This window comes from Coturnix japonica, chromosome Z (assembly GCF_054131305.1).
Source record: "Coturnix japonica strain WE chromosome Z, WE-NBRP24, whole genome shotgun sequence".
In the NCBI taxonomy this organism is placed as follows: Eukaryota; Metazoa; Chordata; class Aves; order Galliformes; family Phasianidae; genus Coturnix; species Coturnix japonica.
The window spans coordinates 61,930,557-62,181,384 of NC_140702.1; the positions used below are offsets into that span (position 1 = coordinate 61,930,557).

Here is a 250,828-nt window from a genome sequence, read left to right on the forward strand (position 1 = left end):
AGTCATAAACAAACAAGTCATTTTTACACACACTAATGCTAGATTTCCTGCTACAAAACTGGAATTGTATTCAACCACCTTATGTTTTTGTTCATTCTTGATACAAAAGAATAAAGTTGCTGCATTAAGTTTACACATACTGTTGTTTTTTTATGTGCTTTGATTGGATGCACAGAGGCTTTTTTCTGATCCCCTAATAATATATATATTCTGAAAACAGCCTTCTGTTCTTATTACAGATTTGGGGTACAGTAAGTGATTGTAGATACTGCAGAAAATTATAATTGTAGTAACAAAGAAGAATATGCTTTTTCCTCCTTGCTCATATGAATGATTGATTTGTATGAAAAAGAAAAGAAAAGAAAATGCTTGTGCTGTAGAAAGGCTTGATAACAACAGCTGGTTAAAGGAAAATCATCTATTTTTTTTTTTTATTTTATTTGCCAGAACATTATTGTGATTAGCAACATGAAAATGTGTTGCCTGGTTTGTCAGATAGCAGGGAAGCAGAATTCTTCAATGCTATTCTCCTTTCTGTTTTCTATTTCCTGCAGATCAAGCTGATAATACTCAAATGTCACACGATTGATGTGTTTGCCACTGGAGACCATCCGTAGCACAGTATTGTCACAACCAATCTTCATTTGGGCTAATTAGGGAAAAAAAGACAGAGAGAAGACATTAAGATAAAATTATATGAGAGAGAGAGGGAAAAATGGTCTGTTGCGTTGTGAATTACAAGGCAATAATAGGGTTTTGGAAACAAAGAACATTTGAGCATAGTAACAACAGGCTAGTGTTGGTATTGCTGTCTAAATACCTTATTTTATATTTGTTTTACTCTATAACAGTCTGACAATTCCATCAGGAGCTGCAGCCTTCACTCTGGCAGATGCTGCTCACTGTCCCACCCTCCCACCCCCAGTTTCATGCATATATGTGACACAGAGGATGGTGTGTGCTTGCACTTGCTGCAGTCGGATACTAGAGGTCAAAGATGAGGGGTAATGACATCCCACCCTGGAGATTTCCAGAACTAACAACATCATGATGCTGGAAACACCCAGACTATTGAAGTGTGATTTCCCTTCCTTTATACTGCCAGGAAAGCAGTTTAAATGCCGTAGCTGAATATGTAGCAGCTCTGCCTGCATTTATTATGAATCTCCAGGCTTGTCTGTTGACACTAATAATCACATGTGTCATAAGTATTTTAAAAATATGTGTAACTTAATCTTGTTATCATAATTACTGCAGGGGTGAGTAGAGGTGTTTATGAGTGTGCTGCGTCACACCCCTGGATGCTGGTTCTCATGTTTTCTACACATCAGGTCCACCTGTCTGAAGGGAACCTGGGCTTAGGAGAGCTTTGCACGGCCCCTCTGGGTACGTGTTTATTTGTAGAGAGGGATGAGGAAGGAGGAGCTCTCACCAGACCCACGAAAGGAGTGACAGAGGTCAGCCAGTGGAAACATCTTGGAGGGGTCTAAGCCAGTTCCTCCCAACAGCTCCACAAAGTCCCCCACTCCCGCACAGCCCACTGATGGATTCTGAGAAGACAGAAAATAGAAGTTACTTGCCATGTTTTGATGAAAACAACAGTTCTCTAGACAGGACGGCAGTCAACACAGGATTCATAAGTACTGTAAAATTAGGCTGTTCAAGCAATAGTACTTCAATCTGATATTTATAAATTAATTTCTTGAAGAAACTCCAAATAAAGACCTAAGTAGGCTCTGAAAAATCATCGCCATGTAGTTAAGATGTTGATCCAATTGCTCCCAGCATAGGTTAGCAATCTGATCCTGGGTGCTTGGACACTTAATCAAATGAACAGAGTCAACACACCCAGCTGGTATGCAGTGAATTAGCTCCTCTCTAGCTAAACTGTCCTTGTGAAAGCAGCATGTAAGGCAAGGAGATAACAATTGGTGGCTGAAGCCAACTAGTTGTGGCTGGTTTTGTCCACGGGCACCATGCTGCAAACCAAATTCTCACTGTCTAGCCAGGAGCCTGTCTCCAGCACTGCAAGGCTGACCTTGTTTCTGAGCTCTTTCCATCTACTCTGCCATTTCATTGATCGCTCCTTCACTCTTCTTGTTCCCCTTCACTGCAAGTCAGATTTAGACATCTCTTTAAAGCATTTTGCTTCTTCCCAGAGAGCTCCTCATTTTCCTCTGTGTCTGCTCCATGGTCTGTCCCTCCAAAGCCGTTCCAGACCCCTCCAGCCTCTACCTGGGTTATTATTTTTTCTTTCTGAGTCTTGCTATCAAACTTTTGAGATGCTCCTGGTAGCTCTTCTTCCTCCATCAGCTTTGGTACAAGTTACTCTTTTCACTCAAGTTTTGAAGCCTGGCCCTTCTTAATACATTATTTTTCCATTTTTTTTGTTTTCTTTTCCCACAGCATCAGCAGATCAGCTCTTGATACCAACCAGCACATACGGCTAACATTTATCACACATTCCTTACCTTAATAAAAATAGATACTCTCAGCACTTTCATTCATGCTGTCCTTCATTCTGGAGTACCACACACAAAACCAAATAGCCGTGTTTTCATTTTGCTCAAAACTCTTTAAAACTTTCCTTTAAGGCAAAACTCTCAAAACCAAAAATGAATGAGTCCATGTTTTCCACTGACAGGGGCATTGCCACTAACTTTTGTTTGCCTGTTCACCAACCTGCTTCCTGTATGTCTGCCTTTTCATGCCCTGCCTCCTGTTAGCACTTTGCTCAGCACACTGAGCAGAGCCAAATGCAGCTGGATTTCCACTGTGGTAATACCTTACTGCATAATCTATGTCTCCTCTCTGTTCAGAGTGCTTGCTATGAGAACCGTTCCAAAAGTAACGTGTTCTACTTTATGATGTTGGCCCACAATGGCAGAGGCAGATGTTGGTGAAATGGCAGTAGAGCCTAAACCTTCCCACCAATATCTCATTACATTTTGTTGCTGTGTGACAGATGGCAGCAGAGGGGCAGTCTGATGAAATGATGTCTCACATGGAGATGAACATGAAGTAAAGGTGGGGCATTGAGTTCCTCCATGCAGAAAAATGGCACTCACTGATGTTCACTGATGCTTGCTGAATGTTTCTGGAGGCTGAACACTGAGGTGGTGTGCTGCAGCAGAGGTGACAGTAACATGAAAGGTAAACCACATTACAGATGGCCATACACCACTGTCACACCATGAAATGAAGAGCATATCAATTAACTCTGAGATCATCCCTGAGATCTGGCTAACAGAGGTCACTGCTCTGGGTGTTTTGTAGCTGAGAGTTTTCTCTATTGAATAGCGTTATTGTGTGTTTTGTATCTGTTGTAGTTTCCATGGAAATAAATGAGAGATATTACTTTTGGAGCAACTTATATACTTTGGTAAGCTTAAATGCAGGCAGACAACTCTGGCAGAGCACTCCTTTATTTCTAATGTAATTCTTGCCCTTTGTTACAGTACAAAATATTTACACGTCTTAATGGCACTTTGCATTGTTCATTTGTCTCTGCAATATTTCTGAGGCAACATACAGCTCTGGTCTCTGGGGCCTAGCTCTCAGGCTGAGCACACACTACTCTGCAGCGCACACACCCTCACAGCCAGAGATGTGGCCACCCCTGTTCCAGCCCACCAGGAAAACTGCACATGGCAGTTATTTGCCAGGTAACAAACAACTCACCTTTAAAAAGAGGCCGTTTAAGTGTCCCAGGATGAGATCGGAGATTTTTATCACCACTGGGTAAATTATAGAAAAACTGCAGTTTCTGTGTTGATGAGGAATGACCATGGTAAACCTTCCTGAGGGAGTCTGAGAGATGACATTGCAAGCTGGGGCACAGGAGAAAGCAGAGGAGTTAGTTGTGTCGTCATGACTGCCCACATGTAGTAAAACCATATACTTCTAGGAATTACAAAGAACAGTTTAACAGCTGAGAGATGAAGACAGATGCTGAAAAATACATATGTGATGTTTTTAGGTTTTCTTGAAGAGCATTTGTTCCGTAGAAATACCCCATCTGTTAGTTATGGCATAGTATGAGGTCTGGCAGAGTTTTGGGATGAGCTGTCAGTGGGAGGGCACAATCCCCAAACACACATCAGGTACTTTTTGCCACTTTGAGGAATGGTAAACATGGCTTTCATTTGTTTTCACTCATTTTCACCCAATACTGCCAGCATACCCACAGGTCCTGTCTTGCTCCTCATAGCTGGGCTTCCTTATCCTGTGACATATCCCATTGAAACACCCTGTCCCTGGAGATACCCAAGATCAGGCTACATGGGTCTCTGAGCAACTTGATCTACCTGTAGTTGTCCCTGTTTACTGCAGGGGAACTGGATTAGATGGCCTTTAAGGATCCCTTCCAACTCAAACTCTTCTGTGAAACCAGAGCAGCACAGACTGATTTTGTCTTAAAGTTTAACATTAAGAGCTTGGGCTTTTCATCTGCATCACTACCATGTTTGGAAAAATGATCCAAGTGACCATTATCTGTGCCTTGGCATCTCATAGGCTTAGGGAAATATCTACAACTAGACCCTTGGAGTCACGCAACACTCTTCATATCACCATTCTGTATACTAAATGTACTGTTAAATTTTTTCATGAACATCATGAGATGTTATGTCATCATAATGACATAACAAGGTCAAACACACAGGCAAAATGCACCAGAACCGTGTCAATGCAGGCATTATCAGAGAATTCAGTGCCAACAAACAATTTTGTTCTGCTTCCTACCAAAACTGCAAGCCACCTGGTAACATGGAGTCTGACTTACGGAAGAGGTTGGCACTCTTCTTGACTGTGATGGTAAATCCATTGCCTGGCTGGTGAATCCTGAAGAAGATCATTGCCACATTCTGTGATGACCTGATGCTCCTCTGGACAGCACCACTCTCGCAGAAGTCCGTGTACCTTTGGGAAGTGGGGAGGGGGTGGTCCAAGGAACTAGGAAACTTCTCTCCTTTGAGTATCCAGCCATCGAATACCTGCAGGGGTTCAACAATTGTAATCAGGGCTTTTGTGTATCATCCTACCAGCAGAGAAAAGAAGCATGAAGTATTACAGGAAGTGCTTTGACATTCAGTGGCCAATTCAGAGCCTCCAAATAAAAACAAAGATTCTTCCTGTTTGTCTACATCCTAGCATTTATCTAAGTATGCAAGCATCGATCGATACTTAGGAACAGAACAAGTATAAATCCTAATTTTGGTTTTATTTCCTTCAAGCTACTATTTTAATGAGGTACCTTTGATGGAAACAGTTCTTTCTGCTTCAGCACCACCAAATTCAGACCAGTCTCTGGATTCATTAGTATAGCAATTCCATTGCTACTAAAACAAGCTTCTGGCCAACTTGATGTTGGAAACAGCACCAAAAAAAAGTTGCCATCTTGTGCCCTGACCATTGGGTCCACTGACGTGGCCTGTAGTTTTCCACCACCTGTGTCTTCAGCTTATCTTTAATGAGCCCAGGGGCCTCCCAGAGCACCAGTGTTTCAGCCCAGAAGCAGAGCACAATGAAGCTCTGGGGAGGAATTTTTGGCACTATCCCGTGTCTTTTCTTTTTGTAGACTCTAACCAGTGGAATGCAGCACAGACTCTGTCTACTTGGCTAGAAATTAATCAGCACTGTCTTCAAATCTTTCCTTTACAACAAAAATAGAAGAAAATAAAATAGAAAGGAAGAAAGGAAGAAAGGAAGAAAGGAAGAAAGGAAGAAAGGAAGAAAGGAAGAAAGGAAGAAAGGAAGAAAGGAAGAAAGGAAGAAAGGAAGAAAGGAAGAAAGGAAGAAAGGAAGAAAGGAAGAAAGGAAGAAAGGAAGAAAGGAAGAAAGGAAGAAAGGAAGAAAGGAAGAAAGGAAGAAAGGAAGAAAGGAAGAAAGGAAGAAAGGAAGAAAGCCCTCTCCATGTATAGAGAAACATATCGGAATAGAAAGCTATTAACTCCAGCACAGCCATGAAATAACCTTCCTCTCACTTCCCTCTCCCACCCAGCTACTTCTGTGCTCCTTCCTAGCACTTTGAGCATCTGATCAGTGGCCAGATCAGGCCACTGCTTTGGTGAGTAATCCTGTGAATGTATATGGGATGCTTTGATGGCAGAGCTGCAGGACTGGTCTCCAGATTTGCTGGAACTGAACATTTTTGGAAGTCATGTGAAGCAGCTGCTCAGATTACACAGGAGGAAAGCTGCCTGTAGAAATACAGCAGCATAATGAATGAACTGGGGACATGGTGATCAAAGGAAGGAAGCTGTTACAAAGCCCTGGAGATCACATGGTGTTTTGTCCAGCTTTCGAAAGCAACTGTGAGTTTGAGGTACTCGGGCACAGAGAAGGCTGAGACAGCCTACAGAGTCATCTGGGGAGACCCCAGCAAGGGGCAGAAAGAAGGTGCTCCCCAGCAGCTCATCCTGCTGCCACAAACAGGGCTCAGTGCTGTGCTCACAGAGTGGTGACAGAGGAGCAAACAGATGCCTGCCCTCACTTCCAGAACTGACTTCAGATCTCAGCCACCTTTCCTGTCTGCCAGCAAAATGCTCCAGCAAAGCTTCCCTGCTCTCGAGAACGAACTGCTCTGTGTCACAAACCTCCCACTGAGACAGAACAAGTGTTCTGAAAATCTCTGGCAGGGGCATCTGGAAATCCTTCCTGCACATATCCATGTCTTAACCAGCCAGTGCCCTGCGCATGGAGGTCCTGGCTCAGTAACAGCAGAGAGCACATCATCAGTGCTTACATGGCTTGTGAAATAACAGAAGCAATAAGAAAACCCTTCTAGCGGGTCAAGAGCCTTAGCTTGTGCAAATTAAACTTCTCAGTGAGTCACAAATGCTTTGTAAAAGCTCTGTGCACACAGGCACTCGTGCATGTCTTCCCCTTCCCCTTCCACACACAGCCAACACCCAGAGCAGGGACGGGGACAAACAGCAGCTCCCTACCTTCAGGAAGTCACCTCCTTGGCAGTCGATATTCACAAAGTCATATTCAATGGTGAGGAGCTCCTCAGGTTCACCGATGAAGAATGTGGCGCAGTGCAACTGGGGCTGATCAGCAGTAAAGGTGAACTGCCCCTCAATGCTCAGCATGTCAATGCAGCCTGCAGAGACAGGGCCAGGCTCTGCTCTGCCTGCAGGCAGCACACAGCCAGTGCCCGCTGCCGGGCATGGGGACAGCGGGGATAGACCCAGCACCGAGACCCAGCAATGGGGAGGAGGGAGTCACAGGTGAACCAAAAGGCTGCTGAGCTCCAGGGGATGCTCACAGGTGCGACAAGTCAGCACACACTGGGGTGCAAAACTGTTGCTGTGCATGCACACAGGTGTACAGACCCTGAGTTCCTTCAGATTCCTCACTCATCACAGCTTCACCCACCCAATCCACTGGAGCTGGGCTCTGCCCAGGGCTCCGGGTGTAAGACCCTGTCCTCCTCCCGTTGATGGGACCCCAGCCCCAGCCCCAGCTCTGCTCAGTGCCCTGCTCTGAGCTCCCTGCCTCAGCTTTACGAAGCTTTAACACTCTACCCCTCTCCCCACGGCCCCATCACTCTCGAAGAGCCCCGAGCTCCCCCAGCACCCTCCCACCCTCCGAGATCACTCACGCAGCGACCGCCGGTAGATGTGCCCTGCAGACAGCTCCCGCTTCAGGTCTTCGCTGAGGAGCAGGAAGGGCTCATCTTCGCCAGCGTCCCTCACCTGCGGGGGGACGGTGGGAAAAGGATGGGACAACGCGAAACGCAGCCCCTCCCTGCAGCTCTCTAGAGATACCTCCCTGCTCCTGAAGGGATACAGCTGCATAACAGCTCGGTCGGGGCTGCTGCAGCGAGGAGCAACCCGGCCCCTGCGAGGGGAGCCCAGCACAGTGAGCCTCGGCCCCTTAGCCAAAAGCACAAGGTCGAGAAAAGGACAGGGAAACGAATGAAAATGAAGGGGGTGTGTGTTAATGTCAGTCCTATGTCCAGGGGCAGTGGGAGTAGGAACAGAGGAAAGCAAAGCACAGCGGCTGGAGATAAAGTTAGAAGAGAGCAGAGAAGTGCAGCGAGGTGCGCTCGCCCCGTTGCTCACCTCGATGTACCGGGTGTCCCCTTTGGAGGCTGCCAGCAGGATGAGGACGAGGTGGCACTGCAGCTGGAAGGCAGACGACATAGTGGCAGCCCCTCCGTGCGCGCTGAGCACCTGCTGCTCGGAGCCGGCAGGCAGAAGCCGCCGGGGCATCTTCAGAGAGTCTTTTTATAGAGCAGTTGGGAGGGGAGGCACTTGGTCCCCGTACTGATAGGTTAAACCATGGTAACTGAATTCCTCTCGCAGTGACACAGTACGTGGGCATGACGAGGGTCCAAATGAGAGCCACGAATTCCCCACCCGTTTCGCTCCCCGTGCTGGCAGTGCCAGTGCTACCGCTCTGTCTGGCGGAGCTGCAGAGCTCCCGGGGGAGAGCCCGGCCCCGCTCGGCACGGAGATCTCCAGGTAGTAAGCGCAAAGGGAGAGGCGAGGAACATCCCTCCCTCCTATCGCCCGCTGCTGCTCCGGCGGCACTCCGGACCCGGGGCTCCTCCTGCTGCCCCAGACCTGTCTTCCTGCTCCCGCAGAACGGGTTTGCTGCAAGGACGAGGGAAAACCGAGCAGCCCTCCTTGCAGACACAGATTTCGCTGGAGTTAGGAAACCTGAGAGCTCCAGAGAGGGGACTTCCCACTTAACAGCCCATACAGCTATTTCTCATTCCTGATCTCAAGGGAAACCAAGGAAGTCCCTTCAAAAAATGATCCTGGGGTGAAGATCCATACCTCGCAGAGTGCTGAAAATTGCAAACTCAGCACAGGTTGGCTTTGTGGCATGTTCTTTTTACCACTGACCTCGGGTGATCCATCCATGCCCTGCACACAGTAGCCATCCTTCCCCAATCTCAGCATCACACTAACATCTCCTGCAATAAGCCTTTTTGTTAGAAGATTTAAAATGTCCCTTATGGCATTTTGGAAGAGAAAATCAGTTTAAATGGAATACAAACCCTCGGGCAAATGAGGAAGGTGCAATTTTTCTTTCATTGTGTTGAGTCACATTAACATGTCACAGCACAATTTCATGTTGTTAACATCAAATTAGACAACACAGCATTCCTGGTCTGTCCCTGCTATCTCACTGCGATACCACCACACCAGCCAGCCCCATGGCTGGGATTCGGTGTTGGGACTCTGTGTAGGACATCACCTGCCCTGTGCTGCAGTGCCTCAGAGTTGCTCTGGAGTCTCAAGAAAGGCTGTGGGAGTGCTTGGGGGAACCCCAGGCCTTGCCATGCATCATGCTAGGAGCCTGTGGGTGTCTTGTCAGCTGCAGCTCCAGAGGAGAGATTTGCTGTGGTGAGAGATGCAGAAAATAAAGCTGAATAAAGTGTAGTGAAACAATCACTGTTTAGCCTCCCCCATGGAGATGAAGTGATGCTCTGTGCTGTAGTGCAGGTGCTCAGTGTGTTTACCTCTCCTCACCACTGCACAGTGAAGCCATGGATAATGGCATTGGCATCAAGCTTTGCAGTGGGTGGTGGTGCTAAAGCTGTGGATGCCCCTTGGGTCTGCCTCTCCTGAGCAAAGGGAGATGGGGTGTTGTGAATCAGACTTCTTCACAAAGACACCATAGGGAGCATCCCTGTGGCAGACCATTGCATGCCCCACGGGCTGGTCTGTACCAGGCAGTTCCTTGGCCCAGTTGGAGCAGCAGCAATCCCAAGGTGCTTCACCACCAGCAGCACTAGTAAAGTCTTTGTGGGATGGCAGAATGCTGCATGCCATTTGCATTTCATTATATTCATTATGTATGGCATACAGCTGGCTGCAATTCCTTCCCCATATTATTCCCGGTAAGTGGGATTAGCTAGCCTGGATAAAGGGGGCAAAGAGATCTACTGGGCCTGAAATGTCAAAAATGTTACTGCTGGGGCTGAATTTTCAGTTCAGTTCTTGCTAAATTTTATCAATTACAGATTTGAAAAAAAATATCGTACAAAAAGAAGCGAAGGTAGGGCTGTATGTCAAATTACAGGTGCAGAGATCACTAGGAAATTGTGTTGTTAATATTGTCTTACTAAAATCTTTGGTTCAAAACCTGAGGGACCGTGGATCAAGAGTGGAACGGAATGAAACAGAATGGAAAATAAGAGAGCAGCACAGGACAGAAAGTTCAGGTGAAAGGGATCTTCAGAGATCATCTAATCTAACTGCCCAAGGGAGCTCCTGCTTCTGGTCCATTTCCCTCATTCCATAAGTCACCATAGGTGACACTGAGGTCACTCCGTACTCACAAACCATTACTGAATATTTCACATCAATTCTGAGGGCTAGCAGAAGAAATTTTCATATTTCTGGGTCTCCACAGCCCCTGGGTCCTCAGTGTATGACTACCTGCAGGTGCTGGGGAGAAGGAGTAGGAAAAGGAGGAGAAAGAAGGAGACTTTGCAACCACATCCCGTCGCTAATCACTAGCCCTCCTCTTTACTAACAGATTATACCACATTGTGTGATATCATGGCAGGTAAGGGTCAGTTAATTGTCAGGACCTGCAGCCTGGCCATTCTGTGCATCCATCACACATACACACCACATCACCCCACTGCAATGGATTCCAGTCAGGGCAAGCCACCAAGCATACCCAGAAAACAATCCCTGTAGTAACATCTCAAGTCCCCGTGTTGTTTGGGTGACCTTGGAACTGTCACCGTGGCTGTGGTCATGACTATGTTTGGGGAATGCTTGTAGCATGTGAGATAGAGTTTGATCGTTGCCACAGTGGTTATCAGTGGACCAGTACCATTTTACAGAACAAAGCAGCATAGCTACTGGAAACACTGTTTAAGCAGTGAGGCTGTGGATCTACACTGGAAAAGCGACTAAAGTAATTAATTTGCCCCTATTAATGTTCTGATATGATTCTCCTACTCAAATCCACTTACAGTTTCAATGACAACTGAAGGAAAACATTCCCAGTACCAAAAGCACACAGTCCAAGATCATGTGTTGTGCTTTATTCCTTCAGTCCGCCTTTGGTTTAGGGTCAGCAGGTCTCCCACAGCACCTGATACAGGCTGAACCTAGTGCTCATCAGCTCTCAGAGGGCAGCACTCTGTCTGTCACTGACCTCTGTCCCTACCTGCAGCCCCAGCTCTGTATACCCATAGAGCAAAATCCACCCCCTCTTCTGAGCTTTGCTGTACTTCTCTCTGTAATGACATTTCTATTAGTTGTGTGTGTATCTATAAATTGGCTTTAAATAGAGCCGAACTTTCTGTCAGGTGAAGTAAGCATAGCTTGTTAACTCTGGGCAGTCTGACACAAGAGATGTGTGATTTGTCATGTTGAGTGGCTTAGAGAAATGACAAATGCAAGTGATTGATGAACTGAAAGACTATCAGCATTGTGCAGGCTTGATGATAAGTGTTGCATTAACACTATTTATGACATTTAATAAAAGCAAGGACTGTGAAGCTCGCAGTTTAGCGGGTTACAAATAATCAAGCAAACATTATATTCAGACACTGAGACTGCCCTGAGGGTGATGATCACTACCAGCTCTGCCAGTGACTCAACCTAGCATCTACACAAAGCCATCAGGGCTAACAAGTGGAAGAAGAGAAAACTTTTTTTAACCCAGAAAGGAGAAAAGCGTTGTGGGAGGGGGTGGCATTAGGGGAGGTGTTGTGGGCCATCATAAGGGGTCTGTCTGATGCTCCAAGGCTGCATCCCAACAGATCAGTGCTGGGCTGAGTCAGCTTTCACCTCTCACAGCCTGGATCAGACCCAGTGCCCTCACAGAAGGACATCTCCTTCCCATGATATGACACAGCTACCCAGACGTGACTTGAAGGCAATGTCATGTGTGGGACCTTCAGAGCAGGCAGCGCTGCAGAATCTTCTGCTGCTACCTCTCCACCCCAACCCACGGTTCTGCTCTGCATTACCAGAACATTTGTCATTTTGTTTTCAATGCTGAGATCACTGCAGTATACAAAATGTATTTGTCAGATGTATTGAAATATTTTAGTACTTTACACGCCACGTTCCAAAATTTGTTAGCAGGGAATCAGTGTGAAGAACCAACTTCCTGTCTGACAAAGCCCCCTTCAGAATGTGATATGGTAAGATATTTTTCCCATTCAAGGACAAATACTTCTCAGCTGAAGTAGCTGTCTCCTTGGCTGAGTCTGTCTTGCCCAGAGAAGGAGGCATGATTCAACATGATAGGCTCTGGCAGTTGTAAGAATTAAGGTGAACCTCAGCAAAATGGAGGAATGTCACACAGTTCAACTACTGAACATGAGCCAGGTAAGAGATGCCAGTGTGCCCAGCGCAGTGATGTGTTTATCCTCACAACTGCTCCTACTGCTTATCCCTTTGTGGCAAGTATCAGATTCCTTCACCTAGTAGAAAGTACTGGAATGTTTTCTGTCAGTGTAGAAAAACAAACACTGAAGGGCTGGGCTGCATAAAAGAGGGGTGGCCATTAGGGAGAGGGAGGTGATTGTCCCCCTCTATTCTGCCCTCGTGAAGCCCCATTTGCAGTACCGCATACAGTCCTGGGGCTCCCAGCACAGGAAGGGCACAGAGGAGGGACGCTAAGATGATCAGAGAGCTGGAGCACCTCTCCTATGAGGAAAGGCTGAGGGAACTGGGTTTGTGTAGCTTGAAGAAAAGAAGGCTCCAGGGAGACCTCATTGTGGCCTTCCAGTGCTTGAAGGAGGGGATAAGCAGAATGGGAGCTGACTTTGCAGTTTCATTGAGGTAAGAGAAGGAGGCAGTGAGGTGCTGGCACAGCTGCCTAGAGAAGCTGTGGGTACCTCATCCCTGGAGGTGTTCAAAGACATGTTGGATGGGGCCATGGGCAGCCTGAGCAGATGGATGGCAGCCCTGCCCATGGCAGGAGCTTGATAATCTTACTAAGGTCCCTTCCAACCTGAGTCATTCTATAATTCTACATGACTTTTAGATGTCCAACCACACTTTGCTCAACTTAAGGATGTATTTTTTGCTGCCACTCCATGTCCACAGTCAGAGATGGCGAAAATACATTTTTCTGCAGCATTCTCAATTTATTATTATTATTATTGTCATTTTTCAGTACCCAAAACACAACCTGGTGGTTCAGCTGCTCTTCAGCTCCTTGCAGCTTGTTCTATACGTAGGTTCTTCCCATCATAGCTGTAATCCACATTCCTGCATTGTGTCTTTCATGCAGCAGATGTGAGTGTAACATCATCCTAACACAAGGACGTTTAAGGCAGACTCCACAGGTAAGTGGAGGGCTACACTGTGACAATTCACTCTGCAGCCCACCAAGGCAACCAGGACCTGCAGGGGCAGCCTGGAATTTAAAGCAGGCATACTACAGGAACATTTTCTACCTACTTGCCCTCTAAGTACCTGCAATCTGAGCAACAGCCACTCCTATTTTCCCTCAGCTGCTTTACTGCAACATTTGCAGTTTTATGGACGTGTCCTTATATAGCCAACCAGCAAACAGAAGCACAACTTTCCACTGAAGGCTAATTTGAAGTCATAAGCGCATGTCCTCAGCTGTTGCAAAATTATGCCAGTGAGCGCAGTTGGCTTTGTTGTTTTACATCAGCTGAGAATCTACTTGCTAGGGCGAAACAAGTGGATGCAGCTGCAGCTCTCTTCCTTGGGAGCTGCCCCTCTTTCACGACTGATTGCAGGTGGCTGGAATTTGGTACTTAAAAAGACTTCTTTCTCCGCTAACGTATCTGCAGAAGTTAGTTCATCTGCTCTGTCTGATGGCTTCCCAAGGACATGTAACCCAGCTCAGAGGAAAGGATGTAGATGGAGATATTCTAGCTTTGAAAAACAGATTACCCTATCATAAGCAGAATATTCTCTCTCATGCGGTATCATGTGGCAAAAGAAAGATAAGATTGAAAATGTGACCCCTTTCTTTCTTCAAGTAGCGCAGTGTCACTCAAGAGACTTAATTATCCCTGAAGACACATGTATTAATTGTTGGTCTGTCAATCAAGCTACTTATTAGACATGCACATGACATCACATTACAGCCTAACAAATCTTCCTGCCAGTCAAAAACCTTTATATAGATCAATCTGATTTCAGAGGCAAGTCTTGTGTGTGACCTTTTCCCCATGTTTTCTGGGTGGGAATCTGAGGGGAGCTGAACAATTTCTGCATAGTGACAGGCTGGGGCTATGGCCAAGAAGTCTGCTCCTGTCCATGCTCTTCTGTAGGCTGACCTGCACTGCAGCTCTTGTGGTGGGAAGGGGCTCTGATGTGGGAGGGAAGTGACCTGCTGTGGACCAAGCTCTGGCCTACCCACACCAGAGCATGAATCTCCATCTGCTTGGGAAGCTACTGAAGTATGTGCAGTGGGTTTTGAGACAGTGCAGTCTGTCCTGCGTGGCCTGTGCAGACTCCCAGCTGCTACCATGGCTGTGGCACTGGGGGAGATCTGGGAGCCCATGCCACGGGAGGAAATCATTGCTTTCCCAAGGGGGAAAAGCAGAAGCCCTTACACATCTATAAGGAACAGATAAGACACTGACAGACCAGGGAGTTTGATAGCCTATGTGTAGAGCTGCCAAGAGTGAGAAGTTACACACCAGAATACGAAGAGCAGCCCCATCCAGATTTCCCATGCTGTGCATGCCATCCTCCCTTCTCATAATCCCAGGCTGCTTCTTTTTTTTTTTTCTTCCTTACTTTTATGAGCAGAAATGGCTGTTTACAAGGGTGGATTGTGATAAGACAAGAGGGAATGGTTTTAAACTCAGACAGGGGAGGTTTAGGTTAGATATTAGGAGGAAGTTTTTCACACAGAGGGTGGTGATGCACTTGAACAGCTTGCCCAGAAAGGTTGTGGATGCCCCATGCCTGCAGGCATCCAAGTCCAGGCTGGATGAAACAGAGAAGACCTCAGGTTTGTCCCAGAGGTTTTTGCAAGGGCTCCTCCCTAGAAGGTAACGCAATGGAAGCCCAGATAAAGTGCCTCTATACCAATGCACACAATGTGGGAAATAAGCTGGAGGAACTGGAAACCGTGGTGCAATTGGAAAATTACAGCCTTACTGCTATCACAGAAACACGGTGGCATGACTCTCATAATTGGAATACCACCACTGAGGTCTGTAGTCTTTATAGATGGGGCAGATAAGGTAGGAGGGGCAGGGGAGTTGACCTTTGTGTTAAGAAGTAGGGCAGACTGTGAGGAAATGCTTCTGAGAAACAGTGACAGCCTATGGATTAAGATTAGGAACTGGACCAATAAAGGGCATCTGGTGGTTGAGGTCTATGACAGGCCACCAGATCAAAGGGGCACTGTAGATGAGGTCTTCTTGCTGCAAAAGGCATTGCACTTGCAGGCTCTCATCTTGTTGAGGGATTTCAACCACTCAGATATGTGCTGGTGAGACAACATGAGGGGCTGAAAGTGATCCAGACAGTGGACAGTGTGACCAAAGGTGAAGCACTACGGGACTTGGTGGTCTCAAACGTAGAGCCTGTAAAAGAGATTAAGGCTGGAGGCTCTCTCGACTGTAGCAACCATGTCCTGGATGAGTTCATCATCCCAAGGAATATGAGAAGACTCGTATTCCTCATATGAGAACTTCTAAGCAGAGGTTGGGGGCACAAAATCCCTCCCAGTGTAAGAGTGGAGAAAGCACCCCAGGGCTCTGAAGGAACTGGCTGATGGTTTCCAAGACACTCTCCATCATATTTGAAAAATCAGATCTGTCATGGAATGTCCCCCGTGAGTGGAAAATGAGAAATATCACTCCCATATTCAAGAAAGAGAGAAAGGACAACTCAGGGAACTACATGCTGGTGAGCCTCATGTCTGTGCTTGGGAACATCATGGAGCAGATCCTCCTGGAAGAAATGCTAAGGCACAAGCAGGAGGGGGACTGACTTTCTACTGGTCTGCTAGTGACAGGACAATGGAGAATGTTTTTAAACTAAAAGAGAGATTTAGCTTACATGTTAGGAAGAAACTTTTTACTCAGAGGGCAGTAAGGCACTGGCACAGGCTTCCCAGAGAAGCTGTGGATGCCCCAACTCTGGAGGCATTCAAGGCCAGGTTGGGTGGGCCCTGAGCTGGTGGGTAGCCACCTTATCCATGGTGGGGGTGTAAACTAGGTGATCTTAGAGGTCCCCTCTAACCCAATCCATTCTATGATTTGGTATGATTAGCCCATTGGGCTGGACACTTTCTGGACTGCTAAAAAGTGAAGGTGTTGCCTTCCAGTTGACCTGGCTGATAAGTCAGAGCCTGAATGGACCACTCCTCATCACAGCGATGTCACCAGCAGTGCTCCAAGATCAGCAACAGGATACAGCATTCAAAGATAATTATACACACTTACTTACCAATACTTCCTCAAACTTTGTGAACCAAGTTTCAGCGCCACTTCAGGTATCCTTTCAACTTAAATAAAAGCAAATGGCAATGGCTGAGGCTTTCAAGGTAATGCAGTTTATCTTCTCAAAATCAGCTTTTTGGGTGTCAGGCAAAACAATTTCTCAATAGCTTGAAAAGATCATGTCTGGCATTGCTGAATTTTTATTGGTCTTTAATGTTACTTGAAAAGACCAGGCCATACTGCACTGTTCATTTTTCTATTGATTTTTCAGACAGCTTGATAACACAAATGAAAAAATGCCCAGAATAAGACATCTTTCCTAAAGCTGAGGAACTTTGGAGAAAGGCACACAGCAAGCCTCCACTTCAAGTAGTGCTTTAGGGGGGCTCCTGGATGCAAGCTGGAAGTCAGCAAGAAAAGTAAACAACAAGAAAAAAATAATGGCTTCATATTTATAGAATATAGCTCTCCTTTTAAGAGCAGTTAAAAGCACATCTGCAGGGTAAAGCAGCTGTGACAATGCAAACACCATACTGCATGTCCAGTGTGGGTGGCTGCAATGCAGTTCTTCATCCTGTGGCTTCCTTGCAGGAAAGTGAAATGCTCATCACCTTGTCTCTGGTTCTAAGGCAGTTCAAAACTTCCTGGTGATCTTTCCCAGAAGAGAAAGATTTCATGTGTATATACATGTATGTATATAGTGCTGTTTGCAAGTGCACCAGTGATTGGTGTGGATGGGGGAGGAGTGGCAGAAGAGCTAGGGCCTTGTAGCCTTGGGCTGAAGATTTGGTCTGCTGTCCCTTCTCTACGCACAGAAGAAGAGGAAACTGTGGGAGATCAGGAACAGCCTGCAGGACCCACTGAAGACCATAAAGGCCAATACTTCTGCCTCCCTGATCCAAGAACTTGCTGAGATATTAAAGTGAGTGACATCAGAGGGGGCAAAAAGTTGCGTGACTAGTATATTTTTCAGCATTTCTGTATAAGATCTCTGGTGAATCCTAAACAACTTCCATTGCTGGTGAGTTAAAGAGGCAGTGCGCTCTGGCTCTGCCAAACCTTTCTTTTCCAGGATAACACCATCTGCTGGTGGCCTATTTCTGGGGATTATGTCCACCCCTTTATGTATTTGCTACACATAACAGAATCCTTTTCTCACAACAAGCTGCATCAACATTACAATAAGTAATTTTATACAACTATTACAGTCTTTACTGAGTGATGTCCAGAGGCCTGGGGATGTTGCCTAGCAGGGCACATCTTTGTTGAGAGTTGTTCTTATTTCACCACTTACACAAACAGAACATCCTGACTTAATTCAAACACCTTTTATTACAGTTTGAGCTACTAACAAAACAAGAACAAAGAGAGCTCTCCATGCAAAGCAAAAGCATGACAACCTGCCACTGAGAACTGCAGACATTTGGAAGCATGTTTAAGCAGGAGTTTAGATATAGATGTATTTCAGTCCATGGACAGATTAGCACCGAAATGGATCATCCTTCTCCCTTCGTGCCTGGCCGTGGGGTCCTACTACCTCCTTCTGTGCCACATTCATGCAGGGATTTGGAACTGCATGAGATGAAATCATTGTTCCATCAGATGACTCACATGATGAAGCTGTACACTGGGATCTCATCATGACATCCTCCACAAGTGGTCCTCTAAAACCCTTCTCTTAATGGGTGCCAGAATAGTGAAGGCAGCAGGCATTTACCTTTCCCCTGAAGACCTGGTTCTTCCATCAGCATTCAGAGCAGCTCGCTGACTAAATCCCCTGCACATATGAATAATTTATCATATGAACAAATTAATTTGTGCTTGAATGAAGAGCTGGACTTCTGAGATGTAGTAATGCCCACACAACAAAATGGAAGCTGGGGGGGTGGGTGGGAAAAACAAACCCATAACCATGGTGGTACACATCTGCTTGGGTGGATGAAAGCAGCTGTGGCTGTGTCTGAAATACAGGAGTGCAGGGAGTACAGAGCAGCATTCAACAACTGAGTTAGAATGAATAGAACTGGTTAAGTAACAAATGAATTTTGTGACCTGTAGAAAGATGTCTATTACAGAATGACTGAAAACTCAATTGCAAGTTTTACAACTCATTCCAGATTTTCCAGTTCAGAAGCTATTAAGTAACATTAATGTTCCTTTTATATACCACCAACAGTTCTGAAATAGAAATCTTCTAAAATAGAAGCTGTGCAAAGGCTGAAAATACTAACAGACAGACCTCAGGTAGTGTAAGCTGCCTTTGGTCCAGCTTACACCAGCTGCTGATCTGGTCCACAAGAGTCTTACAGCAGTAGGAATTGGAGTGATTATGGTTTTTGTTCACCAAATGCTGATGAGCACTACCTAACAAGTCATGGTTCATTGCGTTTGTGACCAGAAGACAGATTGTATCCAGCATCATTAAAATCCTTGTTCTACCTGTTCTTCAAAGAAATCATTACAAGCCACAGTCAGAGTTGCAACCAGAGTCATAAATTCATTAAAATCCACTTCATTGTCTTTATTGGAATCCAGATCATTCATAATCTTATCAACAAGATGAGGATCGTTTTGGCCCTGAAAAGAAAGAAAAACAACACAAAACGTGACTTAGCTGTGTAGAACTTGAGCACGTAATTACAGCACACCAGATGGTATGTCACAGCCCAGGTGCTATGAAATAAGAGAGTGAGGGGAATTATGCACCTGGACGCTAACATACCATGGGGTGTAAGATTAAAAATACAGATCTGGAGTCCCAGAGATGCACCGTAACAGAAACTGGAGACTGTGCATCTCTTAGAAGAAATACAGGTACTAAATGGGTACAGAAATGGATCAGATAGATTTGAGGAGCTGCTGAGCACTGATTCATTTTGACAAGTCTGATCTGTAATGTGCATTTCTGTATATCATTCCTAAAAAAACATGTTCATTAGTGGTCGTATTATATCTCTGCTCATCACATTCAGAAGGTCTCTACTTAACAAAGAGCACATCCTACTCAGCGAAACTGAGGGCAGCCAAACTCATAATAGTAAATCAGTAGCTAAGATTAAAAGAAAAGCCCCCATCAAGGAAATGGATACAAGGTATCAAAAAATCCTGCTGATGGTAATGGGTTTCACAATACTGACAATTCAGAGGATTCAGAGAAAAAAAAAAAAAATTATGAATCAAATTATCATTCCATAAAGCATCAGTGCTGCATAATGAAGAATATAACAAATGTGTAAAGAAATACATGTGAAAAGCTGATCACTGGCAGGTTTTCTTAGTAGCTCTCTGCAGGGCAGACAAGCAGCTGTGTTGTTTGCAGTTTCCCACAAACCTGTGTAACAGTTGTCTATGATGCAGTTATAAGCCTCTAGGAATATGACAGATCTTGGATCCCATACTACATGGCCATGGTATGCAAACTGCTTCCTTGTCTGCTGAGAGCTAGTTGCTGGAATTGATTCTTTGAAGGACATATTCTGCCTTTTCAACTTCCCACTTTTTAAATGGGACATTTGATCTCATCTCCCTCTCTCCACCTCTGCAAAGACAACTGTCATCTGAGAGGCTGTGGCAGGATGTGTGCAGTGTAAGGAGATGCTGTTCCTGAACACTCTGATAGCTGCTTATCCCACCTGAGAAACAGAAACTCAGAGACTCAGGAGCTGCATCTTACAGAAAGGAAGTCAGTCAGCTCCCTGGTGAGGAGTTCCTTGAGTTCTCTTTTGCTCAGCTTGTATTTGTCACCTTCTTTGCCAGAGTAGTGATGAAAAATCCTGATGAAGGTGTTCATGGCATCCTCCAGTGGAGTGGACATGGCAGTGAGTGGGAGAACTGTGGGGCAAAAACCCAGAGTCAGCAATGTGGCAGAGGAGACAAAGTTTGACCTATAGAAGGGATGAAAGCTAGTTGGGGATGGGCATTGTTACAAGCACAAGCAAATGATTCTTCAGCTGATCCACCCTGCCATGTACATGTGAACAAGGCAATGTTATTAAAAAATAACAATAAAATTGGTGACTTGAACTAGATCACAGAATCACAGAACTGGAGGGGTTGGCCGGGACACCTAGAGATCATCGAGTCCTGTCCCCCTGCAAAGCAGGCCCCCTACAGCAGGCAAAGGAAGATAAAATCAAAGTCACTTCCAACCCAAGCCATTATCTGATTCTATGGAAATATAATATTGTCCTGAATTCATTAGCATTTACCTCTAAATGGGACAGAGAAAGGAAAGCACTTATTTAAGACAGTGTTCTACTGCACATCCGCTTGCTTCATAAAGAAACCGCTTGCACCTATAGCTGAAAATACAAACATGATGAAGGCGCCACACTGCTCATTCAGAAGCTTCCACAAGAAATTAGAATCAACAGAAAACAGTGGCTGAAGGAGACATGCATTTATGCAGGATGCCCCTGACATTTCTATGGTGGCTGGGGGAAAATCACTAATGATAAAGATGTGCAAGGGTAGGAGCATCAGCTTTTGCTTTATTTGGTACAGGTTTGGGATGCTTCTTTCTTTCATCTCTGTAAATTACTTGAAATAAGCAAACATAAACTAGAGGGTTTGTTTCATCAAGCATGAAGTAAGAAAAAAGAAAGGGAAGCAACACTAAAACTGAGAAAAAACAGAAATGCAATTCATTAGTGAGTAACTGACTTTAAAAAACAACAACAACAACAAACCTGAAAAATAGAAGCAAGGTAAAGGGAAAAGGGAAAAATTATTCTGATTAAGCCCCAGGAGAAAGCTTAAAAAGGCAGAATGAAACTCAAAGTAAGACTGGAGTCATGAACAATATTACTGTACAAAGACCAAGGCTTACCTGCTCTACAGGCGAAGTGAAGTGTTTGAAGAGAAGCAGCTCAGCAACTCAGCTCAGAAGGTGATGGCCACCTTCTGTTCAAAACCCACACACAGGCTCTTGTTTATCAGGCTGAGAGGGTGGATTACACATATTGGGACAGACGTATAATTGTCACATGGACAGGTCTTCTGTTTCCCTCTGCATTTGCCTACTGCGTGCAGTAGAACTGCTTGGTCTAGATAGGTCTCTTAAATATTCACCAGGCAACACACAGGGCTGTGTGTGGACACTCAAGATTATTTTTTATCATTTTGCCTCATGCAAAAATGCATATCCAGAGGCCTGAAGGTAAAAATTAGGAAATGCAAACAATAAATGTAAGTATAGAATAACGTATTCCATTTCTAAAAACCCCTTCCTAATCTCTCCACACTTTTACACAGCAGAGAGCCTAAGTGCCTGGGCACTGGCAGCCCATCCTCAAGGGTACCTCAGGGCCAAGTGCAGGCTTGTAGTTGAGTTTGTGCCAAACCCTTTGAGATGTTTATCTTTACTCTCAGGCATCTCAACAGGCCTAAAATGCTGGCTCTTGTCAGACAAAGCTCTTGCCGTAGCACTCAAGTCCTCTGGAGAAAATGAGGAAACCAGTTTCAGATAAAGATGTGGCTGAAACTGAAGTGTGCTCAGATCAGTGGACCTGAGCTAATTTTTGCCAGCTCAGATGAACTGAATTCCAGAGGCTCTAAGGAGGCACCCTGGGTTTAGCACACAGCTACTTCATGCACATATCTCACACCAGGCAGGAGATGCTTTTGCTCCTCTCTGCCCTCTGAGCAGATGACACAAAATGCCCATCACTTGGCTTAACTTGTCACCACACAGACATCCGCTCTGCACTTCCATTTCTGACCTGGATCCCTGTGGTAATGCGATGCACTTCAACCTCTTCTAAAAAGCAGTCTTCCCAAAGTGTTCTTACTCTTTTCCTACCCTGGAGGCATTCTGGCCTCACTGCAGATGGCTGGGGAATGCAAGAAGGAGCAGCTTTATCACAGCAGGTCTACTTATCACCAGAAATCCAAAAAGGCCACAGTTTTCATGACAGTCACATGGAACAGAAAGCTTCTTGCTTTGAGTTCAGTTTCTCTCCAAAAATTCTTCCACCTGTTGCATATGCATATTCAGCAAACCAAAATGCACAGAAAAACGGCAACAGGAAACACAGCTGCGGCTGCTTCTCTCTTTTATCCCAGCCTGGAGGACAGAGAAGGAGATGGGCTATGCTGTTTCTGAAAGCTTCCAGCCGCTCACAATTTTAAGTGGCACAGCCAATCTCAGCCCACACCTCTGTCTGCCTCCTCCGCCCCCAGACATGATGCCTCCCTCACCTGCACTGCTGCAAGAAGCTTCCACAGTTGGAGGGGTCTTGGGTAAGGGCTTGTCAGATGGCAAGGATGTGCTCTGGGAGAAGGGATGCCACACGCAGTGCTGAATGCTGCAGTATGGGAGGTGACTGCATGTAAAGTGTTGCTTCTGAAGCAGTAGGCAGGCTCATTTTGCTAGAGGTTTCTGTGGACACACAGTAATGCTTCACCTCCCATCACTGTGATTGTGGTTCTCCCCAGGGCTGGAGGAGGAAACACACAACCCAGTTTGAGGACAGGTCCTGACGGAAGCTAGCCTGAATGTTGACCTATGACAAGAAGAACTTACCGCCCCCTGAAACCAGGTGAGTGCTGGGGAAGAGTGCCCTCCATTCCCCTTTTGTATGTGGTGAGGGACACTTGTGGTATCAGCTGCACTGCAGCTCTCCTACTCACATCCTGGGTATTCACTGTCCTATTGCAGATGCTAAGAAAAACATATATCAAGGGAGACTGTTCTTTATGCATCTACAGACATGAAGGGCTGTGATTCACTAATGACAACAACTACTGTTCAGAAATATTATTCAAATAAACAGTAAAACACCTTTTTGTTGTTGTTATTTATTCAACAACATCTTCACCCACAGCCAGAAAGAAACACAGCTGAGTCAACTCACATCTTCCTGTTTTTCTATGTATTAAACATATCTTCTGGCTTATGAATATTGCAAATTAATTATTTAAGCAGAGTCTACAGGAGGTGCAACTTTCAAGCAGCCCGTATAGTCTTTCACAGTCACCATCCTCAGGACAGAAGAAAGAAGGGCTTTCTCTGTTGTCTCCAGAACATCAGCTCAATAATTTACACAGTGATACAATCTGTGTTGTCTCTTTCAATAGCTACTTTCACTAAAGCTAATTGTGTAAGGAACTCTCTATCCCATGCTGGAGAATTATATCTACACAAGGAGCAGCTGCACTGACCTTGTTTATTAAGATGTACTTTTATTTTCTCTGTCCACCCCCCTCCCTTCCCAGCTATTGAAATCCTGCTGGTGGCTCCAGTGACAGCAGGGATCTCCCAGCTCCTCTGAGAGCAAATCCCAGAAGATACTCAGAGTTCATGGTTGTCAATCTACTGTTTTGAACTCTTCATCCAAAACTCTGACAGTCATTTTTTGGTATGCTATTTGATAGGCACTGAAGATAACTAAAGGCATTGTGACCTGAGAGAAGAGCTTTTCTGCATCAGGGCAAGAACCAAGTGTTAGTATCCACCCCTTTTCCACTGATCCTTCCCTGCTCTCTGGTTTGCAGCAGGGTGAACACAGGAGCAGTACCAGAGTAAACACATGGCTCAAAAAATAAACTAGAAAGCAGCCTGTTCCTTGACTTACCCAATCTAGTTCCATGTTTTTGTGTCTCCCTTATGTCACATGCTGGCCCCTTGCAGATTGCTCCAGCTGTGCCCTTCTCCTAATGAATAAAGTGATATTAATGTGCACACTGCAATATTAAAGACTACACTACAAAATTAATGGCTGTCAGAATCAGAAGGGCAGATTTTTGACATGGCATGTTGAAAATACTATATAGGACTGAATTCTGTCATCGTTGTTTAAGCATTAATAGATGCGAGCCTTATGGAATGAGTAATCCATCTGATTTCACTGGTGGCTGCTGAGAGGGGTGAAGGCTGTTTCTTGGGTAAATCTGAGAAAAGACCAAACCAGCTATGAGTGATTCCTTCACTTCTAGTTGCAGTAAGCTAGAGGTACACATCGTCTCTATGGGGCTGCAACTTCCCACCTCCATGGGGATGAAGCATTCACACCTCAGGCAGAGAATCTTAATGCTGTTCTCTGCTCCTTAAGAATGACTGATACAAGTCAACAGCCCTTCCCTTCCACAGACAGGAAGAAAAGGTTTTGGCTTCTTGGATCACAGTGATTTTCCCTTTGGTCTCTTCTTGAAGCACCATAATAGAGGATACTATTAAGTCAGAGCAACCTATAAAGTGACAGACTAAGCCACAGTAAAATACTGCTCAGTTTCAGTGGGAGAATCTCATACTTAGGGCATCTGTTTTTCAACATTTGCCAGAACACATGTGAGGAATAGTTTCTCACAAGTATTTATTGTGCTGGGAAAGACAAGTCAGCCTCCCACCCACATCCCGTCATTATTTATTTTTCCCAGGCTCCCACCATTTTTGGGATGTATGTGTTCTGCATCAATGCAGTACCCCCAAAGTGGCAAAAGGTGAGACTGGAAACAAGAGGCAACACTGCAAGACTCAGAGTGACAGATAAACTGTACAGTAAAAAGCTTATACTAGATTAACTAGCCTAGATTAGAATAAAGAGCTTATTTATATATACTAAAGAGTTTATGAGAGACTTAACGTTTGAGCCAGCATTTCATGTTGTATTATATTGAGCATTTTTACATTTTTAGCATTGTTAGCATTTTCATTTGTGTTCTGTTTCTGTATCTGGCTGGTTGACTAATTTATCTCATTACATCAGGCATAAGTCTCTTTCCAACAAGTCTGGTTCACATCTCCAAGACTTTAAACTGCTGTAACTGCACAGATAGCAGAATACCAAAGAGCTGGAGATGGGTGGACACCCTGGAGATATTAAAGGCCAGGCTGGACCAGGCTCTGGGCAACCTGATTTAGCTGTGGATGTTCCTGTTCACTTCAGGGGAGTTGGTCTACATGACCTTGAGGGGTCTACTCCAACTCTGAGTCTTCTGTGATTCCATGATCTTGCTAATAGCTTTTGTCAACTAAATTTGGTGGTGTATTCTGTACAGATCTTTTTCAGAGAGGTTGCACTTCAAGGGCTGCCCTACTCAAGTTTAACCTGATCTCATTATTTTCTGAGTCCTGTGCTGAACAAGACTGCATGTATCTTTTCCAAATGCACTGATGACTTTTCATTTGAAATATCTAGTCTGCTGAACTCTGCTTGTTTCGATAGTGGTCATGTCTCTTATGCTTCTCATTTGGGACAGGAACTGAAGTGTTGAACATGAGATGCATAGTTGTGTCACCACCCACCACTCCCTTCTCCTCCTCATAAAAAATGAACTACCTTTTTCTCTGTGAGTGATCACACATTACTACATTGTGGAAGCAATGTTTGATTGCACAGGAATGTATTGTTACCTGGAAAATTGCCTAGAAAGCCTTAACTAACCCTAAATGAAATTAGGAAGTCGTATTCTGGTCACACAATACTTTCTTCCTCTCAGGCCTCTGAAGCAGATGTATCTACTATGATATTTATCAGTCAAGCCATTTATTACTTTAATGCCACCTGTCTACACTGAGGAAAGATATCAAAATAGTGTAGAATGCCACACAGTCAGACCCAGCTCTGCCTCATACAGCAGCAGGGCACCCAGTTAGAAAGCCAGAGCACACCTCTCCCTGCTGTAACCAGAGAACATGCACATTGCTCCAGCTGTTTGTGCTAGCTCACGTTACCATATGTCACCTTCCGAGCAAAGCTAAGATAGCAATACTCCTTGTGATAAATCCACTGATGGATAAGAGGAACCCACCCACCTCAGACATGCTGTTTCTGACCAACTGAATCATACTTGTATCAACATCCAGCAGCTTTTGCCCTAATTCATTTCAATGTCCAGTTCTTTCCACAAGGTTTTTGCAGATAGGTACAGCTTGTGCTGCAGGGTGTGGTGTAGGTGCATACTGGCTGTGTCACAGGACTGAGGCCATGTCACCCAGCAGGTTGTAGTAGATGACTAGGAAAATTCCTGACCCCCTTCACACTCTCCAGCGTGTGTGGTTCTCCTAAACTGCCACTACCTGTAAGGTGCTTCAGGTCTGACACATGCATGGGCACATGGGAACAAGAAGAGTTTGCTAACTGCTGCTAATGTGAAACAGGAAAGCTGATGGAGATGTATCAGTTAATGAAGATGCTTTGAAAAGGCCCCAGGTGCAATAATACATTTTCTGCTTCATGATGATTTCAACAGCACAGCTGATACCCTCCCCTGTTGAGCGCTCAGAAACATGTTGGATACATACAGAACCTTGAGCAACTCCCTCTGTATGTCTTCATTGCTTTGTTATCACAGGAAATCACAGAATCACAGAATTGCAGGGGTTGGAAGGGACCTCGAGGGTCCCTTTGCACACTAGTCTCAGGCTAAACATTCAGCAGCTATTAAATTTGGGAACAATCTACTAGAGGCAGTGAGCTCTTCCAAGCAGTGAAGGACCCAGCCCATGTTACTGCACACTTGCACATATGCTTGGCCATGTCATGATGCGTGGGTGGCCACAGAAGTGGAGCTTCCACGGCTCTTCCATACTCACTGTTGTCTGTAAGCTGTGAGATCAAACAGGCCAGTTTTGAGACAAAAGACAAATCAACTCTCCTTCCTTATCTGCAGTGCATTGAGACCAGACTGGGTCTAGTATTTCTGGGTTTAGTTGATATGAATTCAACATATATGTATTTAAAAAAAAAAAAAAAAGAAAAGAAAAGAAAAAGAGAAGAAAAAAGAGGTAAATAAAGTTTTCTTACAGTTTGTGTTCAAACCAATGAGAAAAACTTATTTTGGTCTGGGACTGCCCCCTCGTGTTTTGCAGAAGAACTGCTACTTTCAGATCTCTAGCAATGATTCTAACCTCTGGGCCCTGAGCTGCTCCAGAGCACCTAGAAGTGATTCACTGCTGTACTCCTACAGCAAGCTCCGCATAAGGGTCTGCATTATAAACCACAATCTAAATAAGAAGGGGCTCCTGCAGGATGGAGAAGGGGACATGCTAAAGGATATGCAATACCCAGAGACATGCTGACAGTAAATATACTGTCAGAATAGATAAAGAGGAGCCCAGTCTCAAAAGCAGAATGCTGGAAACATTAATATAAGTAATGTACTGGGGAAAAGTAAAGGGAAGTCATAGCTCACATCTGCTGATGTTCCCTTGAAGAAACTATGAATGGCTGACCTCTCCCCTTACTTGTTCACAGAAAGAAAGAAGCCACGGTATAAAAGGAAAAGTCCCATACAGATACGTGACTAACTGAAATATAGGATATCAGGAATAAATTATTGATCTCTATGGGTAAACTGAAATTGCCAGTGGAATTCTACAGGAATCTGCGCTAATCAAAACATTTATCAGTGATCTGTGAAAAGGCATGAATAATGAAAAGATAAAGGTTTTTTACTGACATAAAAATGTACACACAGAGCAAGTGAAAATGTTGACCCAGTAATAGACTGAAAATAAACAGGTTTGGGAAAGAAAAAGAAAACAGAACAAGTAAACTGAATAAGTGCAAAAGGGCTGACTTCATCGATACAGTGGTGGTCCCAGCATCCTCATCTTTCAAACAGCACAGCAAGGTTGGAAGAGGTAAGGAGAAGAGAAGATCAGAAGCAGTTTTTATGTTAGAAACAGATAATTACAGAAGGCATCTGTGGAAGGACATAACTGAGCGAGTATATTCATGTAGATGAGAGTAGCATGGGAAAGATGAGCAAGAAGTAATTGGTCATGGTGTTTTCCAATATAAAAACAAGGAGAAAAAAAAATGAAAAGAAACTAGCTCAAAACAACTAAATAATACTTACAATCTGCGAAACCGCTTGATTTGACAAATGCATGGAAAATATTTACTGTTAACTTATAAAAGCTTGTGTCATCAAAACATCTTCAAAATGCAAATCACTGGACATGTGATGAGTGTTCTGGGCAAGTATTACCCTTGTCACATGCTAATCTGTTTCCCTGGGTAGCAGCATCTGACACCACTTCTAGCAGGTTACAGGGCTAGTAATAGCTTTTGTCTAATGCTAAAGGCCAGTTAAAATTAGGTTAAAACATCTGTCCAAAGAATAATGTGGAACAAGCACTTATTCTGATAGTGTCTGCTTTCCTGGAGGACTGTATCATTTTGATGGCTGTCTCTGTAGTTTTGCAGCAGGGAGAACATTCATTAAAAAGTTCAGAGCAGACACAACAGCCATTTCCAGGCTCTGTCGGCAGGAAGCACATGTGGTCCTTCCTGAATGGCCTCATTTCTCATATAGCTACAGGTGCTTTGAGGGGTCTGGTCCAGAAGAGTAGATTTTGGATGGCACTAAGAATGAAACTGGACTCGCAATACAGGAGCAATGCAAGTACTAACAGAAGCCAGGCAGACTGTTAAAAAACAACAACTGATGTAGAGTAAGAGCCAGAGGCAGGTGTTTGGGAGGAACAATTGGTTAGATTTTCTTTAAAAGACAAGGAAATTAGGTGGTTGTTCCATGTTTAATGAACACCATAAATAATGGCCCAGAGATATGTTGCATAGAATCATAGAATACAAGGTTGGAGAGGACCTACAAGATCATCTAGTCCAACCATCTTCCCTTTACCATACCTACATAAAAACCACTAAATCATATCTCTTAGCTCCCTATCCATTATTAGTGCATGCATGTGTGAACCACAAACAACAGAAATGCCAGTAGGAACTGAGGAAGCCAAGGGGCATCACTATCTCTTCACATCTTAGAGTGTACCTAGGATTTAGGGCTGTGCGTTTCACTTCCATTTGGACAAAAATAAGCACCACTGTGATATGATTTAGCAGAGGGTTGTTAGAGTAAGCGTACTGTGGTTAGGTTGTGGTTGGACCTGATGATCTTTAAGATCTTTTTCAACCTGTATGATTCTATGATTCTAAGCAACAGCCAGCTCACGCTGTCCTGCTGTTGTGCCTCCATCTCTCATCTGGCAGAGCATAGCAGAAACCCCCAGCCTCGCCAGCTCTGCCAGTGCCTCCTCTGAGCCCCAGGCCAGCAGCTGGATTCCTCTATTGAGTCACACAACACCATAACCCTGCGGGCTGCATGTCGGCTTCCTGACCCACACCCCCACCGTGCTTCAGCTGCCTCATCAGGGCTCACTCTACAGATTATGAGTCATACATACCCCATGATCTTGCTCTAGACTTTCCAGTCCACTATATTAATTGCACATGAGCAGTCTGAATGGACTAACTTTCAGCAAACACTTTTAATGCATAAAACCAACGATTAAACAAACACTGGAGGAGAAGAGGTAGACACAAGTGACTGTGGAACTACTACTCAACCGAACAAATCACAACCAAAAAAACATCATTAAAATCTGGAAATAAACTGGAATGAAATCACTGAAATGGATTACAACTGGTGAGTTAAAGTTAGGACAGAGAGAAGTCCCACAGAACAATTAACTGCTTTGTCTTAGTGCCACTAAAAGTAGTTATTGTATCTGCTGTGGAAAACAGCAGTTGTGCATAAATCCACTTTGAAATTTACTGCTCTGCTGACTTCTGAAAGGATGAGTAATGTTTTATTGCTCTTACGCTGTACTTTCCAAGTACCCCTGTGACAAAGCCTTGAAAGAGATGGTGTCACATTCACAGAACTTCCTTCCCATCTCCTCCCTGCCGCACTGAATAACATTCCATCTTTGATTGGTGGGTCCTCTTTTTACTTCAAAGGGACACGCATCACAGTTTAAGTTCTTATGAGACACAGAACACTGCGGAAGTTACATTCAAAGTCTCTTATTTGTGTGAGCTTTCTATATTCATTACCCAGAAGAGTTTAATAACAGATCATACCTTGTGAGAAGCACATATCTCAGTGACATGGATTTATTCATAATCAGAACGATATGAATATCTGTTATTTGCTTTTCCAAATATTTGGGCAAATACCTTAAGATATGAAAAGGAGAATGTCACTGGCATGCATACTCTGTAGCATTTTTTTAATTTAAGCTTTTATTTTCTTTGCAAATATTTTTTCTACATTTTCCCCAGTGATTACATTCAAAATCAGGCTTTATATTTATTTAAAGTCTTTTCCATCAGAATTCCTTTGGCATTGCTTAAGAGTTCTTTAAATATTCATCATCCCTCTGGTATTTCCAGAGGTTGGAGGACAATCTGACACAAAGGTCAAGACTGCTATTAAATTAGATTTCATGTGTACTTTTGTCGATACAAAGTGATAATAGGTAATAGGTAATAGTCTCATGTGGGTTGGAAGGGACCTTAGAGATCATCGAGTCCAACCCCCAGGATTTGAGCCTGTGTAGCGGAGCGGCACTTCTACCACTTGCACCACAGGGGGGATTCGAACACCCTGCCATCCATAGACTAAAAACTGGTAGCAAAATGACCATCCTTCCTTGCTCTCATCCGGATCTCAGCAGATCTAAATGACTGGCAGGCTCCTGGGGCAAAAGCACATCCTAACGCATTCTTCCATTGTGCTGAACTAGGTGTTCAAGTATGTTCCCTTTTAATGCAAATATTCTCATTTCCAGATAGCAAGAAGCAATATTGAACACATGGGTTTCCTACTTAGTGGAGTCACAATACTGTGCACTGAGTATGATGCAGAAGTGTGGCAGAAAGCTGTATTGTATTAGCAGTGATTACAGCTGTAGGTGAATAGTGCTCTAATTGAGGTACCTTTATCGATTTCATGCATATGTTCCATCTTCCAGTGGTCACTGAAACAGGAAGTATAACAGATATTGATGTGTTTTATTCTAGTAGCCATCAAAGGAAAATTTTGCATTCATACAGCAAATGAACAAGGACTTCCAATAACCAGAATTACAGATGTTTCTGGCCCACTGAAATCTCCTAAATAATAGCATGGCATAGCATCTAGATTTTCTTATCAGAGTCTGAGTCCAGGCATTCCTCATTCTTGTTTGCTATCAAGAGAAATTTGAATTAAAATAAAAAGCTGATACTGTCATCATCTCATTTGATGATGCAGGGCCCCCCTTACTGAACAGGTCCAGCACTCCCAGCAGTTCCTGACTCACCTGACAAGATGAGTTGCAGCTCTAAAGCTGCATCCCGGCCTGAGCGCTGTCCTTGAGACCAAACAGTAACAAACTTGTAGTACCTTACAGGAATATTACAATTCTGTACTGAGAAAAATAGAAGACTGTAAAAAATACACAAAAGGGACCCTGAAATTGTTCAGAGAGGGGAAAAGATTTCATTTTTTTTCTTAATACATTATTTCTTGTTTAACTCCATTCTCATCTTGTGAAGAAACCTGAGTTACTGCCCTCATAGAATTGTATAATCACATTATCAGAGAGCCACAGAATCATAGGATCATAGCACACCTTAGGCTGGAAGTGAACTTAAGGTTCACACATTTCCAGTCACTGCCATTGGCAGTATTGCCACCCACCAGATCACTGAAGTACTTAGTATCATCTGAAGTACTTAGGCCAGAACAGTGGGCTTTGAACCAGAGATGACCTCTAGATGGATCTCACAACACTGTATTATATATCATCAGTAGTGAATCATTAGTGAAAAATGTATGATCACTAGCAAAATACATATCTTGGACAAAACATCTCTTTAACAAGAGATGTAGCTTAGATAAAAGGATATGAGAATGTAATAATCTTTCCTTGCTTAGAAGCATAGTGTCAAGACCTACTAGTACACAAACTTTATTGGTTCCTCCTTTAACCCTGGCCAGGCTTGAGGGAGAATGAAACCAGATGTTCCTGCCTAATTGTCACATAAACTTGTTTATTCAACAATATAAAAGCTGGCCTCTCTTTTAGCGAAAGCTGGAGACTTCACATAAGAGTGGATGCACTGTGTAGGACCTCCCAGCTGTTGGGAAGGGCTCTCCAAATCCTCATTGTAGTCAGGGATCCCCAGCAACTGCAGATCTGGATGACTGCAAAGTATTAGGGCAATTGATGATACATCTTTCTTAATCACTGACTCTATCCTCATGTGGTAACGGTTAGGTGCATTGTCTTGTTCCATTTCATTCTTGCTGCATCATTTCACTTATATTTTCTCATTGTTTAAATTTAAGTAAAGATAAGCACACTTCTTTAACTTGGTGTCTGTGATGTTTGTGCTGACCCCATCCATGGCAATACACCATCCAAACTGGCCTTGAATGCTTCCAGGATTGGGGCATCCATTGTGTCTCTGGGGAACCTGTTCCAATGCCTCATTACCATGTGTGTATCCTAGCATCTAATCTGAATTTCCCTCTATTAGTTTAAGACTGTTATCCCTATCACTATCTATCTATGTAAGAAGTCAGTCACCCTCCAGTTTATAAGCTTCCTTTTAGCAATGAAAGGCCACAATGAGGTCCCCCTGGAACCTTCACTTCTCGAGGCTGAAAAATGTAACCAATTCCTTATCCACTAAATAGTCCAGTCTTCAGATCCTATCTTTCCAATTTAGGGATTGCAGTTATTTGTAGCTACAGTGCCCATGGTAAACATGCATTAAGTTTTCAGACAGGCATTTGAAGGTAAAGCAACATTTCCATGCTAGCAGTCTTCACATGGGCACAGAAACTGTGCAAATAAAGAAAAAATCATCTATCGCACATAATAAACTTCTGCATATTGTACTAGTTCAGAAAGCTGAGGATTACAGCTGGTAAACAACAATATTTTTTACTCAGATAAGATTACACTAGAACAATTCAGCTTAACAGTGTTTTAGATCAAAGAATGGGGAGAATGGAAAATGCTATGAGAATATCCTACTTCAAAAAGTACCCTTCAGGAGCCCTGTATCTCTTCTTAGCAGTCTGCTTTCCCAGTTTCAAGCTTAGTGGGGGTATTTAATAACAGCTGATAATTCCTTCTCTAGCATCTGATTGGTGTATTTTGAAGTGGTGACTGCAAAACTATCTGCACATCAGAGGGAAAGCTGGGTTAAATCTTTCATAGTTGTTCATATTAAAGAAAATATGCAGTATCAGCTAGACACGGAAGAGGGAGCATTTAATCATGGTATTGTTTATTTTGTTTTGTTTTGTTTTTGCTGTTTTTGGTCAAACATGTTTCTATATTTAAAGTTCTTTTCTCTTGAGATTCATCTGACGAACAGCATCCTCAGCCAGCTCCTAAATATCACCAGTGTCATCTTGGGCATACAGCTTGACTAATACAGTGGATGTATCTCTGACTGCTGTCTGAGAAGCCATGATCCCACATCATTTTCGCCCTTCTTCTGCAGATATTTTGGTGAGTATGATTTCCATATCATAAGTCTTCCACTGATAGGAATTTAATATGCAAAAGTGAGGGTGCATGTTTTAACCCCAAAAGTCCACATTTGAATGTGATATAAAATCACTTGCATCCAACATGCTATGAACTTGTGTCTTGTCCATAATATTTTAGACTGAAGCACATTATTCAGTTCATCAGCTCACAGAAAAAAAGATGGATTTGCCTGACTGGGGATTCAAGACAAAATGTCAGGAGGTCAGGCATGTCAAGCTGTAAGTGTACGCTGGTCCTAAGCCACTGCCAGCCACATGCCAGAGGGCATTAGAGCATGATGTTCTCTTCCCAGCCCACACTCTTCTGAGTCATCTATTGCTTCTTTTGTTTTCTTCCTATTCCTCTCATTTCTGCCTTTTGTAAATGTGTGACATAAGGAGACTCCTCTGGAAAACTCCCTTTACACATTGTATCTTTTATTTATTTTTGTTTTAGTTATATAAGCTAATGATTTCCTCCTTTTTTCTTCTCTTTTTTTTTTTTTTTTAAGCATGCCAGCCACTTCAAAGAGAACATACCCTTTGCTTTCTTATGTTAGTTTTTTAGGTGCTCCAAAATGCACACCCAGGCCTATTACATATTTTCTCTTCTTCCCTGCATCCCACAGTGCCATTAAGCGATAGGGCAGTCACCCTCACAGACCATCATCCAGAATCAGCACACGCCCTATTGCTAAAACACAGCACTAGAAGTACTTACTGCCCTAGATTCAGACCCAGCGTAGACAAAATCTGAATGCTGTTGCATTCAGCAATACTTCCATGCACTGCTTTCTTCTTCTGCGTGGTCAAAGACCTGACAAGCACCCTAACTTGGAGTAAATCAAATGACCTGTACAAAAGGTTTATCTCAGACATGCAGACCACACAATTCCCAGCATTTTGCTTCTTCCAGGTGAGGCAAAAAGCACAAGTGCAGTCATGGAAACAAAGGCAGCTGCTAACTGCAATAGGCAGTCATCCTTACATGTGCTAGCTCATGCTTGTTCTCAGTCAGAGCATTTGTTACTTGATGGATGCAATATTTGACCAAATGCCATCAGTCATGGACAGCAATTCCCATAGAGCTGTCTGGTTTCATGCATCTGTCTCAGGGCTGGAGGTAACCAGCTGCCAGAGCTGAAAGTAGTTACCCTACTACATCATTTCTCTTAACACCTTAATGCAGATCAGTTGCGTACAGACTTTTGTTCTCCTCCCACACTAGGTTCTCTTGCTTCATTATACAGGTGCTCACTAATGCTCATCACTGCATATTATTAATAACTTCAAACAAATGAATGAAGTTTAGTCCATATGAAAAGCATGTTACCAGCAAACTGCTGGTAAAGCACTCCAAACATTTAACATAACTTTTGCCGTGGACGTGTCCTTCACAACCAGAGTAAAAATCCCATGGAGACCAGATGGAATAAATTTTACCTGCAAAGGTGCTGCCTCTGGGTTACAGTCCCCTTAGGGTTCTTGCTATCATGGTTCATCAGGTTTTTTTCACATGGATTGTCTGCTGGAGTCTGCTGTGGCAAAACATAGTACCCAGGTGATGGTTAAACACCTTCACACTACATCCAACAGCTGGCAGCATACGTGACAGGAAAGCACCTTCCACAGAGAGGAACATTTCTAAATCCTTCTCCACAAACTGTCCTCAATTGACTCATTCCCCAGTCCTTATCTGTGCTTGGGACTGCCTTGCCGAGTTTTCTAAGTTTTGTATATGCCATCCTTTCAAATATTCCATGATCCCTCTGGATGGCATCCTTTCCGTCTAGTATGTCAATCACACCACACAGCTTGGTGTCCTCAGAAAACCTAAAGAGTGCACTCAATCCTACCGTCCACTTTACCAACAATGTCATTAAATAATATCAGTCCCAGTACTGACTGTCCTGTTTGCAGCTGGGATAGAGTTAATTTTCTTCCTGGTATGGAAGAAAAAGTTGGTATGGTGCTGAATCTTGGATTTAGAATGAGAATAATATTGGTTACACACCATTGTTTTAGTTGTTGCTGAGCAGTGCTTACACAAAGCCAAGGATATTTCAGCTTCTTGTGTATCCCTGTCAGAGAGGAGGCTGCGGTTGCACAGAGCTGGAAGGGGACACAGCCAGGATGAGTGAACAAAAGGAAGGGTGGATAACAGGAAATTCTATACCATTTGATTCCATGCTCAGCAGTAAACCTGGGGGGAGTTGGTTGGCAGTGGGAAGCTGCTGCTTAGGCATCAGTCAGTGGGTGTTGAGCAGCTGCATTGATTGCATCACAAGTTTTACATATTATTTTATCTTCATTATAATTATTATGATTCCCATTCTTTTCTACCTTATTAAACTTAATTATGTCAACCCAAATTTTAATTTCTTTTTCTAATTATCTCCACCAACTCACTGAGAGTGAGTGAGCAAACAGCTGTGTGGTGCTGAGCTGTCTTACGGTTAAACCACAACACCAAGCCCTGAGGGACATCATCCATCACTCGTCTCCACCATGACATTGAACCATTGACTGCAACTCTTTGAGCATGGTCATCCAAATAATTCCTTATCCACTGAATGCTCCATCCATCACATCCATGTCTCTTCAGTTTAGAAACAAAGATTTTGTGTGGGACAGTATCAAAGGACAGTTGCAGGTGGTTTGCAGGCTCTAGCACTGCTACAATCCTATCTACCTCCATGTACATACAGGACCAAGTACACCTTTCCTCCTTCACCCGGTCACCACAGAATGAGGCTAACAGGGAGGCTGTCTGTAGCCACACTTAAATGATTGTGAAGTTTGTGTTATACTGACTGGCACTGGAACGTTAGTCCTCATAGATCCAAGCATTTCTGCAGGGCACTCAGTGCACCCTTCACAATCGCTAGTATTTTTTCCATTATCCAATGTATCTCCACCTCCTTTGGCCTAGATAACAGTGAGCTGACTACATAGTCATCCTGTTATACCGGTCCTGCCAGAAAACAGTGCTTGGAAAATAATTGTCTCTAAGTCTACAGAGTTATCGATACTGAGAAAAATGACAGTGCTTGATTCCCAAGAGAGCTTCACATTTAGCAATGTATTGCATGTCTACGGTCAATATAAAATGAATGTTAAAATTGCTGGACCCAGATGGTATTCAACAAGGATTACTGTGAAAACTCAGGAATAAAATAACTGAAATCATAGCAGTAGCACATTACCTCCTGCAGAAATTGCACTTCTAGAAACCAATGTCTTAATCTATAATTAAAAGAAAGTTCTGTAGGGTCCAAGAGAGCATGGTCCTATAAGCCAGATATCTATACTTATGTCGATACTTAGCCAATTAGTGGAAGTTATAGCCAGAGCCATTACTGAGGAACATTTGCACCTTTTGAGGAAAAGCCACTATAGTTTTTGTAAAAAGAAGTCAGGGTTTAACAGCTTTTTGGAGTTCTTGGAAGAGGAAGGACACACATGAAGGCTAGAACACACACTACCTGGATTTCCAAGACAGGACACAAAGGTCAGCAGGAAAATGTTTGTTGTTCACAACAAAGGGAGCTTACCAGTGGAGTGCTGGACCAGTTCTGCACATTCATAACTGGTCTGAAAAGGTTTAAGCAGTGAGGAATAAAAGTTTGATGAAGATACAAAGTCAGTCAAGGCAATAAGGTCTTCTGCAGACCACAAAGGCTTACAGAAGAACTTTGCAACACTGAGCAATGAATTGACAGGTGAACTGAGTATAAATAACTGTAAAGTGAGCTGCAAAAAGAAAAAAAACAGCTTGCTTTATACAATTATGGGTGAAAAACTATGATCACTCTGGAGTGCCATACTGAATTACAAGCAGTTTCATGAAAATATAAACCCAGTGCAGATTAAAAAACATAACTATAATTGAAGAATTAAATGTTGGGAAGTATTGGGAAAATAACTGGGAGTAAAACAGCACTCATCACTCTACCATCTGTGGCTTGGATATTCTATGTTGCTGAGGGACAGAGTAGAGAAAGAAATGGAAGTATTACCTGTTGAATTGTGTCTGGAGTAACTGAGTGGGCCAGGAAGCCTCAGCCTGGAAAGTAGTTGAGAAGGGGAATGTGATACTGGCCTACAAAATTGCAGCAGGCATGGACAAGGTGATCACAGATTTGTTCACACACTCTTCTTCTTTAAGAACTGAGTGCCATTAAGGCACTGATTCGAAGCAAGCAAGAAGAGTTTGATTTTAGCCACAAAACAACTCACTGATGTTTCTAGCAGACCATCCATAACAGACTTTAGGGAACCCTCATCCTTTGGTAGCTGGATTTTGTGAGGGTGCTTGTCTCATTTTTTATTCTGAGGCCCATAGCACAACACCTTCATGATGCTGAAATGTGAGAAACTTCCCCAGCCCTGCTGTTCTGCTGTCTGCTGGCACAGTTAAATGTCTCCGGGCATAGTGAGCAGGTGGTGGGGCCTGGGTCTGTGCCACCAAAGCCATTCCTATCTTCTTACTGCAGCTCCTCTACTTCAACTTGCTTTGCAGACCCACAGTGTGAACTGGTGCTGACACTGAAAGACAGAAGCTGCTTCTCTTCCTCATGCTAAGCCAATCCCTCAGCAACCAGACAAATGCTGTTACATGACAAAATAAACCTTTGCCTCACTCTCTACTCCAGGTTTAACTTTAACTGATTACTTTTCACTGAACCAATCCATTGCAAGGTCACACATGCCGGTAACAGAATGAAAGAATGGTGTGATCCAGCAGCCAGGGCAGAGCAAACTCTTCGTTACAGCCTATTAGCAGCAACACATGCTTGAGCCGTTTGTGTAACCATGACAATGTGCACATAAATTACACTGATTTTGAGTTAGTTGACACTTGTTTTTGTGGCATCCAAGCCTTCTCTCAGCCATAGGCGGGGAGGGTTTTCTTCTACCTTTTGGTGTTCAAATTGCCAAGTTAGCACTGTAACTGCTCAAAAGTCATTTGCTGAAGGTGACTGCCTTCATTCCAACTGGTCCTGTTTGAGTGTACAGTTCCAGAAAGAGCTTAATAGCCAGTTTCACCCTCCTGGGCTAACAGTTTTTGCCCCATCTCTGTCTGGCTGCACAGGAACTCAGCTGTCAATTCAAGTGTCTTTAAGTCAGCTAAGCACTACATTTCAGTAGTGCTAGTTTTCTGCTGTATCCACCCTCTAACCTTTCCTATTCAGCTGCGTAATAGCAATGCCATAGAAAGGAGGGGAAGAGGAACAGGACTGTGGCAAGCCAACTTAAAATGCTCTTCCAGGATACCAGGTGGCATACAGCACTCTAACCATAGGCACATTTTCTTCAAACTTGCAGCCACTTTTATTATCCTTTGCACCACAGATAGCCTGGCCTACCTGCCAATTAATGGGAGCAAAATTAACCCTTCTTAAATTCAGGATGGGGGCTTCCATTGCAGCTATAGATGGGAAAATCTTTTTAAAAAACAATGCTACTACTTTACTAAAAGCTTGCCACTATTTGTCATTGTTTTAGCAGAAATAAAACAAGAGAACAAACTAATTCTTATAAAGGTTCCTCTTCTGTATCTGCAGATTAGTTTGCTCTTCTTCATACATGGGTCAAGGCACAGGAAGAAACAGACGGGATTATTTACCTTGAAGATAAAGATCTTAAAAACTGTTGGACATTTGATGAAGTTCTCAGAATCTGTTCTTTTCTTCTTCTCCTAACCCTGCAATAGTTTGATACTGAGGAAGATGACTCCCACCTGCATTAGAAAATAGAATGAATCCCAGCACCCCAAAACAAGCCCCCCAGATTATATCAGTAAAACAGCAAAGGCAAATAAAAAATGGAGATTAATAATCTATACTGAAAAAAGAAACATGACTGAAGATATCTTTTCAGTGCTCAGTGAGAGCAACAACTGAAACATCAAGGTGTCATCACCAAAAATCCTGAACACAGCAACATATGAGCCTCTATGAAAATAATTTACTATATTTCAGCCAAACCCTAAGCATCATGCCAGACATAATGAAGAAAATCAACACTGTCCCAGCAGAAACCAGGACACCATTTTCAGCGGTCCCTGAGAAGTGTACCTGCTTCAGTGTCGCCTCATCCTTGAATCACAGTCTATCATCCATGTTGTGTACCTACCCTGTCTACAATGTAGACAGTCACGGATGCTTTGAAGTCTACCTGTTCTAGTGTACACAACAATTACTAACAGGCCACAGCTTTCCCAGAAGTATACTTTCTGTGGTGTGGACTTGTCCATATTCACAGTTGTTTTGAGGTATAAGTACAAACAAACAAACAAATAAAAATATTAATTTTAAAAAACCTGCTCTGGTGCAGCTTTTTTCATTCACAAGAGATCCTTCAGAGGTCCTTTCAGACACTGATGTGTCACAGTCCTATCCATGACCACAGACACTTCAGGGTATACTAGCATGGCATAATCCAGAGACTTGGATGCTGCAAGATGTACCTGCTGAGACACAGACTTCACCATGGCCACAGACACTCTGATGAATACTCACTCTGGAGTGGCCTTATCTGTAGCCACAGATGCTTCAAGGTGTACGTGCTCCCATGTGGGCTCATCCACAGGTCAGTCTCATTGACTTGAGTTCAGCTTGGTCTCAACCTGACCAGTACATCAGCACGGGGATAGAACTGAGACCATGATTATCTGCCAGCCCAGGGACATGACTGTTATCACAACACCTCCAGGCAAAGCAAAGCAAGATGATAAGGATTAGAATAAGGAAGAAAAAAAAAAAAAAAAAAAAGCAGCCTCTAATAAGCACTAGACTCTAATATATCTAATATATTGTAAGGCAAGCAAGCCCAGTAACAACCACAGCCTACCAGTTAGCAGTGAAACAGCTTTAATATCTTTAAATTTGGTCTGGCACACTCCACAGTCTAATTGTATCTGTGAACATCTCTAACCCTTTGTTTCCCATGCTGGGCACCAAAAGGACTACTGTAGATTAACCTTGAAGGCATCTCCGCACCGCAAAGTTGCTTACTCACTCTTCCCAGTGGGATGGGGAAGGCAATCAGGAAATAAGAGTTTGCAGACTTGTGGGCTGAGAGAAAACAGTTCACTAGGTAAAGCAAAAGCTGTACACACTAGCAAAGCAAAACAAGGAACTCATTTGCTGCTTCCCATTGGCACAGTTGTTCAGCCACTTCCAGGAGAGCACAGCTCATTAGATATGAAGGTTGTTTGGTGGGAAGACAAACAGTATCATTCCAAACATTCTCCCTTTCTCCTCCTTTCTCTCTGCACTTGCTGCTGAGTATGGCACTCCAAGCTACAAGGGATGTTCATCCCTTTGGTCAGTTTGGGTCAGCTGTCCTGGCTGTGTCCCCTCCAGCAAGGCAGCATGAGAAAAATCTTTGGCTCTGTGTGAGCAGTGCTTACTGAGGACATCAGTGTGCCAACACTAAAAATCACAAACACACCATCATACGAGCCTCTAGAAAGAAAATTTAGTGTACCTTAGCCAAAATCATGACAAACATACAGCCTTTAACCCTTGGACTCCTGGCAGAACTCAGGTAGTGTTCAGAGCTCAGGCACCACTCCAATCATATGAACTGGATGCCCTTCGAGTTACTCATTACTGCACATAAAGCAGGAAGCACATTAGGCTATTCAGAAGCAGAAAAAAAAAAAAAACAGACATTCTCAAACTCCATTTATTGTGTGCAGAATAAGGGAAGAATTTAGATGTTAAATCTTTACAGTAAGGTATGTCCTTGAGCAGTTATCTTCTGTTAAGGATGCTACATTACATCTTCAGTTCAATAATAAAAAAGCAATTATTTCAATACTTGCTCTTCATGTTTCCTGGTAGAAACACAGCTTTCATGCCTAAAAAGCACTTGTGTTCTGTGCAACCTAAAGAGCTGTACTCTGCTCTTAAGACATCCATTAAAATGACTTGCTGCTTTATTTAGGACTACTGGGATACCATATAACCATAATTCCACTTTTGTATTAAGTATCTGGCTAGAATTAGTAGACAAGATTGCAGCAAACAAAAAGGAGGGCTTTTTAGTCCTTAAAAGGAGTGGTCAAACACATTAAACAAACTTCTTAGATTTTACTATGTGTGGAAGAAAACTACTGAATCTACAGCTGCTTAGGAGAGATGTTCATTGACTTCAGTAACAATTACAAGTTTATCACAACAGAGTGAAAGTTCTAACGAGCAAATCTTTATATAGGGTGAGGCATGAGCTCATCAGAAAAGCAGGTGGAGAATGTGGAAACCAGTGAATAAAACAAGGGACTGAACTGACGAGAACAAAAGCAGGTAATCACAAGAGAACAACAACAAAAGAGTTCATAACACAGTATTTATTACAGGAATACTTGCAGCCTTTAAACTGTACAAAACTGTTTCAATTCTTGCAACAGTTGAAGATCCCCAAAAGGCTGGCTATTTCCCATCTATTTATCAGTTGTTCCAGAGTGTTGTTCGGACTGACAGCTTCTCTGTTTGCTTATCTGTTTGTAGGGATCTGGCTCCATCTAAGTCTCAGATAGTTCACTTAGGCATCAGTGCAATGTACAGCCTGGTGAGACTTAGAAGGGCCAGAAGATGTGAGAAAATGTGTTTTAATCCTACCACCAGCTGTAATAACAGCAGCTTTTCAGATTGTTAAGTAAATTCATTTCCATATTCCTCAGTGGTAACAAATATTATGGATGGGGGAGAAGGATTTAAGGTATTTTAGAAATCCAATAATGTTGAAGTCCAGTATCTTTATTAACGTGTTTTATCTCTCATAGTTTTCCCTGAGTTCTAAACCCATCTGGTTTAGTTATCTGAAGGAAATGGAGGTATGTTCCAATGAAATGCATCAACAGGTAATCCTACTTGACAAATTCTTATGTTACAGCTGTAGCTGTCAGGTTCCTAATTCACTATTCAGAATAATCTCTCTGAAACCAGGCAAGTTGAACTGCTAAGCCATTTGAAGAGTACATAAAAGCATTAAAGAAAGCAGGCAATTCAAATTTGTTACACACAAAAATAATAAAAAAAGAAGTCTTATTTAGATATCTTAAAAAATACAAGGTGTTATATAAAAACATCAATGCTACTAATCAAAATTTTGTTAAATATACCCATTTAAGATCAGGTTTTGGCAAGCACTAAGTAACAGTTTATTATCTCAACTAACATTTTATTTATCCAGTGCTAGCTGATAACAGGTTCAGCTTGCCAGTTTAACACAATAATCTCACCAGGCTTCTACTATGTTAATATTTAAAACTTTTGGAAAACAATGTAAGATTGTATTATACAGCAAATAATAAGCTCTCATGTTTCTGGACGCACAACAATATAGTGAAATAGATTTTCCTTTCCTTCTGTTTAAACAGTATTCAGTGTAAGCATGTACACAGAGCAACACTGGACATAACGAGTTTAACTGTTCATTACAGTTAAAGCCAAACAAAACAGATTTATCTGTTAATTAAATGTACTAGTGGCTCTATAAAACATTTCAGTGACATTTTGCATTTAGAGAACTTCAATATTGAACAAAAATGTCTTCAACCTCAACACACTTTGAGGCCGGCAAAGCATCAGAAATGTCATGATTTTTTTTTTCTTTTTCAGCCTAGTTAGAAGATTTATCTATTTGCTAATTCTGTACAAGATCACCTGTCAGTTCTGACATCTACGCTTCAAATGTGAATAAAAAAACCACAAAGTTAATTCTTCAAACTCTTATACAAAATAACTTTCTCATCACAGTCTTTGTTCTAGGACTGAAGTCAATAGGTTGATTTAGTGGTTCCATTTGAGTTCGAAGAGTAAGAATTAGATTTCTTGGGGTATCTGCCTGATGAGAGAGAGACCTGCATCCTCCGTGTAGTTCGCACACTTTGGCAAAGAAGAGCATTTTTAAGATTGTCTCTGAAGTCTTTTGAAATATAATAGTAAATGAATGGATCAATACAACTGTTCAGAGTGGACAGACACAGCGCAGTTATGTATGACATGTACAGAGAGCTTTGGTTATAGTTTTTGAGTAGCAGATAGTGCACAACAAGTAGCACATTGCTTGGTGTAAAACATATGAGATACATGGACAGGACAGCAATTATGATCTTGATTGCTCTTTTTCGTTTCTTCCCAGTGCTTATATCTGAGATTGAAGCATTCAGAGTCTTAATCATTAGTATGTAAGCAACAGCAGTGATGAGAGCTGGAATTAGGAAGAGTCCAATTGCAAGTGAGAGAAAGTACTTGAACATGTCATGAGCCAAAATATTTTCAGGCAACACATCGTGGCAGGTAGTGATGTTAAGGTCTGAAATATACACTGTCTGATTAACAAGATACAGTGGAATGGTTCCCAACAAAATCAGTATCCAGATAGCAAGGGAGATGCCCAGGGCAATTTCAGACTTCCTTCTTGAGTGCACAATGGGATTCACTACAACCCAATACCTCTGCACACTGAGACATGTCATAAAAAGAATGGAGCAGTACATATTTCCGTAAAAAAATCCAACAAGTACTTTGCAGAGACCTTCCCCAAATAGCCAGTTATTGCCATTTATGTGGTACGCAATCTTCAGTGGGAACCAGACAACAAAAAGAAGGTCTGCCAATGCCAAGTTAACCATATAAATCACAGCAGGATGTTTCTTCTTTGTTCTGAAAAAAAAGACCCAGATGGCCAGAGCATTGCTTGGCAAACCAATGATAAAGACAATGATATAGACAATGGGAAGAAAAACTGTAGTCAGTTTTCCTGTAAGGACTTTTGCTGCAAAATCATCCACTTTGTATGACTCCTCAGAGGCGTTATTAGTATTCGGAACCTTCTGACCAGCAAAACTTCTTCCTTTTGAACTGCTGGTTCTACTTCTCTCTAGAAAAAAGAAATAAAAATTGAGAAATTGCTGTTATTTATTTTTCTCAATTTGTCTTGATGTTTTTTTGAAGTTCTTTAAGATACACTAGGTAGCATGATTTACACTATACAATTAAAGAGGGCCTTATCAATAGAAAAATTAAATGTTTTCTAATGCTTGACAATTTTTCTTCCTTTTAAGTTTATTATCCAAACACCTACATCCTTATTCAAGGATTGTATCAACTACTAGAAAACTTTCCCACATCATCATGTGCTCCTACTAGCTCAACAGTTGAAACAGAAACTGCTTTAAGGATCCCACAGCACTACTGTCCTTTTTCACGATGCTGCCAGATTGCTTAAGCACTGAGATTCACAAAACTCTGCAGCAGGCATCCAACATATATGCAGTACCAGTTTCTTAGATGAGATGGCCTCAAAATTAGGTAGGCAGAAAATAGAGCAAAAAATGATAGAATGGCTTGGGTTGGAAGGGACCCCAAAGATCATATAGTTCCAAACCCTGCTGCTGTGAGCAGGGTTTCTGACTAATAAGGCACTAGACCAAACTGCCCAGGGCCCCATCCAACCTCACCTTGAATGCCTCCAGGAAAGGGACACGCTGTCCTCAGACTAGCTAGAACTGGAACAACTGGAATGCAATTCAGGAAGCTATGTGTGTAGGAATCAAGGAATCAAGGTGTTTGAGTCACCACCCCTGGATCTGTTTAAAAACCATTTGGATCTGGTGCTCAGGGACATGATTTAGTGCAGAGTTGTTAGGGTAGTATGGTTAGGTTATGGTTGGACTTGATGATCTCTAATGTCTTTTCCAACCTGAGTGATTCTATGATTCTGTGTGTAAAATACTTCTGAAGAAAGGTATTATATCATATCCAAAGCTAGATATGAACAGACTAACTTTTTGCCCAACAAGATGCAGAAGGGCCAGACATCTGTAATCTCCTTCCGATTCGCAGATAAGGTAGTTAAGCAGTCTCTACAATTTCCACCCAAATCACTACACTGCTTTATAGAACAGAAAGTTATTACTTCAGGTTTTTCTCTGTATCTTTGTATGCCACATAAACCTGAAAACCATATAGGTAAACCAGACACTGACTGTCTTGTATGACAGCCTTCATATGGCTCAGTCCAGACACTCCCACTGCAACACCTTCCATACCCAATAGAGTCCACTTGCACAGTCTAGTCAAACTGCACTAACAGAAAATGTCAATGCAATAACTCTGTTCCAAAGAGTCAGACAAAAATCCACCATGGCAGACTGAGTGGATGTGAAACATGACTGCTTGTGGTAGAAGTAATTTACCCATATCACAGTTTCTATCAATATCTGTACTGGGGAATAAAAAACCACCACCATCAACAAAAACAGCCCCAACTCCCCCAACCCAAAACAACACAACATTAACAAAATAAATAACAGAAAAAAGCCTACAGGAGTATGAAGAGCTTTCTTAACCAAACTGGTTTGTGTGTAAGAAGCCAACAACAGTGTCTAAGTGTGACTCCTTTTCATTCAGTGATTACTGTTTCTGACATAATTTGAAAATAAAAAATGCTTAACAGCTTAAATTTTCAAGCATAACAATTATCAGATGAGAACCACATAATTACACAAGTATGCATGTTTTCCAGCACAGATTGTCAAAACAGGTGATCAGAAACAGACATATAATGTGTATCAATTCTCGGCTACATAGCTGGTACTTCTATGAGGGTTTTGGTTCTTAGGATGACGGGACTTTCAATGAAATAGGTAACCCACCAGGGAAGGATTGGATTCACCTGCCTAGAAAAGGCATAGCAACCTCTGACAGCAGGATGACCAGAACAGTAAGCCAGGCTTTAAACAGAAAGACTTGTGGGACAAGCTCCAAAATCACAGGATTGCAGGGGCTGGAAGTGACCTCAAGAGATCATAAAGGCCAACTCCTATGCTAAAGTGGGTTCTATGCAGTAGGTTGTACAAGTAGGTGTCCAGATGGGTCTTGAATATCTCAACAGGAGACTCTACAACTTCTCTAATGAACCTGTGCTGGTGCTCCATCACCCTTACCTTGAAGAAACAGGAGACTCTACAACTTCTCTAGGGAACCTGTGCTGGTTCTCCTTCACCCTTACCTTCAAGAAGTTCTTCCACGTGTTAGTACAGAACTTCCTATGTTCAAGATTCCAGGAAGATTCCTCATCTTATCACTGCACACCACTAAGCACAGCTGGGCCTCATCCATTTGCCTCCTACCTCCCTTTAGATGTTTATAAAATGTAAAAATATGTAAAAAATTGCAATGCTCATGCTTTTGCAACCAACTGGGGAATAAACCAGGCCAACTGGAACAGTGATAAATGTTCCTTAGTTGCCTCCCACAGTATGAGCCAAAAGGTCAGCCACCACAAAGGGGCACATAGCTACAGATGTTCCTCTTGTATTCTTTTAGGGAAACATGCATCCTCTACTCCCTCCTCCTCCCTGGAGTGTCTGTATACCAATGCACACAGCACGGGGAGTAAGCAGAAAGACTAGAAATATGTGTGCCTCAGGATCACAGTCCCCCTGTAATCACAAAGATATGGTGGGAGAGCTTGCATGACTGGAATGCTGTAATGAATGGATATGTCCTTTTTAGGAAACATGGGCCTGCAAGGCAAGGTGATGGAGTTGCTCTTTTTGTGAGACAGCAACTGGAATACATCAAGCTCTGCCTAGTGATGAATGAGTGGAGAGCTTATGGATCAGAGTTAAGGGGAAGGTTCACATGGGTACACCGTTGTAGGTGTTTACTACAGACTGTCTGATCAGGAGGGAGCTGATGAGGCCTTCTACAGACAGCCAAAAAGTAGCATCACAATCACAGGTGCTGGCTCCTAGGGGTATTTCAACCATCCTGGTATTTGCTGGAAAAACAACACAGCCAGGCAAACACAGCCTAGGAGGTTCCTGCAGTGAATTAAAAATAACTTTCTGACATAAATGGTGGAGGAGCCAAAGAGAAGCGTGCTGCTGGGCCTTGTTCTTACTGCTTGGGAACGGGAAGGCTGAGGGTAGCCTTGAATGCAGAGACCACAAGACAGTGGGGTTCAGGACTTTACGTGGAAGAAACAAGGCAGAAAGTAGGACTACAACCCTGAACTTCAGTAGAGTCAACATAGTTGAAGTTCAGGGTTGCAGTCCTACTTTCTGCCTTGTTTCTTCCATGTAAACTATGTTGACTCTTCTGAACTAGTCAACTAGTTCAAGGACCTACTTGGATCTCGTGGGTTATAGCACTGGAAGGTAAACAGGCCCAAGAGAGTTGGTAGACATTCAAACACCACTTCTTCCAAGCTTATGATTGCTGCATCCATAAGAGTAAGAAATCAGGCAAAGGTGGCAGGAGTCCTGCATGGATGAGCAAGGAGCTCAGCAAAAATCTCAAGTGGAAGAAGAAAGTCTATGCAATGTGGAAAAGGGGTCTGACCACTTGGGAGGAATATGGGAATGTTGTCAGGGCACAAAAGGATGCACTGAGAAAGGCTCAGGCCAACTTTGAATTAAACCTGGTTAGGGAGGTCAAGAACAACAAGAAAGGCAAATGGAAGATGAGGGAAAATGTGGGGCCACTGCCAGATGTGGTAGGTGCCCTGGTAATGAAGGACTCCAGAAAGGCAGAGTTACTGAGTGCCTTCTTGCTTCAGTCTTTACCACTAAAATTGCCTCTCAGAAATCCCAGAATCCTGAAGAGGCTGGAAAAACAAGGACTTCTCCTTGATTGAGGAGTATCTGGTTGGAGATCATATAGGCAAACCTGATGCACACAAACCCATGGTTCCCAATGGTATATACCCACAAGTGCTTAGGGAACTGGCAAGCCACTCTCTATCATCTATGAAAGGTCATGGAGAACAAGAGCGTGCATGTGAACTGGAGGAAAACCACTGTCCCTCCAGTCTTCAAAAAGGGCAAGAAAGAGGAGTTGAGAAACTACAAGTCAGCCAAGCTCACTTTCATCTCTGGGTCTTAATGGAACAACTTACTCCATATGTAACCTCCAAGCAAGTGGAAGAAAAGGTGATTGTCATGAGCAGTCAACATGGATTCACCAAGGGGGAACCATGCTTGTCCCATCTGGTAGCCATCTATAATGTCATCACAGCCTGGGTAGATGGGGGGAAGAGCAATGCATGTTTTCTACCTTGACTTCAACAAGGCTTTTTACACTGTCTTCTTTCATAACATCCCCATTGGTAAGCTGAGGAGGTGTGGGACAGATGAGTGGGTGGTGGGGTGGACTGAGAAGGATCCAGGCTTGTTTAGCCCAGTTCTCAGTTGGAGAAAAGAATACTCCAAGAAGACCTCATTGTGACCTTCCAGTACTTGAAGGGAGTGTATATACAGGAGGAGGAATGGCTGTGATAAGACAAGGAGGAACAGTTTTACACTAAGAAAGGGGAGATTTAGGTTAGATATCAGGAAGAAGCTTTTTACTCAGAAGGTGCTGACACACTGGAACAAGTTGCCCAGAGAGGTATTGGATGTCCCATCTGTGAAGGAATTCAAGGCTGGGCTGGATGTGGCTCTGGACAGCCTGGTGGTTGGTAACCCTGCTCACAGCAGGGGGGTTGAAACTAGATGATGTTTGAGGTCCTTTTCAAACCAGGCCATTCTATGATTCTATCAGTACAGTCTAGGGTCTGACCTGCTCGAAAGAAGCCCTGTGGAGAAGGACCTGGGAGTCCCAATTGACAACAAGTTGGCCATGAGCTTTGCCACTGATGTTCATAGGCTTGTTTGAAATGTATTATCAAAAATAATCTCCAAAAACCCTATAGCTTTAGTACAACACTGAAGAACAAAAGCAACACAAAGTAGATTGAAGAGCACACGATCCACAATTAGTATTGCAAGAATGATAGAACAAGGACAATAGTTTTATTGTTACTATTTTTTGTTCTGTCTTCAAAGACATGGTCAAATTAAACAGATTATTTCAGACACCAAATTTGACTTTCATGCTCACTTCTTTTGGTTTCGGCTTCAGAATTATACTGCTGTTACCAGGCAGCTTTTATTAGCCCAGCCTGCATGCATAGGGAGACAGTTCTGCATCCTGTTTCCGTTGCTGTTAACACTCCCTCCCAGGGTAACCAATCCTTTGTTAGGTATGTGCATTTTCTACAGTCCTTTCTTATTCCTTCAGTGCTCACTGTTTTCCATAACAATTGCTGTTTTTTTCCAAGCAGAGTTTCACCCAGCCTGACTCAAACACAGAGAATGCAGTTAACTTGCTTATCTGCCCACGGGAAAAGCTTAAGAGCCATCACGGGGACCAACAGATTCCTTCCACACCAAAAGACCATTTCAACACCTTTGCTTTTTGTCCAGAATCATAGAATTACAAAATTTCCCAACTTGGAAGAGACCCACAAGGATCAAAGTCCAGCTCCTGGCTTCACAAAGAACCACACAAAAATGTGACTGCATGCCTGAGAATGTTCGAATGCTTCTTCAGTTACAACCTGCAGCGCACAAAATGAACTACTACGCCTACCCTGCAGATACATAAGTGTTGGTAGCACAGGGTATCTCGTATTGCAGGTCGTGGTGGCAATATCTGCACAGGACTATGGTTATGACTATCCTAGTGCTTGGTTCAGCAGCACAGATTCACTCTAACTCTACAACGCATGAGCCTGCTGGACAACAGCCATGTCTCCTGATTTAGAATCACAGAGCCATTAAGTTTGGGTAAAGAAAACAAAGAACACAGACTACCTTGGGTTGGAAAGGGCCTCAAAGATCATCTAGTTCCAACCCCCCCTGCTTTAGGCAAACCACTAAATCAGGCACTAGATCATGCTGTCCCTGAACCATGTCCTCTGCAGCACATCTCGGCACAGAGGGAATCCTATCACTAGCTCTCTCCCATCTCAACATCAGAAAATCAAGCACCCGTCTGCAGTGCTGAAGCTCACCGCTTTCCCCTGCTAAGTCGCCTCCACAGTCACAGCTCAGATAACGGGGCTACCAGGAGGCAAACCCACGTCACCGACTCTGTGCTCAACCACGAAATTTGCACCTAACACCTCACTGATTTTCACCGCCCAAGGATTTCACGCTGTCTGCCTTCTGTCTGCCAAACTTACAACAGTTCCAGACAGCACAGACAAACACTGAGCCTAAACGTTACCTACACACAGCAAAGCCGAACACAGCATCTGCTGCTATCACGCCCCGGTTCAAACACGCAGCTGATAACCATGTAATAAAAACCTAGTGTCTGCGTGCTGAGAAAGCAGGACCTACCACAAGCCTGACTTCATTATTTACACAGCCCTTACGCATATACTTTTACTACATAAGAAGGCACGGTCGGAATGAATGTAGAACAGTACAGTGCAAAGTGCACACAGAGATACGGCAGTGGGGCAGCAAAATTAAAGCAGCAAAATGTCAACGTCTCTTCCCCCCCCTCCCACCCCCCCCCCCAAATAACACGAATATCCAAAAAAAAAAAAAAAAAAGCGATTTAATCTAACAAAAGTAGGGATTAAAATTAAGGGGGTAAAAGGAAAAAAAAAAAAAAGAAGAAAGAAAAAAACCAAAACGAAAAAAGAAAAACAGAAGCAAAAGTTCGCTGTTCTGTTCGTGTTTTTTTCCTGATACAGCCTCGGGCAAGTTGCTAGCCGCGGCTCAGGTCACCAACAGCTCCCACACCCGGTTATACGAAGCGCAGCACCACGCTGCTCCCAGCTCCCAGCCCCGAGGAAGGGCTGCCCGCAGAGCCCACCCGCTCGCCCCACATCCCGCGGACCCCGCTCCGTCTCACCGGTGGCAGCGGCAGCCGCTATCAGGGCGCTGAGCAGCAGCAGCAGCACGCACAGCCCGCGGCGCACTGCCATCCTCCCTCCGCTCCAGCCGCCGTCCTCTCCCGCACGCCCGACCAGTTTCGCCTGATACCTGAGCTAGGAGGGGTGGAGGGGGCGGAGGGCGCGGCCTGCCCGGCAGCGGGAGGAGCCGCACCTCCAGGGCTGAGCGGGGCAGCAGAGCTATACAATGTCCTGAGTTGAAGAGGTTCTCAAAGATCGTGTTGTTTCAACACCCCCCCCCCAGCCTCTGGTTTGTTCCTGTCTGTGCCTGGTGAAGTGGACGGCCGCGTGTGCGGTGTGGCATCGTCGGGGTATCGTGATGATGGTGCCTGAGCAGGTGCCCACACCTCCCATCACCTTTGTTTTTTCCCTGTGTTCTGCTGACGCTGGTTGCTGATCGGGTTTGTATTAGAAGAAGAGCAACGCCTGTACTGAAGTAACATTTGTATCAGAATAACCCAGCAGTGTGTTCTTTGATCTGCTCTGTACTGGGACATTGGCATGATTCACACTGACCCACGCCTCAGTTGGAACGGACCACAGTGTGTGAGCATGCAAGGGGCTGAGGGGCGTTTTTGGGGCCTTACTGCTCCTGTTGACTCATAAAGTGCTTGTTTGCATTTGCCAGGTTTCAAACTATTCTTCAATGTGTTGTCATATGAAAAACAGGCAGGAATATGTGTAATGGTTGCTTAACCCATTGCATTTACAGGTAACTCAGCACAAGAGGGATGTTTTTGCTGTCGGCCTCATTTAGGCTCAGGGAACACCAGGTTCCTTTCATTTTCACAAATACAGATTTCAGGAGTAATGCAACCAAGTGTAAAGTGATGCTAGCTGTGTTTTCAATTTATAGACACATATTTTTAAGTGTGTGTTTAGACTTGTAAAAATCAAGTGCAAGAGTTATCACATTCAGAAATTAAAACTCTTGCAGCCATAATTCACATCTCTGGATATGGAAGTAGCTTTCTGGTCCCATCAGCAGTGTTCCCTTCCCCTTGGTCAGTGTGCAGCATGCTTAGTGTTCAGCTGGTGATAAGCTTGTTGGTTTCTTCTATTTATTTATTTTTATTTTTACTTTTTAAATGAATGAATATATTATGAATGTGCTCTCATTCTATGCTGCTCTGAAGACAGAATTGTTCTTTTTGTGTACTGTTAATGCTTGTGAAGTCTCAGAGCAAGTGCATTCAGCCTGCATTGCTCACATCTTACGGGTGGAAAATGGAGTACAGAGGTAACAAGGTAAATATGCTTGGAAGTGTTGGGTGTCTAGATTGCACTCAAGGGCTTTTTCTTTCTTTCTTTTTTTTTTTTCTTCTTGGAGTTCTTTGTTATAAGTTAGTCATTCAAAGCATATATTTGTTTGTCATCACTTACAGCTCCTGTTGGTTCCTATTTGTCATCCACCCAGTGAATTCTGCTCATCTGAATATCAGCTCCCTCCTGAGCACTGGAAGAGTTATAGCCCATCTCTCTGGACTCCCCCATCTTCTTTCTTCCTTGCTGTGCTGTTCTGTTTTCTTTACTACTAGAGTGCTTCATGAGAGTACTTAGTCTCCAGCTCCTAATCACCTTGTTCAGTGAGTTGTAGTCTTCCCACCTGGGTTTTATCTAATCTCCCTTTCAAATTGACATGTATGTATGTGCTGGCTTTCAGTTTCTGTGGTGTTTTCCCTCTCTTTCTATGGTGTTTTCCCTGTCTTTCTAAGGTGGTTTCCCTCTCAGCCCTCATCTGGGTCTGCCAGTGCTCTTGTGCTGCCTGCCAGCACAGAATTTTCACTGCTCATTATTTCTTGATTTATTCTCACTGTCTGTTTGTTCCCTTCACATTCAAAGCAGATGGCTTGTCGCTTATTTGCCTGGAGCTAGCAACAGTGGAGGGAACTGAGAATGAGGTAAAAGGATTAATTGCTCTCACTAAACAAAATCTGCTGTAGACTGTCCCATAAGGGTTTGGTGTAGTGGCTGAGAAAGTTCTGCAGCTATGGGTTATTTAAAGAAGTCCATTAATGGTTATTGGGTATCTTCCTGTTTTTTCTGACCTTCTGTAAGCAGTGTCCTCTATTTGTTTCTGATTTTTGGCCTTTAACACTAACTGTATTTTCACTTCTCCAAAAATGAGGAGATAACAGGTTTCAGACTAGAAGCATCATAAAGAGAAGTGACAACGTTCTAGAACAAAATGGTAGGTATGTCTGGTGTCAGAAGCATACAAGTGTAGGTGGTCCAAACCTTGCTTCACCCTGACATGGAAGTAGAGCTGTGGCTCCTGTTTGCAGCGGCCTTGCCTTAAAAAAGGACATACAGAGTAAACAAAAAGGCTGGGGCTAACAGAGTACAGAGCAGTGCTTCTGCACTTACTTTGGCAGCTGCCTACCCTGCAGTACATGTACCTTCAAGTGTGCATATGGATACACTTAACAAAACAAAAAAAGAAACAAACAAAAAAAACAACAAAGTATGTTGTGCTCAAATGAAGTAATTGCAAATTAGGAAGTACTGTAAGTTGGGCTTCCTGCATATTCTCAATTCAGGCTGCTTGTGCATGTACATTTCGGACGGAGTTTAGTTATAACATTACATCCAGTCTTTTCTGTGCTGCACTGCATGGATCATGGGCTCCTGAATGAACAGATAATCTCAAGTACTTCCATTTACAAGTACAGATAGTATCAAGATACCAGGATTTTGCTGGTACTGACCTATTATACTACTGCTGTTGTAAACTGGGGAAGTATTCTCTCAGCATAGATAGGAATTCAGAGAAAGGGATACGCAGATAGCTTACAACTGATCAGTGAAAATGAGTGCTTGCATGTCTGCTACACATAATAGCATTCTGTCACCTGTGCTGAGTAAATGAAACAGTAGTTCATTATAAAGTTTAGGAAGAAAAATACCCACGTAATACCTCAACAAAAAGCAGTGCTGTTACTGTGCTGGCACGTTTGTTTGAATGGGTGCTACTGTGCCCTTTTGTAATAGCCAGCTACTCTCCACAGCATACCACCTGCAAAGAAACAATGCTGAATGAGGTTGCATTGATACCTGGACTTAAAAACAAGGTCAGCCTTACAAAAACAGAAAGATTATTAAAGAGCTGTATGCTTAGATATGCAACCTATTTGCAGCAGAAATAAAACAAGGAGGGCTGTGGCAGGAAATTATTCACTGTATTAATAATTCTACATACTAGATAAGGATATTCCACATCTTTCTCTTTCAGAATCCTATTGGTCAGTCTTGCATAGGAAGTTTATTTACATCTAGTTACAAGTGTAACTTGGTTTCTGTTGACACTGTGGGACTATCCAAACACCAAATTACTTTTAGGAAAATTCTTAATTATCTAATAATTAAGAGCAATAACTGAAAATATTGAAAGAACAGTGAAAAACTATAAAAGCCATTTCTGCTCACTATATTCCTTTTGGAAGTACAGCAAATCCACGTTGGTTCCAAGGGAGAGTTTAAGTTAAATATTATGGAAAAAACTTTTTTGAGCCAAGAATATGTTGCAAAGGGATAAGCACAGTGAAGCAGTAAGCCTGTCCAGTTGGAAGAGGTAAATGGCTTTTCCTTCTGGAGATAAATTAAATGAATCTACATTCATTAAATGTAGATTCATTTAATTTTGGAGATACAGTCACCAAACAGAGGAGGCTCTTCCTCCTGCTTTCCTCTTTATCTTCTTTTGTGCTATTGTCTGCACATAATGGTTTGTAAAACTGTTCTGAAAGGGATAGATGATAGATGATTTCAGTGTATCTGTTGCAGTTCTTGTCTACTCCATGTACATCTGCACTGAAAGGAATATAGTGTACATGGAGTGTATAAAAAAATTTCTCTTAAAATAGTCTGAATTATTGCAGTGAATCACAAACTTAATGAGTATGAACTGTATTGTCCTGTAGCAAACAGGATTCCTGTCTAATATGTATGAATAAGTTCTTCCTTTATTCAGCACCAGTAAGTTGTTTGCTGAAAGATATTTCCAGCTCTTTCAACATTTTCCTTAAAACTGGATATAGTCCAGAGAAGACATGAGCAATTGGGACAATCTGAAAAATGTTTGCAGCAGTTAATTTTTCTTGGTCTCAAGAAGGTCACAACGGAAATGATAACATACTTAAAGTATTCCACATCTGGAGCATGTCTTCAGTTTATGCTGAGTTGATTGGAAAAATAGACATTAGGAAAAAGTTTCTAACAATTATCATTAATTGTATTGAGCTCCTCCTAAGGAATCAGTGTCTCTCTAATCACTGGCAGCTTTAAATTAGTTTAGACAAGCAGGAGTGATATAGGAATGCATAGTCTACCCTGTCAGGAGAAGCAGGTGAAGTTTCACCTAATTCAAGGTGAAGTTAGTGAAATCACTAACCTCAGTGATTTGACTCCTGTTTGGGTTCTGAATTCAGTAAGGTTCTGCATGGTATTCTGTGTTGTGAGTCATACGGTGGTCTTGCACTCATGCATCTCTGTTTAAAAACAGATGCTACTAGAATGCTATCCAAGCCCTCTCTTATCTGATTCTATCTTGGGAAGTGTTCAGATCCTCAGGTCACACTTATCATTTCTGAGCAATCATGACTCAGATGATAGCAAGATCTCCTGCTGAGATCTTGGAAGTTTTTGACTCCAGAGAGATAAGCCAGTACAAACCCCTCTGCATTCTTGCTACTTTACCAGACAGAGACTACAGCAGTGCTCTGAATGAAGAACCAGGAGCCCAGAGGGAGAAATGCAAAGCATCCTGGTACAATACAGAATATCCTTGGGATATTCTGTAATTTTATGATGGTGCTGAGCCGGAATGTCAACTAGGTTTTGGAGCAGTAATAGACCTCTGGGAAATCAGTCTATACCCATTTTGAAGAGCTAGTCAGCAGTTGGAGAAAGGTGCTAATCCCAATCCACAGTGTTTGGTGGACATGAGGAAAGCTGTGTGTGGTAGATATGAGATAAAAATACATGGAGCGGCTGACACTAAACCACAGACCTAGTCACCTTCAAAAAAGCAGCATCAAGATGCAGTCTCAGATTTAAGAAACTGACTAGATCATATATTTCAGAAAGAGAGGAGACACAACCCTAAATCTGAATAGGGGATTACAGGAAGTGTGTTGCCAGATATTTTAATTGTCTTTTGACAAGGCATATATATCTATAAGAAACTAATCCGGTAGGCAAAACAAATGCCATTGTGGTTGTAAGTGTCAGCCTGCAGAATGACATCACCTGTCTGATGCATCTTCTTTCACTTGCTCTTCATGTTTTCCAGTTTGGTACAAACATGCAAATTTTTATAGTGGTGTTCTGCTAGAATGTGGTTATTACTTCTCAAGCTACACCCCCCAGAACACTTTCAAAAGAGGATTTTTTTTCTGTGCCTTTTAGGTCACCTCTACCTGAGGGATGCCTGTGGAAGGAGAAGGTAAAAGCAATGTTTTTTGAGTTATGTCCTGGAAATGCAGTTTTTTCTTTGTGATTCCTTCATCTCTTGAGAGCTCACCAAGCTTCCAACCTATTGTGCAATGCTTAAGTAGATCTGTGCTGAATCTTCAGAGCAAGAAAGTAGAAGTGGATACATAGGAACGAGTGGAACAAGAGTTGTGTGAGAGTGGTCAGACTTTAAGAAAGAAGAGGGAAGAGCAGAATGACTGAGATTTCAGAAACTGGGTGCTGTTTGTAGGTTAAAGGTCCACCAACCATCACAAGAGGGAGTGGTGCTCCCAACTCCAGAGTCCCACCAGTTCCCCTGTGCCAGCAATGACATTTTTTTGGCTCAAGAGATACAAAACAATCTCTAACCAAAAGGTAGGGAAAAAATAATCCCAAAGTGGTATAGTGGTAATTAATAGCAGTTCTTCCCAAGGGATCAGAGCTGGTATGAAGGAGGCAGAGTATTGTTCAGGTAGTTGAAACAAAATCTTGTGATACATATATCAAGCTGAAGGCATACACCAAATTAGACACTGTCAGTAAAAGGAAGGTTTTGCTTTCACACATGCCATAAAGTGGAAATTATCTGTCTTCAGAATTTGAGCTATGATTTGTCTAGAGGATCTTCCGCATTTCAGGTTCAAATGTTAATTTCAGTTACCTTAGCTTTACAGTCGTTATGTAAACACTTCAGTGTAGATAAGGCCTGTGACATTTGGAGGCCTGAACTCTCTAAGAATTGTTCATGGCTCCCTGGGAACTCAGGGCTTGTCCAAGCAGTAGTGTTGTTCTCAGTTATGATAGGGTGGTAGGGTTCAGAATCCAAGAAGTTAATGGCAACTATCAGGTCCTGTTCATACCAGCTCACTTATGCTGGGGTGTGTCCAGTCAGTGTCTTTTTAGACTCCAATTGGTATTAAAAAAACTAAGTAGAAATTTAGATCTTAACAGAAACTCTCAATGACAGGTTCATTTGAATAGATGGATGTCACACACTGCCTCAAAAAATCTTTGATGTCAAAATTATATGAATGGTTCCAATGCTGGAGTCATTCTCCAAAATTTCCGGATATGAAAATCTCTCAAACTAAATAATGTCTCTGAATCTATGATCATCTAATCAAATCTCTATGTTATGACCTGTCTCTGAGACTTCCTTAAAAACTGATATTTACAATGACCAGTGCAAATTATAGCTGTGTTTAGAGATTAGAGAGTGACTTGTTGAATCATAATATTACTTTCATCAATGAGAAAGTGAACTTAATCTACAGCATCAATCTACCCTTTTTTAAAAAATATTCTATAGTCTCTGGAAACTTGTTATTCTACTAGTCTGAATTGCTCTGCACATTGCAGATATGAAATACAGTAGGTTAGCCACATTTTTATTGCTAATTACATATGCCTTCCTTTTAACAAAATGATGCATTTCATAACCTCTGACTTCAAATTCCACTTCAAGTGTTTGACCTGACCAGTTAGATCATCTGTCACTGTGATGTCTTCTGAAGGCTCATCATGTTCTATTGATATATTCTTAATTTATTGGCAATCTAAATAACACATGAAAGGATGACCTGGAATTTATAACTTTTCTAGTAATCATGAGAGTGAAATGTTACAATAGTAATCTGGTTGGAGTAAGGGTGAAAAGCATACATACTTCTAAAGCCACAGCTTTTCCTTCTGTCAGTGTGTGCATGGGCTTGCACTATCCCACTCCTCCCCACTGTGCTGGGCTATAGGTTGATATAGCCACACACAGATCTTAGGAAACTAATCCAGAAAGGGGCCACATTTTACCAGGATCAGTTATCCAGTCCATTTTTTTTGCATGCTTTTGTCAGCATAAAACAGAGTGCTTCAGAGATATGCACAAACATCCACGGGCACTGGAAAGTTGGACAGTTTATGTAATTGCATACAACAATTTTAAATAGTACAAGAAATTAGCATTCAAGGGGCTGCATAGCTAGTAGAAAGAAAATGCTGGTTTTGGAGTGCCTGGTTTATCAGAGATTAGCTTTTACCTCTTGCTGTCTTATACTGATAAAGTAAATTGAAAGAAGATAAGCAACAGATACTTCTTAAATATTGTTCAATCTTGTTTTTTATTTCTACATCTGAGAGTAATGGATGATGTGGTGGTATAGTCACGTTAACAGTTTAGGCCCTGACAAAGTCCAGTGATATTTATGGTGTGTGTCTGAAAGAGTTGGGTAACTTCTCCATGAGACCTGACAGAGCATGCAAGAATGTTCCAGTCTGAAATGAAGACAGTGTCGCAGAGGTCAGTCTTTCATCCTCTGCCAGTGCAGTGCCAGCTACTGAAATACAGAGAATCAGATTCAAACATAAGAAACGCTGCACAGAGATCAACGAGCAAGTAGGAGATCTATGGAGCTCTTTGCTAAAGGGTGGTGGGGATAGGAGAGGTCTTCACAAGTTCCTGAGAAGATGCAGATGGTATCCTAGGCAGTGGGCCTTCCTTTGAATAGTAGTCATGTGCCTCAATTCTCAGACACTCTTACATGAAAGAGATGTGTCTGTCTGTCTGGTTTGGAACATGTTTGGTCTTTTCAAAGTTTATGTGACCTCTCCCTCTAGCTTTAGTAAATGCTGCTTTACCACAGCTCAAGAGGTTTACAAATCACCTTTTGTGAATTCTTCGTGTTTTTGTCATAGATGTGAAAGGGGATTACTTTTTTACTGCTTAGGACATTTATCTAAAAGCAGATAGGAAACTTTTATGTAACTACTTTATCAGCAGGTTTGTGGTCTGCCTAGAAACAAAGGGCAGTGTCCACAAATAAGTGAGTTTAATGCAAAAAGTATGCTGGCTAGCTGGGATACCAGAAAACCTTTTTAATACTCCTCTTCCTGAGAAAGGATATGAAGAGAAATACTGAGCCACTCTGAGTCACACACTTTCCACACAGCTATCCATTTGTTCTCACACTGTTTATTCAGTGGGGCAGGAACCAGTATCATCTCCTCCCAGCTTTTCAGCCCACCTCCTGCTGTCTGCACAGTGTGACAAAACTCACAAGCTCCTTATCAGATCTGATGCAGTCATTTGGCCTGAGTGTGAGGACCACCATGCTACACATCTACCCCAAAAATCTAGCATTAAAAACAAAGCCGTGGTTATTATTTAGCTTTAGACACATTAATTTTTGGTTTGTTTGAAATTTGTCAAACATCTAAACTAGAGATATGTAGTAGTCTCACAGAAAAAAATGTTGTAGTTAACATCTAGTCAACTTGTATTTAGAAATCAAATGAACAGAGCTGTGAGTGCCTGAAAGTGATTATCAGTGTGCACAGCCATGAGTGTTCTGTGAAAAACTATGAGAGGAGAGGAAGGATAGAAGATTCTCCCTTCAGCCTTGCTGTGTCCTCTGCATGTTGTTTTGTCCCTGCACCTATCCAGCCTTCCCTTGGAATGGCAGGGGAGAGTCACTGTACACAACGTTGAACCTGGCAGTCCTGCCCTGATCTCCTGAGCATTGCCTGTTGATAGAAGAGCCCACTGCAAACATGGGGCTACTGCTGAAAGGTACAGAATCAAGACTGACTTCAATTTTTCCTGCTACTGGGAACTCTTCTGTGTCCTGGGGGATACAGGATTTAGATTTTCTGATGAAGTTCCCAGTTCTGGCTCTTGCTGAGTGAGAAGCTACATATTTTCCCCTTTCTGTCTCTTCCTCAATCTCCCAACTCCCAAGCGAGCATCATGTTGGATGGATGAAGGCAGAGACCTCCTTGCATTCCACATTGCTCCTGATCAGGAGGTTGTTGTCCCACTCTGCAGCATTGCTGCTGTCAGGCCATGAGCTGCCTGCCCCTGTATGTGTTCTCTGATGCAGGAGTTTCAGCCAGTGCCCTTACTCACCTTATGCTAAAGCATGTACTATGTAGTAATCACCAGGGCATTAGTAAGCTCAGGGAAATATCAGGGTGGTCACTCATGCATACTGATCCAGGTACAAGGTGTGTTCAGGCTGGATCACCCTGTCTCCCCCAAGCCACAAAACTGCCCCAGAGCTCAGGACCCTGTGAGTACAAACACGTATATACAGATGTGACATACCTTCCAGATCTGCAGGATGTGAATTTGATGCTCCCTCCTCCCCTTCACCTTCTCGCTACAGTTAATAATTTAATCTATAGAAAGTGTAGTCTTATACAGTTCTCTAGCAGTTGATGAATGTCTTGAAAAACAGTATAAAAGGCTGGAGTGCAAGAGCACTTACATTTCAATTGCACAGAAATTCTGCAGTGTTACTACAAATAACCAGTGTTTTGGTTATCATCACTGATTTAATGGCAAATTAATTAAGAGTGAAAATGAAGAAAGTCTAAATATTCCACAAATATTTGATCAGTGAAAGCTGTAATTTTTAGAATTTTGAAGGTTGACTTCTCATATCTAATTCACTTCAGCACTCTGTCTTGTTCTGAGTCTGTTCATTTTCTGCAAAATGAGGCATAAGGCTTCTACCTAATTTTGTCTGCTGCAGTACTCAGGATTTGAACCAAGGAAAATTTTGGAGTTTTGCTCTCCTCTGTGCTCAGGTTTGTTTATGCTTTGGCAGAAAAGCTGGTTGAACTGGTTTTTCTAGGATAGAGTCATTCCTATATTATATTTCCTGAGTTGGTGAAAGACTTTTCTTTTTTTTTTTTTTTTTTTTTTTAATAGCATGCCTGCCATGGTCTATCCACAAAAATAATTGAAATAGGATTAAATTACTTATAGAGATAAATTACACTTGAAGTATTTAATTAAATAGTTGGTACTGGTTATAGGAAGCTACAATGAAGTATTGTGCGAAGTTTTGAAGGATTTATGAAAGATAATTAGGCGGTGGTTCATGGTGGAGGCCTGTTCCAAGGAGCTAAAAATCGTGGTAACTGACTTCAGACTTCTCAGAGGGAAGGAGCAGACAGCCTTAGCGAGCTGGGACATGATTTGTAAACTCTGAGTGAACCTCTGGCTCTGTTTATGCATTAAGTTTTCTTTTGGCCTAATTGGGATTTATTTGTAACCTTCAGTGGAATAGCTGAGGTCGAGGCGAGCTGCAGAAGTAGAGCCTGAGGACAACGTGTCCCTCTCTGCTCTATGAGAGCCCAGCTGCAGAGTAAACAGAAAAACAGCAAAACAAGACGGAAAACATCTCTGCCATGGGGTGAGATTTGTGCAGGTACCCAGCTAGTACAAGCAGGACTGAGGAGCTCTGGAGGGGGCTTGCCCTGTGTGAAGTTTGTCTATATCCAGCACAGAAAACACTGGTTCTGCTTTGTATCACTGGCTGTGGCAAAACTCAGCTCTTCCTCACTGACAGCATTCTTTGGTGCAGAAAGAGCAGGAACAGAAGCAGTCTTCTTTTTTACTCATGGCCTTAAGTGTTGGGAGAGCTGGGATTAATGTAAGGGGGCTTCAGTCTATGTACATCCTGGGTGACACCAGATGCTGTAGTGTCTGAGCATTTTAATTTTCTCCCAGGGAAACTATTCCAGTTTGCTTAACACTCTTAGGTGTTCAGTGGCACACTTGCACCCCTAATCCTACTTATTAGCAATGACGAGGCAGGATGTGACTGAATACTATAAGATCTTAAAAAAAAAAAAAAAAAGTGAAATAAAAGTGCTAAGGGAAGATCTGTGCATTGCCTTCAACCTCATGAGTGCCTTAAATAATGCAGTGAACAATTAAACAATTAAGCAGAACAAAATTTCCAGGTGCATCCCCCGAGAGGTACTTGTGAGCAATAAATACCCCTATTCTGTCACTGGCTGTAACATAATGGCTAATATCGCATCCCCTCAGCAGGACCTTTCTTAGAGTATTTGATTATTAGTATGTGCAATAACTCTTGGTTTTGATTTAAGGTTAATACTCCATGGCTTTTAACAAATGTACATTATCTGTTTGGGTTTTTTTAAGCCTCTCCTTTTAGTTTTCAAAAGACTACTGCATACCAGGCAATTGGAAAAAAATCAATCTGTTGAAAACTACACAGTGGTTAACAGTGTGTCTGCATTCAGGTGTTAAAAACAATCTGCTGACTGTCCCTTAATGCTTTACACGTAATAAGCATTACCTTTTCATTTATTGTCTGTAGCAGAGCATTAGAATAAATACAAACTGTGTTTTGAAATGACTTCTATTTTGTCTGGAAAAATAAGGGTGTTTTTATTTTAAATAAAAACAAGATTCTCATGTAACTAAGTCCAGCATTAAAACATTATGAAAAAAAATGAGTAATTAATATAATCCTCATAATATAAATCCTCTTGGCTGATAATTGCTAGTTCTTCAGGGCAAAGATTGCGTAGTGTTTTACTCATTAGGTGCTCTGTTTTTGCTTGGGTTTTATAGGCACTATCAAGGCACACACTATAAGGAAAGTGGTGAAACAAGGAAGCAGTCTGGGTTGATGCCAGCAGTGCATTGGTGCCATTCCTGAGCTGTTGACACAGAACTCATATTGCACAGAAGGCAACTGGGAAATGTGCTGCTGGGTGCAATTTTCCCTTTCCTGTTCCCCACCCACCTGCAAGTATTCCTGAGACAGTAAAGAGAGTGGGTCAGGTGATACTGTGCAGTATCTTCCCTTCTGCAGGATTTAAGATCCCTTCCCCACTGCATGATGGGGAAGCAAAGGAGAGGGCTTTGGATGACCCATGAATTGTGCTTAGGACACCATGAGGTCTTTTCTGTTGATTTTCAGAGGTCAGACACATTTAAACTATCAGTGATAGGCTGTTCTCTTATTCATATTTGCACATTCTCAGTTTTTACCCAGCTAACATTATCCTTCAGAACAATTTGTTATCTCACTTTTTGTTGTAATTAAAGCCAGGTTCCAGCTGATGGTAGTGCCTTCATCAAAATGAAGCTCTCAACCAATGATGACTGTGTTAGAAAAAGATATTGAGAACCTGGCTAATAGGAATTTTGCCATTAACTTTCATCACTCTCAATCGTCACCTGAAGAAGGACTTTAAAGGAACTGAGACTTATGGATTAGGTGACACATCTTGTAGCTATTAATTGCTTTCAAGAGGCTTGAAAAGGATGTATTTTTGTGCTTAAGTTATAAGACCGTCATCTCAGGGTGCTTTGCAAAATAGAAGTACTAGCTTTTCAAACATTCAGGAAAAAAATGTGCATTACTAAATCCTGATAGATTAGATGTTTAAACTGCAATCAGTTGTGGATTAAATGGATCTCATTTCACCATGTGCTTTACCAGAGTGAGGAGTTATGTCTGGAACTTTAAAAAATGAAATGACTTTTGATTTAGGCTGGGCACCATGAATGTGACACTCACCTCATGGAAAAAATGGAAAGGGAAAAGCAGGAATGCTGGCTCCAATTTATGCACACAGCCTTCTGAACAGTCTTGTCCCCCCAGTTCAAAACTTCTGTCTTCCAGTGAATCTATTTTTAATTCCGTTTCCATAATGCTTGTGAAATGTTAAAACCAAACCCAGAGATTTTGATGTTTTAGTTGGTCTGTTAAGATACAGCACAATTTTTCCCAACAATGTTTTTTAAGTCTGTAGTGTGTTCAGTCTAGATAGCCTAGTGGTCACTGGAAGTAGCTGGAATGTTAAAAGAAGGTTTAAGGGAAAAATGCCTTTGTCCCAGTAATACTGTTCATTCTTGCTACAGGTAGAATGGAAAGACAACTTGCATGATTGGTTTTTGCTAGTAGAAAAGTGTCAGGAGTGATAAGCACAAGTATTTCCTCTGTTTGATCACAGACAACACAGGAAAGGGTCGTTACAAAGTAGTTCCCATCAGGCTTCTTTTAAGGCTGATGAACTGAGGAAATCTGTGGAACTGACCATTAATTTGAGTCTACATTCCACTACAGCTGGATTTCCCATGCTGGCCTTGTTCACGATAAACTTCATTAAGCTACAGGGCTGCTTATCAAAAGGACAGGCTGCACTGAACCAGTTATTCTCTCACTTCTTAGACCCAAATAGCATTGTCTCCAGAATGAAATGTAAAAGGGCAAAAGCTAGTTAACAGTTAGCCCTGTCATACTTTTGCAAAAAGAAAAAAAAGAAAGAAAAAGAAATGAAAACGTCATGTTAGGTATAGCAAAAGAGCACAGGCTGCATAATAAGCCTTGTCAATGTATTCAGCACTTACAAAGCGTAACATGTAGCATGGTGTATGCACTGTATTTCAGAAAATGTAAAGAAGAAAACACAAAGGCTAGGGCAGGAGAATGAGATGTCAAGAGAACCTGTTAAGGAGAATTTGAAAGATTTTGGGTATTTTAATCTGGACGTGATCAGACTAACAGTAATCATTAAATACACAGAATGGGAAAGGGAAGGATAGGGGGGAGGCAAAGGAGAGAAGAGAGAAAGAGGAGGAGAAATAAAGAGTCTGGCATCAAATGTTGAGGCAAGGTTGGAAGTCTCCATCACTGAATGTTTCTGAAAGCAGGTTAGATGAGCATCAGCAAAGAATGACGTGGTGACTGCTATTTTCAGGCAAGTTGATATACATGCTTTCCTGAGCAGCCTTCCTTCTATCCAGTCTTTAGTGACTACCAGTTGAGCATTGCCATTCCTCTGTACCCCATAATCTGTGGTAGGGATATCTTGCCATGAGATGCCTGGCTACAATTTCTAACCACTGTCTGGCTTCTGATTAGGTTCTTTGCTTCTTGTTGCCATGTGGACCACACAAATATGACAGCTGAACCTATTCCTTGGCTATAGATGGAGAAGGGAACTTCTGACACTACTTAAAGCATAGATTCTAGCTCACCATGCATTCATTGTCTTGCCATTTCCACATCAGCTGGGCTGCAGAACCAGGAATCTATGTGGATAGAGCTGGGATGACTAACCATTTATTAGAAGGGAAGGTTTTATGGCCATTAACTTTGTTGTGTTACTATACTTGTGCATGATGGCATTTCTGACTCACTCTGACAGCTTACCGTTACACAATACTCTGACTAAGACACTTGCGTTGTGGATGTTCTGTGTACTATTAGAACAGATTGTTTATGGATATATGGCAACCTGATAAAATAAGGATAGAACTATGAATAGGACTTGTTAGAGGATCTTCCTCAGAAATAACATTCCTGTGTGTCTCCAGACAGCACAGTGAAAAAGAGAAGTCTCCTATGTGCACTGTCAGGGTAAGGGGGGTCCTCTTTCACAAACCTTTGGTGGAAATGGGATAAATAATGAAACACTGCCCATCTGCAGAGATCCATATGCTCTTCTTCCTTTCTCCCTGGCAATGAAGGGACTGGAAGATGTGTGCAAAGGGAGAGTCCTCCCAGTGGCTGTCTGCAGGGCAGAAACTAGCAAGAACTGCAGATAGAAGTAAAGTAGAACTTCATCAGTAAAAGGCTTTGCAATCCTGCCTAAGATGGGGTGAAGTCCTTCAAATACAGTAGTGAAAGTTAGTAAGGTGGCAATCTCACAGCTCAGGATTACCATATCCTCTAGGTAGACTGAAAGATAAATTTATTTCATTAACTGGTTGAGAATGTTTCTGTGCTGTCAGCTTTTCCCAGGCCTGCTTCTTAGTAGAGTCATGGTACTCAGATGTGAAATGCAGCAAGAATAGCACGTGAAGAGAAGTAATCTGAAAAACAGTACTTTGGGGGCTACATAGTCATGCTTTCTACCTGCCAGTGAATTTTACAGAATAACTATTGTAGAGTGAGTGTTCTGACACACCTGACAAAGCTGATGTGGGTTGTACCAAGTTTCTGAAATTGCAGGGTGTGACAACTTGCCTACAATTAAAGAAACAGTTATACTTCTTACAGAGCAGTCTGCTGCACCCTGCCCACATGCCCTTGATACCAAAATTAAGTTATGTGCAACACTTACAGGTGCTGACTCCAACAGAAACCTCGGCAGCAAGGCCTAGAATGGTTCTCTGGTCTGAGCACTGAGCAGGCAGAGAAACAGAGCCCTGCTGCTGTCTGGCTAATACCTTCAGCCTTTGTGCAGTTCACATTCTTAGTGCAATGACCAGAATTTCCACACCAAACAAATGACAACTGCCATTTGTACCTTTCCAGATGAACTACGTAATACACTTAAAAGTGTCTCAGAATAAACAGCAAAGAGGTGGATAGAAGATGGTGACAATGACCTGTCTTGGACACAGTGCAAATCACGCCGTCCTTGCTGTGCTCTGGTTAAAACATACATAATCATTATAGTAGTTTCTTGTCTAGTACAGTGAGAAAGAGTGAAAAATCTCTAACCACACTCTTGCTGCTTGTCCCTACTTTTGTTGCAAAACCTTTGGTGTGATGAATGAGCTAATAAGACCTCACACAAGATGCAGCTGTTTGATTATTAAAGTTAGCTTGGGATGTTTCCCCATGTGACATCTGTTTCTGGTGAACTATATCAGAAGTTCACCCTTAAAAATGTCGTTGCTTTTTGCATGCAGTCTCACTGTTGCAGAATGTAACTTGTGGTTTGCTGGAGAAGCCCTGGGTTTAGTCTCCGGGGCTGGATATCTTTATCAGCGTCATTAGGAAAATTGATCAACTATGTATATGGCTTGTAAAACATCTGGATGATGTATTCAAAAGAGAAATACAGGAAATGCCTGCTTAAGCACACTGCTGTTTTAATAACAGCAATGGTTTAAAATAAAACTGTTTGATAAGTGGTAGTACATACAGACACCTACACATAGGGAGTCATACATAGACCCACACATATGCATGCAGGCAGGCTGAATTCCCACCTCACACACTCCAGCTCAGCTGCAACATGGAAACAGCAGTGTTTGCTAAGATTGCCCCATTCTCTGTAGCTCCAGAGCTAGCCTGATCCCATTGCTCAGCCCAGAGGTCATGTGCTAGGAGAGAGGCAGGGCTTGCTGCTCACGAATGGAGTGGTGCCTCTTCCAGCACCACAGTCCCTCATCCCTCACCAGTTTCCTTCCTCCCCCTTCAGAAGATCTTAAGCAGGCTGTTCCTGTTAGCAGACATGTAAACGTAGCACGTTGCTCACTCTGGAACATGAGATGCTGAAGTGGAAATGAAGGTAGCCAGACTCTTTCCTATGGCACTTTGACTGAGGGAGGTTAGTCATCAGAGGAAGGTCCTAAATTAGTCTATCCAAGGTATGGGAAAAAACACACCATTTCAGGCAGTAAGCCTCTGCTTTATCACTTCAAGCCAAGTTCTGTTCCGTAACACGAGAATTGAATAAATCTTAATGTAAATCTTGTAGTTACAACTTATGGCAGAGGCTGAGCAAATTCCTCATTGGTCTGTCTTTAACAAGAATAATAAAAATTAGAGAAAAATGTAAAGTTTCAGTAAGATCTCCTTATCAGTGTCCAGCCACTACTGGCAGTTTGTGCCTCTCTCCCTTGGCACCTAAGCACTCACAAATCTCAAAGAATACATAGTTAATACCTTTGTGGAGTTTTCTATATATTCTTAAGAGAAAAATAAACCTCATTCATCCATGACCATTGCATTTACAGACTTCATTTTGCCCTCAGTCAGTCTCAACAACAATGCCCAGAGATGTGGCTTCTCCTCAATGCTGTTTGTTGCTCCATTTCATTTCAACTGATGCTTGATGCCAGTCCAGAAGGAGGAGGTGTGGAAAGAAGAAAGCGTCTTGTCTCATTATGAAACAAACAGGAAGTACAGTGTCAAAAGAGCTAAGGAAAGACAATGCATCTTTAGACAAGCCTGTATTATTATTATATAGTAACATAATTGTCTAACATTTTAAGCATAGTTTTGAAAGAATTCTACATAACAAAATTCTGTATTGCTGGTAAAGAGACACAAAAGGTTTAGAAATGCCTAAGCTTAACCATTTAATGCAAAACATGCATACAGTTCTCAGCAGATTTACAGATATGTGCTATGTACTAAGTAAAACATAGTTGTTCCCTCCTTTCAAAAGAGTTTTCTAAAGATAATTTTCAGTGTTAAAGCAAATTAGGAGATCTAAGTTGAATTTCAGAGATTCTATAAACATGTTTTTATTGTTGGCCACTAGTTTCTTGGTCACACCTAGGTATGGATGTATCCATTTTGGCTATATTTTGCCTTTCCACAGGCATTTAGTTTTGCAGGAAAAGCAGTTACAGCCAGCTGGGTTTATTATGTTCTTTGCCGTCTAGGACTACATGTACCTCTTAAAGTTAGCAAAGGGGGAGACAAAAGAAAATAAGAGGAAAAAAAGAATTTACACAATTGGCACAAATATAGTTGTTTATTCCTGCTATGACCTATGGTAAAAGCATACAATATATTTTTTTTCTTGGAAACACAGTTAAAATATTACTCTGGAGGAGAGAGATTTATTACCCATTAATTAAACAAAAGTCAAGACTGACTAATGGTGTTCTATTTCTCTGTCTTTGTTCTTCTACTCCAGAGCTGAGTTTGCAGTACGATGTGTTATATACAGCTGTGAAGTTTTATCCACACGCGTGTGGTGAAGTTATTCCAGTTTTGCCAGCTGATGGGATGTTTCAGCTTAACAAATTTATTGTGTTTTATGGTTCCTGGAAAAACCCATCAGATATGAACAGTACCATATTACAAACCCCACAAGGTTGCTGCAGACAAGGACACATCTTCTTTTATTCAGATTTGCAACAATATGGATCAGCAACAAATAACCTGGAGTAGGCAGTAATTATTTTTAGCTGTAAAAGAGAAAGTTGTAGGAGTGATCATATCAGGAAAGAAGTATTTAAATCAGGGAGTTAAATCGTACCAAGTAAAGCTGATAGTAAAACCCATCAACCCATTACAAAGCATATCCTCAGAGTACCTTGCTTGTAAATGGTGAGAAAGACTGTGTGGGAAATGTCTTGGACAATAAATGATCAGTTCTTAAGGTGGTATTAAGTGTGACTTTACAGCAGAGGTGGCCTTGACAAAACACATGCACTCCAGATCTGGTGCTCATTTCCAATGTCCATGCTGCCTGAAGAGAAGCAAACCCATGTGTGTGCTCAGCAGTGTCAACACCCCAGCTGATGTAGCACCCCATCCCTGTTCTGCAGGGCACAAGGGAGGCCCTCTGCCTGACAAGGCATAAGCTCAGGGAATTCACTTGGATGTCTTATAGAAGGTTTGATGTCAGGACCCAGTTCTGGTTTGTGTGTTGCTGATGGTGATTTGTTCTAGAATATTCTAAGGATCTAACAGTGCTTGTGGTTGCAGACAGTTTTGCTCTCAAAGTCTGTTCAGTTATTTTCCTTTTCTGTTTTCAGGCTCAGGAGGGAAGAAGCAGTGTACTGTCTGCCATCATCAGCTGAATTGGAGGGAGAAACAAGTGTGCTGCAAGCTCTTCTGGAGAATGAACTGGGATTACCTGTGTGCAGTCCCTGCAAGCCCATTCAGGAGGATGAAGAAATGTATGTAGAGTCCCCAGGAGCTGCTTCCTGTAGTGCAGCATGATACAGCACAAAGAAGCCAACCAAACAAGCAAGTAACGGACTGCAGATTCCTAATGGAAAGACCTAACATGATCAAAGAATGTCAAGGACAGTGATTTTAGACTTACGGTAGGACGGAGATTAATTGGACTAATGTAATTGTTATGGCCTTTTGTTTTGATGAAGGAGCACACCAGGCCAGATTATCACTGTTGACTTTATGTCTGTGTTAGGTTTTTCATCACTGAACTCAAGGGAGGAATGCTGCTGTCAGCAGTGTCTTGCAGACCCGTGTCATACAAGAAATGGCAGGGCTTGATTTTCAGGAATTAGTTGCGATTCTTCAGTGCAAGAGGGACCATGATTATAAGGATATATGTACAAAGGGATTGCTCGGAATCTTGCTGAAACTTTTACAGAATCTGTTTCAAATAAAGTTACCTTTTCTTTTCTTTTTTTCTTTTCTTTTCTTTTCTTTTCTTTTCTTTTCTTTTCTTTTCTTTTCTTTTCTTTTCTTTTCTTTTCTTTTCTTTTCTTTTCTTTTCTTTTCTTTTCTTTTCTTTTCTTTTCTTTTCCCTTCCCTTCCCTTCCCTTCCCTTCCCTTCCCTTCCCTTCCCTTCCCTTCCCTTCCCTTCCCTTCCCTTCCCTTCCCTTCCCTTCCCTTCCCTTCCCTTTCCTTCCCTTCCCTTCCTTTCCCTCTCCCTCCTTTCCTTCCACTTCCCATTCCTTTCCCTTTCCTTTTCCCTTCTCCTTTATCTTCCACTTCCCTGAATCCTTTCCCTCACGTTCCCTCTCCTTTTCCCTTTCTTTCACACTCCCCTTTTCTACACCCTCACTCTGACAATTCCAGAGACACGGATCACTCTCTGCTTTGCTCTGCAGCCAGGCTGACAGGCCGTCCAGCGATGCAGTCCTATGTGCAAGACACTGGAACAACGCGTGCTTCTGTGTTTTTATCTTTTATTGTTAAGCCGTGTAAGCCCCATTTAGAGGCGCCGATGGCGCCGCCTCTTGCAGGGCAGAGGAGCGCGCTGGGCGCTGCCGGCCCTCCTCTTCGTGGGGCGCCGGGATCCCCCAGCCGAGCGATTCCTGCCCCGGCCGCGAGAGGAGGAGCCGCGGCTGCGGCCCTGCTCAGAGGGACCGGCTGCCTCGGAACCCGGCTCGCCGGGACCTCTGCCGAGGGCCCCACTGGACGTGCCGGGGAGCTCCTCCGCGTCGGGACCCGCGGAGCTGCCGGAGGGAGAGGTGCTGGGGGCAGCAGTCCCCTGAAGAGATGTGAAAGGACCAGACGGGGCTGGGGGGCCATCCTCGTGCTCCTGGGCAGCACTGGGGTCTTCGGGCCCGTCCTCGTGCTCCTGGGCTGCGCTGGCATCTTCGATGCCCAGCAGCCTCCTGGCCTCCTGGCTGCACCGGCTCACGATGACTTCGATGAGCGCGTCGATGAATGCTGCCGTGACAGGTCCCAGGGTGGGCTGTGCGTGGTACACCAGGGCACCCCGGTTCAGTCCCACTCGGCACAGAAGAGCAAGGATGACACTCTCCAGCCCACAGATCTGCCACCAGGGCAGCTCCTGGATCTGGGAGAAGATGTCCTGTAACCAGGGCAGCACTGGGAAGAGGAGGTCACGTCTCTCCCTGAAGAGTGCTGCCCACTCCTCCGGCAGGAGGCCACCCACTCTTGCTGCTGAGCTTTTTACAAAGCTCATAATGAAAGCTTTGTAAAAATAATGTCAGTGGGACAGGATTTGGTACTTGTTGGAATACAGGTTAATCTAATACCTCGACCTTTGTGTCTCCAAAATTTCGACAAGTCCATTTATTGACCTAAAACAAATAGAAAAAAGCAAAATGAGGTGCAAACGCAACTGTAATATATCCATTGAACAATTTAACAATGTAGAGCAATACAAGAAACATAACGACATCTCTCACACTGTTACTCAATGTTTTACAGTCCAAGAGGCATCAAGAAAAAGTTTGCTTTTGTGACATTTTATAGCCGAACCAAGGTCAAAATTCACAACTTCTGACAATAAAATACTACTACTGAACAGAGCATTTTTCTTCTCCCAGTACAAACTGCAAGGTTAAGAATTCTCAAGAGTCTGAACCACAAATAACGTTGCAAAGTATTTCTCAATATTCCATTTTGTCTGCCAGGGTACTGAGAAAGATGGAACACACCTTTGAACACTGCTTTGATTCAGCCCGTTTGTTCTTTTACATCCATGACAATTATTCAGATATCTTCCATACCCCTTTATATTTGCTAATAAACATGTATGGACTACCAGACACTGCCCCCTGTAGTTAACTCAGACAAATGGCAACAGCTGCCCAATAGTATAAGAATGTGAGCACTTAAGACAAAGGTCTATTATAAGGCATTTTTTAGGCCTAATTTAGCCAAGGAAACAGTGTGGAGTTGCACCAGAAGAGGGTCAGGTTGGGTATTAGGAAAAGGTTCTTCACCAGAGGGCCGTAGACATGGAACAGCCCCAAGCAGCCAGAGTTCAAGGAACATTTGGAGAAAGCTCTCAGACATAGAATTGGAATTTTGGGTGGTCCTGAGTAGAGCCAGAGGTTGGAGTCAATGGTCCTTGAAGGTTCCTTCCAACTTAAGAGCATTCTTTGATTCTATTCTATAATTCTACACTTCTGAGCAGGTAACATCAAATCTTACTTAGGCAAGCTGATAAGACTGTGGAAGCACAGAAATGCACTGGAAACATCTCCAGAAAGGGGCAGACTCTTTTTCACTGCTTTCTCACTGCTCTTTTTCACTACATGATCTGTTGGAAAATTCAGGGCTTATTCCACGGAACTGGAGTATGAACCTTTCAATGATCCATACTGCACATGATGTTATGATGTGGAATATTGATAGCGGCATTACAAAACCATGACACAAGGGGCGCATTGCCAGGTGTTTTTTGGCAGGGCTGTGTGGAGAGTGTTTATGCAGATACGTGCTGCCGAAGCCTGGAGGGCTGCAACGGAACCGACGTGAGTAAATATGGACAGGCAAGCAGCATACGATTTATTTTCCGCTTTTCTTAGGCGGAGACAGTTTAAAGGTATAGACTTAGTAAAGGATCTCCCTGCTTTATTGAGCCGCGCGGTCTCATATGGCTTTTTTGCAAATCCCCACTCAGTGCACACCTTAGAGGAGTGGCGGCGGTATGGGGATAAACTGTGGGAGTTAGTTTTAGACGATGATAAGCCAGCAAAAAAGAGAAGTAAGTTGTGGAAAGCAGTGCATAACGAGTTGTTGATGAGTCAGGCGGAAAAAAGGGCAGCTCGGGAAGCTCAAGCTGCGCAAAAACAGAATCAAGATGATGGGCTGCCATGGGGCACTAGTGTCCCGAACCCCCCTGTTTTTTCCTCCGTTACCTTGCCGGCTGCAGCCTCAGCGCCCTCTGCACCCCCTCGCGAAATGCAGGCTGACCTAGGAACGGAGCCCACGGAGGTCTCCTCTAGCCCTCCCCCTCCGCCGTCCGGAGCTCCGCCGTCCGGAGCTGCCTCGGCGCCGCTCCATGTCTCGGCACCGCCTGTGCCGCAGCCGCAGCCGTCCGGCTGCTCTGAGCTCCCGGTGGCTCCGGAGCCGTCAATTCTGCGCGGGTCGGGTCCGATCTCTGGGGCTGGGTCTGATCTTGCGGGGACTGTCGCAAGGGAAAGACGCGAGTTGTGGTCTATGCTGGCAAGGCACGGGATGGAGGATGGCGATAATGAGTTAGTACAGACAGCAACTGAGAATCTTGCATTCCCTGTTGTTTACACTCCCTTGCCGCAGGGAGGAGTCCAGGCTGAGATTCAATCTCTGGACTGGAAGATGTTATCACAGTTGCGGGCTACAGTAGGGACATATGGGGTGACTAGGGAACCGGCCAGGCAAATGATAGATGATCTTTTTAGTGCGCATATCCTTCTCCCAGCAGATATTAGAAGCATAACGAAATTGATCTATACCCCTCATCAGTTAATACTGCTTAATGCTCATTGGCATCAGCAGGCTGTGGCGTCCGCAGCAGTACAGAGAGGACCAGGAGACCCCTTAGCAGGTGTAACAATGGAACAATTGTTGGGTCTTGGGGCATGGACTCGAATAGAGGCTCAGGCGATTTCTGATCCTGAAGTTTTGCGAGAAACTAGGAATATAGCCAGGAAAGCTATGGATAGTAGAAAAGCTGCGGGGGGAACGCCCATTTACATGGGAATAAGACAGGGGCGTGAGGAGCCGCTAGGTAATTTCATAGATAAGGTTGTGGATGCCATCAAGAAGGCTAGTGTTCCAGAATATATGCAAGGGGCATTGATTAAACAATGTGTGCTCCAAAATGGCAATTCCTCAACCCGATCTCTGGTTAATACATTGCCCGGAGATTGGTCAATCCCCGAGTTGCTAGAAAAGGCTGCTTCGGTTCCAACTGGAACCCAGGCATTCTTAGGAGTGCTTTACAGAAAATTAGTGACGGGTTGCAAGAGCAGGCAAAGGCATTTCAGGAGCAATCTAGATCCTCGCATACTCGGGTTTTAGCAGCCCTTGCACCCCTCCAAGCTGCAGTCGCTACAAGCCCACGCTCGCAGAACAGCTCCCGCATGAAATGTTTCCGTTGTGAAAAAACTGGCCACATCCGTCACGAGTGCCAAGCCACTGGGATTTGGTGCAGCAAGTGTCAATCCAACACCCACAACGCTGCTGTATGCTAGAGGGAGTCGGGAAACGTGAGAAGCAGCGCGAGAAAGAACAGCGGCCGCGCTCCGACACAAGCAGCCGTTCCCAGCCAGCGGCCGCCTGCCGCCCCCCCTCCCCCGTCGTGCGCGGCTGCGTCTGTGCAGCCCGCGTGTAACGTGGTTAAAGACACGGATGGACTGAAACCAGGGGATCGTTGTGAACCAGGTCCAGAAGATCCAGAAAGCGAATCGGATGCATTTCCTCCTGATGATACTTGGAAGGAAGCAGGAATCACAAATTTCCCTACAGCATACTGTGATGTCTTAGAGCCGTGCAGAAAAGAAACAATATGAAGGGGTGATGCTGACACGTTGCAAACCTTTCCTAATCAGGTCCCCCGTTGGGAATCCCTGCCTTACGAGGCAGTGAAGGAGCTAAGGGAGTCAGTGAGAACATTCGGAGTTCAGTCAGCCTTTCCATACAATCTTTTGGTTACAAACAGTGACAGTTACGCTATGACCCCTCACGATTGGAAAACTGTGTTAAGAATGATCCTCTCTCCTATGCAATACACCGTGTTGATGACTGAATATCAGCTACATAATTTGACTGATAGCTCTTTGCCTCAGACTCGGACAAATCCCTGTGACACAGCACCTCTTCAACTGTGTCAGACAAATGTCACTCACATTCCTGAATTTGGCCGTCTAAAATATGCACATGTAACAATAGATATTCATTCTTCTTACGTATTTGCCACAGCACATACAGGTGAACACAGTCATGACACCCGTAAACACTGGTTATCTGCTTATACTGCTATGGGAATCCCACATACTACAAAAACAGAGAATAGGCCTGCATATACCTCTAAGGCCACTCAAACTTTCCTCCAAGAAGGGTGTTTGAGACATACTACAGCCATTGCTCATTCTCCCACTGAACAAGCTATCACTGATCACATTTATCAAACATTGAAATCCATTCTTATTATTAAACAAAAAGGGGGAATATGGGAGACACACTACAAGAAATATTATGCAAGGTTTTGCTTGTTTAGTTTGTGCTGAATTTTTTGAATCGTGTTCATAGAGATACAGCTATGTGGATCGTCATTTTGAGGCTTCCCCAGTGCTAAAGGAACAGCCTATGGTTAATGTTTGGAATATGGCCACAGGACTTTGGGACTGTCCCCTACCATCGACAACTTGGGGTCGTGAATATGCTCTTATTTCCACAGGGACTGGCCCTACGTGGGTTCCAGCATGATACGTTTGGTCTCATCTGAAGGCAGAAAATAGCATCCAGCCTTTATAGTAATTGTAATTGTGTGTTTCTTACTTAGTGGTATTGCTTTGTAACTTGCTGTGTTATAGATAATATTACTAATAGTTTGACATAGTGTGTGATTTTCTGTTTTACCAATGCAGTCTCAAGATTTAGAGTTTAAGGCATTAGCTAGGATGTTGTGTGCTTCTTCTATTTTAGTAATAGATCAGATGTGTATTAAACAGGATTTGATCTAATCAATGCTAGAATCTACAGGAATAGCTCTTTTAATGTTTTAGTACTGTTTGGTTATGATATTATTAGCCTATTAATTAGCTTTTCTTAATTTGCAAAGACAAAACCTGGAAAGGAATCCCAGACAAAGAGATGACCCTGTATCATAGAACAGATATCTCTTTTACATCCAATTAATTGGGATCTGAAAATATAACCATGCATCATTTGACAAAAGTGCATGCTAATAGAACTGAATTTGATAGTTTATTTTGTTTTCCAAGCAGGTGTTCCACTTGGGCTCTATATCACGCACTGGCCATGCGGATGTGGTATACAACTGGAAGAAATCCTTCAGACCCTGAATGCAGGAGAGAATCTGTGATGGGTGAGAGAGGAAAGGTGCACCTTGAAGCAGGGGACGCCCTGCTGGCACTATCTGTCTCATCCACCACCAACACAGCTTGCTGTTTCTCAAGGGTCAATAAGTATTAATGCCCCTACTGATACTCTAGTCCATTTGTCCTCTAAAATTGGTTCTATTTGACATGCTACTTCATAAAATTGCACGATCATTAATCAATTATTAGCCCGGATAACTCAGTCGGTAGAGCATGGTTATGAGCATCTTAAAAGCATTTATTGCACAAATTTTAGTGGTCATTAAAATCAATATATCAGAATATATGAAAATTGAAGACTTTTCCTGATCAGTTACAGATTAACACAATGGGACCCTCACAGATTTATTTTCAGGTTGCAGAAACTTAGGTTGCAGAGCAAACACATTTGTCCTTTACAGCAGGTTTAACAGTAATGTTGTTAAGTTGTATTTGACTTGTCTCTTTTTTCACTTTTAGAGTATTGTTAATCGAGGTCTTGATTGAGTTATAATAGTTATGTTATTAATTTAAGTAGTGTTGTTACTCTATAGGCAGTATCTTGAAATTGTTGTAATACAAGAAGAATTCTACGGAGCAGCAGCCATGGATCGAGATGAGAAGTTCACAGAGCAGCAGCTATGGAGCAGGACAAAACTACATGAGAACTGATTGAACAAATGAACTGAACTGATTGTTAAATATGATTAATCGGTCAGTAAATCAAACCCCTTTTCAGTTTAAAAGAAAACGGGGGAAGTGTGGAGAGTGTTTATGCAGAATGGCTTTGTGAGAAAGGACATGAAGAGATTCCATTAGTGAAATTGTAAAAGAATGAACGTGACTGAAGACAAAGACGGTCTATCCTAGGGCCGATCACGGGCTAGGCAGCTGAGAAGAAATCAGGATGTGAAAAGACAGGGTATGTAGCTAAAGACAGGATATGTAGCTAGAGGCAAGGACGGCCTGAGGGAAAAACAAGATGTGTAGCAAGGTGAAGACATAGCTCTAAAGAAAAAGTATCCACAAGACTAACCACAAAGGTCAGATGAAGTAATGTGTAACCCACCAATCCTGAGCTTTACTTTTGCAATATACATGAACTTATTACTGATTGTATAACTGAGATGCTGTAACACCTAGTAAACGAGGCTTGTTGACCATGATAGCATGAGACTTGTCTCCCGCGGTTACTTCCAACAGGGCTGCACTGAATCCTTTCATCCCACAGGTGGTATTGGTATTGGGTTTGCCTCTGCTCAGGTGCAACATCTTGTACTTGGATTTATAGAATCTCATAATGTTACTTGTGCCCATTGCTCAGCACTGTCTAGGTCCCTCAGGATGGCATCCTGTCCCTCTGGAGTGTCAACTGCACCCCACAGCTTGGTGCCATCCACAAGCTTGCTAAGGGTGCACTCAACCCCACTGTCAGTATCATTAATGAACATATTAAAGGTAATCAGCCCCAGCATTGGTGTCCAGTTCTTACAGAGCACTGGAGAATTTACAGGTAATAGCCATGTACTCCTTGTAGCAGCTTTTTTTACCTCATGGAGATGGAGAAAGAGACATCTGCCGCTCAAACTGAGCTACGAGATCTCCCTCAGATCAGTGGGCAGAGCAGGGATGTACCCTTGTGAGAGTTGCCCATGTCTCATCTTCATTTTCCATAGAGTGAATACAGAAATAACAAGCCGCATTCCCAAAGGTTCTGTACATGTTTCTGTTCTGCTGAGACTCTAACGAAGCCTGGTCTCCAACGGCAGTTCTCCTAGAAGTATGTCTCCCTCTGCATTCCCAATCTTTCAACACATACGATGCTCTAAACTTACCATCTACAAGGTCTACTGCCCAGTACCTGCACAAAAGTTTGACCTTCCATGTGATGTCAGGACTCACACTGTGTGTCCACGTGTTTGTCACACAGCTGTGGTTACGGCCCTCTGGTACTGTGTTACTGTGGAGATCAATGTAATTAGTCTCTCTAAGGGAAATCTCAGCTGAGATTTCCAGTGTACACACAGCATCCTACCAGGAGCTGCTGAGTCATGCAGAAAGCTGCTGAGACACTGCATTATCAAAATGTGCTTGGGGAAGAAGGCTTGTTATCTGCCAGTGGCAGACGAGTGCAGGAACATTAAGATTCTGCATTAAGTTAGTTGGTTATAGGGAAGGGAGAAGAATGATGCTTGAGGGTTATATGCCCACTAGAATTGAAGTTTGGAAAGTGCGCATTCAGAAATAATTTTATTTCCCAGTAATGGCAATATGCAATATCAAGTAAGAAATGAAATTGAAGAATTAATCTTCTTCTTCAAATACAGGATGGCTTCAGTATTAAAATTAACATATACATTTAGCCTCAATCCTACTCGCCCACTCACGTCCACATAAGGAGTGAATGACTGAAACAGTATACTGGGAGAATCCAAATCGTTCTTCAAACGTGTCAGCACGAACGCGAGGCCAGCCTGTTCAGCCAGCGTTCGCAGAGTGGCCCTGGGGCCGCAAGGAGGGCACGTCGGGGCCGCGGGGAGCACGCAGCCAACTGCGGAGCCGCGGGGAGGGACGTGGGGCAGCGCAGCACAGCGCTGTGTTCTGATCGCAGCCGCCCCGCGGAGCGGCTGAGTGCGGAGCAGCCGGAAGAAGGGCTTCCTGCGGAGTTACCGTCTGTGTTGTGCGCACAGGCGGGTGGTGAGCCGTGAAATCACCGTCCTGACAGGAGGAGCACCACAGAAAATGCACCTGGGCTCAGCCGCTCCGCGCACCCAGAGCGAGAACTGCGCCGTGAAATGAGGGTAAGTCCTCTTGCTCCAAGTGACTCGTGGCTGCGGTATCGCCCCCTACAAAAATAACAAATCAAAATGAAATAGGACCACTTAATTGCAGGACTACAACAAAGGCTTCGCTGATCTTCTTGATGCTTAAGCTCGTTCTTTATGGTTTCCAGACACGCAGCCAGTTTCACTCCTTCCTCTTCACCCGCGCGTCTTCTCCCTTATTTTACCACGAGACGGAGCCAGAAAACAGAGGGCTGGGACCTGGTACCTGCAGGAACCAGGGCTGGGAAGTGCATGGCCTGAGACAAAACAGGTGTTCTCAAGAACGTCTGCTGATGCAAAGGAAAAGGTGCAATTGGGTAGTGCATGTGGGCCAGGTGCCAGGAGTGGGATGAGATGGAATGGGAAGGGACGGGATAGGATGCAATAGTACATTATGGTGCATAGGGAAGCAGAGGTTCTCTCATCTCCTATTTGCCCACACTGTAAAGGCAGGATGGAGTTAGGATTACCCACAGGTAAAGACATAAGGAGCAGACTCCAGCACCATGGGGCCCTGCCAATATGCCAAGGGCCCCAGATCCTTGCTGCATGTTGAGTGAAGTCTAGAAATGACATCCACATTTAGTGGCAGCCTGGAAACACAGCTGTATGAACAGTATCCTTTCCTAGACATATAACTGCTGGTCAGTCCAATTGGTTTGTTTGGGTCAGTTTGGTTGGTTGGTTAGTTTATTTTCCTGTTGGTTTGTTTGCTTTAATGGAACTTGTAAATAGCCAAAATACTGCAGAAGTTGTCTGCAGACAAACAAAATGTGTTTGGTTTTTGTTTTTAACATGCTTATGTTTACTTTATTTAAAAATAATAATAATAATTGTGAATTTAGTCAAAAGATATTCTATGATTCCTGAAAGAATGACTATTTTAATTTCAGCGCTTTCACAAAGAAAAAAAACAAAAACAAAAAAACAACCCACAACAGTTTATCAAAAGAGATAGGATTTAATAATTGCTGATAACTGCATTGCTGACCCTGCATTTTTTCACCCATCATGTTTGTAGTATGAACAGTTTGCCCCAGCTTGGCCAAAGGTCATCTTTCTCTGAAAGATATGTTCCATTTCCAAGATGTCAAGGTTCTGCTCACTGAAAACCCACAGACCACAGTGCATAAGATCACTGTGAGCTGTCGGTTGCCACTGTTTGGTCTTCCTGCTGGAGGTTATTCACCCTCTGCTGGGAAACAAAAGAAAGAAGAAGAAACAGAATTCATTCAACCTATGAGGGTGCCTATACAAAAGCCTCTGCTGGAGGGAAATCTGCTTGGTGCATGAGCTCAAAACCTGAGCTCACGGACCTGTTTGTTCGCATCGAGCCTTTCACACCTAACTAACTCCTCTACGATGTCGGAGCACAGCATTTCACTACCTCATCTCTTTCTGTTTGCAAGACCAAGCTTATTTTATGAGTGTCTATTACTTTTCTGCTTGGAGTGTCTTGAAGATGAATTTGTTTACAAATTCCATGTGGGCACAGGAAAACGTGTCAGTACAAAACTGTAATTCTGCATTATGAAAATTCCAGATGTTCTTACATTTGCATAAGGAATGCTATTTATTTTCTTTTCTCCCACTCTCCACCTTTCCCTCTTTGCTCTCTAGCATACAACTACAAATTGCTTTACTGAACAGATTGCAAAAATACACAATAAAAAGTGTATTTCTGATCATTTATCCCCCGGAGAAAATAAAACATTATTTATTTTATTCTCCTTCTGCTTGTGCCTGTTCAGTATCAGTATAAACTGTGGGATCCATTGAGTACACAAACATTACGAAGTATGAAATGCCAAAGGAGAACACAGGCATTCACATTAGCAGTGATACTAGGCAACATGCCTGACAAATTCTAAGGTCCTACAGCCCACCTGCTTTAGGCTTCCCCCCTCTAGGGGAACCCTCATTGGGTTTGAGGGGTAGGGCTGATCTGTACACATGGCAGGCCTGCCAGCCATTGCATCCACACAGAAAGAAGTGTTTTGGAAAATCCAACTGCCAAGCAGATGTGGTCACTGTCAAATGGTTCAAAAAATGGCACAAAAAGCTTAACAGACAAATATCTAGGTGGAGAGTGAATGTAGTGGCATTCTTCACCAGAAGCAATTTGTGGTGTTATTCTGACACTGTAATGAAAGTAGGATAAAAGGGGAGTTCATGCATGCAAACATGCAATAAATTGTTCAAATAATTACGTTTCCAGATTCGGGAAAGCTGCCATTTAACTCCACACTGTTTTAAAGAAAGGTCTGCTATTACACCCTATCTCCTATTTCTATTTCTATAGCATAAGGGGAAAATAAATAAATAAATAAATAAATAAATTTTTTAAAAAAAGTTTTTCTGAAGGGGCAGGAGAGCCTCTTATTTACTTATATATATATATTTTCCTGCTTACTGTGACTGTTACAAGTTCTGCTTCACTCTCCTGAACTTGGAAGTGTCTGTAGCACACATCCAAGGACCTAAGCTTCCCTCATGATAGCATTTGCTGAGACTCAGTTTCAGGCTAAGAGGCAGGGGGGCAGAACCTGGACTGGGAAAAATAGACTTCCCTTGTCTGCTGTTGCTGGAACTAGACATTGTTACCCCAGCTGGCAGTTAATCAGCTCTCTATCCTCAGAAATGCTATTTGCCCAATATAAATGACATAAACCAAGATGATCATCTTAGTTTATTTTTCTAGAGTCCTTAGCATGCTACATTAACCTGACAATGTTTAATCTTGTGTTCATTTCACAATACACTTCATGCACTTCACAGCCGTAATTGGTTTTACACTGACATTACACATTTTGACCTAGCCATGGGAAAAGAATAACTCATAAGATTATTTTTCTAAAAAATGTCCAAGCTCAAACAGTACAGAAGCAGTTCATGCTAGTTCCATGTGCATAATTCTTCTGCCTTTCCTTTCAATGCAAAGATGATGACTGGTCCTTGTTTTAGTCCATTTGCAATTGAACTACTTTTGTTTGATTTCTTATGTCCTGAGGAGTTCTCTCTTATAAAACAGCATTCAAGTATTCTAGTTTAATATCCCCAGTTGTCTGAGTTAAGGAACAAAGTAGACCTTGAGCTTCTGTTTCCGCTACGAATCTTCCAGAGTCCCATAACCGATGGCCATAAAGTCTTTCCTTGTCGTACACACTCAGAGCTAAAGCCAGAGTATTGCTATTTGGCATTATCCAATGAAGTGCAAGAAATTAAATACGTTATGTTTTTATTGCTATAGTACAATACCAAGCAAAGTCAAGTTTTAATACAATTGCAAGTGTTTCATGGAGTATACGTCTCTCCTCTTCAGGCCCAGTAGTTCAGCTGCACTGAAAATATCACTTACTTACTTATCATATGGCAAATGTCATCCTAAGAAGATGTGTTGAGTATTCTTGAGTCTGAAGAATCAGACCTTTCATCATACTCATCTTCTGTGTAAAGAGGTTGCTTAGACACAATAGGACATTCCCCTTAGGAACGAAGGGGGAAGGGGACAAAATAAGGGCTACTGGGGTTGAACGGTGCATTCGAGGGATTGTACCAAACTCTGTGGGCAAAGATTGCAGAGTGCAAAAGGAGGGAGTAGGGCAGGGGGATGCTGGGGATGCCGCTGTTCTAGCGGATCCTGGATCGCTTATGAAGGTGGTGAGACGGACAGCCCGGCTGAAGTGCCTTTATACTAATGCACGGAGCCTGAGTAACAAGCAGGAGGAACTGGAAACTGTGATGCACTCTGAAAATTATGACATTGTTGCTATCACAGAAACATGGTGGGATGACTCCCACAATTGGGATACTACCATCGATGGCTATAGGCTCTTTAGGAGAGATAGGCGAGGTAGGAAGGGTGGGGGAGTCGCCCTTTATGTCAGAGATTGGATAAACTGTGAGGAGCTCCCCATGAGAAACAGTCAAGAACAGGTTGAGAGCCTGTGGGTTAGGATTAGAGATGGGACTAATAAAGGTCAGCTGGTATTAGGGGTATACTACAGGCCACCTGATCAAGGGGAGGCTGCTGATGAGGCTTTCTTGCTCCAGATGCGTGAGGCGTCTGGCTCACGGGCTCTTGTCCTGGTGGGGGACTTCAACCATCCTGACATCTGTTGGGAAAACCACACGGCAAGCTGCAAGAGCTCCAGAAGGCTCTTGGAATCCATTGATGATAGCTTTCTGGTTCAGGTATTGGACAGACCGACCAGAGGTCAAGCGTTGCTGGACCTGCTGCTCACCAACGCTGAGGAGATCATCAAAGGCGTCAAGGTTGGAGGCTGCCTGGGCTCCAGCGATCATGCCCTGGTTGAGTTTGTGATCTCAAGCGATGTGGGCCTGGCAAAGAGCAGGACCAGGATGCTCAACTTTAGAAGAGCAGACTTCAAGCTACTCAATGGAATGCTGGCCAAGATCCCCTGGCGCGCTGCCCTCAAAGATAAGGACGTTGAGGAGAGCTGGCTACTGTTCAAGGATGCCCTCCTGGCAGCACAAGAGGTCTCCATTCCCCTGATTAAGAAAGTGGGCAGGAGAGGTAGAAAACCGGCATGGCTCAGCAAGGACCTGCTAAGAGAACTGAAGGTGAAGAAAGGGGTGTACAAGCTCTGGAAACAAGGCTGTGTCACCCGGGAAGAATACAGGGATGCCGTCCGAACTTGCAGATGTGGGATCAGGAAAGCCAAGGCACAGGCAGAACTGAACTTGGCGAGGGATGTGAAAAACAATAAGAAAACCTTCTACAGGTACATTGGCCAGAAGAGACAGGCCAAAATGGGCGTACCTACTCTGGTAAATTCAAAAGGAGAAATGGCTTCAACAGATGAAGAGAAAGCTGAGGTGCTGAATGAGTTCTTCACCTCGGTCTTCACTGGTGGCCAGGATTCTAGTCTTTTTCACGTCCCTAAGTCTTGCACCCCCATCCCTCCATGTGGGGACCAAGGAGGTAAATCCCTCCCCACTGTAAGGGTAGAGCAAGTCCGAGAGTGCCTCCTTAGACTGAATGAGTATAAGTCTATGGGGCCAGATGGCGTGCATCCCAGGGTCCTGAAGGAGCTGGCTGAGGTGGTTGCTGAGCCGCTCTCCATCATATTTGAGAAGTCGTGGCTGTCAGGTGAGGTCCCGGATGATTGGAGGAAGGGTCACGTCACTCCCATTTACAAGAAGGGGAGCAGGGGCGACCCGGGTAACTACAGGCCGGTGAGTCTCACCTCTGTGCCTGGGAAGATTATGGAACAGATCCTCCTGGACAACATGCTTGATCACATAAAGAACAAGCATGTGATCCGAGACAGCCAGCACGGCTTCACCAGGGGAAGGTCATGCTTAACTAATCTTGTGGCCTTCTATGATGGAGTGACGGCGTTGGTGGATGAAGGGAAGGCGACCGATGTCATTTACCTGGACCTGAGCAAGGCCTTTGACATGGTCCCCCACCACATCCTTATCTCCAAATTGGAGGGAGGTGGATTTGATGGGTGGACAACTAGATGGATAAGCAATTGGTTGAAAGGCCGCAGACAGAGGGTGGTGGTCAATGGCTCTATGTCCAGGTGGAGGCCGGTAACGAGTGGCGTCCCTCAAGGGTCTGTCTTGGGACCGGTGCTCTTTAACATCTTTATTAATGACATCGATGAGGGAATGGAGTGCACCCTCAGCAAGTTTGCTGATGACACCAAGCTGAGTGGTGCAGTTGATACGGTGGAGGGAACAGATGCCATTCAGAGGGACCTTGACAGGCTGGAAAGCTGGGCTCGGGTGAACCTAATGAGGTTCAACACGGCAAAGTGCAAGGTTTTGCACTTGGGCCGGAAGAACCCCAGGCACCTGTACAGGCTGGGAGGAGTTGTCCTTGAGAGCAGCTCGGCTGAAAAAGACCTAGGGGTCCTGATAGATGAGAAACTTAACATGAGCCAGCAGTGCGCTCTGGCAGCCCAGAAAGCAAATGGGATCCTGGGCTCCATCAGGAGAGGGGTGGTCAGCAGGGATAGGGAGGTGATCGTCCCTCTCTACTCTGCTCTTGTGAGGCCCCATCTGGAGTACTGTGTCCAGGTGTGGAGCCCTCAGTACAAAAAAGATATGGAGATTTTGGAAAGGGTCCAGAGGAGGGCCACAAAGATGATCAGGGGGCTGGAGCACCTCCCCTATGAGGACAGGCTGAGGGAGTTGGGTTTGTTCAGCCTGGAGAAGAGAAGGTTGCGGGGTGACCTCATTGCAGCCTTTCAGTACCTGAAGGGAACTTACTCCCAGGAGGGGAGTAAACTCTTCGAAAGGGCTGATAATAGCAGGACTAGGGGAAATGGTTTTAAGTTGAAGGAGGGAAGATTTAGGTTGGATGTTAGGGGTAAGTTCTTTACTAGAAGGGTGGTTAGGTCCTGGAACAGGCTGCCCAGTGAGGTTGTGGATGCCCCGTCCTTGGAGGTGTTCAAGACCAGGTTGGACGGGGCCCTGGGCAACCTGATCTAGTAAATGTGTATGTTTGGTGGCCCTGCTAGGCAGGGGGGTTGGAACTACATGATCCTTGAGGTCCCTTCCAACCAGGGTAATTCTGTGATTCTGTGATTCTGTGACATCCGTCATCAGGGATTGAGATCCTAGGATCTTCTGATGAGCGAGAAGGAAGGACAGAAGAGCTTTGGAAGATGCTGGCTGAGTTGCTAGAGAAAGGACTGACATACTGGGACCGCAGCTGGTACTGCTGCTGCAGCGTCATGGTGTTCCAAAGGGTGACATCATTAGGCAGGAAAGGACTGGACTGGTTTCTTGCCAAAGTGTTCCTCAGCATCAGCGGGTAGCGAGGTGGCTGAGGAAATGGGTGCTGCAAAGGTACAGTCAGAGGATTGGGCACAACATTGCTGGAGTCAGCAGAGAACCTCAGTGTGTCAGGGACCCTGAAGGCTGAGCCCACTGACCACTTGGAAGAGGAAATAGGATAGGAACTCAGCGTGTGTTCAAAAATATGCCCGTTGGAAGGTAGAACTAGACCATCTGACTCTGCAGAAGTTCTCTCACCACTGGCCACTGAAGACCGGCTGGACAAGAGAACCTCAACAGCGCTCACCAGGTCACCACCACATCCTTTCAGGATCAACTCCAGCACCATTGGCTTCTGGTTAGGGAAAATCTTTTTCAGCACTTCCAGTGGAGGTCTGTTGGCTTTCAAGCTGAAAGGTAAAGAAACTGTCCCAGAAGGACCTTCTATCAGGAGGTGATTCTGCTCTGCATGGTACTTGGGGCTCTCTGGACGGCTCTCTGTGCTCCCACCAGTTTTCTGAACTGCGTAACATACCTCATCCACTTATACAATTTCTGGGCTTTCAGGGGTGAAGCAGGTTCTGGCTTTAGCCATGTCTGGGGAATTCCTTTGGTCTGTGTCTTCGTCACTGTAGGTCTCAGCATTGTCTGTTCCGCTGGCATCACCCAGCCTCTCCTCACTGATGTCTGCAAAGGAAGGCAGAGAAGTCAACAAATGCTGAGTCCAAATGCCTCTATGGACACCAGAGGACAGACTCTCCCTAAAGGGAACAGAGCAGGCTCCTAGGGAAGGAAAGAAAGAATAAAGAAAAAAAAAGCATTTTTCTGATAAAATTAAATTCTCTTTACAATGTCACGTGAGAACAAAACTGCAAGAGTCATGAGACATGACCTAGTGTCATGGTTTTGTAATTTTGCTATCAGTATCAGTATTCCACATCATAACATCATGTAAAGTATGGATACTTCTATTGAATGTGCAGTCCACAGAAGAAGACTACATATCCCAGAGAACAACAGGGTTAATGATAAGTCACGGGACCAGGACGCTGTATAATCTTGTTCCCAGGCTGGAGTGCCCTCCTTCTTCTCTCGAACTTCTCGGAGAGTGGGAAGCGTTCCAGCCGTGTCGCCTAGAGTTCACAGTAGGCCTCTCGGTTTTCGGGGACTCTCTCTCTCTGTTTCGTTCAATTTGTTAGCCTCAATTATATTATATTGTGTTATCTTGTATTTCGGTATCATATTTAGTAAAATAAGTTTTTCCTCCTTAGATTGTCGCTGTTTTATCCCACTCCCTTTTTCCCCCTCCTTTCCGGGCCCCAGGAGGGGGGCCCACGGGGTGGCTTCCCCTGTCACGGGCATAGGTAAATCTAAGTAACCCGTGACAGATTTTTTGGTGGAGAATGCGGGCATAGAGCTTTTTAGCTTTTAGAACAACTCTCACTTTACTCTTAAAGAGCTTCGTTAGGGGAGTGTTATCTTTTCGTAGCTGCTCACTGAGAACGTGACCTTGAAATACCAGACAAATTGTCAACATTAAGGGCTGCTGTACATTCTCAGCACTGCTATCTAACTTTTGTGTAGAAAACAAAGGGATTTCTTTCTCCCTTAGAGCAAAGCTAGCTAGCTCTGACTTTTACAGAGCCTGCCAGCTATGAATCCACTCTTCATCCCAGTTGCTCTGTTTAAGGGATTGAAAGCAATTATGAAATATGCAAGAAATTGTTTCCATCAACTAATCGTAATGATGATCCCGTAATAGTATCAGAAACAACTGATGAAGGTCAATCCTCGTACGGGCCACCAGGTCTAATGAAGGATCTGATCAAAGTATTCCAGTCCTACTCCTCACCTGCATCATCAAAAGTCTCAGCTGTTAAACGCACACGCTTCCCAGCCCGAACAAAGAATATGGTTGTAAAGGTGCGTCATGTGGATGCACATGTGCCCAAAAGTCGGGCTACTGAAGAACAACAAAACAACCATCAGGTAGATAAAGCTGCCAAAATTGAGATGGCTCAAATTGACTTGGATTGGCAGAATAAGGGCGAATTATTTCTAGCTCGATGGGCTCATGAGACCTCAGGTCATCAAGGAAGAGACGCGACATATAAGTGGGCCAGAGACCGAGGGGTGGACTTAACCATGGACGCTATTGCGCGGATTATTCATGATTGTGAAACATGTGCCATAATTAAACAAGCCAAAAGGATGAAACCTCTCTGGGAGGAAGGGCGGTGGCAAAAGTATAAATATGGGGAGGCGTGGCAGGTTGATTATATCACCTTGCCACGATCTCGCAGTGGTAAGTGTTATGTACTCACCATGGTAGAGGCAACCACTGGGTGGCTTGAAACATACGCAGTACCCCATGCTACTGCTCGAAACACCATATTAGGTCTTGAGAAACAAGTCCTGTGGCGACATGGCACCCCAGAAAGAATTGAATCTGATAATGGGACACATTTTAAAAATTCCCTTATAAATACTTGGGCCAAAGATCATGGCATTGAGTGGATTTATCATATTCCCTACCATGCACCAGCTTCTGGTAAAATTGAACGATATAATGGGTTGTTGAAAACTATGTTGAAAGCAATGGGTGGCGGAACATTTAAGCACTGGGAGAAGAATCTGGCAGAAGCCACTTGGTTGGTGAATACTAGAGGATCTGTCAATCGTGATGGTCCTAGTCAATCTAGCCCCCTACACACTGTAGAGGGAGATAAGGTCCCTGTTGTACATGTAAAGAACATGTTGGGAAAAGCTGTTTGGGTCCTTCCAGCTTCTGGAAAGGGCAAACCTATCCGTGGAACTGTCTTTGCCCAGGGACCTGGGTGCACTTGGTGGGTAATGCAGAAGGATGGGGATGTTCAATGTGTGCCACAAGGGAATTTGATGCTGGGGGAGTGCAGTCAATAATTTTATGTATTTATATGTATATATGTTTGCATGTGTAGTGTATTTTAGTTATTATAGTTGTACATTTAGTTATGTTACATGTAATTCTACTGTTTAGCTATCATAATTTTACATACGTGTATATATATGTATATATATATATATTTACCATGATGTAATAATGTAGAATAAGGGGTGGAATGTCATGGTTTTGTAATTTTGCTATCAGTATCAGTATTCCACATCATAACATCATGTAAAGTATGGATACTTCTATTGAATGTGCAGTCCACAGAAGAAGACTACATATCCCAGAGAACAACAGGGTTAATGATAAGTCACGGGACCAGGACGCTGTATAATCTCGTTCCCAGGCTGGAGTGCCCTCCTTCTTCTCTCGAACTTCTCGGAGAGTGGGAAGCGTTCCAGCCGTGTCGCCTAGAGTTCACAGTAGGCCTCTCGGTTTTCGGGGACTCTCTCTCTCTGTTTCGTTCAATTTGTTAGCCTCAATTATATTATATTGTGTTATCTTGTATTTCGGTATCATATTTAGTAAAATAAGTTTTTCCTCCTTAGATTGTCGCTGTTTTATCCCACTCCCTTTTTCCCCCTCCTTTCCGGGCCCCAGGAGGGGGGCCCACGGGGTGGCTTCCCCTGTCACGGGCATAGGTAAATCTAAGTAACCCGTGACACCTAGGCATTTTGTGCTTCTTTTCAGTCATCTGTCTCATTCTTCCACGTTTAAGAAAAGCATCCTTTTTTCTCCTGCATCAGATGTGCTATACTAATCCTTCCATCCTTCTTCACTAGTTACAAGACAGCAATGAGCCAACCCAGTGTGCAAGTTCTCTCAGAGGAACTTGAGCATTTTCATTCTGGGATTCCTATTGCACTGGTTGTAAGATGTAAATATTCAGAGAGAATACCCTGGAAGACCAACATTTCCTCTGTAAGTGCAGCAGCACTGGTAGAACCACTGCACCACATCTGCTGGCTCAGAGCTGTTCATATAAATCAATATATCCTAGTTCTTGTTCTGCAGAAACCAGTTCATTCCCCAGCAAGAAAAACAGGTTTCTCTTCCAAACCTGATCAAACCTGATGCCTTCATTGATTAGAACACAACATTTAGAAAAAAATAATCTTTTTTTGGAAAGGACCCCTTGAAGGCATCTGGTTCAACCTCCTGCTCAAAGCAGAACTAGCCTAAAATCTAGAGCAATTTGTTTTAGTCCCTGCTCAGCTGAGCTTTAAATATTTCTAAGGCTGGATGCTTAGCAACCTCCCTCAGCACTTGTTTCAGGTACCTTGCCTGTCGTGTGTGAAGCTAAGAAGGGCAGAGCAAAAGCCCACGGACCACGTTTTTACCAGAGGTACACACAAAAAGGGAGATACCCCAGGGCTCCAATCACAAAAGGGGGCAATGTATTTGCTTGAAATCCTTTGCAGTCATTTACCTAAGGATGTTGTTCTGCTGACCTCCCTCATGCAAGTGCAGTGCTGACCTGACAAACATCAGCAGCTGGGGAAGGGGACACTGCAAGCTGATGCAGACAGAGGCTGTGTTCACACAGCAGAGCTTCTGAATGCACAAATGTGAAAGATGGTCTGCAGAAACCAATGGAAGTACTTGTCTGGTTTCCCAAGCCCACAGTGATGAGCCCAAGTAAGATATGGCATGAAGCAAGCAAAGGCTTCCAAATTGTGCTCACAGTCACCCCTACCAGACTGAGAGGGAACTAAGGGCATGTAAATGGAAAATCCTGGCCACTGGCCTCCTATAGGTCTGCCTCACTCTCTCACCCTGGGAATGGACAGGGCATTTCTGGTGCAATTTATCCACTTTGTCACTCTGAGAAAGGAGTCTGAGTAAGCTGAGCAGGAGGTCACCATGCTGTCCAGAACGGGAGATACATTCCTCTGCTGTAAGTAAACCATCAGCTCCTGGCAGAGCAGAGCAGACAGTCAGCATGGCAAAGGCCTGTTCTCTGCCCGAGGCAGGAGCGATGGCCGTCCTGTGGAGCCGCGGGTGTTGCTGGCTCAGGTTGCAGAAGATGAGAGTGGGAATAAAGCTGAGGTGCCCTTCTGAAGACCCCATCTTTCTCTTTGAATTGCCTGACCTGTGCTGCTTACCCGTTTTTCATCTGGTTATGCTCTCTGTCCAGAGCTAATAGAGAAGCACGTATACAGTATGAGGCAACGTGCATATGAACTTCTTTATGCTCTCGGTGTTAGTCTTGCCTTAGCATCCAAGGGGAATGCAGAAAGCAAACAAACCGGTAGCATTATCTTTTTGAGAGAATGTTAAGACCTAGGGGTAGCTTTTACTTGAAAAAGAAAAGAGAACGGGAGGGTCATGCTACCTTTCCCTCTTAATCCCCCACCACCCCCACCCCCCTCACACACACACACACATCTTCATGCCTTCACAGCCACGTATTTATTACCAGAGAAGGGATATTAAGAATAATTCACGTGTGAATGAAAGAGCAATTTACACACTCGAGTCTTAGAGAGCAGCCCGAGGACAACTAATTGCCTCTGTCCCTGTCGTGATTTGTGATTCTTAGGTCACAGATCTAGAAAGGCTAGAAACCAGCAATTAACATGTAGATGAATAAAGACGATATTGCATAATGAAAAATAGGCTGCTTGTTCCCAAAGAGCTTGAGATAGTGTATAAGATGAGCCCAAAACACCCCATGATAGTCTGAGTCTCATGTCAAATGTGACACCAAAACCATTTCTTAGTGCAAAACCTACCAGGAGCTCCAGCCAGCAGATAATACTGATTCATACACCCAAGGCTGCACAGTTGGATCTGTCATTTGCTTGCCTTCATTTCATCAGTGGAAAAAGTACCCAAGGATCCAACCCACAGCCTTATTCCTGCCTTCAGTATTTTTGCCAGTGAAACAGAGGACTCTGGTGGAGAAAAAGGATCATTGTCATCATCCATGTTGTTGATCCTGATGAGGATTAGGGTAGTGTTACAGCATGAACCATGAAAGCTGACCTTTACAAGCAACAAATTCCATGTAGCACTTGAAAAGCAGTAGCATCTTCTTGGCCTTAAACTGTGAAAATAGCTTCCTGAACAATCACTTTGACAATGCCAGTCTTACAGGTTACACTGGTTTATATAGGCATGTCAGTAAGGCTAAGTAAAAATAAAGGCATATGAAGTGCTACATGATATATGTCAGCAGAAGACTGAAAAACAAGGGTCTAGGTCCTTTTGTGTGTGGGAACTTCAAGCTGAGTGCAGGAAGATGCTCACATACCTCTTCTGAGCATGGAAGTGGCACTGCCTCGTTACAGTTTCCTCCTTCTTCCTGTTCCCTGAGAATGTTACAGGATAATTCACTCCCAGCACAAATGGTGGGGAAAATTTATTCTCCGCTTATGCTCTAGACCCACACCCTTGTCTGCTAGTGAAGATGTGTTCATTCAAATATACCATTATGTTGTTAAGCATGAGGAGACATCAGAGCAGTCCTTTCTCATGAGCCAGCACTAAACAGTGAACGATAAGATCTCCTCAGCTTTTATGATAACATCCACAGAAAAGATGGCTGTGAAATGGTTAATGTGCTGAAAGTTCTCAAAACAGTTTGGATTCCTGTCATGGAGGGCCCTGCCAAGGGCTCACATCCAGTCCTTGATGTGAGTTATCTCTGGTGTGTGTGGCTGTGGGAAGGAGAGAATATCCCTTGAGCAGCTGCACATTCAGAAGCTGTGCATCTGACCAATGTGCAGATGGGGCTGAGTGGGAGCAGGAACTCATCTGCTGTCAATGTCACATTGCCATCTGACAATGGCCTGTGATGTCTTCACCATCTGATGACAGCCACTATTGGGTCTCCAGGCTGTTTGATCCAGCAAAGTAGCTGATTGCCAGACCAAAAGCATGAAGGAGACATCTCAACTGGCTCCCATACTGCAATCTGGAGGTGAGGATGAAGATGTTATTCAGCTCACATTCTAAAATAAAATAAAATAAAATAAAATAAAATAAAATAAAATAAAATAAAATAAAATAAAATAAAATAAAATAAAATAAAATAAAATAAAACAAAATAAAATGAAATAAAATAAAATAAGGAAATATTATTTTCTACTTTGATAGTTTGAGTATTTGCTTACAAATTACTAACAAAGTGCAAAATCCAATAATCTTTCTGGGTTGCTACTGGAGAACAGCCCAGTTTATTTTTCACACTGCCAAAAGACTTGTTTTTCCTTTGACAGAGGGCCTGGCAGTCATCTCCCGGTGCCTCAAACTACTGTAATGCATTTGATATCAGTCCACACAGCAAATCTAGCCAGCAGCAAAGCCGGAAGCAACATTCGGCCACTCCCTATCACAAAGAGCTCCTCCAGGTGCTCACAGCACCAAGCCCTTTCAGTGGTTCTCAGGGAGCGCTGCAGTGAGTTGCTGGTGAACCTGCGGGTGACGCTGAGAAGAGGGGTTACAATGCACCCCACCCCTGCTCTGCTCATATCGCTCCCAGAAAGATCCTGGGGCTGCCCGGGATCGGGGAAGGGTCGCCCCGTGCTGTAACGTCAGCTCATTCGTTGGTGACATCACTGAGCGTCCGGCATGAAACGGGGCACGGCCGCTAGATGGAGCCGCTTGCCCGACGGAGTGATCCTGGTGTACTATGCGGGTTACGGCGCAGCCGTTTTCAGCCCGGCTCCCAAAAGCGGATCGTCTCTGCTCTCCACCCTCAGGTATGTGTCCAGATTGGGCTCGGCTCAGGGATGCATTCAAAGCCAGTTGAGGTTCCAGACGCTTGGAAGTTTAAAATACAAGCCCATTTCACAAGGAGCTCTCAAATGTCTTGTATATACAGTTCACTTTCAGCTGAACTCACACATTGCCGGGGGGTGGGGAGATGGGACGGGGGGGGGGTGAGATGGGACGGGGGGGGCGGGTGACAGGACTTGAGCTGTAAGGCTGGAGCATATGCCAGATCTTCAGCATCAGTGATTTTTTTGGTGAAACAAAAAGGCGACCCAAGTTTGTCTGGGGACTAATTGTATTCAACTGCAGACAAATTAAACCCAGGTCACTATGGCTGGTTGCTGGCCGCTGCTTTTAGGGTGTGCAAGGGTCTGTGAAGCAATGCTGCAGAGGAAGTGAGGACTCAGAGAAGGATGGGGTGGTTGTGCTGCTCTCACCACACCCACAGCCACAGCTGATTCCCCTGTTGCCAGACCAATGTGACTGCAGAAATAGTGAAAATCTGTCAAAAGAGCAGCCAGAAGTGATGGCCAAATCAGGAAATAAGTGAATGCCAGACAATAACTCAACAAGCAGAAAATTTTATTGAGATTTCAAATGTTAAGTATATACCAGTCATCTGCAGAGTTAGTTGCAGCTTTCCATACCCATACATTATGGAAGCCTATCAAAACCTCATGTGGTGAACTTTCCAGGAGGAAGGAAGGAGTACAGGCAGACAGCCCACCCCACCTCAACTTCAGGCTTCTACTGTAGAGCTCCCTGTTCCTTTTTGAAGCCAGCAGAAGCAGGCACAACATCTCTAAAAAGGTAAGATAAATACATAAGTAAATACAAGATAAATACAGCTTCTTGGAAGGAAAAGAAGGGAAGGGAAGGGGAAACAAAAAGGGAAAGGAAAGAGAAAAGGGAAGGAAAAGGGGAAGGGAAAGGGAAAGAGAAAGGGGAAGTGGAAGGGAAAGGGAAAGAGGAAGGGAAGTGGAAACATAAAGGGGATGAAAAAGAAAGAGCAAGAAGAAAGAGGGAAGAAAAGGGGGAAGTAAAGAGAAAATGAAAATTAAATAGGGAAGAAAAAGAGAAAGGAGAACACGAAAGGGGGGAGGAAAAGTAAAACAAATAGGGTAAGAAGAAGCCTATCAAAGTCTCATGTGGTGAACTTTCCAGGGGGAAGGAAGGAGCACAGGCAGACAGAGAGGTCAGCCCACCTCACCTTCAGGCTTCTACTGTAGAGCTCCCTGTTCCTTTTTGAAGAAGCAGAAGCAGGCACAACTCCTCTAAAAAGGTAAGATAAATACCAAAGTAAATACAACATAAATACAGCTTCCCCAAAGAAAAGAATAGAAAAGAGAAAAGAAAAAGGGAAGGGATAGAGAAAGGGAAAGGGAAATAAAGGGAAAGGTAAAAATAAATTGGAAGTAAAAAAAAAGAGCAAGAAAAAAGAGGGAAGGAAAGGGGGAAGTAAAGACAAAAAGAAACTTAAATAGGGAAGAAAAAGAGAAAGGAGAACAGAAAAGGGGGAAGGAAAAGGAAAACAAATAGGTTAAGAAGAACCAAAAGCAAAAGAAAATAAGGGGGGGAAATGGAAGGGAGAGGTGGCCAGGATATCTCCCCTCCATCCCTCATCACTATTATTTGTACCACAGTCCTGCAGATTATTTATTTATTTATTTATTTATTTATTACCAAAATCAAAGCTACTGATGGCTACTCTATGATTGTGAGAACAGCGCAAAGAGGTATCAGATGATATTTTTATGTTTGTACGTCGAGAAGTGTCATTTCATGAATTTATTGTGCTTTTTAAAAAAAAAAGGAAAGTAAGGGAAATGGAAAAGAAAAAGGGGAAGAAGGTGAAAGAGAAAGGTGAAGAAAATAGAGTAAAAAAAGAAATAAGGGAAGAAAAAGAGAAAGAAAAAATAAAAAAGGAGAGGAAAAATAGAGAGATTTAAAGAAGCAAGAGGAAAGGAAAAACAATAGAATAAGAAAATGCAAGAGAAAAAGAAAAAAAGAAACAAGAAAAAGCAACAGAAAAAGAAAATGAAAAAAGAAAAAAAGGTTAATGAGAGGGAAAAAATAAAATGAGAATAGGGGAAAAAAGAGAAAGAAGAATAAAATAAAGGGAAGGGGAAAAAAGGGAAGATAACGAAAAACAAAAAGGATAAGGAAAAAACAAAACCAAAAGAAAATAGAAAAAGAAAAAGGAAGAGAATAAGAAAATGGAAAAAGAAGAAAAAATAGAGAAGAAAAATAAGGAAGAAAAAAAAAAAGAAAAATAAAAAGAAAAAAAGGAAAGGGAAAAGGAAAGGGAAATAGAAACATAAAGGGGAAGGGAAAGAGAAGTGGGAAAGCAAAGATAAAAGAGGAAGAATAAAGGGGGAAGAAAAGAGGGAGGAAAATAGAAGAAGAATGATAATTGGGAAGAACAAGAATAGTAAAAGGAGAAGGGAAAGAAAATGGGGAAGAAAAAAAAACAAATAGGGGAAGAAAAAGCAAAAGCAAAAGGAAAGAATGGAAGACAAAGAAGAAGAAGAAAAGAGTACAAAAGAAAAGAAAAGAGAAAGGAAAGGAAGGAGAAAGGGAAAGAGGAAAGGGAAATAAAGGGAAAGAGAAACATAAAAGGGAAGGAAAAAAAAGCAAGAAAAAAGAGGGAAGGAAATGGGGAAGCAAAGAGAAAATGAAAATTAAATAGGGAAGAAAAAGAGAAAGGAGAACAGAAAAGATGGAAGGAAAAGAAAAACAAATAGAGTAAAAAGAATCCTATCAAAATCTCATGTGGTGATGTTTTCAGGGGGAAGGAAGGAGCACAGGCAGGCAGAGAGGCCAGCCCACCTCACCTTCAGGCTTCTACTGTAGAGCTCCTTGTTCCTTTTTGAAGGCAGCAGAAGCAGGCACAACACCTCTAAAAAGGTAAGATAAATACAAAAGTAAATACAAGATAAATACAGCTTCCCAAAAAAGAAGGGAAGTAAGGGAAGAAACAGAAGGGGAAAAGAAAAGGGAAGGGGAAGGGAAAGAGGAAGAGAAAGAGAAATCAAGAGAAAGGGAAACATAAAGGGGAAGAAAAAGAAAGAGCAAGAAAAAAGAGGGAAGGAAAGGGGGAAGTAAAGAGAAAATGAAAATTAAATAGGGAAGAAAAAGGAGAACACAAAAGGAGAAAATAAGGGGGGGAAATGGAAGGGAAAGGTCACTGATGGCCAGAATATCTCCCCTCCATCCCCATCACTAGTATTTGTACGACAGTCCTGCAGATTTTTTTTTTCTTTCTTTTTTTTTTTTTTTACCAAAACCAAAGCTACTGATGGCTACTCTATGATTGGGAGAACAGCACAAAGAGGTATCAGATGATATTTTTATATCTGTTTGTACATCGAGAAGTATCATTTCATGAAGTAATTGTGCTTTAAAAGTAAAAAAAAAGGGAAGTAAAGGAAATGAAGAAGGGGAAGAAGATGAAAGAAAAAGGTGAAGAAAATTGGGATAAAAAAGAAACGAGGGAAGAAAAAGAGAAAGAAAAAAAGGAAAGGAAAAATAGAGAGATTTAAAAAGCAAAAGAAAAGGAAAAACAATGAAACAAGAAGAAAAAGAAGCAGAAAAAAATAAAAGAAAAAGAAACAAGAAGAAAGAGCAACAGAAAAGAAAGAAAAAAAAAAAGATAAAGAAAAAGAAAAAGAAAAAGAAAAAAGTTAATGAATAAGGAAAAAAATAATAGGGATAGAAAAGAGAAAGAAGAATAGAATAAAGGGAAAAAATGAAGATATAGAAAAACAAAAAGGATAAGTTAATAGCAAAGCCAAAAGAAAATAGAAAAAGAAAAAAGAAGAGAAAAAGAAAAAGAAAAAAGAAGAAAAAATAGAGAAGAAAAATAGGGTAGCAAAAGAAAAGAATAAAAAAAAGAAAAGAAAATAAGAAAAAAGAAAGGGAAAGGGATAGAAGGGGGTAAAGGGAAAGAAAGGGGAGGGAAGGGAAAGAGAAGTGGGAAAGCAAAGATAAAAGGGGAAGAATAAAGGGGGAAGAAAAGAGGGAGGAAAATAGAAGAAGAATGATAGTTGGGAAGAAAAAGAATAGTGAGAGGAGAAGGGAAAGAAAATGAGGAAGAAAAAAATAGGGGAAGAAAAAACAAAAGCAAAAGGAAAGAAGGGAAGTTGAAGAAGAAAAAAAAATTAAAAGAAGAAATGAAAAGAAGAAAAGAGAAAGGGAAGGGAAAGGGAAATAAAGGGAAAGGGAAATAGAAAGGAAAAGGGAAAGAAAGGGGAAGAGAGGGAAAAAAAAAAGAAATGAGGAGAGGGGAGGGGAGAAAATGGAAAGAGGATAGAAAAAAGAAAGGAAAAAAGAAAAGAAGGAAGAAAAGAAGAGAATATAAAGAAAGGAAAGAAGAAGAGAAAAAAAGTAATAGGAGAAAGATAAAAGGAAATAGAAGAGGGAAGACAAAAATAAAATTGGGGGGGGTAAAGGTAAGAAAACGGGGAAAAAAAGAAGAAAAATGATAATAGGGAAGAAAAAGAATATAAAAAATAGAAGGAAAAGAAAATGGGGAAGAAAAGAAAAACAAAAACAGGAGAAATGAACAAAAGGAAAATGAAAGAAGTGAAGAAAAAGAAGGCAAAGAAAAGGAAGAAAAAGAAGAAGAAGAAAAAGAAAGGAATGAAGAGTAAAGAAAAGAGGGAAGTGAAGAAGAAAGGGAATACGAAAGAGAGAGGGAAAGAGAAAGAAAGCGATAAGGAAACATAAAGGGGAAGGAAAAAAAAAAGAGCAAGAAAAAACAGGGAAGGAAAGGGGGAAGAAAGAGGAAATGAAAATTAAACAGTGAAGAAAAAGAGAAAAGGGAATAGAAAAGGGGAAAGATAGGGAAAAAAGGTAATGGAAAAGAAATAGGAGAAATAAAAAACAGGAAACAGAAGGGGGAAAGTAAAGATAAAAGGAAGAAAAAAAGAGGGAAGAAAAAAGAGGGAAGAATACAGGGAAGGAAATAGAAGAAGAATGATAATAGGGAAGAAAAAGAATAGGAAAAATAGAAAAGAAATAGGAAAAAATGGGGAAGAAAAAACAAAAAGGGGAAGAGAAAGTAAAAGCAAAAGGAAAGAAGGGAAGAAAAAGAAAAGAAGAAGAAAAGAATAAAAAAAGAAAGGAAAAGAAAAAAAAGGAAAAAAAAGGAAAAAGAAAAGAAAAGAAAAAAAAGAAAAAGAAAAAGGTCAAGAATAGAGAAGAAGAAAAAGAAACATAAAGGGAAAGAAAAAAAAGCAAGAAAAAAGAGGGAAGGAAATGGGGAAGCAAAAAAGAAAATTAAATAGGGAAGAAAAAGAGAAAAGAGAACAGAAAAGGAGGAAGCGAAAGTAAAACATAGGGTAAAAAGAAACAAAAGCTAAAGAAAATAGGGGTTGGGGGGTGGGGGAATGATTGGAAAAGGAAAAAAAAAAGAAGTAAATATATGGGCTATAAAAAAAGGGGGAAGGGAAGAGAAGAAGGAAAAAAAAATTATCAAAAATTAAAAAGAAAAAAGAAGACAAAGAATGGGTCAGGGTAAAAAGAAAAGAGGGAAGAAAATCAAGAAATAAAAAAGAATGAGAAAAGGGGAAGAAAAATGGAAAGAAAACGAATATTAAAAAGAGAAAAAAGCAAGAAAGAAGAAAAATAAAATAAAGATAGGGAAGAAAAAGTTAAAAAAAAGAAATAGGGAAAAAAACATGAAACAGGAGAAAGTCAAGATAAAAGGGGAAGAAAAAAGAGGGGAGAAAACAGGGAAGAAAATAGAAGAAGAATGATAATAGGGAAGAAAAAGAATAGAAAAAGGAGAAGGGAAAGAAAATGGGGAAGAAAAATAAAACAAAAAGGGGAAGAAGAAGCAAAAGCAAAAGGAAAGAAGGGAAGAAAAAGAAGAAGAAAAAAAAAGAAAAAGTAAAGAAAGAAAAGACAGGAAAATAAAAGAAAAAAGAGAAAAAAGATAAAGGGAAAGAAAGGGAAAGGGAAACATAAAGGGGAAGAAAAAAAGGAGCAAGAAAAAAGAGGAAAAGAAAGGGGGAAGAGAAAATGAAAATTAAATAGAGAAAGGAGAACAAAAAGAGGGAAGCAAAAGAAAAACAGGTTAAGAAGAACCCAAAAGCAAAAGAAAAATGGTGGGGGGGGGGGGGGATGGAAAAGGAAGAGGAAAACATAAACAAGTAAAAAATATATGGGAACAAAAAAAGAGGGGGGGAAGGGAAGAAAATAAGAAAAAAACAATCAAGATTTTAAAAGGAGGAAGCAAAAGACAAAATGTGGATGGGTGGGTGTCGGGGGGGGGAAGAGGGAAGAAAAGCAAGAAATAAAAAATAATGAGAAAAGCGGAAGAAAAATGTAAAGAAAATGAAAATTAAAAAGAAAGCAATAAAGAAGAAAAATAAAATGGAGGTAGGGAAGAAAAAGGTAAAGAAAAAGACACAGGGAAAAAAAAAAACATAAAACAGAAAGTAAAAGACAAAAGGGGAAGAAAGACGAGGGAAGAAAACAGGGAAGAAAATAGAAGAAGATTTGGGAAGAAAAAGAATCGAAAAAGGAGAAGGGAAAGAAAATGGGGAAGAAAAACAAAACAAAAAGAGGAAGAAAAAGCCAAAGAATAAGGAAAGAAGGCAAGAAAAATAAGTAGAAAAAAAAGAAAAAGTAAAGAGAAAAGAAGAAAAAGGGGGGGGGGGAAGGAAAAGGAAAAGAAAATGAAATAAAAAATATATAAGAACAGAAAAAAGGGGGGAGAGGGGGGGGAAAAAAGAAAATAAGAAAAAAAAATCAAATATATAGGCAAGAAAAAAATAAATGAAAGGAAAGAAAAGCAAAGTATAAACGAAAGGAAAGTATAAAGGTATGCTAAGGAAAGGAAAGTGTAAAGGAAAGGAAGGTACAAAAGAAAGGAAAGTATAATGGAAAGGAAAGTATAAAGAAAAGAAAAGTATGAAGGAAGGGAAAGTATAAAAGAAAGGAAAGCAAAGGTAAGTATATTGGAAAGGATAAGAAAGTATAAATGAAAGGAATGGGTAAGTTTAAAAATAGGAATGGAAAGGAAAGTATAAAGGAATGGAAAGTATAAAGGAAGGGAAAGTATAAAAGAAAGGAAGCAAAGGTAAGTATAAAGGAAGGGAAAGGAAGGGAATAGAAAAGAAAGGAAAGGTAGATATAATGGAAAGGAAAGCAATGTATAAAGGAAAGTCAATATATGTAGAATTGCAAGGATAGGGAAGTATATAAAAAAGGAAAGGAAAGGTAAATTTAAAAAAAAAAAAAAAGGAATGGAAAGGAAGGTCTAAACAAAATGTTACGGAACAGAAAGGGAATGTAGGTATAATGCAAAGGGAAAAGAATTATAAAAGAAGGGAATTTATAAAAGAAAGGAAAGCAAAGGTAAATATGAAAGGAAAGTATAAATGAAAGGAAAGTCTAAGTTTAAAAATAGGAATTGAAATGAAAGTGTAAAGGAAAGGAAAGTATACAGAAAAGGAAAGTATAAAGGAAGGGAAAGTATAAAAGAAAGGAAAGCAAAGGTAAGTATATTGGAAAGGATAAGAAAGTATAAATGAAAGGAATGGGTAATTTTAAAAATAGGAATGGAAAGGAAAGTATAAGGGAATGGAAAGTATAAAGGAAGGGAAAGTATAAAAGAAAGGAAGCAAAGGTAAGTATAAAGGAAGGGAAAGGAAGGGAATAGAAAAGAAAGGAAAAGTAGATATAATGGAAAGGAAAGCAATGCATAAAGGAAAGTCAGTGTATGTAGAATTGTAAGGATAGGGAAGTATATAAAAAAGGAAAGGAAAGGTTAATTTAAAAAAAAAAAAAAAAGGAATGGAAAGGAAAGTCTAAAGGAAAATGTTACAGAACAGAAAGGGAATGTAGGTATAATGCAAAGGGAAGGGAATTATAAAAGAAGGGAATTTATAAAAGAAAGGAAAGCAAAGGTAAGTCTGAAAGGAAAGGAAAGGAAAGTATAAATGAAAGGAAGGCTAAGTTTAAAAATAGGAATTGAAATGAAAGTGTAAAGGAAATGAAAGTATACAGAAAAGGAAAGTATAAAGGAAAGGAAAGTATAAAGAAAAGGAAAGTATAAAGGAAGGGAAAGTATAAAGAAAATGAAAGTATAAAGGAAGGGAAAGTATAAAAGAAAGGAAAGCAAAGGTAAGTATATTGGAAAGGATAAGAAAGTATAAATGAAAGGAATGGGTAATTTTAAAAATAGGAATGGAAAGGAAAGTATAAGGGAATGGAAAGTATAAAGGAAGGGAAAGTATAAAAGAAAGGAAGCAAAGGTAAGTATAAAGGAAGGGAAAGGAAGGGAATAGAAAAGAAAGGAAAGGTAGATATAATGGAAAGGAAAGCAAAGTATGAAGGAAAGTCAATGTATGTAGAATTGTAAGGATAGGGAAGTATATAAAAAAGGAAAGGAAAGGTTAATTTAAAAAAAAAAAAGGAATGGATAGGAAGGTCTAAAGGAAAATGTTACAGAACAGAAAGGGAATGTAGGTATAATGCAAAGGGAAGGGAATTATAAAAGAAGGGAATTTATAAAAGAAAGGAAAGCAAAGGTAAGTATGAAAGGAAAGGAAAGTATAAATGAAAGGAGAGGCTAAGTTTAAAAATAGGAATTGAAATGAAAGTGTAAAGGAAAAGAAAGTATACAGAAAAGGAAAGTATAAAGGAAAGGAAAGTATAAAGAAAAGGAAAGTATAAAGGAAGGGAAAGTATAAAAGAAAGGAAAGCAAAGGTAAGTATATTGGAAAGGATAAGAAAGTATAAATGAAAGGAATGGGTAATTTTAAAAATAGGAATGGACAGGAAAGTATAAGGGAATGGAAAGTATAAAGGAAGGGAAAGTATAAAAGAAAGGAAGCAAAGGTAAGTAAAAAGGAAGGGAAAGGAAGGGAATAGAGAAGAAAGGAAAGGTAGATATAATGGAAAGGAAAGCAAAGTATGAAGGAAAGTCAATGTATGTAGAATTGCAAGGATAGGGAATTATATAAGAAAGGAAAGGAAAGGTTAATTTAAAAAAAAAAAAGGAATGGATAGGAAGGTCTAAAGGAAAATGTTACAGAACAGAAAGGGAATGTAGGTATAATGCAAAGGGAAGGGAATTATAAAAGAAGGGAATTTATAAAAGAAAGGAAAGCAAAGGTAAGTATGAAAGGAAAGGGAAGTATAAATGAAAGGAGAGGCTAAGTTTAAAAATAGGAATTGAAATGAAAGTGTAAAGGAAAGGAAAGTATACAGAAAAGGAAAGTATAAAGGAAAGGAAAGTATAAAGAAAAGGAAAGTATAAAGGAAGGGAAAGTATAAAGAAAAGGAAAGTATAAAGGAAGGGAAAGTATAAAAGAAAGGAAAGCAAAGGTAAGTATATTGGAAAGGATAAGAAAGTATAAATGAAAGGAATGGGTAATTATAAAATAGGAATGGAAAGGAAAGTATAAGTGAATGGAAAGTATAAAGGAAGGGAAAGTATAAAAGAAAGGAAGCAAAGGTAAGTATAAAGGAAGGGAATAGAAAAGAAAGGTAGATATAATGGAAAGGAAAGCAAAGTATGAAGGAAAGTCAATGTATGTAGAATTGTAAGGATAGGGAAGTATATAAGAAAGGAAAGGAAAGGTTAATTTAAAAAAAAAAAAGGAATGGATAGGAAGGTCTAAAGGAAAATGTTACAGAACAGAAAGGGAATGTAGGTATAATGCAAAGGGAAGGGAATTATAAAAGAAGGGAATTTATAAAAGAAAGGAAAGCAAAGGTAAGTATGAAAGGAAAGGAAACGAAAGGAAAGGAAAGGAAAGGAAAGGAAAGTATAAATGAAAGGAGAGGCTAAGTTTAAAAATAGGAATTGAAATGAAAGTGTAAAGGAAAGGAAAGTATACAGAAAAGTATAAAGGAAAGGAAAGTATAAAGAAAACGAAAGTATAAAGGAAGGGAAAGTATAAAAGAAAGGAAAGCAAAGGTAAGTATATTGGAAAGGATAAGAAAGTATAAATGAAAGGAATGGGTAAGTTTAAAAATAGGAATGGAAAGGAAAGTATAAGGGAATGGAAAGTATAAAGGAAGGGAAAGTATAAAAGAAAGGAAGCAAAGGTAAGTATAAAGGAAGGGAAAGGAAGGGAATAGAAAAGAAAGGAAAGGTAGATATAATGGAAAGGAAAGCAATGTATAAAGGAAAGTCAATGTATGTAGAATTGTAAGGATAGGGAAGTATATAAAAATGGAAAGGAAAGGTTAATTTAAAATAAAAAAGGAATGGAAAGGAAGGTCTAAAGGAAAATGTTACAGAACAGAAAGGGAATGTAGGTATAATGCAAAGGGAAGGGAATTATAAAAGAAGGGAATTTATAAAAGAAAGGAAAGCAAAGGTAAGTATGAAAGGAAAGGAAAGGAAAGTATAAATGAAAGGAAAGGCTAAGTTTAAAAATAGGAATTGAAATGAAAGTGTAAAGGAAAGGAAAGTATACAGAAAAAGAAAGTATAAAGGAAAGGAAAGTATAAAGAAAAGGAAAGTATAAAGGAAGGGAAAGTATAAAAGAAAGGAAAGCAAAGGTAAGTATATTGGAAAGGATAAGAAAGTATAAATGAAAGGAATGGGTAATTTTAAAAATAGGAATGGAAAGGAAAGTATAAGGGAATGGAAAGTATAAAGGAAGGGAAAGTATAAAAGAAAGGAAGCAAAGGTAAGTATAAAGGAAGGGAAAGGAAGGGAATAGAAAAGAAAGGAAAGGTAGATATAATGGAAAGGAAAGCAAAGTATGAAGGAAAGTCAATGTATGTAGAATTGTAAGGATAGGGAAGTATATAAAAAAGGAAAGGAAAGGTTAATTTAAAAAAAAAAAGGAATGGAAAGGAAGGTCTAAAGGAAAATGTTACAGAACAAAAAGGGAAGGTAGGTATAATGCAAAGGGAAGGGAATTATTAAAGAAGGGAATTTATAAAAGATAGGAAAGCAAAGGTAAGTATGAAAGGAAAGGAAAGTATAAATGAAAGGAAAGTCTAAGTTTAAAAATAGGAATTGAAATGAAAGTGTAAATGAAAAGAAAGTATACAGAAAAGGAAAGGGAAAGTATAAAAGAAAGGAAAGCAAAGGTAAGTATATTGGAAAGGATAAGAAAGTATAAATGATAGGAATGGGTAAGTTTAAAAATAGGAATGGAAAGGAAAGTATAAGGGAATGGAAAGTATAAAGGAAGGGAAAGTATAAAATAAAGGAAGCAAAGGTAAGTATAAAGGAAGGGAAAGGAAGGGAATAGAAAAGAAAGGAAAGGTAGATATAATGGAAAGGAAAGCAAAGTATGAAGGAAAGTCAATGTATGTAGAATTGTAAGGATAGGGAAGTATATAAAAAAGGAAAGGAAAGGTTAATTTAAAAAAAAAAAAGGAATGGAAAGGAAGGTCTAAAGGAAAATGTTACAGAACAGAAAGGGAATGTAGGTATAATGCAAAGGGAAGGGAATTATAAAAGAAGGGAATTTATAAAAGAAAGGAAAGCAAAGGTAAGTATAAAGGAAGGGAAAGGAAAGTATAAATGAAAGGAAGGCTAAGTTTAAAAATAGGAATTTAAATGAAAGTGTAAAGGAAATGAAAGTATACAGAAAAGGAAAGTATAAAGGAAAGGAAAGTATAAAGAAAAGGAAAGTATAAAGGAAGGGAAAGTATAAAGAAAAGGAAAGTATAAAGGAAGGGAAAGTATAAAAGAAAGGAAAGCAAAGGTAAGTATGAACGGAAAGTATAAATGAAAGGAAAGGCTAAGTTTAAAAATAGGAATTTAAATGAAAGTGTAAAGGAAAGGAAAGTATACAGAAAAGGAAAGTATAAAGGAAAGGAAAGTATAAAGGAAGGGAAAGTATAAAAGAAAGGAAAGCAAAGGTAAGTATATTGGAAAGGATAAGAAAGTATAAATGAAAGGAATGGGTAATTTTAAAAATAGGAATGGAAAGGAAAGTATAAGGGAATGGAAAGTATAAAGGAAGGGAAAGTATAAAAGAAAGGAAGCAAAGGTAAGTATAAAGGAAGGGAAAGGAAGGGAATAGAAAAGAAAGGAAAGGTAGATATAATGGAAAGGAAAGCAAAGTATGAAGGAAAGTCAATGTATGTAGAATTGTAAGGATAGGGAAGTATATAAGAAAGGAAAGGAAAGGTTAATTTAAAAAAAAAAAAGGAATGGATAGGAAGGTCTAAAGGAAAATGTTACAGAACAGAAAGGGAATGTAGGTATAATGCAAAGGGAAGGTAATTATAAAAGAAGGGAATTTATAAAAGAAAGGAAAGCAAAGGTAAGTATGAAAGGAAAGGAAAGGAAAGTATAAATGAAAGGAGAGGCTAAGTTTAAAAATAGGAATTGAAAGTGTAAAGGAAAGGAAAGTATACAGAAAAGTATAAAGGAAAGGAAAGTATAAAGAAAAGGAAAGTATAAAGGAAGGGAAAGTATAAAAGAAAGGAAAGCAAAGGTAAGTATATTGGAAAGGATAAGAAAGTATAAATGAAAGGAATGGGTAAGTTTAAAAATAGGAATGGAAAGGAAAGTATAAGGGAATGGAAAGTATAAAGGAAGGGAAAGTATAAAAGAAAGGAAGCAAAGGTAAGTATAAAGGAAGGGAAAGGAAGGGAATAGAAAAGAAAGGAAAGGTAGATATAATGGAAAGGAAAGCAATGTATAAAGGAAAGTCAATGTATGTAGAATTGTAAGGATAGGGAAGTATATAAAAATGGAAAGGAAAGGTTAATTTAAAATAAAAAAGGAATGGAAAGGAAGGTCTAAAGGAAAATGTTACAGAACAGAAAGGGAATGTAGGTATAATGCAAAGGGAAGGGAATTATAAAAGAAGGGAATTTATAAAAGAAAGGAAAGCAAAGGTAAGTATGAAAGGAAAGGAAAGGAAAGTATAAATGAAAGGAAAGGCTAAGTTTAAAAATAGGAATTGAAATGAAAGTGTAAAGGAAAGGAAAGTATACAGAAAAGGAAAGTATAAAGGAAAGGAAAGTATAAAGAAAAGGAAAGTATAAAGGAAGGGAAAGTATAAAAGAAAGGAAAGCAAAGGTAAGTATATTGGAAAGGATAAGAAAGTATAAATGAAAGGAATGGGTAAGTTTAAAAATAGGAATGGAAAGGAAAGTATAAGGGAATGGAAAGTATAAAGGAAGGGAAAGTATAAAAGAAAGGAAGCAAAGGTAAGTATAAAGGAAGGGAAAGGAAGGGAATAGAAAAGAAAGGAAAGGTAGATATAATGGAAAGGAAAGCAAAGTACGAAGGAAAGTCAATGTATGTAGAATTGTAAGGATAGGGAAGTATATAAAAAAGGAAAGGAAAGGTTAATTTAAAAAAAAAAAGGAATGGAAAGGAAGGTCTAAAGGAAAATGTTACAGAACAAAAAGGGAAGGTAGGTATAATGCAAAGGGAAGGGAATTATAAAAGAAGGGAATTTATAAAAGAAAGGAAAGCAAAGGTAAGTATGAAAGGAAAGGAAAGTATAAATGAAAGGAGAGGCTAAGTTTAAAAATAGGAATTGAAATGAAAGTGTAAAGGAAAGGAAAGTATACAGAAAAGGAAAGTATAAAGGAAAGGAAAGTATAAAGAAAAGGAAAGTATAAAGGAAGGGAAAGTACAAAAGAAAGGAAAGCAAAGGTAAGTATATTGGAAAGGATAAGAAAGTATAAATGAAAGGAATGGGTAATTATAAAATAGGAATGGAAAGGAAAGTATAAGGGAATGGAAAGTATAAAGGAAGGGAAAGTATAAAAGAAAGGAAGCAAAGGTAAGTATAAAGGAAGGGAATAGAAAAGAAAGGTAGATATAATGGAAAGGAAAGCAAAGTATGAAGGAAAGTCAATGTATGTAGAATTGTAAGGATAGGGAAGTATATAAGAAAGGAAAGGAAAGGTTAATTTAAAAAAAAAAAAGGAATGGATAGGAAGGTCTAAAGGAAAATGTTACAGAACAGAAAGGGAATGTAGGTATAATGCAAAGGGAAGGGAATTATAAAAGAAGGGAATTTATAAAAGAAAGGAAAGCAAAGGTAAGTATGAAAGGAAAGGAAAGGAAAGGAAAGGAAAGGAAAGGAAAGGAAAGGAAAGGAAAGGAAAGGAAAGGAAAGGAAAGGAAAGGAAAGGAAAGGAAAGGAAAGGAAAGGAAAGGAAAGGAAAGGAAAGGAAAGGAAAGGAAAGGAAAGGAAAGGAAAGGAAAGGAAAGGAAAGGAAAGTATAAATGAAAGGAGAGGCTAAGTTTAAAAATAGGAATTGAAATGAAAGTGTAAAGGAAAGGAAAGTATACAGAAAAGTATAAAGGAAAGGAAAGTATAAAGAAAAGGAAAGTATAAAGGAAGGGAAAGTATAAAAGAAAGGAAAGCAAAGGTAAGTATATTGGAAAGGATAAGAAAGTATAAATGAAAGGAATGGGTAAGTTTAAAAATAGGAATGGAAAGGAAAGTATAAGGGAATGGAAAGTATAAAGGAAGGGAAAGTATAAAAGAAAGGAAGCAAAGGTAAGTATAAAGGAAGGGAAAGGAAGGGAATAGAAAAGAAAGGAAAGGTAGATATAATGGAAAGGAAAGCAATGTATAAAGGAAAGTCAATGTATGTAGAATTGTAAGGATAGGGAAGTATATAAAAATGGAAAGGAAAGGTTAATTTAAAATAAAAAAGGAATGGAAAGGAAGGTCTAAAGGAAAATGTTACAGAACAGAAAGGGAATGTAGGTATAATGCAAAGGGAAGGGAATTATAAAAGAAGGGAATTTATAAAAGAAAGGAAAGCAAAGGTAAGTATGAAAGGAAAGGAAAGGAAAGTATAAATGAAAGGAAAGGCTAAGTTTAAAAATAGGAATTGAAATGAAAGTGTAAAGGAAAGGAAAGTATACAGAAAAGGAAAGTATAAAGGAAAGGAAAGTATAAAGAAAAGGAAAGTATAAAGGAAGGGAAAGTATAAAAGAAAGGAAAGCAAAGGTAAGTATATTGGAAAGGATAAGAAAGTATAAATGAAAGGAATGGGTAATTTTAAAAATAGGAATGGAAAGGAAAGTATAAGGGAATGGAAAGTATAAAGGAAGGGAAAGTATAAAAGAAAGGAAGCAAAGGTAAGTATAAAGGAAGGGAAAGGAAGGGAATAGAAAAGAAAGGAAAGGTAGATATAATGGAAAGGAAAGCAAAGTATGAAGGAAAGTCAATGTATGTAGAATTGTAAGGATAGGGAAGTATATAAAAAAGGAAAGGAAAGGTTAATTTAAAAAAAAAAAGGAATGGAAAGGAAGGTCTAAAGGAAAATGTTACAGAACAAAAAGGGAAGGTAGGTATAATGCAAAGGGAAGGGAATTATTAAAGAAGGGAATTTATAAAAGATAGGAAAGCAAAGGTAAGTATGAAAGGAAAGGAAAGTATAAATGAAAGGAAAGTCTAAGTTTAAAAATAGGAATTGAAATGAAAGTGTAAATGAAAAGAAAGTATACAGAAAAGGAAAGGGAAAGTATAAAAGAAAGGAAAGCAAAGGTAAGTATATTGGAAAGGATAAGAAAGTATAAATGATAGGAATGGGTAAGTTTAAAAATAGGAATGGAAAGGAAAGTATAAGGGAATGGAAAGTATAAAGGAAGGGAAAGTATAAAATAAAGGAAGCAAAGGTAAGTATAAAGGAAGGGAAAGGAAGGGAATAGAAAAGAAAGGAAAGGTAGATATAATGGAAAGGAAAGCAAAGTATGAAGGAAAGTCAATGTATGTACAATTGTAAGGATAGGGAAGTATATAAAAAAGGAAAGGAAAGGTTAATTTAAAAAAAAAAAAGGAATGGAAAGGAAGGTCTAAAGGAAAATGTTACAGAACAGAACGGGAATGTAGGTATAATGCAAAGGGAAGGGAATTATAAAAGAAGGGAATTTATAAAAGAAAGGAAAGCAAAGGTAAGTATGAAAGGAAAGGAAAGGAAAGTATAAATGAAAGGAAGGCTAAGTTTAAAAATAGGAATTTAAATGAAAGTGTAAAGGAAATGAAAGTATACAGAAAAGGAAAGTATAAAGGAAAGGAAAGTATAAAGAAAAGGAAAGTATAAAGGAAGGGAAAGTATAAAGAAAAGGAAAGTATAAAGGAAGGGAAAGTATAAAAGAAAGGAAAGCAAAGGTAAGTATGAACGGAAAGTATAAATGAAAGGAAAGGCTAAGTTTAAAAATAGGAATTTAAATGAAAGTGTAAAGGAAAGGAAAGTATACAGAAAAGGAAAGTATAAAGGAAAGGAAAGTATAAAGGAAGGGAAAGTATAAAAGAAAGGAAAGCAAAGGTAAGTATATTGGAAAGGATAAGAAAGTATAAATGAAAGGAATGGGTAATTTTAAAAATAGGAATGGAAAGGAAAGTATAAGGGAATTAAAGTATAAAGGAAGGGAAAGTATAAAAGAAAGGAAGCAAAGGTAAGTATAAAGGAAGGGAAAGGAAGGGAATAGAAAAGAAAGGAAAGGTAGATATAATGGAAAGGAAAGCAATGTATAAAGGAAAATAAATGTATGTAGAATTGTAAGGATAGGCAAGTATATAAAAAAAGAAAGGAAAGGTTAATTTAAAAAAAAAAAAGGAATGGAAAGGAAGGTCTAAGGGAAAATGTTACAGAACAGAAAGGGAATGTAGGTATAATGCAAAGGGAAGGGAATTATAAAAGAAGGGAATTTATAAAAGAAAGGAAAGCAAAGGGAAGTATGAAAGGATAGGAAAGTATAAATGAAAGGAGAGGCTAAGTTTAAAAATAGGAATTGAAATCAAAGTGTAAAGGAAAAGAAAGTATACAGAAAAGGAAAGGGAAAGTAGAAAAGAAAGGAAAGCAAAGGTAAGTATATTTGAAAGGATAAGAAAGTATAAATGAAAGGAATGGGTAAGTTTAAAAATAGGAATGGAAAGGAAAGTATAAGGGAATGGAAAGTGTAAAGGAAGGGAAAGTATAAAAGAAAGGAAGCAAAGGTAAGTATAAAGGAAGGGAAAGGAAGGGAATAGAAAAGAAAGGAAAGGTAGATATAATGGAAAGGAAAGCAATGTATAAAGGAAAGTCAATGTATGTAGAATTGTAAGGATAGGGAAGTATATAAAAATGGAAAGGAAAGGTTAATTTAAAATAAAAAAGGAATGGAAAGGAAGGTCTAAAGGAAAATGTTACAGAACAGAAAGGGAATGTAGGTATAATGCAAAGGGAAGGGAATTATAAAAGAAGGGAATTTATAAAAGAAAGGAAAGCAAAGGTAAGTATGAAAGGAAAGGAAAGGAAAGTATAAATGAAAGGAAAGGCTAAGTTTAAAAATAGGAATTGAAATGAAAGTGTAAAGGAAAGGAAAGTATACAGAAAAGGAAAGTATAAAGGAAAGGAAAGTATAAAGAAAAGGAAAGTATAAAGGAAGGGAAAGTATAAAAGAAAGGAAAGCAAAGGTAAGTATATTGGAAAGGATAAGAAAGTATAAATGAAAGGAATGGGTAAGTTTAAAAATAGGAATGGAAAGGAAAGTAGAAGGGAATGGAAAGTATAAAGGAAGGGAAAGTATAAAAGAAAGGAAGCAAAGGTAAGTATAACGGAAGGGAAAGGAAGGGAATAGAAAAGAAAGGAAAGGTAGATATAATGGAAAGGAAAGCAAAGTATGAAGGAAAGTCAATGTATGTAGAATTGTAAGGATAGGGAAGTATATAAAAAAGGAAAGGTTAATTTAAAAAAAAAAGGAATGGAAAGGAAGGTCTAAAGGAAAATGTTACAGAACAAAAAGGGAAGGTAGGTATAATGCAAAGGGAAGGGAATTATTAAAGAAGGGAATTTATAAAAGATAGGAAAGCAAAGGTAAGTATGAAAGGAAAGGAAAGTATAAATGAAAGGAGAGGCTAAGTTTAAAAATAGGAATTGAAATGAAAGTGTAAATGAAAAGAAAGTATACAGAAAAGGAAAGGGAAAGTATAAAAGAAAGGAAAGCAAAGGTAAGTATATTGGAAAGGATAAGAAAGTATAAATGAAAGGAATGGGTAATTTTAAAAATAGGAATGGAAAGGAAAGTATAAGGGAATGGAAAGTATAAAGGAAGGGAAAGTATAAAATAAAGGAAGCAAAGGTAAGTATAAAGGAAGGGAAAGGAAGGGAATAGAAAAGAAAGGAAAGGTAGATATAATGGAAAGGAAAGCAAAGTATGAAGGAAAGTCAATGTATGTAGAATTGTAAGGATAGGGAAGTATATAAGAAAGGAAAGGAAAGGTTAATTTAAAAAAAAAAAAGGAATGGATAGGAAGGTCTAAAGGAAAATGTTACAGAACAGAAAGGGAATGTAGGTATAATGCAAAGGGAAGGGAATTATAAAAGAAGGGAATTTATAAAAGAAAGGAAAGCAAAGGTAAGTATGAAAGGAAAGGAAAGTATAAATGAAAGGAGAGGCTAAGTTTAAAAATAGGAATTGAAATGAAAGTGTAAAGGAAAGAAAGTATACAGAAAAGGAAAGTATAAAGGAAAGGAAAGTATAAAGAAAAGGAAAGTATAAAGGAAGGGAAAGTATAAAAGAAAGGAAAGCAAAGGTAAGTATATTGGAAAGGATAAGAAAGTATAAATGAAAGGAATGGGTAAGTTTAAAAATAGGAATGGAAAGGAAAGTAGAAGGGAATGGAAAGTATAAAGGAAGGGAAAGTATAAAAGAAAGGAAGCAAAGGTAAGTATAACGGAAGGGAAAGGAAGGGAATAGAAAAGAAAGGAAAGGTAGATATAATGGAAAGGAAAGCAAAGTATGAAGGAAAGTCAATGTATGTAGAATTGTAAGGATAGGGAAGTATATAAAAAAGGAAAGGTTAATTTAAAAAAAAAAGGAATGGAAAGGAAGGTCTAAAGGAAAATGTTACAGAACAAAAAGGGAAGGTAGGTATAATGCAAAGGGAAGGGAATTATTAAAGAAGGGAATTTATAAAAGATAGGAAATCAAAGGTAAGTATGAAAGGAAAGGAAAGTATAAATGAAAGGAGAGGCTAAGTTTAAAAATAGGAATTGAAATGAAAGTGTAAATGAAAAGAAAGTATACAGAAAAGGAAAGGGAAAGTATAAAAGAAAGGAAAGCAAAGGTAAGTATATTGGAAAGGATAAGAAAGTATAAATGAAAGGAATGGGTAATTTTAAAAATAGGAATGGAAAGGAAAGTATAAGGGAATGGAAAGTATAAAGGAAGGGAAAGTATAAAATAAAGGAAGCAAAGGTAAGTATAAAGGAAGGGAAAGGAAGGGAATAGAAAAGAAAGGAAAGGTAGATATAATGGAAAGGAAAGCAAAGTATGAAGGAAAGTCAATGTATGTAGAATTGTAAGGATAGGGAAGTATATAAGAAAGGAAAGGAAAGGTTAATTTAAAAAAAAAAAAGGAATGGATAGGAAGGTCTAAAGGAAAATGTTACAGAACAGAAAGGGAATGTAGGTATAATGCAAAGGGAAGGGAATTATAAAAGAAGGGAATTTATAAAAGAAAGGAAAGCAAAGGTAAGTATGAAAGGAAAGGAAAGTATAAATGAAAGGAGAGGCTAAGTTTAAAAATAGGATTTGAAATGAAAGTGTAAAGGAAAGAAAGTATACAGAAAAGGAAAGTATAAAGGAAAGGAAAGTATAAAGAAAAGGAAAGTATAAAGGAAGGGAAAGTATAAAAGAAAGGAAAGCAAAGGTAAGTATATTGGAAAGGATAAGAAAGTATAAATGAAAGGAATGGGTAATTTTAAAAATAGGAATGGACAGGAAAGTATAAGGGAATGGAAAGTATAAAGGAAGGGAAAGTATAAAAGAAAGGAAGCAAAGGTAAGTATAAAGGAAGGGAAAGGAAGGGAATAGAGAAGAAAGGAAAGGTAGATATAATGGAAAGGAAAGCAAAGTATGAAGGAAAGTCAATGTATGTAGAATTGTAAGGATAGGGAAGTATATAAGAAAGGAAAGGAAAGGTTAATTTAAAAAAAAAAAAGGAATGGATAGGAAGGTCTAAAGGAAAATGTTACAGAACAGAAAGGGAATGTAGGTATAATGCAAAGGGAAGGGAATTATAAAAGAAGGGAATTTATAAAAGAAAGGAAAGCAAAGGTAAGTATGAAAGGAAAGGAAAGTATAAATGAAAGGAGAGGCTAAGTTTAAAAATAGGAATTGAAATGAAAGTGTAAAGGAAAGGAAAGTATACAGAAAAGGAAAGTATAAAGGAAAGGAAAGTATAAAGAAAAGGAAAGTATAAAGGAAGGGAAAGTATAAAGAAAAGGAAAGTATAAAGGAAGGGAAAGTATAAAAGAAAGGAAAGCAAAGGTAAGTATATTGGAAAGGATAAGAAAGTATAAATGAAAGGAATGGGTAATTATAAAATAGGAATGGAAAGGAAAGTATAAGGGAATGGAAAGTATAAAGGAAGGGAAAGTATAAAAGAAAGGAAGCAAAGGTAAGTATAAAGGAAGGGAATAGAAAAGAAAGGTAGATATAATGGAAAGGAAAGCAAAGTATGAAGGAAAGTCAATGTATGTAGAATTGTAAGGATAGGGAAGTATATAAGAAAGGAAAGGAAAGGTTAATTTAAAAAAAAAAAAGGAATGGATAGGAAGGTCTAAAGGAAAATGTTACAGAACAGAAAGGGAATGTAGGTATAATGCAAAGGGAAAGGAATTATAAAAGAAGGGAATTTATAAAAGAAAGGAAAGCAAAGGTAAGCATGAAAGGAAAGGAAAGGAAAGTATAAATGAAAGGAAAGGCTAAGTTTAAAAATAGGAATTTAAATGAAAATGTAAAGGATAGGAAAGTATACAGAAAAGGAAAGTATAAAGGAAAGTATAAAGAAAAGGAAAGTATAAAGGAAGGGAAAGTATAAAAGAAAGGAAAGCAAAGGTAAGTATATTGGAAAGGATAAGAAAGTATAAATGAAAGGAATGGGTAAGTTTAAAAATAGGAATGGAAAGGAAAGTATAAGGGAATGGAAAGTATAAAGGAAGGGAAAGTATAAAATAAAGGAAGCAAAGGTAAGTATAAAGGAAGGGAAAGGAAGGGAATAGAAAAGAAAGGAAAGGTAGATATAATGGAAAGGAAAGCAAAGTATAAAGGAAAGTCAATGTATGTAGAATTGTAAGGATAGGGAAGTATATAAAAAAGGAAAGGAAAGGATAATTTAAAAAAAAAAAAAAAAAGGAATGGAAAGGAAGGTCTAAGGGAAAATGTTACAGAACAGAAAGGGAATGTAGGTATAATTCAAAGGGAAGGGAATTATAAAAGAAGGGAATTTATAAAAGAAAGGAAAGCAAAGGTAAGTATGAAAGGAAAGGAAAGTATAAATGAAAGGAGAGGCTAAGTTTAAAAATAGGAATTGAAATGAAAGTGTAAAGGAAAGGAAAGTATACAGAAAAGGAAAGTATAAAGGAAAGGAAAGTATAAAGAAAAGGAAAGTATAAAGGAAGGGAAAGTACAAAAGAAAGGAAAGCAAAGGTAAGTATATTGGAAAGGATAAGAAAGTATAAATGAAAGGAATGGGTAAGTTTAAAAATAGGAATGGAAAGGAAAGTATAAGGGAATGGAAAGTATAAAGGAAGGGAAAGTATAAAAGAAAGGAAGCAAAGGTAAGTATAAAGGAAGGGAAAGGAAGGGAATAGAAAAGAAAGGAAAGGTAGATATAATGGAAAGGAAAGCAATGTATAAAGGAAAATCAATGTATGTAGAATTGTAAGGATAGGGAAGAATATAAAAAAGGAAAGGAAAGGTTAATTTAAAAAAAAAAAAAAGGAATGGAAAGGAAGGTCTAAAGGAAAATGTTACAGAACAGAAAGGGAATGTAGGTATAATGCAAAGGGAAGGGAATTATAAAAGAAGGGAATTTATAAAAGAAAGGAAAGCAAAGGTAAGTATGAAAGGAAAGGAAAGGAAAGTATAAATGAAAGGAGAGGCTAAGTTTAAAAATAGGAATTGAAATGAAATTGTAAAGGAAAGGAAAGTATACAGAAAAGGAAAGTATAAAGGAAAGGAAAGTATAAAGAAAAGGAAAGTATAAAGGAAGGGAAAGTATAAAGAAAAGGAAAGTATAAAGGAAGGGAAAGTATAAAAGAAAGGAAAGCAAAGGTAAGTATATTGGAAAGGATAAGAAAGTATAAATGAAAGGAATGGGTAAGTTTAAAAATAGGAATGGAAAGGAAAGTATAAGGGAATGGAAAGTATAAAGGAAGGGAAAGTATAAAAGAAAGGAAGCAAAGGTAAGTATAAAGGAAGGGAAAGAAAGGGAATAGAAAAGAAAGGAAAGGTAGATATAAAGGAAAGGAAAGCAAAGTATAAAGGAAAGTCAATGTATGTAGAATTGTAAGGATAGGGAAGTATATAGAAAAGGAAAGGAAAGGTTAATTTAAAAAAAAAAAGGAATGCAAAGGAAGGTCTAAAGGAAAATGTTACAGAACAGAAAGGGAATGTAGGTATAATGCAAAGGGAATGGAATTATTAAATATGGGAATTTATAAAAGATAGGAAAGCAAAGGTAAGTATGAAAGGAAAGGAAAGTATAAATGAAAGGAGAGGCTAAGTTTAAAAATAGGAATTGAAATGAAAGTGTAAAGGAAAAGAAAGTATACAGAAAAGGAAAGGGAAAGTAGAAAAGAAAGGAAAGCAAAGGTAAGTATATTGGAAAGGATAAGAAAGTATAAATGAAAGGAATGGGTAATTTTAAAAATAGGAATGGAAAGGAAAGTATAAGGGAATTAAAGTATAAAGGAAGGGAAAGTATAAAAGAAAGGAAGCAAAGGTAAGTATAAAAGAAGGGAAAGGAAGGGAATAGAAAAGAAAGGAAAGGTAGATATAATGGAAAGGAAAGCAATGTATAAAGCAAAATCAATGTATGTAGAATTGTAAGTATAGGGAAGTATATAAAAAAGGAAAGGAAAGGTTAATTTAAAAAAAAAAAAATGAATGGAAAGGAAGGTCTAAAGGAAAATGTTACAGAACAGAAAGGGAATGTAGGTATAATGCAAAGGGAAGGGAATTATAAAAGAAGGGAATTTATAAAAGAAAGGAAAGCAAGGGTGAAACGAAAGGAAAGTATAAATGAAAGGAGAGGCTAAGTTTAAAAATAGGATTTGAAATGAAAGTGTAAAGGAAAGGAAAGTATACAGAAAAGGAAAGTATAAAGGAAAGGAAAGTATAAAGAAAAGGAAAGTATAAAGGAAGGGAAAGTATAAAGAAAAGGAAAGTATAAAGGAAGGGAAAGTATAAAAGAAAGGAAAGCAAAGGTAAGTATATTGGAAAGAATAAGGAAGTATAAATGAAAGGAATGGGTAAGTTTAAAAATAGGAATGGAAAGGAAAGTATAAGGGAATGGAAAGTAACAAGGAAGGGAAAGTATAAAAGAAAGGAAGCAAAGTTAAGTATAAAGGAAGGGAAAGGAAGGGAATAGAAAAGAAAGGAAAGGTAGATATAATGGAAAGGAAAGCAAAGTATAAAGGAAAGTCAATGTATGTAGAATTGTAAGGATAGGGAAGTATATAAAAAAGGAAAGGTTAATTTAAAAAAAAAAAAGGAATGGAAAGGAAGGTCTAAGGGAAAATGTTACAGAACAGAAAGGGAATGTAGGTATAATGCAAAGGGAAGGGAATTATAAAAGAAGGGAATTTATAAAAGATAGGAAAGCAAAGGTAAGTATGAAAGGAAAGGAAAGTATAAATGAAAGGAGAGGCTAAGTTTAAAAATAGGAATTGAAATGAAATTGTAAAGGAAAGGAAAGTATACAGAAAAGGAAAGTATAAAGGAAAGGAAAGTATAAAGAAAAGGAAAGTATAAAGGAAGGGAAAGTATAAAGAAAAGGAAAGTATAAAGGAAGGGAAAGTATAAAAGAAAGGAAAGCAAAGGTAAGTATATTGGAAAGGATAAGAAAGTATAAATGAAAGGAATGGGTAAGTTTAAAAATAGGAATGGAAAGGAAAGTATAAGGGAATGGAAAGTATAAAGGAAGGGAAAGTATAAAAGAAAGGAAGCAAAGTTAAGTATAAAGGAAGGGAAAGGAAGGGAATAGAAAAGAAAGGAAAGCAAAGGTAAGTATATTGGAAAGGATAAGAAAGTATAAATGAAAGGAATGGGTAATTTTAAAAATAGGAATGGAAAGGAAAGTATAAGGGAATTAAAGTATAAAGGAAGGGAAAGTATAAAAGAAAGGAAGCAAAGGTAAGTATAAAGGAAGGGAAAGGAAGGGAATAGAAAAGAAAGGAAAGGTAGATATAATGGAAAGGAAAGCAAAGTATAAAGGAAAGTCAATGTATGTAGAATTGTAAGGACAGGGAAGTATATAAAAAAGGAAAGGTTAATTTAAAAAAAAAAAGGAATGGAAAGGAAGGTCTAAAGGAAAATGTTACAGAACAAAAAGGGAAGGTAGGTATAATGCAAAGGGAACGGAATTATTAAAGAAGGGAATTTATAAAAGAAAGGAAAGCAAAGTTAAGTATGAAAGGAAAGGAAAGTATAAATGAAAGGAGAGGCTAAGTTTAAAAATAGGAATTGAAATGAAATTGTAAAGGAAAGGAAAGTATACAGAAAAGGAAAGTATAAAGGAAAGGAAAGTATAAAGAAAAGGAAAGTATAAAGGAAGGGAAAGTATAAAGAAAAGGAAAGTATAAAGGAAGGGAAAGTATAAAAGAAAGGAAAGCAAAGGTAAGTATATTGGAAAGGATAAGAAAGTATAAATGAAAGGAATGGGTAAGTTTAAAAATAGGAATGGAAAGGAAAGTATAAGGGAATGGAAAGTATAAAGGAAGGGAAAGTATAAAAGAAAGGAAGCAAAGGTAAGTATAAAGGAAGGGAAAGAAAGGGAATAGAAAAGAAAGGAAAGGTAGATATAATGGAAAGGAAAGCAAAGTATAAAGGAAAGTCAATGTATGTAGAATTGTAAGGATAGGGAAGTATATAGAAAAGGAAAGGAAAGGTTAATTTAAAAAAAAAAAGGAATGCAAAGGAAGGTCTAAAGGAAAATGTTACAGAACAGAAAGGGAATGTAGGTATAATGCAAAGGGAATGGAATTATTAAATATGGGAATTTATAAAAGATAGGAAAGCAAAGGTAAGTATGAAAGGAAAGGAAAGTATAAATGAAAGGAGAGGCTAAGTTTAAAAATAGGAATTGAAATGAAAGTGTAAAGGAAAAGAAAGTATACAGAAAAGGAAAGGGAAAGTAGAAAAGAAAGGAAAGCAAAGGTAAGTATATTGGAAAGGATAAGAAAGTATAAATGAAAGGAATGGGATGGTTAAAAATAGGAATGGAAAGGAAAGTATAAGGGAATTAAAGTATAAAGGAAGGGAAAGTATAAAAGAAAGGAAGCAAAGGTAAGTATAAAGGAAGGGAAAGGAAGGGAATAGAAAAGAAAGGAAAGGTAGATATAATGGAAAGGAAAGCAATGTATAAAGCAAAATCAATGTATGTAGAATTGTAAGTATAGGGAAGTATATAAAAAAGGAAAGGTTAATTTAAAAAAAAAAAAAAGGAATGGAAAGGAAGGTCTAAAGGAAAATGTTACAGAACAGAAAGGGAATGTAGGTATAATGCAAAGGGAAGGGAATTATAAAAGAAGGGAATTTATAAAAGAAAGGAAAGCAAGGGTGAAAGGAAAGGAAAGTATAAATGAAAGGAGAGGCTAAGTTTAAAAATAGGATTTGAAATGAAAGTGTAAAGGAAAGGAAAGTATACAGAAAAGGAAAGTATAAAGGAAAGGAAAGTATAAAGAAAAGGAAAGTATAAAGGAATGGAAAGTATAAAAGAAAGGAAAGCAAAGGTAAGTATATTGGAAAGGATAAGAAAGTATAAATGAAAGGAATGGGTAAGTTTAAAAATAGGAATGGAAAGGAAAGTATAAGGGAATGGAAAGTATAAAGGAAGGGAAAGTATAAAAGAAAGGAAGCAAAGGTAAGTATAAAGGAAGGGAAAGGAAGGGAATAGAAAAAAAAGGAAAGTTAGATATAATGGAAAGGAAAGCAATGTATAAAGGAAAATCAATGTATGTAGAATTGTAAGGATAGGCAAGTATATAAAAAAGGAAAGGAAAGGTTAATTTAAAAAAAAAAGGAATGGAAAGGAAGGTCTAAAGGAAAATGTTACAGAACAGAAAGGGAATGTAGGTATAATGCAAAGGGAAGGGAATTATAAAAGAAGGGAATTTATAAAAGATAGGAAAGCAAAGGTAAGTATGAAAGGAAAGGAAAGGAAACTATAAATGAAAGGAGAGGCTAAGTTTAAAAATAGGAATTGAAATTAAAGTGTAAAGGAAAGGAAAGTATACAGAAAAGGAAAGTATAAAGGAAAGGAAAGTATAAAGAAAAGGAAAGTATAAAGGAAGGGAAAGTATAAAAGAAAGGAAAGCAAAGGTAAGTATATTGGAAAGGATAAGAAAGTATAAATGAAAGGAATGGGTAAGTTTAAAAATAGGAATGGAAAGGAAAGTATAAGGGAATGGAAAGTATAAAGGAAGGGAAAGTATAAAAGAAAGGAAGCAAAGGTAAGTATAAAGGAAGGGAAAGGAAGGGAATAGAAAAGAAAGGAAAGGTAGATATAATGGAAAGGAAAGCAATGTATAAAGGAAAGTCAATGTATGTAGAATTGTAAGGATAGGGAAGTATATAAAAAAGGAAAGGAAAGGTAAATTTAAAAAAAAAAAGGAATGCAAAGGAAGGTTTAAGGGAAAATGTTACAGAACAGAAAGGGAATGTAGGTATAATGCAAAGGGAAGGGAATTATAAAAGAAGGGAATTTATAAAAGATAGGAAAGCAAAGGTAAGTATGAAAGGAAAGGAAAGTATAAATGAAAGGAGAGGCTAAGTTTAAAAATAGGAATTGAAATGAAAGTGTAAAGGAAAAGAAAGTATACAGAAAAGGAAAGGGAAAGTAGAAAAGAAAGGAAAGCAAAGGTAAGTATATTGGAAAGGATAAGAAAGTATAAATGAAAGGAATGGGTAAGTTTAAAAATAGGAATGGAAAGGAAAGTATAAGGGAATGGAAAGTATAAAAGAAGGGAAAGTATAAAATAAAGGAAGCAAAGGTAAGTATAAAGGAAGGGAAAGGAAGGGAATAGAAAAGAAAGGAAAGGTAGATATAATGGAAAGGAAAGCAAAGTATAAAGGAAAGTCAATGTATGTAGAATTGTAAGGATAGGGAAGTATATAAAAAAGGAAAGGAAAGGTTAATTTAAAAAAAAAAAAAGGAATGGAAAGGAAGGTCTAAGGGAAAATGTTACAGAACAGAAAGGGAATGTAGGTATAATGCAAAGGGAAGGGAATTATAAAAGAAGGGAATTTATAAAAGAAAGGAAAGCAAAGGTAAGTATGAAAGGAAAGGAAAGTATAAATGAAAGGAGAGGCTAAGTTTAAAAATAGGAATTGAAATGAAATTGTAAAGGAAAGGAAAGTATACAGAAAAGGAAAGTATAAAGGAAAGGAAAGTATAAAGAAAAGGAAAGTATAAAGGAAGGGAAAGTATAAAGAAAAGGAAAGTATAAAGGAAGGGAAAGTATAAAAGAAAGGAAAGCAAAGGTAAGTATATTGGAAAGGATAAGAAAGTATAAATGAAAGGAATGGGTAAGTTTAAAAATAGGAATGGAAAGGAAAGTATAAGGGAATGGAAAGTATAAAGGAAGGGAAAGTATAAAAGAAAGGAAGCAAAGGTAAGTATAAAGGAAGGGAAAGAAAGGGAATAGAAAATAAAGGAAAGGTAGATATAATGGAAAGGAAAGCAAAGTATAAAGGAAAGTCAATGTATGTAGAATTGTAAGGATAGGGAAGTATATAGAAAAGGAAAGGAAAGGTTAATTTAAAAAAAAAAAGGAATGCAAAGGAAGGTCTAAATGAAAATGTTACAGAACAGAAAGGGAATGTAGGTATAATGCAAAGGGAAGGGAATTATAAAAGAAGGGAATTTATAAAAGAAAGGAAAGCAAAGGTAAGTATGAAAGGAAAGGAAAGTATAAATGAAAGGAGAGGCTAAGTTTAAAAATAGGAATTGAAATGAAAGTGTAAAGGAAAAGAAAGTATACAGAAAAGGAAAGGGAAAGTAGAAAAGAAAGGAAAGCAGAGGTAAGTATATTGGAAAGGATAAGAAAGTATAAATGAAAGGAATGGGTAATTTTAAAAATAGGAATGGAAAGGAAAGTATAAGGGAATTAAAGTATAAAGGAAGGGAAAGTATAAAAGAAAGGAAGCAAAGGTAAGTATAAAGGAAGGGAAAGGAAGGGAATAGAAAAGAAAGGAAAGGTAGATATAATGGAAAGGAAAGCAATGTATAAAGGAAAATCAATGTATGTAGAATTGTAAGTATAGGGAAGTATATAAAAAAGGAAAGGAAAGGTTAATTTAAAAAAAAAAAAAGGAATGGAAAGGAAGGTCTAAAGGAGAATGTTACAGAACAGAAAGGGAATGTAGGTATAATGCAAAGGGAAGGGAATTATAAAAGAAGGGAATTTATAAAAGAAAGGAAAGCAAGGGTGAAAGGAAAGGAAAGGAAAGTATAAATGAAAGGAGAGGCTAAGTTTAAAAATAGGATTTGAAATGAAAGTGTAAAGGAAAGGAAAGTACACAGAAAAGGAAAGTATAAAGGAAAGGAAAGTATAAAGAAAAGGAAAGTATAAAGGAAGGGAAAGTATAAAAGAAAGGAAAGCAAAGGTAAGTATATTGGAAAGGATAAGAAAGTATAAATGAAAGGAATGGGTAAGTTTAAAAATAGGAATGGAAAGGAAAGTATAAGGGAATGGAAAGTATAAAGGAAGGGAAAGTATAAAAGAAAGGAAGCAAAGGTAAGTATAAAGGAAGGGAAAGGAAGGGAATAGAAAAAAAAGGAAAGGTAGATATAATGGAAAGGAAAGCAATGTATAAAGGAAAATCAATGTATGTAGAATTGTAAGGATAGGCAAGTATATAAAAAAGGAAAGGAAAGGTTAATTTAAAAAAAAAAAGGAATGGAAAGGAAGGTCTAAAGGAAAATGTTACAGAACAGAAAGGGAATGTAGGTATAATGCAAAGGGAAGGGAATTATAAAAGAAGGGAATTTATAAAAGATAGGAAAGCAAAGGTAAGTATGAAAGGAAAGGAAAGGAAACTATAAATGAAAGGAGAGGCTAAGTTTAAAAATAGGAATTGAAATTAAAGTGTAAAGGAAAGGAAAGTATACAGAAAAGGAAAGTATAAAGGAAAGGAAAGTATAAAGAAAAGGAAAGTATAAAGGAAGGGAAAGTATAAAAGAAAGGAAAGCAAAGGTAAGTATATTGGAAAGGATAAGAAAGTATAAATGAAAGGAATGGGTAAGTTTAAAAATAGGAATGGAAAGGAAAGTATAAGGGAATGGAAAGTATAAAGGAAGGGAAAGTATAAAAGAAAGGAAGCAAAGGTAAGTATAAAGGAAGGGAAAGGAAGGGAATAGAAAAGAAAGGAAAGGTAGATATAATGGAAAGGAAAGCAAAGTATAAAGGAAAGTCAATGTATGTAGAATTGTAAGGACAGGGAAGTATATAAAAAAGGAAAGGTTAATTTAAAAAAAAAAAGGAATGGAAAGGAAGGTCTAAAGGAAAATGTTACAGAACAAAAAGGGAAGGTAGGTATAATGCAAAAGGAACGGAATTATTAAAGAAGGGAATTTATAAAAGAAAGGAAAGCAAAGGTAAGTATGAAAGGAAAGGAAAGTATAAATGAAAGGAGAGGCTAAGTTTAAAAATAGGAATTGAAATGAAATTGTAAAGGAAAGGAAAGTATACAGAAAAGGAAAGTATAAAGGAAAGGAAAGTATAAAGAAAAGGAAAGTATAAAGGAAGGGAAAGTATAAAGAAAAGGAAAGTATAAAGGAAGGGAAAGTATAAAAGAAAGGAAAGCAAAGGTAAGTATATTGGAAAGGATAAGAAAGTATAAATGAAAGGAATGGGTAAGTTTAAAAATAGGAATGGAAAGGAAAGTATAAGGGAATGGAAAGTATAAAGGAAGGGAAAGTATAAAAGAAAGGAAGCAAAGGTAAGTATAAAGGAAGGGAAAGGAAGGGAATAGAAAAAAAAGGAAAGGTAGATATAATGGAAAGGAAAGCAAAGTATAAAGGAAAGTCAATGTATGTAGAATTGTAAGGACAGGGAAGTATATAAAAAAGGAAAGGTTAATTTAAAAAAAAAAAGGAATGGAAAGGAAGGTCTAAAGGAAAATGTTACAGAACAGAAAGGGAATGTAGGTATAATGCAAAGGGAAGGGAATTATAAAAGAAGGGAATTTATAAAGAAAAGGAAAGCAAGGGTGAAAGGAAAGGAAAGGAAAGTATAAATGAAAGGAGAGGCTAAGTTTAAAAATAGGATTTGAAATGAAAGTGTAAAGGAAAGGAAAGTATACAGAAAAGGAAAGTATAAAGGAAAGGAAAGTATAAAGAAAAGGAAAGTATAAAGGAAGGGAAAGTATAAAAGAAAGGAAAGCAAAGGTAAGTATATTGGAAAGGATAAGAAAGTATAAATGAAAGGAATGGGTAAGTTTAAAAATAGGAATGGAAAGGAAAGTATAAGGGAATGGAAAGTATAAAGGAAGGGAAAGTATAAAAGAAAGGAAGCAAAGGTAAGTATAAAGGAAGGGAAAGGAAGGGAATAGAAAAAAAAGGAAAGTTAGATATAATGGAAAGGAAAGCAATGTATAAAGGAAAATCAATGTATGTAGAATTGTAAGGATAGGCAAGTATATAAAAAAGGAAAGGAAAGGTTAATTTAAAAAAAAAAAGGAATGGAAAGGAAGGTCTAAAGGAAAATGTTACAGAACAGAAAGGGAATGTAGGTATAATGCAAAGGGAAGGGAATTATAAAAGAAGGGAATTTATAAAAGATAGGAAAGCAAAGGTAAGTATGAAAGGAAAGGAAAGGAAACTATAAATGAAAGGAGAGGCTAAGTTTAAAAATAGGAATTGAAATTAAAGTGTAAAGGAAAGGAAAGTATACAGAAAAGGAAAGTATAAAGGAAAGGAAAGTATAAAGAAAAGGAAAGTATAAAGGAAGGGAAAGTATAAAAGAAAGGAAAGCAAAGGTAAGTATATTGGAAAGGATAAGAAAGTATAAATGAAAGGAATGGGTAAGTTTAAAAATAGGAATGGAATGGAAAGTATAAGGGAATGGAAAGTATAAAGGAAGGGAAAGTATAAAAGAAAGGAAGCAAAGGTAAGTATAAAGGAAGGGAAAGGAAGGGAATAGAAAAGAAAGGAAAGGTAGATATAATGGAAAGGAAAGCAATGTATAAAGGAAAGTCAATATATGTAGAATTGTAAGGATAGGGAAGTATATAAAAAAGGAAAGGAAAGGTTAATTTAAAAAAAAAAAAAGGAATGGAAAGGAAGGTTTAAGGGAAAATGTTACAGAACAGAAAGGGAATGTAGGTATAATGCAAAGGGAAGGGAATTATAAAAGAAGGGAATTTATAAAAGATAGGAAAGCAAAGGTAAGTATGAAAGGAAAGGAAAGTATAAATGAAAGGAGAGGCTAAGTTTAAAAATAGGAATTGAAATGAAAGTGTAAAGGAAAAGAAAGTATACAGAAAAGGAAAGGGAAAGTAGAAAAGAAAGGAAAGCAAAGGTAAGTATATTGGAAAGGATAAGAAAGTATAAATGAAAGGAATGGGTAAGTTTAAAAATAGGAATGGAAAGGAAAGTATAAGGGAATGGAAAGTATAAAAGAAGGGAAAGTATAAAATAAAGGAAGCAAAGGTAAGTATAAAGGAAGGGAAAGGAAGGGAATAGAAAAGAAAGGAAAGGTAGATATAATGGAAAGGAAAGCAAAGTATAAAGGAAAGTCAATGTATGTAGAATTGTAAGGATAGGGAAGTACATAAAAAAGGAAAGGAAAGGTTAATTTAAAAAAAAAAAAAGGAATGGAAAGGAAGGTCTAAGGGAAAATGTTACAGAACAGAAAGGGAATGTAGGTATAATGCAAAGGGAAGGGAATTATAAAAGAAGGGAATTTATAAAAGAAAGGAAAGCAAAGGTAAGTATGAAAGGAAAGGAAAGTATAAATGAAAGGAGAGGCTAAGTTTAAAAATAGGAATTGAAATGAAATTGTAAAGGAAAGGAAAGTATACAGAAAAGGAAAGTATAAAGGAAAGGAAAGTATAAAAAAAAGGAAAGTATAAAGGAAGGGAAAGTATAAAGAAAAGGAAAGTATAAAGGAAGGGAAAGTATAAAAGAAAGGAAAGCAAAGGTAAGTATATTGGAAAGGATAAGAAAGTATAAATGAAAGGAATGGGTAAGTTTAAAAATAGGAATGGAAAGGAAAGTATAAGGGAATGGAAAGTATAAAGGAAGGGAAAGTATAAAAGAAAGGAAGCAAAGGTAAGTATAAAGGAAGGGAAAGAAAGGGAATAGAAAAGAAAGGAAAGGTAGATATAATGGAAAGGAAAGCAAAGTATAAAGGAAAGTCAATGTATGTAGAATTGTAAGGATAGGGAAGTATATAGAAAAGGAAAGGAAAGGTTAATTTAAAAAAAAAAAGGAATGCAAAGGAAGGTCTAAAGGAAAATGTTACAGAACAGAAAGGGAATGTAGGTATAATGCAAAGGGAATGGAATTATTAAATATGGGAATTTATAAAAGATAGGAAAGCAAAGGTAAGTATGAAAGGAAAGGAAAGTATAAATGAAAGGAGAGGCTAAGTTTAAAAATAGGAATTGAAATGAAAGTGTAAAGGAAAAGAAAGTATACAGAAAAGGAAAGGGAAAGTAGAAAAGAAAGGAAAGCAAAGGTAAGTATATTGGAAAGGATAAGAAAGTATAAATGAAAGGAATGGGTAATTTTAAAAATAGGAATGGAAAGGAAAGTATAAGGGAATTAAAGTATAAAGGAAGGGAAAGTATAAAAGAAAGGAAGCAAAGGTAAGTATAAAGGAAGGGAAAGGAAGGGAATAGAAAAGAAAGGAAAGGTAGATATAATGGAAAGGAAAGCAATGTATAAAGGAAAATCAATGTATGTAGAATTGTAAGTATAGGGAAGTATATAAAAAAGGAAAGGAAAGGTTAATTTAAAAAAAAAAAAAGGAATGGAAAGGAAGGTCTAAAGGAAAATGTTACAGAACAGAAAGGGAATGTAGGTATAATGCAAAGGGAAGGGAATTATAAAAGAAGGGAATTTATAAAGAAAAGGAAAGCAAGGGTGAAAGGAAAGGAAAGGAAAGGAAAGTATAAATGAAAGGAGAGGCTAAGTTTAAAAATAGGAATTGAAATGAAAGTGTAAAGGAAAGGAAAGTATACAGAAAAGGAAAGTATAAAGAAAAGGAAAGTATAAAGAAAAGGAAAGTATAAAGGAAGGGAAAGTATAAAAGAAAGGAAAGCAAAGGTAAGTATATTGGAAAGGATAAGAAAATATAAATGAAAGGAATGGGTAAGTTTAAAAATAGGAATGGAAAGGAAAGTATAAGGGAATGGAAAGTATAAAGGAAGGGAAAGTATAAAAGAAAGGAAGCAAAGGTAAGTATAAAGGAAGGGAAAGGAAGGGAATAGAAAAAAAAGGAAAGTTAGATATAATGGAAAGGAAAGCAATGTATAAAGGAAAATCAATGTATGTAGAATTGTAAGGATAGGCAAGTATATAAAAAAGGAAAGGAAAGGTTAATTTAAAAAAAAAAAGGAATGGAAAGGAAGGTCTAAAGGAAAATGTTACAGAACAGAAAGGGAATGTAGGTATAATGCAAAGGGAAGGGAATTATAAAAGAAGGGAATTTATAAAAGATAGGAAAGCAAAGGTAAGTATGAAAGGAAAGGAAAGGAAACTATAAATGAAAGGAGAGGCTAAGTTTAAAAATAGGAATTGAAATTAAAGTGTAAAGGAAAGGAAAGTATACAGAAAAGGAAAGTATAAAGGAAAGGAAAGTATAAAGAAAAGGAAAGTATAAAGGAAGGGAAAGTATAAAAGAAAGGAAAGCAAAGGTAAGTATATTGGAAAGGATAAGAAAGTATAAATGAAAGGAATGGGTAAGTTTAAAAATAGGAATGGAAAGGAAAGTATAAGGGAATGGAAAGTATAAAGGAAGGGAAAGTATAAAAGAAAGGAAGCAAAGGTAAGTATAAAGGAAGGGAAAGGAAGGGAATAGAAAAGAAAGGAAAGGTAGATATAATGGAAAGGATAGCAATGTATAAAGGAAAGTCAATGTATGTAGAATTGTAAGGATAGGGAAGTATATAAAAAAGGAAAGGAAAGGTTAATTTAAAAAAAAAAAAAGGAATGGAAAGGAAGGTTTAAGGGAAAATGTTACAGAACAGAAAGGGAATGTAGGTATAATGCAAAGGGAAGGGAATTATAAAAGAAGGGAATTTATAAAAGATAGGAAAGCAAAGGTAAGTATGAAAGGAAAGGAAAGTATAAATGAAAGGAGAGGCTAAGTTTAAAAATAGGAATTGAAATGAAAGTGTAAAGGAAAAGAAAGTATACAGAAAAGGAAAGGGAAAGTAGAAAAGAAAGGAAAGCAAAGGTAAGTATATTGGAAAGGATAAGAAAGTATAAATGAAAGGAATGGGTAAGTTTAAAAATAGGAATGGAAAGGAAAGTATAAGGGAATGGAAAGTATAAAAGAAGGGAAAGTATAAAATAAAGGAAGCAAAGGTAAGTATAAAGGAAGGGAAAGGAAGGGAATAGAAAAGAAAGGAAAGGTAGATATAATGGAAAGGAAAGCAAAGTATAAAGGAAAGTCAATGTATGTAGAATTGTAAGGATAGGGAAGTATATAAAAAAGGAAAGGAAAGGTTAATTTAAAAAAAAAAAAAGGAATGGAAAGGAAGGTCTAAGGGAAAATGTTACAGAACAGAAAGGGAATGTAGGTATAATGCAAAGGGAAGGGAATTATAAAAGAAGGGAATTTATAAAAGAAAGGAAAGCAAAGGTAAGTATGAAAGGAAAGGAAAGTATAAATGAAAGGAGAGGCTAAGTTTAAAAATAGGAATTGAAATGAAATTGTAAAGGAAAGGAAAGTATACAGAAAAGGAAAGTATAAAGGAAAGGAAAGTATAAAGAAAAGGAAAGTATAAAGGAAGGGAAAGTATAAAGAAAAGGAAAGTATAAAGGAAGGGAAAGTATAAAAGAAAGGAAAGCAAAGGTAAGTATATTGGAAAGGATAAGAAAGTATAAATGAAAGGAATGGGTAAGTTTAAAAATAGGAATGGAAAGGAAAGTATAAGGGAATGGAAAGTATAAAGGAAGGGAAAGTATAAAAGAAAGGAAGCAAAGGTAAGTATAAAGGAAGGGAAAGAAAGGGAATAGAAAAGAAAGGAAAGGTAGATATAATGGAAAGGAAAGCAAAGTATAAAGGAAAGTCAATGTATGTAGAATTGTAAGGATAGGGAAGTATATAGAAAAGGAAAGGAAAGGTTAATTTAAAAAAAAAAAGGAATGCAAAGGAAGGTCTAAAGGAAAATGTTACAGAACAGAAAGGGAATGTAGGTATAATGCAAAGGGAATGGAATTATTAAATATGGGAATTTATAAAAGATAGGAAAGCAAAGGTAAGTATGAAAGGAAAGGAAAGTATAAATGAAAGGAGAGGCTAAGTTTAAAAATAGGAATTGAAATGAAAGTGTAAAGGAAAAGAAAGTATACAGAAAAGGAAAGGGAAAGTAGAAAAGAAAGGAAAGCAAAGGTAAGTATATTGGAAAGGATAAGAAAGTATAAATGAAAGGAATGGGTAATTTTAAAAATAGGAATGGAAAGGAAAGTATAAGGGAATTAAAGTATAAAGGAAGGGAAAGTATAAAAGAAAGGAAGCAAAGGTAAGTATAAAGGAAGGGAAAGGAAGGGAATAGAAAAGAAAGGAAAGGTAGATATAATGGAAAGGAAAGCAAAGTATAAAGGAAAGTCAATGTATGTAGAATTGTAAGGATAGGGAAGTATATAAAAAAGGAAAGGAAAGGTTAATTTAAAAAAAAAAAAAGGAATGGAAAGGAAGGTCTAAGGGAAAATGTTACAGAACAGAAAGGGAATGTAGGTATAATGCAAAGGGAAGGGAATTATAAATGAAGGGAATTTATAAAGGAAAGGAAAGCAAAGGTAAGTATGAAAGGAAAGGAAAGTATAAATGAAAGGAGAGGCTAAGTTTAAAAATAGGAATTGAAATGAAAGTGTAAAGGAAAGGAAAGTATACAGAAAAGGAAAGTATAAAGAAAAGGAAAGTATAAAGAAAAGTATAAAGGAAGGGAAAGTATAAAAGAAAGGAAAGCAAAGGTAAGTATATTGGAAAGGATAAGAAAGTATAAATGAAAGGAATGGGTAAGGTTAAAAATAGGAATGGAAAGGAAAGTATAAGGGAATGGAAAGTATAAAGGAAGGGAAAGTATAAAAGAAAGGAAGCAAAGGTAAGTATAAAGGAAGGGAAAGGAAGGGAATAGAAAAGAAAGGAAAGGTAGATATAATGGAAAGGAAAGCAAAGTATAAAGGAAAGTCAATGTATGTAGAATTGTAAGGACAGGGAAGTATATAAAAAAGGAAAGGTTAATTTAAAAAAAAAAAGGAATGGAAAGGAAGGTCTAAAGGAAAATGTTACAGAACAGAAAGGGAATGTAGGTATAATGCAAAGGGAACGGAATTATTAAAGAAGGGAATTTATAAAAGATAGGAAAGCAAAGGTAAGTATGAAAGGAAAGGAAAGTATAAATGAAAGGAAAGTCTAAGTTTAAAAATAGGAATTGAAATGAAAGTGTAAAGGAAAAGAAAGTATACAGAAAAGGAAAGGGAAAGTAGAAAAGAAAGGAAAGCAAAGGTAAGTATATTGGAAAGGATAAGAAAGTATAAATGAAAGGAATGGGTAAGTTTAAAAATAGGAATGGAAAGGAAAGTATAAGGGAATGGAAAGTATAAAGGAATGGAAAGTATAAAAGAAAGGAAGCAAAGGTAAGTATAAAGGAAGGGAAAGGAAGGGAATAGAAAAAAAAGGAAAGGTAGATATAATGGAAAGGAAAGCAATGTATAAAGGAAAATCAATGTATGTAGAATTGTAAGTACAGGGAAGTATATAAAAAAGGAAAGGAAAGGTTAATTTAAAAAAAAAACAGGAATGCAAAGGAAGGTCTAAAGGAAAATGTTACAGAACAGAAAGGGAATGTAGGTATAATGCAAAGGGAAGGGAATTATAAAAGAAGGGAATTTATAAAAGAAAGGAAAGCAAAGGTAAGTATGAAAGGAAAGGAAAGTATAAATGAAAGGAGAGGCTAAGTTTAAAAATAGGAATTGAAATTAAAGTGTAAAGGAAAGGAAAGTATACAGAAAAGGAAAGTATAAAGGAAAGGAAAGTATAAAGAAAAGGAAAGTATAAAGGAAGGGAAAGTATAAAAGAAAGGAAAGCAAAGGTAAGTATATTGGAAAGGATAAGAAAGTATAAATGAAAGGAATGGGTAAGTTTAAAAATAGGAATGGAAAGGAAAGTATAAGGGAATGGAAAGTATAAAGGAAGGGAAAGTATAAAAGAAAGGAAGCAAAGGTAAGTATAAAGGAAGGGAAAGGAAGGGAATAGAAAAGAAAGGAAAGGTAGATATAATGGAAAGGATAGCAATGTATAAAGGAAAGTCAATGTATGTAGAATTGTAAGGATAGGGAAGTATATAAAAAAGGAAAGGAAAGGTTAATTTAAAAAAAAAAAAAGGAATGGAAAGGAAGGTTTAAGGGAAAATGTTACAGAACAGAAAGGGAATGTAGGTATAATGCAAAGGGAAGGGAATTATAAAAGAAGGGAATTTATAAAAGATAGGAAAGCAAAGGTAAGTATGAAAGGAAAGGAAAGTATAAATGAAAGGAGAGGCTAAGTTTAAAAATAGGAATTGAAATGAAAGTGTAAAGGAAAAGAAAGTATACAGAAAAGGAAAGGGAAAGTAGAAAAGAAAGGAAAGCAAAGGTAAGTATATTGGAAAGGATAAGAAAGTATAAATGAAAGGAATGGGTAAGTTTAAAAATAGGAATGGAAAGGAAAGTATAAGGGAATGGAAAGTATAAAAGAAGGGAAAGTATAAAATAAAGGAAGCAAAGGTAAGTATAAAGGAAGGGAAAGGAAGGGAATAGAAAAGAAAGGAAAGGTAGATATAATGGAAAGGAAAGCAAAGTATAAAGGAAAGTCAATGTATGTAGAATTGTAAGGATAGGGAAGTATATAAAAAAGGAAAGGAAAGGTTAATTTAAAAAAAAAAAAAGGAATGGAAAGGAAGGTCTAAGGGAAAATGTTACAGAACAGAAAGGGAATGTAGGTATAATGCAAAGGGAAGGGAATTATAAAAGAAGGGAATTTATAAAAGAAAGGAAAGCAAAGGTAAGTATGAAAGGAAAGGAAAGTATAAATGAAAGGAGAGGCTAAGTTTAAAAATAGGAATTGAAATGAAATTGTAAAGGAAAGGAAAGTATACAGAAAAGGAAAGTATAAAGGAAAGGAAAGTATAAAGAAAAGGAAAGTATAAAGGAAGGGAAAGTATAAAGAAAAGGAAAGTATAAAGGAAGGGAAAGTATAAAAGAAAGGAAAGCAAAGGTAAGTATATTGGAAAGGATAAGAAAGTATAAATGAAAGGAATGGGTAAGTTTAAAAATAGGAATGGAAAGGAAAGTATAAGGGAATGGAAAGTATAAAGGAAGGGAAAGTATAAAAGAAAGGAAGCAAAGGTAAGTATAAAGGAAGGGAAAGAAAGGGAATAGAAAAGAAAGGAAAGGTAGATATAATGGAAAGGAAAGCAAAGTATAAAGGAAAGTCAATGTATGTAGAATTGTAAGGATAGGGAAGTATATAGAAAAGGAAAGGAAAGGTTAATTTAAAAAAAAAAAGGAATGCAAAGGAAGGTCTAAAGGAAAATGTTACAGAACAGAAAGGGAATGTAGGTATAATGCAAAGGGAATGGAATTATTAAATATGGGAATTTATAAAAGATAGGAAAGCAAAGGTAAGTATGAAAGGAAAGGAAAGTATAAATGAAAGGAGAGGCTAAGTTTAAAAATAGGAATTGAAATGAAAGTGTAAAGGAAAAGAAAGTATACAGAAAAGGAAAGGGAAAGTAGAAAAGAAAGGAAAGCAAAGGTAAGTATATTGGAAAGGATAAGAAAGTATAAATGAAAGGAATGGGTAATTTTAAAAATAGGAATGGAAAGGAAAGTATAAGGGAATTAAAGTATAAAGGAAGGGAAAGTATAAAAGAAAGGAAGCAAAGGTAAGTATAAAGGAAGGGAAAGGAAGGGAATAGAAAAGAAAGGAAAGGTAGATATAATGGAAAGGAAAGCAAAGTATAAAGGAAAGTCAATGTATGTAGAATTGTAAGGATAGGGAAGTATATAAAAAAGGAAAGGAAAGGTTAATTTAAAAAAAAAAAAAGGAATGGAAAGGAAGGTCTAAGGGAAAATGTTACAGAACAGAAAGGGAATGTAGGTATAATGCAAAGGGAAGGGAATTATAAAAGAAGGGAATTTATAAAGGAAAGGAAAGCAAATGTAAGTATGAAAGGAAAGGAAAGTATAAATGAAAGGAGAGGCTAAGTTTAAAAATAGGAATTGAAATGAAAGTGTAAAGGAAAGGAAAGTATACAGAAAAGGAAAGTATAAAGAAAAGGAAAGTATAAAGAAAAGTATAAAGGAAGGGAAAGTATAAAAGAAAGGAAAGCAAAGGTAAGTATATTGGAAAGGATAAGAAAGTATAAATGAAAGGAATGGGTAAGGTTAAAAATAGGAATGGAAAGGAAAGTATAAGGGAATGGAAAGTATAAAGGAAGGGAAAGTATAAAAGAAAGGAAGCAAAGGTAAGTATAAAGGAAGGGAAAGGAAGGGAATAGAAAAGAAAGGAAAGGTAGATATAATGGAAAGGAAAGCAAAGTATAAAGGAAAGTCAATGTATGTAGAATTGTAAGGACAGGGAAGTATATAAAAAAGGAAAGGTTAATTTAAAAAAAAAAAGGAATGGAAAGGAAGGTCTAAAGGAAAATGTTACAGAACAGAAAGGGAATGTAGGTATAATGCAAAGGGAACGGAATTATTAAAGAAGGGAATTTATAAAAGATAGGAAAGCAAAGGTAAGTATGAAAGGAAAGGAAAGTATAAATGAAAGGAAAGTCTAAGTTTAAAAATAGGAATTGAAATGAAAGTGTAAAGGAAAAGAAAGTATACAGAAAAGGAAAGGGAAAGTAGAAAAGAAAGGAAAGCAAAGGTAAGTATATTGGAAAGGATAAGAAAGTATAAATGAAAGGAATGGGTAAGTTTAAAAATAGGAATGGAAAGGAAAGTATAAGGGAATGGAAAGTATAAAGGAATGGAAAGTATAAAAGAAAGGAAGCAAAGGTAAGTATAAAGGAAGGGAAAGGAAGGGAATAGAAAAAAAAGGAAAGGTAGATATAATGGAAAGGAAAGCAATGTATAAAGGAAAATCAATGTATGTAGAATTGTAAGTACAGGGAAGTATATAAAAAAGGAAAGGAAAGGTTAATTTAAAAAAAAAACAGGAATGCAAAGGAAGGTCTAAAGGAAAATGTTACAGAACAGAAAGGGAATGTAGGTATAATGCAAAGGGAAGGGAATTATAAAAGAAGGGAATTTATAAAAGAAAGGAAAGCAAAGGTAAGTATGAAAGGAAAGGAAAGTATAAATGAAAGGAGAGGCTAAGTTTAAAAATAGGAATTGAAATCAAAGTGTAAAGGAAAAGAAAGTATACAGAAAAGGAAAGGGAAAGTATAAAAGAAAGGAAAGCAAAGGTAAGTATATTGGAAAGGATAAAAAAGTATAAATGAAAGGAATGGGATGGTTAAAAATAGGAATGGAAAGGATAATATATAATATATAATATAAGGGAATGGAAAGTATAAAGGAAGGGAAAGTATAAAAGAAAGGAAGCAAAGGTAAGTATAAAGGAAGGGAAAGGAAGGGAATAGAAAAAAAAGGAAAGGTAGATATAATGGAAAGGAAAGCAATGTATAAAGGAAAATCAATGTATGTAGAATTGTAAGGATAGGGAAGTATATAGAAAAGGAAAGGAAAGGTTAATTTAAAAAAAAAAAGGAATGCAAAGGAAGGTCTAAAGGAAAATGTTACAGAACAGAAAGGGAATGTAGGTATAATGCAAAGGGAAGGGAATTATAAAAGAAGGGAATTTATAAAAAAAAGGAAAGCAAAGGTAAGTATGAAAGGAAAGGAAAGGAAAGTATAAATGAAAGGAGAGGCTAAGTTTAAAAATAGGAATTGAAATGAAAGTGTAAAGGAAAGGAAAGTATACAGAAAAGGAAAGTATAAAGGAAAGGAAAGTATAAAGAAAAGGAAAGTATAAAGGAAGGGAAAGTATAAAAGAAAGAAAAGCAAAGGTAAGTATATTGCAAAGGATAAGAAAGTATAAATGAAAGGAATGGGTAAGTTTAAAAATAGGAATGGAAAGGAAAGTATAAGGGAATGGAAAGTATAAAAGAAGGGAAAGTATAAAAGAAAGGAAGCAAAGGTAAGTATAAAGGAAGGGAAAGGAAGGGAATAGAAAAGAAAGGAAAGGTAGATATAATGGAAAGGAAAGCAAAGTATAAAGGAAAGTCAATGTATGTAGAATTGTAAGGATAGGGAAGTATATAAAAAAGGAAAGGTTAATTTAAAAAAAAAAAAAGGAATGGAAAGGAAGGTCTAAGGGAAAATGTTACAGAACAGAAAGGGAATGTAGGTATAATGCAAAGGGAAGGGAATTATAAAAGAAGGGAATTTATAAAAGAAAGGAAAGCAAAGGTAAGTATGAAAGGAAAGGAAAGGAAACTATAAATGAAAGGAGAGGCTAAGTTTAAAAATAGGAATTGAAATGAAATTGTAAAGGAAAGGAAAGTATACAGAAAAGGAAAGTATAAAGGAAGGGAAAGTATAAAGAAAAGGAAAGTATAAAGGAAGGGAAAGTATAAAAGAAAGGAAAGCAAAGGTAAGTATATTGGAAAGGATAAGAAAGTATAAATGAAAGGAATGGGTAAGTTTAAAAATAGGAATGGAAAGGAAAGTATAAGGGAATGGAAAGTATAAAGGAAGGGAAAGTATAAAAGAAAGGAAGCAAAGTTAAGTATAAAGGAAGGGAAAGGAAGGGAATAGAAAAGAAAGGAAAGGTAGATATAATGGAAAGGAAAGCAATGTATAAAGGAAAGTCAATGTATGTAGAATTGTAAGGATAGGGAAGTATATAGAAAAGGAAAGGAAAGGTTAATTTAAAAAAAAAAAGGAATGCAAAGGAAGGTCTAAAGGAAAATGTTACAGAACAGAAAGGGAATGTAGGTATAATGCAAAGGGAAGGGAATTATAAAAGAAGGGAATTTATAAAAGATAGGAAAGCAAAGGTAAGTATGAAAGGAAAGGAAAGTATAAATGAAAGGAAAGTCTAAGTTTAAAAATAGGAATTGAAATGAAAGTGTAAAGGAAAAGAAAGTATACAGAAAAGGAACGGGAAAGTATAAAGGAAAGGAAAGCAAAGGTAAGTATATTGGAAAGGATAAGAAAGTATAAATGAAAGGAATGGGTAAGTTTAAAAATAGGAATGGAAAGGAAAGTATAAGGGAATGGAAAGTATAAAGGAAGGGAACGTATAAAAGAAAGGAAGCAAAGGTAAGTATAAAGGAAGGGAAAGGAAGGGAATAGAAAAGAAAGGAAAGGTAGATATAATGGAAAGGAAAGCAATGTATAAAGGAAAGTCAATTTATGTAGAATTGTAAGGATAGGGAAGTATATAAAAAAGGAAAGGAAAGGTTAATTTAAAAAAAAAAAAATGGAAAGGAAGGTGGAAAGGAAAATGTTACAGAACAGAAAGGGAATGTAGGTATAATGCAAAGGGAAGGGAATTATAAAAGAAGGGAATTTTAAAAAGATAGGAAAGCAAAGGTAAGTATGAAAGGAAAGGAAAGTATAAATGAAAGGAAAGTCTAAGTTTAAAAATAGGAATTGAAATGAAAGTGTAAAGGAAAAGAAAGTATACAGAAAAGGAAAGGGAAAGCAAAAAAAGAAAGGAAAGCAAAGGAAAGTATGAAAGGAAAGGAAAGTATAGGAAAGGAAAGGAAAGCATAGGAAAGGAAAGGAAAGCATAGGAAAGGAAAGGAAAGCATAGGAAAGGAAAGGAAAGGAAAGGAAAGGAAAGGAAAGGAAAGGAAAGGAAAGGAAAGGAAAGGAAAGGAAAGGAAAGGAAAGGAAAGGAAAGGAAAGGAAAGGAAAGGAAAGGAAAGGAAAGGAAAGGAAAGGAAAGGAAAGGAAAGGAAAGGAAAGGAAAGGAAAGGAAAGGAAAGGAAAGGAAAAAAAAGGAAAGGAAAGGAAATCAATAAAAAAGAATGAGATAAGGGGAAGAAAAATGGGAAGAAAATGAAAATTAAAAAGAAAGCAAGAGAGAAGAAAAATAAAATGAAGATTGGGAATAAAGGGGTAAAGTAAAATAAATAGGGAAAAAAGGGAAACATAAAGGGATAGAAAAAAATGAGAGCAATAAATATAGGGAAGGAAAGGGGGAAGAAAATAGAATAAGAACATTAAATATTGAAGAAAAGGAAAAAAGAAGAGTAATGGGAGAAGCAAAAGAAAAACAAGTAGTGTAAAAGAACCAAACGCCAAAAAAAAATTGAAAGGGGGGGGGGGGGGAGAATGTAAAAGGAAGAGGAAAAGAAGTAAAAATAAATGGGAACAAAAAAAAAGGGGGCGGGGGGTAAGGGAAGAAACATTTATTATGAAATAAATTATCAAGTTTTTAAGACTAGGAAAAAAAGTTAAAAAAGGGGGGGGGGGGAAGAAAATAGAGAAGAAAAGCAAGAAATAAAAAAGAAGGAGAAATGGGGAGGAAAAATGGAAAGAAAATGAAAATTAAAAAAAGCATGAAAGGAGAAAAATAAAAGGAAGATAGGGAACAAAAAGTTCAAAAAAAAATAAATAGGAAAAAAAAACGGAAACAGAAAGTGGAGAGTAAAGATAAAAGTGGAAGAAGAAAGAGGGAAGAAAACAGGGAAGAAAATAGACAAGAATGATAATAGGGAAGAAAAAGAAGAAAAGAGAAAGAAGAGAAGAGAAAAGAAAAGAAAAGAAAAGAAAAGAAAAGAAAAGAAAAGAAAAGAAAAGAAAAGAAAAGAAAGAAAAGAAAAGAAAAGAAAAGAAAAGAAAAGAAAAGAAAAGAAAAGAAAAGAAAAGAAAAGAAAAGAAAAGAAAAGAAAAGAAAAGAAAAGAAAAGAAAAGAAAAGAAAAGAAAAGAAAAGAAAAGGAAAGGAAATAGAAAAGAAGAAGGGAAACATAAAGGGGAAGAAAAAAAGAAGGGCAAGAAAAAGGAGGGAAGCAAAGGTGGAATAGAAAATGAAAATGAAATAGGGAAGAAAAACGAAAAAGAACAGAAGTGGGAGAAGCAAAAGAAAAACAGGGTAAGAAGAACCAATAGCAATAGAAAATAGGGGGGGAAATGGAAAAGGAAGAGGAAAAGAAGTAAAGAATATATGGGAACAAAAAAAAGGGGGGAAGAAAATAAGAAAAAAGATATCAAGCTTTTAAAAGTAGGAAGAAAAAGAACAATAAAAAGGAGGAAAAAAGAAAAGAGAGAAGAAAAGCAAGAAATAAAAAAGAATGAGATAAGGGGAGGAAAAATGGAAAGAAAATGAAAATTAAAAAGAAAGCAAGAAAGAAGAAAAATTAAATGAAGATAGGGAAGAAAAGGGTAAAGAAAAAGAAATAGGGCAAAAAAAAAACAAAAACAAAAGGGGAAAGTAAAGATAAAGGGAGAAAAAAGAGGGAAGAAAACAGGGAAGAAAATAGAAGAAGAATGATAATAGGGAAGAAAAAGAATAGAAAAAGGAGAAGAGAAAGAAAATGGGGGAGAAAGAAGAAACAAAGAGGGGAAGAAAGAAAAAAAAAAAAAAAAGCCAAAGGAAAGAAGGGGAGAAGAAGAAGAAAAGAAAGAAAAATTTAAAAAAAGGAAAAATATAAAGAAAAGTAAGACAAGGAAAGGGAAAAGGAAGGGGAAAGGGAAACATAAAGGGGAAATTAAAAAAAAAAAGTATAAAGAGGGAAGGAAGAGAAAATGAAAATTAAATAGGGAAGAAAAAGAGAAAGGAGAACAGAAAATGGGGAAGGAAAAGAAAAACAAATAGGGTAAGGAGAACCAAAAGCAAAAGAAAACAGGGGGGGAAATGGGAGAGGAAAAAGAAGAGGAATAGAAAAAAAAGAAAAGAAAGATGAAAAGCAAGAAATAATGAAGAATGTGAAAAATTTTAAGAAAGTTGCAACGAAAATGAAAATAGAGAAAAAAGCAAGGCAGAAGAAGAAAAAATGAAGATAGAGAAGAAGAATTGGAGAAGAATTAGAAAAATATGAAAAGGGGGAAGAAAAAGAAAAAGAGGGGAGGGGAGGGGTAAGGATGGGAAGGGAGAGGACAGGAGGCGAGAGAAGGGGAGGGGGTGGGAGAGGAGGAGAGGGAATAGAGGATTAAAAAAAAAAAAAGGAAGAAAGGAAAGGAATGGGAATGGGAATGGGAAGGGAAGGGAAGGGAAGGGAAGGGAAGGGAAGGGAAGGGAAGGGAAGGGAAGGGAAGGGAAGGGAAGGGAAGGGAAGGGAAGGGAAGGGAAGGGAAGGGAAGGGAAGGGAAGGGAAGGGAAGGGAAGGGAAGGGAAGGGAAGAAAAGAAAAGAAAAAAGGAAAGGAAAGGAAAGGAAAGGAAAGGAAAGGAAAGGAAAGGAAAGGAAAGGAAAGGAAAGGAAAGGAAAGGAAAGGAAAGGAAAGGAAAGGAAAGGAAAGGAAAGGAAAGGAAAGGAAAGGAAAGGAAAGGAAAGGAAAGGAAAGGGAAAGGAAAGGAAAGGAAAGGAAAGGGGAAAAGAGAAGAAAAGTAGAGAAAAGTAGAGAAGAGAGAAGAGAAAAGAGAAGAGAAGAGAGAGAGAGAGAAGAGAAGAGAAGAGAAGAGAAGAGAAGAGAAGAGAAGAGAAGAGAAGAGAAGAGAAGAGAAGAGAAGAGAAGAGAAGAGAAGAGAAGAGAAGAGAAGAAAAGGAAAATAAAAGGAAAATAAAGGAAAGAAAGAAAAGAAGAAAAGAAAAGAAAAGAAAAGAAAAGAAAAGAAAAGAAAAGAAAAGAAAAGAAAAGAAAAGAAAAGAAAAGAAAAGAAAAGAAAAGAAAAGAGAAGAGAAGAGAAGAGAAGAGAAGAGAAGAGAAGAGAAGAGAAGAGAAGAGAAGAGAAGAGAAGAGAAAAGAAAAGAAAAGAAAAGAAAAGAAAGAAAAAAGAAAAGAAAAGAAAAGAAAAGAAAAGAAAAGAAAAGAAAAGAAGAGAAAAGAAGAGAAAAGAAGAGAAAAGAGAAAAGAAGAGAAAAGAGAAGAGACCTTGACTAAAGCTGATCCTGTGCTATGGAAAAGCTGATGACACTCCCACTTTTCTTTGGCAAAGGAAAAAAATTAAAAAATAAATAATTAAAGAAAAAGTAAATCTTACAGAGTGTGTCCTGATAAAAACGGTGTTGTTCTGTCAGTTTTGTAGAGCGGGCACAAATCATCACCAAACTCCATCCAGACATTGAGCCACTGACAAGCTGTCTCTGGACCCAATCCTACATCCAATTCTTCATTCATAGAAAAGTTCACCAATCAAATTTATATCTTCCCAATGTGGAGAGAAGGATGTTGTGAATTACTCTTAAGCCATATTTGAAAGCAGAACTCAGTATATACATTTACTATCTATCTGTATCAAAGTACATGGCATTCAGGGTAATATTGCAGAGATCTTAAACATACTATTCTCTACCTGAAACCTTCTGAAAAAATAAGATGATTAGTATGCCATGGTTGCAGTTATCCTGAACTAGCTTCTAACAGCGAGACTGAAGCAGTGCTTGTTGTAATTACCTTGTCGAGATGTGCATCTGTTGTCTTCATACTCTCCAATTTTTTCTGCAAGCTGTAAACAAGCAGATGTTGCATTTGCACTGGATGGATGCAATGTCATTATCTCAAACAAGATCTACACAAACTCTTCAGTACTGCAGACCAAAACTAAAGTGCTGTTATCAAAGTAATTTTCAACTGTTAATTCAGCTTTAATCTCAGAATAGTTATGTTTAATTATGTTTGTTTGATCTTTCAAATGATCTGTGATAGGAAGTCTGCCACAGCTTAACTGCTGGAATTCCACTGTCAATTATCTAATTTGACTATAGTAATGTACAGAACAATTACGGATTTCCTTTCTAGATTAGGAAAAAAATTCTGACCTAAGAGTGAGAAAGCAAGGAGTGACCTATTGGATGGTCATTTCTGGTTGGATTAAAGCTGTCCTTGGGCCAAGAGAGTCTGTTATGGTTAGAAACGCTCTGTTCTAACTCAGCTGTCAGTGTCTTACAAGAAAGACTTAGGAGACCCATCTTCACAACAAGGCTAGTAGTACGACCCTCCTATTAACTTTTAAGCATCACAGAGTAAGTCGCCATGGACTTCTATATACATTTTACACTCTTACATCTTTATAAAACAAAAAAGTAACTTCTGACATCTGTGGGATGATTTGTTGGGCACCACTTTTTGAAACTATGTTAGGAAGTAAAAAATGAACAAAGCCATTGCTTCTAAGAGTAAAATGTGCAGTATAAAATGAAGTGAAATACTATACACCACTTTCTACTTAACTCATTCCCAAAGCTAATTCCCACTGCACACTGTGCAGTGCTTCCTAATTTAAAGCTGAGCCTCTTAGTCATAAAAGAACCAGAGGACATAACGGATCCAGGAACACGCTGAACAACATTTCCAAGGCTTAGGTTGTTGTGGAACTCAGAGTTTCCTGAGACAACTAAGGTCTCCAGTTCATCACAATGTAAAGCAAGAAAAAAATTAAATCCTCTGAGTTTTAAGAGAACCAGAAAAAAGCACTGAGATCTTATTGATTACTAGTAGTACTAATGGACAACTTAAAGCCTCAACAAGGGAAACGGGGGGAAAACGCCAAACAATCATGGGTGCTTTGGCTCTCATTTCATTTTACAAACCCTACAATCTTTTGCTGCATGTATCTCAAGTGGAAAAACATCCTCTTTCTATTACTTCTTACTCTTACTGAGAATTGTAAACAAGTGTCTGAACTAGAACATGCAACAGAAATTCAGATGCAGACTCTGCCTAAATGTAAATGTACCTACTTCATGCGTGTATCTATGCAATGAGCATTACTTTTAATAAAAGTGAAATTATGGCCATACCTGATTCCAGATAGACTGTCTAAAGCATGCAGGTCCGGCACATTGGAAAGATCAACTCTGCACAGATAGGGAGAGAAAGAAAGCTTTGTATTTTCACTGCATGTAAGAATTATGTGTACTGAAGCTTCGATTACTCATTTTTAAACATATAAATAATTGTTCATGTTTGTTGGTTTTTTTTCCTGATCTCTTATTCCAATGCAAAGCAGCAGAAGCTAGCCCTATTTTCACATGTCAGCAGTCAGTGCTGTCTACCATGGAGTAAAGCAGCTTTCAGCTGTACAGTAATATGGGAGCATAAAAAGAGAATTTTAGTGAATACAGTTAAAAAATAAATTAATACTAAACAAACAAACAAACAAAAAAAACACCACACAAGAATCCGTTTTCTGAAAGATGTGATTTGTATTGGATGCCTAAGTGTTATCTAATTCTCTGATGGGAACAATCGTTCTGTACCTCTTCGAACACAAGCACACATTAAAACACAGTACAGGTAGGTATGCATGTGCACAGCCAACAGATCATAATGAAAGCTTTGTAAAAATAATGTCAGTGGGACAGGATTTGGTACTTGTTGGAATACAGGTTAATCTAATACCTCGACCTTTGTGTCTCCAAAATTTCGACAAGTCCATTTATTGACCTAAAACAAATAGAAAAAAGCAAAATGAGGTGCAAACGCAACTCTAATATATCGATTGAACAATTTAACAATGTAGAGCAATACAAGAAACATAACGACATCTCTCACACTGTTACTCAATGTTTTACAGTCCAAGAGGCATCAAGAAAAAGTTTGCTTTTGTGACATTTTATAGCCGAACCAAGGTCAAAATTCACAACTTCTGACAATAAAATATTACTACTGAACAGAGCATTTTTCTTCTCTCAGTACAAGCTGCAAGGTTAAGAATTCTCAAGAGTCTGAACCACAAATAACATTGCAAAGTATTTCTCAATATTCCATTTTGTCTGTCAGGGTACTGAGAAAGATGGAACACACCTTTGAACACTGCTTTGATTCAGCCCATTTGTTCTTTTACATCCATGACAATTATTCAGATATCTTCCATACCCCTTTATATTTGCTAATAAACATGTATGGACTAGCAGACATTGCCCCCCGTAGTTAACTCAGACAAATGGCAACAGCTGCCCAATAGTATAAGAATGTGAGCACTTAAGACAAAGGTCTATTATAAGGCATTTGTTAGGCCTAATTTAGCCAAGGAAACGGTGTGGAGTTGCACCAGAAGAGGGTCAGGTTGGGTATTGGGAAAAGGTTCTTCACCAGAGGGCGGTAGACATGGAACAGCCCCAAGCAGCCAGAGTTCAAGGAACATTTGGAGAAAGCTCTCAGACATAGAATTGGAATTTTGGGTGGTCCTGAGTAGAGCCAGAGGTTGGAGTCAATGGTCCTTGAAGGTTCCTTCCAACTTAAGAGCATTCTTGGATTCTATTCTATAATTCTACACTTCTGAGCAGGTAACATCAAATCTTACTTAGGCAAGCCGATAATACTGTGGAAGCACAGAAATGCACTGGAAACATCTCCAGAAAGGCGCAGACTCTTTTTCACTGCTTTCTCACTGCTCTTTTTCACTACACGATCTGTTGGAACAATCATGAGATCTAATTTCTAATAACATTTGAGCATGTACAATGTCACGGTTATACCAGAAATTTCATACCTGACAGTTGGTCTGACTTTATTCAATTCTTCCCTTGAAACCAAATCCGTTTTATTGACGATTACAAGATCAGCTAATGCAACCTGCCTATGCATTTGGAAAAAGAAAAAAGGAATACCTTGAACAAGCAGTTTTTTGTAAGGCAGAAGCAGTATGTCTCTCATAGCGCTGTAAAATTACTAGATTGTTAGTTAGTACAGGAAGGCAAACATTAACCAAACCATCAGCCAACTAAAACATCATGGAATGACTACAGTATTAGCTTCTTGAGGTGACTTGTGGCTTGTGCATTTCAGGAGACATAAGTAGCAGCAGCCAGTGACATGAAAGACAAGCCATGGCCACTGAAATGTTTACAAGCACAGCATGCTGAGGCTTTTTCACTGCTAGCAAAAATGTATAGCTAATGGTGAGGAGACTATACTGAAAACTGTTTTTGTAGCTGAAAGTTGAGCTTCTTTCAACCTGTTATTTGTACTCCATCTGTTGTAGTTTCCATGGAAAAAAAGAGGAGGCATTATTTTCAGATCAACCTACTTATTAGAAAATTCATATCTAAGCAGAATGATCAAATGAAGTACAGAGTAAGTTTTGTTTTCTACCTTTGTTTAAAAGCAAGGGAGGGGAAAACCTTAGAAAAGAAAAAGAATCAATTTTGAATGATCTTCCGCACAGTGCAGTCACTGACTATGATTAAAAAAGTGGTTTTGATATCCATACCGAGATGCTTCATTGACAAGGCCTTCTGGCTTCTCCTGTCTCAAGTGCTAGACAATAATTAAAACAGATGGATTAAGCATGTTTAAAAAATGCTCAAATTAATTTGCATTTAAACTATGCCAAAATCATTTTACACAATGTATGATTTTCATTCATACCGCTTAAGTGACTACATTGTAAGGAACTATTTTTATGGCCAACTATCAATGAAAAAGCTAGAAATGAAAAACTATTTCTGCACTTACCAATCCTCACTGTTCTGTAGGTCTGTTCTTTCAGTACACTTTACTTAGATGCCTCTGTTACCTGACATTTTATTCTACTTCCAGGCAACTACATCAGCTGTTAATCCGATCCAGTATGTAGTAGTCTGCCTCACTCTCTCACCCTGGGAATGAACCTATTGGTTCTTTTTTCATCTTCTTTCCATTCTATTGCAGTCTCTTCCAGATCATACAGCTCATGGACACCTTGGACTATCTCTTGATGAGATTTGCCTTGAATAGATACCAGTCCCTTACCAGAAAAATAACTGTTAGAGTATATAAACAAACCTTTAAAAACAAAATACTTACGGAGAAAAAAAGAAAAACAAAACAACTTTACAAGTACACAGAGCAGGGAAAAACCTCTGACAAATATGCAGAGGTTGATCAAAATAACAATGCAACAGAGTCATCTCTTGTAACAACCATTCTTACAATTAATAATTATACTTTGCTATACTCTGCCTTCAGCATCTCATTTGGACGGTTACCTGGATTATTTGTGCAAATTTAAATGTCATCTCCTACCATGCCACTTTGATTGTATGTATGATATATGTCTCTATGAAAGCCTCATCACCTGTCCAAGGTGATGTAAAATAGGCAAAAATGCTGAGTCTGTTCCCACTGAGTTCTCATGCTTAACACTTACACTGTCTTGAAACAGAATCTCTCAATAGCTGAGAAAGAACAAATATCTGTGTGGTGAAATGACTAGCAATGGAATTAACAATGGAATACCTTCAAAACTAAGTCCATTAACTCACATGCCAAACGTTGCACTAAAAGAGTTTTCATCACTTGAAAACTGTCTAAAATAGAATGTAAATATTACTCGGATCCCAAAGCTCAGTACAACAGAAGCATACTTCTAATCAGCAGTACAGCTAATGAGTACAACAGACAGCTTGAAGTGCATCAGCACTGCCGGCTTTATGCTGCTGTTGTTCTTTTTGTCAAGAAATAAACCTTTCTTCCAGTGAAGTAGAAATAATTACCTTGCTGCCTGTGACACACATATGTTCTCAGGAAACAAATCACAGCACATTTGATTGTTTTCCTTAGACCTTGTCTAATCATGCAATCGACTTTTTTATCATTTACTTAGCTTTGTGGTTTAAGGAAAATGAAAGTATATCCTCAAGCATCACCAACGTTCACCTCAGAACTATGCAATGAATCGTACACGGGGATGAATACACTTATGTGTAAATCACATCTTTAAAACTGCAGCCTGATGTAATCAAAAAATTTTAGGGGGACCATAGCTAGCACTGTGCTGCATTGTTACACTCAATTAAACTTCTGTTTATTATGCCAATAACTGTAATCATGGACAGAAACCTGTAACTACATTCCTAGATAAGGAGCCATCTAGGTGAAATGGATGAGACCTTTCAGAGCAAAGGAGGGGAAAACAACATCACCTCCTTTCACTTATGTCCTGATCATTCATCCTGTCCCACTCATGTTTGGGACTGCAAGTCTCCCCTTTCACTACACAGCAAGTAGTACTGTGGTTTGCTTCTCTGTCAGCTACCTTGAGTGGTCTCATTGGCCGGCAGGTATTTAAGTGTCTCTACATGGATCAATGACAAACTGATGTTCTCTCTTTTGTCTGCTCTTTGACCTGTATGTGGCTGACAATACACTGCAGTTTCTTTCCATTTAAAAAGAGGGAAAGCACAAAACAAAGAGGTTGGAAGTTTCAGGCAAACCTTCAGTCTTATGACATCCATGGTACATCCAGTCCTATCTTTCACATTCTTTTCCCACACAAGATTCTACAAAGAGGAAAAATGTTTTCACAAACAGAACAGCGTAAGATGATTTTCTACAAAAGGACACAATGATTTCGCACTTGACTGCGATGTATTCATATTTACCTGTATAAAGAGATTAAGGTTTTCTTCCTTAATATTTCCTAGGACTTCAAGTGTTACTGTCACTATGTCCTGTAAATGGAAAGACACACAAGACAGACAAGATAGATGCTTAAAAGCAGCATTTAGCACACAACTGCTTATACTCTAAAGGAGTGACAGGCCAGACCCTTTCCCCTTCAATTATTTATTAAAAATCAAAACCACAAAACAGACAAAATACTGTATTTTCTCTCTAAATAAAACACAATCAGGAAGATAAAAATGCAATTTAAACTGTAATATGCAAGGATTGTTTTATTGCACAGAGCAAGAGAGAAGATTCTACCCTGACATAAATAAAAGCTGGGTTACATATCTGGAAAAACAAAGCATTTCACATTCCTAACCTTCTAGCACACATGCGATTGTAGGTATTATATCAAATTTATAGGAAAACCTAATTCACTGTTACAGGTTGATCTGTTGATTTTCTGTGTAAAAACGAAGGGAAGCACTCACAGAATGTGTCTCTCTAACACCTTAATTAATGCAAAGTTGTGAACAGCAACTCCCCAATATCTACAAACACTGACATCATTTCGACCTACGGGATAAATATCAGGTGTAAGTATAGGGCTCAATTCTCAAATCTCAATTGCTCAATAAGGACAAATATTGAAAGAATAGTATTACTTGTCTGTTGTAGTAATGCTCTCCATGTACAAGAACACTGTTTCCAACAATAGAACTCTTAAACCATATTTGAAAGCAGAACTCAGTATATACATTTACTATCTATCTATATCAAAGTACATGGCATTCAGTGTAATATTGCAGAGATCTTAAACATACTATTCTCTACCTGAAACCTTCTGAAAAAATAAGATGATTAGTATGCCATGGTTGCAGTTATCCTGAACTATCTTCTAACAGCGAGACTGAAGCAGTGCTTGTTGTAATTACCTTGTCGAGATGTGCATCTGTTGTCTTCATACTCTCCAATTTTTTCTGCAAGCTGTAAACAAGCAGATGTTGCATTTGCACTGGATGGATGCAGTGTCATTATCTCAAACAAGATCTACACAAACTCTTCAGTACTGCAGACCAAAACTAAAGTGCTGTTATCAAAGTAATTTTCAACTGTTAATTCAGCTTTAATCTCAGAATAGTTATGTTTAATTATGTTTGTTTGATCTTTCAAATCATCTGTGATAGGAAGTCTGCCACAGATTAACTGCTGGAATTCCACTGTCAATTATCTAATTTGACTATAGTAATGTACAGAACAATTACGGATTTCCTTTCTAGATTTGGAAAAAAATTCTGACCTAAGAGTGATAAAGCAAGGAGTGACCTATTGGATGGTCATTTCTGGTTGGATTAAAGCTGTCCTTGGGCCAAGAGAGTCTGTTATGGTTAGAAACGCTTTGTTCTAACTCAGCTGTCAGTGTCTTACAAGAAAGACTTAGGAGACCCATTTTCACAGCAAGGCTAGTAGTACGACCTACTAACTTTTAACCATCATAGAGTAAGTCGCCATGGACTTCTATATACATTTTACACTCTTACATCTTTATAAAACAAAAAAGTAACTTCTGACATCTGTGGGATGATTTGTTGGGCATCACTTTTTGAAACTATGTTAGGAAGTAAAAAATGAACAAAGCCATTGCTTCTAAGAGTAAAATGTGCAGTATAAAATGAAGTGAAATACTATACACCACTTTCTACTTAACTCATTCCCAAAGCTAATTCCCACTGCACACTGTGCAGTGCTTCCTAATTTAAAGCTGAGCCTCTTAGTCATAAAAGAACCAGAGGACATAACGGATCCAGGAACACGCTGAACAACATTTCCAAGGCTTAGGTTGTTGTGGAACTCAGAGTTTCCTGTGAAAACTAAGGTCTCCAGTTCATCACAATGTAAAGCAAGAAAAAAATTAAATCCTCTGAGTTTTAAGAGAACCAGAAAAAAGCACTGAGATCTTATTGATTACTAGTAGTACTAATGGACAACTTAAAGCCTCAACAAGGGAAACGGGGGGAAAACGCCAAACAGTCATGGGTGCTTTGGCTCTCATTTCATTTTACAAACCCTACAATCTTTTGCTGCATGTATCTCAAGTGGAAAAACATCCTCTTTCTATTACTTCTTACTCTTACTGAGAATTGTAAACAAGTGTCTGAACTAGAACATGCAACAGAAATTCAGATGCAGACTCTGCCTAAATGTAAATGTACCTACTTCATGCGTGTATCTATGCAATGAGCATTACTTTTAATAAAAGTGAAATTATGGCCATACCTGATTCCAGATAGACTGTCTAAAGCATGCAGGTCCGGCACATTGGAAAGATCAACTCTGCACAGATAGGGAGAGAAAGAAAGCTTTGTATTTTCACTGCATGTAAGAATTATGTGTACTGAAGCTTCGATTACTCATTTTTAAACATATAAATAATTGTTCATGTTTGTTGGTTTTTTTTCCTGATCTCTTATTCCAATGCAAAGCAGCAGAAGCTAGCCCTATTTTCAGATGTCAGCAGTCAGTGCTATCTACCGTGGAGTAAAGCAGCTTTCAGCTGTACAGTAATATGGGAGCATAAAAAGAGAATTTTAGTGAATACAGTTAAAAAATAAATTAATACTAAACAAACAAACAAACAAAAAAAAAAACCACACAAGAATACGTTTTCTGAAAGATGTGATTTGTATTGGATGCCTAAGTGTTATCTAATTCTCTGATGGGAACAATCGTTCTGTACCTCTTCGAACACAAGCACACATTAAAACACAGTACAGGTAGGTATGCATGTGCACAGCCAACAGATCATAATGAAAGCTTGGTAAAAATAATGTCAGTGGGACAGGATTTGGTACTTGTTGGAATACAGGTTAATCTAATACCTCGACCTTTGTGTCTCCAAAATTTCGACAAGTCCATTTATTGACCTAAAACAAATAGAAAAAAGCAAAATGAGGTGCAAACGCAACTCTAATATATCGATTGAACAATTTAACAATGTAGAGCAATACAAGAAACATAACGACATCTCTCACACTGTTACTCAATGTTTTACAGTCCAAGAGGCATCAAGAAAAAGTTTGCTTTTGTGACATTTTATAGCCGAACCAAGGTCAAAATTCACAACTTCTGACAATAAAATACTACTACTGAACATAGCATTTTTCTTCTCCCAGTACAAACTGCAAGGTTAAGAATTCTCAAGAGTCTGAACCACAAATAACGTTGCAAAGTATTTCTCAATATTCCATTTTGTCTGTCAGGGTACTGAGAAAGATGGAACACACCTTTGAACACTGCTTTGATTCAGCCCATTTGTTCTTTTACATCCATGACAATTATTCAGATATCTTCCATACCCCTTTATATTTGCTAATAAACATGTATGGACTAGCAGACATTGCCCCCCGTAGTTAACTCAGACAAATGGCAACAGCTGCCCAATAGTATAAGAATGTGAGCACTTAAGACAAAGGTCTATTATAAGGCATTTGTTAGGCCTAATTTAGCCAAGGAAACGGTGTGGAGTTGCACCAGAAGAGGGTCAGGTTGGGTATTGGGAAAAGGTTCTTCACCAGAGGGCGGTAGACATGGAACAGCCCCAAGCAGCCAGAGTTCAAGGAACATTTGGAGAAAGCTCTCAGACATAGAATTGGAATTTTGGGTGGTCCTGAGTAGAGCCAGAGGTTGGAGTCAATGGTCCTTGAAGGTTCCTTCCAACTTAAAAGCATTCTTTGATTCTATTCTATAATTCTACACTTCTGAGCAGGTAACATCAAATCTTACTTAGGCAAGCCGATAATACTGTGGAAGCACAGAAATGCACTGGAAACATCTCCAGAAAGGCGCAGACTCTTTTTCACTGCTTTCTCACTGCTCTTTTTCACTACACGATCTGTTGGAACAATCATGAGATCTAATTTCTAATAACATTTGAGCATGTACAATGTCACGGTTATACCAGAAATTTCATACCTGACAGTTGGTCTGACTTTATTCAATTCTTCCCTTGAAACCAAATCCGTTTTATTGACGATTACAAGATCAGCTAATGCAACCTGCCTATGCATTTGGAAAAAGAAAAAAGGAATACCTTGAACAAGCAGTTTTTTGTAAGGCAGAAGCAGTATGTCTCTCATAGCGCTGTAAAATTACTAGATTGTTAGTTAGTACAGGAAGGCAAACATTAACCAAACCATCAGCCAACTAAAACATCATGGAATGACTACAGTATAAGCTTCTTGAGGTGACTTGTGGCTTGTGCATTTCAGGAGACATAAGTAGCAGCAGCCAGTGACATGAAAGACAAGCCATGGCCACTGAAATGTTTACAAGCACAGCATGCTGAGGCTTTTTCACTGCTAGCAAAAATGTATAGCTAATGGTGAGGAGACTATACTGAAAACTGTTTTTGTAGCTGAAAGTTGAGCTTCTTTCAACCTGTTATTTGTACTCCATCTGTTGTAGTTTCCATGGAAAAAAAGAGGAGGCATTATTTTCAGATCAACCTACTTATTAGAAAATTCATATCTAAGCAGAATGATCAAATGAAGTACAGAGTAAGTTTTGTTTTCTACCTTTGTTTAAAAGCAAGGGAGGGGAAAACCTTAGAAAAGAAAAAGAATCAATTTTGAATGATCTTCCGCACAGTGCAGTCACTGACTATGATTAAAAAAGTGGTTTTGATATCCATACCGAGATGCTTCATTGACAAGGCCTTCTGGCTTCTCCTGTCTCAAGTGCTAGACAATAATTAAAACAGATGGATTAAGCATGTTTAAAAAATGCTCAAATTAATTTGCATTTAAACTATGCCAAAATCATTTTACACAATGTATGATTTTCATTCATACCGCTTAAGTGACTACATTGTAAGGAACTATTTTTATGGCCAACTATCAATGAAAAAGCTAGAAATGAAAAACTATTTCTGCACTTACCAATCCTCACTGTTCTGTAGGTCTGTTCTTTCAGTACACTTTACTTAGATGCCTCTGTTACCTGACATTTTATTCTACTTCCAGGCAACTACATCAGCTGTTAATCCGATCCAGTATGTAGTAGTCTGCCTCACTCTCTCACCCTGGGAATGAACCTATTGGTTCTTTTTTCATCTTCTTTCCATTCTATTGCAGTCTCTTCCAGATCATACAGCTCATGGACACCTTGGACTATCTCTTGATGAGATTTGCCTTGAATAGATACCAGTCCCTTACCAGAAAAATAACTGTTAGAGTATATAAACAAACCTTTAAAAACAAAATACTTACGGAGAAAAAAAGAAAAACAAAACAACTTTACAAGTACACAGAGCAGGGAAAAACCTCTGACAAATATGCAGAGGTTGATCAAAATAACAATGCAACAGAGTCATCTCTTGTAACAACCATTCTTACAATTAATAATTATACTTTGCTATACTCTGCCTTCAGCATCTCATTTGGACGGTTACCTGGATTATTTGTGCAAATTTAAATGTCATCTCCTACCATGCCACTTTGATTGTATGTATGATATATGTCTCTATGAAAGCCTCATCACCTGTCCAAGGTGATGTAAAATAGGCAAAAATGCTGAGTCTGTTCCCACTGAGTTCTCATGCTTAACACTTACACTGTCTTGAAACAGAATCTCTCAATAGCTGAGAAAGAACAAATATCTGTGTGGTGAAATGACTAGCAATGGAATTAACAATGGAATACCTTCAAAACTAAGTCCATTAACTCACATGCCAAACGTTGCACTAAAAGAGTTTTCATCACTTGAAAACTGTCTAAAATAGAATGTAAATATTACTCGGATCCCAAAGCTCAGTACAACAGAAGCATACTTCTAATCAGCAGTACAGCTAATGAGTACAACAGACAGCTTGAAGTGCATCAGCACTGCCGGCTTTATGCTGCTGTTGTTCTACTTGTCAAGAAATAAACCTTTCTTCCAGTGAAGTAGAAATAATTACCTTGCTGCCTGTGACACACATATGTTCTCAGGAAACAAATCACAGCACATTTGATTGTTTTCCTTAGACCTTGTCTAATCATGCAATCGACTTTTTTATCATTTACTTAGCTTTGTGGTTTAAGGAAAATGAAAGTATATCCTCAAGCATCACCAACGTTCACCTCAGAACTATGCAATGAATCGTACACGGGGATGAATACACTTATGTGTAAATCACATCTTTAAAACTGCAGCCTGATGTAATCAAAAAATTTTAGGGGGACCATAGCTAGCACTGTGCTGCATTGTTACACTCAGTTAAACTTCTGTTTATTATGCCAATAACTGTAATCATGGACAGAAACCTGTAACTACATCCCTAGATAAGGAGCCATCTAGGTGAAATGGATGAGACCTTTCAGAGCAAAGGAGGGGAAAACAACATCACCTCCTTTCACTTATGTCCTGATCATTCATCCTGTCCCACTCATGTTTGGGACTGCAAGTCTCCCCTTTCACTACACAGCAAGTAGTACTGTGGTTTGCTTCTCTGTCAGCTACCTTGAGTGGTCTCATTGGCCGGCAGGTATTTAAGTGTCTCTACATGGATCAATGACAAACTGATGTTCTCTCTTTTGTCTGCTCTTTGACCTGTATGTGGCTGACAATACACTGCAGTTTCTTTCCATTTAAAAAGAGGGAAAGCACAAAACAAAGAGGTTGGAAGTTTCAGGCAAACCTTCAGTCTTATGACATCCATGGTACATCCAGTCCTATCTTTCACATTCTTTTCCCACACAAGATTCTACAAAGAGGAAAAATGTTTTCACAAACAGAACAGCGTAAGATGATTTTCTACAAAAGGACACAATGATTTCGCACTTGACTGCGATGTATTCATATTTACCTGTATAAAGAGATTAAGGTTTTCTTCCTTAATATTTCCTAGGACTTCAAGTGTTACTGTCACTATGTCCTGTAAATGGAAAGACACACAAGACAGACAAGATAGATGCTTAAAAGCAGCATTTAGCACACAACTGCTTATACTCTAAAGGAGTGACAGGCCAGACCCTTTCCCCTTCAATTATTTATTAAAAATCAAAACCACAAAACAGACAAAATACTGTATTTTCTCTCTAAATAAAACACAATCAGGAAGATAAAAATGCAATTTAAACTGTAATATGCAAGGATTGTTTTATTGCACAGAGCAAGAGAGAAGATTCTACCCTGACATAAATAAAAGCTGGGTTACATATCTGGAAAAACAAAGCATTTCACATTCCTAACCTTCTAGCACACATGCGATTGTAGGTATTATATCAAATTTATAGGAAAACCTAATTCACTGTTACAGGTTGATCTGTTGATTTTCTGTGTAAAAACGAAGGGAAGCACTCACAGAATGTGTCTCTCTAACACCTTAATTAATGCAAAGTTGTGAACAGCAACTCCCCAATATCTACAAACACTGACATCATTTCGACCTACGGGATAAATATCAGGTGTAAGTATAGGGCTCAATTCTCAAATCTCAATTGCTCAATAAGGACAAATATTGAAAGAATAGTATTACTTGTCTGTTGTAGTAATGCTCTCCATGTACAAGAACACTGTTTCCAACAATAGAACTCTTAAACCATATTTGAAAGCAGAACTCAGTATATACATTTACTATCTATCTATATCAAAGTACATGGCATTCAGTGTAATATTGCAGAGATCTTAAACATACTATTCTCTACCTGAAACCTTCTGAAAAAATAAGATGATTAGTATGCCATGGTTGCAGTTATCCTGAACTATCTTCTAACAGCAAGACTGAAGCAGTGCTTGTTGTAATTACCTTGTCGAGATGTGCATCTGTTGTCTTCATACTCTCCAATTTTTTCTGCAAGCTGTAAACAAGCAGATGTTGCATTTGCACTGGATGGATGCAGTGTCATTATCTCAAACAAGATCTACACAAACTCTTCAGTACTGCAGACCAAAACTAAAGTGCTGTTATCAAAGTAATTTTCAACTGTTAATTCAGCTTTAATCTCAGAATAGTTATGTTTAATTATGTTTGTTTGATCTTTCAAATCATCTGTGATAGGAAGTCTGCCACAGATTAACTGCTGGAATTCCACTGTCAATTATCTAATTTGACTATAGTAATGTACAGAACAATTACGGATTTCCTTTCTAGATTTGGAAAAAAATTCTGACCTAAGAGTGATAAAGCAAGGAGTGACCTATTGGATGGTCATTTCTGGTTGGATTAAAGCTGTCCTTGGGCCAAGAGAGTCTGTTATGGTTAGAAACGCTTTGTTCTAACTCAGCTGTCAGTGTCTTACAAGAAAGACTTAGGAGACCCATTTTCACAGCAAGGCTAGTAGTACGACCTACTAACTTTTAACCATCATAGAGTAAGTCGCCATGGACTTCTATCTACATTTTACACTCTTACATCTTTATAAAACAAAAAAGTAACTTCTGACATCTGTGGGATGATTTGTTGGGCATCACTTTTTGAAACTATGTTAGGAAGTAAAAAAGGAACAAAGCCATTGCTTCTAAGAGTAAAATGTGCAGTATAAAATGAAGTGAAATACTATACACCACTTTCTACTTAACTCATTCCCAAAGCTAATTCCCACTGCACACTGTGCAGTGCTTCCTAATTTAAAGCTGAGCCTCTTAGTCATAAAAGAACCAGAGGACATAACGGATCCAGGAACACGCTGAACAACATTTCCAAGGCTTAGGTTGTTGTGGAACTCAGAGTTTCCTGTGAAAACTAAGGTCTCCAGTTCATCACAATGTAAAGCAAGAAAAAAATTAAATCCTCTGAGTTTTAAGAGAACCAGAAAAAAGCACTGAGATCTTATTGATTACTAGTAGTACTAATGGACAACTTAAAGCCTCAACAAGGGAAACGGGGGGAAAACGCCAAACAGTCATGGGTGCTTTGGCTCTCATTTCATTTTACAAACCCTACAATCTTTTGCTGCATGTATCTCAAGTGGAAAAACATCCTCTTTCTATTACTTCTTACTCTTACTGAGAATTGTAAACAAGTGTCTGAACTAGAACATGCAACAGAAATTCAGATGCAGACTCTGCCTAAATGTAAATGTACCTACTTCATGCGTGTATCTATGCAATGAGCATTACTTTTAATAAAAGTGAAATTATGGCCATACCTGATTCCAGATAGACTGTCTAAAGCATGCAGGTCCGGCACATTGGAAAGATCAACTCTGCACAGATAGGGAGAGAAAGAAAGCTTTGTATTTTCACTGCATGTAAGAATTATGTGTACTGAAGCTTCGATTACTCATTTTTAAACATATAAATAATTGTTCATGTTTGTTGGTTTTTTTTCCTGATCTCTTATTCCAATGCAAAGCAGCAGAAGCTAGCCCTATTTTCAGATGTCAGCAGTCAGTGCTATCTACCGTGGAGTAAAGCAGCTTTCAGCTGTACAGTAATATGGGAGCATAAAAAGAGAATTTTAGTGAATACAGTTAAAAAATAAATTAATACTAAACAAACAAACAAACAAAAAAAAAACCACACAAGAATACGTTTTCTGAAAGATGTGATTTGTATTGGATGCCTAAGTGTTATCTAATTCTCTGATGGGAACAATCGTTCTGTACCTCTTCGAACACAAGCACACATTAAGACACAGTACAGGTAGGTATGCATGTGCACAGCCAACAGATCATAATGAAAGCTTGGTAAAAATAATGTCAGTGGGACAGGATTTGGTACTTGTTGGAATACAGGTTAATCTAATACCTCGACCTTTGTGTCTCCAAAATTTCGACAAGTCCATTTATTGACCTAAAACAAATAGAAAAAAGCAAAATGAGGTGCAAACGCAACTCTAATATATCGATTGAACAATTTAACAATGTAGAGCAATACAAGAAACATAACGACATCTCTCACACTGTTACTCAATGTTTTACAGTCCAAGAGGCATCAAGAAAAAGTTTGCTTTTGTGACATTTTATAGCCGAACCAAGGTCAAAATTCACAACTTCTGACAATAAAATACTACTACTGAACATAGCATTTTTCTTCTCCCAGTACAAACTGCAAGGTTAAGAATTCTCAAGAGTCTGAACCACAAATAACGTTGCAAAGTATTTCTCAATATTCCATTTTGTCTGTCAGGGTACTGAGAAAGATGGAACACACCTTTGAACACTGCTTTGATTCAGCCCATTTGTTCTTTTACATCCATGACAATTATTCAGATATCTTCCATACCCCTTTATATTTGCTAATAAACATGTATGGACTAGCAGACATTGCCCCCCGTAGTTAACTCAGACAAATGGCAACAGCTGCCCAATAGTATAAGAATGTGAGCACTTAAGACAAAGGTCTATTATAAGGCATTTGTTAGGCCTAATTTAGCCAAGGAAACGGTGTGGAGTTGCACCAGAAGAGGGTCAGGTTGGGTATTGGGAAAAGGTTCTTCACCAGAGGGCGGTAGACATGGAACAGCCCCAAGCAGCCAGAGTTCAAGGAACATTTGGAGAAAGCTCTCAGACATAGAATTGGAATTTTGGGTGGTCCTGAGTAGAGCCAGAGGTTGGAGTCAATGGTCCTTGAAGGTTCCTTCCAACTTAAAAGCATTCTTTGATTCTATTCTATAATTCTACACTTCTGAGCAGGTAACATCAAATCTTACTTAGGCAAGCCGATAATACTGTGGAAGCACAGAAATGCACTGGAAACATCTCCAGAAAGGCGCAGACTCTTTTTCACTGCTTTCTCACTGCTCTTTTTCACTACACGATCTGTTGGAACAATCATGAGATCTAATTTCTAATAACATTTGAGCATGTACAATGTCACGGTTATACCAGAAATTTCATACCTGACAGTTGGTCTGACTTTATTCAATTCTTCCCTTGAAACCAAATCCGTTTTATTGACGATTACAAGATCAGCTAATGCAACCTGCCTATGCATTTGGAAAAAGAAAAAAGGAATACCTTGAACAAGCAGTTTTTTGTAAGGCAGAAGCAGTATGTCTCTCATAGCGCTGTAAAATTACTAGATTGTTAGTTAGTACAGGAAGGCAAACATTAACCAAACCATCAGCCAACTAAAACATCATGGAATGACTACAGTATAAGCTTCTTGAGGTGACTTGTGGCTTGTGCATTTCAGGAGACATAAGTAGCAGCAGCCAGTGACATGAAAGACAAGCCATGGCCACTGAAATGTTTACAAGCACAGCATGCTGAGGCTTTTTCACTGCTAGCAAAAATGTATAGCTAATGGTGAGGAGACTATACTGAAAACTGTTTTTGTAGCTGAAAGTTGAGCTTCTTTCAACCTGTTATTTGTACTCCATCTGTTGTAGTTTCCATGGAAAAAAAGAGGAGGCATTATTTTCAGATCAACCTACTTATTAGAAAATTCATATCTAAGCAGAATGATCAAATGAAGTACAGAGTAAGTTTTGTTTTCTACCTTTGTTTAAAAGCAAGGGAGGGGAAAACCTTAGAAAAGAAAAAGAATCAATTTTGAATGATCTTCCGCACAGTGCAGTCACTGACTATGATTAAAAAAGTGGTTTTGATATCCATACCGAGATGCTTCATTGACAAGGCCTTCTGGCTTCTCCTGTCTCAAGTGCTAGACAATAATTAAAACAGATGGATTAAGCATGTTTAAAAAATGCTCAAATTAATTTGCATTTAAACTATGCCAAAATCATTTTACACAATGTATGATTTTCATTCATACCGCTTAAGTGACTACATTGTAAGGAACTATTTTTATGGCCAACTATCAATGAAAAAGCTAGAAATGAAAAACTATTTCTGCACTTACCAATCCTCACTGTTCTGTAGGTCTGTTCTTTCAGTACACTTTACTTAGATGCCTCTGTTACCTGACATTTTATTCTACTTCCAGGCAACTACATCAGCTGTTAATCCGATCCAGTATGTAGTAGTCTGCCTCACTCTCTCACCCTGGGAATGAACCTATTGGTTCTTTTTTCATCTTCTTTCCATTCTATTGCAGTCTCTTCCAGATCATACAGCTCATGGACACCTTGGACTATCTCTTGATGAGATTTGCCTTGAATAGATACCAGTCCCTTACCAGAAAAATAACTGTTAGAGTATATAAACAAACCTTTAAAAACAAAATACTTACGGAGAAAAAAAGAAAAACAAAACAACTTTACAAGTACACAGAGCAGGGAAAAACCTCTGACAAATATGCAGAGGTTGATCAAAATAACAATGCAACAGAGTCATCTCTTGTAACAACCATTCTTACAATTAATAATTATACTTTGCTATACTCTGCCTTCAGCATCTCATTTGGACGGTTACCTGGATTATTTGTGCAAATTTAAATGTCATCTCCTACCATGCCACTTTGATTGTATGTATGATATATGTCTCTATGAAAGCCTCATCACCTGTCCAAGGTGATGTAAAATAGGCAAAAATGCTGAGTCTGTTCCCACTGAGTTCTCATGCTTAACACTTACACTGTCTTGAAACAGAATCTCTCAATAGCTGAGAAAGAACAAATATCTGTGTGGTGAAATGACTAGCAATGGAATTAACAATGGAATACCTTCAAAACTAAGTCCATTAACTCACATGCCAAACGTTGCACTAAAAGAGTTTTCATCACTTGAAAACTGTCTAAAATAGAATGTAAATATTACTCGGATCCCAAAGCTCAGTACAACAGAAGCATACTTCTAATCAGCAGTACAGCTAATGAGTACAACAGACAGCTTGAAGTGCATCAGCACTGCCGGCTTTATGCTGCTGTTGTTCTACTTGTCAAGAAATAAACCTTTCTTCCAGTGAAGTAGAAATAATTACCTTGCTGCCTGTGACACACATATGTTCTCAGGAAACAAATCACAGCACATTTGATTGTTTTCCTTAGACCTTGTCTAATCATGCAATCGACTTTTTTATCATTTACTTAGCTTTGTGGTTTAAGGAAAATGAAAGTATATCCTCAAGCATCACCAACGTTCACCTCAGAACTATGCAATGAATCGTACACGGGGATGAATACACTTATGTGTAAATCACATCTTTAAAACTGCAGCCTGATGTAATCAAAAAATTTTAGGGGGACCATAGCTAGCACTGTGCTGCATTGTTACACTCAATTAAACTTCTGTTTATTATGCCAATAACTGTAATCATGGACAGAAACCTGTAACTACATCCCTAGATAAGGAGCCATCTAGGTGAAATGGATGAGACCTTTCAGAGCAAAGGAGGGGAAAACAACATCACCTCCTTTCACTTATGTCCTGATCATTCATCCTGTCCCACTCATGTTTGGGACTGCAAGTCTCCCCTTTCACTACACAGCAAGTAGTACTGTGGTTTGCTTCTCTGTCAGCTACCTTGAGTGGTCTCATTGGCCGGCAGGTATTTAAGTGTCTCTACATGGATCAATGACAAACTGATGTTCTCTCTTTTGTCTGCTCTTTGACCTGTATGTGGCTGACAATACACTGCAGTTTCTTTCCATTTAAAAAGAGGGAAAGCACAAAACAAAGAGGTTGGAAGTTTCAGGCAAACCTTCAGTCTTATGACATCCATGGTACATCCAGTCCTATCTTTCACATTCTTTTCCCACACAAGATTCTACAAAGAGGAAAAATGTTTTCACAAACAGAACAGCGTAAGATGATTTTCTACAAAAGGACACAATGATTTCGCACTTGACTGCGATGTATTCATATTTACCTGTATAAAGAGATTAAGGTTTTCTTCCTTAATATTTCCTAGGACTTCAAGTGTTACTGTCACTATGTCCTGTAAATGGAAAGACACACAAGACAGACAAGATAGATGCTTAAAAGCAGCATTTAGCACACAACTGCTTATACTCTAAAGGAGTGACAGGCCAGACCCTTTCCCCTTCAATTATTTATTAAAAATCAAAACCACAAAACAGACAAAATACTGTATTTTCTCTCTAAATAAAACACAATCAGGAAGATAAAAATGCAATTTAAACTGTAATATGCAAGGATTGTTTTATTGCACAGAGCAAGAGAGAAGATTCTACCCTGACATAAATAAAAGCTGGGTTACATATCTGGAAAAACAAAGCATTTCACATTCCTAACCTTCTAGCACACATGCGATTGTAGGTATTATATCAAATTTATAGGAAAACCTAATTCACTGTTACAGGTTGATCTGTTGATTTTCTGTGTAAACACGAAGGGAAGCACTCACAGAATGTGTCTCTCTAACACCTTAATTAATGCAAAGTTGTGAACAGCAACTCCCCAATATCTACAAACACTGACATCATTTCGACCTACGGGATAAATATCAGGTGTAAGTATAGGGCTCAATTCTCAAATCTCAATTGCTCAATAAGGACAAATATTGAAAGAATAGTATTACTTGTCTGTTGTAGTAATGCTCTCCATGTACAAGAACACTGTTTCCAACAATAGAACTCTTAAACCATATTTGAAAGCAGAACTCAGTATATACATTTACTATCTATCTATATCAAAGTACATGGCATTCAGTGTAATATTGCAGAGATCTTAAACATACTATTCTCTACCTGAAACCTTCTGAAAAAATAAGATGATTAGTATGCCATGGTTGCAGTTATCCTGAACTATCTTCTAACAGCGAGACTGAAGCAGTGCTTGTTGTAATTACCTTGTCGAGATGTGCATCTGTTGTCTTCATACTCTCCAATTTTTTCTGCAAGCTGTAAACAAGCAGATGTTGCATTTGCACTGGATGGATGCAGTGTCATTATCTCAAACAAGATCTACACAAACTCTTCAGTACTGCAGACCAAAACTAAAGTGCTGTTATCAAAGTAATTTTCAACTGTTAATTCAGCTTTAATCTCAGAATAGTTATGTTTAATTATGTTTGTTTGATCTTTCAAATCATCTGTGATAGGAAGTCTGCCACAGATTAACTGCTGGAATTCCACTGTCAATTATCTAATTTGACTATAGTAATGTACAGAACAATTACGGATTTCCTTTCTAGATTTGGAAAAAAATTCTGACCTAAGAGTGATAAAGCAAGGAGTGACCTATTGGATGGTCATTTCTGGTTGGATTAAAGCTGTCCTTGGGCCAAGAGAGTCTGTTATGGTTAGAAACGCTTTGTTCTAACTCAGCTGTCAGTGTCTTACAAGAAAGACTTAGGAGACCCATTTTCACAGCAAGGCTAGTAGTACGACCTACTAACTTTTAACCATCATAGAGTAAGTCGCCATGGACTTCTATATACATTTTACACTCTTACATCTTTATAAAACAAAAAAGTAACTTCTGACATCTGTGGGATGATTTGTTGGGCATCACTTTTTGAAACTATGTTAGGAAGTAAAAAATGAACAAAGCCATTGCTTCTAAGAGTAAAATGTGCAGTATAAAATGAAGTGAAATACTATACACCACTTTCTACTTAACTCATTCCCAAAGCTAATTCCCACTGCACACTGTGCAGTGCTTCCTAATTTAAAGCTGAGCCTCTTAGTCATAAAAGAACCAGAGGACATAACGGATCCAGGAACACGCTGAACAACATTTCCAAGGCTTAGGTTGTTGTGGAACTCAGAGTTTCCTGTGAAAACTAAGGTCTCCAGTTCATCACAATGTAAAGCAAGAAAAAAATTAAATCCTCTGAGTTTTAAGAGAACCAGAAAAAAGCACTGAGATCTTATTGATTACTAGTAGTACTAATGGACAACTTAAAGCCTCAACAAGGGAAACGGGGGGAAAACGCCAAACAATCATGGGTGCTTTGGCTCTCATTTCATTTTACAAACCCTACAATCTTTTGCTGCATGTATCTCAAGTGGAAAAACATCCTCTTTCTATTACTTCTTACTCTTACTGAGAATTGTAAACAAGTGTCTGAACTAGAACATGCAACAGAAATTCAGATGCAGACTCTGCCTAAATGTAAATGTACCTACTTCATGCGTGTATCTATGCAATGAGCATTACTTTTAATAAAAGTGAAATTATGGCCATACCTGATTCCAGATAGACTGTCTAAAGCATGCAGGTCCGGCACATTGGAAAGATCAACTCTGCACAGATAGGGAGAGAAAGAAAGCTTTGTATTTTCACTGCATGTAAGAATTATGTGTACTGAAGCTTCGATTACTCATTTTTAAACATATAAATAATTGTTCATGTTTGTTGGTTTTTTTTCCTGATCTCTTATTCCAATGCAAAGCAGCAGAAGCTAGCCCTATTTTCAGATGTCAGCAGTCAGTGCTATCTACCGTGGAGTAAAGCAGCTTTCAGCTGTACAGTAATATGGGAGCATAAAAAGAGAATTTTAGTGAATACAGTTAAAAAATAAATTAATACTAAACAAACAAACAAACAAAAAAAAAACCACACAAGAATACGTTTTCTGAAAGATGTGATTTGTATTGGATGCCTAAGTGTTATCTAATTCTCTGATGGGAACAATCGTTCTGTACCTCTTCGAACACAAGCACACATTAAGACACAGTACAGGTAGGTATGCATGTGCACAGCCAACAGATCATAATGAAAGCTTGGTAAAAATAATGTCAGTGGGACAGGATTTGGTACTTGTTGGAATACAGGTTAATCTAATACCTCGACCTTTGTGTCTCCAAAATTTCGACAAGTCCATTTATTGACCTAAAACAAATAGAAAAAAGCAAAATGAGGTGCAAACGCAACTCTAATATATCAATTGAACAATTTAACAATGTAGAGCAATACAAGAAACATAACGACATCTCTCACACTGTTACTCAATGTTTTACAGTCCAAGAGGCATCAAGAAAAAGTTTGCTTTTGTGACATTTTATAGCCGAACCAAGGTCAAAATTCACAACTTCTGACAATAAAATACTACTACTGAACATAGCATTTTTCTTCTCCCAGTACAAACTGCAAGGTTAAGAATTCTCAAGAGTCTGAACCACAAATAACGTTGCAAAGTATTTCTCAATATTCCATTTTGTCTGTCAGGGTACTGAGAAAGATGGAACACACCTTTGAACACTGCTTTGATTCAGCCCATTTGTTCTTTTACATCCATGACAATTATTCAGATATCTTCCATACCCCTTTATATTTGCTAATAAACATGTATGGACTAGCAGACATTGCCCCCCGTAGTTAACTCAGACAAATGGCAACAGCTGCCCAATAGTATAAGAATGTGAGCACTTAAGACAAAGGTCTATTATAAGGCATTTGTTAGGCCTAATTTAGCCAAGGAAACGGTGTGGAGTTGCACCAGAAGAGGGTCAGGTTGGGTATTGGGAAAAGGTTCTTCACCAGAGGGCGGTAGACATGGAACAGCCCCAAGCAGCCAGAGTTCAAGGAACATTTGGAGAAAGCTCTCAGACATAGAATTGGAATTTTGGGTGGTCCTGAGTAGAGCCAGAGGTTGGAGTCAATGGTCCTTGAAGGTTCCTTCCAACTTAAAAGCATTCTTTGATTCTATTCTATAATTCTACACTTCTGAGCAGGTAACATCAAATCTTACTTAGGCAAGCCGATAATACTGTGGAAGCACAGAAATGCACTGGAAACATCTCCAGAAAGGGGCAGACTCTTTTTCACTGCTTTCTCACTGCTCTTTTTCACTACACGATCTGTTGGAACAATCATGAGATCTAATTTCTAATAACATTTGAGCATGTACAATGTCACGGTTATACCAGAAATTTCATACCTGACAGTTGGTCTGACTTTATTCAATTCTTCCCTTGAAACCAAATCCGTTTTATTGACGATTACAAGATCAGCTAATGCAACCTGCCTATGCATTTGGAAAAAGAAAAAAGGAATACCTTGAACAAGCAGTTTTTTGTAAGGCAGAAGCAGTATGTCTCTCATAGCGCTGTAAAATTACTAGATTGTTAGTTAGTACAGGAAGGCAAACATTAACCAAACCATCAGCCAACTAAAACATCATGGAATGACTACAGTATTAGCTTCTTGAGGTGACTTGTGGCTTGTGCATTTCAGGAGACATAAGTAGCAGCAGCCAGTGACATGAAAGACAAGCCATGGCCACTGAAATGTTTACAAGCACAGCATGCTGAGGCTTTTTCACTGCTAGCAAAAATGTATAGCTAATGGTGAGGAGACTATACTGAAAACTGTTTTTGTAGCTGAAAGTTGAGCTTCTTTCAACCTGTTATTTGTACTCCATCTGTTGTAGTTTCCATGGAAAAAAAGAGGAGGCATTATTTTCAGATCAACCTACTTATTAGAAAATTCATATCTAAGCAGAATGATCAAATGAAGTACAGAGTAAGTTTTGTTTTCTACCTTTGTTTAAAAGCAAGGGAGGGGAAAACCTTAGAAAAGAAAAAGAATCAATTTTGAATGATCTTCCGCACAGTGCAGTCACTGACTATGATTAAAAAAGTGGTTTTGATATCCATACCGAGATGCTTCATTGACAAGGCCTTCTGGCTTCTCCTGTCTCAAGTGCTAGACAATAATTAAAACAGATGGATTAAGCATGTTTAAAAAATGCTCAAATTAATTTGCATTTAAACTATGCCAAAATCATTTTACACAATGTATGATTTTCATTCATACCGCTTAAGTGACTACATTGTAAGGAACTATTTTTATGGCCAACTATCAATGAAAAAGCTAGAAATGAAAAACTATTTCTGCACTTACCAATCCTCACTGTTCTGTAGGTCTGTTCTTTCAGTACACTTTACTTAGATGCCTCTGTTACCTGACATTTTATTCTACTTCCAGGCAACTACATCAGCTGTTAATCCGATCCAGTATGTAGTAGTCTGCCTCACTCTCTCACCCTGGGAATGAACCTATTGGTTCTTTTTTCATCTTCTTTCCATTCTATTGCAGTCTCTTCCAGATCATACAGCTCATGGACACCTTGGACTATCTCTTGATGAGATTTGCCTTGAATAGATACCAGTCCCTTACCAGAAAAATAACTGTTAGAGTATATAAACAAACCTTTAAAAACAAAATACTTACGGAGAAAAAAAGAAAAACAAAACAACTTTACAAGTACACAGAGCAGGGAAAAACCTCTGACAAATATGCAGAGGTTGATCAAAATAACAATGCAACAGAGTCATCTCTTGTAACAACCATTCTTACAATTAATAATTATACTTTGCTATACTCTGCCTTCAGCATCTCATTTGGACGGTTACCTGGATTATTTGTGCAAATTTAAATGTCATCTCCTACCATGCCACTTTGATTGTATGTATGATATATGTCTCTATGAAAGCCTCATCACCTGTCCAAGGTGATGTAAAATAGGCAAAAATGCTGAGTCTGTTCCCACTGAGTTCTCATGCTTAACACTTACACTGTCTTGAAACAGAATCTCTCAATAGCTGAGAAAGAACAAATATCTGTGTGGTGAAATGACTAGCAATGGAATTAACAATGGAATACCTTCAAAACTAAGTCCATTAACTCACATGCCAAACGTTGCACTAAAAGAGTTTTCATCACTTGAAAACTGTCTAAAATAGAATGTAAATATTACTCGGATCCCAAAGCTCAGTACAACAGAAGCATACTTCTAATCAGCAGTACAGCTAATGAGTACAACAGACAGCTTGAAGTGCATCAGCACTGCCGGCTTTATGCTGCTGTTGTTCTACTTGTCAAGAAATAAACCTTTCTTCCAGTGAAGTAGAAATAATTACCTTGCTGCCTGTGACACACATATGTTCTCAGGAAACAAATCACAGCACATTTGATTGTTTTCCTTAGACCTTGTCTAATCATGCAATCGACTTTTTTATCATTTACTTAGCTTTGTGGTTTAAGGAAAATGAAAGTATATCCTCAAGCATCACCAACGTTCACCTCAGAACTATGCAATGAATCGTACACGGGGATGAATACACTTATGTGTAAATCACATCTTTAAAACTGCAGCCTGATGTAAGCAAAAAATTTTAGGGGGACCATAGCTAGCACTGTGCTGCATTGTTACACTCAATTAAACTTCTGTTTATTATGCCAATAACTGTAATCATGGACAGAAACCTGTAACTACATCCCTAGCTAAGGAGCCATCTAGGTGAAATGGATGAGACCTTTCAGAGCAAAGGAGGGGAAAACAACATCACCTCCTTTCACTTATGTCCTGATCATTCATCCTGTCCCACTCATGTTTGGGACTGCAAGTCTCCCCTTTCACTACACAGTAAGTAGTACTGTGGTTTGCTTCTCTGTCAGCTACCTTGAGTGGTCTCATTGGCCGGCAGGTATTTAAGTGTCTCTACATGGATCAATGACAAACTGATGTTCTCTCTTTTGTCTGCTCTTTGACCTGTATGTGGCTGACAATACACTGCAGTTTCTTTCCATTTAAAAAGAGGGAAAGCACAAAACAAAGAGGTTGGAAGTTTCAGGCAAACCTTCAGTCTTATGACATCCATGGTACATCCAGTCCTATCTTTCACATTCTTTTCCCACACAAGATTCTACAAAGAGGAAAAATGTTTTCACAAACAGAACAGCGTAAGATGATTTTCTACAAAAGGACACAATGATTTCGCACTTGACTGCGATGTATTCATATTTACCTGTATAAAGAGATTAAGGTTTTCTTCCTTAATATTTCCTAGGACTTCAAGTGTTACTGTCACTATGTCCTGTAAATGGAAAGACACACAAGACAGACAAGATAGATGCTTAAAAGCAGCATTTAGCACACAACTGCTTATACTCTAAAGGAGTGACAGGCCAGACCCTTTCCCCTTCAATTATTTATTAAAAATCAAAACCACAAAACAGACAAAATACTGTATTTTCTCTCTAAATAAAACACAATCAGGAAGATAAAAATGCAATTTAAACTGTAATATGCAAGGATTGTTTTATTGCACAGAGCAAGAGAGAAGATTCTACCCTGACATAAATAAAAGCTGGGTTACATATCTGGAAAAACAAAGCATTTCACATTCCTAACCTTCTAGCACACATGCGATTGTAGGTATTATATCAAATTTATAGGAAAACCTAATTCACTGTTACAGGTTGATCTGTTGATTTTCTGTGTAAAAACGAAGGGAAGCACTCACAGAATGTGTCTCTCTAACACCTTAATTAATGCAAAGTTGTGAACAGCAACTCCCCAATATCTACAAACACTGACATCATTTCGACCTACGGGATAAATATCAGGTGTAAGTATAGGGCTCAATTCTCAAATCTCAATTGCTCAATAAGGACAAATATTGAAAGAATAGTATTACTTGTCTGTTGTAGTAATGCTCTCCATGTACAAGAACACTGTTTCCAACAATAGAACTCTTAAACCATATTTGAAAGCAGAACTCAGTATATACATTTACTATCTATCTATATCAAAGTACATGGCATTCAGTGTAATATTGCAGAGATCTTAAACATACTATTCTCTACCTGAAACCTTCTGAAAAAATAAGATGATTAGTATGCCATGGTTGCAGTTATCCTGAACTATCTTCTAACAGCGAGACTGAAGCAGTGCTTGTTGTAATTACCTTGTCGAGATGTGCATCTGTTGTCTTCATACTCTCCAATTTTTTCTGCAAGCTGTAAACAAGCAGATGTTGCATTTGCACTGGATGGATGCAGTGTCATTATCTCAAACAAGATCTACACAAACTCTTCAGTACTGCAGACCAAAACTAAAGTGCTGTTATCAAAGTAATTTTCAACTGTTAATTCAGCTTTAATCTCAGAATAGTTATGTTTAATTATGTTTGTTTGATCTTTCAAATCATCTGTGATAGGAAGTCTGCCACAGATTAACTGCTGGAATTCCACTGTCAATTATCTAATTTGACTATAGTAATGTACAGAACAATTACGGATTTCCTTTCTAGATTAGGAAAAAAATTCTGACCTAAGAGTGATAAAGCAAGGAGTGACCTATTGGATGGTCATTTCTGGTTGGATTAAAGCTGTCCTTGGGCCAAGAGAGTCTGTTATGGTTAGAAACGCTTTGTTCTAACTCAGCTGTCAGTGTCTTACAAGAAAGACTTAGGAGACCCATTTTCACAACAAGGCTAGTAGTACGACCTAGTAACTTTTAACCATCATAGAGTAAGTCGCCATGGACTTCTATCTACATTTTACACTCTTACATCTTTATAAAACAAAAAAGTAACTTCTGACATCTGTGGGATGATTTGTTGGGCATCACTTTTTGAAACTATGTTAGGAAGTAAAAAATGAACAAAGCCATTGCTTCTAAGAGTAAAATGTGCAGTATAAAATGAAGTGAAATACTATACACCACTTTCTACTTAACTCATTCCCAAAGCTAATTCCCACTGCACACTGTGCAGTGCTTCCTAATTTAAAGCTGAGCCTCTTAGTCATAAAAGAACCAGAGGACATAACGGATCCAGGAACACGCTGAACAACATTTCCAAGGCTTAGGTTGTTGTGGAACTCAGAGTTTCCTGTGAAAACTAAGGTCTCCAGTTCATCACAATGTAAAGCAAGAAAAAAATTAAATCCTCTGAGTTTTAAGAGAACCAGAAAAAAGCACTGAGATCTTATTGATTACTAGTAGTACTAATGGACAACTTAAAGCCTCAACAAGGGAAACGGGGGGAAAACGCCAAACAATCATGGGTGCTTTGGCTCTCATTTCATTTTACAAACCCTACAATCTTTTGCTGCATGTATCTCAAGTGGAAAAACATCCTCTTTCTATTACTTCTTACTCTTACTGAGAATTGTAAACAAGTGTCTGAACTAGAACATGCAACAGAAATTCAGATGCAGACTCTGCCTAAATGTAAATGTACCTACTTCATGCGTGTATCTATGCAATGAGCATTACTTTTAATAAAAGTGAAATTATGGCCATACCTGATTCCAGATAGACTGTCTAAAGCATGCAGGTCCGGCACATTGGAAAGATCAACTCTGCACAGATAGGGAGAGAAAGAAAGCTTTGTATTTTCACTGCATGTAAGAATTATGTGTACTGAAGCTTCGATTACTCATTTTTAAACATATAAATAATTGTTCATGTTTGTTGGTTTTTTTTCCTGATCTCTTATTCCAATGCAAAGCAGCAGAAGCTAGCCCTATTTTCACATGTCAGCAGTCAGTGCTATCTACCATGGAGTAAAGCAGCTTTCAGCTGTACAGTAATATGGGAGCATAAAAAGAGAATTTTAGTGAATACAGTTAAAAAATAAATTAATACTAAACAAACAAACAAACAAAAAAAAAACCACACAAGAATACGTTTTCTGAAAGATGTGATTTGTATTGGATGCCTAAGTGTTATCTAATTCTCTGATGGGAACAATCGTTCTGTACCTCTTCGAACACAAGCACACATTAAAACACAGTACAGGTAGGTATGCATGTGCACAGCCAACAGATCATAATGAAAGCTTTGTAAAAATAATGTCAGTGGGACAGGATTTGGTACTTGTTGGAATACAGGTTAATCTAATACCTCGACCTTTGTGTCTCCAAAATTTCGACAAGTCCATTTATTGACCTAAAACAAATAGAAAAAAGCAAAATGAGGTGCAAACGCAACTGTAATATATCGATTGAACAATTTAACAATGTAGAGCAATACAAGAAACATAACGACATCTCTCACACTGTTACTCAATGTTTTACAGTCCAAGAGGCATCAAGAAAAAGTTTGCTTTTGTGACATTTTATAGCCGAACCAAGGTCAAAATTCACAACTTCTGACAATAAAATATTACTACTGAACAGAGCATTTTTCTTCTCTCAGTACAAGCTGCAAGGTTAAGAATTCTCAAGAGTCTGAACCACAAATAACGTTGCAAAGTATTTCTCAATATTCCATTTTGTCTGTCAGGGTACTGAGAAAGATGGAACACACCTTTGAACACTGCTTTGATTCAGCCCATTTGTTCTTTTACATCCATGACAATTATTCAGATATCTTCCATACCCCTTTATATTTGCTAATAAACATGTATGGACTAGCAGACATTGCCCCCCGTAGTTAACTCAGACAAATGGCAACAGCTGCCCAATAGTATAAGAATGTGAGCACTTAAGACAAAGGTCTATTATAAGGCATTTGTTAGGCCTAATTTAGCCAAGGAAACGGTGTGGAGTTGCACCAGAAGAGGGTCAGGTTGGGTATTGGGAAAAGGTTCTTCACCAGAGGGCGGTAGACATGGAACAGCCCCAAGCAGCCAGAGTTCAAGGAACATTTGGAGAAAGCTCTCAGACATAGAATTGGAATTTTGGGTGGTCCTGAGTAGAGCCAGAGGTTGGAGTCAATGGTCCTTGAAGGTTCCTTCCAACTTAAAAGCATTCTTTGATTCTATTCTATAATTCTACACTTCTGAGCAGGTAACATCAAATCTTACTTAGGCAAGCCGATAATACTGTGGAAGCACAGAAATGCACTGGAAACATCTCCAGAAAGGGGCAGACTCTTTTTCACTGCTTTCTCACTGCTCTTTTTCACTACACGATCTGTTGGAACAATCATGAGATCTAATTTCTAATAACATTTGAGCATGTACAATGTCACGGTTATACCAGAAATTTCATACCTGACAGTTGGTCTGACTTTATTCAATTCTTCCCTTGAAACCAAATCCGTTTTATTGACGATTACAAGATCAGCTAATGCAACCTGCCTATGCATTTGGAAAAAGAAAAAAGGAATACCTTGAACAAGCAGTTTTTTGTAAGGCAGAAGCAGTATGTCTCTCATAGCGCTGTAAAATTACTAGATTGTTAGTTAGTACAGGAAGGCAAACATTAACCAAACCATCAGCCAACTAAAACATCATGGAATGACTACAGTATTAGCTTCTTGAGGTGACTTGTGGCTTGTGCATTTCAGGAGACATAAGTAGCAGCAGCCAGTGACATGAAAGACAAGCCATGGCCACTGAAATGTTTACAAGCACAGCATGCTGAGGCTTTTTCACTGCTAGCAAAAATGTATAGCTAATGGTAAGGAGACTATACTGAAAACTGTTTTTGTAGCTGAAAGTTGAGCTTCTTTCAACCTGTTATTTGTACTCCATCTGTTGTAGTTTCCATGGAAAAAAAGAGGAGGCATTATTTTCAGATCAACCTACTTATTAGAAAATTCATATCTAAGCAGAATGATCAAATGAAGTACAGAGTAAGTTTTGTTTTCTACCTTTGTTTAAAAGCAAGGGAGGGGAAAACCTTAGAAAAGAAAAAGAATCAATTTTGAATGATCTTCCGCACAGTGCAGTCACTGACTATGATTAAAAAAGTGGTTTTGATATCCATACCGAGATGCTTCATTGACAAGGCCTTCTGGCTTCTCCTGTCTCAAGTGCTAGACAATAATTAAAACAGATGGATTAAGCATGTTTAAAAAATGCTCAAATTAATTTGCATTTAAACTATGCCAAAATCATTTTACACAATGTATGATTTTCATTCATACCGCTTAAGTGACTACATTGTAAGGAACTATTTTTATGGCCAACTATCAATGAAAAAGCTAGAAATGAAAAACTATTTCTGCACTTACCAATCCTCACTGTTCTGTAGGTCTGTTCTTTCAGTACACTTTACTTAGATGCCTCTGTTACCTGACATTTTATTCTACTTCCAGGCAACTACATCAGCTGTTAATCCGATCCAGTATGTAGTAGTCTGCCTCACTCTCTCACCCTGGGAATGAACCTATTGGTTCTTTTTTCATCTTCTTTCCATTCTATTGCAGTCTCTTCCAGATCATACAGCTCATGGACACCTTGGACTATCTCTTGATGAGATTTGCCTTGAATAGATACCAGTCCCTTACCAGAAAAATAACTGTTAGAGTATATAAACAAACCTTTAAAAACAAAATACTTACGGAGAAAAAAAGAAAAACAAAACAACTTTACAAGTACACAGAGCAGGGAAAAACCTCTGACAAATATGCAGAGGTTGATCAAAATAACAATGCAACAGAGTCATCTCTTGTAACAACCATTCTTACAATTAATAATTATACTTTGCTATACTCTGCCTTCAGCATCTCATTTGGACGGTTACCTGGATTATTTGTGCAAATTTAAATGTCATCTCCTACCATGCCACTTTGATTGTATGTATGATATATGTCTCTATGAAAGCCTCATCACCTGTCCAAGGTGATGTAAAATAGGCAAAAATGCTGAGTCTGTTCCCACTGAGTTCTCATGCTTAACACTTACACTGTCTTGAAACAGAATCTCTCAATAGCTGAGAAAGAACAAATATCTGTGTGGTGAAATGACTAGCAATGGAATTAACAATGGAATACCTTCAAAACTAAGTCCATTAACTCACATGCCAAACGTTGCACTAAAAGAGTTTTCATCACTTGAAAACTGTCTAAAATAGAATGTAAATATTACTCGGATCCCAAAGCTCAGTACAACAGAAGCATACTTCTAATCAGCAGTACAGCTAATGAGTACAACAGACAGCTTGAAGTGCATCAGCACTGCCGGCTTTATGCTGCTGTTGTTCTACTTGTCAAGAAATAAACCTTTCTTCCAGTGAAGTAGAAATAATTACCTTGCTGCCTGTGACACACATATGTTCTCAGGAAACAAATCACAGCACATTTGATTGTTTTCCTTAGACCTTGTCTAATCATGCAATCGACTTTTTTATCATTTACTTAGCTTTGTGGTTTAAGGAAAATGAAAGTATATCCTCAAGCATCACCAACGTTCACCTCAGAACTATGCAATGAATCGTACACGGGGATGAATACACTTATGTGTAAATCACATCTTTAAAACTGCAGCCTGATGTAAGCAAAAAATTTTAGGGGGACCATAGCTAGCACTGTGCTGCATTGTTACACTCAATTAAACTTCTGTTTATTATGCCAATAACTGTAATCATGGACAGAAACCTGTAACTACATCCCTAGCTAAGGAGCCATCTAGGTGAAATGGATGAGACCTTTCAGAGCAAAGGAGGGGAAAACAACATCACCTCCTTTCACTTATGTCCTGATCATTCATCCTGTCCCACTCATGTTTGGGACTGCAAGTCTCCCCTTTCACTACACAGCAAGTAGTACTGTGGTTTGCTTCTCTGTCAGCTACCTTGAGTGGTCTCATTGGCCGGCAGGTATTTAAGTGTCTCTACATGGATCAATGACAAACTGATGTTCTCTCTTTTGTCTGCTCTTTGACCTGTATGTGGCTGACAATACACTGCAGTTTCTTTCCATTTAAAAAGAGGGAAAGCACAAAACAAAGAGGTTGGAAGTTTCGGGCAAACCTTCAGTCTTATGACATCCATGGTACATCCAGTCCTATCTTTCACATTCTTTTCCCACACAAGATTCTACAAAGAGGAAAAATGTTTTCACAAACAGAACAGCGTAAGATGATTTTCTACAAAAGGACACAATGATTTCGCACTTGACTGCGATGTATTCATATTTACCTGTATAAAGAGATTAACGTTTTCTTCCTTAATATTTCCTAGGACTTCAAGTGTTACTGTCACTATGTCCTGTAAATGGAAAGACACACAAGACAGACAAGATAGATGCTTAAAAGCAGCATTTAGCACACAACTGCTTATACTCTAAAGGAGTGACAGGCCAGACCCTTTCCCCTTCAATTATTTATTAAAAATCAAAACCACAAAACAGACAAAATACTGTATTTTCTCTCTAAATAAAACACAATCACCAAGATAAAAATGCAATTTAAACTGTAATATGCAAGGATTGTTTTATTGCACAGAGCAAGAGAGAAGATTCTACCCTGACATAAATAAAAGCTGGGTTACATATCTGGAAAAACAAAGCATTTCACATTCCTAACCTTCTAGCACACGTGCCATTATAGGATTTATATCAAATTTATAGGAAAACCTGATTCACTGTTACAGGTTGATCTGTTGATTTTCTGTGTAAAAACGAAGGGAAGCACTCACAGAATGTGTCTCTCTAACACCTTAAGTAATGCAAAGTTGTGAACAGCAACTCCCCAATATCTACAAACACTGACATCATTTCGACCTACAGGATAAATATCAGGTGTAAGTATAGGGCTCAATTCTCAAATCTCAATTGCTCAAGAAGGGCAAATATTGAAAAGAATAGTATTACTTGTCTGTTGTAGTAATGCTCTCCATGTACAAGAACACTGTTTCCAAAAACAGAACTCTTAAACCATATTTGAAAGCAGAACTCAGTATATACATTTACTATCTATCTGTATCAAAGTACATGGCATTTAGTGTAATATTCCAGAGATCTTAAACATACTATTCTCTACCTGAAACCTTCTGAAAAAATAAGATGATTAGTATGCCATGGTTGCAGTTATCCTGAACTATCTTCTAACAGCGAGACTGAAGCAGTGCTTGTTGTAATTACCTTGTCGAGATGTGCATCTGTTGTCTTCATACTCTCCAATTTTTTCTGCAAGCTGTAAACAAGCAGATGTTGCATTTGCACTGGATGGATGCAGTGTCATTATCTCAAACAAGATCTACACAAACTCTTCAGTACTGCAGACCAAAACTAAAGTGCTGTTATCAAAGTAATTTTCAACTGTTAATTCAGCTTTAATCTCAGAATAGTTATGTTTAATTATGTTTGTTTGATCTTTCAAATCATCTGTGATAGGAAGTCTGCCACAGATTAACTGCTGGAATTCCACTGTCAATTATCTAATTTGACTATAGTAATGTACAGAACCATTACGGATTTCCTTTCTAGATTAGGAAAAAAATTCTGACATAGGAGTGATAAAGCAAGGAGTGACCTATTGGATGGTCATTTCTGGTTGGATTCAAGCTGTCTTTGGGCCAAGAGAGTCTGTTATGGTTAGAAACGCTTTGTTCTAACTCAGCTGTCAGTGTCTTACAAGAAAGACTTAGGAGACCCATTTTCACAACAAGGCTAATAGTACGACCCTCCTACTAACTTTTAACCATCATAGAGTAAGTCGCCATGGACTTCTATCTACATTTTACACTCTTACATCTTTATAAAACAAAAAAGTAACTTCTGACATCTGTGGGATGATTTGTTGGGCATCACTTTTTGAAACTGTGTTAGGAAGTAAAAAAGGAACAAAGCCATTGCTTCTAAGAGTAAAATGTGCAGTATAAAATGAAGTGAAATACTATACACCACTTTCTACTTAACTCATTCCCAAAGCTAATTCCCACTGCACACTGTGCAGTGTTTGCTAATTTAAAGCTCAGCCTCTTAGTCATAAAAGAACCAGAGGACATAACGGATCCAGGAACACGCTGAACAACATTTCCAAGGCTTAGGTTGTTGTGGAACTCAGAGTTTCCTGTGAAAACTAAGGTCTCCAGTTCATCACAATGTAAAGCAAGAAAAAAATTAAATCCTCTGAGTTTTAAGAGAACCAGAAAAAAGCACTGAGATCTTATTTAGTAGTAGTAGTACTAATGGACAACTGAAAGCCTCAACAAGGGAAAACGCCGAACAGTCATGGGTGCTTTGGCTCTCATTTCATTTTACAAACCCTACAATCTTTTGCTGCATGTATCTCAAGTGGAAAAACATCCTCTTTCTAGTACTTCTTACTCTTACTGAGAATTGTAAACAAGTGTCTGAACTAGAATATGGAACAGAAATTCAGATGCAGACTCTGCCTAAATGTAAATGTACCTACTTCATGCGTGTATCTATGCAATGAGCATTCCTTTTAATAAAAGTGAAATTACTGCCATACCTGATTCCAGATAGACTGTCAAAAGCATGCAGGTCCAGCACATTGGAAAGATCAACTCTGCACACATAGGGAGAGAAAGAAAGCTTTGTATTTTCATTGCATGTAAGAATTATGTGTACTGAAGCTTTGATTACTCATTTTTAAACATATAAATAATTGTTCATGTCTGTTGTTTTTTTTTCCTGATCTCTTATTCCAATGCAAAGCACCAGAAGCTAGCCCTATTTTCAGATGTCAGCAGTCAGTGCTATCTACCGTGGAGTAAAGCAGCTTTCAGCTGTACAGTAATATGGGAGCATAAAAAGAGAATTTTAGTGAATACAGTTAAAGAATAAATTAATACTAAACAAACAAACAAACAAACAAACAAACAAAAACCACACAAGAATCTGTTTTCTGAAAGATGTGATTTGTATTGGATGCCTAAGTGTTATCTAATTCTCTGATGGGAACAATCGTTCTGTACCTCTTTGAACACAAGCACACATTAAAACACAGTACAGGTAGGTATGCATGTGCACAGCCAACAGATCATAATGAAAGCTTGGTAAAAATAATGTCAGTGGGACAGGATTTGGTACTTGTTGGAATACAGGTTAATCTAATACCTCGACCTTTGTGTCTCCAAAATTTCGACAAGTCCATTTATTGACCTAAAACAAATAGAAAAAAGCAAAATGAGGTGCAAACGCAACTCTAATATATCAATTGAACAATTTAACAATGTAGAGCAATACAAGAAACATAACGACATCTCTCACACTGTTACTCAATGTTTTACAGTCCAAGAGGCATCAAGAAAAAGTTTGCTTTTGTGACATTTTATAGCCGAACCAAGGTCAAAATTCACAACTTCTGACAATAAAATACTACTACTGAACATAGCATTTTTCTTCTCCCAGTACAAACTGCAAGGTTAAGAATTCTCAAGAGTCTGAACCACAAATAACGTTGCAAAGTATTTCTCAATATTCCATTTTGTCTGTCAGGGTACTGAGAAAGATGGAACACACCTTTGAACACTGCTTTGATTCAGCCCGTTTGTTCTTTTACATCCATGACAATTATTCAGATATCTTCCATACCCCTTTAGATTTGCTAATAAACATGTATGTACTACCAGACACTGCCCCCTGTAGTTAACTCAGACAAATGGCAACAGCTGCCCAATAGTATAAGAATGTGAGCACTTAAGACAAAGGTCTATTATAAGGCATTTTTTAGGCCTAATTTAGCCAAGGAAACGGTGTGGAGTTGCACCAGAAGAGGGTCAGGTTGGGTATTAGGAAAAGGTTCTTCACCAGAGGGCCGTAGACATGGAACAGCCCCAAGCAGCCAGAGTTCAAGGAACATTTGGAGAAAGCTCTCAGACATAGAATTGGAATTTTGGGTGGTCCTGAGTAGAGCCAGAGGTTGGAGTCAATGGTCCTTGAAGGTTCCTTCCAACTTAAGAGCATTCTTGGATTCTATTCTATAATTCTACACTTCTGAGCAGGTAACATCAAATCTTACTTAGGCAAGCTGATAAGACTGTGGAAGCACAGAAATGCACTGGAAACATCTCCAGAAAGGGGCAGACTCTTTTTCACTGCTTTCTCACTGCTCTTTTTCACTACACGATCTGTTGGAACAATCATGAGATCTAATTTCTAATAACATTTGAGCATGTACAATGTCACGGTTATACCAGAAATTTCATACCTGACAGTTGGTCTGACTTTATTCAATTCTTGACACCAAATCAGTTTTATTGACGATTACAAGATCAGCTAATGCAACCTGCCTATGCATTTGGAAAAAGAAAAAAGGAACACCTTGAACAAGCAGTTTTTTGTAAGGCAGAAGCAGTATGTCTCTCATAGCACTGTAAAATTACTAGATTGTAAGTACAGGAAGGCAAACATTAACCAAACCATCAGCCAACTAAAACATCATGGAATGACTACAGTATTAGCTTCTTGAGGTTACTTGTGGCTTGTGCATTTCAGTAGACAAAAGTAGCAGCAGACAGTGACATGAAAGACAAGCCATGGCCACTGAAATGTTTACAAGCACAGCATGCTGAGGCTTTTTCACTGCTAGCAAAAATGTATAGCTAATGGTGAGGAGACTATACTGGAAACTGTTTTTGTAGCTGAAAGTTGAGCTTCTATCAACCTGTTATTTGTACTCTATCTGTTGTAGTTTCCATGGAAATAAAGAGGAGGCATTATTTTCAGATCAACCTACTTGTTAGAAAGTTCATATCTAAGCAGAATGATCAAATGAAGTACAGAGTAATTTTTGTTTTCTACCTTTGTGTAAAAGCAAGGGAGGGGAAAACCTTAGAAAAGAAAAAGAATCAATTTTGAATGATCTTCCGCACAGCGCAGTCACTGACTATGATTAAAAAAGTGGTTTTGATATCCATACCGAGATGCTTCGTTGACAAGGCCTTCTGGCTTCTCCTCTGTCAAGTGCTAGACAATAATTAAAACAACTGGATTGAGCATGTTTAAAAAACGCTCAAATTAATTTGCATTTAAACTATGCCAAAATCATTTTACACAATGTATGATTTTCATTCATACTGCTTAAGTTACTACGTTGTAAGGAACTGTTTTTATGGCCAACTATCAATGAAAAAGCTAGAAATGAAAAACTATTTCTGCACTTACCAATCCTCACTGTTCTGTAGGTCTGTTCTTTCAGTACACTTTACTTAGATGCCTCTGTTACCTGACATTTTATTCTACTTCCAGGCAACTACATCATCTGTTAATCCGATACAGTATGTAGTAGTCTGCCTCACTCTCTCACCCTGGGAATGAACCTATTGGTTCTTTTTTCATCTTCTTTCCATTCTATTGCAGTCTCTTCCAGATCATACAGCTCATGGACACCTTGGACTCTCTCTTGATGAGATTTGCCTTGAATAGATACGAGTCCCTTACCAGAAAAATAACTCTTAGAGTATATAAACAAACCTTTAAAAACAAAATACTTATGGAGAAAAAAAAACAAAACAACTTTACAAGTACACAGAGCAGGGAAAAACCTCTGACAAATATGCAGAGGTTGATCAAAATAACAATGCAACAGAGTCATCTCTTGTAACAACCATTCTTACAATTAAGAATTATACTTTGCTATACTCTGCCTTCAGCTTCTCATTTGGACCGTTACCTGGAATATTTGTGCAAATTTCAATGTCATCTCCTACCATGCCACTTTGATTGTATGTATGATATATGTCTCTATGAAAGCCTCATCACCTGTCCAAGGTGATGTAAAATAGGCAAAAATGCTGAGTCTGTTCCCACTGAGTTCTCATGCTTAACACTTACACTGTCTTGAAACAGAATCTCTCAATAGCAGAGAAAGAACAAATATCTGGGTGGTGAAATGACTAGCAATGGAATTAACAACGGAATACTTTCAAAACTAAGTCCATTAACTCACATGCCAAACGTTGCACTAAAAGAGTTTTCATCACTAGAAAACTGTCTAAAATATCATGTAAATATTACTTTGATCCCAAAGCTCAGTACAACAGAAGCATACTTCTAATCAGCAGTACAGCTAATGACTACAACAGACAGCTTGAAGTGCATCAGCACTGCTGGCTTTATGCTGCTGTTGTTCTACTTGTCAAGAAATAAACCTTTCTTCCAGTGAAGTAGAAATAATTACCTTGCTGCCTGTGACACACATATGTTCTCAGGAAACAAATCACAGCACATTTGATTGTTTTCCTTAGACCTTGTCTAATCATACAATCGACTTTTTTATCATTTACTTAGCTTTGTGGTTTAAGGAAAATGAAAGTATATCCTCAAGCATCACCAACGTTCACCTCAGAACTATGCAATGAATCGGACACGGGGATGAATACACTTATGTGTAAATCACATCTTTAAAACTGCAGCCTGATGTAATCAAAAAATTTTAGGTGGACCATAACTAGCATTGTGCTGCATTGTTACACTCAATTAAACTTCTGTTTATTATGCCAATAACTGTAATCGTGGACAGAAACCTGTAACTACATCCCTAGCTAAGGAGCCATCTAGGTGAAATGGATGAGACCTTTCAGAGCAAAGGAGGGGAAAACAACATCACCTCCTTTCACTTATGTCCTGATCATTCATCCTGTCCCACTCATGTTTGGGACTGCAAGTCTCCCCTTTCACTACACAGCAAGTAGTACTGTGGTTTGCTTCTCTGTCAGCTACCTTGAGTGGTCTCATTGGCCAGCAGGTATTTAAGTGTCTCTACATGGATCAATGACAAACTGATGTTCTCTCTTTTGTCTGCTCTTTGACCTGTATGTGGCTGACAATACACTGCAGTTTCTTTCCATTTAAAAAGAGGGAAAGCACAAAACAAAGAGGTTGGAAGTTTCAGGCAAACCTTCAGTCTTATGACATCCGTGGTACATCCAGTCCTATCTTTCACATTCTTTTCCCACAGAAGATTCTACAAAGAGGAAAAATGTTTTCACAAACACAACAGCGTAAGATGATTTTCTACAAAAGGACACAGTGATTTCGCACTTGACTGCGATGTATTCATATTTACCTGTATAAAGAGATTAAGGTTTTCTTCCTTAATATTTCCTAGGACTTCAAGTGTTACTGTCACTATGTCCTGTAAATGGAAAGACACACAAGACAGACAAGATAGATGCTTAAAAGCAGCATTTAGCACAGAACTGCTTATACTCTAAAGGAGTGACAGGCCAGACCCTTTCCCCTTCAATTATTTATTAAAAATCAAAACCACAAAACAGACAAAATACTGTATTTTCTCTCTAAATAAAACACAATCAGGAAGATAAAAATGCAATTTAAACTGTAATATGCAAGGATTGTTTTATTGCACAGAGCAAGAGAGAAGATTCTACCCTGACATAAATAAAAGCTGGGTTACATATCTGGAAAAACAAAGCATTTCACATTCCTAACCTTCTAGCACACGTGCCATTATAGGATTTATATCAAATTTATAGGAAAACCTGATTCACTGTTACAGGTTGATCTGTTGATTTTCTGTGTAAAAACGAAGGGAAGCACTCACAGAATGTGTCTCTCTAACACCTTAAGTAATGCAAAGTTGTGAACAGCAACTCCCCAATATCTACAAACACTGACATCATTTCGACCTACAGGATAAATATCAGGTGTAAGTATAGGGCTCAATTCTCAAATCTCAATTGCTCAATAAGGACAAATATTGAAAAGAATAGTATTACTTGTCTGTTGTAGTAATGTACAAGAACACTGTTTCCAAAAACAGAACTCTTAAACCATATTTGAAAGCAGAACTCAGTATATACATTTACTATCTATCTGTATCAAAGTACATGGCATTCAGGGTAATATTCCAGAGATCTTAAACATACTATTCTCTACCTGAAACCTTCTGAAAAAATAAGATGATTAGTATGCCATGGTTGCAGTTATCCTGAACTATCTTCTAACAGCGAGACTGAAGCAGTGCTTGTTGTAATTACCTTGTCGAGATGTGCATCTGTTGTCTTCATACTCTCCAATTTTTTCTGCAAGCTGTAAACAAGCAGATGTTGCATTTGCACTGGATGGATGCAGTGTCATTATCTCAAACAAGATCTACACAAACTCTTCAGTACTGCAGACCAAAACTAAAGTGCTGTTATCAAAGTAATTTTCAACTGTTAATTCAGCTTTAATCTCAGAATAGTTATGTTTAATTATGTTTGTTTGATCTTTCAAATGATCTGTGATAGGAAGTCTTCCATAGCTTAACTGCTGGAATTCCACTGTCAACTATCTAACTTGACTATAGTAATGTACAGAACCATTACGGATTTCCTTTCTAGATTAGGAAAAAAATTCTGACATAGGAGTGATAAAGCAAGGAGTGACCTATTGGATGGTCATTTCTGGTTGGATTCAAGCTGTCTTTGGGCCAAGAGAGTCTGTTATGGTTAGAAACGCTTTGTTCTAACTCAGCTGTCAGTGTCTTACAAGAAAGACTTAGGAGACCCATTTTCACAACAAGGCTAATAGTACGACCCTCCTACTAACTTTTAACCATCATAGAGTAAGTCGCCATGGACTTCTATCTACATTTTACACTCTTACATCTTTATAAAACAAAAAAGTAACTTCTGACATCTGTGGGATGATTTGTTGGGCATCACTTTTTGAAACTATGTTAGGAAGTAAAAAAGGAACAAAGCCATTGCTTCTAAGAGTAAAATGTGCAGTATAAAATGAAGTGAAATACTATACACCACTTTCTACTTAACTCATTCCCAAAGCTAATTCCCACTGCACACTGTGCAGTGTTTGCTAATTTAAAGCTCAGCCTCTTAGTCATAAAAGAACCAGAGGACATAACGGATCCAGGAACACGCTGAACAACATTTCCAAGGCTTAGGTTGTTGTGGAACTCAGAGTTTCCTGTGAAAACTAAGGTCTCCAGTTCATCACAATGTAAAGCAAGAAAAAAATTAAATCCTCTGAGTTTTAAGAGAACCAGAAAAAAGCACTGAGATCTTATTTAGTAGTAGTAGTACTAATGGACAACTGAAAGCCTCAACAAGGGAAAACGCCAAACAGTCATGGGTGCTTTGGCTCTCATTTCATTTTACAAACCCTACAATCTTTTGCTGCATGTATCTCAAGTGGAAAAACATCCTCTTTCTAGTACTTCTTACTCTTACTGAGAATTGTAAACAAGTGTCTGAACTAGAATATGGAACAGAAATTCAGATGCAGACTCTGCCTAAATGTAAATGTACCTACTTCATGCGTGTATCTATGCAATGAGCATTCCTTTTAATAAAAGTGAAATTACTGCCATACCTGATTCCAGATAGACTGTCAAAAGCATGCAGGTCCAGCACATTGGAAAGATCAACTCTGCACAGATAGGGAGAGAAAGAAAGCTTTGTATTTTCATTGCATGTAAGAATTATGTGTACTGAAGCTTTGATTACTCATTTTTAAACATATAAATAATTGTTCATGTCTGTTGTTTTTTTTTCCTGATCTCTTATTCCAATGCAAAGCACCAGAAGCTAGCCCTATTTTCAGATGTCAGCAGTCAGTGCTATCTACCGTGGAGTAAAGCAGCTTTCAGCTGTACAGTAATATGGGAGCATAAAAAGAGAATTTTAGTGAATACAGTTAAAGAATAAATTAATACTAAACAAACAAACAAACAAATAAACAAACAAAAACCACACAAGAATCTGTTTTCTGAAAGATGTGATTTGTATTGGATGCCTAAGTGTTATCTAATTCTCTGATGGGAACAATCGTTCTGTACCTCTTTGAACACAAGCACACATTAAAACACAGTACAGGTAGGTATGCATGTGCACAGCCAACAGATCATAATGAAAGCTTGGTAAAAATAATGTCAGTGGGACAGGATTTGGTACTTGTTGGAATACAGGTTAATCTAATACCTCGACCTTTGTGTCTCCAAAATTTCGACAAGTCCATTTATTGACCTAAAACAAATAGAAAAAAGCAAAATGAGGTGCAAACGCAACTCTAATATATCAATTGAACAATTTAACAATGTAGAGCAATACAAGAAACATAACGACATCTCTCACACTGTTACTAAATGTTTTACAGTCCAAGAGGCATCAAGAAAAAGTTTGCTTTTGTGACATTTTATAGCCGAACCAAGGTCAAAATTCACAACTTCTGACAATAAAATACTACTACTGAACATAGCATTTTTCTTCTCCCAGTACAAACTGCAAGGTTAAGAATTCTCAAGAGTCTGAACCACAAATAACGTTGCAAAGTATTTCTCAATATTCCATTTTGTCTGTCAGGGTACTGAGAAAGATGGAACACACCTTTGAACACTGCTTTGATTCAGCCCGTTTGTTCTTTTACATCCATGACAATTATTCAGATATCTTCCATACCCCTTTAGATTTGCTAATAAACATGTATGTACTACCAGACACTGCCCCCTGTAGTTAACTCAGACAAATGGCAACAGCTGCCCAATAGTATAAGAATGTGAGCACTTAAGACAAAGGTCTATTATAAGGCATTTTTTAGGCCTAATTTAGCCAAGGAAACGGTGTGGAGTTGCACCAGAAGAGGGTCAGGTTGGGTATTAGGAAAAGGTTCTTCACCAGAGGGCCGTAGACATGGAACAGCCCCAAGCAGCCAGAGTTCAAGGAACATTTGGAGAAAGCTCTCAGACATAGAATTGGAATTTTGGGTGGTCCTGAGTAGAGCCAGAGGTTGGAGTCAATGGTCCTTGAAGGTTCCTTCCAACTTAAGAGCATTCTTGGATTCTATTCTATAATTCTACACTTCTGAGCAGGTAACATCAAATCTTACTTAGGCAAGCTGATAAGACTGTGGAAGCACAGAAATGCACTGGAAACATCTCCAGAAAGGGGCAGACTCTTTTTCACTGCTTTCTCACTGCTCTTTTTCACTACACGATCTGTTGGAACAATCATGAGATCTAATTTCTAATAACATTTGAGCATGTACAATGTCACGGTTATACCAGAAATTTCATACCTGACAGTTGTTCTGACTTTATTCAGTTCTTCCCTTGACACCAAATCCGTTTTATTGACGATTACAAGATCAGCTAATGCAACCTGCCTTTGCATTTGGAAAAAGAAAAAAGGAACACCTTGAACAAGCAGTTTTTTGTAAGGCAGAAGCAGTATGTCTCTCATAGCACTGTAAAATTACTAGATTGTTAGTACAGGAAGGCAAACATTAACCAAACCATCAGCCAACTAAAACATCATGGAATGACTACAGTATTAGCTTCTTGAGGTTACTTGTGGCTTGTGCATTTCACTAGACAAAAGTAGCAGCAGACAGTGACATGAAAGACAAGCCATGGCCACTGAAATGTTTACAAGCACAGCATGCTGAGGCTTTTTCACTGCTAGCAAAAATGTATAGCTAATGGTGAGGAGACTATACTGAAAACTGTTTTTGTAGCTGAAAGTTGAGCTTCTTTCAACCTGTTATTTGTACTCTATCTGTTGTAGTTTCCATGGAAAAAAAGAGGAGGCATTATTTTCAGATCAACCTACTTATTAGAAAATTCATATCTAAGCAGAATGATCAAATGAAGTACAGAGTAATTTTTGTTTTCTACCTTTGTTTAAAAGCAAGGGAGGGGAAAACCTTAGAAAAGAAAAAGAATCAATTTTGAATGATCTTCCGCACAGTGCAGTCACTGACTATGATTAAAAAAGTGGTTTTGATATCCATACCGAGATGCTTCGTTGACAAGGCCTTCTGGCTTCTCCTCTGTCAAGTGCTAGACAATAATTAAAACAACTGGATTGAGCATGTTTAAAAAACGCTCAAATTAATTTGCATTTAAACTATGCCAAAATCATTTTACACAATGTATGATTTTCATTCATACTGCTTAAGTTACTACGTTGTAAGGAACTGTTTTTATGGCCAACTATCAATGAAAAAGCTAGAAATGAAAAACTATTTCTGCACTTACCAATCCTCACTGTTCTGTAGGTCTGTTCTTTCAGTACACTTTACTTAGATGCCTCTGTTACCTGACATTTTATTCTACTTCCAGGCAACTACATCATCTGTTAATCCGATACAGTATGTAGTAGTCTGCCTCACTCTCTCACCCTGGGAATGAGCCTATTGGTTCTTTTTTCATCTTCTTTCCATTCTATTGCAGTCTCTTCCAGATCATACAGCTCATGGACACCTTGGACTATCTCTTGATGAGATTTGCCTTGAATAGATACGAGTCCCTTACCAGAAAAATAACTGTTAGAGTATATAAACAAACCTTTAAAAACAAAATACTTATGGAGAAAAAAAACCAAAACAACTTTACAAGTACACAGAGCAGGGAAAAACCTCTGACAAATATGCAGAGGTTGATCAAAATAACAATGCAACAGAGTCATCTCTTGTAACAACCATTCTTACAATTAAGAATTATACTTTGCTATACTCTGCCTTCAGCTTCTCATTTGGACCGTTACCTGGAATATTTGTGCAAATTTCAATGTCATCTCCTACCATGCCACTTTGATTGTATGTATGATATATGTCTCTATGAAAGCCTCATCGCCTGTCCAAGGTGATGTAAAATAGGCAAAAATGCTGAGTCTGTTCCCACTGAGTTCTCATGCTTAACACTTACACTGTCTTGAAACAGAATCTCTCAATAGCAGAGAAAGAACAAATATCTGTGTGGTGAAATGACTAGCAATGGAATTAACAACGGAATACTTTCAAAACTAAGTCCATTAACTCACATGCCAAACGTTGCACTAAAAGAGTTTTCATCACTTGAAAACTGTCTAAAATAGAATGTAAATATTACTTTGATCCCAAAGCTCAGTACAGCAGAAGCATACTTCTAATCAGCAGTACAGCTAATGAGTACAACAGACAGCTTGAAGTGCATCAGCACTGCCGGCTTTATGCTGCTGTTGTTCTACCTGTCAAGAAATAAACCTTTCTTCCAGTGAAGTAGAAATAATTACCTTGCTCCCTGTGACACACATATGTTCTCAGGAAACAAATCACAGCACATTTGATTGTTTTCCTTAGACCTTGTCTAATCATACAATCGACTTTTTTATCATTTACTTAGCTTTGTGGTTTAAGGAAAATGAAAGTATATCCTCAAGCATCACCAACGTTCACCTCAGAACTATGCAATGAATCGTACACGGGGATGAATACACTTATGTGTAAGTCACATCTTTAAAACTGCAGTCTGATGTAATCAAAAAATTTTAGGTGGACCATAACTAGCATTGTGCTGCATTGTTACACTCAATTAAACTTCTGTTTATTATGCCAATAACTGTAATCGTGGACAGAAACCTGTAACTACATCCCTAGCTAAGGAGCCATCAAGGTGAAATGGATGAGACCTTTCAGAGCAAAGGAGGGGACAACAACATCACCTCCTTTCACTTATGTCCTGATCATTCATCCTGTCCCACTCATGTTTGGGACTGCAAGTCTCCCCTTTCACTACACAGCAAGTAGTACTGTGGTTTGCTTCTCTGTCAGCTACCTTGAGTGGTCTCATTGGCCAGCAGGTATTTAAGTGTCTCTACATGGATCAATGACAAACTGATGTTCTCTCTTTTGTCTGCTCTTAGACCTGTATGTGGCTGACAATACACTGCAGTTTCTTTCCATTTCAAAATAGGGAAAGCACAAAACAAAGAGGTTGGAAGTTTCAGGCAAACCTTCAGTCTTATGACATCCATGGTACATCCAGTCCTATCTTTCACATTCTTTTCCCACAGAAGATTCTACAAAGAGGAAAAATGTTTTCACAAACACAACAGCGTAAGATGATTTTCTACAAAAGGACACAGTGATTTCGCACTTGACTGCGATGTATTCATATTTACCTTTATAAAGAGATTAACCTTTATAAAGAGATTAACGTTTTCTTCCTTAATATTTCCTAGGACTTCAAGTGTTACTGTCACTATGTCCTGTAAATGGAAAGACACACAAGACAGACAAGATAGATGCTTAAAAGCAGCATTTAGCACACAACTGCTTATACTCTAAAGGAGTGACAGGCCAGACCCTTTCCCCTTCAATTATTTATTAAAAATCAAAACCACAAAACAGACAAAATACTGTATTTTCTCTCTAAATAAAACACAATCAGGAAGATAAAAATGCAATTTAAACTGTAATATGCAAGGATTGTTTTATTGCACAGAGCAAGAGAGAAGATTCTACCCTGACATAAATAAAAGCTGGGTTACATATCTGGAAAAACAAAGCATTTCACATTCCTAACCTTCTAGCACACGTGCCATTATAGGATTTATATCAAATTTATAGGAAAACCTAATTCACTGTTACAGGTTGATCTGTTGATTTTCTGTGTAAAAACAAAGGGAAGCACTCACAGAATGTGTCTCTCTAACACCTTAATTAATGCAAAGTTGTGAACAGCAACTCCCCAATATCTACAAACACTGACATCATTTCGACCTACGGGATAAATATCAGGTGTAAGTATAGGGCTCAATTCTCAAATCTCAATTGCTCAATAAGGACAAATATTGAAAAGAATAGTATTACTTGTCTGTTGTAGTAATGTACAAGAACACTGTTTCCAAAAACAGAACTCTTAAACCATATTTGAAAGCAGAACTCAGTATATACATTTACTATCTATCTATATCAAAGTACATGGCATTCAGGGTAATATTCCAGAGATCTTAAACATACTATTCTCTACCTGAAACCTTCTGAAAAAATAAGATGATTAGTATGCCATGGTTGCAGTTATCCTGAACTATCTTCTAACAGCGAGACTGAAGCAGTGCTTGTTGTAATTACCTTGTCGAGATGTGCATTTGTTGTCTTCATACTCTCCAATTTTTTCTGCAAGCTGTAAACAAGCAGATGTTGCATTTGCACTGGATGGATGCAGTGTCATTATCTCAAACAAGATCTACACAAACTCTTCAGTACTGCAGACCAAAACTAAAGTGCTGTTATCAAAGTAATTTTCAACTGTTAATTCAGCTTTAATCTCAGAATAGTTATGTTTAATTATGTTTGTTTGATCTTTCAAATGATCTGTGATAGGAAGTCTGCCATAGCTTAACTGCTGGAATTCCACTGTCAATTATCTAACTTGACTATAGTAATGGACAGAACAATTACGGATTTCCTTTCTAGATTAGGAAAAAAATTCTGACCTATGAGTGATAAAGCAAGGAGTGACCTATTGGATGGTCATTTCTGGTTGGATTAAAGCTGTCCTTGGGCCAAGAGAGTCTGTTATGGTTAGAAATGCTTTGTTCTAACTCAGCTGTCAGTGTCTTACAAGAAAGACTTAGGAGACCCATTTTCACAACAAGGCTAGTAGTACGACCTACTAACTTGTAACCATCATAGAGTAAGTCGCCATGGACTTCTATCTACATTTTACACTCTTACATCTTTATAAAACAAAAAAGTAACTTCTGACATCTGTGGGATGATTTGTTGGGCACAACTTTTTGAAACTATGTTAGGAAGTAAAAAATGAACAAAGCCATTGCTTCTAAGAGTAAAATGTGCAGTATAAAATGAAGTGAAATACTATACACCACTTTCTACTTAACTCATTCCCAAAGCTAATTCCCACTGCACACTGTGCAGTGCTTCCTAATTTAAAGCTGAGCCTCTTAGTCATAAAAGAACCAGAGGACATAACGGATCCAGGAACACGCTGAACAACATTTCCAAGGCTTAGGTTGTTGTGGAACTCAGTTTCCTGTGAAAACTAAGGTCTCCAGTTCATCACAATGTAAAGCAAGAAAAAAATTAAATCCTCTGAGTTTTAAGAGAACCAGAAAAAAGCACTGAGATCTTATTTAGTAGTAGTAGTACTAATGGACAACTTAAAGCCTCAACAAGGGAAACGGGGGGAAAACGCCAAACAATCATGGGTGCTTTGGCTCTCATTTCATTTTACAAACCCTACAATCTTTTGCTGCATGTATCTCAAGTGGAAAAACATCCTCTTTCTATTACTTCTTACTCTTACTGAGAATTGTAAACAAGTGTCTGAACTAGAATATGTAACAGAAATTCAGATGCAGACTCTGCCTAAATGTAAATGTACCTACTTCATGCGTCTATCTATGCAATGAGCATTCCTTTTAATAAAAGTGAAATTATTGCCATACCTGATTCCAGATAGACTGTCAAAAGCATGCAGGTCCAGCACATTGGAAAGATCAACTCTGCACAGATAGGGAGAGAAAGAAAGCTTTGTATTTTCACTGCATGTAAGAATTATGTGTACTGAAGCTTCGATTACTCATTTTTAAAAATACCAATAATTGTTCATGTTTGTTGTTTTTTTTTCCTGATCTCTTATTCCAATGCAAAGCACCAGAAGCTAGCCCTATTTTCAGATGTCAGCAGTCAGTGCTATCTACCATGGAGTAAAGCAGCTTTCAGCTGTACAGTAATATGGGAGCATAAAAAGAGAATTTTAGTGAATACAGTTAAAAAATAAATTAATACTAAAAAAAAACCAAACAAACAAACAAACAAAACCACACAAGAATCTGTTTTCTGAAAGATGTGATTTGTATTGGATGCCTAAGTGTTATCTAATTCTCTGATGGGAACAATCGTTCTGTACCTCTTTGAACACAAGCACACATTAAAACACAGTACAGGTAGGTATGCATGTGCACAGCCAACAGATCATAATGAAAGCTTGGTAAAAATAATGTCAGTGGAACAGGATTTGGTACTTGTTGGAATACAGGTTAATCTAATACCTCGACCTTTGTGTCTCCAAAATTTCGACAAGTCCATTTATTGACCTAAAACAAATAGAAAAAAGCAAAATGAGGTGCAAACGCAACTCTAATATATCAATTGAACAATTTAACAATGTAGAGCAACACAAGAAACATAACAACATCTCTCACACTGTTACTAAATGTTTTACAGTCCAAGAGGCATCAAGAAAAAGTTTGCTTTTGTGACATTTTATAGCCGAACCAAGGTCAAAATTCACAACTTCTGACAATAAAATATTACTACTGAACAGAGCATTTTTCTTCTCCCAGTACAAACTGCAAGGTTAAGAATTCTCAAGAGTCTGAACCACAAATAACATTGCAAAGTATTTCTCAATATTCCATTTTGTCTGCCAGGGTACTGAGAAAGATGGAACACACCTTTGAACACTGCTTTGATTCAGCCCATTTGTTCTTTTACATCCATGACAATTATTCAGATATCTTCCATACCCCTTTAGATTTGCTAATAAACATGTATGTACTACCAGACACTGCCCCCTGTAGTTAACTCAGACAAATGGCAACAGCTGCCCAATAGTATAAGAATGTGAGCACTTAAGACAAAGGTCTATTATAAGGCATTTTTTAGGCCTAATTTAGCCAAGGAAACGGTGTGGAGTTGCACCAGAAGAGGGTCAGGTTGGGTATTAGGAAAAGGTTCTTCACCAGAGGGCCGTAGACATGGAACAGCCCCAAGCAGCCAGAGTTCAAGGAACATTTGGAGAAAGCTCTCAGACATAGAATTGGAATTTTGGGTGGTCCTGAGTAGAGCCAGAGGTTGGAGTCAATGGTCCTTGAAGGTTCCTTCCAACTTAAGAGCATTCTTTGATTCTATTCTATAATTCTACACTTCTGAGCAGGTAACATCAAATCTTACTTAGGCAAGCTGATAAGACTGTGGAAGCACAGAAATGCACTGGAAACATCTCCAGAAAGGGGCAGACTCTTTTTCACTGCTTTCTCACTGCTCTTTTTCACTACACGATCTGTTGGAACAATCATGAGATCTAATTTCTAATAACATTTGAGCACATACAATGTCACGGTTAAACCAGAAATTTCATACCTGACAGTTGGTCTGACTTTATTCAATTCTTCCCACGAAACCAAACACGTTTTATTGACGATTACAAGATCAGCTAATGCAACCTGCCTATGCATTTGGAAAAAGAAAAAAGGAACACCTTGAAAAAAAAAGCAGTTTTTTGTAAGGCAGAAGCAGTATGTCTCTCATAGCACTGTAAAATTACTAGATTGTTAGTACAGGAAGGCAAACATTAACCAAACCATCAGCCAACTAAAACATCATGGAATGACTACAGTATAAGCTTCTTGAGGTTACTTGTGGCTTGTGCATTTCAGTAGACAAAAGTAGCAGCAGACAGTGACATGAAAGACAAGCCATGGCCACTGAAATGTTTACAAGCACAGCATGCTGAGGCTTTCTCACTGCTAGCAAAAATGTATAGCTAATGGTGAGGAGACTATACTGAAAACTGTTTTTGTAGCTGAAAGTTGAGCTTCTATCAACCTGTTATTTGTACTCTATCTGTTGTAGTTTCCATGGAAAAAAAGAGGAGGCATTATTTTCAGATCAACCTACTTATTAGAAAATTCACATCTAAGCAGAATGATCAGACGAAGTACAGAGTAAGTTTTGTTTTCTACCTTTGTTTAAAAGCAAGGGAGGGGAAAACCTTAGAAAAGAAAAAGAATCAATTTTGAATGATCTTCCGCACAGTGCAGTCACTGACTATGATTAAAAAAGTGGTTTTGATATCCATACCGAGATGCTTCGTTGACAAGGCCTTCTGGCTTCTCCTCTCTCAAGTTGGGACAATAATTAAAACAACTGGATTAAGCATGTTTAAAAAATGCTCAAATTAATTTGCATTTAAACTATGCCAAATTCATTTTACACAATGTATGATTTTCATTCATACTGCTTAAGTGACTACATTGTAAGGAACTGTTTTTATGGCCAACTATCAATGAAAAAGCTAGAAATGAAAAACTATTTCTGCACTTACCAATCCTCACTGTTCTGTAGGTCTGTTCTTTCAGTACACTTTACTTAGATGCCTCTGTTACCTGACATTTTATTCTACTTCCAGGCAACTAAATCATCTGTTAATCCGATACAGTATGTAGTAGTCCAACCCTCTGACCTCTCCTCCCCGTAGCTGCCATTACAGTCATTCAATTACCTGACTTACAACCTTAAGTCACTTGTTACCACACTGGTGTCAGAGATATGTTCTTACTCCTCCTGCTGCTAGTAATACGGATCAATGACAGTCTCTAAGACAAAGTTCTCCCACAAATTCCATAGCAATGCAAAAATTTATTTGAAATACAACCAAGATTCTTGAGTGAAATGATAGAACCTAGAACAAAACTATTGTCGTGAACCTGCTTTACCAGGATTGGACTTGATGATCCCCAGTTGTCCATTCCAACCCCCACAGATCTGAGATTCCATGAATCACATGTCAAGTAACCTGACAACTCTTTGCAGAGATGCTGCTGCCTTGGTAAGAAGCTGAAAATTGCATGCTTATCAGTTCTTTGTTCCTGTTCAAAACACAGTACTAGTGAGCCACAATAAACGAAATATATCCTTATTTGTTGTAAGAATTAAAGCAATTGTAAAAAAATTAACCAAAATGAACATCATTGCAACAGCTGTTCTGGGTAGCAGTTTATCTAAAACATGTGGGAAATCCAGTATCTTACCTGCAATCCATGCTTTGCATAAACAACAGATACAATACCTAAAGGGAGAACATTAAAATGGAGTAAAACCATTAGCTGCTTTAAGCACTCCTTTCCACACAACTATCATCACATTTGAAATCGTTCCTAGTATTTTCAGAACTCCCAGCATATCGCAACACAGCACTTGTCACCTGATTAGTTTGCCTTAGTAACTCATACCTGTAGCTAAAAAAAGTCCACCAAACCAGGCTAGAGAAATTCTTATTTTTTGCTTGTTTTAGTGAATTGAAAAAGCTCTTCCAGTACAGAAGCAACAAAACAAGTAACTGGACCTCTGACAAGAAATCTGAGGATATGAAAACCAAGATTATGTCTCTAAATAACAGTCATTAAATTACCTGACTTGCAACCTTAAGTCACTTGTTACCACACTGGTGTCAGAGATATGTTCTTACTCCTCCTGCTGCTAGTAATACGGATCAATGACAGTCTCTAAGACAAAGTTCTCCCACAAATTCCATAGCAATGCAAAAATTATTTGAAATACAAACAAGATTCTTGAGTGAAATGATAGAACCTAGAACAAAACTATTGTCGTGAACCTGCTTTAGCAGGATTGGACTTGATGATCCCCAGTTGTCCATTCCAACCCCCACAGTTCTGAGATTCCAAGAATCTCAGAATATCAAGTCACATACGACTCTGAGACAGGCACCTCCTTTCTAAATAAAACTCTTAAAGGTTAAAAGGAACATTGGTGCTGATATATGTGAACCATGAACAGGGCTCAGCTGCTTTATCTCCAGGCATTTTCTGGCCATGTGCATGGAGAGCTTACCCCGTTGGCCGCGGCCATCTGGACGACGATCTCGATGGCCGTCTTGCTCAAGTAGCGGCCGTCGCTGCCCACCACCATGGTGCAGCCCTGGCGGTCGCGGAGATCGACGGAGGAGAGCAGGCTCTGCACGAAGCTGGGCAGGTAGTTGCGCTGGCTCTCCAAGAGCCCCGTGGGGCGCCGCAGCCCCCCGCCGCCCGTCGGCCGCTGGTCCTCGTAGGGCGTCGTCTGCACCGTCAGCACCGGGATGGGGTTCCTCTCCATAGCGATGCCCGGTGCCGCCCGCCCGGCCGCGGCTCCACTGCGGAGCGGCGGCCTCACACAGGCTCCCGGTCGGAGCCAACGGCGGGGCGAAGAGAGGCGGTTCCGTCCGCCTCAGCGGCGCGGGCTCGGGCTCCCTGACGGCCGGCCCCCGCGGGACGGAGGCGGGTCGGCTCGCCCCTCGGAGGCCCGGGAGGCGGTGGGAGAGCGGCGCAGGGACGCGCGGGACTTCCCAGAGCCGTGCCGTCTGCAGGATGCCCACTGCTCCCAAGGCTGATCCCAGGGAGCCCTCCTGCTGGAGGGGACACCTCCCTCTAGACCAGCTTGCTCAAAGCCTGCTCACGCTTCTTTTCATGCAGTCTAGGCTACTGTTGGCCTTCTGGGCTGCAAGCACGCATTGCCAGCTCATATTGAATCTTACCTCAACCCACAGCCCCACAGCCCTCTCCTCAGGGCTGCTCTCAAGCCATTTCTCTGCCCAACATGTATCTGTACTCAACGCAGGGGCAGGAAAAAAAGGTTCAGACAAGCTTAAGAGTGATGACTTCAGGGATGCCACATCTGTTTTTCCCACTGGTTTCTCTTCATCAAAGGTATGTTATGACACAGCCTTTTTTATCTTCCATCACCCTTTCCCAGGAGTGCTGCAGGCCATGTTTGCTGCACACTGGTACTTGGGCACAATGCAGCCTTCCACGTTTAACATTCATAGCTTTCCTTTTTCTTTTAAAGCAGCACCGAGTACCGCACAAATAAATGATTTGCCTTTCCCGGCTCGGGTACGAGCCCCATGTTGTAAAACGCAAATGCGGTCAGAAACAGCCTGCAAGTTATACCAGTTTTCACGTGCCCAGTCCATCCCTGATGACGATGGCCGAGACGCGTTCTTTTCAAGGATATCAAACAACATATTTTCACCTTCCATAGCAAATGTAATTTTACTCACAACAAAATCTACAGGCAAGGAAATCTACGTTGAGGGAGGAGGAGGTGATTCCTTATCTCCTCAGAGAGGCAAACACTGAACAAAACCAACAACTGCTCAAAACACTCCTTTACACAAAAGACCAAACGACTCAATCAACACTTCCAAAGAAAGTGTAAACACCTCAATCGGTCCTGGCTATCCTGGCAAGCCACAACGAAAAACTTCAACCTTCAAGCAACAAAAGTTAGAAATAACTTCTAAGTTTCTCAAAAGTAATAAACTTCTTGGAGAAGCACACACCAATTCCCCAAGAGGTGCACACACAAAACTTTTTCAAACCAAAGGTACGTCACAAGATACTTAAAACCACCACAATGCAAAATAGACTCCCCAGGGAGGCACACACGTGTAAAACAAAAGCAAACAGTCCAAATTAATTCATACGTCCCCGAGAGGTAGACACGTAAGAGAGAAAGTTTCAGAATGCGGAGCGGTCTTCCTGGAGAGGTGCTCACATCAAATGAAGTTATCAAAACAATCGCTCCTTGCAACTCCAGGAGAAACAGACAGACAAGTTTTAGAGAAACTAGAAGGACAACACTCTCACGACGAGTATCCTGCCGACTGCGCCAATAAAAATGTCTCGCTCCAATTTAGGAGTGAGGCAAAGGTTCTTTTGATATGTTATGCCCGGCGTGAGATTAAGAAGAAGAGCATTCAAATGTTGATCGACCAGTTTATTAGAAATGATAGACAACTGAGGGGATGGGGAAGGGAGAGCGACGAAATATCAAAATTAGGGGGATGGGTGTTGGAAATATCCTCAATAATTTTTGGTCAGGACGGTATATCTGATAAAAGCAGTTTTTATTCGTGATTGCAATGGCGGGCACCCTGATGGCAGAAGCGCGCCTTTGGACATGATGTTACAGTTTTTATACCTTTTCTCCCATATGTTTCCCCCTCCCCTCTCCCCTTTGGTTGGGTATTGCAGGTTACAATTTTACCCGAGGTTTGCATTTGTTAATTACATTCTGAAATTTGTTAGTTCACTTGCTATCTTGCCAGTCGCCATCCTGCTGTTTCTGTTTCCAAGATGTCTCGGTACTCTTATCGCATTGATATGTTGATTTCCTCCAAAGCTTCTTTCATTCTGTCCCAGAAATCGTCGTTAAACAAAGAGCCCGGGGTGGGGGGTGATTCCAGTCCTTCCCGATATCTCTTCAGGCACATCCTTAGGTATTTTTACAATGCGTACAACAAAACACTAAAACATACATTGTTGCTAGTTTATACAGGCATATTGTTAATTATTTCAACTTCTCCTCTTTGGATCGTTTATTATTCAGGTCTTCTTTGTCCAGCACCAAAAATCAGTAGTTCTATTTCAGACAGCTGGACAGACAGGAGCTGCAGTCTTTGTACCTAATAACTTCTACCTAATAACTACAAACTGCTTCACTTATATAATGAGACCTTGAAATAAAATATTCTTATCTTATTCTAAATGCAGAAACAACATTTGATTCCCACACGGGGAAGGGAAAGTAGGCGATAGAAAAAGGCAGAAAAGAGCAAGAATTACGTTAAAGCGGGGAATAGTCACCTCCTGGATACAGCAGCGTCCCGTAGCACGTTGTTAACGTTGGTCCGGGGCAAAATAAGCGTAGGGGAGAGCAGCAGCGGAGTAGCAGGCTGCAAACAGCAGATCGGTGAATCGCAGAAAAGATGGTCAGAGTACCGTGGTCTCAAGAAGCGAAGTCTCGGGCAGCGAGGTCCCACGGAGCAGAGTCTCGAGCAGCAATCCTGGAAGAAACAGTAGGCAGCAGTAGGACAATGGTGGAGGAATCTGAGGTCAGATATCTAGAAACCTAAAAGGTTTCAGCATGCAGGCATCTTCTTCAGCATGCAGGCGTTCACGTAGAGAGGCATCTGATGACAGAAAAGAAGAACGTTATTGCAGAACAAAGCATGTAGAGGCAATAAAATAAATGCTACCACTAGATGGTAGCAAATACTAATTTATTGTATTCTGATAACAGAATATTTGACCATTAAAAAACAAACAAACAAACAAACAAACAAAACCAAACAGTGAAATCCTGTGAGAAGGGAACAAATGGGATAACTGCCTGACTGGAATAAAACTCTGTTCTCTCTGGAGACAATAACAGAATTTCTCATTGAGGAGAATTCACTTAGTAGGCTCCAAATTCTAATTTCCTGGTCAAGTACTTGGCTTGTATAATAGTTTTAATGTTTGTCTTCTAAGGTGCTAAGCTTTCACAGAATTATAGAATCACAGAAACCTCAGAGTTGGAAGGGACCTCTGATGGCCATCTGGTCCGACTCTCCCACAATGAACAGGAAACTTCAGGGCTTATTCCACGGAACTGGACTATGAACCTTTCAATGATCCATACTGCACATGATGTTATGATGTGGAATATTGATAGCGGCATTACAAAACCATGACACAAGGGGCGCATTGTCAGGTGTTTTTTGGCAGGGCTGCACTGAATCCTTTCATCACACAGGTGGTATTGGTATTGGGTTTGCCTCTGCTCAGGTGCAACATCTTGTACTTGGATTTATAGAATCTCATAATGTTACTTGTGCCCATTGCTCAGCACTGTCTAGGTCCCTCAGGATGGCATCCTGTCCCTCTGGAGTGTCAACTGCACCCCACAGCTTGGTGCCATCCACAAGCTTGCTAAGGGTGCACTCAACCCCACTGTCAGTATCATTAATGAACATATTAAAGGTAATCAGCCCCAGCATTGGTGTCCAGTTCTTACAGAGCACTGGAGAATTTACAGGTAATAGCCATGAACTCCTTGTAGCAGCTTTTTTTACCTCATGGAGATGGAGAAAGAGACATCTAACGCTCAAACTGAGCTACGAGATCTCCCTCAGATCAATGGGCAGACAAGCTTAAGAGTGATGACTTCAGGGATGCCACATCTGTTTTTCCCAGTGGTTTCTCTTCATCAAAGGTATGTTATGACACAGCCTTCTTTATCTTCCATCACCCTTTCCCAGGAGTGCTGCAGGCCATGTTTCCTGCACACTGGTACCTGGGCACAATGCAGCCTTCCACGTTTAACATTCATAGCTTTCCTTTTTCTTTTTTCTTTTTCTTTTTTTTTTTTTTTTCTGCTGCCTTTTTGCACTGTCTTATCAGAGCTTGTGTACTCAACAGCCATCAACAAAACTATCTTTTAATGTGGCAAAGATGAGTTATCAGGTTGGACAGTTCTTCAAAACACATAAATTGCTCCCCGTACCTACAGAGCTAAACAGAGGAGCAGCACAGCACGCGTGGTCTATAACAGAAGTGAGGATTTCATACACCAGCATCCATCTGCAGCATCCCTGGGAATCATATTTTTGAATAGTTTCATTTTTGTTGTATAAATAAAATTGACGTATCCGCCAACTAACCTGACTTATCCCAGGACCTCAACTGTCTGGGGGAGAGATACAAACATGGACGCCATGATGTCTTCTCTCAATTTATTGTTGCGTCACACTCCTTATATAACATCCTAAATCCCACGCAGACGCGTACACCCACTAGGCAAAACCCGATGCACGCAAAAGAACCTATACACACACCTACCTAAAACCCCCACCCACTAACTCTTAACCTACAGGCCCAACTCAGCTATTCTAGAACAGTCCATCTACTCAGAACAATTGTATGCACTCATAAATCCTTACAACAACAACTTAGTACCCCAACATAAAATCCATGCAATTTCTTGGATTTAAATGGGACTGTTTATTTATTCGTTTGTTGAAGCTCTTTATTTTTGTTGAAGCTCTTTATTTATTTATTTTTCTTGTCTTGGAAATGTGTCCAGCTGTACTGAGAAAATGCTGCTTTCACGTTCTTCAAATACTGAAGTGTTCTTTTCACTTAGCTAATTAAATTCACCCTTCCTTCACTGATGGTGGTGGCAGAAAGCACAAGTTTAGCTCCTAATGTACCTTGGATGTCGTCATCCAATGTCACAGTGGTGTCAGTAAAATCCTTCAGCAAAAAGCTGAAGACAAAATTCTCTTAAAGAAAAAAACATTTGGAAAGGAAGAGAAAAATATCACCATGAATGTAAAAAGTTCCATCACTGAAAGTACGCAGGCTTTTCCTTCCTTGCCTTTACTACTGCGAAGAAGCATAAAGTCAAGATCAGCTTAGGAATTTCTGAGGAGAAAAGAACGTTATTGCAGAACAAAGCATGTAGAGGCAATAAAATAAATGCTACCACTAGATGGTAGCAAATACTAATTTATTGTATTCTGATAACAGAATATTTGACCATTAAAAAACAAACAAACAAACAAACAAAACCAAACAGTGAAATCCTGTGAGAAGGGAACAAGTGGGATAACTGCCTGACTGGAATAAAACTCTGTTCTCTCTGGAGACAATAACAGAATTTCTCATTGAGGATAATTCACTTAGTAGGCTCCAAATTCTAATTTCCTGGTCAAGTACCTGGCTTGTCTAATAGTTTGAATGTTTGTCTTCTAAGGTGCTAAGCTTTCACAGAATTATAGAATCACAGAAACCTCAGAGTTGGAAGGGACCTCTGATGGCCATCTGGTCCGACTCTCCCACAACGAACAGGAAAAATCAGGGCTTATTCCACGGAACTGGAGTATGAACCTTTCAATGATCCATACTGCACATGATGTTATGATGTGGAATATTGATAGCGGCATTACAAAACCATGACACAAGGGGCGCATTGCCAGGTGTTTTTTGGCAGGGCTGTGTGGAGAGTGTTTATGCAGATACGTGCTGCCGAAGCCTGGAGGGCTGCAACGGAACCGACGTGAGTAAATATGGACAGGCAAGCAGCATATGATTTATTTTCCGCTTTTCTTAGGCGGAGACAGTTTAAAGGTATAGACTTAGTAAAGGATCTCCCTGCTTTATTGAGCCGCGCGGTCTCATATGGCTTTTTTGCAAATCCCCACTCAGTGCACACCTTAGAGGAGTGGCGGCGGTATGGGGATAAACTGTGGGAGTTAGTTTTAGACGATGATAAGCCAGCAAAAAAGAGAAGTAAGTTGTGGAAAGCAGTGCATAACGAGTTGTTGATGAGTCAGGCGGAAAAAAGGGCAGCTCGGGAAGCTCAAGCTGCGCAAAAACAGAATCAAGATGATGGGCTGCCATGGGGCACTAGTGTCCCGAACCCCCCTGTTTTTTCCTCCGTTACCTTGCCGGCTGCAGCCTCAGCGCCCTCTGCACCCCCTCGCGAAATGCAGGCTGACCTAGGAACGGAGCCCACGGAGGTCTCCTCTAGCCCTCCCCCTCCGCCGTCCGGAGCTCCGCCGTCCGGAGCTGCCTCGGCGCCGCTCCATGGCTCGGCACCGCCTGTGCCGCAGCCGCAGCCGTCCGGCTGCTCTGAGCTCCCGGTGGCTCCGGAGCCGTCAATTCTGCGCGGGTCGGGTCCGATCTCTGGGGCTGGGTCTGATCTTGCGGGGACTGTCGCAAGGGAAAGACGCGAGTTGTGGTCTATGCTGGCAAGGCACGGGATGGAGGATGGCGATAATGAGTTAGTACAGACAGCAACTGAGAATCTTGCATTCCCTGTTGTTTACACTCCCTTGCCGCAGGGAGGAGTCCAGGCTGAGATTCAATCTCTGGACTGGAAGATGTTCTCACAGTTGCGGGCTACAGTAGGGACATATGGGGTGACTAGGGAACCGGCCAGGCAAATGATAGATGATCTTTTTAGTGCGCATATCCTTCTCCCAGCAGATATTAGAAGCATAACGAAATTGATCTCTACCCCTCATCAGTTAATATTGTTTAATGCTCATTGGCATCAGCAGGCTGTGGCGTCCGCAGCAGTACAGAGAGGACCAGGAGACCCCTTAGCAGGTGTAACAATGGAACAATTGTTGGGTCTTGGGGCATGGACTCGAATAGAGGCTCAGGCGATTTCTGATCCTGAAGTTTTGCGAGAAACTAGGAATATAGCCAGGAAAGCTATGGATAGTATAAAAGCTGCGGGGGGAACGCCCATTTACATGGGAATAAGACAGGGGCGTGAGGAGCCGCTAGGTAATTTCATAGATAAGGTTGTGGATGCCATCAAGAAGGCTAGTGTTCCAGAATATTTGCAAGGGGCATTGATTAAACAACGTGTGCTCCAAAATGGCAATTCCTCAACCCGATCTCTGGTTAATACATTGCCCGGAGATTGGTCAATCCCCGAGTTGCTAGAAAAGGCTGCTTCGGTTCCAACTGGAACCCAGGCATTCTTAGGAGTGCTTTACAGAAAATTAGTGACGGGTTGCAAGAGCAGGCAAAGGCATTTCAGGAGCAATCTAGATCCTCGCATACTCGGGTTTTAGCAGCCCTTGCACCCCTCCAAGCTGCAGTCGCTACAAGCCCACGCTCGCAGAACAGCTCCCGCATGAAATGTTTCCGTTGTGAAAAAACTGGCCACATCCGTCACGAGTGCCAAGCCACTGGGATTTGGTGCAGCAAGTGTCAATCCAACACCCACAACGCTGCTGTATGCTAGAGGGAGTCGGGAAACGTGAGAAGCAGCGCGAGAAAGAACAGCGGCCGCGCTCCGACACAAGCAGCCGTTCCCAGCCAGCGGCCGCCTGCCGCCCCCCCCCCCGCCTCGTCGTGCGCGTGTAACGTGGTTAAAGACACGGATGGACTGAAACCAGGGGATCGTTGTGACCCAGGTCCAGAAGATCCAGAAAGCGAATCGGATGCATTTCCTCCTGATGATACTTGGAAGGAAGCAGGAATGACAAATTTCCCTACAGCATACTGTGATGTCTTAGAGCCGTGCAGAAAAGAAACAATATGAAGGGGTGATGCTGACACGTTGCAAACCTTTCCTAATCAGGTCCCCCGTTGGGAATCCCTGCCTTACGAGGCAGTGAAGGAGCTAAGGGAGTCAGTGAGAACATTCGGAGTTCAGTCAGCCTTTCCATACAATCTTTTGGTTACAAACAGTGACAGTTACGCTATGACCCCTCACGATTGGAAAACTGTGTTAAGAATGATCCTCTCTCCTATGCAATACACCGTGTTGATGACTGAATATCAGCTACATAATTTGACTGATAGCTCTTTGCCTCAGACTGGGACAAATCCCTGTGACACAGCACCTCTTCAACTGTGTCAGACAAATGTCACTCACATTCCTGAATTTGGCCGTCTAAAATATGCACATGTAACAATAGATATTCATTCTTCTTACGTATTTGCCACAGCACATACAGGTGAACACAGTCATGACACCCGTAAACACTGGTTATCTGCTTATGCTGCTATGGGAATCCCACATACTACAAAAACAGATAATAGGCCTGCGTATGTTTGAAAGTAAGGCCACTCAAACTTTCCTCCAAGAAGGGTGTGTTAGACATACTACAGCCATTGCTCATTCTCCCACTGAACAAGCTATCACTGATCACATTTATCAAACATTGAAATCCATTCTTATTATTAAACAAAAAAGGGGGAATATGGGAGACACACTACAAGAAATATTATGCAAGGTTTTGCTTGTTTTGTTTGTGCTGAATTTTTTGAATCGTGTTCATAGAGATACAGCTTATGTGGATCGTCATTTTGAGGCTTCCCCAGTGCTAAAGGAACAGCCTATGGTTAATGTTTGGAATATGGCCACAGGACTTTGGGACTGTCCCCTACCATCGACAACTTGGGGTCGTGAATATGCTCTTATTTCCACAGGGACTGGCCCTACGTGGGTTCCAGCATGATACGTTTGGTCTCATCTGAAGGCAGAAAATAGCATCCAGTCTTTATAGAAATTGTAACTGTGTGTTTCTTACTTAGTGGTATTGCTTTGTAACTTGCTGTGTTATAGATAATATTACTAATAGTTTGACATAGTGTGTGATTTTCTGTTTTACCAATGCAGTCTCAAGAGTTGAAGGCATTAGCTAGGATGTTGTGTGCTTCTTCTATTTTAGTAATAGATCAGATGTGTATTAAACAGGATTTGATCTAATCAATGCTAGAATCTACAGGAATAGCTCTTTTAATGTTTTAGTACTGTTTGCTTATGATATTATTAGCCTATTAATTAGCTTTTCTTAATTTGCAAAGACAAAACCTGGAAAGGAATCCCAGACAAAGAGATGACCCTGTATCATAGAACAGATACCTCTTTTACATCCAATTAATTGGGATCTGAAAATATAACCATGCATCATTTGACAAAAGTGCACGCTAATAGAACTAAATTTGATAGTTTATTTTGTTTTCCAAGCAGGTGTTCCACTTGGGCTCTATATCACGCACTGGCCATGCGGCTGTGGTGTACAACTGGAAGAAATCCTTCAGACCCTGAATGCAGGAGAGAATCTGTGATGGGTGAGAGAGGAAAGGTGCACCTTGAAGCAGGGGACGCCCTGCTGGCACTATCTGTCTCATCCACCACCAACACAGCTTGCTGTTTCTCAAGGGTCAATAAGTATTAATGCCCCTACTGATACTCTAGTACATTTGTCCTCCAAAATTGGTTCTATTTGACATGATACTTCATAACATTGCACGATCATTCATCAATTATTAGCCCGGATAACTCAGTCGGTAGAGCATGGTTATGAGCATCTTAAAAGCATTTATTGCACAAATTTTAGTGGTCATTAAAATCAATATATCAGAGTATATGAAAATTGAAGACTTTTCCTGATCAGTTACAGATTAACACAATGGGACCCTCACAGATGTATTTTCAGGTTGCAGAAACTTAGGTTGCAGAGCAAACACATTTGTCCTTTACAGCAGGTTTAACAGTAATGTTGTTAAGTTGTATTTGACTTGTCTCTTTTTTCACTTTTAGAGTATTGTTAATCGAGGTCTTGATGTTATGTTATTAATTTAAGTAGTGTTGTTACTCTATAGGCAGTATCTTGAAATTGTTGTAATACAAGAAGAATTCTACGGAGCAGCAGCCATGGATCGAGATGAGAAGTTCACAGAGCAGCAGCTATGGAGCAGGATAAAACTACATGAGAACTGATTGAACAAATGAACTGAACTGATTGTTAAATATGATTAATCGGTCAGTAAATCAAACCCCTTTTCAGTTTAAAAGAAAACGGGGGAAGTGTGGAAAGTGTTTATGCAGAATGGCTTTGTGAGAAAGGACATGAAGAGATTCCATTAGTGAAATTGTAAAAGAATGAACGTGACTGAAGACAAAGACGGTCTATCCTAGGGCCGATCACGGGCTAGGCAGCTGAGAAGAAATCAGGATGTGAAAAGACAGGGTATGTAGCTAAAGACAGGATATGTAGCTAGAGGCAAGGACGGCCTGAGGGAAAAACAAGATGTGTAGCAAGGTGAAGACATAGCTCTAAAGAAAAAGTATCCACAAGACTAACCACAAAGGTCAGATGAAGTAATGTGTAACCCACCAATCCTGAGCTTTACTTTTGCAATATGCATAAACTTATTACTGATTGTATAAATGAGATGCTGTAACACCTAATAAACGAGGCTTGTTGACCATGATAGCATGAGACTTGTCTCCCGCGGTTACTTCCAACAGGGCTGCACTGAATCCTTTCATCCCACAGGTGGTATTGGTATTGGGTTTGCCTCTGCTCAGGTGCAACATCTTGTACTTGGATTTATAGAATCTCATAATGTTAAATGTGCCCATTGCTCAGCACTGTCTAGGTCCCTCAGGATGGCATCCTGTCCCTCTGGAGTGTCAACTGCACCCCACAGCTTGGTGCCATCCACAAGCTTGCTAAGGGTGCACTAAACCCCACTGTCAGTATCATTAATGAACATATTAAAGGTAATCAGCCCCAGCATTGGTGTCCAGTTCTTACAGAGCACTGGAGAATTTACAGGTAATAGCCATGTACTCCTTGTAGCAGCTTTTTTTACCTCATGGAGATGGAGAAAGAGACATCTGACGCTCAAACTGAGCTACGAGATCTCCCTCAGATCAGTGGGCAGAGCAGGGATGTACCCTTGTGAGAGTTGCCCGTGTCTCATCTTCATTTTCCATAGAGTGAATACAGAAATAACAAGCCGCATTCCCAAAGGTTCTGTACATGTTTCTGTTCTGCTGAGACTCTAACGAAGCCTGGTCTCCAACGGCAGTTCTCCTACAAGTATGTCTCCCTCTGCATTCCCAATCTTTCAACACATACGATGCTCTAAACTTACCATCTACAAGGTCTACTGCCCAGTACCTGCACAAAAGTTTGACCTTCCATGTGATGTCAGGACTCACACTGTGTGTCCACGTGTTTGTCACACAGCTGTGGTTACGGCCCTCTGGTACTGTGTTACTGTGGAGATCAATGTAATTAGTCTCTCTAAGGGAAATCTCAGCTGAGATTTCCAGTGTACACACAGCATCCTACCAGGAGCTGCTGAGTCATGCAGAAAGCTGCTGAGACACTGCATTATCAAAATGTGCTTGGGGAAGAAGGCTTGTTATCTGCCAGTGTGTGTTCCAGACGAGTGCAGGAACATTAAGATTCTGCATTAAGTTAGTTGGTTATAGGGAAGGGAGAAGAATGATGCTTGAGGGTTATATGCCCACTAGAATTGAAGTTTGGAAAGTGCGCATTCAGAAATAATTTGATTTCCCAGTAATGGCAATATGCAATATCAAGTAAGAAATGAAATTGAAGAATTAATCTTCTTCTTCAAATACAGGATGGCTTCAGTATTAAAATTAACATATAAATTTAGCCTCAATCCTACTCGCCCACTCACGTCCACATAAGGAGTGAATGACTGAAACAGTATACTGGGAGAATCCAAATCGTTCTTCAAACGTGTCAGCACGAACGCGAGGCCAGCCTGTTCAGCCAGCGTTCGCAGAGTGGCCCTGGGGCCGCAAGGAGGGCACGTCGGGGCCGCGGGGAGCACGCAGCCAACTGCGGAGCCGCGGGGAGGGACGTGGGGCAGCGCAGCACAGCGCTGTGTTCTGATCGCAGCCGCCCCGCGGAGCGGCTGAGTGCGGAGCAGCCGGAAGAAGGGCTTCCTGCGGAGTTACCGTCTGTGTTGTGCGCACAGGCGGGTGGTGAGCCGTGAAATCACCGTCCTGACAGGAGGAGCACCACAGAAAATGCACCTGGGCTCAGCCGCTCCGCGCACCCAGAGCGAGAACTGCGCCGTGAAATGAGGGGAAGTCCTCTTGCTCCAAGTGACTCGTGGCTGCGGTATCGCCCCCTACAAAAATAACAAATCAAAATGAAATAGGACCACTTAATTGCAGGACTACAACAAAGGCTTCGCTGATCTTCTTGATGCTTAAGCTCGTTCTTTATGGTTTCCAGACACGCAGCCAGTTTCACTCCTTCCTCTTCAGCCACGCGTCTTCTCCCTTATTTTACCACGAGACGGAGCCAGAAAACAGAGGGCTGGGACCTGGGACCTGCAGGAACCAGGGCTGGGAAGTGCATGGCCTGAGACAAAACAGGTGTTCTCAAGAACGTCTGCTGATGCAAAGGAAAAGGTGCAATTGGGTAGTGCGTGTGGGCCAGGTGCCAGGAGTGGGATGAGATGGAATGGGATGGGATGGGATGGGATGCAATAGTACATTATGGTGCATAGGGAAGCAGAGGTTCTCTCATCTCCTATTTGCCCACACTGTAAAGGCAGGATGGAGTTAGGATTACCCACAGGTAAAGACATAAGGAGCAGACTCCAGCACCATGGGGCCCTGCCAATATGCCAAGGGCCCCAGATCCTTGTTGCATGTTGAGTGAAGTCTAGAAATGACATCCACATTTAGTGGCAGCCTGGAAACACAGCTGTATGAACAGTATCCTTTCCTAGACATATAACTGCTGGTCAGTCCAATTGGTTTGTTTGGGTCAGTTTGGTTGGTTGGTTAGTTTATTTTCCTGTTGGTTTGTTTGCTTTAATGGAACTTGTAAATAGCCAAAATACTGCAGAAGTTGTCTGCAGACAAACAAAATGTGTTTGGTTTTTGTTTTTAACATGTTTATGTTTACTTTATTTAAAAATAATAATAATAATAATTGTGAATTTAGTCAAAAGATATTCTATGATTCCTCAAAGAATGACTATTTTAATTTCAGCGCTTTCACAAAGGAAAAACAAACAAACAAACAAAAAAAAACCCCACAACAGTTTATCAAAAGAGATAGGATTTAATAATTGCTGATAACTGCATTGCTGACCCTGCATTTTTTCACCCATCATGTTTGTAGTATGAACAGTTTGCCCCAGCTTGGCCAAAGGTCATCTTTCTCTGAAAGATATGTTCCACTTCCAAGATGTCAAGGTTCTGCTCACTGAAAACCCACAGACCACAGTGCATAAGATCACTATGAGCTGTCGGTTGCCACTGTTTGGTCTTCCTGCTGGAGGTTATTCACCCTCTGCTGGGAAACAAAAGAAAGAAAAAGAAACTGTCACTGTCTTTGTGATTGTTAAATGTTTAACATTTAATTCCCCCATATCACCCATCCCTCTTTCCTTTATGCTTACTTTTTTTTTTTCCCTTTCCTCACCACCGTGAATGGTCATTTCTGCATCAATTTCAAGCAACCTTTGAGCCACGGGGTGGTGTGAAGGACTGAACTGTTTTTCTTTTATTGTCTCAAAGCTTGCTTCGTGAGGCCTTTCTGATGATAAGACTCTGACTGGCGACTGCTAACTATCTAGGAGGGTGAATGGTGGGTGTTGTTGTGCCACAGTACCTCTGCTTATGATTGCAAAGATAAGCAGAAGCAGGATTTGCAGTCTTCTTCAGGGGTGCTGCTCGAAGGAGCTGACCACTGCAGAAGGCGATAATGCTTGTGTCTGGCAACAGAGCCCCCCCCCCCGCCCCTCCTTGCTGGCTTATCTGTGGGCCAGGAATGTCACAAAAGCTGGTTTTAAACCCTATTACAAAGTGTATTTACCTGCTTGTTTGGAAGTTCAGTGTTTGCTCGAGATACATTCCCAAAAATGCTGAGTCAAACTTCAAAGAAGAAGAAAAACCCCCACCAAAATGGGGGATAAAAGACCCTCGCTAAACTGGGGACTTGGGAGACAAACTCCCAAAGACACCTTTGATGGAGAATTCCCTGAGGGGAAAACCTCGTCGCAAGAACCCCTGGGACCAGCTTGCTCTGGAGCTCCCTGGCTGTCCCCCATCCCCTGCGGTGATCAGACAAGTTCCTGAGATCATCGGACCTATTGTGTACCTCGCTGGACCCACGGTGGTGACTATCTCTTTTGCTCTCTGCAGAGACTCCTTGCTTATATTTCCTACTTTTTCTATCGCCTACCTTCCCTTCCCCATCTCCCTAAAAACGGCTAGGACTTTAATAAACTGGTTGGACCAACATTTGAACCGTTGCTTCTTAATCTCATGCCGGGTATACACATATCAAAGAACCTTGCCTCCCTCCTACAAATTGGAGCGAGACAACAAGAGAACCTCAACAGCGCTCACCAGGTCACCACCACATCCTTTCAGGATCAACTCCAGCACCGTCGGCTTCTGGTTAGGGAAAATCTTTTTCAGCACTTCCAGTGGAGGTCTGTTGGCTTTCAAGCTGAAAGGTAAAGAAACTGTCCCAGAAGGACCTTCTATCAGGAGGTGATTCTGCTCTGCATGGTACTTGGGGCTCTCTGGACGGCTCTCTGTGCTCCCACCATTTTTCTGAACTGCGTAACCTACCTCATCCACTTATACAATTTCTGGGCTTTCAGGGGTGAAGCAGGTTCTGGCTTTAGCCATGTCTGGGGAATTCCTTTGGTCTGTGTCTTCGTCACTGTAGGTCTCAGCATTGTCTGTTCCGCTGGCATCACCCAGCCTCTCCTCACTGATGTCTGCAAAGGAAGGCAGAGAAGTCAACAAATGCTGAGTCCAAATGCCTCTATGGACACCAGAGGACAGACTCTCCCTATAGGGAACAGAGCAGGCTCCTAGGGAAGGAAAGAAAGAAAAAAGAAAAAAAAAAGCATTTTTCTGATAAAATTAAATTCTCTTTACAATGTCACGTGAGAACAAAACTGCAAGAGTCATGAGACATGACCTAGGCATTTTGTGCTTCTTTTCAGTCATCTGTCTCATTCTTCCACATATAAGAAAAGCATCATTTTTTCTCCTGCATCAGATGTGCTATACTAATCCTTCCATCCTTCTTCAGTAGTTACAAGACAGCAATGAGTCAACCCAGTGTGCAAGTTCTCTCAGAGGAACTTGAGCATTTTCACTCTGGGATTCCTATTGCACTGGTTGTAAGATGTAAATATTCAGAGAGAATACCCTGGAAGACCAACATTTCCTCTGTAAGTGCAGCAGCACTGGTAGAACCACTGCACCACATCTGCTGGCTCAGAGCTGTTCATATAAATCAATATATCCTAGTTCTTGTTCTGCAGAAACCAGTTCATTCCCCAGCAAGAAAAACAGGTTTCTCTTCCAAACCTGATGTCTTCATTGATTAGAACACAACATTTAGAAAAAAAATAATCTTTTTTTGGAAAGGACCCCTTGAAGGCATCTGGTTCAACCTCCTGCTCAAAGCAGAACTAGCCTAAAATCTAGAGCAATTTGTTTTAGTCCCTGCTCAGCTGAGCTTTAAATATTTCTAAGGCTGGATGCTTAGCAACCTCCCTCAGCACTTGTTTCAGGTACCTTGCCTGTCGTGTGTGAAGCTAAGAAGGGCAGAGCAAAAGCCCACGGACCATGTTTTTACCAGAGGTACACACAAAAAGGGAGATACCCCAGGGCTCCAATCACAAAAGGGGGCAATGTATTTGCTTGAAATCCTTTGCAGTCATTTACCTAAGGATGTTGCTCTGCTGACCTCCCTCATGCAAGTGCAGTGCTGACCTGACAAACATCAGCAGCTGGGGAAGGGGACACTGCAAGCTGATGCAGACAGAGGCTGTGTTCACACAGCAGAGCTTCTGAATGCACAAATGTGAAAGATGGTCTGCAGAAACCAATGGAAGTACTTGTCTGGTTTCCCAAGCCCACAGTGATGAGCCCAAGTAGATATGGCATGAAGCAAGCAAAGGCTTCCAAATTGTGCTCACAGTCACCCCTACCAGACTGAGAGGGAACTAAGGGCATGTAAATGGAAAATCCTGGCCACTGGCCTCCTATAGGTCTGCCTCACTCTCTCACCCTGGGAATGGACAGGGCATTTCTGGTGCAATTTACCCACTTTGTCACTCTGAGAAAGGAGTCTGAGTAAGCTGAGCAGGAGGTCACCATGCTGTCCAGAACGGGAGATACATTCCTCTGCTGTAAGTAAACCATCAGCTCCTGGCAGAGCAGAGCAGACAGTCAGCATGGCAAAGGGCTGTTCTCTGCCCGAGGCAGGAGCGATGGCCGTCCTGTGGAGCCGCGGGTGTTGCTGGCTCAGGTTGCAGAAGATGAGAGTGGGAATAAAGCTGAGGTGCCCTTCTGAAGACCCCATCTTTCTCTTTGAATTGCCTGACCTGTGCTGCTTACCCGTTTTTCATCTGGTTATGCTCTCTGTCCAGAGCTAATAGAGAAGCACGTATACAATATGAGGCAACGTGCATATGAACTTCTTTATGCTCTCGGTGTTAGTCTTGCCTTAGCATCCAAGGGGAATGCAGAAAGCAAACAAACCGGTAGCATTATCTTTTTGAGAGAATGTTAAGACCTAGGGGTAGCTTTTACTTGAAAAAGAAAAGAGAACGGGAGGGTCATGCTACCTTTCCCTCTTAATCCCCCCCCACCACCACCCCCCCCTCTCACACACACACACACATCTTCATGCCTTCACAGCCATGTATTTATTACCAGAGAAGGGATATTAAGAATAATTCACGTGCGAATGAAAGAGCAATTTACACACTTGAGTCTTAGAGAGCAGCCCGAGGACAACTAATTGCCTCTGCCCCTGTCGTGATTTGTGATTCTTAGGTCACAGATCTAGAAAGCCTAGAAACCAGCAATTAACATGTAGATGAATAAAGACGATATTGCATAATGAAAAATAGGCTGCTTGTTCCCAAAGAGCTTGAGATAGTGTATAAGATGAGCCCAAAACACCCCATGATAGTCTGAGTCTCATGTCAAATGTGACACCAAAACCATTTCTTAGTGCAAAACCTACCAGGAGCTCCAGCCAGCAGATAATACTGATTCATACACCCAAGGCTGCACAGCTGGATCTGTCATTTGCTTGCCTTCATTTCATCAGTGGAAAAAGTACCCAAGGATCCAACCCACAGCCTTCTTCCTGCCTCCAGTATTTTTGCCAGTGAAACAGAGGACTCTGGTGGAGAAAAAGGATCATTGTCATCATCCATGTTGTTGATCCTGATGAGGATTAGGGTAGTGTTACAGCATGAACCATGAAAGCTGACCTTTACAAGCAACAAATTCCATGTAGCACTTGAAAAGTGGTAGCATCTTCTTGGCCTTAAACTGTGAAAATAGCTTCCTGAACAATCACTTTGACAATGCCAGTCTTACAGGTTACACTGGTTTATATAGGCATGTCAGTAAGGCTAAGTAAAAATAAAGGCATATGAAGTGCTACATGATATATGTCAGCAGAAGACTGAAAAACAAGGGTCTAGGTCCTTTTGTGTGTGGGAACTTCAAGCTGAGTGCAGGAAGATGCTCACATACCTCTTCTGAGCATGGAAGTGGCACTGCCTCGTTACAGTTTCCTCCTTCTTCCTGTTCCCTGAGAATGTTACAGGATAATTCACTCCCAGCACAAATGGTGGGGAAAATTTATCCTCTGCTTATGCTCTAGACCCACACCCTTGTCTGCTAGTGAAGATGTGTTCATTCAAATATACCATTATGTTGTTAAGCATGAGGAGACATCAGAGCAGCCTTTTCTCATGAGCCAGCACTTAACAGTGAAAGATAAGATCTCCTCAGCTTTTATGATAACATCCACAGAAAAGATGGCTGTGAAATGGTTAATGTGCTGAAAGTTCTCAAAACAGTTTGGATTCCTGTCATGGAGGGCCCTGCCAAGGGCTCACATCCAGTCCTTGATGTGAGTTATCTCTGGTGTGTGTGGCTGTGGGAAGGAGAGAATATCCCTTGAGCAGCTGCACATTCAGAAGCTGTGCATCTGACCAATGTGCAGATGGGGCTGAGTGGGAGCAGGAACTCATCTGCTGTCAATGTCACATTGCCATCTGACAATGGCCTGTGATGTCTTCACCATCTGATGACAGCCACTATTGGGTCTCCAGGCTGTTTGATCCAGCAAAGTAGCTGATTGCCAGACCAAAAGCATGAAGGAGACATCTCAACTGGCTCCCATACTGCAATCTGGAGGTGAGGATGAAGATGTTATGCAGCTCACATTCTAAAATAAAATAAGATAAAATAAAATAAAATAAAATAAAATAAAATAAGGAAATATTATTTTCTATTTGATAGTTTGAGTATTTGCTTACAAATTACTAACAAAGTGCAAAATCCAATAATCTTTCTGGGTTGCTACTGGAGAACAGCCCAGTTTATTTTTCACACTGCCAAAAGACTTGTTTTTCCTTTGACAGAGGGCCTGGCAGTCATCTCCCGGTGCCTCAAACTACTGTAATGCATTTGATATCAGTACACAGCAAATCTATCCAGCAGCAAAGCCGGAAGCAACATTCGGCCACTCCCTATCACAAAGAGCTCCTCCAGGTGCTCACAGCACCAAGCCCTTTCAGTGGTTCTCAGGGAGCGCTGCAGTGAGTTGCTGGTGAACCTGCGGGTGACGCTGAGAAGAGGGGTTACAATGCACCCCACCCCTGCTCTGCTCATATCGCTCCCAGAAAGATCCTGGGGCTGCCCGGGATCGGGGAAGGGTCGCCCCGTGCTGTAACGTCAGCTCATTCGTTGGTGACATCACTGAGCGTCCGGCATGAAACGGGGCACGGCCGCTAGATGGAGCCGCTTGCCCGACGGAGTGATCCTGATGTACTATGCGGGTTACGGCGCAGCCGTTTTCAGCCCGGCTCCCAAAAGCGGATCGTCTCTGCTCTCCACCCTCAGGTATGTGTCCAGATTGGGCTCGGATCAGGGATGCATTCAAAGCCAGTTGAGGTTCCAGACGCTTGGAAGTTTAAAATACAAGCCCATTTCACAAGGAGCTCTCAAATGTCTTGTATATACAGTTCACTTTCAGCTGAACTCACACATTGCCGGGGGGTGGGGAGATGGGACGGGGGGGGGGTGAGATGGGACGGGGGGGGCGGGTGACAGGACTTGAGCTGTAAGGCTGGAGCATATGCCAGATCTTCAGCATCAGTGATTTTTTTGGTGAAACAAAAAGGCGACCCAAGTTTGTCTGGGGACTAATTGTATTCAACTGCAGACAAATTAAACCCAGGTCACTATGGCTGGTTGCTGGCCGCTGCTTTTAGGGTGTGCAAGGGTCTGTGAAGCAATGCTGCAGAGGAAGTGAGGACTCAGAGAAGGATGGGGTGGTTGTGCTGCTCTCACCACACCCACAGCCACAGCTGATTCCCCTGTTGCCAGACCAATGTGACTGCAGAAATAGTGAAAATCTGTCAAAAGAGCAGCCAGAAATGATGGCCAAATCAGGAAATAAGTGAATGCCAGACAATAACTCAACAAGCAGAAAATTTTATTGAGATTTCAAATGTTAAGTATATACCAGTCATCTGCAGAGTTAGTTGCAGCTTTCCATACCCATACATTATGGAAGCCTATCAAAACCTCATGTGGTGAACTTTCCAGGAGGAAGGAAGGAGTACAGGCAGACAGCCCACCCCACCTCAACTTCAGGCTTCTACTGTAGAGCTCCCTGTTCCTTTTTGAAGCCAGCAGAAGCAGGCACAACATCTCTAAAAAGGTAAGATAAATACATAAGTAAATACAAGATAAATACAGCTTCTTGGAAGGAAAAGAAGGGAAGGGAAGGGGAAACAAAAAGGGAAAGGAAAGAGAAAAGGGAAGGAAAAGGGAAAGGGGAAGGGAAAGGGAAAGAGAAAGGGGAAGTGGAAGGGAAAGGGAAAGAGGAAGGGAAACGGAAACATAAAGGGGATGAAAAAGAAAGAGCAAGAAGAAAGAGGGAAGAAAAGGGGGAAGTAAACAGAAAATGAAAATTAAATAGGGAAGAAAAAGAGAAAGGAGAACACGAAAGGGGGGAGGAAAAGTAAAACAAATAGGGTAAGAAGAAGCCTATCAAAGTCTCATGTGGTGAACTTTCCAGGGGGAAGGAAGGAGCACAGGCAGACAGAGAGGTCAGCCCACCTCACCTTCAGGCTTCTACTGTAGAGCTCCCTGTTCCTTTTTGAAGAAGCAGAAGCAGGCACAACTCCTCTAAAAAGGTAAGATAAATACCAAAGTAAATACAACATAAATACAGCTTCCCCAAAGAAAAGAATAGAAAAGAGAAAAGAAAAAGGGAAGGGATAGAGAAAGGGAAAGGGAAATAAAGGGAAAGGTAAAAATAAATTGGAAGTAAAAAAAAAGAGCAAGAAAAAAGAGGGAAGGAAAGGGGGAAGTAAAGACAAAAAGAAACTTAAATAGGGAAGAAAAAGAGAAAGGAGAACAGAAAAGGGGGAAGGAAAAGGAAAACAAATAGGTTAAGAAGAACCAAAAGCAAAAGAAAATAAGGTGGGGAAATGGAAGGGAGAGGTGGCCAGGATATCTCCCCTCCATCCCTCATCACTATTATTTGTACCACAGTCCTGCAGATTATTTATTTATTTATTTATTTATTTATTTATTACCAAAATCAAAGCTACTGATGGCTACTCTATGATTGTGAGAACAGCGCAAAGAGGTATCAGATGATATTTTTATGTTTGTACGTCGAGAAGTGTCATTTCATGAATTTATTGTGCTTTTTTTAAAAAAAAGGAAAGGGAAATGGAAAAGAAAAAGAGAAACATAAAAGGGAAGGAAAAAAAAGCAAGAAAAAAGAGGGAAGGAAATTGGGAAGCAAAGAGAAAATGAAAATTAAATAGGGAAGAAAAAGAGAAAGGAGAACAGAAAAGATGGAAGGAAAAGAAAAACAAATAGAGTAAAAAGAATCCTATCAAAATCTCATGTGGTGATGTTTTCAGGGGGAAGGAAGGAGCACAGGCAGGCAGAGAGGCCAGCCCACCTCACCTTCAGGCTTCTACTGTAGAGCTCCTTGTTCCTTTTTGAAGCCAGCAGAAGCAGGCACAACACCTCTAAAAAGGTAAGATAAATACAAAAGTAAATACAAGATAAATACATCTTCCCAAAAAAGAAGGGAAGTAAGGGAAGAAACAGAAGGGGAAAAGAAAAGGGAAGGGGAAGGGAAAGAGGAAGAGAAAGAGAAATCAAGAGAAAGGGAAACATAAAGGGGAAGAAAAAGAAAGAGCAAGAAAAAAGAGGGAAGGAAAGGGGGAAGTAAAGAGAAAATGAAAATTAAATAGGGAAGAAAAAGAAAAAGGAGAACACAAAAGGGGGGAGGAATAGTAAAACAAATAGGGTAAGAAGAAGCCTATCAAAATCTCATGTGATAAACTTTCCAGGGGGAAGGAAGGAGCACAGGCAGGCAGAGAGGCCAGCCCACCTCACCTTCAGGCTTCTACTGTAGAGCTCCCTGTTCCTTTTTGAAGAAGCAGAAGCAGGCACAACTCCTCTAAAAAGGTAAGATAAATACCAAAGTAAATACAACATAAATACAGCTTCCCTAAAGAAAAGAATAGAAAAGAGAAAAGAAAAAGGGAAGGGAAATAAAGGGAAAGGGAAATAAAAGGAAAGGGAAAGGGAAACATAAAGGGGAAGTTGAAAAAAAGAGCAAGAAAAAAGAGGGAAGGAAAGGGGGAAGAGAAAATAGGGAAGAAAAAGAGAAAGGAGAACAGAAAAGGGGGAAGGACGAGAGAAACAAATAGGGTAAGAAGAACCAAAAGCAAAAGAAAATAAGGGGGGGAAATGGAAGGGAAAGGTCACTGATGGCCAGAATATCTCCCCTCCATCCCCCATCACTAGTATTTGTACAACAGTCCTGCAGATTCTTTTTTTCTTTTTTTTTTTTTTTTTACCAAAACCAAAGCTACTGATGGCTACTCTATGATTGTGAGTACAGCGCAAAGAGGTATCAGATGATATTTTTATATCTGTTTGTACATCGAGAAGTATCATTTCATGAAGTAATTGTGCTTTAAAAGTAAAAAAAAAAAGGCAAGTAAAGGAAATGAAGAAGGGGAAGAAGATGAAAGAAAAAGGTGAAGAAAATTGGGATAAAAAAGAAACGAGGGAAGAAAAAGAGAAAGAAAAAAAGGAAAGGAAAAATAGAGAGATTTAAAAAGCAAAAGAAAAGGAAAAACAATGAAACAAGAAGAAAAAGCAGCAGAAAAAAATAAAAGAAAAAGAAACAAGAAGAAAGAGCAACAGAAAAGAAAGAAAAAAAAAAGAAAAAAAGATAAAGAAAAAGAAAAAAGTTAATGAAAAAGGAAAAAAATAATAGGGATAGAAAAGAGAAAGAAGAATAGAATAAAGGGAAAAAATGAAGATATAGAAAAACAAAAAGGATAAGGTAATAGCAAAGCCAAAAGAAAATAGAAAAAGAAAAAAGAAGAGAAAAAGAAAAAGAAAAAAGAAGAAAAAATAGAGAAGAAAAATAGGGTAGCAAAAGAAAAGAATAAAAAAAAAGAAAAGAAAATAAGAAAAAAGAAAGGGAAAGGGATAGAAGGGGGTAAAGGGAAAGAAAGGGGAGGGAAGGGAAAGAGAAGTGGGAAAGCAAAGATAAAAGGGGAAGAATAAAGGGGGAAGAAAAGAGGGAGGAAAATAGAAGAAGAATGATAGTTGGGAAGAAAAAGAATAGTGAGAGGAGAAGGGAAAGAAAATGAGGAAGAAAAAAATAGGGGAAGAAAAAACAAAAGCAAAAGGAAAGAAGGGAAGTCGAAGAAGAAAAAAAAATTAAAAGAAGAAATGAAAAGAAGAAAAGAGAAAGGGAAGGGAAAGGGAAATAAAGGGAAAGGGAAATAGAAAGGAAAAGGGAAAGAAAGGGGAAGAGAGGGAAAAAAAAAAGAAATGAGGAGAGGGGAGGGGAGAAAATGGAAAGAGGATAGAAAAAAGAAAGGAAAAAAGAAAAGAAGGAAGAAAAGAAGAGAATATAAAGAAAGGAAAGAAGAAGAGAAAAAAAGTAATAGGAGAAAGATAAAAGGAAATAGAAGAGGGAAGACAAAAATAAAATTGGGGGGGGTAAAGGTAAGAAAACGGGGAAAAAAAGAAGAAAAATGATAATAGGGAAGAAAAAGAATATAAAAAATAGAAGGAAAAGAAAATGGGGAAGAAAAACAAAAACAGGAGAAATGAACAAAAGGAAAATGAAAGAAGTGAAGAAAAAGAAGGCAAAGAAAAGGAAGAAAAAGAAGAAGAAGAAAAAGAAAGGAATGAAGAGTAAAGAAAAGAGGGAAGTGAAGAAGAAAGGGAATACGAAAGAGAGAGGGAAAGAGAAAGAAAGCGATAAGGAAACATAAAGGGGAAGGAAAAAAAAAAGAGCAAGAAAAAACAGGGAAGGAAAGGGGGAAGAAAGAGGAAATGAAAATTAAACAGTGAAGAAAAAGAGAAAAGGGAATAGAAAAGGGGGAAGATAGGGAAAAAAGGTAATGGAAAAGAAATAGGAGAAATAAAAAACAGGAAACAGAAGGGGGAAAGTAAAGATAAAAGGAAGAAAAAAAGAGGGAAGAAAAAAGAGGGAAGAATACAGGGAAGGAAATAGAAGAAGAATGATAATAGGGAAGAAAAAGAATAGGAAAAGGAGAAGGGAAAAAATGGGGAAGAAAAAACAAAAAGGGGAAGAGAAAGTAAAAGCAAAAGGAAAGAAGGGAAGAAAAAGAAAAGAAGAAGAAAAGAATAAAAAAAGAAAGGAAAAGAAAAAAAAAAGGAAAACAAAGGAAAAAAAAAAGAAAAAAGAAAAAAAAAGGAAAAAGAAAAGAAAAAAAAGAAAAAGAAAAAGGTAAAGAATAGAGAAGAAGAAAAAGAAACATAAAGGGAAAGAAAAAAAAGCAAGAAAAAAGAGGGAAGGAAATGGGGAAGCAAAAAAGAAAATTAAATAGGGAAGAAAAAGAGAAAAGAGAACAGAAATAGAGGAAGCGAAAGTAAAACAGGGTAAAAAGAAACAAAAGCTAAAGAAAATAGGGGTTGGGGGGTGGGGGAATGATTGGAAAAGGAAAAAAAAAAGAAGTAAATATATGGGCTATAAAAAAAAGGGGGAAGGGAAGAGAAGAAGAAAAAAAATTATCAAACTTTAAAAAGAAAAAAGAAGACAAAGAATGGGTCAGGGTAAAAAGAAAAGAGGGAAGAAAATCAAGAAATAAAAAAGAATGAGAAAAGGGGAAGAAAAATGGAAAGAAAACGAATATTAAAAAGAGAAAAAAGCAAGAAAGAAGAAAAATAAAGATAGGGAAGAAAAAGTTAAAAAAAAGAAATAGGGAAAAAAACATGAAACAGGAGAAAGTCAAGATAAAAGGGGAAGAAAAAAGAGGGGAGAAAACAGGGAAGAAAATAGAAGAAGAATGATAATAGGGAAGAAAAAGAATAGAAAAAGGAGAAGGGAAAGAAAATGGGGAAGAAAAATAAAACAAAAAGGGGAAGAAGAAGCAAAAGCAAAAGGAAAGAAGGGAAGAAAAAGAAGAAGAAAAAAAGAAAAAGTAAAGAAAGAAAAGACAGGAAAATAAAAGAAAAAAGAGAAAAAAAGATAAAGGGAAAGAATAGGAAAGGGAAACATAAAGGGGAAGAAAAAAGGGAGCAAGAAAAAAGAGGCAAGGAAAGGGGGAATAGAAAATGAAAATTAAATAGAGAAAGGAGAACAAAAAGAGGGAAGCAAAAGAAAAACAGGTTAAGAAGAACCAAAAGCAAAAGAAAAATGGTGGGGGGGGGGGGGATAGAAAAGGAAGAGGAAAACATAAACAAGTAAAAAATATATGGGAACAAAAAAAGAGGGGGGGAAGGGAAAAAAATAAGAAAAAAACAATCAAGATTTTAAAAGGAGGAAGTAAAAGACAAAATGAGGATGGGTGGGTGTCGGGGGGGGGAAGAGGGAAGAAAAGCAAGAAATAAAAAATAATGAGAAAAGCGGAAGAAAAATGTAAAAGAAAATGAAAATTAAAAAGAAAGCAAGAAAGAAGAAAAATAAAATGGAGGTAGGGAAGAAAAAGGTAAAGAAAAAGACACAGGGAAAAAAAAACATAAAACAGGAGAAAGTAAAAGATAAAAGGGGAAGAAAGACGAGGGAAGAAAACAGGGAAGAAAATAGAAGAAGATTTGGGAAGAAAAAGAATCGAAAAAGGAGAAGGGAAAGAAAATGGGGAAGAAAAACAAAACAAAAAGAGGAAGAAAAAGCCAAAGGATAAGAAAAGAAGGCAAGAAAAATAAGTAGAAAAAAAAGAAAAAGTAAAGAGAAAAGAAGAAAAAAGGGGGGAAGAAGGAAAAGGAAAAAAAATGAAATAAAAAATATATAAGAACAGAAAAAAGGGGGGTTAGGGGGGGGAAGGAAGAAAATAAGAAAAAAAAATCAAATATATAGGCAAGAAAAAAATAAATGAAAGTATAAAGGTATGCTAAGGAAAGGAAAGTGTAAAGGAAAGGAAGGTACAAAAGAAAGGAAAGTATAATGGAAAGGAAAGTATAAAGAAAAGTATAAAGGAAGGGAAAGTATAAAAGAAAGGAAAGCAAAGGTAAGTATATTGGAAAGGATAAGAAAGTATAAATGAAAGGAATGGGTAAGTTTAAAAATAGGAATGGAAGGGAAGGTATACAGGAATGGAAAGTATAAAGGAAGGGAAAGTATAAAAGAAAGGAAGCAAAGGTAAGTATAAAGGAAGGGAAAGGAGGGGAATAGAAAAGAAAGGAAAGGTAGATATAATGGAAAGGAAAGCAATGTATAAAGGAGAGTCAATGTATGTAGAATTGTAAGGATAGGGAAGTATATAAAAAAGAAAAGGAAAGGTTAATTTAAAAAAAAAAAGGAATGGAAAGGAAGGTCTAAGGGAAAATGTTACAGAACAGAAAGGGAATGTAGGTATAATGCAAAGGGAAGGGAATTATAAAAGAAGGGAATTTATAAAAGAAAGGAAAGCAAAGGTAAGTATGAAAGGAAAGGAAAGGAAAGTATAAATGAAAGGAGAGGCTAAGTTTAAAAATATGAATTGAAATGAAAGTGTAAAGGAAAGGAAAGTATACAGAAAAGGAAAGTATAAAGAAAAGGAAAGTATAAAGGAAGGGAAAGTATAAAGGAAGGGAAAGTATAAAGAAAAGGAAAGTATAAAGGAAGGGAAAGTATAAAAGAAAGGAAAGCAAAGGTAAGTATATTGGAAAGGATAAGAAAGTATAAATGAAAGGAATGGGTAAGTTTAAAAATAGGAATGGAAAGGAAAGTATAAGGGAATGGAAAGTATAAAGGAAGGGAAAGTATAAAAGAAAGGAAGCAAAGGTAAGTATGAAAGGAAAGGAAAGGAAAGGAAAGTATAAATGAAAGGAGAGGCTAAGTTTAAAAATAGGAATTGAAATGAAAGTGTAAAGGAAAGGAAAGTATACAGAAAAGGAAAGTATAAAGGAAAGGGAAGTATAAAGAAAAGGAAAGTATAAAGGAAGGGAAAGTATAAAAGAAAGGAAAGCAAAGGTAAGTATATTGGAAAGGATAAGAAAGTATAAATGAAAGGAATGGGTAAGTTTAAAAATAGGAATGGAAAGGAAAGTATAAGGGAATGGAAAGTATAAAGGAAGGGAAAGTATAAAAGAAAGGAAGCAAAGGTAAGTATAAAGGAAGGGAAAGGAAGGGAATAGAAAAGAAAGGAAAGGTAGATATAATGGAAAGGAAAGCAAAGTATAAAGGAAAGTCAATGTATGTAGAATTGTAAGGATAGGGAAGTATATAAAAAAGGAAAGGAAAGGTTAATTTAAAAAAAAAAAGCAATGGAAAGGAAGGTCTAAGGGAAAATGTTACAGAACAAAAAGGGAAGGTAGGTATAATGCAAAGGGAAGGGAATTATTAAAGAAGGGAATTTATAAAAGATAGGAAAGCAGAGGTAAGTATGAAAGGAAAGGAAAGTATAAATGAAAGGAAAGTCTAAGTTTAAAAATAGGAATTGAAATGAAAGTGAAAAGGAAAGGAAAGTGTACAGAAAAGGAAAGTATAAAGGAAGGGAAAATATAAAAGAAAGGAAAGCAAAGTTAAGTATATTGGAAAGGATAAGAAAGTATAAATGAAAGGAATGGGTAAGTTTAAAAATAGGAATGGAAAGGAAAGTATAAGGGAATGGAAAGTATAAAGGAAGGGAAAGTATAAAAGAAAGGAAGCAAAGGTAAGTATAAAGGAAGGGAAAGGAAGGGAATAGAAAAGAAAGGAAAGGTAGATATAATGGAAAGGAAAGCAATGTATAAAGGAAAGTCAATGTATGTAGAATTGTAAGGATAGGGAAGTATAGAAAAAAGGATAGGAAAGGTTAATTTAAAAAAAAAAAAGGAATGGAAAGGAAGGTCTAAAGGAAAATGTTACAGAACAGAAAGGGAATGTAGGTATAATGCAAAGGGAAGGGAATTATAAAAGAAGGGAATTTATAAAAGAAAGGAAAGCAAAGGTAAGTATGAAAGGGAAGGAAAGTATAAATGAAAGGAGAGGCTAAGTTTAAAAATAGGAATTGAAATGAAAGTGTAAAGGAAAAGAAAGTATACAGAAAAGGAAAGGGAAAGTATAAAAGAAAGGAAAGCAAATGTAAGTATATTGGAAAGGATAAGAAAGTATAAATGAAAGGAATGGGTAAGTTTAAAAATAGGAATGGAAAGGAAAGTATAAGGGAATGGAAAGTATAAAGGAAGGGAAAGTATAAAAGAAAGGAAGCAAATGTAAGTATAAAGGAAGGGAAAGGAAGGGAATAGAAAAGAAAGGAAAGGTAGATATAATGGAAAGGAAAGCAAAGTATAAAGGAAAGTCAATGTATGTAGAATTGTAAGGACAGGGAAGTATATAGAAAAGGAAAGGAAAGGTTAATTTAAAAAAAAAAAAAAGGAATGGAAAGGAAGGTCTAAAGGAAAATGTTACAGAACAGAAAGGGAATGTAGGTATAATGCAAAGGGAAGGGAATTATAAAAGAAGGGAATTTATAAAAGAAAGGAAAGCAAAGATAAGTATGAAAGGAAAGGAAAGGAAACTATAAATGAAAGGAGAGGCTAAGTTTAAAAATAGGAATTGAAATGAAAGTGTAAAGGAAAGGAAAGTATACAGAAAAGGAAAGTATAAAGGAAAGGAAAGTATAAAGAAAAGGAAAGTATAAAGGAAGGGAAAGTATAAAGAAAAGGAAAGTATAAAGGAAGGGAAAGTATAAAAGAAAGGAAAGCAAAGGTAAGTATATTGGAAAGGATAAGAAAGTATAAATGAAAGGAATGGGTAAGTTTAAAAATAGGAATGGAAAGGAAAGTATAAGGGAATGGAAAGTATAAAGGAAGGGAAAGTATAAAAGAAAGGAAGCAAAGGTAAGTATAAAGGAAGGGAAAGGAAGGGAATAGAAAAGAAAGGAAAGGTAGATATAATGGAAAGGAAAGCAAAGTATAAAGGAAAGTCAATGTATGTAGAATTGTAAGGATACGGAAGTATATAGAAAAGGAAAGGAAAGGTTAATTTAAAAAAAAAAAAAGGAATGGAAAGGAAGGTCTAAGGGAAAATGTTACAGAACAGAAAGGGAATGTAGGTATAATGCAAAGGGAAGGGAATTATAAAAGAAGGGAATTTATAAAAAAAAGGAAAGCAAAGGTAAGTATGAAAGGGAAGGAAAGTATAAATGAAAGGAGAGGCTAAGTTTAAAAATAGGAATTGAAATGAAAGTGTAAAAGAAAAGAAAGTATACAGAAAAGGAAAGGGAAAGTATAAAAGAAAGGAAAGCAAAGGTAAGTATATTGGAAAGGATAAGAAAGTATAAATGAAAGGAATGGGTAAGTTTAAAAATAGGAATGGAAAGGAAAGTATAAGGGAATGGAAAGTATAAAGGAAGGGAAAGTATAAAAGAAAGGAAGCAAAGGTAAGTATAAAGGAAGGGAAAGGAAGGGAATAGAAAAGAAAGGAAAGGTAGATATAATGGAAAGGAAAGCAATGTATAAAGGAAAGTCAATGTATGTAGAATTGTAAGGATAGGGAAGTATAGAAAAAAGGATAGGAAAGGTTAATTTAAAAAAAAAAAAGGAATGGAAAGGAAGGTCTAAAGGAAAATGTTACAGAACAGAAAGGGAATGTAGGTATAATGCAAAGGGAAGGGAATTATAAAAGAAGGGAATTTATAAAAGATAGGAAAGCAAAGGAAAGTATGAAAGGAAAGGAAAGTATAAATGAAAGGAAAGTCTAAGTTTAAAAATAGGAATTGAAATGAAAGTGTAAAGGAAAGGAAAGTGTACAGAAAAGGAAAGTATAAAGGAAGGGAAAGTATAGAGAAAAGGAAAGTATAAAGGAAGGGAAAATATAAAAGAAAGGAAAGCAAAGGTAAGTATATTGGAAAGGATAAGAAAGTATAAATGAAAAGAATGGGTAAGTTTAAAAATAGGAATGGAAAGGAAAGTATAAGGGAATGGAAAGTATAAAAGAAGGGAAAGTATAAAAGAAAGGAAGCAAAGTAAGTATAAAGGAAGGGAAAGGAAGGGAATAGAAAAGAAAGGAAAGGTAGATATAATGGAAAGGAAAGCAAAGTATAAAGGAAAGTCAATGTATGTAGAATTGTAAGGATAGGGAAGTATATAAAAAAGAAAAGAAAAGGTTAATTTAAAAAAAAAAAAAGGAATGGAAAGGAAGGTCTAAGGGAAAATGTTACAGAACAGAAAGGGAATGTAGGTATAATGCAAAGGGAAGGGAATTATAAAAGAAGGGAATTTATAAAAGAAAGGAAAGCAAAGATAAGTATGAAAGGAAAGTAAAGGAAACTATAAATGAAAGGAGAGGCTAAGTTTAAAAATAGGAATTGAAATGAAAGTGTAAAGGAAAGGAAAGTATACAGAAAAGGAAAGTATAAAGGAAATGAAAGTATAAAGAAAAGGAAAGTATAAAGGAAGGGAAAGTATAAAGAAAAGGAAAGTATAAAGGAAGGGAAAGTATAAAAGAAAGGAAAGCAAAGGTAAGTATATTGGAAAGGATAAGAAAGTATAAATGAAAGGAATGGGTAAGTTTAAAAATAGGAATGGAAAGGAAAGTATAAGGGAATGGAAAGTATAAAGGAAGGGAAAGTATAAAAGAAAGGAAGCAAAGGTAAGTATGAAAGGAAAGGAAAGGAAAGGAAAGTATAAATGAAAGGAGAGGCTAAGTTTAAAAATAGGAATTGAAATGAAAGTGTAAAGGAAAGGAAAGTATACAGAAAAGGAAAGTATAAAGGAAAGGGAAGTATAAAGAAAAGGAAAGTATAAAGGAAGGGAAAGTATAAAAGAAAGGAAAGCAAAGGTAAGTATATTGGAAAGGATAAGAAAGTATAAATGAAAGGAATGGGTAAGTTTAAAAATAGGAATGGAAAGGAAAGTATAAGGGAATGGAAAGTATAAAGGAAGGGAAAGTATAAAAGAAAGGAAGCAAAGGTAAGTATAAAGGAAGGGAAAGGAAGGGAATAGAAAAGAAAGGAAAGGTAGATATAATGGAAAGGAAAGCAAAGTATAAAGGAAAGTCAATGTATGTAGAATTGTAAGGATAGGGAAGTATATAAAAAAGGAAAGGAAAGGTTAATTTAAAAAAAAAAAGCAATGGAAAGGAAGGTCTAAGGGAAAATGTTACAGAACAAAAAGGGAAGGTAGGTATAATGCAAAGGGAAGGGAATTATTAAAGAAGGGAATTTATAAAAGATAGGAAAGCAGAGGTAAGTATGAAAGGAAAGGAAAGTATAAATGAAAGGAAAGTCTAAGTTTAAAAATAGGAATTGAAATGAAAGTGAAAAGGAAAGGAAAGTGTACAGAAAAGGAAAGTATAAAGGAAGGGAAAATATAAAAGAAAGGAAAGCAAAGTTAAGTATATTGGAAAGGATAAGAAAGTATAAATGAAAGGAATGGGTAAGTTTAAAAATAGGAATGGAAAGGAAAGTATAAGGGAATGGAAAGTATAAAGGAAGGGAAAGTATAAAAGAAAGGAAGCAAAGGTAAGTATAAAGGAAGGGAAAGGAAGGGAATAGAAAAGAAAGGAAAGGTAGATATAATGGAAAGGAAAGCAATGTATAAAGGAAAGTCAATGTATGTAGAATTGTAAGGATAGGGAAGTATAGAAAAAAGGAAAGGAAAGGTTAATTTAAAAAAAAAAAGGAATGGAAAGGAAGTTCTAAAGGAAAATGTTACAGAACAGAAAGGGAATGTAGGTATAATGCAAAGGGAAGGGAATTATAAAAGAAGGGAATTTATAAAAGAAAGGAAAGCAAAGGTAAGTATGAAAGGAAAGGAAAGGGAAGTATAAATGAAAGGAGAGGCTAAGTTTAAAAATAGGAATTGAAATGAAAGTGTAAAGGAAAGGAAAGTATACAGAAAAGGAAAGGGAAAGTATAAAAGAAAGGAAAGCAAATGTAAGTATATTGGAAAGGATAAGAAAGTATAAATGAAAGGAATGGGTAAGTTTAAAAATAGGAATGGAAAGGAAAGTATAAGGGAATGGAAAGTATAAAGGAAGGGAAAGTATAAAAGAAAGGAAGCAAATGTAAGTATAAAGGAAGGGAAAGGAAGGGAATAGAAAAGAAAGGAAAGGTAGATATAATGGAAAGGAAAGCAAAGTATAAAGGAAAGTCAATGTATGTAGAATTGTAAGGACAGGGAAGTATATAGAAAAGGAAAGGAAAGGTTAATTTAAAAAAAAAAAAAAGGAATGGAAAGGAAGGTCTAAAGGAAAATGTTACAGAACAGAAAGGGAATGTAGGTATAATGCAAAGGGAAGGGAATTATAAAAGAAGGGAATTTATAAAAGAAAGGAAAGCAAAGATAAGTATGAAAGGAAAGGAACGGAAACTATAAATGAAAGGAGAGGCTAAGTTTAAAAATAGGAATTGAAATGAAAGTGTAAAGGAAAGGAAAGTATACAGAAAAGGAAAGTATAAAGGAAAGGAAAGTATAAAGAAAAGGAAAGTATAAAGGAAGGGAAAGTATAAAGAAAAGGAAAGTATAAAGGAAGGGAAAGTATAAAAGAAAGGAAAGCAAAGGTAAGTATATTGGAAAGGATAAGAAAGTATAAATGAAAGGAATGGGTAAGTTTAAAAATAGGAATGGAAAGGAAAGTATAAGGGAATGGAAAGTATAAAGGAAGGGAAAGTATAAAAGAAAGGAAGCAAAGGTAAGTATAAAGGAAGGGAAAGGAAGGGAATAGAAAAGAAAGGAAAGGTAGATATAATGGAAAGGAAAGCAAAGTATAAAGGAAAGTCAATGTATGTAGAATTGTAAGGATACGGAAGTATATAGAAAAGGAAAGGAAAGGTTAATTTAAAAAAAAAAAAAGGAATGGAAAGGAAGGTCTAAGGGAAAATGTTACAGAACAGAAAGGGAATGTAGGTATAATGCAAAGGGAAGGGAATTATAAAAGAAGGGAATTTATAAAAAAAAGGAAAGCAAAGGTAAGTATGAAAGGGAAGGAAAGTATAAATGAAAGGAGAGGCTAAGTTTAAAAATAGGAATTGAAATGAAAGTGTAAAAGAAAAGAAAGTATACAGAAAAGGAAAGGGAAAGTATAAAAGAAAGGAAAGCAAAGGTAAGTATATTGGAAAGGATAAGAAAGTATAAATGAAAGGAATGGGTAAGTTTAAAAATAGGAATGGAAAGGAAAGTATAAGGGAATGGAAAGTATAAAGGAAGGGAAAGTATAAAAGAAAGGAAGCAAAGGTAAGTATAAAGGAAGGGAAAGGAAGGGAATAGAAAAGAAAGGAAAGGTAGATATAATGGAAAGGAAAGCAATGTATAAAGGAAAGTCAATGTATGTAGAATTGTAAGGATAGGGAAGTATAGAAAAAAGGATAGGAAAGGTTAATTTAAAAAAAAAAAAGGAATGGAAAGGAAGGTCTAAAGGAAAATGTTACAGAACAGAAAGGGAATGTAGGTATAATGCAAAGGGAAGGGAATTATAAAAGAAGGGAATTTATAAAAGATAGGAAAGCAAAGGAAAGTATGAAAGGAAAGGAAAGTATAAATGAAAGGAAAGTCTAAGTTTAAAAATAGGAATTGAAATGAAAGTGTAAAGGAAAGGAAAGTGTACAGAAAAGGAAAGTATAAAGGAAGGGAAAGTATAGAGAAAAGGAAAGTATAAAGGAAGGGAAAATATAAAAGAAAGGAAAGCAAAGGTAAGTATATTGGAAAGGATAAGAAAGTATAAATGAAAAGAATGGGTAAGTTTAAAAATAGAGATGGAAAGGAAAGTATAAGGGAATGGAAAGTATAAAAGAAGGGAAAGTATAAAAGAAAGGAAGCAAAGTAAGTATAAAGGAAGGGAAAGGAAGGGAATAGAAAAGAAAGGAAAGGTAGATATAATGGAAAGGAAAGCAAAGTATAAAGGAAAGTCAATGTATGTAGAATTGTAAGGATAGGGAAGTATATAAAAAAGAAAAGAAAAGGTTAATTTAAAAAAAAAAAAAGGAATGGAAAGGAAGGTCTAAGGGAAAATGTTACAGAACAGAAAGAGAATGTAGGTATAATGCAAAGGGAAGGGAATTATAAAACAAGGGAATTTATAAAAGAAAGGAAAGCAAAGGTAAGTATGAAAGGAAAGGAAAGTATAAATGAAAGGAGAGGCTAAGTTTAAAAATAGGAATTGAAATGAAAGCGTAAAGGAAAGGAAAGTATAAAGAAAAGGAAAGTATAAAGGAAGGGAAAGTATAAAAGAAAGGAAAGCAAAGGTAAGTATATTGGAAAGGATAAGAAAGTATAAATGAAAGGAATGGGTAAGTTTAAAAATAGGAATGGAAAGGAAAGTATAAGGGAATGGAAAGTATAAAGGAAGGGAAAGTATAAAAGAAAGGAAGCAAATGTAAGTATAAAGGAAGGGAAAGGAAGGGAATAGAAAAGAAAGGAAAGGTAGATATAATGGAAAGGAAAGCAAAGTATAAAGGAAAGTCAATGTATGTAGAATTGTAAGGATAGGGAAGTATATAGAAAAGGAAAGGAAAGGTTAATTTAAAAAAAAAAAAAGGAATGGAAAGGAAGGTCTAAGGGAAAATGTTACAGAACAGAAAGGGAATGTAGGTATAATGCAAAGGGAAGGGAATTATAAAAGAAGGGAATTTATAAAAGAAAGGAAAGCAAAGATAAGTATGAAAGGAAAGGAAAGGAAACTATAAATGAAAGGAGAGGCTAAGTTTAAAAATAGGAATAGAAATGAAAGTGTAAAGGAAAGGAAAGTATACAGAAAAGGAAAGTATAAAGGAAATGAAAGTATAAAGAAAAGGAAAGTATAAAGGAAGGGAAAGTATAAAGAAAAGGAAAGTATAAAGGAAGGGAAAGTATAAAAGAAAGGAAAGCAAAGGTAAGTATATTGGAAAGGATAAGAAAGTATAAATGAAAGGAATGGGTAAGTTTAAAAATAGGAATGGAAAGTATAAGGGAATGGAAAGTATAAAGGAAGGGAAAGTATAAAAGAAAGGAAGCAAAGGTAAGTATAAAGGAAGGGAAAGGAAGGGAATAGAAAAGAAAGGAAAGGTAGATATAATGGAAAGGAAAGCAAAGTATAAAGGAAAGTCAATGTATGTAGAATTGTAAGGATAGGGAAGTATATAGAAAAGGAAAGGAAAGGTTAATTTAAAAAAAAAAAAAGGAATGGAAAGGAAGGTCTAAGGGAAAATGTTACAGAACAGAAAGGGAATGTAGGTATAATGCAAAGGGAAGGGAATTATAAAAGAAGGGAATTTATAAAAAAAAGGAAAGCAAAGGTAAGTATGAAAGGGAAGGAAAGTATAAATGAAAGGAGAGGCTAAGTTTAAAAATAGGAATTGAAATGAAAGTGTAAAAGAAAAGAAAGTATACAGAAAAGGAAAGGGAAAGTATAAAAGAAAGGAAAGCAAAGGTAAGTATATTGGAAAGGATAAGAAAGTATAAATGAAAGGAATGGGTAAGTTTAAAAATAGGAATGGAAAGGAAAGTATAAGGGAATGGAAAGTATAAAGGAAGGGAAATTATAAAAGAAAGGAAGCAAAGGTAAGTATAAAGGAAGGGAAAGGAAGGGAATAGAAAAGAAAGGAAAGGTAGATATAATGGAAAGGAAAGCAATGTATAAAGGAAAGTCAATGTATGTAGAATTGTAAGGATAGGGAAGTATATAAAAAAGGAAAGGAAAGGTTAATTTAAAAAAAAAAAGCAATGGAAAGGAAGGTCTAAAGGAAAATGTTACAGAACAAAAAGGGAAGGTAGGTATAATGCAAAGGGAAGGGAATTATTAAAGAAGGGAATTTATAAAAGATAGGAAAGCAAAGGTAAGGATGAAAGGAAAGGAAAGTATAAATGAAAGGAAAGTCTAAGTTTAAAAATAGGAATTGAAATGAAAGTGTAAAGGAAAGGAAAGTGTACAGAAAAGGAAAGTATAAAGGAAGGGAAAGTATAGAGAAAAGGAAAGTATAAAGGAAGGGAAAGTATAAAAGAAAGGAAAGCAAAGGTAAGTATATTGGAAAGGATAAGAAAGTATAAATGAAAGGAATGAATAAGTTTAAAAATAGGAATGGAAAGGAAAGTATAAGGGAATGGAAAGTATAAAGGAAGGGAAAGTATAAAAGAAAGGAAGCAAAGGTAAGTATAAAGGAAGGGAAAGGAAGGGAATAGAAAAGAAAGGAAAGGTAGATATAATGGAAAGGAAAGCAATGTATAAAGGAAAGTCAATGTATGTAGAATTGTAAGGATAGGGAAGTATAGAAAAAAGGATAGGAAAGGTTAATTTAAAAAAAAAAAAGGAATGTAAAGGAAGGTCTAAAGGAAAATGTTACAGAACAGAAAGGGAATGTAGGTATAATGCAAAGGGAAGGGAATTATAAAAGAAGGGAATTTATAAAAGAAAGGAAAGCAAAGGTAAGTATGAAAGGAAAGGAAAGGAAAGGAAAGGAAAGGAAAGGAAAGGAAAGGAAAGGAAAGTATAAATGAAAAGAGAGGCTAAGTTTAATAATAGGAATTGAAATGAAAGTGTAAAGGAAAGGAAAGTATACAGAAAAGGAAAGTATAAAGGAAAGGAAAGTATAAAGAAAAGGAAAGTATAAAGGAAGGGAAAGTATAAAAGAAAGGAAAGCAAAGGTAAGTATATTGGAAAGGATAAGAAAGTATAAATGAAAGGAATGGGTAAGTTTAAAAATAGGAATGGAAAGGAAAGTATAAGGGAATGGAAAGTATAAAGGAAGGGAAAGTATAAATAAAGGAAGCAAAGGTAAGTATAAAGGAAGGGAAAGGAAGGGAATAGAAAAGAAAGGAAAGGTAGATATAATGGCAAGGAAAGCAATGTATAAAGGAAAATCAATGTATGTAGAATTGTAAGGATAGGCAAGTATATAAAAAAGGAAAGGAAAGGTTAATTTAAAAAAAAAAAGGAATGGAAAGGAAGGTCTAAGGGAAAATGTTACAGAACAGAAAGGGAATGTAGGTATAATGCAAAGGGAAGGGAATTATAAAAGAAGGGAATTTATAAAAGAAAGGAAAGCAAAGGTAAGTATGAAAGGAAAGGAAAGGAAAGGAAAGGAAAGGAAAGTATAAATGAAAGGAGAGGCTAAGTTTAAAAATAGGAATTGAAATGAAAGTGTAAAGGAAAGGAAAGTATACAGAAAAGGAAAGTATAAAGGAAAGGAAAGTATAAAGAAAAGGAAAGTTTAAAGGAAGGGAAAGTATAAAAGAAAGGAAAGCAAAGGTAAGTATATTGGAAAGGATAAGAAAGTATAAATGAAAGGAATGGGTAAGTTTAAAAATAGGAATGGAAAGGAAAGTATAAGGGAATGGAAAGTATAAAGGAAGGGAAAGTATAAAAGAAAGGAAGCAAAGGTAAGTATAAAGGAAGGGAAAGGAAGGGAATAGAAAAGAAAGTCAAGGTAGATATAATGGAAAGGAAAGCAATGTATAAAGGAAAATCAATGTATGTAGAATTGTAAGGATAGGCAAGTATATAAAAAAGGAAAGGAAAGGTTAATTTAAAAAAAAAAAGGAATGGAAAGGAAGGTCTAAGGGAAAATGTTACAGAACTGAAAGGGAATGTAGGTATAATGCAAAGGGAAGGGAATTATAAAAGAAGGGAATTTATAAATGAAAGGAAAGCAAAGGTAAGTATGAAAGGAAAGGAAAGGAAAGTATAAATGAAAGGAGAGGCTAAGTTTAAAAATAGGAATTGAAATGAAAGTGTAAAGGAAAGGAAAGTATACAGAAAAGGAAAGTATAAAGGAAAGGAAAGTATAAAGAAAAGGAAAGTTTAAAGGAAGGGAAAGTATAAAAGAAAGGAAAGCAAAGGTAAGTATATTGGAAAGGATAAGAAAGTATAAATGAAAGGAATGGGTAAGTTTAAAAATAGGAATGGAAAGGAAAGTATAAGGGAATGGAAAGTATAAAGGAAGGGAAAGTATAAAAGAAAGGAAGCAAAGGTAAGTATAAAGGAAGGGAAAGGAAGGGAATAGAAAAGAAAGGAAAGGTAGATATAATGGAAAGGAAAGCAATGTATAAAGGAAAGTCAATGTATGTAGAATTGTAAGGATAGGGAAGTATATAAAAAAGGAAAGGAAAGGTTAATTTAAAAAAAAAAGGAATGGAAAGGAAGGTCTAAGGGAAAATGTTACAGAACAGAAAGGGAATGTAGGTATAATGCAAAGGGAAGGGAATTATAAAAGAAGGGAATTTATAAAAGAAAGGAAAGCAAAGGTAAGTATGAAAGGAAAGGAAAGGAACGGAAAGTATAAATGAAAAGAGAGGCTAAGTTTAATAATAGGAATTGAAATGAAAGTGTAAAGGAAAGGAAAGTATACAGAAAAGGAAAGTATAAAGGAAAGGAAAGTATAAAGAAAAGGAAAGTATAAAGGAAGGGAAAGTATAAAAGAAAGGAAAGCAAAGGTAAGTATATTGGAAAGGATAAGAAAGTATAAATGAAAGGAATGGGTAAGTTTAAAAATAGGAATGGAAAGGAAAGTATAAGGGAATGGAAAGTATAAAGGAAGGGAAAGTATAAATAAAGGAAGCAAAGGTAAGTATAAAGGAAGGGAAAGGAAGGGAATAGAAAAGAAAGGAAAGGTAGATATAATGGAAAGGAAAGCAATGTATAAAGGAAAATCAATGTATGTAGAATTGTAAGGATAGGCAAGTATATAAAAAAGGAAAGGAAAGGTTAATTTAAAAAAAAAAAGGAATGGAAAGGAAGGTCTAAGGGAAAATGTTACAGAACAGAAAGGGAATGTAGGTATAATGCAAAGGGAAGGGAATTATAAAAGAAGGGAATTTATAAAAGAAAGGAAAGCAAAGGTAAGTATGAAAGGAAAGGAAAGGAAAGGAAAGGAAAGGAAAGTATAAATGAAAGGAGAGGCTAAGTTTAAAAATAGGAATTGAAATGAAAGTGTAAAGGAAAGGAAAGTATACAGAAAAGGAAAGTATAAAGGAAAGGAAAGTATAAAGAAAAGGAAAGTTTAAAGGAAGGGAAAGTATAAAAGAAAGGAAAGCAAAGGTAAGTATATTGGAAAGGATAAGAAAGTATAAATGAAAGGAATGGGTAAGTTTAAAAATAGGAATGGAAAGGAAAGTATAAGGGAATGGAAAGTATAAAGGAAGGGAAAGTATAAAAGAAAGGAAGCAAAGGTAAGTATAAAGGAAGGGAAAGGAAGGGAATAGAAAAGAAAGGAAAGGTAGATATAATGGAAAGGAAAGCAATGTATAAAGGAAAATCAATGTATGTAGAATTGTAAGGATAGGCAAGTATATAAAAAAGGAAAGGAAAGGTTAATTTAAAAAAAAAAAGGAATGGAAAGGAAGGTCTAAGGGAAAATGTTACAGAACTGAAAGGGAATGTAGGTATAATGCAAAGGGAAGGGAATTATAAAAGAAGGGAATTTATAAATGAAAGGAAAGCAAAGGTAAGTATGAAAGGAAAGGAAAGTATAAATGAAAGGAGAGGCTAAGTTTAAAAATAGAAATTGAAATGAAAGTGTAAAGGAAAGGAAAGTATACAGAAAAGGAAAGTATAAAGGAAAGGAAAGTATAAAGAAAAGGAAAGTATAAAGGAAGGGAAAGTATAAAGAAAAAGAAAGTATAAAGGAAGGGAAAGTATAAAAGAAAGGAAAGCAAAGGTAAGTATATTGGAAAGGATAAGAAAGTATAAATGAAAGGAATGGGTAAGTTTAAAAATAGGAATGGAAAGGAAAGTATAAGGGAATGGAAAGTATAAAGGAAGGGAAAGTATAAAAGAAAGGAAGCAAAGTTAAGTATAAAGGAAGGGAAAGGAAGGGAATAGAAAAGAAAGGAAAGGTAGATATAATGGAAAGGAAAGCAAAGTATAAAGGAAAGTCAATGTATGTAGAATTGTAAGGATAGGGAAGTATATAAAAAAGGAAAGGAAAGGTTAATTTAAAAAAAAAAAAAGGAATGGAAAGGAAGGTCTAAGGGAAAATGTTACAGAACAGAAAGGGAATGTAGGTATAATGCAAAGGGAAGGGAATTATAAAAGAAGGGAATTTATAAAGGAAAGGAAAGCAAAGGTAAGTATGAAAGGAAAGGAAAGTATAAATGAAAAGAGAGGCTAAGTTTTAAAATAGGAATTGAAATGAAAGTGTAAAGGAAAGGAAAGTATACAGAAAAGAAAAGTATAAAGAAAAGGAAAGTATAAAGGAAGGGAAAGTATAAAAGAAAGGAAGCAAAGGTAAGTATAAAGGAAGGGAAAGGAAGGGAATAGAAAAGAAAGGAAAGGTAGATATAATGGAAAGGAAAGCAATGTATAAAGGAAAGTCAATGTATGTAGAATTGTAAGGATAGGGAAGTATATAAAAAAGGAAAGGAAAGGTTAATTTAAAAAAAAAAGGAATGGAAAGGAAGGTCTAAGGGAAAATGTTACAGAACAGAAAGGGAATGTAGGTATAATGCAAAGGGAAGGGAATTATAAAAGAAGGGAATTTATAAAAGAAAGGAAAGCAAAGGTAAGTATGAAAGGAAAGGAAAGGAAAGGAAAGGAAAGTATAAATGAAAGGAGAGGCTAAGTTTAAAAATAGGAATTGAAATGAAAGTGTAAAGGAAAGGAAAGTATACAGAAAAGAAAAGTATAAAGGAAAGGAAAGTATAAAGAAAAAGAAAGTATAAAGGAAGGGAAAGTATAAAAGAAAGGAAAGCAAAGGTAAGTATATTGGAAAAGATAAGAAAGTATAAATGAAAGGAATGGGTAAGTTTAAAAATAGGAATGGAAAGGAAAGTATAAGGGAATGGAAAGTATAAAGGAAGGGAAAGTATAAAAGAATGGAAGCAAAGGTAAGTATAAAGGAAGGGAAAGGAAGGGAATAGAAAAGAAAGTCAAGGTAGATATAATGGAAAGGAAAGCAAAGTATAAAGGAAAGTCAATGTATGTAGAATTGTAAGGATAGGGAAGTATATAAAAAAGGAAAGGAAAGGTTAATTTAAACAAAAAAAAAGGAATGGAAAGGAAGGTCTAAGGGAAAATGTTACAGAACTGAAAGGGAATGTAGGTATAATGCAAAGGGAAGGGAATTATAAAAGAAGGGAATTTATAAAAGAAAGGAAAGCAAAGGTAAGTATGAAAGGAAAGGAAAGGAAAGTATAAATGAAAGGAGAGGCTAAGTTTAAAAATAGGAATTGAAATGAAAGTGTAAAGCAAAGGAAAGTATACAGAAAAGGAAAGTATAAAGGAAAGGAAAGTATAAAGAAAAGGAAAGTATAAAGGAAGGGAAAGTATAAAGAAAAAGAAAGTATAAAGGAATGGAAAGTATAAAAGAAAGGAAAGCAAAGGTAAGTATATTGGAAAGGATAAGAAAGTATAAATGAAAGGAATGGGTAAGTTTAAAAATAGGAATGGAAAGGAAAGTATAAGGGAATGGAAAGTATAAAGGAAGGGAAAGTATAAAAGAAAGGAAGCAAAGGTAAGTATAAAGGAAGGGAAAGGAAGGGAATAGAAAAGAAAGGAAAGGTAGATATAATGGAAAGGAAAGCAAAGTATAAAGGAAAGTCAATGTATGTAGAATTGTAAGGATAGGGAAGTATATAAAAAAGGAAAGGAAAGGTTAATTTAAAAAAAAAAAAGGAATGGAAAGGAAGGTCTAAGGGAAAATGTTACAGAACAGAAAGGGAATGTAGGTATAATGCAAAGGGAAGGGAATTATAAAAGAAGGGAATTTATAAAGGAAAGGAAAGCAAAGGTAAGTATGAAAGGAAAGGAAAGTATAAATGAAAAGAGAGGCTAAGTTTAAAAATAGGAATTGAAATGAAAGTGTAAAGGAAAGGAAAGTATACAGAAAAGGAAAGTATAAAGAAAAGGAAAGTATAAAGAAAAGGAAAGTATAAAGGAAGGGAAAGTATAAAAGAAAGGAAGCAAAGGTAAGTATAAAGGAAGGGAAAGGAAGGGAATAGAAAAGAAAGGAAAGGTAGATATAATGGAAAGGAAAGCAATGTATAAAGGAAAGTCAATGTATGTAGAATTGTAAGGATAGGGAAGTATATAAAAAAGGAAAGGAAAGGTTAATTTAAAAAAAAAAGGAATGGAAAGGAAGGTCTAAGGGAAAATGTTACAGAACAGAAAGGGAATGTAGGTATATTGCAAAGGGAAGGGAATTATAAAAGAAGGGAATTTATAAAAGAAAGCAAAGGCAAGTATGAAAGGAAAGGAAAGGAAAGTATAAATGAAAGGAGAGGCTAAGTTTAAAAATAGTAATTGAAATGAAAGTGTAAAGGAATGGAAAGTATACAGAAAAGGAAAGTATAAAGGAAAGGAAAGTATAAAGAAAAGGAAAGTATAAAGGAAGGGAAAGTATAAAAGAAAGGAAAGCAAAGGTAAGTATATTGGAAAGGATAAGAAAGTATAAATGAAAGGAATGGGTAAGTTTAAAAATAGGAATGGAAAGGAAAGTATAAGGGAATGGAAAGTATAAAGGAAGGGAAAGTATAAAAGAAAGGAAGCAAAGGTAAGTATAAATGAAGGGAAAGGAAGGGAATAGAAAAGAAAGGAAAGGTAGATATAATGGAAAGGAAAGCAATGTATAAATGAAAATCAATGTATGTAGAATTGTAAGGATAGGCAAGTATATAAAAAAGGAAAGGAAAGGTTAATTTTAAAAAAAAAAGGAATGGAAAGGAAGGTCTAAGGGAAAATGTTACAGAACAGAAAGGGAATGTAGGTATAATGCAAAGGGAAGGGAATTATAAAAGAAGGGAATTTATAAAAGAAAGGAAAGCAAAGGTAAGTATGAAAGGAAAGGAAAGGAAAGGAAAGGAAAGGAAAGGAAAGGAAAGGAAAGGAAAGGAAAGGAAAGGAAAGGAAAATAGGAATTATAAAAGAAGGGAATTTATAAAAGAAAGGAAAGCAAAGGTAAGTATGAAAGGAAAGGAAAGGAAAGGAAAGGAAAGGAAAGGAAAGGAAAGGAAAGGAAAGGAAAGGAAAGGAAAGGAAAGGAAAGGAAAGGAAAGGAAAGGAAAGGAAAGGAAAGGAAAGGAAAGGAAAGGAAAGGAAAGGAAAGGAAAGGAAAGGAAAGGAAAGGAAAAGGAAAGGAAAGGAAAGGAAAGGAAAGGAAAGGAAAGTATAAATGAAAGGAGAGGCTAAGTTTAAAAATAGGAATTGAAATGAAAGTGTAAAGGAAAGGAAAGTATACAGAAAAGGAAAGTATAAAGGAAAGGAAAGTATAAAGAAAAGGAAAGTTTAAAGGAAGGGAAAGTATAAAAGAAAGGAAAGCAAAGGTAAGTATATTGGAAAGGATAAGAAAGTATAAATGAAAGGAATGGGTAAGTTTAAAAATAGGAATGGAAAGGAAAGTAGAAGGGAATGGAAAGTATAAAGGAAGGGAAAGTATAAAAGAAAGGAAGCAAAGGTAAGTATAAAGGAAGGGAAAGGAAGGGAATAGAAAAGAAAGGAAAGGTAGATATAATGGAAAGGAAAGCAAAGTATAAAGGAAAGTCAATGTATGTAGAATTGTTAGGATAGGGAAGTATATAAAAAAGGAAAGGAAAGGTTAATTTTAAAAAAAAAAAGGAATGGAAAGGAAGGTCTAAGGGAAAATGTTACAGAACAGAAAGGGAATGTAGGTATAATGCAAAGGGAAGGGAATTATAAAAGAAGGGAATTTATAAAGGAAAGGAAAGCAAAAGTAAGTATGAAAGGAAAGGAAAGTATACATGAAAAGAGAGGCTAAGTTTAAAAATAGGAATTCAAATGAAAGTGTAAAGGAAAGGAAAGTATACAGAAAAGGAAAGTATAAAGAAAAGGAAAGTATAAAGGAAGGGAAAGTATAAAAGAAAGGAAGCAAAGGTAAGTATAAAGGAAGGGAAAGGAAGGGAATAGAAAAGAAAGGAAAGGTAGATATAATGGAAAGGAAAGCAATGTATAAAGGAAAGTCAATGTATGTAGAATTGTAAGGATAGGGAAGTATATAAAAAAGGAAAGGAAAGGTTAATTTAAAAAAAAAAGGAATGGAAAGGAAGGTCTAAGGGAAAATGTTACAGAACAGAAAGGGAATGTAGGTATAATGCAAAGGGAAGGGAATTATAAAAGAAGGGAATTTATAAAAGAAAGGAAAGCAAAGGTAAGTATGAAAGGAAAGGAAAGGAAAGGAAAGTATAAATGAAAGGAGAGGCTAAGTTTAAAAATAGGAATTGAAATGAAAGTGTAAAGGAAAGGAAAGTATACAGAAAAGGAAAGTATAAAGGAAAGGAAAGTATAAAGAAAAGGAAAGTATAAAGGAAGGGAAAGTATAAAGAAAAAGAAAGTATAAAGGAAGGGAAAGTATAAAAGAAAGGAAAGCAAAGGTAAGTATATTGGAAAGGATAAGAAAGTATAAATGAAAGGAATTGGTAAGTTTAAAAATAGGAATGGAAAGGAAAGTATAAGGGAATGGAAAGTATAAAGGAAGGGAAAGTATAAAAGAAAGGAAGCAAAGGTAAGTATAAAGGAAGGGAAAGGAAGGGAATAGAAAAGAAAGGAAAGGTAGATATAATGGAAAGGAAAGCAATGTATAAAGGAAAGTCAATGTATGTAGAATTGTAAGGATAGGGAAGTATATAAAAAAGGAAAGGAAAGGTTAATTTAAAAAAAAAAGGAATGGAAAGGAAGGTCTAAGGGAAAATGTTACAGAACAGAAAGGGAATGTAGGTATAATGCAAAGGGAAGGGAATTATAAAAGAAGGGAATTTATAAAAGAAAGGAAAGCAAAGGTAAGTATGAAAGGAAAGGAAAGGAAAGGAAAGGAAAGTATAAATGAAAGGAGAGGCTAAGTTTAAAAATAGGAATTGAAATGAAAGTGTAAAGGAAAGGAAAGTATACAGAAAAGAAAAGTATAAAGGAAAGGAAAGTATAAAGAAAAAGAAAGTATAAAGGAAGGGAAAGTATAAAAGAAAGGAAAGCAAAGGTAAGTATATTGGAAAAGATAAGAAAGTATAAATGAAAGGAATGGGTAAGTTTAAAAATAGGAATGGAAAGGAAAGTATAAGGGAATGGAAAGTATAAAGGAAGGGAAAGTATAAAAGAATGGAAGCAAAGGTAAGTATAAAGGAAGGGAAAGGAAGGGAATAGAAAAGAAAGTCAAGGTAGATATAATGGAAAGGAAAGCAAAGTATAAAGGAAAGTCAATGTATGTAGAATTGTAAGGATAGGGAAGTATATAAAAAAGGAAAGGAAAGGTTAATTTAAACAAAAAAAAAGGAATGGAAAGGAAGGTCTAAGGGAAAATGTTACAGAACTGAAAGGGAATGTAGGTATAATGCAAAGGGAAGGGAATTATAAAAGAAGGGAATTTATAAAAGAAAGGAAAGCAAAGGTAAGTATGAAAGGAAAGGAAAGGAAAGTATAAATGAAAGGAGAGGCTAAGTTTAAAAATAGGAATTGAAATGAAAGTGTAAAGCAAAGGAAAGTATACAGAAAAGGAAAGTATAAAGGAAAGGAAAGTATAAAGAAAAGGAAAGTATAAAGGAAGGGAAAGTATAAAGAAAAAGAAAGTATAAAGGAATGGAAAGTATAAAAGAAAGGAAAGCAAAGGTAAGTATATTGGAAAGGATAAGAAAGTATAAATGAAAGGAATGGGTAAGTTTAAAAATAGGAATGGAAAGGAAAGTATAAGGGAATGGAAAGTATAAAGGAAGGGAAAGTATAAAAGAAAGGAAGCAAAGGTAAGTATAAAGGAAGGGAAAGGAAGGGAATAGAAAAGAAAGGAAAGGTAGATATAATGGAAAGGAAAGCAAAGTATAAAGGAAAGTCAATGTATGTAGAATTGTAAGGATAGGGAAGTATATAAAAAAGGAAAGGAAAGGTTAATTTAAAAAAAAAAAAGGAATGGAAAGGAAGGTCTAAGGGAAAATGTTACAGAACAGAAAGGGAATGTAGGTATAATGCAAAGGGAAGGGAATTATAAAAGAAGGGAATTTATAAAGGAAAGGAAAGCAAAGGTAAGTATGAAAGGAAAGGAAAGTATAAATGAAAAGAGAGGCTAAGTTTAAAAATAGGAATTGAAATGAAAGTGTAAAGGAAAGGAAAGTATACAGAAAAGGAAAGTATAAAGAAAAGGAAAGTATAAAGAAAAGGAAAGTATAAAGGAAGGGAAAGTATAAAAGAAAGGAAGCAAAGGTAAGTATAAAGGAAGGGAAAGGAAGGGAATAGAAAAGAAAGGAAAGGTAGATATAATGGAAAGGAAAGCAATGTATAAAGGAAAGTCAATGTATGTAGAATTGTAAGGATAGGGAAGTATATAAAAAAGGAAAGGAAAGGTTAATTTAAAAAAAAAAGGAATGGAAAGGAAGGTCTAAGGGAAAATGTTACAGAACAGAAAGGGAATGTAGGTATATTGCAAAGGGAAGGGAATTATAAAAGAAGGGAATTTATAAAAGAAAGGAAAGCAAAGGCAAGTATGAAAGGAAAGGAAAGGAAAGTATAAATGAAAGGAGAGGCTAAGTTTAAAAATAGTAATTGAAATGAAAGTGTAAAGGAATGGAAAGTATACAGAAAAGGAAAGTATAAAGGAAAGGAAAGTATAAAGAAAAGGAAAGTATAAAGGAAGGGAAAGTATAAAAGAAAGGAAAGCAAAGGTAAGTATATTGGAAAGGATAAGAAAGTATAAATGAAAGGAATGGGTAAGTTTAAAAATAGGAATGGAAAGGAAAGTATAAGGGAATGGAAAGTATAAAGGAAGGGAAAGTATAAAAGAAAGGAAGCAAAGGTAAGTATAAAGGAAGGGAAAGGAAGGGAATAGAAAAGAAAGGAAAGGTAGATATAATGGAAAGGAAAGCAAAGTATAAAGGAAAGTCAATGTATGTAGAATTGTTAGGATAGGGAAGTATATAAAAAAGGAAAGGAAAGGTTAATTTTAAAAAAAAAAAAGGAATGGAAAGGAAGGTCTAAGGGAAAATGTTACAGAACAGAAAGGGAATGTAGGTATAATGCAAAGGGAAGGGAATTATAAAAGAAGGGAATTTATAAAGGAAAGGAAAGCAAAGGTAAGTATGAAAGGAAAGGAAAGTATACATGAAAAGAGAGGCTAAGTTTAAAAATAGGAATTGAAATGAAAGTGTAAAGGAAAGGAAAGTATACAGAAAAGGAAAGTATAAAGAAAAGGAAAGTATAAAGGAAGGGAAAGTATAAAAGAAAGGAAGCAAAGGTAAGTATAAAGGAAGGGAAAGGAAGGGAATAGAAAAGAAAGGAAAGGTAGATATAATGGAAAGGAAAGCAATGTATAAAGGAAAGTCAATGTATGTAGAATTGTAAGGATAGGGAAGTATATAAAAAAGGAAAGGAAAGGTTAATTTAAAAAAAAAAGGAATGGAAAGGAAGGTCTAAGGGAAAATGTTACAGAACAGAAAGGGAATGTAGGTATAATGCAAAGGGAAGGGAATTATAAAAGAAGGGAATTTATAAAAGAAAGGAAAGCAAAGGTAAGTATGAAAGGAAAGGAAAGGAAAGGAAAGTATAAATGAAAGGAGAGGCTAAGTTTAAAAATAGGAATTGAAATGAAAGTGTAAAGGAAAGGAAAGTATACAGAAAAGGAAAGTATAAAGGAAAGGAAAGTATAAAGAAAAGGAAAGTATAAAGGAAGGGAAAGTATAAAGAAAAAGAAAGTATAAAGGAAAGGAAAGTATAAAAGAAAGGAAAGCAAAGGTAAGTATATTGGAAAGGATAAGAAAGTATAAATGAAAGGAATTGGTAAGTTTAAAAATAGGAATGGAAAGGAAAGTATAAGGGAATGGAAAGTATAAAGGAAGGGAAAGTATAAAAGAAAGGAAGCAAAGGTAAGTATAAAGGAAGGGAAAGGAAGGGAATAGAAAAGAAAGGAAAGGTAGATATAATGGAAAGGAAAGCAATGTATAAAGGAAAATCAATGTATGTAGAATTGTAAGTATAGGGAAGTATATAAAAAAGGAAAAGAAAGGTTAATTTTAAAAAAAAAAAGGAATGGAAAGGGAGGTCTAAAGGAAAATGTTACAGAACTGAAAGGGAATGTACGTATAATGCAAAGGGAAGGGAATTATAAAAGAAGGGAATTTATAAAAGAAAGGAAAGCAAAGGTAAGTATGAAAGGAAAGGAAAGGAAAGTATAAATGAAAGGAGAGGCTAAGTTTAAAAATAGGAATTGAAATGAAAGTGTAAAGGAAAGGAAAGTATACAGAAAAGGAAAGTATAAAGGAAAGGAAAGTATAAAGGAAGGGAAAGTATAAAAGAAAGGAAAGCAAAGGTAAGTATATTGGAAAGGATAAGAAAGTATAAATGAAAGGAATGGGTAAGTTTAAAAATAGGAATGGAAAGGAAAGTATAAGGGAATGGAAAGTATAAAGGAAGGGAAAGTATAAAAGAAAGGAAGCAAAGGTAAGTATAAAGGAAGGGAAAGGAAAGGAATAGAAAAGAAAGGAAAGGGAGATATAATGGAAAGGAAAGCAAAGTATAAAGGAAAATCAATGTATGTAGAATTGTAAGTATAGGGAAGTATATAAAAAAGGAAAGGAAAGGTTAATTTAAAAAAAAAAAAGGAATGGAAAGGAAGGTCTAAAGGAAAATGTTACAGAACTGAAAGGGAATGTAGGTATAATGCAAAGGGAAGGGAATTATAAAAGAAGGGAATTTATAAAAGAAAGGAAAGCAAAGGTAAGTATGAAAGGAAAGGAAAGGAAGGTATAAATGAAAGGAGAGGCTAAGTTTAAAAATAGGAATTGAAATGAAAGTGTAAAGGAAAGGAAAGTATACAGAAAAGGAAAGCATAAAGAAAAGGAAAGTATAAAGAAAAGGAAAGTATAAAGGAAGGGAAAGTATAAAAGAAAGGAAGCAAAGGTAAGTATAAAGGAAGGGAAAGGAAGGGAATAGAAAAGAAAGGAAAGGTAGATATAATGGAAAGGAAAGCAATGTATAAAGGAAAGTCAATGTATGTAGAATTGTAAGGATAGGGAAGTATATAAAAAAGGAAAGGAAAGGTTAATTTAAAAAAAAAAGGAATGGAAAGGAAGGTCTAAGGGAAAATGTTACAGAACAGAAAGGGAATGTAGGTATAATGCAAAGGGAAGGGAATTATAAAAGAAGGGAATTTATAAAAGAAAGGAAAGCAAAGGTAAGTATGAAAGGAAAGGAAAGGAAAGTATAAATGAAAGGAGAGGCTAAGTTTAAAAATAGGAATTGAAATGAAAGTGTAAAGGAAAGGAAAGTATACAGAAAAGGAAAGTATAAAGGAAAGGAAAGTATAAAGAAAAAGAAAGTATAAAGGAAGGGAAAGTATAAAAGAAAGGAAAGCAAAGGTAAGTATATTGGAAAGGATAAGAAAGTATAAATGAAAGGAATGGGTAAGTTTAAAAATAGGAATGGAAAGGAAAGTATAAGGGAATGGAAAGTATAAAGGAAGGGAAAGTATAAAAGAAAGGAAGCAAAGGTAAGTATAAAGGAAGAAAAAGGAAGGGAATAGAAAAGAAAGGAAAGGTAGATATAATGGAAAGGAAAGCAAAGTATAAAGAAAAGTCAATGTATGTAGAATTGTAAGGATAGGGAAGTATATAAAAAAGGAAAGGAAAGGTTAATTTTAAAAAAAAAAAAGGAATGCAAAGGAAGGTCTAAAGGAAAATGTTACAGAACAGAAAGGGAATGTAGGTATAATGCAAAGGGAAGGGAATTATAAAAGAAGGGAATTTATAAAAGAAAGGAAAGCAAAGGTAAGTATGAAAGGAAAGGAAAGGAAAGTATAAATGAAAGGAGAGGCTAAGTTTAAAAATAGGAATTGAAATGAAAGTGTAAAGGAAAGGAAAGTATACAGAAAAGGAAAGTATAAAGGAAAGGAAAGTATAAAGGAAGGGAAAGTATAAAAGAAAGGAAAGCAAAGGTAAGTATATTGGAAAGGATAAGAAAGTATAAATGAAAGGAATGGGTAAGTTTAAAAATAGGAATGGAAAGGAAAGTATAAGGGAATGGAAAGTATAAAGGAAGGGAAAGTATAAAAGAAAGGAAGCAAAGGTAAGTATAAAGGAAGGGAAAGGAAAGGAATAGAAAAGAAAGGAAAGGGAGATATAATGGAAAGGAAAGCAAAGTATAAAGGAAAATCAATGTATGTAGAATTGTAAGTATAGGGAAGTATATAAAAAAGGAAAGGAAAGGTTAATTTAAAAAAAAAAAAGGAATGGAAAGGAAGGTCTAAAGGAAAATGTTACAGAACTGAAAGGGAATGTAGGTATAATGCAAAGGGAAGGGAATTATAAAAGAAGGGAATTTATAAAAGAAAGGAAAGCAAAGGTAAGTATGAAAGGAAAGGAAAGGAAGGTATAAATGAAAGGAGAGGCTAAGTTTAAAAATAGGAATTGAAATGAAAGTGTAAAGGAAAGGAAAGTATACAGAAAAGGAAAGCATAAAGAAAAGGAAAGTATAAAGAAAAGGAAAGTATAAAGGAAGGGAAAGTATAAAAGAAAGGAAGCAAAGGTAAGTATAAAGGAAGGGAAAGGAAGGGAATAGAAAAGAAAGGAAAGGTAGATATAATGGAAAGGAAAGCAATGTATAAAGGAAAGTCAATGTATGTAGAATTGTAAGGATAGGGAAGTATATAAAAAAGGAAAGGAAAGGTTAATTTAAAAAAAAAAGGAATGGAAAGGAAGGTCTAAGGGAAAATGTTACAGAACAGAAAGGGAATGTAGGTATAATGCAAAGGGAAGGGAATTATAAAAGAAGGGAATTTATAAAAGAAAGGAAAGCAAAGGTAAGTATGAAAGGAAAGGAAAGGAAAGTATAAATGAAAGGAGAGGCTAAGTTTAAAAATAGGAATTGAAATGAAAGTGTAAAGGAAAGGAAAGTATACAGAAAAGGAAAGTATAAAGGAAAGGAAAGTATAAAGAAAAAGAAAGTATAAAGGAAGGGAAAGTATAAAAGAAAGGAAAGCAAAGGTAAGTATATTGGAAAGGATAAGAAAGTATAAATGAAAGGAATGGGTAAGTTTAAAAATAGGAATGGAAAGGAAAGTATAAGGGAATGGAAAGTATAAAGGAAGGGAAAGTATAAAAGAAAGGAAGCAAAGGTAAGTATAAAGGAAGAAAAAGGAAGGGAATAGAAAAGAAAGGAAAGGTAGATATAATGGAAAGGAAAGCAAAGTATAAAGAAAAGTCAATGTATGTAGAATTGTAAGGATAGGGAAGTATATAAAAAAGGAAAGGAAAGGTTAATTTTAAAAAAAAAAAAGGAATGCAAAGGAAGGTCTAAAGGAAAATGTTACAGAACAGAAAGGGAATGTAGGTATAATGCAAAGGGAAGGGAATTATAAAAGAAGGGAATTTATAAAAGAAAGGAAAGCAAAGGTAAGTATGAAAGGAAAGGAAAGTATAAATGAAAGGAGAGGCTAAGTTTAAAAATAGGAATTGAAATGAAAGTGTAAAGGAAAGGAAAGTATACAGAAAAGGAAAGTATAAAGGAAAGGAAAGTATAAAGAAAAAGAAAGTATAAAGGAAGGGAAAGTATAAAAGAAAGGAAAGCAAAGGTAAGTATATTGGAAAGGATAAGAAAGTATAAATGAAAGGAATGGGTAAGTTTAAAAATAGGAATGGAAAGGAAAGTATAAGGGAATGGAAAGTATAAAGGAAGGGAAAGTATAAAAGAAAGGAAGCAAAGGTAAGTATAAAGGAAGGAAAAGGAAAGGAATAGAAAAGAAAGGAAAGGTAGATATAATGGAAAGGAAAGCAATGTATAAAGGAAAATCAATGTATGTAGAATTGTAAGGATAGGCAAGTATATAAAAAAGGAAAGGAAAGGTTAATTTAAAAAAAAAAAAAGGAATGGATAGGAAGGTCTTAAGGAAAATGTTACAGAACTGAAAGGGAATGTAGGTATAATGCAAAGGGAAGGGAATTATAAAAGAAGGGAATTTATAAAAGAAAGGAAAGCAAAGGTAAGTATGAAAGGAAAGGAAAGGAAAGTATAAATGAAAGGAGAGGCTAAGTTTAAAAATAGGAATTGAAATGAAAGTGTAAAGGAAAGGAAAGTATACAGAAAAGGAAAGTATAAAGAAAAGGAAAGTATAAAGGAAGGGAAAGTATAAAAGAAAGGAAAGCAAAGGTAAGTATATTGGAAAGGATAAGAAAGTATAAATGAAAGGAATGGGTAAGTTTAAAAATAGGAATGGAAAGGAAAGTATAAGGGAATGGAAAGTATAAAGGAAGGGAAAGTATAAAAGAAAGGAAGCAAAGGTAAGTATAAAGGAAGGGAAAGGAAGGGAATAGAAAAGAAAGGAAAGGTAGATATAATGGAAAGGAAAGCAAAGTATAAAGGAAAGTCAATGTATGTAGAATTGTAAGGATAGGGAAGTATATAAAAAAGGAAAGGAAAGGTTAATTTAAAAAAAAAAAAAGGAATGGAAAGGAAGGTCTAAGGGAAAATGTTAAAGAACAGAAAGGGAATGTAGGTATAATGCAAAGGGAAGGGAATTATAAAAGAAGGGAATTTATAAAGGAAAGGAAAGCAAAGGTAAGTATGAAAGGAAAGGAAAGTATAAATGAAAGGAGAGGCTAAGTTTAAAAATAGGAATTGAAATGAAAGTGTAAAGGAAAGGAAAGTATACAGAAAAGGAAAGTATAAAGAAAAGGAAAGTATAAAGAAAAGGAAAGTATAAAGGAAGGGAAAGTATAAAGAAAAGGAAAGTATAAAGGAAGGGAAAGTATAAAAGAAAGGAAAGCAAAGGTAAGTATATTGGAAAGGATAAGAAAGTATAAATGAAAGGAATGGGTAAGTTTAAAAATAGGAATGGAAAGGAAAGTATAAGGGAATGGAAAGTATAAAGGAAGGGAAAGTATAAAAGAAAGGAAGCAAAGGTAAGTATAAAGGAAGGGAAAGGAAGGGAATAGAAAAGAAAGGAAAGGTAGATATAATGGAAAGGAAAGCAATGTATAAAGGAAAATCAATGTATGTAGAATTGTAAGTATAGGGAAGTATATAAAAAAGGAAAGGAAAGGTTAATTTAAAAAAAAAAAAGGAATGGAAAGGAAGGTCTAAAGGAAAATGTTACAGAACTGAAAGGGAATGTAGGTATAATGCAAAGGGAAGGGAATTATAAAAGAAGGGAATTTATAAAAGAAAGGAAAGCAAAGGTAAGTATGAAAGGAAAGGAAAGTATAAATGAAAGGAGAGGCTAAGTTTAAAAATAGGAATAGAAATGAAAGTGTAAAGGAAAGGAAAGTATACAGAAAAGGAAAGTATAAAGGAAAGGAAAGTATAAAGAAAAAGAAAGTATAAAGGAAGGGAAAGTATAAAAGAAAGGAAAGCAAAGGTAAGTATATTGGAAAGGATAAGAAAGTATAAATGAAAGGAATGGGTAAGTTTAAAAATAGGAATGGAAAGGAAAGTATAAGGGAATGGAAAGTATAAAGGAAGGGAAAGTATAAAAGAAAGGAAGCAAAGGTAAGTATAAAGGAAGGGAAAGGAAGGGAATAGAAAAGAAAGGAAAGGTAGATATAATGGAAAGGAAAGAAAAGTATAAAGGAAAGTCAATGTATGTAGAATTGTAAGGATAGGGAAGTATATAAAAAAGGAAAGGAAAGGTTAATTTAAACAAAAAAAAAGGAATGGAAAGGAAGGTCTAAGGGAAAATGTTACAGAACAGAAAGGGAATGTAGGTATAATGCAAAGGGAAGGGAATTATAAAAGAATGGAATTTATAAAGGAAAGGAAAGCAAAGGTAAGTATGAAAGGAAAGGAAAGTATAAATGAAAGGAGAGGCTAAGTTTAAAAATAGGAATTGAAATGAAAGTGTAAAGGAAAGGAAAGTATACAGAAAAAGGACAGTATAAAGAAAAGGAAAGTATAAAGAAAAGGAAAGTATAAAGGAAGGGAAAGTATAAAAGAAAGGAAGCAAAGGTAAGTATATTGGAAAGGGAAAGGAAGGGAATAGAAAAGAAAGGAAAGGTTGATATAATGGAAAGGAAAGCAATGTATAAAGGAAAGTCAATGTATGTAGAATTGTAAGGATAGGGAAGTATATAAAAAAGGAAAGGAAAGGTTAATTTAAAAAAAAAAAGGAATGGAAAGGAAGGTCTAAGGGAAAATGTTACAGAACAGAAAGGGAATGTAGGTATAATGCAAAGGGAAGGGAATTATAAAAGAAGGGAATTTATAAAAGAAAGGAAAGCAAAGGTAAGTATGAAAGGAAAGGAAAGGAAAGTATAAATGAAAGGTGAGGCTAAGTTCAAAAATAGGAATTTAAATGAAAGTGTAAAGGAAAGGAAAGTATACAGAAAAGGAAAGTATAAAGGAAAGGAAAGTATAAAGAAAAGGAAAGTATAAAGGAAGGGAAAGTATAAAAGAAAGGAAAGCAAAGGTAAGTATATTGGAAAGGATAAGAAAGTATAAATGAAAGGAATGGGTAAGTTTAAAAATAGGAATGGAAAGGAAAGTATAAGGGAATGGAAAGTATAAAGGAAGGGAAAGTATAAAAGAAAGGAAGCAAAGGTAAGTATAAAGGAAGGGAAAGGAAAGGAATAGAAAAGTAAGGAAAGGTAGATATAATGGAAAGGAAAGCAATGTATAAAGGAAAATCAATGTATGTAGAATTGTAAGGATAGGGAAGTATATAAAAAAGGAAAGGAAAGGTTAATTTAAAAAAAAAAAAGGAATGGAAAGGAAGGTCTAAAGGAAAATGTTACAGAACTGAAAGGGAATGTAGGTATAATGCAAAGGGAAGGGAATTATAAAAGAAGGGAATTTATAAAAGAAAGGAAAGCAAAGGTAAGTATGAAAGGAAAGGAAAGGAAAGGAAAGTATAAATGAAAGGAGAGGCTAAGTTTAAAAATAGGAATTGAAATGAAAGTGTAAAGGAAAGGAAAGTATACAGAAAAGGAAAGTATAAAGGAAAGGAAAGTATAAAGAAAAGGAAAGTATAAAGGAAGGGAAAGTATAAAAGAAAGGAAAGCAAAGGTAAGTATATTGGAAAGGGTAAGAAAGTATAAATGAAAGGAATGGGTAAGTTTAAAAATAGGAATGGAAAGGAAAGTATAAGGGAATGGAAAGTATAAAGGAAGGGAAAGTATAAAAGAAAGGAAGCAAAGGTAAGTATAAAGGAAGGGAAAGGAAGGGAATAGAAAAGAAAGGAAAGGTAGATATAATGGAAAGGAAAGCAATGTATAAAGGAAAGTCAATGTATGTAGAATTTTAAGGATAGGGAAGTATATAAAAAAGGAAAGGAAAGGTTAATTTAAAAAAAAAAAGGAATGCAAAGGAAGGTCTAAAGGAAAATGTTACAGAACAGAAAGGGAATGTAGGTATAATGAGAAGGGAAGGGAATTATAAAAGAAGGGAATTTATAAAAGAAAGGAAAGCAAAGGTAAGTATGAAAGGAAAGGAAAGGAAACTATAAATGAAAGGAGAGGCTAAGTTTAAAAATAGGAATTGAAATGAAAGTGTAAAGGAAAGGAAAGTATACAGAAAAGGAAAGTATAAAGGAAAGGAAAGTATAAAGAAAAGGAAAGTATAAAGGAAGGGAAAGTATAAAAGAAAGGAAAGCAAAGGAAAGTATATTGGAAAGGATAAGAAAGTATAAATGAAAGGAATGGTGAAGTTTAAAAATAGGAATGGAAAGGAAAGTATAAGGGAATGGAAAGTATAAAGGAAGGGAAAGTATAAAAGAAAGGAAGCAAAGGTAAGTATAAAGGAAGGGAAAGGAAGGGAATAGAAAAGAAAGGAAAGGTAGATATAATGGAAAGGAAAGCAAAGTATAAAGGAAAGTCAATGTATGTAGAATTGTAAGGATAGGGAAGTATATAAAAAAGGAAAGGAAAGGTTAATTTAAAAAAAAAAAAAAGGAATGGAAAGGAAGGTCTAAGGGAAAATGTTACAGAACAGAAAGGGAATGTAGGTATAATGCAAAGGGAAGGGAATTATAAAAGAAGGGAATTTATAAAGGAAAGGAAAGCAAAGGTAAGTATGAAAGGAAAGGAAAGTATAAATGAAAGGAGAGGCTAAGTTTAAAAATAGGAATTGAAATGAAAGTGTAAAGGAAAGGAAAGTATACAGAAAAGGAAAGTATAAAGAAAAGGAAAGTATAAAGAAAAGGAAAGTATAAAGGAAGGGAAAGTATAAAGAAAAGGAAAGTATAAAGGAAGGGAAAGTATAAAAGAAAGGAAAGCAAAGGTAAGTATATTGGAAAGGATAAGAAAGTATAAATGAAAGGAATGGGTAAGTTTAAAAATAGGAATGGAAAGGAAAGTATAAGGGAATGGAAAGTATAAAGGAAGGGAAAGTATAAAAGAAAGGAAGCAAAGGTAAGTATAAAGGAAGGGAAAGGAAGGGAATAGAAAAGAAAGGAAAGGTAGATATAATGGAAAGGAAAGCAATGTATAAAGGAAAATCAATGTATGTAGAATTGTAAGTATAGGGAAGTATATAAAAAAGGAAAGGAAAGGTTAATTTAAAAAAAAAAAAGGAATGGAAAGGAAGGTATAAAGGAAAATGTTACAGAACTGAAAGGGAATGTAGGTATAATGCAAAGGGAAGGGAATTATAAAAGAAGGGAATTTATAAAAGAAAGGAAAGCAAAGGTAAGTATGAAAGGAAAGGAAAGTATAAATGAAAGGAGAGGCTAAGTTTAAAAATAGGAATAGAAATGAAAGTGTAAAGGAAAGGAAAGTATACAGAAAAGGAAAGTATAAAGGAAAGGAAAGTATAAAGAAAAAGAAAGTATAAAGGAAGGGAAAGTATAAAAGAAAGGAAAGCAAAGGTAAGTATATTGGAAAGGATAAGAAAGTATAAATGAAAGGAATGGGTAAGTTTAAAAATAGGAATGGAAAGGAAAGTATAAGGGAATGGAAAGTATAAAGGAAGGGAAAGTATAAAAGAAAGGAAGCAAAGGTAAGTATAAAGGAAGGGAAAGGAAGGGAATAGAAAAGAAAGGAAAGGTAGATAT

The 250,828-nt window shown here is 38.2% G+C and overlaps 5 protein-coding genes, 7 long non-coding RNA genes and 1 pseudogene across 30 annotated transcripts in view; 5 read left to right on the forward strand and 8 right to left on the reverse strand.

Annotated features, from left to right (window-relative positions):
- The window catches only part of CRHBP (corticotropin releasing hormone binding protein), an 8,313-nt gene extending 104 nt beyond the window's left edge, over positions 1-8,209 (reverse strand). The window contains exons 1-7 of the mRNA XM_015848647.3: positions 8,070-8,209; positions 7,607-7,700; positions 6,948-7,105; positions 4,784-4,994; positions 3,682-3,830; positions 1,433-1,550; positions 1-649 (exon numbers count right to left, since the gene is read on the reverse strand). The exon at positions 1-649 is cut by the window's left edge and continues 104 nt beyond it. Coding sequence (XP_015704133.2) covers positions 492-649; positions 1,433-1,550; positions 3,682-3,830; positions 4,784-4,994; positions 6,948-7,105; positions 7,607-7,700; positions 8,070-8,150 — 969 coding nt within the window. The 5' untranslated portion in view covers positions 8,151-8,209 and the 3' untranslated portion in view covers positions 1-491. The remainder of the gene's footprint in view (positions 650-1,432; positions 1,551-3,681; positions 3,831-4,783; positions 4,995-6,947; positions 7,106-7,606; positions 7,701-8,069) is intronic.
- A 9,479-nt stretch (positions 8,210-17,688) lies between these two features.
- S100Z (S100 calcium binding protein Z) lies at positions 17,689-21,333 on the reverse strand. The gene is made up of 3 exons (XM_032441491.2): positions 21,204-21,333; positions 20,049-20,206; positions 17,689-18,952 (listed from the first exon to the last, which is right to left on the reverse strand). The coding sequence occupies exons 2-3, from the start codon at positions 20,187-20,189 to the stop codon at positions 18,797-18,799; spliced, it is 297 nt and encodes a 98-aa protein (XP_032297382.1). The 5' UTR covers positions 20,190-20,206; positions 21,204-21,333; the 3' UTR covers positions 17,689-18,796.
- Positions 21,334-33,496: 12,163 nt separating this feature from the next.
- Positions 33,497-39,979, forward strand: LOC107305883 (uncharacterized). Its single transcript, XR_001551914.3, has 2 exons — positions 33,497-33,635; positions 39,223-39,979. It is a non-coding gene; the product is annotated as an uncharacterized LOC107305883 (long non-coding RNA).
- Positions 39,980-41,999: 2,020 nt separating this feature from the next.
- Positions 42,000-51,473, reverse strand: F2RL1 (F2R like trypsin receptor 1). The gene is made up of 2 exons (XM_015848640.3): positions 51,370-51,473; positions 42,000-44,551 (listed from the first exon to the last, which is right to left on the reverse strand). The coding sequence occupies exons 1-2, from the start codon at positions 51,440-51,442 to the stop codon at positions 43,446-43,448; spliced, it is 1,179 nt and encodes a 392-aa protein (XP_015704126.2). The 5' UTR covers positions 51,443-51,473; the 3' UTR covers positions 42,000-43,445.
- A 17,632-nt stretch (positions 51,474-69,105) lies between these two features.
- LOC146754123 (uncharacterized) lies at positions 69,106-74,052 on the reverse strand. The gene is made up of 2 exons (XM_085529476.1): positions 73,695-74,052; positions 69,106-72,125 (listed from the first exon to the last, which is right to left on the reverse strand). The coding sequence occupies exon 2, from the start codon at positions 72,005-72,007 to the stop codon at positions 71,288-71,290; it is 720 nt and encodes a 239-aa protein (XP_085385602.1). The 5' UTR covers positions 72,008-72,125; positions 73,695-74,052; the 3' UTR covers positions 69,106-71,287.
- An 11,141-nt stretch (positions 74,053-85,193) lies between these two features.
- On the reverse strand, positions 85,194-92,209 carry LOC146754124 (doublesex and mab-3 related transcription factor 3-like; annotated as a pseudogene). The gene is made up of 2 exons (XR_014939565.1): positions 92,102-92,209; positions 85,194-87,124 (listed from the first exon to the last, which is right to left on the reverse strand). The product of XR_014939565.1 is annotated as a doublesex and mab-3 related transcription factor 3-like (transcript).
- A 2,441-nt stretch (positions 92,210-94,650) lies between these two features.
- On the reverse strand, positions 94,651-194,689 carry LOC107305936 (putative COBW domain-containing protein 7). Of its 17 annotated transcripts, none has more exons than XR_014939812.1 (49): positions 194,244-194,689; positions 193,424-193,461; positions 191,754-191,840; positions 190,661-190,705; positions 190,055-190,111; positions 188,715-188,766; positions 187,763-187,849; positions 187,595-187,660; positions 185,615-185,661; positions 184,899-184,985; positions 183,806-183,850; positions 183,198-183,254; positions 181,862-181,913; positions 180,928-180,996; positions 180,760-180,825; positions 178,780-178,826; positions 178,069-178,146; positions 176,976-177,020; positions 176,368-176,424; positions 175,032-175,083; positions 174,587-174,671; positions 174,089-174,157; positions 171,217-173,986; positions 170,124-170,168; positions 169,523-169,579; positions 168,181-168,232; positions 167,239-167,307; positions 164,367-167,136; positions 163,274-163,318; positions 162,673-162,729; positions 161,331-161,382; positions 160,389-160,457; positions 157,517-160,286; positions 156,424-156,468; positions 155,823-155,879; positions 154,481-154,532; positions 153,539-153,607; positions 150,667-153,436; positions 149,574-149,618; positions 148,972-149,028; positions 147,630-147,681; positions 146,688-146,756; positions 143,816-146,585; positions 142,723-142,767; positions 142,122-142,178; positions 140,776-140,827; positions 96,920-96,984; positions 95,296-95,359; positions 94,651-94,887 (listed from the first exon to the last, which is right to left on the reverse strand). XR_014939812.1 is itself a non-coding variant. In XM_085530130.1 (18 exons), the coding sequence occupies exons 1-17, from the start codon at positions 194,502-194,504 to the stop codon at positions 178,087-178,089; spliced, it is 1,227 nt and encodes a 408-aa protein (XP_085386256.1). In that variant the 5' UTR covers positions 194,505-194,689; the 3' UTR covers positions 177,028-177,988; positions 178,069-178,086. The 17 variants fall into 17 exon arrangements, 8 of the variants coding, with proteins under 8 accessions (XP_085386256.1, XP_085386257.1, XP_085386255.1 ...); XR_014939810.1 differs by having other exon boundaries at positions 178,069-178,150; XR_014939811.1 differs by lacking the exon at positions 174,587-174,671 and having other exon boundaries at positions 178,069-178,150.
- Positions 94,789-97,138, forward strand: LOC146754125 (uncharacterized). The gene is made up of 2 exons (XR_014939819.1): positions 94,789-94,895; positions 95,250-97,138. It is a non-coding gene; the product is annotated as an uncharacterized LOC146754125 (long non-coding RNA).
- Positions 194,690-199,894: 5,205 nt separating the features above from the next.
- On the forward strand, positions 199,895-204,966 carry LOC146754126 (uncharacterized). Its single transcript, XR_014939820.1, has 2 exons — positions 199,895-200,270; positions 203,712-204,966. It is a non-coding gene; the product is annotated as an uncharacterized LOC146754126 (long non-coding RNA).
- Positions 204,967-207,567: 2,601 nt separating this feature from the next.
- Positions 207,568-211,585, reverse strand: LOC146754127 (uncharacterized). Its single transcript, XR_014939824.1, has 4 exons — positions 211,534-211,585; positions 209,112-209,263; positions 208,884-209,002; positions 207,568-207,825 (listed from the first exon to the last, which is right to left on the reverse strand). It is a non-coding gene; the product is annotated as an uncharacterized LOC146754127 (long non-coding RNA).
- Positions 211,586-212,915: 1,330 nt separating this feature from the next.
- On the forward strand, positions 212,916-215,467 carry LOC107310346 (uncharacterized). Of its 2 annotated transcripts, none has more exons than XR_014939823.1 (3): positions 212,916-213,431; positions 214,140-214,254; positions 214,615-214,702. It is a non-coding gene; the product is annotated as an uncharacterized LOC107310346 (long non-coding RNA). The 2 variants fall into 2 exon arrangements; XR_014939822.1 differs by lacking the exon at positions 212,916-213,431 and adding an exon at positions 215,149-215,467 and having other exon boundaries at positions 214,142-214,254; positions 214,615-214,732.
- Positions 214,010-214,724, reverse strand: LOC146754128 (uncharacterized). Its single transcript, XR_014939821.1, has 2 exons — positions 214,661-214,724; positions 214,010-214,246 (listed from the first exon to the last, which is right to left on the reverse strand). It is a non-coding gene; the product is annotated as an uncharacterized LOC146754128 (long non-coding RNA).
- Positions 215,468-219,831: 4,364 nt separating the features above from the next.
- LOC146754129 (uncharacterized) lies at positions 219,832-246,401 on the forward strand. Its single transcript, XR_014939825.1, has 2 exons — positions 219,832-236,288; positions 239,350-246,401. It is a non-coding gene; the product is annotated as an uncharacterized LOC146754129 (long non-coding RNA).
- Positions 246,402-250,828: the final 4,427 nt, after the last annotated feature.

Coding starts and splice junctions, on each gene's coding strand:
- LOC107305936 (XM_085530128.1), bottom strand. CDS start 194,504: ATGGAGAGGAACCCCATCCCGGTGCTGACGGTGCAGACGACGCCCTAC. Junction 185,662..187,594: donor TGGATGTCATAAGACTGAAG/GTTTGCCTGAAA, acceptor ATTATTGTCTAG/CACTTGACAGAGGAGAAGCC. Junction 184,986..185,614: donor CTTGTCAACGAAGCATCTCG/GTATGGATATCA, acceptor CCAAATGCAAAG/GCAGGTTGCATTAGCTGATC.
- F2RL1 (XM_015848640.3), bottom strand. CDS start 51,442: ATGGCAGTGCGCCGCGGGCTGTGCGTGCTGCTGCTGCTGCTCAGCGCC. Junction 44,552..51,369: donor AGCGGCTGCCGCTGCCACCG/GTGAGACGGAGC, acceptor TCTTTTTTCTAG/AGAGAAGTAGAACCAGCAGT.
- S100Z (XM_032441491.2), bottom strand. CDS start 20,189: ATGTCCACTCCACTGGAGGATGCCATGAACACCTTCATCAGGATTTTT. Junction 18,953..20,048: donor AGCTGACTGACTTCCTTTCT/GTAAGATGCAGC, acceptor CTTTCTTTTCAG/GGCCAAAACGATCCTCATCT.
- LOC146754123 (XM_085529476.1), bottom strand. CDS start 72,007: ATGAGCTTTGTAAAAAGCTCAGCAGCAAGAGTGGGTGGCCTCCTGCCG.